The following is a 284,806-nucleotide window of genomic DNA, read 5'->3' on the forward strand; positions in this document are numbered from 1 at the left end:
GCAGCCTGCCCCACCGCTACCCTCCCCACAGCAGTCTGCCCCACCGCTCCCGCGACCCCTCCCCACAGCAGCCTGCCCCACCGCTACCCTCCCCACAGCAGTCTGCCCCACCGCTCCCCTCCCCACAGCAGCCTGCCCCACCGCTCCCGCGACCCCTCCCCACAGCAGCCTGCCCCACTGCTACCCTCCCCACAGCAGCCTGCCCCACCGCTCCCACGACCCCTCCCCACAGCAGCCTGCCCCACCGCTCCCGCGACCCCTCCCCACAGCAGCCTGCCCCACCGCTCCCGCGACCCCTCCCCACAGCAGCCTGCCCCACCGCTCCCGCGACCCCTCCCCACAGCAGCCTGCCCCACCGCTCCCGCGACCCCTCCCCACAGCAGCCTGCCCCACCGCTCCCGCGACCCCTCCCCACAGCAGTCTGCCCCACCGCTCCCGCGACCCCTCCCCACAGCAGCCTGCCCCACCGCTACCCTCCCCACAGCAGCCTGACCCACCGCTACCCTCCCCACAGCAGTCTGCCCCACCACTCCCGCGACCCCTCCCCACAGCAGTCTGCCCCACCGCTCCCGCGACCCCTCCCCACAGCAGCCTGCCCCACCGCTCCCGCGACCCCTCCCCACAGCAGCCTGACCCACCGCTACCCTCCCCACAGCAGTCTGCCCCACCACTCCCGCGACCCCTCCCCACAGCAGCCTGCCCCACCGCTACCCTCCCCACAGCAGCCTGCCCCACCGCTCCCGCGACCCCTCCCCACAGCAGCCTGCCCCACCGCTCCCGCGACCCCTCCCCACAGCAGCCTGCCCCACCGCTACCCTCCCCACAGCAGCCTGCCCCACCGCTCCCGTGACCCCTCCCCACAGCAGCCTGCCCCACCGCTCCCGCGACCCCTCCCCACAGCAGCCTGCCCCACCGCTCCCGCGACCCCTCCCCACAGCAGCCTGACCCACCGCTACCCTCCCCACAGCAGTCTGCCCCACCGCTCCCGCGACCCCTCCCCACAGCAGCCTGCCCCACCGCTACCCTCCCCACAGCAGCCTGCCCCACCGCTCCCGCGACCCCTCCCCACAGCAGCCTGCCCCACCGCTACCCTCCCCACAGCAGCCTGCCCCACCGCTCCCACGACCCCTCCCCACAGCAGCCTGCCCCACCGCTCCCGCGACCCCTCCCCACAGCAGCCTGCCCCACCGCTCCCGCGACCCCTCCCCACAGCAGCCTGCCCCACCGCTACCCTCCCCACAGCAGCCTGCCCCACCGCTCCCGCGACCCCTCCCCACAGCAGCCTGCCCCACCGCTCCCGCGACCCCTCCCCACAGCAGCCTGCCCCACCGCTCCCGCGACCCCTCCCCACAGCAGCCTGCCCCACCGCTCCCGCGACCCCTCCCCACAGCAGTCTGCCCCACCGCTCCCGCGACCCCTCCCCACAGCAGCCTGCCCCACCGCTACCCTCCCCACAGCAGTCTGCCCCACCGCTCCCGCGACCCCTCCCCACAGCAGCCTGCCCCACCGCTACCCTCCCCACAGCAGTCTGCCCCACCGCTCCCGCGACCCCTCCCCACAGCAGCCTGCCCCACCGCTACCCTCCCCACAGCAGTCTGCCCCACCGCTCCCCTCCCCACAGCAGCCTGCCCCACCGCTCCCGCGACCCCTCCCCACAGCAGCCTGCCCCACTGCTACCCTCCCCACAGCAGCCTGCCCCACCGCTCCCACGACCCCTCCCCACAGCAGCCTGCCCCACCGCTCCCGCGACCCCTCCCCACAGCAGCCTGCCCCACCGCTCCCGCGACCCCTCCCCACAGCAGCCTGCCCCACCGCTACCCTCCCCACAGCAGCCTGCCCCACCGCTCCCGCGACCCCTCCCCACAGCAGCCTGCCCCACCGCTCCCGCGACCCCTCCCCACAGCAGTCTGCCCCACCGCTCCCGCGACCCCTCCCCACAGCAGCCTGCCCCACCGCTACCCTCCCCACAGCAGTCTGCCCCACCGCTCCCGCGACCCCTCCCCACAGCAGCCTGCCCCACCGCTACCCTCCCCACAGCAGTCTGCCCCACCGCTCCCGCGACCCCTCCCCACAGCAGTCTGCCCCACCGCTCCCCTCCCCACAGCAGCCTGCCCCACCGCTCCCGCGACCCCTCCCCACAGCAGCCTGCCCCACCGCTCCCGCGACCCCTCCCCACAGCAGCCTGCCCCACCGCTCCCGCGACCCCTCCCCACAGCAGCCTGCCCCACCGCTCCCGCGACCCCTCCCCACAGCAGCCTGCCCCACTGCTACCCTCCCCACAGCAGCCTGCCCCACCGCTCCCACGACCCCTCCCCACAGCAGCCTGCCCCACCGCTCCCGCGACCCCTCCCCACAGCAGCCTGCCCCACCGCTACCCTCCCCACAGCAGCCTGCCCCACCGCTCCCGCGACCCCTCCCCACAGCAGCCTGCCCCACCGCTCCCGCGACCCCTCCCCACAGCAGCCTGCCCCACCGCTCCCGCGACCCCTCCCCACAGCAGTCTGCCCCACCGCTCCCGCGACCCCTCCCCACAGCAGCCTGCCCCACCGCTACCCTCCCCACAGCAGTCTGCCCCACCGCTCCCGCGACCCCTCCCCACAGCAGCCTGCCCCACCGCTACCCTCCCCACAGCAGTCTGCCCCACCGCTCCCGCGACCCCTCCCCACAGCAGCCTGCCCCACCGCTACCCTCCCCACAGCAGTCTGCCCCACCGCTCCCCTCCCCACAGCAGCCTGCCCCACCGCTCCCGCGACCCCTCCCCACAGCAGCCTGCCCCACCGCTCCCGCGACCCCTCCCCACAGCAGCCTGCCCCACCGCTCCCGCGACCCCTCCCCACAGCAGCCTGCCCCACCGCTCCCGCGACCCCTCCCCACAGCAGCCTGCCCCACCGCTACCCTCCCCACAGCAGTCTGCCCCACCGCTCCCGCGACCCCTCCCCACAGCAGCCTGCCCCACCGCTACCCTCCCCACAGCAGCCTGCCCCACCGCTCCCGCGACCCCTCCCCACAGCAGCCTGCCCCACCGCTCCCGCGACCCCTCCCCACAGCAGCCTGCCCCACCGCTCCCGCGACCCCTCCCCACAGCAGCCTGCCCCACCGCTACCCTCCCCACAGCAGTCTGCCCCACCACTCCCGCGACCCCTCCCCACAGCAGCCTGCCCCACCGCTCCCGCGACCCCTCCCCACAGCAGCCTGCCCCACCGCTACCCTCCCCACAGCAGTCTGCCCCACAGCTCCCGCGACCCCTCCCCACAGCAGTCTGCCCCACCGCTCCCGCGACCCCTCCCCACAGCAGTCTGCCCCACCGCTCCCGCGACCCCTCCCCACAGCAGCCTGCCCCACCGCTACCCTCCCCACAGCAGTCTGCCCCACTGCTCCCGCGACCCCTCCCCACAGCAGTCTGCCCCACCGCTCCCGCGACCCCTCCCCACAGCAGTCTGCCCCATCGCTACCCTCCCCACAGCAGCCTGCCCCACCGCTACTGCGACCCCTCCCCACAGCAGTCTGCCCCACCGCTACCCTCCCCACAGCAGCCTGCCCCACCGCTCCCGCGACCCCTCCCCACAGCAGTCTGCCCCACCGCTCCCGCGACCCCTCCCCACAGCAGCCTGCCCCACCGCTCCCGCGACCCCTCCCCACAGCAGTCTGCCCCACCGCTCCCGCGACCCCTCCCCACAGCAGCCTGCCCCACCGCTCCCGCGACCCCTCCCCACAGCAGCCTGCCCCACCGCTACCCTCCCCACAGCAGCCTGCCCCACCGCTCCCGCGACCCCTCCCCACAGCAGTCTGCCCCACCGCTCCCGCGACCCCTCCCCACAGCAGTCTGCCCCACCGCTACCCTCCCCACAGCAGCCTGCCCCACCGCTACCCTCCCCACAGCAGCCTGCCCCACCGCTACCGCGACCCCTCCCCACAGCAGCCTGCCCCACCGCGACCCCTCCCCACAGCAGTCTGCCCCACCGCGACCCCTCCCCACAGCAGTCTGCCCCACCGCTCCCGCGACCCCTCCCCACAGCAGTCTGCCCCACCGCTCCCGCGACCCCTCCCCACAGCAGCCTGCCCCACCGCTACCCTCCCCACAGCAGCCTGCCCCACCGCTCCCGCGACCCCTCCCCACAGCAGCCTGCCCCACCGCTCCCGCGACCCCTCCCCACAGCAGCCTGCCCCACCGCTCCCGCGACCCCTCCCCACAGCAGCCTGCCCCACCGCTCCCGCGACCCCTCCCCACAGCAGCCTGCCCCACCGCTACCCTCCCCACAGCAGCCTGCCCCACCGCTCCCGCGACCCCTCCCCACAGCAGCCTGCCCCACCGCTACCCTCCCCACAGCAGTCTGCCCCACCGCTCCCGCGACCCCTCCCCACAGCAGCCTGCCCCACCGCTACCCTCCCCACAGCAGTCTGCCTTGCTGGAGCCCACAGGAGACAGGGGTGGGGCGGGCCCGGCCCTCCCCCCTCCCTACATGCTCAGCCCCAGCCCTGTTTGCCCTCCAGCTCAGGCTGTCCACATTGCAGAGGTCTCCTCAGAAGCACATTCCCTGTTGCTGATGGTCCCAGCGGCTCACAGCCCTGTGGGAAGGAGAACACACGTTAGGGTCCTGTTGCAGCCTTTGGAGGGGACAGAGCACCCCAGGCGGGTGGTGGGAGGCAGCACTGTCCCTAGCAGGCACTGGGCCCTGGGCAACCTCCAACCCAGGCCTTGCCCTGCCTCTGTTCCAACCCATCCCCACTCCACCCCTTTGACCCAACCCCCCCGCAGCAAGTCACTGGGGACCTGGTGCAGGCGCCAGCAAGGGTAGCCCCCCTCCTTCGCTCACTGTGATGGCAGGAGCTGGAGCGACCGGCTGCCTGCGCTGCCCTGCACTCTCCCCACCAACTGCACACAGCCCGGTGCAGGACACTCAGGTTCCTGCTGCTGTGACGGTGGGGGAACGCTGGGGTGGTGAGGGGCAGTACGCACTGAGCAGGCTGACGGATTACTCTGGTTCCCATGTCACCGCGAGTGCAGGAGAGGGGCTACTCCTGTTGCTGCCCCGCACCTGGCCCCACGAATCCCTGGGGCCCCCCCATAGGACAGCTGAGGCAGCCACTGCAGGGCCTGCGCAGGCCACCCTGAAGTATCTGAGAAGTGGGACGGCTTTGGCTGGGGCACTGAGGCGTGGGCAGGCCAGCACTGGGGGCAGCTGGGAGCCAGGCCCAGCCCCTTCTCACCTGCAGTTCTCTCACAAGCGGCTCCTTCCTTCTCATGGGCCAGGTTGAGGCGGTTCTGCTCAGCAGCCAGCCCGTTGGATTCGGGGCTGCTGCTGCGTGAGGGGCTGGCCATGTCCAGCAGGGGGTTCAGCTGGAAGGCCATCTCCAGGTGCTCCTGGGCCATGCGGAGGTGCTTGTGCAGCCGGGCCAGCTCCTGCTCACGGGAGCGCTCAGACGCGGCACAGGCCAGGTTCTCCTCATAGTCCAGCTTCCCGGCGGCCAGAGGGCCCTTCAGGGGCTCCTTCTTCAGCGAGTGGTAGGTGGGGGGCGCGCTGGGGGCCTTCTTGGCATAGCGCGGCCCCGGGGGGCTGTCATGATGGCTCAGGCTGGCACTGCCCTGGCCCAGCAGGTCCCGGACGTGGCCCACCCCCAGGTGACACAGCTCGCAGAGGTTGAGGAAGAGGCAGAGCCCGCTGACTGCGTACATGATGAGCAGGAAGATGGTCTTCTCAGTGGGCCGGGAGACGAAGCAGTCGACGGTGTGCGGGCAGGGGCTGCGGGTGCACACGTAGGAGGGGCTCACCTCAAAGTGGTACAGCACGTACTGCCCAAAGAGGAAGGCCACCTCCAGCACCGAGCGGCACAGCAGCTGCAGCACATAGGCCTTCATGAGCCCATCGTGGCTAATCCGCCGCCGCCCGTCGTGCTTTGCACCTCCCTCCCTGCCCTCCTCCTTCTCCTTCTCCAGCTCCAGCTCCTCAAAGATCATGGGATCCTCCTCATCCCCCTCCTCGGCCTCCTCGTAGCCCCGCCCGGCGCCCCGCCGCACCACCGGCATGCGCACGCGCTGGCCCCCCGGCCCCCGGGCGATGCGGTGCACGGCAAAGCCCAGGTACAGGACCGAGGGCGTGGCCACCGCGATGATCTGGAAGATCCAGAAACGGACGTGGGAGAGGGGGGCAAAGGCATCGTAGCAGACGTTCTCGCAGCCCGGCTGCTGCGTGTTGCACACAAACTTGCTCTGCTCGTCGTAGTAGATGGACTCGCCGCCCACGGCCGTCAGCACGATGCGGAAGACGATGAGGACGGTGAGCCAGACCTTGCCCACAAAGGTCGAGTGGTTGTTGATCTCCTCCAGGAGCCGGGTCAGGAAGCTCCAGCTCATCCTGCCTGGGAAGACGGCTCAGGCCCTGCAGGAGACAAGGGACGGACAGCAAATAAACCTCGGGTGAAAGCAGCCCACTAGCCCCAGCTGAGATGCTGCATTCCCAGGTCCCCAGCACTCGTCACCAGGAGGGGACACCCTAGGGCAGCAGGGCTCCGGCACAGCACGGCACGACACAGCGGGCAGAATCATAGAATCATAGAACACTAGGACCGGCAGGGGCCTCGAGAGGCCATCAAGTCCAGTCCCCTGCCCCGACGGCAGTACCGACCACTATCTACACCATCCCTGATAGACTTCTATCTAATCTGTTCTTAAATATCTCCAGCGAGGGAGATTCCACAACCTCCCTTGGCAACTTATTCCAGTACTTGACCACCCTGACAGCTAGGAACTTTTTCCTAATGTCCAACCTAAACTTCCCTTGCTGCAGCTTAAGTCCATTGCCTCTTGTTCTCTCCTCAGAGGCCAAGAAGAACAAGTTTTCTCCCTCCTCCTTATGACACCCTTTAAGATATCTGAAAACCGCTATCATGTCCCCCCTCAATCTTCTCTTTTCCAAGCTAAACAAGCCCAATTCTTTCAGCCTTTCTTCATAAGTCATGTTCTCCAGACCTTTTATCATTCTAGTTGCTCTTCTCTGGACCTTCTCTAATTTCTCCACATCTTTCTTGAATTGGGGTGCCCAGAACTGGACACACTATTCCAGCTGAGGCCTAACCAGCGCAGAGTAGAGCGGTAGAATGATTTCTCGTGTCTTGTTCACAACACACCTGCTAATGCATCCCAGAATCACGTTTGCTTTTTTTGCAACAGCATCACACTGTTGACTCATATTTAGCTTGTGGTCCACTATAACCCCTAGGTCCCTTTCTGCTGTACTCATTCCTAGGCAGTCCTTTCCCATTCTGTATGTGTGACACTGATTGTTCCTTCCCAAGTGGAGCACTTTGCATTTGTCCTTATTAAACTTCATCCTGTTTACCTCAACCCATTTCTCCAGTTTATCCAGATCCTTTCGAATTATGACCCTGTCCTCCAAAGAAGTTGCAACCCCTCCCAGCTTGGTATCATCTGCAAACTTAATAAGCGTACTTTCTATGCCAATATCCAAAGCATTAATGAAGATATTGAACAGAACTGGTCCCAAAACAGACCCCTGCGGAACCCCACTTGTTATGCTTTTCCAGCAGGATTGAGCACCATTAACAACTACTCTCTGGGTACGATTAGCCAGCCAGTTATGCACCCACCTTATTGCAGCCCCATTTAAGTTGGACTTGCCTAGTTTGTCGATAAGAATATTATGTGAGACCGTATCAAATGCTTTACTAAAGTCTAGGTATACCACATCCACTGCTTCTCCCTTATCTACGAGTCTCGTTATTGTATCAAAAAAAACTATCAGGTTGGTTTGACATGATCTGTTTTTTTACAAAACCATGCTGGCTGTTCCCTATCACTTTACTACCTTCCAAGTGCTTGCAGATGACTTCCTTAACTACCTGCTCCATTACCTTTCCTGGCACAGAAGTTAAGCTGACTGGCCTGTAATTTCCTGGGTTGCTCTTATTCCCCTTTTTGTAGATGGGCACTATATTTGCCCTCTTCCAGTCTTCTGGAATCTCTCATGTCTCCCATGACTTCCCAAAAATGAGAGCTAACGGCTCAGCTACCTCTTCTATCAGCTCCTTGAGGATTCTAGGATGCATTTCATCAGGCCCTGGTGACCTGCAGACATCTAATTTTTCAAAATGGTTTTTAACTTGTTCTTTTTTTATTTCAAAAACTAACTCTACCCCTTTTCCACCAGCATTCACTATGTCAGGCATTCCTTCAGACTTCTCTGTGAAGACCAAAACAAAGAAGTCATTAAGCATCTCTGCCATTTCCAAGTTCCCCGTTACTGTTTCTCCCTCCTCACTGAACAATGGCCCTACCCTGTCCTTGGTCTTCCTCTTGTTTCTAATATATTTGTAAAAGGCCTTCTTGTTACCCTTTATGCCTGTAGCTAGTTGGAGCTCATTTTGTGCCTTAGCCCTTCTAATTTTACTCCTGCATTCCTGTGTTATTTGCCTGTGTTCATTCTTTGTAATTTGTCCTAGTTTCCATTTTTTATAGGATTCCTTTTTTAGTTTGAGATCATGCAGGATCTCCTTGTTAAGCCAAGGCGGTCTTTGCCCATATTTACTATCTTTCCTGCATAGGGGAATAGCTTGTTTTTGGGCCCTTAATAATGTCTCTGAAAAACTGCCAACTCTCCTCAGTTGTTTTTCCCCTCAGTTTTTCCTCCCATGGGATCTTACCTACCAGCTCTCTGAGTTTACCAAAATCTGCCTTCCTGAAATCCATCATCTCTATTTTGCTATTTTCCCTCCTACCAGTCCTTAGGATTGTGAACTCTATGATTTCATGATCACTTTCACCCAAGCAGCCTCCCACATTCAAATTCTCGACCAAGTCCTCCTGATTTGTTAAAATCAAATCCAGAACAGTTTCTCCCCTGGTGGCTTTTTCAACTTTTTGGAATAAAAAATTGTCTCCAATGCAGTCTAAGAACTTATTGGATAGTCTGTGCCCCGCTGTATTAGTGTCCCAGCATATATCTGGATAGTTAAAGTCCCCCATCACCACCAAATCCTGGGCTCTGGATGATTTTTTTAGTTGTTTAAAAAAAGCATCATCCACCTCTTCCACCTGGTTAGGTGGCCTGTAGTAGACTCCTAACAGGACATCACCCTTGTTTTTTACTGCTCTTAAACTAACCCACAGACTCTCAACACGTCCATCTCCTATGTCCATCTCCACCTCAGTCCAAGTGTGTACATTTTTTATATATAAGGCAACACCTCCCCCCTTTTTTCCCTGTCTATCTTTCCTAACCAGGCTGTAGCCTTCAATACCAACATTCCAATCATGTGTATTATCCCACCAAGTTTCTGTGATGCCAATGATATCATAGTTGTATTTATTTATTAGCACTTCCAGTTCTTCCTGCTTATTACCCATACTTCTTGCATTGGTATATGGGCATCTTAGATATTGATTTGAACTTTCCCCCCAGTTTTTTCCTGGCCCTCTTTTTACTCTGACATTGTTGCCCATGCTCTCCCTCCTACTTCCGACCCATCTCCCAGGTTTCCATGTTCTCCACTCACCTGCGGGCTTTGCTCCCCTGTCCCCAGCAAACCTAGTTGAAAGCCCTCCTCACCAGGTTAGCAAGTCTGTGTCCGAATATGGTCTTTCCCCTCCTCGAAAGGTGAACGCCACCTCTGCCTAGCAGTCCTTCCTGAAATAGCATCCCGTGGTCGAAGAAACCGAAGCCTTCCCGGCGACACCATCCATGCAGCCAGGCATTCACCTCTAGGATGCACCTGTCTCTGCCTGGGCCCCTACCCGCAACAGGAAGGACTGAAGAGAATACCACCTGCGCCCCAAACCCCTTCACCCGTGCCCCCAGAGCCCTGTAGTCACTCTTGACCTGCTCAGCATTACACCTCACAGTATCATTAGTGCCCACATGGATGAGAAGCATGGGATAGTAGTCTGAGGGCCAGACAATCCTCGACAATGCCTCTGTAACATCTCGGATACGGGCCCCAGGCAGGCAGCATACCTCCCGAGCCGAAATGTCAGGGCGACAGATGGGTGCCTCTGTCCCCCTCAAAAGAGAGGCTCCAACCACCACTACTCTGCGTTTCCTTCTTGCAGTGGTGGCAGGAGACTTCTCAGCCTCGGGGGTACGAGGCTTCTCCTCTTCTGTACTGGGCGACTCATCTCCTGTAGCGAGTACAGCATAACGGTTTTCCAGTACCACAGTGGGAGGGTTCTGTGCAGGGGTGGAACACTGCCTGCTGCCAGAAGTAACCAGCTGCCAGTGCCCACCCTGGTCTACCTCTGGTGCCCATCCTGGTCCCTGTGGGTCACCACCACAGCCCCTAATGCTGGGTCTCTCCTGCCATGGCTGCAGCCTCAGACACAAGTGCTCATCCACCAGCCAGGGACCAAGCACCTCTTGGGGGGAAGAGCCAAAGCTGGGTTCATACCTGCTCAGCAATGCCCCCCAGCATGTCTGCCCCCCGCCCCGGCAATGGCTGTCCACCCCAGCACTCAGTGCATCTCTGCCCCATGAGAACACACTACAAGGCCCTCCCTCATGTTACCCACATTCACCCTCCACGCACAGGCCTGCAGGGACCAGAGATCCTGTTTGCCAGCATCTGCTGGGAGCTGAAAGCCTCAAGCTCTCCTCTGCCCATTTAAAGCAGCACCCACAGGGGAGAGACAAGCTCCAGTCAGTGCCTGGAACTACAGGGCCTGCTCAGGCACAGAAAGGAGGGTCTGGGCCAACAGCCACCCAGCCCTACCCATGAGGGACATCCCCTGGCAGCTCTGTGCGAGGCGGGGCCCAGGCTGACAACCCAGGGCACATTGCCCACATGCTGGGGCTTCCCCTGTGCCAGTCCCCAAGCCCCAGAGTCGCGGCAGAAGAGCTGGTGCCCATGAGGATGGAGAAAAATTGTTCTCCTGGGCCTCTGATGATAGAAGAACAAAAGGGTTCAAGTGCAGCCAGGGATGTTAAGGTTGGACATGAGGAAAAACTCCCCAGCTCCCGGGTGGCACAAGCACTGGAACAAGTCGCCTGGTGGGGGTGAGATCTCCGTCATCGGACAAAGCTTATTTAAGAGCAGGTTAGATGAACACCCATCAGCGACCTCTAGAGAGTCCGGACGGTGCTTGGGGCGGCCATGAAGGCAGGAACTGGACCTCATGACCTCTCCAGCTTCCTTCCCTTGCTAGGAGTCTAGGATGATGCAGGCCAGCCGGAGCCACCGGGCTGGGGAGGGGGCAGCATTAAGTGTCTTTCCTATTGGCACACACCTACCACAGGCCCCAGGCGCTAATGAATCCAAACTTCTCTCCCCAGAGCACTAACCAACCCGCTCTACTCTGCCTATGGGCTCTAGGCGCTAAGCAACCCACCCTCCCCTGCCCAAGGGCTCTAGGCGCTAAGCAACCCACCCTCCCCTCCCCACAGACACCAACCAACCCATTCTCCCCTCCCCTGCCCAAGGGCTCTAGGCACTAACCAACCCACCCTCCCCTCCCCACAGACAATAACCAACCCATCCTCCCCTCCCCTGCCCGAGGGCTCTAGGCACTAACCAACCCACCCTCCCCTCCCCACAGACAATAACCAACCCATCCTCCCCTCCCCTGCCCAAGGGCTCTAGGCACTAACCAACCCACCCTCCCCTCCCCACAGACAATAACCAACCCACCCTCCCCTCCCCTCCTCTCCCCAAGGGCTCAAGGCACTAACCAACCCACCCTCCCCTCCCCTCCTTTCCCCAAGGGCTCAAGGCACTAACCAACCCACCCTCCTCTCCCCACAGACACCAACCAACCCATTCTCCCCTCCCCTGCCTAAGGGCTCTAGGCACTAACCAACCCACCCTCCCCTCCCCACAGACACCAACCAACCCACCCTCCCCTCCCCTGCCCAAGGGCTCTAGGCACTAACCAACCCACCCTCCCCTCCCCTGCCCAAGGGCTCTAGGCACTAACCAACCCACCCTCCCCTCCCCACAGACAATAACCAACCCACCCTCCCCTCCCCTCCTCTCCCCAATGGCTCTAGGCACTAACCAACCCATCCTCCCCTCCCCACAGACAATAACCAACCCATTCTCCCCTCCCCTGCCCAAGGGCTCTAGGCACTAACCAACCCACCCTCCCCTCCCCACACACAATAACCAACCCATTCTCCCCTCCCCTGCCCAAGGGCTCTAGGCACTAACCAACCCACCCTCCTCTCCCCACAGACACCAACCAACCCTCCCTCCCCTCGGGCTCTAGGCACTAACCAACCCACCCTCCCCTCCCCACAGACAATAACCAACTGTAATGGAGTGGGCGGGGTGCATCTGTGAGTCAGGCTGGATGTCTGAGGCAAACAGCAGCTCCCAGTGGCTAAAGATGACCCTGGGGCTACAACTGGCAGGTAACACCTCTGCCTGAACAAAGAGGAGGGAGGAGCTGAGCTGGGTTTTGAATCGGGGGTGGCAGTTAGAGGCTAGGAAAAGGGAGAGCTAGAAGGCAGCCAGCCTGAGGAGGGGGAAAGCTACACCCCAGAGGGGCACCCCTCGGGGTCTTCCCCCCAGGACGGGTTGGAAGGACTGTCTCTGGCTGCTGTACTGTTGCTTCTGTGAGAAACTGGGCTTCTTTTGCCTAATAAACCTTCATTGTACCTGCTGAGTGAGAGTCACTCCTGCCAGCGGACGGGGTGCAGTGCAGGGGGACCCCTGAACCCCATCACACTGGTGTCAGGAGTGGGATGCACTGCACCCACGGATGAGCTCCCAGCAGTGGCTGACTGAGCACAAGAGAAGGAAGGAGTCTCACCAGAGCCAGAGGGGGAACAGAGCCATTCCTGCAGCTGCTGCTGGTGAGTGGATACCCCAGGAGATAGCGGGGAGATAGATTATACCCGACTCCTGAAGGCAGAGCTAGCGGGGCTGTGCAGAGAGAGGGGCCTGACCACGGGGAAGGTGACCAAGGCCCAGCTGATTGCCCAGCTGGAAGAGAGTGACCGATCCGGGGGGGCAGAGCCTGTCCCGGCAGAAAGTGGCTGGTCAGCCTCGGGAAGCGTTTCGGATTCTCCGACAGGAGCAGGGGCTCGACGCCGTCAGACAGACGCGGTGCCCTCCAGGTCGAGCTCACCTACCGGTGGTCCATCGCGGGCAGAGTCCCCCACCGCAGAGCTGCGACAGCTGGAACTCGAGGTGAAATTAAAGGAACTGGAAGCCCAGGAACGGCAGAGGGAGCACGAGCGCCAGCTACAAGAGAGACAGTGGGAGGAAAGAGAGCGAGAGCGGGAGAAGAAAGAACGAGAACGGAAGGAGAGAGAGCGGGAGCATGAGCATGAGCGGGCCATGGCAGAGGTGAGACGCCAAGAGGCCCCAGCTGCGGAAAGTGGGGAGAGGGCCAGACGGCTCGGGGTGGCCAGTCACTTGGAGACGCGTGTGCTGGCCCAGTGTCAGGACCCAGGGGACATGGACGAGTTCCTTACCGCCTTTGAGTGAGCCTGTGAGTTGCATGAGGTTCCCCCAGATGAGTGGCTCCGGCACCTCACCCCCTTGCTGGGCCAGAAGGCCGCAGCGGTGCTCAGCCGGCTGGAGGGGCTGCAGCCTGGGGACGATGAACGGTTCAAACAGGCCCTGCTGCATAAGTTCGGGCTGACTCCGGAGATGTACAAGAAGAAGTTCCAGGAGGCGCAGAAGAGGCCAGAGGAAACCCACGTAGATACAACCGCCCGCCTGAGGCAATACTACCGGAAGTGGGCGTTCGGAATGGGAGTCCAGTCCGTAGAGAACCTGATCGAGCTGGCGGTCGTGGAGCGATTCTACGAGATGCGCGCACCTGACCTGAGGGTGTGGCTCGTGGACCGGAAGCCAGAGGATTCACACAATGCAGGGAAACTGGCAGATGACTTCACAAACAGCCGGGCCAGGTTTGAAAGTGAGCCCCACAAAGAGAGGGAGTCCCGGAGAGAGAGGGAGTCCCGGAGGGAGAGGGAGTCCTGGAGAAACCGAGAATCTCAGAGACTGGTCCCTAACTGTACAACAGAGGGGACCACCTCTTGGGCAAGCCCAGGAAAGAGGGGCCAGACACCCACCCCCCAGAGAGCCAAACAGAGCCCGGACAGAGCAGCCGGCCCGAGGGACACAACAAGACCCAGGCAGTTATCGCTATGGGCGAAAAGGGCAGAGAGCAGCCCAGTGCCCCAGGCTCCCAGACAGGTTGAGCAGGCCGGGGGGTCATCGAGTCAACTGGGTGGGGTCCCAGAAGCCAGAGGGTCTGGCGGCCAAGGCGGGTGGTGCTGACAATGGGCACTCGGATTCGGCCGAGTCCGCCCCACAGACCAGCTCCTCAGGGGGACCAAATGCTCAGAGGTCAATTTACAGAGTGGGGGCGGCAATGCCTCTGCGGAGCGAGTGTCTCAGACACCTCGAAGTAGACGGGAAAAAGGTCACGGGGTTCTGGGACACAGGCGCTGACGTGACGCTGGCCCAACCCGGGGTGGTGGCACCGGGCTCCATGATACCCGATTCCCACCTGACGATAACAGGAATTGATGGGACCCCTTTCAAGGTGCCCATGGCGAGGGTGCACCTGAAATGGGGGAAGAAAGAAGGCCCCAAGGAAGTGTGCGTGCACAGCCATTTGCCGGCGGATGTACTGATGGGGGCTGACCTGGAGAACTAGCAAGGTGAACGCCCTCGTGCCCTGGTCCTGACCCGTAGCCAAAGAAAATGAGGGGTGCGCTCCTCAGATTCAGGGGTACAGGCCCAGCCAAAGTCACAGGGGCCAACCCTGAGAGAAAGGGGGCCCCCAAAAACCAGATCTCACAGGCCAGGGGTGCTGGAGCCAGGCAGGGATGGGGGAGTAGCATCCGCCCCTGCCCGAGAGGAAGAGTTCCAGGCAGAGCAGCAGAGAGACCCCTCCTTGCAGAAGCTGAGGGAACTGGCCAGTCTCAGCCCAGCTCCACAGCTGGGGGAGGGCTGCAGGGAGGGATTCCTGTGGGAAAAAGGATTCCTGTACCGGGAGTGGGCTCCCAGAAGCAAAGCGGAGCCATGGAAGGTCCAGAGGCAACTGGTGGTCCCCCAAAAGTACCGGCGCAGGTTGCTGTACCTAGCCCATGATGTCCCGCTCGCGGGACACCAGGGGATCCACCGCACCAGGAGAAGGTTGTTACAGAACTTTTTCTGGCCAGGGATCTTTGCAGCTGTCCGTCTGTATTGCCTGTCCTGTGATCCCTGCCAGAGGGTGGGGAAGACCCGGGACAAGGGGAAAGTTGCCCTGAGGCCACTGCCCATCATAGAGGAGCCTTGCCAGAAAGTGGCTATAGACATAGTGGGCCCCTTCAGCAAGGCAACGCGTTCGGGGAAGAAATATATTTTGGTAGTGGTAGATTTTGCCACGCGATACCCAGAAGCTGTGGCCTTGACCTCTATCGACGCTGACACCGTGGCGGATGCACTGCTGTCCATTTTCAGCAGAGTGGGGTTCCCCAAGGAGGTCCTCACAGATCAGGGGTCCAACTTCATGTCGGCCCTACTGCAAAGCTTGTGGGACAAGTGTGGGGTCCGGCACACCTGGGCCACAGCCTACCACCCGCAGACCAATGGGCTGGTGGAGAGGTTCAATGGGACTCTGAAGCAGATGCTGAGAACCTTCATGAATCAATACCCCCATGACTGGGACAAGTACTTACCCCACTTGCTGTTTGCATACAGGGAGGTGCCCCAGGAATCCACGAGGTTCTCCCCGTTTGAGCTGCTGTACGGAAGGAGGGTACGGGGACCCTTGGACTTGCTCAGAGAAGAGTGGGAGGGGACGGCCTCTCCTGAAGGGGAGTCCGTGGTACAGTATGTACTGACCTTCCAGGAAAAACTCACCGAGCTCATGGGCCTGTGTGATGGGGTTCTGGGGTCCCCCAAGCTCTGCACCCTGTCCACAGGCAGGAGAGTCTCTCACTCAGCAGGAAAACAGCGGGTTTATTAGCCGACAGGACACAGCATCGTACAGAGGACTCAGTACATCAGGCAGAGACAGCCAGTCCAATCCATGTTGAGGAGAGGAGGCCCCGAGGGGCCCCCAGAGCTGGGGCCTGGCCCCCTCCTTTGTCTCGCTCTCCCTCAGCCCAGACTAACTGCTTCCAACTCCCAGTTCCAATTCAAACCCCTCAGGCTCCACCTCCTCCTTTGTCTGCAGTACAAAGGTGTTACCTGGTCATCAAGGTTACCCTCAGCAGGAGTCCCACACCCTCTGTGAGCCACTCACACACAAACTGGTATCCCCCACTCCATCACATCTCTCCCCCCTTCCAGACCGAACTGAGTGGGGTCACTCAACTGGTGACGTGGGGAAGTTCGGGGCTCTCCCCTTGTGATAGGGCATCGGCTGTACCCTCTGTTCTCCCCTCGATGTGCACCACCTCCACATCATAGTCCTGCTGGGGGAGGCTCCAAGTCAGGAGCTTGGTCTTGGCCCTTTTCATGTGATGCAGCCGGACAAGTCCCTTTAGTTCCCTTGGGTGGGTCGGTCTCGCTGGTTCAGCCCCGGTCCGTCAGCCACGTTCTCAAGTCGGGCGGGCAGAGCCCATACAGATGCTGCAGCACCAACAGATCAAACAGGTCTTTTGTGATCTGGGTCCTGCCCCATCTGACCACCAGTCCATACAGCTGCTCCAGCCAATGTCTGGAATTCAGTTACAGTTCAGTAACGGAAGGTACAAATGCTTCCATCCTTGGCATTTAGCCAGACCACCACAATGGTTGTGTGCCTCAGTTTCCCTTTCCATGCCACACAATAGGTTTGGAATGTTCCTTCTCATGTCAGAGGTTACAAGACTAGTTACAGGGAACAATGGTGACATTTCAGAGTTACAGACTCCTTCAACATACAACTCATGCTTCTACATCAATGTCATCATGTCACATGGCTCTTTCCAAACCTTCAGTACATGGTACAATTCTACAGCTTTTGGTGGCAGCACCCCTTGGTTACAGCAGTCAGTGTGAGTTACAGAACAAACCCATTGCAACTGCACATTTACGTTGCTCTTTGTTAGACCACAACCTTTGTGCAACATCCTTGAGAATCTGGTATTTTGGGGATAAATGGCTGAGGCCTTTCTTAGCACCATCAAGTTCTAATCTTCTCCCTTGCCCCCTGGGGTGGAAATTTGATCTCTCTGGCTGTGCCCTCCCTTCTAACAACAGCTGGGCCATTGATGATCTCAGGGAGACGGCCCCCTCCCAGCCAGCCTGGAAATTTGCAAACCAAACTGCTTTCTGAGAGTTGTTTTGTGAGTCCCAGACGCAGAATCCACATGAAGGAATCCCTGTTTATCCCTTACTGGCCCACCAGGACCACAGCTCCTTTGTCCTTCCCCCTCCAACTACTGCCTCCCCATGGAATCAGAAGTGGAGTCCAGTATAAGAATACAAGTGTTTCCACCATCTGGAGATGGGGAATTGCTGGCGCTCTCCTGCATCCTACAGAGATTGACTGTGCAGCTGTTTCACTTGGTTCTCACAGGGCTGCTCACATTTCCTGATAGTTTTCACTTTACTTGCACCAACTTCCAATTCCTGAGAAACTTTTACACTGCCTGCTTTGGACCCTTCCAGAGCACAGCCAGTGGTTTCACACTCAGGCAGGTCCTGGCCATCAGGAGCTGAAACAAACTTCTCCCCAGGCAAAGGGTTGCTCTGGTGCTTACAGACAAGCACCTTTCCTGTTCACTCTCCTTCACCTCACTCCCATTTTCTGCAGTCCCCACAGACGGGTTAGGAAAAGTTTCAGGGAAATTCTCTTCCTTAAGAGCTTCCCCAAACAATAACTCACCCCTGTCTGCCTCCACGGGGCACTGCTCCCTTGAGCCACAACCAGCTCCTGGGTTTCACCTACACCCAGGATCACTTCTGGCCCGTTAGGCAGATTCCCACGTAATCCCCCTCCAGGCAGACAGCCAGTACCACCGGACAGAAGGTCAGGATCCCTTTCCTCCCTTCTGCTACCAGCTTCTTTATCTTCATCACTCAGCATAACTCCATTGCCCATCTGTTCTTGTGTCCTGGCGAGAGGATGACTCTGGTAGGACAGAGTCCTCTCACCCCTCCCAGTAACACCTCAGCATCAGGCAAAGAACAAGTACCAGAATCGTCTGGTCTCTGGGATTCCCTGATGATACTAACTGGAGCAGACCGAGTTAAAGCATCATCCCCCCTGAGAGACACAGAGGCAGGCCCACTTCCCATCTGGGCTTCAGCTGCCCTCAGATCCAGCTCTGGGATCTTGGCTCCATCTCGAGCCCCCCAGGCTCAGGCAAAGGATTCACTTCCCCAGAAGCAGAAGCACTTTTCTTGCACCAAGGACCAGTGTCCTTAGCAGGGATACCACTGCCCCATCCCGGAGCCATTCCCTCTGCTCCAGACCCATGGCTGGATTCAGAGTCACACCTGGAATGCTCTTTTCTGGTGGATCCTTCTCCAGCCACCCCAGGCTGGGGAATCTTCCTCAGACAATGGGCTAGTTTCCTCATAGGCACCTTTTCCAAATGCAGGCTCTGCTCTCTCCCCAGGCTGCTGCTGCTGCTGTTCAACACAGACAGACAATGGGAGACACTTTCTCCTTTGTCCCAGCCCCCGGGCTGGTCTCCACACACACACACAAGGTGGAGCAGCTTCTCTCACAGACAACTTGCCATTCGCAGTGGATCAGCTGCTTTCCTGCACAGACACACAGGCACCTTCCTCGGCCCAGGCCTGGAAAACTTTTCGCAGGTCTGTCTTGGCCACTAGTAGATGATGGGTTGGAATCGCTCCTTCCCTCCTTGAGCTGTGGCAGGCCACTTGGTTCAGAGCTCCATGCAGTCCAGGGTTCCCTGCCCCGATCCAGGCTCACCTCTGCAGGATTCTCCCCAGCCCTCAGCTCTGCCACTGCACATCCACGCTGCCTTGTCCAGCTTCTTTAATCTCGATTCAGTTTCCAGGTGCTGCCACTTCACAGCGAAGTTGCTTAGCGTGGTTGCAGGCTCTCAGGCTGATGCCCTCTGCACCCCACGCTTCCTGGAAGAATCCCTTCAGTGTGCCAGGCTCCTTGCGGGTCACAAGCTGCCCAGGGTTAGGCCGTAGGCCCCTCCGCCCTCTGGGACCGACTCCAACAGACTCTCAGAGGAACCCCTTCTTCAGTGTGACACCCGCTCTCAAGGACCATGAGCACACTGTCTTGGGAAGGACTCATTCAGCGTCAGCCTCCTCAGGGGTCACTTGTTCCTGGGGGTTGGGCTCTCGGCCCCTCCACCTTCTGGGACCGACTCCCAACAGATTCCCAGGAGTAACCCCTCCTCAGGTGCGACACCCCCTCTCGAGGACCACAACCGCAGTTGCTTGGGTTCGGCCGCAGGCCCCTCCGCCTTGGGGAACTGCACCTCACTGCCCTTCAGCACACCTGGGTCTCGCAGGCCCCACTTCTTCCGGGGCCCCGGTCACTTACTGCTGGATGCTCCATCCTCGGGGTGCAGAACATCCCACTTCTGACACCAGTGTGATGGGGTTCTGGAGTCCCCCAAGCTCTGCACCCTGTCCACAGGCAGGAGAGTCTCTCACTCAGCAGGAAAACAGCGGGTTTATTAGCCGACAGGACACAGCATCGTACAGAGGACTCAGTACATCAGGCAGAGACAGCCAGTCCAATCCATGTTGAGGAGAGGAGGCCCCGAGGGGCCCCCAGAGCTGGGGCCTGGCCCCCTCCTTTGTCTCGCTCTCCCTCAGCCCAGACTAACTGCTTCCAACTCCCAGTTCCAATTCAAACCCCTCAGGCTCCACCTCCTCCTTTGTCTGCAGTACAAAGTTGTTACCTGGTCATCAAGGTTACCCTCAGCAGGAGCCCCACACCCTCTGTGAGCCACTCACACACAAACAGGTATCCCCCACTCCATCACAGCCTGGCCAGGGAGAACCTCTCCATGGCCCAGAGGAAGCAAAAGGTCTGGTATGACCGTAACACCCGGGCCCGAGCCTATGCCTCCGGGGATCAAGTGATGGTCCTTGTACCTGTGCGGGAGAACAAGCTGCAAGCGGCCTGGGATGGGCCCTTCAAGGTTGTCAAACAGCTAAATGACGTGAGTTATGTGGGGAAATGTCGAACCGGGCCCACAGCCACCGGGTCTATCTTGTGAACATGATGAAACCTTACTGGGACAGACAGAACTTGGTGCTGGCTGTGTGCAGGCACTGGGAGGGGCAGGGGGATGATCCCATGGTGGATTTGCTCACAAGGACTGGAGCCGGCTCCTTGCTGGAGTCTATTCCCCTCTCAGACCAGCTGACCCCTGCCCAGCAGACGGAGATCAAGGAGGTGCTGCATTCGCATCAACAGCTGTTCTCGGACAGACCCGGACGCACTGACCTGGCTGTCCACTGAATAGAGACAGGCACCCACGCCCCTATCAAGTGTGTGCCATTCAGAGTCACAGGGAAGACGGCTCAGGACATAGAGCGGGAGGTTGAAGACATGCTGGCTCTGGGCGTGATCCAACCCTCCTCCAGCCCCTGGGCCTCTCCCGTGGTGTTAGTCCCTAAAAAAGATGGGTCTGTTCGGTTTTGGGTGGACTATCGCAAGCTTAACGCCATCACTGTCTCGGACGCCTACCCCATACCCAGGCCTGATGACCTTTTAGACAAGCGGGAGGGAGCCCGTTACCTCACCACCATAGACCTCACCAAGGGGTACTGGCAAGTGCCATTAGACCAAGATGCCCGGCTCAAGTTGGCTTTCATCACCCCTGTGGGGCTCTACGAGTTCCTGGTCCTGCCCTTTGGCCTCAAGGGGGCACCCGCTACCTTCCAGCGTCTGGTGGACCAGCTACTGAAAGCGATGGAGAGCTTTGCCCTGGCTTACATGGACGACATCTGCATCTTCAGCCAGACGTGGGAGGACCATGTGTCCCAACTCAAGCAGGTGCTGGACCGACTCCAGAAGGCTGGTCGGACTATCAAGGCAGGGAAGTGCAAGGTGGGAATGGCTGAGGTGACCTACCTGGGCCACAAGGTGGGCAGCGGCTGCTTAAAGCCAGAGCCAGCTAAAGTGGAGGCTGTCAGAGATTGGCCAACACCACAGACTAAGAAGCAGGTCCAGGCCTTCACTGGGATGGCGGGGTACTACCGGAGGTTTGTGCCCCACTTTAGCTCCATGGCAGCCCCCCTCACGGAGCTGTGTAAAAAGGGAAAGCCTGACAAGGTGGTCTGGACCGAGCAGTGCCAAGAGGCCCTCTGTGCGCTGCAGAAGGCTCTGGTCAGGGCCCCAGTGCTGGCAAATCCAGACTTCAACAAACCCTTCCTGGTGTTCACCGATGCCTCAGATGTGGGGCTGGGGGCGGTGCTAATGCAGGTGAATGACCAAGGGGAGAAACACCCCATCGTGTACCTGAGTAAGAAGCTGCTGCCCCGGGAGCAGAACTACGCGGCCATAGAGAAGGAATGTCTGGCCATGGTGTGGGCGCTGGGGAAGCTGCAGCCGTACCTGTTTGGACGGCGTTTCACCGTGTACACCCATCACTCACCCCTGACCTGGCTGCATCACATGAAAGGGGCCAACGCCAAGCTCCTGCGGTGGAGTCTGCTCCTGCAGGACTACGACATGGAGGTGGTCCACGTCAAGGGGAACAACAACACCATAGCCGATGCCCTGTCACGCAGGGAGGGCCCCGAACTTCCCCAGGTCACTGGCTAAGTGACCCCGCTCAGTTCGGTCTGGAAGTGGGGAGAGATGTGATGGAGTGGGGGGGGTGCATGTGTGAGTCAGGCTGGATGTCTGAGGCAAGCAGCAGCTCCCAGTGGCTAAGGATGACCCTGGGGCTACAACTGGCAGGTGACACCTCTGCCTGAACAAAGAGCAGGGAGGAGCCGAGCTGGGTTTTGAATCGGGGGCGGCAGTTAGAGGCTAGGAAAAGGGAGAGCTGGAAGGCAGCCAGCCTGAGGAGGGGTAAAGCTACACCCCAGAGGGGCACCCCTCGGGGTCTTCTCCCCAGGACGGGTTGGAAGGACTGTCTCTGGCTGCTGTGCTGTTGCTTCTGTGAGAAACTGGGCTTCTTTTGCCTAATAAACCTTCATTGTACCTGCTGAGTGAGAGTCACTCCTGCCAGCGGACGGGGTGCAGTGCAGGGAGACCCCTGAACCCCATCACACCAACCCCTCCCCTGCCCAAGGGCTCTAGGCACTAACCAACCCACCCTCCCCTCCCCACAGACAATAACCAACCCATTCTCCCCTCTCCTGCCCAAGGGCTCTAGGCACTAACCAACCCACCCTCCCCTCCCCACAGACACCAACCAACCCTTTCTCCCCTCCCCTCCTCTCCCCAAGGGCTCTAGGCACTAACCAACCCACCCTCCCCTCCCCTCCTCTCCCCAAGGGCTCTAGGCACTAACCAACCCACCCTCCCCTCCCCACAGACACCAACCAACCCTTTCTCCCCTCCCCTGCCCAAGGGCTCTAGGCACTAACCAACCCACCCTCCCCTCCCCACAGACACCAACCAACCAACCCATCCTCCCCTCCCCTCCCCTCCTCTCCCCAAGGGCTCTAGGCACTAACCAACCCACCCTCCCCTCCCCACCCCTCCTCTCCCCAAGGGCTCTAGGCACTAACCAACCCACCCTCCCCTCCCCTCCTCTCCCCAAGGGCTCTAGGCACTAACCGACCCATCCTCCCCTCCCCTCCCCTCCCCTCCTCTCCCCAAGGGCTCTAGGCACTAACCAACCCACCCTCCCCTCCCCTCCCCTCCTCTCCCCAAGGGCTCTAGGCACTAACCAACCCACCCTCCCCTCCCCTCTTCTCCCCAAGGGCTCAAGGCACTAACCAACCCACCCTCCCCTCCCCACAGACACCAACCAACCCATTCTCCCCTCCCCTGCCCAAGGGCTCTAGGCACTAACCAACCCACCCTCCCCTCCCCACAGACAATAACCAACCCATCCTCCCCTCCTCTGCCTATGGGCTCTAGGCGCTAAGCAACCCACCCTCCCCTCCCCACCCCACAGACAATAGCCAACCCACCTCCCCTCCCCAGGGGCCCAGGTAAGTGTCCCCGCAGACCAGCATTCAGGTGCCAGCCATCAGGACGTGGCGCTCAGGCTCTCCGCGCAGGACTGGCACTTCTGCGGCAGTCGGGCTCTGGGGACAGGGTAGCACATTGGCCAGAACCATGGGGGGGCCAACAGCAGGGCAGGCAGTGTGGGGGCTCTGTGGAGCCCACGGGGCGAGCAGCAGGGGCCCAGATCCCTGGGGGGGCAGGCCACGCGGGGGCTCCGTGTGGAACAGGGTCCATGGGACACACGTTCCCAAAGCAGGGCCAGGCCAGAACCTCCAGCTTCACACAAAGCTCCTCTGTTCCCCTGCGGGGGCAACAGCCCCCTCCTCCTGCCTGGTGTCAGGTAACCCCACCAGCCAGCTGGGCGCCAGCAAACCTGCAGGCCACCCCCACTCCCCAGCCTGAGCCCTGAGCCCCCCACGGGCCCCCCACTCCCCAGCCTGAGCCCCCCACGGCCCCCACTCCCCAGGCTAGCTTCTGAGCCCCCCCATGGCCCCCCACTTGCCAGCCTGGCTCCTGAACCCACCACGGACACCCCAGCCTGGCTCCTGAGCCCCCACAGCCCCCCACTCTGGAGCCTGGCTCCTGAGCCTCCCCACGGTCCCCACACCCCAACCTGGCTCCTGAACCCCCCACTGATCCTCCCAGTCCCCTGCCTAGCTCCCCATTGTCCACCTCAATCCCCAGTCTGCCTCCTGAAACTCCCATTGACCCCCCCATGGTGTTTGGCTCCTGAGTGGCCCACACCCCCAGATCACCCAGTCTGTCACTGAGCCGCCCCAATGACTTCTCCTGGGCCCCCCAGTGACCCCCAGTCCCGGCCTGGCTCCGGAGCCTCCCTGATCCCGCCGAGGGCCCCCAGTTCACTGACGGGCCGCGCCGAGGGAGGGGGGATTCAGGCTGTGCCAGGACACATGGCTCCCCGCTCCCCACGAACCAACTCCAATGCAAGACCCCTGGAGCCCCAACCTCCGCCCCGGACCCCCCAAACCCACCACCCCGGGCCCCCAACCTCTGCCCCCAGCCCCCAAACCCGCCACCCCGCAGCAGCCCCCCAACCTGCCACCCCGGGCCCCCAACGCCCGCCCCGGGCCCCCAAACCCACCACCCCGGGCCTCCAACGCCCGCCCCGGGCCCCCAAACCCTCCACCCCGGATCCCCAAGCTCTGCCCCAGCCCCGAAACCCGCCACCCCACAGCCCAAACCTCCACCCTACAGCAGCCAAACCCGCCACCCCGCAGCAGCCCCCAAACCCTCCACCCCGGGCCCCCAACCTCTGCCCCAGCCCCGAAACCCGCCACCCCACAGCCCAAACCTCCACCCTACAGCAGCCAAACCCGCCACCCCGCAGCAGCCCCCAAACCCTCCACCCCGGGCCCTCAACCTCTGCCCCCAACCTCTGCCCCAGCCCCCAACCCGCCACCCCGCAGCCCCCAAACTCGCCACTCTGGGCCCCGCTCACCAGAGCCGGACACGCTCCCGGCAGGACAAAGCGCCGCGCCCGGCCCCGCTCCCGCCCGCAGAACAAAGCGAGGACGGGCCGCCCCGGCCGCCAACCACGCTGCTGCACGTTGGGCTTGTGCGGCGGCCGAGCCCCCGCCTGCCGGACTCGGGATACCCCCTCTTAGCCCCCCATGGGTCCGCTGAGCCAGAACGGCCCGTCCCTTTCCCAGACCCTCCCTCTGACCCCCACCGGCCTCCCGCCGGCCCCTAGGACACCCCGTCCCTTCCCCCAGACCCCCCCTCTCACCCCCACCGGCCTCCCGCCGGCCCCTAGGACACCCCGTCCCTTCCCCCAGAGCCCCCCTCTCACCCCCACCGGCCCCAGGACACCCCGTCCCTTCCCCCAGAGCCCCCCTCTGACCCCCACCGGCCTCCCGCCGGCCCCCAGGACACCCCGTCCCTTCCCCCAGAGCCCCCCTCTCACCCCCACCGGCCTCCCGCCGGCCCCAGGACACCCCGTCCCTTCCCCCAGAACCCCCCTCTGACCCCCACCGGCCTCCCGCCGGCCCCAGGACACCCCGTCCCTTCCCCCAGAACCCCCCTCTCACTCCCGCCGGCCCCCAGGACACGCCGTCCCTTCCCCCAGAGCCCCCCTCTCACCCCCACCGGCCTCCCGCCGGCCCCCAGGACACCCCGTCCCTTCCCCCAGAGCCCCCCTCTCACCCCCACCGGCCTCCCGCCGGCCCCAGGACACCCCGTCCCTTCCCCCAGAGCCCCCCTCTCACCCCCACCGGCCTCCCGCCGGCCCCCAGAACCCCCCTCTCACCCCCACCGGCCTCCCGCCGGCCCCCAGGACACCCCGTCCCTTCCCCCAGAACCCCCCTCTCACCCCCACCGGCCCCAGGACACCCCGTCCCTTCCCCCAGAGCCCCCCTCTCACCCCCACCGGCCTCCCGCCGGCCCCCAGGACACCCCGTCCCTTCCCCCAGAACCCCCCTCTCACCCCCACCGGCCTCCCGCCGGCCCCCAGGACACCCCGTCCCTTCCCCCAGAGCCCCCCTCTCACCCCCACCGGCCTCCCGCCGGCCCCAGGACACCCCATCCCTTCCCCCAGAACCCCCCTCTGACCCCCACCGGCCTCCCGCCGGCCCCAGGACACCCCGTCCCTTCCCCCAGAACCCCCCTCTCACCCCCACCGGCCTCCCGCCGGCCCCCAGGACACCCCGTCCCTTCCCCCAGAGCCCCCCTCTCACCCCCACCGGCCTCCCGCCGGCCCCAGGACACCCCGTCCCTTCCCCAGACCCCCTCTGACCCCCACCGGCCCCAGGACACCCCGTCCCTTCCCCCAGAACCCCCCTCTGACCCCCACCGGCCTCCCGCCGGCCCCAGGTCACCCCGTCCCTTCCCCCAGAGCCCCCCTCTCACCCCCACCGGCCTCCCGCCGGCCCCAGGACACCCCGTCCCTTCCCCAGACCCCCTCTGACCCCCACTGGCCCCAGGACACCCCGTCCCTTCCCCCAGACCCCCCCCTCTGACCCCCGCCGGCCCCAGGACACCCCGTCCCTTCCCCCAGAGCCCTCCTCTGACCCCCACCGGCCTCCCGCCGGCCACTAGGACACCCCGTCCCTTCCCCAGAGCCCCCCTCTGACCCCCACCAGCCTCCCGCCGGCCCCAGGACACCCCGTCCCTTCCCCCAGAGCCCCCCTCTCACCCCCACCGGCCTCCCGCCGGCCACTAGGACACCCCGTCCCTTTCTCCTCTCTGCCCCCGGGGACACTCCCCCCTGCCCCACATTGACACCCCCTCTGGGCCCCCAGCAGCAGGACACGGGCACCCTTTCCCCATTGCCCCCGGAGCACACTCAGCCCCTGCTGCCCTCCCAGCAGCCCTGGGCCCCTCAGCCTTGGCCCCCCCAGTGCATGTCCTCTCCCTAACACCAGCCCCTCCCCACGTCGCGCCACCCCAGCTCCTCTGCTCCGCTCGACGCTCTGGGACCCCCAGCCCCAGGGGCTGCTGGGCGCTCTGCCCACCACCCCCACCCTTCCCTGGCTGCCCCTCCGCTGCCTCTTGCCCTGTGAGCTCGGGGGTCTGGCCGTGTGCCCATGCACCCCCAGGCGTGACGGGGCCTGCACTCATCCATGGCTGGGGCTCACCGGTGCCATGGGACAGCACCCCCACCACCCCAGCACAGCGCAAACCGGAGGCAGGTCCCATGGGACTCCGCCAGGGCAGGCGCATTGATGGTCCAGCAGCGGGGGGGCGCGAACGCTTTGGAGCCTGTGTCTGGCTGAGCCGTGCCTCGTCTGCACGCATGTGGCAGGCAGTATTTGTGCCTGGGTGTGCAGGGAGTGTGTGTGTGGAGTTGCCATGGTTCCCATGACCACATGTCTGCTATGGCCCATGCATTGTGGGTGGGTTTGCAGCTTTGGGAAGGATGACGGATGGATGGAGTGTCATCAGGGCGTCCAGCAGCACCGGTTACTCTCCGAGTCGCAGGAGGGCAGCCCAGGGCAGGGCTTCGGGGGCAAACGGATGAGGTTCTGCAGCTGGGCAGGCAGGAGTGGCTAGCAGGGAGGGTGCTATTGAGTTGGGGCCTTTGGGGGCACCCTTCAATATTCAGCACGCAGACCCTCAGCAAAGGGTTCTACCCTGTGCAAAACTAGCTGACCGCCTCACCTGCTCTGCTGCAGAGGGGGAGACACTGCTGGGCACGTGAACCACTGGGTCTGGAGTGCTACGCATCACCCCCCCCCCGACTTGCTATCTCAGGGTGCCCCTCCCCCAAACACTCACTGCACAATTAAAATGCCCCTTAAAAGCTCCATCATCATGACACACCTCCCACAGCACCCATGGCATGTAGCTAGCCGGTGTGCTGCATCTGCTGCCTGCCTCGTGGCTGGGCCCGTCTCACTGCGTCCTTGTGCCTGCCTGCGACGTGCTCACACTATCCTGTCCTCAGCCTGCGTGTTGGGGGCAGGAACGATCATATTGTTCCGTCCTTGAAGCAAGGCCCTGGGCCACGATCAGTGCCTAGACGCTACTGCTAAACAACTCATTGGGCCAAAGCTAATGTTTGACATAAAAAGTCACATGGTGCCCAGGTCATGAGGCCAGGATCTGTACATCTGGGAGGCATGCTTGGCTCAGCGAAGGTGAAAAGATTTGCTTAAGAAGTCACATGCATTGACCCAGCTTTCTGCCTGTAAGTTTAGTGGTACAGGTGACGTAGTAGCGAGTAATATCACCCATGGAAGTTTTACAGCATGGTTTCCTAAACTGGGGCAGGGGTGGGGGGGAGAATGAAGAAATTGCGAAGGGGGGGATGAGGCACCCCCTCCCCCGTCAGCATTCCCTCCTCACCTGAGGAAAGATGTGGCCTTTGCTTCTAGTTCTCAGGCCCTGCCACTTTACACGGGTGCCCGGCCCAGCTGCTCTAAAAAGCAGGCAGCCAGTGAAAACACACATGGCACTAGCTGCCTCCTTCAAATGCGAGTGAGCGTGGGTTTGGGGGGAGGAGGCGGATGGGGTTAGATGGGAGACTGGGGGTGCCTGGCTTTGCGGGAGGGCAGGAGAGGCGCTCGGGCGGGTGGCTCACAGGGCTCGGGCAGCTGGCCAGCTTGCAGGATTCTTGAGGCTCAGGCAGTTAGCCCCAGCAGAGCAGGGCTTGGGCATCTGGCCCCACCAGCATAGGGCTTGGATGGCTCAGGCTGGTGGGCAGGGAGCTGGCCCTGGCAGTGTGGGGCTCAGGCTGGTTGGTGAGCAGCTGGCCCCAGCAGTGTGGGGCTTGGGCGGGCATCTCAGGTGGGTGGCCTGTGGCTGGGGCAGGTGGCTGGTGGGAAGGCAGCTGGTTCTGGCAGTACAGGACTTGGGTGGCTGCCGGACTGGTGAACAGCTGGTGGGCAAGCGGGTGGCTGGTCTGGGTGGCGTGGTGCTTGGCCAGGCAGCTCTGGCAGCATAAGTCTCAGGGGGGTAGGTGGCTGGAGGGGGTAGTTCTAGAGGCTGGCACAGGGTTCAGGCAGCTGGGGCTGTACTAGGCAAGCACAAGGAGCTAAGAAAAATTATTTATGCTTATTTTTAAATAAACACACAAGCTTGATATAAAAATGTTATTTCAAATTACAAATTGAATTTTGTGTCAAGGGGCGGGTTGGATGATGGTGAAGAAGAGGTGAGGGGCATGAGGGTTTCTCAGAATGAAAAGGGAGGTGGGGTGCTGAAAAGTTTGGGAACCCCTGTTTCACAGTTAGTTGTGGAAAGCAGATGTGTTAATGGATAGGGTAAGCAGGCTGGAGCACCGTGCAGTCTGCCAAGAAATAATATGGGCTACTGCGCTGGCTGGCCCCTTTTGTGGTCCTGCGCATCCCTCTTGGTACTAACGATGTGCTCTGTGTAAATGGCCCTAGACCACCAGATGGCATCTGACACCATGCAAGCCTGCTGATGGCAGGGAAGGGGCTGGGGGGGCATAAAAGGGGAATTGCCCCAGGGTCTGCTGTGGTGGAGTGAGGGGGGGAGTGCCGGTGTGAGACTCAGGCTGGATGTGAGAGACAAGCAGAGCAGCTCCCAGTGGCTAAGTATGACCCTAGGGCTATAACCTAGGCTGGCAGGTAACACCTCTGCCCTGAAAAAAGAGGAGGGAGGAGCCGAGCTGGGTTTTGAATCGGGGGCGGCAGTTAGAGGCTAGGTGGAGAGGGAGCTGGAAGGCAGCCAGCCTGGGGAGGGGGAAGCTACACCCCAGAGGGGCACCCCTCGGGCTCCTCTCCCCAGGACGGGTTGGAAGGACTGTCTCTGGCTGCTGTACTGATGCTTCTGTGAGAAACTGGGCATCTGTTACCTAATAAGCCTCCTGTTGTACCTGCTGAGTGAGAGTCACTCCTGCCAGCAGACAGGGTACAGTGCATGGGGACCCCTGAACCTCATCACACTGGTGTCAGAAGTGGGATGCACTGCACGCACGGATGAACTCCCAGCAGTGGTTGACTGAGCGCAAGAGAAGGAAGGAGCCTCACAAGAGCCAGAGGTGGAACAGAGCCATTCCGGCAGCTGCTGCTAGTGAGTGGACACCCCCGGAAACAGTGCGGAGATGGATTATAACCGACTCCTGAAGGCAGAGCTAGCGGGGCTGTGCAGAGACAGGGGCCTGACCACGGGGAAGGTGACCAAGGCCCAGCTGATTGTCCAGCTGGAAGAGAATGACCGATCCGGGAGGGCAGAGCCTGTCCCTGCAGGAAGTGGCTGGTCAGCCTCGGGAAGCGTTTCGGATTCTCCGACAGGAGCAGGGGCTCGACGCCGTCAGACAGACACGGTGCCCACCAGGTCACGCTCAGCTAGCGGTGGTCCATCGCGGGCAGAGTCCCCCGCCGCAGAGCTGCGACGGCTGGAGCTCGAGGTGAGATTAAAGGAATTGGAGCACCAGGAGTGGACAGAGAGCGTGAGCACGAGCACAAGGAACGGCACAGGGAACATGAGTGCCAGGAACAGGAAAGAGCGTGAGCACGAGCGCGAGCTACAAGAGAGACAGCGGGAGAAGAGCGAGAGCGGGGGCATGAGTGGGCCATGGCGGAGGCGAGACACCAAGAGGCCCCAGCTGCGGTAAGCGGGGAGAGGGCCAGGTGGCTCGGGGTGGCCAGTCACTTGGAGACGCGTGTGCTGGCCCAGTGTCAGGACCCAGGGGACATGGACGAGTTCCTTACCGCCTTTGAGTGAGCCTGTGAGTTGCACGAGGTTCCCCCAGCCGAGTGGCTCCGGCACCTCACCCCCTTGCTGGGCCAAAAGGCCGCAGCGGTGCTCAGCCAGCTGGTGGGGCTGCAGCCTGGGGACTATGAACGGGTCAAACAGGCCCTGCTGCATAAGTTCGGGCTGACTCCGGAGATGTACAAAAAGAGGTTCCAGGAGACGCAAAAGAGGCCAGAGGAAACCCACGTAGATACAACCTCCCGCCTGAGGCAATACTACCGGAAGTGGGTGTTCGGAATGGGAGTCCAGTCCATAGAGGACCTGGTCGAGCTGGCGGTCCTGGAGCGATTCTACGAGATGTGCGCACCTGACCTGAGGGTGTGGCTCATGGACCGGAGGCCTGGGGATTCACACAATGCAGGGAAACTGGCAGATGACTTCACAAACAGCCGGGCCAGGTTTGAAAGTGAGCACCACAAAGAGGGAGTCCCAGAGAGAGAGGGAGTCCCAGAGAGACCGAGAATCTCAGAGAGACCGGTTCCTGACCGTACGACAGAGGGGACCACCTCTTGGGTGAGCCCAGGAAAGAGGGGCCAGCCACCCACCCCCCAGAAAGCTAAGCAGAGCCTGGACAGAGCAGCCGGCCCAAGGGACACAAGAAGACCCAGGCTGTTATCACTGTGGGCGGAAGGGGCATAGATCAGCCCAGTGCCCCAAGCTCCCAGACAGGTTGAGCAGGACGGGGAGTCATGGAGTCAACTGGGTGGAGTCCCAGAAGCCAGAGGGGCTGGCGGCAAAGGGGGGTGGTGCTGACAGTAGGTACTTGGATTGGGCCGAGTCTGCCCCACAGACCAGCTCCTCAGGGGGACCAAATGCTCAGAGGTCAGTTTACAGAGTGGGGGCGGCAATGCCTCTGTGGAGCAAGTGTCTCACACCCCTCAAGGTAGACGGAAAAAAGGTCACGGGGTTCTGGGACACAGGCGCTGACGTGACGCTGGCCCAACCTGGGGTGGTGGCGGCACCGGGCCACATGATACCCAATTCCCACCTGACGGTAACAGGAATTGACGGGACCCCTTTCAAGGTGCCCATGGCGAGGGTGCACCTGAAATGGGGGGATAAGGAAGGCCCCAAGGAGGTGTGCGTGCACAGCCATTTGCCGGCGGATGTACTGATGGGGGGTGACCTGGAGAACTGGCCAGGTGAACGCCCTCGGGCCCTGGTCCTGACCCATAGCCAAAGAAAACGAGGGGTGTGTTCCCCAGATTCAGGGGTACAGGGCCAGCCAAAGCCACAGGGGCCAACCCTGAGAGAAAGGGGGCCCCCAAAAACCAGATCTCACAGGCCAGGGGTGCTGGAGCCAGGCAGGGATGGGGAAGTAGCTTCCACCCATGCCCTGGCTGAAGAGTTCCAGGCAGAGCAGCAGAGAGACCCCTCCTTGCAGAAGCTGAGGGAACTGGCCAGTCTCAGCCCAGCTCCCCAGCTGGGGGAGGGCTGCAGGGAGAGATTCCTGTGGGAAAAGGGATTCCTATACCAGGAATGGGTTCCCAGACGCAAAGTGGAGCCATGGAAGGTCCAGAGGCTACTGCTGGTTCCCCAAAAGTACCGGTGCAGGTTGCTGTACCTAGCCCATGATGTCCCGCTCGCAGGACACCAGGGGATCCACCGCAGCAGGGAAAGGTTGCTACAGAACTTGTTTTGGCCAGGGATCTTTGCAGCTGTCCATCTGTATTGCCTGTCCTGCGATCCCTGCCAGAGGGTGGGGAAGACCCAGGACAAGGGGAAAGCTGCCCTGAGGCCACTGCCCATCATAGAGGAGCCTTTCCAGAAAGTGGCTATGGACATAGTGGGACCCTTCAGCAAGGCAACGCGTTCGGGGAAGAAATATATTTTGGTGGTGGTAGATTTTGCCACGCAATACCCAGAAGCAGTGGCCTTGACCTCTGTTGACGCTGACACCGTGGCGGCTGCACTGCTGTCCATTTTCAGCAGAGTGGGGTTCCCCAAGGAGGTCCTCACAGATCAGGGGTCCAACTTCATGTCGGCCCTGCTGCAAAGCCTGTGGGACAAGTGTGGGGTCCGGCACAGGCTGTGGCCCAGGTACCACCCGCAGACCAATGGGCTGGTGGAGAGGTTCAATGGGACTCTGAAGCAGATGCTGAGAACCTTCATGAATCAATACCCCCATGACTGGGACAAGTACTTAGCCCACCTGCTGTTTGCATACAGGGTGCCGCCCCAGGAATCCACGGGCTTCTCCCTATTTGAGCTGCTGTACGGAAGGAGGGTACGGGGACCCTTGGACTTGCTCAGAGAAGAGTGGGAGGGAACGGCCTCTCCTGAAGGGGAGTCAGTGGTACAGTATGCACTGACCTTCCGGGAAAAAGCTCACCGAGCTCATGGGCCTGGCCAGGGAGAACCTCTCCATAGCCCAAAGGAAGCAAAAGGTCTGGTATGACGATAACGCCAGGGCCCGAGCCTATACCACCAGGGATCAAGTAATGGTTCTCGTACCTGTGCGACAGAACAAGCTGCAAGCAGCCTGGGATGGCCCCTTTAAGGTCATCAAACACCTGAATGACGTGAATTATGTGGTGGAACTGTCAAACCAGGCCCACAGCCACCGGGTCGATCACGTGAACATGATGAAACCTTACTGGCACAGACAGAACTTGGTGCTGGCTGTGTGCAGGCACGGGGAGGGGGAGGAGGATGATCCCTTGCTGGAGTTGCTCACAGGGACGGGAGCCGGCTCCTTGCTGGAGTCTATTCCCCTCTGAGACCAGCTGACCCCTGCCCAGCAGATGGAGATCAAGGAGGTGCTGCATTCATACCAACAGCTGTTCTCGGAGAGACCCGGACGCACTGACCTGGCTGTCCACTGAATAGAGACAGGCACCCACGCCCCTATCAAGTATGTGCCATTCAGAGCCACAGGGAAGACGGCTCAGGACATAGAGCGGGAGGTTGAAGACATGCTGGCTCTGGGGGTGATCCAACCCTCCTCCAGCCCCTGGGCCTCTCCCGTGGTGTTAGTCCCTAAAAAAGATGGGTCTGTTCGGTTTTGTGTGGACTATCGCAAGGTTAACGCCATCACCCTAGCGGACGCCTACCCCATGCCCAGGCCTGATGACCTTTTAGACAAGCTGAGGGGAGCCCGTTACCTCACCACCATAGACCTCACTAGGGGGTACTGGCAAGTGCCATTAGACGAAGATGCCTGGCTCAAGTTGGCTTTCATCACCCCTGTGGGGCTCTACGAGTTCCTGGTCCTGCCCTTTGGCCTCAAGGGGGCACCCGCTACCTTCCAGCGTCTGGTGGACCAGCTACTGAAAGGGATGGAGAGCTTTGCCCTGGCTTACATGGACGACATTTGCATCTTCAGCCGGACGTGGGAGGACCATGTGTCCCAGGTGAAGCAGGTGCTGGACCGACTCCAGAAGGCCAGGCTGACTATCAAGGTGTGATGGGGTTCTGGGGTCCCCCAAGCTCTGCACCCTGTCCGCAGGCAGGAGAGTCTCTCCCTCAGCAGGAAAACAGCAGGTTTATAAGCCGACAGGACACAGCATCATACAGAGGACTCAGTACATCAGGCAGAGACAGCCACTCCAATCCATGTTGGGGAGAGGGGTCCCCGAGGGGGCCCCAGAGCGGGGACCAGGCCCCCTCCTTTGTCTCTCTCTCCCTCAGCCCAGACCAACTGCTTCCCCACTCCCAGTTCCAATTCAAACCCCTCAGGCTCCACCTCCTCCTTTGTCTGCAGTACAAAGGTGTTACCTGGTCATCAAGGTTACCCTCAGCAGGAGCCCCACACCCTCTGTGAGTCTCTCTCACACACACACACACACACACACACACACACACACACACACACACACACACACACACACACACACACACACAGGTATCCCCCACTCCATCACATCTCTCCCCCCCTTCCAGACCGAACTGAGCGGGGTCACTCAACTGGTGACCTGGGGAAGTTCAGAGCTCTCCCCTGGTGATCGGGCATCGGCTGTACCCTCTGTTCTCCCCTCGATGTGCACCACCTCCACATCATAGTCCTGCTGGGGGAGACTTCAAGTCAGGAGCTTGGTCTTGGCCCTTTTCATGTGATGCAGCTGGGCAAGTCCCTTTAGTTCCCTTGGGTTGGTCAGTGGGTCTCGCTGCTTCGGCCCTGGGCCATCAGCCACGTTCTCAAGTCGGGCGGGCAGAGCTCATACAGATGCTGCAGCACCAACAGATCAAACAGGTCTTTTGTGGTTTGGGTCCTGCCCCATCTGACCACCAGTCCATACAGCTGCTCCAGCCAATGTCTGGAATTCAGTTACAGTCCAGTAACGGAAGGTACAAATGCTTCCATCCTTGGCATTTAACCAGACCACCACAGTGGCTGTGTGCCGCAGTTTCCCTTTTCATGACACACAATAGGTTTGGAATGTTCCTTCTCAGGTGAGAGGTTGCAAGACTAGTTACAGGGAACAATGGTGACATTTTAGAGTTACAGATTCCTCCAACATACAATTCATGCTTCTACATCAACGTCATCATGTCACATGGCTCTTTTCAAACATTCAGTGCATGGTACAATTCTACAGCTTTTGGTAGCAGCACCCCTTGGTTACAGCAGTCAGCGTGAGTAACAGAACAAACCCATTGCAACTGCACATTTACGTTGCTCTTTGGTAGACCACAACCTTTGTGCAACATCCTTGAGAATCTGGTATTTTGGGGATAAATGGCTGAGGCCTTTCTTAGCACCATCAAGTTCTAATCTTCTCCCTTGCCCCCTGGGGTGGAAATTTGATCTCTCTGGCTGTGCCCTCCTTTCTAACAAGAGCTGGGCCATTGATGATCTCAGGGAGACGGCCCCCTCCCAGCCAGCCTGGAAATTTGCAAACCAAACTGCTTTCTGAGAGTTGTTTTGTGAGTCCCAGACGCAGAATCCACATGAAGGAATCCCTGTTTATCCCTCACTGGCCCACCAGGCCCAAAGCTCCTTTGTCCTTCCACCTCCAACTACTGCCTCCCCGTCGAATCAAAAGTCGAATCCAGTATGAGAATATGAGTGTTTCCACCATCTGGAGATGGGGAATTGCTGGCTCTCTCCTGCATCCTACAGAGATTGTCTGTGCAGCCGTTTTACTTGGTTCTCACAGGGCTGCTCACACTACCTGATAGTTTTCACTTTACTTGCATCAACTTCCAATTCCTGAGAAACTTTTACCCTGCCTGCTTTGGACCCTTGCAGAGCACAGCCAGTGGTTTCACACTCAGGCAGGTCCTGGCCGTCAGGAGCCGAAACAAACTTCTCCCCAGGCAATGGGCTGGCTCTGGTGCTTACAGACAAGCACCTTTCCTGTTCACTCTCCTTCACCTCACTCCCATTTTCTGCAGTCCCCACAGACGGGTCAGGAAAAGTTTCAGGGAAATTCTCTTCCTTAAGAGCTTCCCCAAACAATAACTCACCCCTGTCTTGCTCCACGGGGGCCCTGCTCCCTTGAGCCACAACCAGCTCCTGTGTTTCACCTACACCCAGGATCACTTCTGGCCCATCAGGCAGATTCCCATGTAATCCTCCTCCAGGCAGACAGCCAGTACCACCGGACAGAAGGTTAGGATCCCTTTCCTCCCTTCTGCTACCAGCTCCTTTATCTTCATCAGTCAGCATAACTCCATTGCCCATCTGTTCTTGTGTCCTGGCGAGAGGATGACTCTGGTAGGACAGAGTCCTCTCACCCCCTCCCAGTAACACCTCACCATCAGGCGAAGAACAAGTACCAGAATCGTCTGGTCTCTGGGATTCCCTGATGATACTAACTGGAGCAGACCGAGTTAAAGCATCATCCCCCCTGAGAGACACAGAGGTAGGCCCACTTCCCATCTGGGCTTCAGCTGCCCTCAGCTCCAGCTCTGGGATCTTGGCTCCATCTCGAGCCCCCACAGGCTCAGGCAAAGGATTCACTTCCCCAGAAGCAGAAGCACTTTTTTTGCACCAAGGACCAGTGTCCTTAGCAGGGACACCACTGCCCATCCCAGAGCCATTCCCTCTGCTCCAGCCCCCATGGCTGGATTCAGAGAGACACCTGGAATGCTCTTTCCTGGTGGTTCCTTCTCCAGCCACCCCAGGCTGGGGAATCTTCCTCAGACAATGGGCTAGTTTCCTCATTGGCACCTTTTCCAAACGCAGGCTCTGCTCTCTCCCCAGGCTGCTGCTGCTGCTGTTCAACACAGACAGACAATGGGAGACACTCTCTCCTTTGTCCCAGCCTCCCGGCTGGTCTCCACACACACACAGAAGGTGGAGCAGCTTCTCTCACAGACAACTTGCCATTCCCAGCGGATCAGCTGCTTTCCTGCACAGACACACAGGCACCTTCCTCGGCCCAGGCCTGGAAAACTCTTCGCAGGTCTGTCTTGGCCACTAGTAGATGATGGGTTGGAATCGCTCCTTCCCTCCTTGAGCTGTGGCAGGCCACTCGGTTCAGAGCTCCATGCAGTCCAGGGTTCCCTGCCCCGATCCAGGCTCACCTCTGCAGGATTCTCCCCAGCCCTCAGCTCTGCCATTGCACATCCACGCTGCCTTGTCCAGCTTCTTTAATCTCGATTCAGTTTCCAGGTGCTGCCACTTCACAGTGGAGTTGCTGTGCGTGGTCGCAGGCTCTCAGGCTGATGCCCTCTGCACTCCACAATTCCTGGAAGAATCCCTTCAGTGTGCCAAGCTCCTTGCGGGTCACAAGCTGCCCAGGGTTAGGCCGTAGGCCCCTCCGCCCTCTGGGACCGACTCCAACAGACTCCCAGTGGAACCCCTTCTTCAGTGTGACACCCGCTCTCAGGGACCATGAGCACACTGTCTTGGGAAGGACTCATTCAGCGTCAGCCTCCTCAGGGGTCACTTGTTCCTGGGGGTTGGGCTCTCGGCCCCTCCACCTTCTGGGACCGACTCCAACAGACTCCCAGGAGTAACCCCTCCTCAGGTGCGACACCCCCCTCTCGAGGACCACGACCGCAGTTGCTTGGGTTCGGCCGCAGGCCCCTCTGCCTTGGGGAACTGCACCTCACTGCCCTTCAGCACACCTGGGTCTCGCAGGCCCCACTTCTTCCAGGGCCCCGGTCACTTACTGCTGGATGCTCCATCCTCGGGGTGCAGAACATCCCACTCCTGACACCAGTGTGATGGGGTTCTGGGGTTCCCAAAGCTCTGCACCCTGTCCGCAGGCAGGAGAGTCTCTCACTCAGCAGGAAAACAGCAGGTTTATAAGCCAACAGGACACAGCATCGTACAGAGGAGTCAGTACAGCAGGCAGAGACAGCCAGTCCCATCCATGTTGGGGAGAGGAGGCCCCGAGGGGCCCCCAGAGCTGGGGCCTGGCCCCCTCCTTTGTCTCTCTCTCCCTCAGCCCAGACCAACTGCTTCCCAACTCCCAGTTCCAATTCAAACCCCTCAGGCTCCACCTTCTCCTTTGTCTGCAGTACAAAGGTGTTACCTGGTCATCAAGGTTACCCTCAGCAGGAGCCCCACACCGTGTGTGAGTCACTCACATACACACAGGTATCCCCCACTCCATCACAGCTGCTTAAAGCGAGAGCCAGCTAAAGTGGAGGCTGTCAGAGATTGGCCAACACCCCAGACTAAGAAGCAGGTCCAGGCCTTCATTGGGATGGCGGGGTACTACCGGAGGTTTGTGCCCCACTTTAGCTCCATGGCAGCCCCCCTCACGGAGCTGTGTAAAAAGGGAAAGCCTGACAAGGTGGTCTGGACCGAGCAGTGCCAGGAGGCCCTCTGCGTGCTGAAGGAGGCTCTGGTCAGGGCCCAGTGCTGGCAAATCCAGATTTCAACAAACCCTTCCTGGTGTTCACCGATGCCTCAGACGTGGGGCTGGGGGCGGTGCTAATGCAGGTGAATGACAAGGGGGAGAAACACCCCATCATGTACCTGAGTAAGAAGCTGCTGCCCCGGGAGCAGAACTATGCGGCCATAGAGAAGGAATGTCTGGCCATGGGGTGGGCGCTGGGGAAGCTGCAGCCGTACCTGTTTGGACGGCGTTTCACCGTGTACACCGATCACTCACCCCTGACCTGGCTGCATCACATGAAAGGGGCGAACGCCAAGCTCCTGCGGTGGAGTCTGCTCCTGCAGGACTACGACATTGAGGAGGTCCATGTAAAGGGGAACAACACCACCATAGCCGATGCCCTGTCACGCAGGGAGGGCCCCGAACTTCCCCAGGTCACTGGCTAAGGGACCCCGCTCAGTTTGGTCTGGAATGGGGGAGAGATGTGATGGAGTGGGGGGTGGGGGTGCTGGTGTGAGACTCAGGCTGGATGTGAGAGACAAGCAGAGCAGCTCCCAGTGGTTAAGGATGACCCTGGGGCTACAACCTAGGCTGGCAGGTAAACACCTCGGTCCTGAACAAAGAGGAGGGAGGAGCCGAGCTGGTTTTTGAATTGGGGGCAGCAGTTAGATGCTAGGTGGAGAGGGAGCTGGAAGGCAGCCAGCCTGGGGAGGGGGCAGCTACACCCCAGAGGGGCACCCCTCGGGCTTTTCTCCCCAGGACCGCTTGGAATGACTGTCTCTGACTGCTGTACTGACGCTTGTGTGAGAAGCTCGGCATCTGTTGCCTAATAAACCTCCTGTTGTACCTGCTGAGTGGGAGTCACTCCTGCCAGCAGATGGGGTGCAGTGCATGGGGACCCCTGAACCCCATCACAACTGCCAATTCTAAGGGACCCAGGGCTCCCATCTGCTGCCACTGCTTCCGCCATGGGCCCTTTTGAATTGCCACAGGAGCCCAGCACCTGGGGCTCCAGCCAGCTCTGATCCCCCAGCTCTCTCGGTCAGTGGTTGTTGGGCATCCCTAGTCAAGCAGCTCAATTTGTCATTGTCTTCTCTGAGCTCTACTGATATCGGGCCTAAGGCCTCAGGCAGCTCGTCACACCTGTCTCTTCCCCTGCACATAGAGCATTTTCCCCACTCCTAAGAGACAATGATGCAGATAGGGGAAACTGAAGCACATCCAGTCTTCATGAAAATATTACAAGAATTCCCACTTTGTCACAGGGCCATTGTTGCAACAGGCTCTGCCAGCCTTCATCAGAATTTTAGGCTTGGTTGACAGTAGGGAGCTAAGTCGATTGCAGATACAGCTTCCTTTGACCCTAGAATTGTGTAAGCCACTCGTTGGACCCTACAGGAGCATCGCTAATTTACAGCTTCTCTTGGATAACTAACTCCGCCATTGCCGGTTCTAAGCCTGGATGAAAAAGGAGGAAGGTTGGGCATTGGGCTAGCAACTCGATCCCGTAAAACCTACCAATTGCTACAGAAACAAGTGCAACCAAACAAAAATTAACTCGGCCTGAAGGTATCAACTCTTTTTTTAATGACCGTGCTGGATGAAAGCCGAAAGGAAGTTCAGTACGTGATGCAGAGCTTGATTTTAAGTGCCAAAACCACAACAAAAATTGGAACATGGAATGTAAGGACCTTATACCAATGTGGAAAGCTAGCGCAATTACTCCGTGAATTTGACAGTTATCCAATGGACATCTTAGGCACTAGCGAGATGAGATAGACAGGAAGTAATAGGCTAGTTAGTGATGGGAAAACCATTCTTTATTCAGGGAACGATAGTCAGCATATACAGGGTGTAGGCCTGATATTAAGTAAGGAAGCGTCACGGGCATTGGTTGGATGGAAGCCAATGAACATACGTATTATCAGAGCGAGATTCAAGTCAAGGCATGCAAAAACTACAATCATCCAACTGTATGCACCAACCAAGGATGCTGGCGAAGCTGAAAAAGATGCGTTTTACGATCTGTTACAAGACACCATCAGTGATGTTCCCAATCATGACATCAAGTTACTCATAGGTGATATGAACGTGCAAATATATAACAGACAGGGATGGGAACATGCGATTGGCCCGTATGGATCGTCAACGCAAACGAGCAACAATGGAGAGCGCTTACTACTATTCTGTAGCATGAACAACTTGTGCATTGGAAACACCTATTTTGCACACAAGAATATCCACAAGAAAACATGGCGGTCGCCTGATGGTATCACTAAACAAAGAAATAGACTATTTCTGCATCAGCAAACGATGGCGACCAGCTCTACTAGATGTGAGTATACATCGTGGAGCTGATGTTGGGTCAGACCACCATCTTTTGATGGCATCACTCCGTCTTCGCCTTAAAAGAAAACAAGAACAGCTCGGCCCCATGCAGTTAAGAAAAGTTAAGAGACCAAGCCATAGCTGAACAGTACAAACAAACTTAGAAACCGATTTCAACCAATGCAACATGAAACTTCACTTGAAGACCAGTGGATGCAGTTCAAAAGAGCAGTGACTGAGATCGCAGAAGAGATGATTGGTCGAAGGAGAGGCACACAAAGAACGCTGGATACAGGACAGGACCTGGCAGTTGACTGATGAACGTAAGGTTGCAAAGAGTTCAGGCAAAGTCGCCAGGTGAGAAAGTACCAGTTGCTGGATCGTAGAGTCAAGAAAAGCTGTCGCACTGACAAGAAAGAATGGTTAGAATGTAAAGGTGCTGAAGCACAAGAGGCAGCGAAGAAATGAGACACCAAGACACTATATCATATTGTCCGGGAGTTAATAGGAGCAAGCAGCAATAGCAACGCTCCCATCAAAGACAAGAATGGGAAGATCTTACTCAGTAAAGAAGAAGAGCAAGATGCGCGCTGGGTAGAACACTGAATCAACCGAACCCAACCGCAACCTACGACTTCAGTAACTTCAGTCTCCCTGACGAGCTGGAAGTAGACCTAGACGTGATCACGATTGAGGAAACACACAGAGCAATAAAGGCGCTAAAGAACAAACAAGACTGCTGGCCTAGACCAAACTGCAGCTGAACTATTGAAGTATGGTGGAAACTTGGTGGTGCAGGAACTGACAGGGCTGTTGAATGAATGTTGGAGAACAGGGTGTGTCCCAGGCGAGTGGAGGAAGGGAATGATTGTCAAGTTACCAAAGAAGGGGAATGTCACTGACTGTAACAATTGGAGAGGTATCGCCCTCCTTTCGGTCCCAGGTGAGGTCTTCTGCATCGTCCTACTCAGGAGGCTGCAGAGCGTGGTGGATAACACACTGCGTGAGGAGCAAGCCGGATTTCGCTGCGGACGATCGTGTAGTGAACGGATCTTCACGTTGCACAAACATCATCGAACAGAGTATCAAGTTCCAACGGCCGCTGTTAATTAACTACAGCGACTTTAAAAAGGCGTTTGACAGCGTTCACAGAGAATCATTTTGGAACATAGTGCGAACATATGGCATCCCACAACACTACATCAACATCTTCCGAAATCTTCATCTAAACTCTAGTGGCTGTGTGAGGACCGATAATGGGATGACAGATTTCTTCAACATCGACTCTGGAGCGCGTCAAGAGTGTGTCCTGTCTCCATTCTTGTTCCTTCTGGCAGTGGACTTCATCATGAGAAAGGCGATGAGCGACACACATCTAGGTATCTCATGGAAAGATCAGTGTCGACTCACGGATCTGGACTTTGCAGATGATATTGCACTGCTAGCAGAAACAAACGAATGCTTGCAAGGCATGACGACAAATATGGAAGCAGAAGCTGGCAAAAATTGGGCTGAGGATAAATGGCGATAAAACAAAGTTGATGTGGGTTGGGAACACAAAGACAAACACACCACTAGTGGTTGGATGCCAACCCCTAGAAGTAGTACAGCGGTTTACCTATCTTGGCAGCACTCTGTCTAGCGACGGAGGTGTCGAGGCAGATGTTAACTGCAGAATCGGTAAGGTGTCAGCAGTGTTCCAAAGACTGTGCCCAATTTGGTCTGCACCAACAAATTGACACTGCAACAAAAGTTTGACTGTATAACACCATCGTCATTCCAGTCACCATTTACGCTAGCGAAACGTGGAAAATAACATCAAGAGTAGCACGCAAGCTCAATGTATTCCACCAGCGTTGCTTACGAAAGATCCTGGGTGTCACCTACCACGATCGCGTTACCTATGAGGAGATACTAAAAAGATGCGGCTCACGGGCACTGCAGGATATCGTGACAGAGCGCGGTTTGCTGGACACATTCTGCGTCTGCCAGATCAACTGCACCCAAAGACTGCAATGAGATGGATGCCGGCAGAGGGAAGAAGGAAGAGAGGCAGGCCACTCAAGACCTGGAGCACCACATTTAAGGAAGACTTATTAAACGTTGATATATCATGGGAGGAGGCGGAATTATTTGCAGCTGACTGAAGTCGCTGGCGAGCACTTGTTGCCCAGTGTGCCCCGATGCACAGGCGGACCCCGGTCTAAGTCTTGGATAACTCCATGTGCACAGAATGGCTTTGACATAGCTCTAGTGCCGTTCTGTGCGCATGGCTGCGAGGCGCGAGGCCCTTTCATGCAGTGGAACAGGCCCCTCTCCCATTGGGGGGCTCCCTGGGGACTGGTTGCGTTAGCATTGCTGCCCCTTTATGGTAGGTGGGCAGCCCTAAAGAGAGGGCAGTGGAGGCTGGTGCCTCCTGCTGGGACCCCTCATGTCTCTGATAAGGCACGATCTGAGGGGCTTCCACTTCAGCCAGTGCCAAGCACCCACTCTGCTGGCCTAACAGGAGAGCTGATGACCAGTCACCCCAGCAAGAGGGAACTAATAACCAGTTATTGCCCCCCCAGCGATTCACTTCTGGGGCCAGCTGGTCCCTCACTTCTCCAGCCTGGGGCCAGCAGCCAACACGAAAGAGGAACAGCCCAGAGTATCCTCTGAGAAGCGGAAACAGCAAGTTGTCCACCTCAGGGTGGCAGGTCCTGCTCCTCAGGCATGGCAGGTCCTGAGCCCCGGGCATGGCAGGTCCTGCGCCCTCTGGCCCCCAGCTCAGGAACCCGGCTGCCACTTCCTCACCCATGGAGGGGGTGGTCCTGGCAGAGAACAAGGGTATTGGGATTGGAAAACAAGATCCCAACCTTAGCTACAAAACGACAGCAGCTAGATTACCTGCTACCATTAAAGACAGACCTTGGAGTTTTCATGGATAGACCCCTGAGAACACCGTTCAGTGCTCAGCAGCAGCCAAAAAAGTGAACCCTGTTAGGAGCTGAGACTAACATCTCACCCCACGCTTCAGAGAGATGCAGAAGTGTGGGGCCACGAGCACAGCAGGGCACTAGTGGGGGCCTGCAGCCAGCAGCTGGACCCAGCCTCACCCTTGCACTCACTGACGGCAGTGGGAGGCAAAGCAATTGGGCTGCAGCCCCCTCTGCTCCATCAGCTCCCAGCACCACAGGGAGAGGGGTTTGGGGCAGGGTGGGGGCTAGGGGGAAGGGGTGGAGCAGGGGCAGGAAGGCCTTTTGCCTTCTAGGGTGGGTCCCTGCCCACCAGGCTTGGGCCACGACAGCCCTGGTCACCTGCCCGGCTGCAGGCAGGGCTGAAACAACAGCCCAACAGGCAGGGTTGACACGTGCCCCTTACACCAAACACATACTGATGTCACTCCAGCCAGCCAAGGCCCTGCACCACTTCTTTGCATGGCCCTGACCTCCAGCGCAGCCTGCAGCCATTGGCTCAGCTGTCTCCATCTCGTTCAGTCAGCTTTCAGCAACACACGCGTCCCGTGAGCTGGAGCACACACTGGTGCTGACTGGAGCAGGGCAGGGAGGTGCTCCACAGTTGCCCTTTGGGCTGCCAAGTGCTCTACAGGGCTGGTGGGGCCTGGCCAGACTGACTGGGCCTGGACAAGCTGGGAGCTGCCATGGCCCACCTGCTTCCTCTCTTTCTGCATGCGCCCCTGCAAGTTATGGCTTAGGTGGCTTTTACTAACATGAGCCCCTGCTCAGCAGGGGTCACTTCCTCCTGGACCCTCACTGCTTATGTCAAACGCTGGTGTAGACACATTCCCTCCAGCCCCCCCAGGAGCAGGAAGAACCCCCAGCCAGGGAAGGTCTGGTGCAAGGCCCCTGCAAGAGCTGATAGAGTTTATGCCCTGTTGTTTAGCTGGTGCTTGTCACACAGGCCCCCAGGAGAACTGTGTGCAGGTGCGTGCGTCTGCATGCTCGCAAGTGGGGGCATGGCTTGGCGCAAAGGTTTTAATGCTGTGCCCTTCCTGCTCCGCCCCAGGCCGGCTGGAGCCCTCCTAGCAAACGGCACTCAGCTCAGGCCCAGCCCTGGAAGGCGCAGCTGCAGAGGGGAGAGGAAAGCTGCTTGAGCACAGGGCGGAACACGGTTGGCAGTGGTTCGCCCACATGGCATGCCGCTGCTTAGTGCGCGTTGCGGACGAAGGACTCTCGGGAAAGATTCAGAACCTGACCCCTCCCTGAAGGTGCAAGAAGCTGCTCTCTCTGCCCTAAGATGCAGGCTCAGGCCCCTCCAGGTGACCCAGGGCAGCCCAGACTGGCTCACGGTTCTGAGAAAAAGGAACACGTCATGGCTGCCAATAACCAAATGCTTCCCTCCTCAGAGCCACAACCTGGGCTGGGGGCTAGTAGATTTTAGGGGGCCAAAAATGAGTTGCAGGTGTGGGGAAGGGTGTGCCAGGGAGAAGGTTGGGAATGCAGGATCAGGGCAGGTGGTAGGAGGGTCTGGCCAGAAAGGAGGGTGCAGGAGTGGGCTGGAGTGAGGATGCAGGGTCTGGGCAGGACGAAGGACAGATGGACAAAGGGTCTGCAGGAGAGGGCTGGGGCTCTAGTGTGCAGGTAGGAGGTAGGGTGCAGGGTGTGCATGAGTGCGCAAGGCCTGGGGGCACCTACCTGATGCAGTTTGGGCACGGGGGTGAGGAAGGGGCACAGGCAGCTGAGCACTGCAGGAAGAAGTGCTCATGGCAGACAGGCCCCCCATGGCTCCCATTAACCAACTCCTGGCCCTTGAGGCCTGCTATGACCACTTCCTCCTGCCCACTAGGCATAGGGATCAAGCCCTAGCTTGCTTCGATTTGGCCCATGAGGGCTGGGGCTCCCACACTGTGCAGCAGAGAGCCAGTGCTAGTCCTCCAGCTCAAGCCCCCACCGCCCTGGGGAGGTAGGGAGCCCTGCACCTCACAGGCTGCAGCCAGGTAAGTGGCAGGCTGCAGTCAGCTCCAGGCCAGTTTTGCCCACCCCAACATAAAGCCTTGCAAGATACCAGGGACCTGGTGCTGATCTGCACAAAGTCATTTCTCCCCATCTATGTTGGTCATCACTGCACGTGAAGATGGTGTTGTAGGGCTGCCACTAACCCATGCCCTAAATCGGTTATCAGCCCCACCCAAGAGAAGAGCAAGCAGAGTAGCCAGCGCCCAGGAGAGGTGAGAAGCAGCTATCAAACAACTATTGTCCAGCAAGAGAGCTACAGCTCTGTGACTCACCTGCATGGGGTCCAGCAAGGGGAATTGCTCCGTTGTGTCTGGAACTTCAGCAAGGCCCTCACCCAGGCCAGGACCTGCTGGTCCAAATCACCTGGACAGACATAAACAAGACCACCACCAGGGTGCTGCTGTGGCGCTCTCTTGCTCCAGTCCCGGCTGCGAACACCACAGACGTGCTGTAGGTTCCAGGAGAGGGGCTGGCCCAGATCCCAAAGGTGCATTCTGCGCCTGGCTGGATCCAGGGGCAGGGCAGGAGTGAGAAAGCAGCTGACCCCCTTGTCAGCCAGGCTAAGGCAGCTGGAGTGCCAACGTCTATTCTCCTTTTGGTAACTATGCAGACTTGTTGCTTAACACTTATGTCACTTACATTCTACCTTAGTCGTCAATAGACTTGTTACTGTTTCTCTTTACCAGAGAATTTGTAGGAAGTGTGTGGCAAACGGGGCCAGGTTTTACAACACCTGCTGGCTGTCCCCTTTCCATATCATTAAATACGAGCCACTGAATGAACGAGTCAGTATATCGCTGAGGTACAGTGCTGGGAACAGGGGGTGGAGCGGTTCATTCTGGTCTCTCTCTCTGCTGGCTCAAGGACCATTCATGCAACCTGGCTGGGTGTCGGGCTCCAGCTGTGGCTGTGCAGCCCTGGAGGACTGGCTGCTGCTCACGAGCAAGGCACTGTGAATGACAGCTCAGGCTGGGGAGACTGATGTGGCACAGCAGTTCCATGGGCCCAGGCTGCACCCCAGGGATCCTGTCACACCCCCATGCTAGGTCATCCTCCCTTCCTGCTATTTCAGACCCCTGGCTGTGGAACCATCTAGGTGCACAGGGGCGCCTCACCTTACAGAGGGATTCTGAGGGGCGCATGCTCCTCTCAGACCCACACACAGATTTTCCGGCTGCTCTGTACAACCTGCCGTGCTCCCAGGGTGCAAAGTGTGGCACCGGCACACTGCCCTTGGGTCCACCTGGCCTGATGTTCAGCTAGCAAGCAGACCAAAGCCAGGGGAACGGGGGAGGTAGGGAGCAGGCCCGGGGGACAGCTCTGTACGTAAGGTTCTACTGCTGGGAAACAGACAAGGCACAAAACTTGCCCTTCCTGCCACCCCACAAGCAGGGTCTGGAGGGGTGTGAAATCCACATGCCCAAAACCCCCTGGTTAGTTTCAATAGGCCACCAGGCCTGTCAGGAACCTGGTCTCCAACAACCAGGAGGCCAGAAAAAGCTCCCAGTTAGCAAACTGGAGTGGAGAGAGGAGTCAAGCTCTCACCCTACCCCTCACAACTAGGGTCTGCATGCCCGGGTGCTACCTGCATCACACCAGGAAGCCCTTTTCCTCGGGCCTGTTTTTTTCCTAGCCAGCTCAGAGTTTCCATGAAAACCAGAGAACTGAGCTAGGCACCTGCGGCAGCCACCGAGAGCTGCTAACTTTCCTTTTTGCTGCAGGATTATGCATATACCCAGAGACCTCAGCATGACCTGAGGTCCTTCAGCATGAGCAGACTTGTCAGCTCTGCTTGGGGACGGCAGGCCATTAAACGAGAGGTCCTCACTTATGTCCTGAGCCTCTGAAAAATCCCCCAACCTGGAGCTATGACCCTAAGCACCTGATAGCTGCCCTGGTGAATTGATCTATCTGCTTACCGGGGAAAGGACCCGCTGGAGTGACTTGCTTACATTTAAGTTTCACAAGGGCCAAGAGTAACAGAGAGGAAGCTGTGCTAGTCTATACACCATCAAAACAAAAAGCAGTCAAGTAGCACTTTAAAGACCAGCAAAATAGTTTATTAGGTGAGCTTTTGTGGGACAGACCCACTTCTTCAGACCAGAGCCAGACCAGAACAGACTATTTTTTTTTGGGGGGGGGTGGGGCTGTAATACAGAACAAGGGGCCCAGCAGCTCTGGGGGAAAGGGACAGGAGCTGGCATTTCAGTGGTAGCACAGGGGTGCTAGCACTGTTCAGTTAGTGCCAGGCCCGCGTCCCATGGCCAGAGGCAGAGATGTATCCCTGCAGTTGCTGTTTTTCTGGCTTGGCCTCTGCTGGCTGCTTCGTCATTCTGGGAAAGCCACAGAGGGGCCTGAGCAAGAGCTGGGTCAGCAAGCTCCTAGCTCTGTTCCAACCTGTGCCCAGGCAGGGCAGAACAGAGCCACAGCAGGGGGCAGCACAGAGGTGGCAAGGAGCTGTGCCCCGAGCTGGCAGGGGCCAGCGGAGCTGGAAGGGTAGACCCAGGAATGCCTTCACTGTATGCACCTCAGCTCCCCCTCCTCATTCCTCCCCCTGGGTGTGGCAGAAGCCCAAGTTGCAGCACACAAGCTCCACCCGGCCTCTGGGCACCACCAGCTGCCAGCATATAAGAGGCCAACCTGGCAGTCAGTCACCTTCCCATGGCGCTTCAAGCAAAGACAAGAAAGAGGGAAGTAGCAGAGGGCCAGGCCCCCCCTGCCAGGGAGCTGGGGCAGCTCTTTTCCCAGTCCCTGCATTGCCTCAGGGCCATGGAAGGGTCCAGCAGCTGCCAAGCTAGGCCTAGGTCTGGGCCCCAAAGGAACCCACCCAGGCCAACCTTCTTCTGGAGAGAGGCCCAAAGCCAGAGCCTCCAGCCTGCTGCTAAGCCCTAGCCCAGTTGAATAGCTCCAGGTCTGGGCCTGCAGCATGCTCTGGGACCAGCTGATGCGGAGGGTGTGTTCCAGCCAGCTGAGTTGTACAAGCCCTGGAAAGTGACCCTCCTCCAACACTGAAGCCAGCAGAGCACATCACTGCTGGTCTGTTGGCCCCCCAGTGGGGGATTCGGCTGCATCTGAGACAGGCCCACCCAGCAAGTGCTGCAGAGAGGTCTGGGGCCCTGCTCCCCAGACATTTCATAGAACTGGGCCCCAGTTGCATCTAGGGGAGGAAAGGGCACAAGGGCTTCAGGCCTTGCCTGGGATTCTAGAGATCTGCTCCACAAGGAGGCTGCCTCCAGCCTTTCTGGGCCTCCGATCCCCTCCATGCCTTGGGAGCACCAGCACCACCCCGTAGCAGTCCCAGCTGGAAGGGGCAGGAACTGGAACAGCAATGGCCAGCCAAGAAATAGTGAGTAGCCCTCCAGTGCAGTGGGCAGTCTGCATGTGACCCACACCATCTGCCTCCTACTTCCATGCTGCTTGCACACAGGAGCTCCCCTTACTTCCCCCTACTCCTCCCAGAGGGGGAACACCGCATATCTGCTGCCAATCCCCATCTGGGGCGTGCAGGAGTCTGGAGGAGGAGTGGGGACTGAGCGCCCACCAGGGGAGTCGCCAGCCCTGGGAGGGAGGGGGAGAGTACAGAGCCTTGTGTCAGAGCTTGCCACAGGAGGCATTGCAGTTGTGAGACCATAGCAGAAGAACCTGCCCTTTGAGGCAACAGGCCTAGGATTCTGACAGGTGCAGCAGGAAGTTAGACTCAGGGTAGAGCTGGGAGCAGAATCTGGCAGGCCTGACCCCCAATCTACAAACCCTGATCACCTGTTACTGCGAAGTGCAGGAGCCCAGAGAGGCTGGGCTGTGACCCAGGGCTTAGGAGGACAAGGTCCGTCACTTGGGCGTTGTGGCAATATACTCTAGAGCTGCTGGTATGGGGGGAGAAAGACACAGACACAGAGAGAGGTGGGGAGGAATTCATCAAAGCTGTGCTGCTATGAGGCAGGAACAGCCCACCTCAGTAGCACTGAGCCTGAAACATGTCCCACAGCTGGGGAAGGCAGCACCACCAGGCCGGCCCAGGAGCACAACAGTGCTGGTGAGAAGGGCTCAGAGGGCTGGAGGAGAGACAACAGGGACAGGACCACAGCTTTCAAGGAGAAGGAGGAGGAGAATCTCCATAGCCTCCGACAGGAAAAGGAGCAATGGGATTAAACTGCAGCCAGGGCAGTCTAGATTGGACATTAGGAAAAAATTCCCCACCAGGGTGGATCAGCAATGGACTGAATTGATAAATTGCCTGGGGAGGCTGTGGAATCTCTACCAGTGCAGACTTAAGAGCAAGTTGGGGGAGACACCTGCCAGAGGGTTCATGTAACTCAACCCCGACTCAGTGCCAGGGACCGCACTAGCTGCCCTCAAGGCCCTTTCCAGGTCTACAGCTCAGACTCCCAGCAGGGGCCGTTTGGGGCAGTCCAGATGGGACTTGGCCAGCACAACCCACTAAGGCCCTGACCCTGGGGAGGGCTGTGGCACTATGGCCATGAAAAGCAAAGCAGAGATCTCAGCTGTGACACCCACCTGCGAGAGACAACACAGCCCCTGTGCCTCCGATGAGTCCCTAGCCCACTCACCGCAGCATCCTGGGGCTCCTTGCAGGCCTCATGGTAGAGATTTCACAATCCCCAGGAAAAGAAACAGCAAGGCAGAGGCAGCAGCATGCAGGAGAGAGGACTCAATAAATAGAAGCTTTTATTATAATAGAAAATAGTAAAACTGTCCTGTTTAAAACAGACTCACTGGCCTCCTGCTCCCCCAGGATTCCCAAGCATCGGCCCAAGCCACGAAGGAAGTTTAAGCAGCAGGCCAGACACTGAACTCTGCCCAGGGTGCCCTGGCCCATCCAGGCAGTCAGCCCCTGGCTAAAGGCAGGGGGACAAACAGGGGAACTACTAAAGGCCAGACAAATACAAGTTTCAGCAAGAACCACCAAGCAGCTGGACACGTAGCAGATAACACCCACCGGAGGATGCCCATGCAGGCCTGTCCAAGCATACTTGGGATCTGCCACCTCCCTGCTGGGCTCCACTGGACCCCAGAGATAACTAGGAAGTGACCTGCGTGTGGTCACTACCACCCATGAGTGAGTATCAGAAGCCACCGGGCTGCAGCCACGAGGTTACTCAGTGTCAGTACCACGTCACTCTGCGCCCTGCCCCAAACCCAAGCACAGCAGTGCAGCTGCCAGCGCAGCTCCACAGTCAGTGCTCCCACACCGGAGTCCAGCGCACGCGAGAAGGCAGCAGCTGTTGGACGGGAACGTCAGCAGGACGCCGACGCCATCGCCCTGCCCCTTCACAGCACCGCGCCCCACCGGTTAGCCAGCTCCACTCCTCAGCGGCTCCCACGGTCACGCCAAGTCGTCCTGCACGGTCATCCGCAGGGTGATGGAGAACATCTCCTCCCAGGGCCCGCGGATCCACTCGACCAGCTGGGTCAGCAGCTCCGGGCACGCGGTATGGATGTGCCAGGTGCTCTCCACCTTCAGCACCTACATGGGAGAGGGAGGTCAGGATGGACCAGGCTCACAGCCACAAATCTGTGTCCCATTACTCTGGGACAACACCCCGGCTAATGCACAATGCCTTGGCCAGTAGCCATCTCGTCTGCTCCAGGGATTTGCTGCTCCAGCCTCCCAGGCCAGGGGTCCATGTCCCATGCCCTTGTACTTTGAGAGCGGGCTGTGCCTAGAGACCTCAGCAGCAGTCGCTCGCTCGCTCACTCACTCGCTGCCCAGGGCCAGGAGCCATGCTCTCAGCTGTAGCAAGAGGGTTCAGCCCCTCTGCACAGGGACAGGGTCACACTGCGCCACGCTGGTGCACACGCACAGTGAGGAAAAGAGCAGCCACCACCGGCTGCAGGACAGGCCCCACGCAGCAGCATGCTGGCAGGTCTCACCTTCCAGCACAGCCAGATACCCCACTTCTGGGACAGGAGTGGGGTTGTGCCAGAACAGAGCATCCATGCGAAGGTGGGCTCCTTGCCTCTCTGCAAGCTAGGGGGAAGGGGGTGCTAATCTTGCTGAGGCAGCTCTGTTCTGGGGCTGGGCAGAAAGCAGGCACCAGCAGGTCCAGCTCCTAGGCAGGGGAGCCCACAGGCTCCAGGCACTGCCCCTGCCCTGAGCACTTGTTCCCCGACCACCAAGAGCTGGGGCAGCAATGCCTGTCATGGAACCACATGCTGTGGTTGCACCTGTCCCCTGCCCCTCCAGAAGCTGGAGGTACTGGCTGCTTCCAGGGCACGGTGACCCAGGAGAGGGGGCTACCAGGCAGCTGGCCGTAGAGCTGCCCAGGTGAGTCTGAGCCCCAGTCCCCCCACTGCCCAACACCCAGAGCCTCCTGCTGGACCCCAAATGCTGCACCCCTGGCACCACCCTAGAGCCTGTACCCACTCTCGCACCACCAAACCTGAGCCACTCCCCAAGCCTGGAGTTCCCTCTTGCACCCCAAACCTCTCATCCATGGGCCCAACTCAGAGCCCTCACTAGGGATGTTAACATTTAACCAGCTAAAAACTAAGGGTGCTTCCTAGTTGTGGTTAACTGGCTGGGCTGGAGCAGCTCCCATTCCCTTGTGGGCAGGGGGTTGCTCCATTGTCACTGGGCCACCACAAATGGGGGTTTTCCAGCACATCCTGAGCAGTCCCTGGGACAGGGGACAGCTGGGGAAGCCACTCTGGAGCATCCCTGCTGCACCGGCTGGACTGGAGAGCCCCTGCCTGGCCAGAGCAGCCTGTCTGTGGCGGAGGGGCACTCCGTCCTCCCTACATTTAACTGGTTTGATGGGATTTAAATGAGATTTTACATCTTCACCCTCACCCCAAGCCTCAGTCTGCAGCACCCTCCTGTATTTGAATCCCTGAGCCCATCCCCCAGTGTGGAACCTGCTTCCACGCTGCATCCCCCAGTGTGGAACCTGCTTCCACACTGCATCCCCCAGTGTGGAACCTGCTTCCCTCATCCCCAGCCCTACTGCAGAGCCCTCCCACCTGCACCCCACTGCCTTCCCCAGCCCAGAGCCCCAACCCACGCCTCCCCCCCACTGCAACGTGCAGGATGACTCATGCACTACATCATGTCGTCCGAGCCATTCCGCACAAAGACACGGTACCTAGCAGGCTCTGAGCACACTGCTGCAACCCCTCTCAGCCCTACCTCATCATAGAACATCAGCTTCACGTCACAAGGAGAGAAGCGGTAAGTGCTGATGCTGCCGATGCTACTAATCGGCTGCTTCTCCTTCAGCTGGATTCCGCTGTCGAGAGGCGCCTCGCTCCCGCCAGCTGTGCCCAGCAGCCGCTGGTTGCGCTGCCATTGGTGACTCTCCTCCAGCAGCAGCAGGGTGCTGCAGGTGCTCAGCAGAGTCACAGGGAAGGCAGAGGCACCTGTGGGGAATGGGACGGAGAGCTGGTCACTGGGATGGACTGGGCTCTGCTTTCCTCAAGCCCTGATCCAGGGCCCCCAGCCCCACAGGAGAGCCACCTGCTGCCCATGAGCAGACAACACTGGAGGCCTGACCAGCCTCCACACAGCTGAAGCAGAGACAGGGAAGCAGCTCTTTGCTGTTGCCTTGGTGAGGGACCGGCCCAAGTCTCAATCCCTGGACCTCACAGCCAACAGGGCCCCTTAGCCCATATAAATCAGAGCAGCCAGAGAATGGCAGCAGCTACCCCTGCACTGGGCCAGGGACCTGTCTGAGGGCAGGTCTACACAGGAACTTAAAGTCGAGCCTAGATACATCGATTCCTGCTACGCAATTGCTGTAGCTGGAATTGCACCTCTGTGATGGACTTATCTAGCCGTCCTCACTGAGGGAGGGCAGGAGAAGACTCTCTTCTGCCTTGCGGGAATGAGGAGTGTGCGGGTCGACTGCCAACCCCAATAGCTCAATCCCACACACTCCCCACTAGGGGCATGAAACTGAGCCCTGATGAGGTCCATTTCCCTAAGCGTAGACGTGCCCCGAGTAAAGTGCTGGCTGGGAAGGCACCAAGCCTGGATCTGCAGACTCAATACGGACAATCCAGCACCTCCCTCAGGGTTATTCCAGTGGTTGCACCTGCCCTGGGATGATGCCTGCAGCATATTTCTACTGGCACACGCTGGGCCGGAGAAGGTGGTCTCTACTCAAGTCAGGAGCCTGTGGCAGCAGGCACACGTCCCCAGGAAAGCACTTGCAGACTAACCCAGCTACGGCTCCATCTGCTCTCCAGCAGGTACAAACAGCTCTTTCAGCTGGACTGGGGGTGTTTCTCCAGCCTTCAGATCACTGTGGCTCTCCTGGGCACTCCCTGCAGCTGACACCAGGAACGGGGACGCCTACGGCACTGCAGCCCCAGCCTGGAGCCTCCGACAGTCAACAGCCCTTTGACAGAGGTGGGAATGCTGCTGCCCTCCAGGGACTGCTGCTGTCTGTTCCCCCAATGGGCTGGCTATGCCAGCCTCGTGCCCTCTGCTGCCCGTGCACACCACCACAGGTGGAGCAGGACCTAGCATGGTATGAGTACCCCGTACCTTGGATCAAATATGCCAGCAGGTAGAAGTAGCTGGGAGTGCCATCTGCTGCCACTGAGCACTGGGCCTTGTCCAATAGAGGCCTGGAAGAGGAGACAGCAGTGAGTTGCTCAGACGCACCCCGCCACTGGCTGCAGCCTGCTCCAGGATGGTTCCCTCTCTTCTACCACATCCTGCCCCTTGGGTCTCCTGAGCTGTAACTCCCCTGTCCTGTCCCAAGCACAACCCTGTGCCTTCTAGCTCAGATTCAGGCTCCATGCTGCCCTGTGCCTGCCCATATCAGACCTCATCTTCTCCTGTTTTACCAGGCTGCGTTTTCCACCCACCTCCTCTGCCCCTAGCCCCAGCACGCTCTGTGCCTGGTTCAGCCAGCCTCTCCCCGCCCGCCCCCAAAAGCCCTGCTCCTGCTGTGTGCACTCCCCAGCCAGTCTGCTGCCCCAGCTACAGAGCCAGCACCCAAGGGCAGGCACCTGGGACCAGTGTTTTCAATGCGCAACCAGCACATGCATGGGGCTACGATAAAGGGAGTGGCCAGGAGCACCTGCATGCGCCACACAGGAGCAGCAGGCACTGTCTCGTGGGCCTTCTCTTACCACAGCTGATGCTGGGGATTCATCTCAACGGTGTGGATTTCCCGAAACTGGCTCCTGTGCTTTCCTGTCAGCTCTCGCAGGAGACCTAGAAGGAGCAGCAAGGCAAACTGTTACGCTGGGGCAGCACAGGTCTCTGACCAGTGAGCGCACCCAGGACCTGCGTTCTCATCCCTGAGCAGCAGGTTTCCACGCAGAGTGGCCCAAAGAGCCTGCTTTGGCTTGCCTGTTCTCACCAGGGAGGGGTTTCCAACACACAGGACCTGGCGTAACTGCCTGCCGGGACCGGGGGAAGGTTCCCTGCCTTAGTGGGACAATAGGCAAAGGCTCCCCATGCCCACAACTCTTACATGTCAAGCACTGTAAGAACTGGTCACAGCGGCTCTGGTTTCGGAGCAGCAGGTTGTAGGAGGCCTTGGGATTTTCAAACTCCATCCGCAGACTCTGGTGGCCCAACCCCAACTCCAGGTAGCAGAGATCAGACAGGTAGTGAGAGTCGTTTTTCTTCAGCCAGTCTGCTGGCTGCCCCCTAAACACAGAGCAGAGTTCTCCACAACTGCGAGAGGCTGCAGCCACCGCAAGAGCCCTTCACCTCTTCCTCTCCTTCCCAAGGCTCTGATGCATACCTTTGTCAGGAAAAGCTAAACATATGGGGCCCCACCTCTACCTGTCCCAACCTTTGCCAAGGGAGAGCTGAGGGCATGGAGTTCTAAATGACAGCAGGGCAGGGCAGGGCAGGGACACAAGGACAACCTCAGTGTCAGACCAAAGGTCTGGCTAGTCCAGCATCGTGTGTTCAGACCGTGGCTGGGGCCCAGTGATCCATCCCATTTGTTCATTCCCACCTTCTGGCAAACAGACAGTAGTGACACCATCCCTGATGGCTCTAGCCTCCATGACCTCGTTCAGATCTTTTGTGAAAGCCAAGACTGCAAAGGGTTTCAGAACACCCTCTGGCAGAGAGTTGCCCAGGTCGAACATGCAGCATATGAAGAAATACTTCTGTTTGTTTTAACCTACTGCCAGTTAGCCTCCTTTGGAGACCCCCTCGTTCTCACATCATGGGGAAGTATAACCAATCCTTACTTTCAACACATCAGTCATGAGTTTGAGAGACCTCTATCATAAACCCCCTTGGCCATCTCCTTTCCAAGCAGACAAGGCCCAGTCTCATTAAACTCTTCCCCATATGGAAGCTGCTCCAGACCCCTAGTTATGTCGGTTACCTTTTTCCTACACATTTTCCAATTCAAATACATTTTTGAGATGGGGCAACTACACCTGCACGCATCGTTTAAGAGGTCAGCATACCAGAGATTTATAAAGAGGTAATAAGACTTGCTGTCTTATCTAGCCCAGCATTTCCCAAATGAATTTGGCCATTTAACGCTTTGGGGCTTGGAACATATTGAAGGAAACATACATGCAGGTCTGCCGGCAGGGGGCGGGAGGGTCATACTGAAAAACTCCTGTACATAATGCTAAAGAGTTGATTTAGGTTTTTAGACGTCTTATCTCACTAACAAAAAGCAACAAGAGAAAATCCATTCAAATGAACAGCTAATGTCTTTCTGACAGGATGGTTAGCAGATGTATAAATTAAGTAAAAACCCAAAACAACATAACAGCTGAAAGAAGGATGGTTAGTGTTGATTATTTGTACAAAAATAGAAAGAACAACATTGTTCAAAAAAGGATGGTCTTTCCTTAAAGGTTAAAAACCATTTTTATGAAGAAAACAAATTTGATATGGAAAAAATAGTTTTAAATGTTGTGTTTATAAATTTATGGAAAATAAAAATAAGTAACATTCAACAATTTTAATGGGAAGCATTTCTTCATCTTTGTTTTGACATGAGTCGTATAACTCTATGATCAATGAGATAAATATACATATAAATCTAAACACTAGATACCTGGGTATTTCTGATACATGCAACCCTTCTTATTTAAATATTTTAAAAAGGGAAAAATATCGCTAGCATCAAAGTTTTTAATGTATTAAAACGGAACACCCAATCCCACTACACAGAACAAAGTTTGGGAAAGGCTGCTCCAGTCATTCCTAATGGATTTCCAAAATTCTATTCGCTTTTTTGACTAGCGCTGCATGCCAAGTGAACTGTTCTCTGAGGGCCTCTGCAAGGGTCCCTACAGCTTTCTTGAGTGGCAGCTGCTAATTTAGATCCCACCACTTTAAATACACAGCTGGGACTGTGCTTTCCAAGGGTGTTACTTTGCATTTACCCATGCTGAATGTCATCCACCAGTGTGCTTCCCAGGGACCCAGTTTTGAGAGTAGCTCTCTGAGGCCTAGTTGGGACTGGTCTTGGGTAGTTGTGTCATTGCAAGCATTGCCACCTCACCCCTCACTCCGTTTCCCAGATCATTTAAGACCCTATAGCACAACACTGGCCCCTACAGACCCACATAGGACACTACTAGTTTAACTTTAGACTAACAAGGGACCAGGACCAAAAGCTGGCAACAAAGCACATGCCAGAGGGATTCACAGACCGTGTAGCACTGCTCCTCACCTGGTCTCCCCAGTGACTTCCAGAATGTGAATCCTGAGATCTGAGGCCACCAGGAGTGAAGGAAACTCCCCACACCGGCCAAACTTCACCATGGCCACCTGGAAGAGCACAGTGTGGGGCGGGATACAACCCATCACAGCCTGCTGCTCTGTCCTGAGCTACTCCTGCTCCCCAGCCCACCTGTGCAGGCAGGACAGGTGGCCTGAGTGCAGAGGTGCAGCATGCACCTGCTGCAGCCTGCAGGTGGGACAGAGCTGCCTGCTCAGTCTCTGAAGGGCCCTCACCTTGAAGTAGCACTGGAACTCCTCCATGTTCTCGTCAAACACCTCCATGTCCAGGTAGAGCCTGAGGCGATGGTCCACAGAGCGGAAGTCCCTCGCCTCAAGTGGGCCGTTTGTGGCTGCAGAGAGCACATCAGGCAGATCAGTGCCTGCGCCCCCGCAGCAAGGATGCCTCAGCACACGAAGTCGCCAGCAGGGTCAGACATACCAGCAGCCAGGCAGCAATGCTCTGGTGTCATTGCCCTGTGCACATATGGGGAAGCCAGGCTGCAGAGCCCAGCCACTTGATCCTCTGGGCCAGCCCAGAGTTCACTACCTCTCTAGCATGTTCCTCCAAGCGGGGAAGCCCTATTCCTGCAGTAGGGAGACAGGAGTGTCCCCACCATGCTAAAAGCATCCTCCAGCTGCAGATATTTTCACCCCAGGTTAACCCCCTTTTCATCCTGTTCTGGTTTTGGCACCCCGGGAGCTATAGCGTTCCCAGCTTCCATGAAGAGTCTCTTCCGAGAGCCAGCAGTGGCCTGTCCTGCAGCAGCCTGGGAACTCTTTGCCAAAGGATGTGGTGAGGGTCAAGGCGAACGGGTTCAAAGACAAGCTAGAACAGCTGCTGAGGCTGCCAGAGACACAGAAGGAAGCTGGACTGGAGCCCTGCGCAGACACCTGCTGGGTGCCCACTCGCCACAGCCATGCATGCTGGGGCGGCTCAGTTCTAGCTGAGGTTCTGAGCCAAAACTGAACCAAACTCAGCCCATGAGGACACCAGCAAGAGACTATTTTAGACCATGGAACCCAGTCTTGGCTCATTCCCTGGGTCTGCCCCTGCAGCTGAGTGGGGCACAGCCCCACAGTGCTCTCTTAAAACCAGAGCAGTGGGAGCGGACACCGGGGCAGTGCTGGGGGCACACAGGCATCCCAAGCAGGGGTAACAAAGTTCTGCAGCCTGGGGCTGAGCCGACCCCGGCTGGCTGGGAGTTCAGGCTCGGAGACCACCTGCTGCCTCAGACAAGCCATTCGGTTCGGCAGACTGGCCACCAGCCGTGGGCTCCACTCCCATTTCTGCCACTGGCAAAGGGCTGAAGGTGGCAAAGGCACAGAGACCTCAGCTCAGGCAAACCCAGGCACGATGCCAGGACAGAATGAACCCCAGGACTGGTTTCCCAGCTGCAGGATAAGCCTGGCTTCTAGGAGGAAGGGTGTGGAGAATTAACACCAGTTCCTCCAATTCACTATGGTGGTCAGGGCCACCCCCATATGGAGGGGGAACCTTCCATCCACCCATGGTGATCCCTCCCTGACATCCTCATTTTCCTCCAAGCTCAGCAGGGCCTCACCCCCGCCCAGCCCTGCCTGGAGCCCAGCTGTGCCTACCACCTCCCAGTCTGGGAGCACCCCACACAGCACTGCACAGAGCTGCCACAGCACTTCTGTTCACTCACAGGGACTGAGATTCCAGGTCTCCTCACACTCAGAGTTCAGGGAGAGCTGGGAGGGCGTGGGACCCTGAGAAGCACCGTAGTGGTAACTCCCCATCAGACTCCCTGCACTGGTGTCTGTCCGGCTGAGGGAGGAATAACAGCTCTTCAGGCCCAGCTCTTTTCTCCTGCAGTCCCCATCCGAGCTGGAATGCACAGTGCTGCCATGGTCACCGCTGAGCTCGTGGCCCCGGGGGTCGGTCTCTGAGCTGTCCTCCTCCCCACCAATATAGAACTGCCCGCTCTGGCTGCCCAGGACAGATGCTGTCTCCAGACTGCCCTGGGGGCCTGGCTCCAACGGGGCCTCAGTAGGGCAGGCTGTGTCCGCAAGATGCTGGGAGGGCAACGGGGTACTCGAGCGCCTCTCGCAAGGCAGGATGACCACATGGTCGCTGGAGCAGCTAGGGCAGACGACAGGCTCACTGCAGGCAGCTTCTATAAAAGGGGAGAAAGTATCAAGTCTAGATGTAACCCTTCCTAGCCCAGCCACAGCGGGTATCAAAAAAAGGAAGATCAGCCCTGCCAAGCACATTCTCTGGGACCAACAGCAGCCTGAGCTGCCCATTGAGTCCCTGCTCTGCCCGGCTCAAGGACAATCTAGACAAAAAGTTCCCTGAACAGCTGTCCTCAGGACACCATCAGACTCTCCTGCTCAGCAGCAACCACTTGACTGGTACCCGAGGGGCCTGGCAGGAGAGCTGCTTACCAGAGCAGTGGTTTAATTCTTCCGTGGTACAAGGCAGGTTCCCTCCCACCATTGCCCTGATCTGAGCCCATCCCACCATACCTTCTCTGAGGGCAGTGCCGAGGCCTGGCCAACTGACCACATTCCTCATGCACCCCCGACTGCTGTCCCCTAAGCAACCAGCCCTGGGCACACAGGCTGTTACCCTGCTGTGTGGGTTCACTCTGGCCTGGTGCCATACCTGGGTCTGCCTGAGCAGCGCTCCCTCTGCCTTTGCCATCTTCGGCCTCCACAGGACAGGAGTTCTGCCGCCATGATGCAAGGGGCTGGGCAAACTCTTGTTTGCATTTCAGGCACTGAAGCTTTGTGGCCCCGTCCTGTAGCCCTTGACTTCTGCTGTTCTCCTCCAGAGCGGGGGACAGCACCCTCAGCACACTCTGAAAGGAGCAGCACAGGGAGAGGCAGACAGCGGCAGGATGTGAGTGAGTCCAGGGCCTGGGCGTGAGCCAGGCACACCTGGCACAGCACAGGCTGGAGCAGCGTGAGAGCCAGTTAGCAGGGTGAGACTTTGCCAGTGCAGCCTCAGGCTTGCTGGGGAGGTACAAGCAGAGACAGTCAGCCAAGTTCCTCCTCCGCATGACTGAAGGATGGCAGGTCCCCCAGCAAGAGGAGGAAACCCAGCCCTTCCTGACCCAGCTCTCCCAGGTAATTGTCCAAAGACAGCATGAGCCATTGACTGGGTCTCTGCAAGCAGAGGAGGTAGGGGGCAGCCAATTTCCAGCCTCTGCCTGGACACCCTTAACACACAGGCAGCAGGGCACGGACAAACGTGCACACACACGGACACACGCAGCGTCCAGACAGCCGGTTGTTCTTGCGCAGAACTCCCATCCATCAACACTGCCTAGAGCAGTCTGTCTGCTCCATCAAACACAACCCAGAGTCCAGGACATGGATGTGAGATCAGCGCTCATGCACTTCCTGTGCCTGCAGCAGGGTTTCAAAGGCCTAGGTTCCACTGGGCAGCAAAGATGCTATGCCCTCCCCCAGACAGAGATGCATTTCCTGGCCCCAGAAGGCCCCTGCACCAAGAGCCTGGGCTCCCTCCAGAGCCTCCAACACCAGGGTGCAGCTGTTACTCTCCACCCCAGGGGCCACTGCACACACCACTTAGCAGGTCCCCTGCTGCTTGTGCATCCTGAGAAGTCCTCAGCAGCCTCCCGGGGCTTTTTCCACAGACACGCTCAGCAGACACTGCAGATTCCAAGTGTCACCTGGGATGTCAGCCTACAGATGCACTCACACATAATGCCAATGGCAAGCAGGCCCAAACCTGGGATCTTTGGAGCTACAAGCAAGAGCCTCTGCTGCACAGCCCCTGGCTAAGGCTTTAGCAGATTCATTGTGTCTAGCTGAGCTGGGGTCACTAGCAGGAAATAGCAGATTAACCGTTAGCAGGGAAGGGTTTCATATGGCAGACCCAGAACTGAGAGCCAGAAGGCTACGAGCCACCCCGCTGCATGTGTCACTGTCTTTGCCAAGCGGCAGCTCAGTATAGAGGCCCCCATCTCTCTCCTCACCTGCACACAGAGTTCTGGATGATCGTCCAGCACCACATAGCTGCGCTTCCGACGGTCCTTGCGGATGTACCCGAAATGGAGCGTGAGGACTGGGAACACTCGCTCCAGGTCCTGCAAAGAGGAAGTACAGAAAGACCCAGAGCCCAGTCAGGCGAGGTGAGCCTGAAGCGACATGTGCCCAGTGCTGTGCTTGGTTACAGGGTAGTCACGTACAAAGGCACCTGCCATGCTCTAAGCCAAACTTTAACCAGCTCTATTTCCAGAGCCCTCTCCCATGTGAGTCGGAGAGGTAGCCGTGTGTGTGATCCCACAGGCGACCCATTCTGCTCCCAGCACAGGGCAGCACATCTTGGAATTAGCACCTAACAAAATTCTGATGCTGACCGCTGCAGCGCTGCCCTGAGCACCCCTCTGCAATGTCTAGGCACGTGCAGCAGGGAGGGGCCTGCGTTCGGTTCTGCATGCTGGATCCAGTGGTATCCCAAGGTCTTCCCAACCCCAAAGTTGCTGTCACACAGTCAACTCACCATCCTCCTCCAGGTCATTTCAGAGGTCTCTACTTTCTGCAGGCTTCTCAGTTCCAGTTTATGGAGGACTCTGGCTGCCTTCAGCTCCACCTCAATCACATGTCGGGCTGTGACACGCAGGAAGATCCAGTCTGGCTCTGGGTCCCCATCACCCTCTATCTGGCTCACTAACACAGGCTGGCACAGGTCCACTGCCAAGTCAGAGGCGCCAAGGTTAGGGGGCGGGTGGGTCTGTCTCTCTCATGCGTGCGCACGCACGAGAGAGAGATCAGGCCTTGGTGCCTCACAGGGGAGCAGCAGCCCCTCCCGTGGAGCCAGAGGGAGAAGGGAGGGAGCTGCCGGTGCAGTCTCGTAGAAGGGAGAGGACTACGTGCAAAGGTGCTGGAAAGCTTCCCCCAGAGAGAACCTATTTACCTTCTGGCTTTTCTTCCTCCGGAGCAGCAAGCTCATCTGCAGCTACCTCTCCTCTGCGACTCTCCCCAAAGGACTCCTCCAGCTGCAGCTCAGGCTCCTCCTCCCCCCTGCTGTTCAAGGGGAGAGAGGCATCCCTCAGTGACCCAGAGAGAGAGTCTGGCTGCTGGAGGGTGCTCTCACTTGGTGTGTTGGTCCCAGGCAGGCTGCCTGGGACCTCCTTCACAGGCTCCTTCTGGTTGTGCTCCTCCAGCTGCTTCTTGTACTGGAGCCAGTCAACACCAAAGCGACTGCGGAAGGCATCCATGCGCGCCATCTCCTTCTGGTGCTCCAGGACTATCCCTGCAAAGAGAGACCATGCCAGGGAGAATCAGCTCCCATAGGGCCTGAGGCAGACCCCACTGCAGGCGGGGCAGACACTAGGTTATGGACTGGGGAGAGTCTCACCAGTTGAGGGGGGCAGTGCCTGGCACTCATGCTCTGTGTCACTGGGTTCAGAGATGCTCGCCCGGCGCACCCTAATCTTTCCCTAGAAAGGGCGAAAGAAGCAGGGCTGAGTGACACACCCACCAGGGTGACACGACAGGGATCCCTCAGTTCCCAGGTGCTCGAGGCAAAGCCCCCCTCACATCACAACTGCCCCCAAAGTATTTGCTGCAGTAGATCAAGAGCAATCTTTTAAAAAGGCTCTCAGACCATGCAAGCTAACTCCCTTCACTGGGAGACCATGACCTCCCTTGGTCAGTGGGGGAAATGGGCAAGATGGGACCCCACCGGCTTTCAGGTGACGAAGGGGCCAGTAACTCTGGGTAGTGTCGTCATCATAGTCAGTTCCTGATCAGACAGGGGCATCGGAGGCCACAGCTACATGGCAAGAAAAACAATGGCAAAGGACCTTGCATTTTGTCGGCAGAAGCCTGGGGGCCTCACTCTCCCCTGGGGACTGGCTGTCGCTCAGGTCTGCGCCACAGGAACTGTCCAGGGCGCTGTGCTCCAGTAGGGTCTTCTCAGAGGTTGAAGAGCGAATTGACTGGGCGATGATCTGCCCAGATTTTGGAAGGTGCTAAAGCCAACAGAAGAGTGATACCAGTTGAGCATGGAAGGGAGCCGGCGAGTAAACAAAACTGCTTGCCTGTTTTCCCCAGAGGGTATGGTAGGCCCCTTGCTGTCTGACTGGGATGATCATGTCTCCTTTCCTCAGTTTAACGCAATGTCTGCAATTCCCCTGGATGTGGGCAGAGGTGTAACTGGTAAACTGACAGAGCACCTCTCTGGGGAGATGAAGGGCTCCAGGAATTGGTCTGGAGCAGGCTAGCAATGCCTTTCACTACCACCCTGCTGTCGCTTCTGGAGCACAGGGGATGGTTCCTAAGAATGGCCCGTTACCAGTACTAACTGAGCGGAGATGTACTGCTCTCCGGTGGCAAGAAACTGATGCAGAGAACCGCTAGGACAAGGGACATCATGAGCAAAGCCACCCGTCTCCTCCCCCCTCTAGACCGCAGCACAAGCTGCAGTTTCTCCCCCCATTCTCACCAGCAGGTCCGAAGCAGTCAGTGGCTCTCCATCCAAGAGGAGCTGTAATTACAAAGAAACCCAACTGCAGCTGGCTGGAGCTTGGTACAGCCTCATACTGCCCCATTACATCAGTGGCATTCTGCTTGGCTGGGACCCACTCCCACACCTTCCCCACCTGCCAGTCCTATGGCACAACTGTTGTCCAGCCAGATGCCAGCATGCCAGGAAATATTTCCTTCCACAGTCTCAGTGCCAGAGTCACCCTAGGGCCTGTGGTGAGTGCCAAGATTCAGGTCCAGAAGGGAACGCTGGGACTGCCTAGTCTGACCTCCCATGTCACACAGGCTACCAAGCTTCCAAAGCAACTCCTTCGTAGAACCTGAATGATCTGCTCTGACAAACCATCCAGTTACCACAACCCTGGCACATTGTCCCAGCTCCACTCACTGGAGAAACTGGCACCTTATGTCTCATCTGAATGTTGAGCTTCAGCTCCCAGTCACTGAACTTTGTTATACCATGTATTGCTAGCAGAAGTGTCCATTGTCAGAATACCATTCCCCCGCAGGTACTTCTAGACTGACCAAGATCCCCTGTAACTGTCTCCTCAATAGCCACATGGAGCAACAGCCCAGTCTAAGTCATGGTTTCCAAGAGCTGAGGCATCAAAGACGGCTGTTCTAATAGCTGCTCCTGAGAGGAGGAAAGCAGGAATAGTACCTGTAGTCTGGGGCAGAGGGGGAGGTTCTAGACCTGCACTGGTGAGGGGTTTCTTGGTACCACCTATCCATTCTCTAATGTTGCAATACTCTTCTTCTGTGCAGCCTCAGAACTGCCCAGCCCAATCCTGCAGCCATGGGGCAACCCTGGCTATTTGTCAAGATGGTTAGGGATGAGGCCCCTACACAGGGTGCCTCCAGACCCCAAATGCTAGAAGCTGGAACTGAAGGACTGGCGATGGGTCACCCACTAAATGGTCACACATTCTCTTCATGCCCTTTGAAGAGCCTGGCACAGCCTCCATTGGAAGACTGGTCCATCTAGGCCTGTGCCCTATGTTCTGACCCAGCAAGACTATTCTCCAGTTGCATATGGACGCAGCTCCCACACTCACACTGATGGAAGCAGCCCTGGGAGACAAGTGTAAGATGGTTGCAGATCGGTGGTTCCGGTGAAACCATAACGGGTTTCCCTCCAAGTGCAGCTGGGAAAGATAACACAGTAAGGTTCTTTGAACATTTGCATACCAAACTCCAGCCAAGCCTGCTTGTGGCCATAGGGCTGGTGTAACTATTCCCCTGTCCCAACACACAAGGGCTAGCAACAGACAGAGCCACCCCCAGCCAGGATGAAGGGGCCCATCCAGAAAGGAGCTAGGCCAGCTACCACTACCTTTCACAATCCTTTGTGTCTGCTCTTTGAATTCAAATACAGAATGAAGTCAAAGGTCTCCAGGTCACACTCCTGAATCCACACGAGCCATCCCCATACAAATGCCCTGATGTAACTCCGCACAGCAACTGAAGCTAGTTCTTCACCTCCAGCCATGTAACACAATCCACAGCTTCTGCTCCTCAGCGCACCAGAGGTGGCAGCAGGAGTCTTTTCCTACTTGTGCATCACACCTGTCTCGGGGCAGGGCAGCTACCCTCACGAGCCCAGTGGAATACAGTGTAGTGCAGAGGTCACCAAAGGTAAGACTTGGCCTGCATAAGCTACATGAGGCAATGGAGAAGCGAGTAGGAAAAGTCTCAGCTTGACCAGAAACAGGGTGAAGCTGCAGGGCTGGGAGTTACAGAAGACATCTCTGCTGGATTCAGTGACCTCTTCCTTGCAGGGACCACGTCTGGAGAACCATAACCAGGGGCCCCTCACAACTTTCCTCACCAAAGTCAGAGTCTGCACTGAATGCTGAGATGCCCCCCAGCACCTCTAGACCCCAGGATCTCCTCGTCTCATGCCACCTGGCCCTTTGCTTACTTTTCTCATGTTGTGCAGCACGGACAGTGGTGCTAACTGGGCATGTTCCAACAGCAGGTTATAAGCTATATCCAGGTGCTGCAAGTTCAGCAGCTGCTCAACCCCTGCAGGCAAACAAGAGAAGCCATCAAGAAGTCACAAAATCCAACGCAAAGGAGCCCTTCCCACCCACTGCAGGCCCAACCCGTGTTGCAGTGCCTGACAGGCCAGAGGCACTGTAGAACCTGCACTCTTTCTGGGTGCGGGGCGGGGGGAGGGAGGGGAAGAGCAGGGGCAAAGAGAACAGCCCTCGACCACACCCAGTTCAGAGACCCAAGTGCTGACAACACACCCCAAGCCAGCGCTCTTCCTGGGCTCACCGTTAATATTGTCAAGTTCATTGTTGCGCAAGATCAGAGTCACCAGCTTGGCTTGACTGTGGAATCCCAGGCTTGGCACCTTTGACAGGAAGTTGTAGGCCAGATTTAAGTACTCCAGCTCTGTCAAGGTCTGTGCAGAGAGAAGAACTGCCCTCAGAGCCACTTGGTTACTTTGCAGCTGTCATGGGAGGTGATGCCCTCCTTCAGCCGTTCCCAGAGACTGCACTTAGTAGCACTCAAAGGCTTTTATGACCTTCTGTGCCAAATCTGGACTAGACCCCAGGCTCACAGCTGCATGCTCACAGGTGTTCTCGATGTTAAAGAAGAGCAGAACCCAAACAAAAGCCTTATGTGAAGGGTAGACACTAACTTGAAGCTGACTGGCAATTCAGCCTGAAAGCGAAAATCATTGGAGAGGAAACTCAGTTACTGAAGTCTACAGCAGCGCTATACTCCCCGTTCCTACAGGGCAGCTGCATTCCCACCATGAAAGGATTTACCTTCACGAGTGCCCTGTGAGGCTGGAAGCACAGCTACCCTCATGCTATGAGCATAAGGGAGCTGTAGAAGAAGAGACCAGCCAGAGCAAGTCTGCAGTGAAGCTTGGCACTGAGCCACATGTGAAGTCTCAGGGTACGCAATGGCAATCCTCTCCCTCTGTCTCCACACACCTATCCAAGATGCCTTCCTTGCAAGCCCCACAGTATGGAGCAGATTCTGCCCCAATCCCAAGTGCCAGCTGCAGTCCTAGAGCAACGAAAGGTTTCTGCAATAAAACAGCTGGAGTTCACATCTAGGATGGCATCAGACCCACTCCAGTAAGAGCAGAGCGAGACCAGCAGTGAATCTGCCAGGTTTTCACATCCAGTCCCACAGGAGCACAGCTGGCCAGCTCTGCTTGCTTTCCGATATCCCAGCCTCAGCTGTCAGACGTCAGAGCCCACATCACACAGGAACACCCTCCTGCCCAACGCCCCTTCACATTGTCTATGTTTTGGTGCACTAATAAGGAGGTGCTGTGTGGTGAAGGAGCAGCCAAGGGGTTTGGAATGTGGGAGAGGCCTCAGGGCCGGGGCAGAGTTAGAGTGCAGCTCAGAGGGGACTCTGGCCAGGAGTGAAGGATGCAGAGTGGGGTGTGGCTAGGCCAGGGGAATGGGGTGCCTCTCCCCAGCCACAGCAGCTCTAGTGGGGCTGCACTTGGGGGGTCTGCAGGTGGGAAGAGCTGGCCAACAGCCTGCTGCATGGCCATGCTCCTAACTTTATTGATAGGGGTGGGGGGTTACATGGGACCACAGAAGATCAGAAACCATTGGTTCAATTTGGCTCAAAGGCAGCAGCTTTGGGACTGCCACACCACTGACCGCAGAGATGGCTGTGGCAGCAGGGACCTAGCTATGGGAGGTGGTGAAGCCAGTATACCCAGAGAGGTGCCCAGTCTAGGGCAGATAGATGGGTATGCTGGCTTCTGCTGGAGTGGGATGGTGGGCAGGGCGTAAGCCAGTGTGGAAGCTGGGTGCAGGGTTGATCATTACAGGTAAGCATCTGACTTTCATCCCGGCAATGGCTCAGCATGCCTGCATCAGGATGGTGCCAGGCAACCTGGGCAGGCTGAAGGGGCTGCGTCACAGCAGCAACTTACTCTAGGGTGTGGCCTGCAGACCAAAGCAAACCTGGGAAGATCTGTGTATGATCAGGGAGCTCACAGAACAGGGCTAGGACCCCAGAACTGCCCTAAGATACTTGCCGTTAGGTAGTGCTCACAGTCCCGCACTCTGTTGTGACTCAAATCCAAAACCTTCAGAGAGTTCAGCAGTTGCTGAAAGAGGGAGAAGGAGATGAGAGAGCACCAGCTTCAAGGCCATTGATAAAATACACTTCTTCAGTAAGAAATGGGAGGGGCAGGCCCTGCCCCCAGACTTCCCGCACCCTCATTGCTGGGCCTGGCTGTATTGGTCTTGATGCTCCACCCCAGGGCTGCCCAGAGACAGGGTCCCCTCACCAGCGATCCATCCAGAACAGTGATGGAGTTGTGGCTGAAGTTCACAATCTGCAGTTCCAGCCAGGGGAGGGCAGAGCTCAGATCCCCTCCGCAGGCAGAGATGACTTCCTAGGAAGGCAGGAATGAGGAGACATTTGCAGCCAGAACATGGTAGCTGGGTACCAACAAACAGCTGGGACAGCATCTATGGGCCACATTCACGCCATTCTTTGGTCAGCCACTCCAGCCCACAGGAAGTGGAGGAAGCCCCCCTCCACCGCTGGAGATTGCAGTGGCCTGGAAGGGCCGAGGGCCTGCAGTTATCCACAGTTTCAGATGCTCTGACCATAATTCTGAGCCAAGGGACAAAGATAACCAAGCCCTTTACCAACTGTTACAACTTCAGCAAAACTGCCCCCATGGCGGTCACCTGTCAACCCAAGGGGCTCTCTGTCAGAGCAGACAGGGAACAAGGGGGAATGCACAGCATCTCGGAGACCCTGCAGTCAGGCTCTGGCACACCAAGAGGAGCGAGTACCTGAGGTGAGGACCTTGCTGCTGGCAGGCCCAGCTCAAGGCAGGGGCCTGCTAATAAAGCAAATTTGCAGTAAGAGTTGTATGGAGACAGCATTGCCCCCAAGACCACTCAGCCGTTACATGTTAAAACTGGAGCCTCCACTCCCTCCACCGTACCTGCAGATTGCAGGGCACTGGTGCAAGATGTGAGGTGCAGTGTGTGGCAGGGTTCAGGCTCACAGGTGGAGATGCACTGAACGGTGCTAAAGCAGGGACGCTCTAGCCAGTATCCAAGCCAGCCAGCCTCTGGGAACCTGTGCAGCCACGAGCTAGAGCCTGTGTGACAGACAGCCCTGCAGCAGAGCAAGAGTCTCGGCTGGCTGACTTGGGAGAACCACTCAAGAGTGGTTGGAGACAGCCCCCTCCAAGGTTGGGTAACCCAGCTCTTGTTCCCAGGAACGAGGGCTGGAGCCGGCACTCACCTCCAGCGTGCTGACGCATCTGCTGCAAGTTAAGGCCTCCAACTGAGAGTAGATGAACCGCAGCCCTCGCAGGCAGTGTAGAGGGACAGACTTCAGCTGTGGTGGTCAGAGAAAGGGATGAGTGCATGTAGGAGCTTCATGGTACCAGAGCAGCCAGCTCCCTGCCCCCCAGCCCAGCGTCAGGGGACACCCAGCAACACTGGATCCAGCATTCCCCACCACAGTTCCACTGCAGTCCAGTGCTGATGGGCCAGACCCAACTCCACCAGCATGAGCCGCATTCCAACCAACTGCTGAAGAGCTGGGGCATTCACCTGATGAGTGCAGCACTGAGCCTGTGGGCCACATGCAGCCCATTGGGGTTCCACCTGTGGGAGGCCCACACATCCCCTTGCTGCCTGCTCCTCCCTCCACCTCTCACATACTGGGGCACTGGAGCTCCACATTTACCTCCTCCTCCTCCCTCTAAAGGGCCTGCAGATTGCAGGGCACTTGCGCCATGAGTCACTAGACTTACAGCAGCCAAGCTCTGGCAGGGAGAGGAGTGAGACACTCTGGAAGTGCTGGGAAGGACCAGGGGTGAGCACAGGGCTCCAGTGCATGACAGGCATAGGGGAAGGAGGCTGCCCACCACTGGGGTACAATCCTGTGGCCCGCTGGCCTTGGCTGCCCACTGCTGGATTCGGCCCTAAAAAAAAAAAAAAGTCACATGGCTGGGGATGGAGCCACCACTCGTCCTCCCAGCGGTACTGACCTCCAGGCGCCGGAGAGACTTGAAGGGGAAGATCTTCACAGCAGACTGCAGGTTACAGCTGGGAATGTGAATGAGCTGCAGAGGGATGGGAAGGGCAGAGTCATTCAAAAACCTGGGCCATGTGCATGCATGTTACACGGCATCGTGTGCACCTTCTCAGAGCTGCCAGAGTCCCAGCGGCCTCTGCTTTTACATTCATTCAGTGGACTGCACCCATCCTCCAGGACCGCACCGTTCTTTGCCCTACCCCAGGGTGCACATCTGCCCCTCGCCCAGAAACCAGAGTTTCACCAATGGCAGAGAGAGGATGGGACAAACAAACCAGCCGCAAGATGCTACTCAAGGCAACGCCTCCTCTCCAGCGCTTCCCATATCCGCTCTGCAGGGACCTGCTCTAAAGCCCGACTTTCACCACACAACGTAACACAAAGCCAGTCGGAAGTTAGCATCCCATTAACACACACCTGAGCAGCACTCCCTGCTGGCCCCAGCCTGACGCAGGGATGGCAGCCTCACAGCACTCAGGAGACACTGCAGGAAGCCAGCACTCTGCCAGCAGATACGTTACTTTTAGTGCAGCATCAGTGAATGGCCCAGGCACTTAGACACCAAACGCAGCACAGCTCACATACAGCACATCCCTAACAGCCCTTGCCTAGGAAGGCTCAATGCCGATCCTGCCTGCATCAGCCTGCGTGTGAGCTCTGGGGTTAGACAAAGCTCTGGAGTTGGACTCATTCACCCTGCCCCCATTCCAATTAGCTCTTCCTGTCAGTGGGTTTGACATCCTCTCTTCGTGTCTCTCTCCCCCTGCCCTTCTCACTGTGGAGGGTTTTAAAAGCCTCTCATTGGCCCCGTCATTGCGGCCAGCTGGCTTTAATTAGGCTGAGCCATCTCCCACCCAGCTGCCTCCGATTGCCCTGCAGGCCCTTCTGCTTGCTTGGGCTTCCTTCACCCTGGCCCTGCCACATAAGTAATGCTCAAGTGCTTTCTGAGGTCAGTTCCCAGAAACCGACCCCCAGAACACTTCTTCCCTCTCTCCCCAGCCAGATTTTGTCAGCGTGGTGAGCACGCCTTGCAGTTCTCCCTGCCAAGCTGCCACACCACAGATCATGGCAGCTCCACAGTCTAGCCTCATGCCTGCCTGAGCAAACAGGAGGTCCTGGGTCTCCTAGGCCTAGGCAAGTGCAGCCACAGACTCACCAGTTATGGGATGGGGACACCAGCAAAGGGTTACAACGGGCTCAGCAGCAGTGCCCAGTGAAAGTGGATGTCCACCACAAGCAGAAGCTGTGCAAGTGGTGGATCTGCCAGTACCCAAACCATGGCTCCATTCCCACATCACCCCTGTATCTGAGACCCCACACCTGCGCACCACCTTATAGCCAGCAGGAAGAGATGGGGCCTGGCTCCTACTCAAGGCCAAGGAGAGCAGCAGTTGACCTGGTGCTGAGCTGCCTGGTAGTTTTTACTTCATACTGCATGGCACACTTGGCAGTCCCCCCAGGAACACCCTGCAGAATCAGAGACCCCAGCCTGGAAGAGTGAGGGCAGCCATCTGTGGGGAAGGAACAAGTTCTGAGCTATCTAGAAAAACTAGATATACACAAGTCCATGGGTCTGGATTTAATGCACCCCAGGGTACTCAGGGAATTGGCAGAGGTCATTGCCAAGCCTTTTGCCATTATCTTTGAAGACTCTTGGAGATCGGAAGAGGTCCTGGATGACTGGAAAAAGGCAAACATAGTGCCATCTTTAAAAAAGGAAAGGAGGACAATCCAGGGAACTAGAGACTGGTCAGCCTTACGTCAATCCATGGGAAAATAATGGAGGGAATCCTCAACGAATCCGTTTTGGAGTACATGGAAGAGGAGAAAGTGATCAAAAGTAGCCAACATGGATTCACCGGGGCAAGTTCTGCCTGACCAATCTGATTAGCTTCTATGATGAAGTAACAGGCTCTGTGGACATGGGGAAGTCAGTAGATGTGATATACCTTGACTTCAGCAAGGCTTTTGATATGGTCTCCCACAACATTCTTGTCCACAAGTTAAGGAAATACGGATTGGATCCTTGGCCTATAAGATGGATAGAAAGCTGGCTTCACGGTCAGGCCCAACAGGTAGCGGTCAATGGCTCACTATCTGGATTGTGGTCCGTTTCAAGCAGAGTGCCCCAAGCCTCGGTTCTGGGGCCTGTCTTGTTCAACATGTTTATTAACGACACGGATGAGGGACTGGATTGTGTCCTCAGCAAGTTTGCAGATGACACTAAACTAGTGGGAGAGGTAGATACGTCGGAGGGTAGAAAGAGAATCCAGAGTGACCTGAACATATTGGAGGAGTGGGCCAAAAGAAATCTGATGCGGTTCAACAAGGAGAAGTGTAGAGTCCTGCATCTGGGGCAGAAGAATCCCAAGCATTGCTATGGGCTGTGGACCAACTGGCTAAGCAGCAGTACAGCAGAAAGGGACCCAGGGGATATGGTGCATGAAAGGCTAGATATGAGTAAACAGTGTGCCCTTGAAGCCAAGAAGGCTAACGAAATACTAGGCTGCATTAGGAGGAGCATGTTGAGCAGATCTAGATAAGGGGTTGCTCCCCTCTATATGGCACTGGTGAGGCCAAATCTGGAATATTGTGTCCAGTTTTGGGCCCTCCAGTACAAAAAGGATGTGGATGCACTGGAGCAGGTTCAGCGGATGGCAAAATATAAGGGGCTGGCATACAAGACCGATGGGGAGAGGCTGAGGGATTTGGGCTTGTTTAGTTTACAGAAGAGAAGACTGAAGGGTGATTTGATAGCAGCCTTCAACTTCCTGAAGGGGAGCTCTAAAGAGAATGGCGAGAAACTGTTCTCAGTGGTGTCAGACGGCAGAACAAGGAGTAATGGTCTGAAGTTGAAGAGGGAAAGGTATAGGTTAGATATTAGGAAAAACTACTTCACCAGGCGGGTGGTAAAGCAGTGGAATGCGTTACCTAGAGAGGTGGTGGATTCTCCATCCCTTGAGGTTTTTAAGTCCCGGTTTGACAAAGTCCTGGCTGGGATGACTTAGTGGAGGTTGATGCTGCTTGAAGCAGGGGACTGGACCAGATGACCTCCTGAGGTCCCCTCCAGAGCTAGGATTCTATGTGCTTGGGAGGGAAAGGTGTCAGGCCCCACAGCAAAGCCAGACCTGCCTAAGATGTCACTGGAAGCCAACTAGTCCTATCACCCAAGCACATAGCAGCACAATGGATTGGAAGGGAACTTGGTGCAATACATGCTTCTCCCTCACAAGTGCTCTAAATGTAACGACTGTGCCAGCCCACCCGCCAAAGTCAACTGCAAATAGCAGCTTTTCATTGTGGTACCCAGAGAAGTATCCTCCTGCTGTTGACATTAGCTCTCCTGGAGATACTCTGCAATCCTCCCTCAAGCATGTCTAGGGATGGCTGTCGCGCTTCTTCCTCTTGACACAGCAATAAGCAGGTCTTGTTAGAAGCTATATTTTGTTTTGATAGTATATAGACTAGCACAGCTCCCTCTCTGTTACTAATCAGGAAGGAGGGTTTTGAAGCTTTTCCCCCCATTTCTGGCCTGACCATATGCCCACGGATCTATCTGGTTTGCCGGTCGCTGCTGCCATGACAGCCCTGAGAAGCACTCCCTCCCTCCACAACACCGGACCCTGACAAGGCTGAGACATGAGAGAGAATATGTTCAGCACGACCCTGAAAGCCAATGTCGCACTGGACCGTAAACAAAGGGCCTGGCAGGCAACATGTAGACTGCACTCAGGGGGGCAGACAGGAACTGCAGCAAGAGAAGAACATACAGCTTCTCAGGCAAGAAGTGCTGCGCGCTCTGGCTGACCTCAGTGGTCCCTCTCTTGTTCTGTCCATGGGCAGAATTGGTTTTGTTATGTGCCCCCAGGCATGTGCACCACTGGAAACACACATTGCCGGTTTCGGGAGGCAGCTGGCACTCTGCTCATCAGCTGGAAAGCACCCGAATCTCTCTTAGGAAGCTGCCCAAGCACCCAGTTAACACGGACACTGGTTGACCTGTATGTCCTACAGTCACAAGTAAAGAACTGTAAAGGGCATCAAGAACACCATGGCAGCAACCGTACACCTCCATTCCCAAACACACCATATGGCACCAGAGGCACAGGGGTGCACCCACCAATTGCATGCAGAGGGACAGGAAGGCAAACCAGAGCTTCAGCTGTGGTTCTCACAGGTCAGTGCACATTTAGCCAGAACCCTTGATACTTCTAGGCCAGAATGGAAAGACGACTTTGCTACTTTTCCAGGTTAGTTCTGTTAATTTACGTCCAAAGTTTGTGGTATTTTTCCCGTCTGAGTGATGACTATCTATCCTTTGGACACTGAATGCGTCTTTATTCATAGAATCAAAGGATTGGAAGGAACCTTGAGAGGTTATCAAGTCCAGTCCCTGCATTCATGGCAGGGCCTAGCACCATCTAAACCATTGCTGACAGATATTCATCAAACCTGCTCTTAAGAGTCTCCAGGTACAGAAATTGCACAGGTTCCCTATGTAATTTATCCCAGTGCTTCAACGCCCTAACTAGTAATTTTTTTCCCCTACTGTCCAACCTAGACCACCCTCACTGCAACTAGAGCCCTCTGGTTCCCGTCTTATCCTCAGGAGTTATGGACAGAGCCCTGCAGGAATACAAAAATGCAGCTCTGCATGTGATCCACATCCACCAGGCTCAAACAGTCATCCAAGCCCCAATCTGCTCACCAGATTTTTACCTTCATCCCCACAGCAAGCTGCCTGGAGGTGTGAAGGAGCATAGATGGGAGGCAGGGAAGGAGGGAATGAGTCTTGCAAGAGGCAGGAAGGAGAGCAGGGACCAAGGAGCAAGGGGAACACAAGTGCAGGGTGCACATATTGAGAGGGGACAGTGGGTAGCAAATGGATTTGCAGTGGGTGCTCAGGAGTGATGGCATTGGCAGCTTCTGGCAGCGCACAGCAGGGCGGAGGGGCACAGTGTGGGGACCTTGCCTGCTTCAGCCCCCACCCCGGGGCAGGGGGTACATGTTGCCTAGGAACTAGTCCATATTCAGGGTGCTGCCTTGGGAGAGCAGGGCCCTCGCCCCCCAAACCAGCGAAGTTCTCTGTTTTACTGGGACTGCTCCTCTCCTGGAAATCAGCCACCTCGCCCACACATGCTCCCAGCTACACTAGTCAGCAGCACAGAACAGCTGTGTGGGGCAAGCAGCATGTGCCTGGGGCCTAGACTCCTGCAGGTAAGTGCTCCTCAGACAGGCAAGCCCCAGGCAGGGCTGGCACTTGACCCATAATCCAAAAATATTTGGGAACCTGTTGCAACCCTTTCCTATCAGCAGTGGAGGGGCCTGCCCCCAGACCCATCCTGCCCAGCGACCAGACTGGAGGAGGGAGGGGAACAGCCTAGTGTGAGTACCCACGCAGTACCTGAAAAAAAGTGCTGCGGCTATCCACATCCATGGATGCAGTTATCTGTAGATATGCAGGCTCTAGTTACAGAGACCAGATCGTCTCCTCTACCTTGTAACGCCCTTTCAGGAACTGTAAGCTATGAAACCCCCTCTCAGACCCAGTTCTTTCAATCATCCCTTGTAGATCATCTTTTTCTAGATCTTCTATGGACCTTCTCCAATTTCTCCACATCCGTCCTTAATTATGGTGCTCAGAGCTGGACACAGTATTGCAGCTGAGGCCCAATCAGCACAGAGTAGAGCAGAATGACAACTTCTCATGTCTTGCTTACACCCCTGTTAACAGTCCACACAACACTGTCACAACGTTGCCTCATCTAGAGCTCGCGGTCCAGTACAATCCCTTTTTACAGCACTCCTTCCTAGGCAGCCATTTCTAATTTTGCATGTGTGCAACTCATTGCTCCTTCCTAAGCGGAGTACTTTGCATTTGCCCTTGTTTAATTTCACCCTATTTACCTCAGACCATTTCTCCAGTTTTTCTAGACCAGTGGAGGCAGCAAACCATCAGAGCACTTCTGCTACCAGCAGGTCCCCAGCTTCCCCCTCGCACCTCTCTCACACTGCATCATAGGAGCCTAAATAGACATCTTAATTATCTTATGCATTATAAGGGCAATTTCCTCACCTTTTGATATTCCCAGTTACAGCATCTGATGCTATGTCAATTTTTAAAAGGGGCTCTAATGGTGATCCTGCCAGTTGCAGGCTGGTAAGTCTAACTTCAATACTGTGCAAATGGGTTGAATTAAGAGTAAAGAACAGAATTGTCAGACACAATGAACATAATTTATTAGGGAAGAGTCACATGGTTATTGTAAAGGGAAATCATGCTTCACCAATCTACTAGAATTCTTGGAGAAGGTCATCAAGGCCATTGACAAAGGGGGAAATCAGTGGATATAGTGTATTTAGATTTACAGAAAGCCTTTGACAAGGTCCCTCACCAAAGGCTTTTAAGCAAAGCAAGCAGTTATGGGATAAGAAGGAAGGTTCTTTTATGGATGATTACTGGTTAAAAGAAAGGAAGCAAAGGGAAAGAATAAATGGTCAGTTCTCAGAATGAAGAGAGGTAACTAGTGCTGTCCCCCTCCTATCTATAAATGATCTGGAAAAATTTCCAGATGATACAAACCTGCTCAAGATAATTATGGCCAAAGCAAATTAAAACAGCACACAAAACTCAAAGTAGTGCAAAGCAATGAATATTGGAAACATAATCCCAACTATATATGTATAAAATGATGGGGACTAAGTTAGCTATAACCACTCAAGACATCTTGGAATCATTGCGGATAGTTCTCTAAGAGCATCCACTCAATATGCAGCAGCAGTCAAAAAAAAAAAAAAAAACACCCACAGAACGTTAAGAGTCACTAAAAAGGAAAAGAGTAAAACACAACATCTTAACGTGTCTATGTAAATCCACGGTACACCCACATCTTGAGCACTAAGTACAGATGTGATAGCCACATCTCAAAAAATATACATTGGCACTAGAGAAGTTTAGAAGAGGACAATAAAATGCCATAGAAGACAAGATTAATAAGACTGACTTTTCAGCTTGGGGAAAAAAAAAATAAGACAGCTACGGGGTGATATGATCAAGGACTACGAAATCATAACTGGTGTGGAGAAAGAGTTATTTACTTCTTCCCATAATACACAAATTAGGTGTCCCCAAATGACATTAATACATAGCGGGTTTAAAAACAAATAAAGACAGTGTTTCTTCATACAACCTGTGGAACTCCTTACCAGAGGATATGGTGAAGGCCAAGAATACAATAGAACAAAAAAAAAAAACAAAAAAAAAACCAAACACACTCTAGATAGATTTGATGACTGGTACATCAACGTGCACAAATAGCATCCATAGCGTGTTTTTCAGAAGCTGAGAACAGGCAACAGGGTATGGATCACTTGAAGATTCCCTGTTCATCAGCTGTGGACCACATGACATGGGTCACTGTCAGAGGACTGGATAATGGGCTAGGTGGACCATTTGTCTGACACATTATGGCCATTATGCTCTTATGTCTAGCCAAATCAGTATCATCCCAAAAATTGGCTCTTTCCCAAGGCAACCACCACCAGCAGTAAGCAACCTGCAGCCTGAGCACCCACACTCTACCCCTTTCCCAAAGCCTCTCACACCCTGGGGCCCTCGCACTTTATTCCTCCCATCCCCTTCCTGTACTTTCAGAGCACCACGAGTCACCTGATTCGCATTCTGTTCTGACTCCTCTTCCTCCCACCCAGACCTTGAATGCCCCAGTGCCCAAGAGGCTTGGGGGACAGGGAGTAGAGAGGTGGTCTGCAGTCGACCTGCAAGTGGAACCCCAATGGGTTGGTCGCATGCAGCCTGCATGCTGCCCACTGCTGGATTTCAATCTTGCAGCTCATTAAGATGGAGAGCCACTCATGCAGCCCACTCACTGGGCTTGGTTACCCATCACTGACCTACACCCTCAAGCTTACAAAGCTTCAGCCAGAGAGCTAGCTCCTCCATGTCCCAGTCTTCAACAGACACTTAACACCTTCACACACACACTTTACGATTTACCCTTCAGTTTATTCACTATACCACCAACTTGACATTTCTCTGCTGTCTTGCTTTTAACTCTACTAAATCCTTGAGCGAATGCTTGCTGGGAAAGATGTGTCACAGAATAGCTACAGCTCATTACACCAACATCATGGTTTTACACTGCCCATAATGCTGCCAGTGCTTCAGGTAGACAGTGGCAAGTACTTTGACATGCTTGCAACAGAGGGATAATTATGCACATTGCAAACAAGGCAGTTCTGGGATGTGGATACAGAGTAATCAGCTTAAGCAGTCCACCCCATCCCGATGGAACTGCTAAGCTTATGACAATCTTTCTTCCTGCTTCTTCAGAAAAATATCGTCACAGGACCCCTTTTCATACAGACCTTGAGGGAGAGAGTCTTCTGCAAAATGTCAAACAGGAACTGGGCCTGGAGAATGGCAGATGTATCAGCTGGGTGCGATGGAAGTGCAATGAAACCATGGGTCTGGTTCCGGGACACTAGATGATGCTCAAAGATCTGGGTCAGGTGCTGCAGAGAGGAGGTGAGCAAAGTGAGGGTGCTTGTGCCATCTAGTACCAAGTCTCCTGTGAAAGAGATCAAATCATTAACAAACTTAGCGTATCGCCATCCCTAACTCACCTCACCACTTCCAATAGCATGATGGGAGGCCAGGGAGGAGACCTTTCTTCCATGGCGTGAGCCATGCCTAGCACCAATTCATTTGCCTGATGTGACACCATCAAATCACTTATTTTTTTAAAATTTAATGGTGCAAATAAGTAGTCCAGTAGCACCTCAAAGGCTAACAAAAATGAGTGAGCCCAAAGCAAAAGCCTTAACACAACATTCAGGCTGCATAGTAAAATCAGAATCTTTAGAAATGCAAGAGTAAAAAGTTACTCTAGATGTGTACCATTAGCACATTAAGTTTATGCTTAAACAGCAACACTAAACTAGAAAATGCTACCAGCAGACAACTCAGGTGTTAGACTGCTGACATGACTTTTTTGAAATTAACATTTTAAAGAAATTTCAGTTTCTGATAAAGTACCCTTTAGATCATGAAACAGTTCTGGGGTTTCCTGGTCTCTTTTTGATGTTTCTCATCTCCTTCTTTGCTGAAAAGAGAGTCTCGGAAACTTTTATTCGGGGGAAACCACAGAAGTGACTAAACAAAAAATGAAGTTCACTTTGTAGATCTGACAAAGAAAAATCACCTCCTGTTCAACTAAGAATTCTAGATGCCATTTGCAATGGTCAGAGATGCATCTTTCAGGCCTGGATTACACATAGAAATCCACATTTTAACTGACTAGCTAAGCAGCAACACTATGCTCCTTTTCCACCTTCCCAAGATAGCTACAGTTATACCTTTTAGTCGGTGAAACTGCAACAGGCAGGACACCTGTATAAAAAGTGCTTTACTAATGTCATTCCATTTGAGAAAACAAAGCAAAAAATCCCAATTGGCACAAAGCACCTTACACCGATATAACAGCATCCACAAGGGATTCATGAATATTACTTCAGTAAAAGCAGACACCCGTAACAAACACACAACCCTTTTTAATGTAGCGCAGCCCTCGGTCAACTGCAATTTGAGTGGAATGGAATACCATCAAATGGCTTTAACAAGCTTCTCTCATTTCTCGACTTTTAGTGATCAGATTGCACAACACAGACTTCAAACCAAAGTTTTATTGTTAGTTATTGTCTACCATATATTTGAGAGAAACTGTCTCTAGTCTGTATCTACCTGTCCAACTCCTCCACCAAAGCTGCATGAACTAGGACCACTGCATTCAGTACACAGCTTTCTCTTAACTTAAAAAAAAAGGTAAGAGCTTATTTGTGCCAGGAAAATGAGACAGACCTGAAATGGGCCTGCTTTTCATAGAATGGACAGAGAGAGCTCCGCTATATAATGACTGCACTGAGGCACCAGGAGATGTGGGAAAGAAAGCAGGGACAGTTTACTGTATACTGACCACAGAGGGGGGAGGGAAAAGAAAAAAAGAGGGGCCAGCAAGAGGCCAGAGATGGGGATCAGGACAGTTACAATGCTATTTGGGCAGCCAGGGGTGAGATCTATTACATATTTGAGTTTCTCATAAAACCACACCAAAATAAATAGCCGCCAGGCAGGTAAAAGGGGCTGGCTGGGGGCATGCCCCGACTCCCCACCCTCCAATCCAGGACAATCCCAGTCCTGGGCCTCCCACTCCCTGGTGGCCTTTGATGAGCAGCATGCATCCCGCCCCAGCTGTATCCGCTGGAGGTGCGCTTCTCATTTGACCCAAGTTGCTGCAATGAGAGGGTGGGGGTAGTTCCCACTCCCTGTGGGGGTAGTTCCCACTCCCTGTGGGAGCCTGCAAAGTGAACCCTGCCAATACCAGCCCACTGATTTAAAGGAAGTACGTACAATTTTATTTTCCAAAACACAAAAGGTGAGTACCCGAGAAACACCAGGTAAACCTTCTAGTCCAGATATTAAACAAAGGGGAAAGATGCAGAGCTTAAATTTGGCTTGAAGACTTAAGCTCTGGAAAAATACAAACCTAATTGCTCTCTGCAGATTGTTAAGTGAGTGCCTGAAGCGTTAGGTTTTCTACTAAAAGCCCAATATTGTTTTATGCAGGTCATCTTGATTCTCATTTGTGAGGCACTTGCAAGTCAAGGAAAGGCACTAGTCCCCATCTTGAAACTGCCTGCACAGAGCACTAAACACCACTTTTGACCGCACCCTGTTGCGTTACTATTTAAACACATAGCCGCAACAGAACTTTCCCTTCTCTCACAATCTCATGTTCATCTTTGCCATGCAACCATGGAAATTTTAATCCAAAAAGCAAAAGCTTCTAAAAAGTACAGCAAAAGGTGCACTTGCTTCTGGTAGCAGACAGACAGGTTATAGGCACAACAATATTTCTACATCTACGTAGCCCACAGGAGTGCGTTGATAGAGCTGAACAGACAGCATTTTGAAGCTGCAGCTTGAACCCCTCCATCTTCTTAGTGCTAGCAGAAGCCTCTCTAGCCAGCATCTGTGAAGTTGAGCTGGGAAGCTTGCATAAGAATGGCTGTACTGAGTCATATTAATGGCCCCTTTAACCCAATGTCTCGTCTTCAGCAGCAGCCAAGGCCAGGTGCATCAGAGGAAAATGAACAGAACACGCAGTCAGGCTGCACCATGCCTTCCAGGCTCTGCCTCACTCACTTCTGAATTATCATAGAGCTCACAAGCTCCAGGCAGCACAGCCTCCCTGCTCTCTGCTCACTTATCAAGTGAGCTGTCCCATCCTCCACTTCAGTCAGAGTTTAGGGCCACAATGGACAAACAAGATGAGTAGTGGGAAGTATGAGTGGCCCTCCTTTTCAGAGGGCCACAAGGTTGAAATCCAGTGACAAGCAACCTGCAAGCTACACGCTGTCCACTTGGGTTCCATTGATGGGTGGCCCACACATCCCCTCTCTGCCCCCTTCCCCCAAGCGTCTTGCACACTGGAAGGCATGGGAATGGAGCCCAAATCAGGAGATTCACGGTGCTACAAAAGTGGTGGGAGTGGGAGGGAGGAGTAAGTGTGGGGTTCCAGTGCCCCAGTGTGCAAGAGGCATGGGAAAAGGGGGCAGGAAGAGGGCGAGTGGGTCACAGGTGGAACCCTCATAGGCCACAGGTTGCCCATCACAATGAGCTAGGGACACCCGGAACATGAAGCCACATTCCTGACTATCTTGGCTAATAGCCACCAATGTACCTATCCTCCACAAAAGCACCTAGTTCTTTTTTGAACTCTCATAGTTTTGGCCTTCATGACATTCTCGGGCAATGAGTGCCACAGGTTGTAAGAAGCAGCACCAGCTTTTCTTGTTTTAAATTTGCTGCCTATTCATTTCATTGGGAACCCTCTGGCTTTTGAGTCACATGAAAGATAAATTTACACTTCTTTATTCACTTGCTTCACTACAATCCAAGTTTTATAGATCAGAGGCATTGCTTTTCCAAGACAAAAATCCTAGTCTTATTAACCTCTGCTCACATGAGAGCTGCTGCATATCACCAATCATTTTTGAAAAGGTATAGAAAACGAAACCATTTTTGATTTGTTTTAAGAGGAGGGGGACCAGAATGCATGCAGGATTCAAAACGTGAAACGTGGATTTATATTGTGGCATTAAAATATACGGTAAACCTCAGACTTACATGGAGGAAAATTTCACACTACTCATAGGAGCCAGGAAACTGACCAGTGCAGCAGCGCTGGGCCATTTCCTGCCTCCTGCGAGCAGTGTGGAGCTAGAAGGCTCCAGCTCCCCAACACTCACTGTGCTGCTGCGTTGGTCAGGTTCTCCACTCCTGTCGAGGTGGCAGCCTCCACCCCAGGAGTGAGAGTCAGGCTGCTACCTGACAGGAGCGGTTTCACAGCTGTCACAGCAGCAGCCTGACTCTCGCCATACCTGGAAGGAGTAGTTTTCCTGCTCCTGTCAGGGAAGTGGAGAGTCAGGCTGCCCCTCATGACAGGAGCTGTTTCCCTACTCCTGTCAGGGGAGGCAGAGTCAGGCTCCCCTGCTGTCACCGACAGCAGCAGGGAAGCCGACCAGTGCAGCAGCACCCTGGTCAGTTTCCTGCTACTTTGAGTGGAGAGGAGCTGTTGCCCAGCTCCCTGCCACCCACCACTCACAGGAGCAGGGAAACTAACCAGGGCCGCTACACTGCCTGAGCAGGGAGCAGCAAGAGCCAAGCACCAGGTCTCCAGCATTCAGAGCTGCGTTAACTCAAGATTCACACACCTTTAACCCACGTATCTTGGGGCTGTACTATACATCAGGTATGCGATATATGCAGCACGCAGAGAGACCATCTATGGCACTACCAAAACCTTATAGATACTGAACAGGCAGAACTCAGGAGACGACAGACACCACTTGAATCCTGTGGTTGAGGGTGAAGCCCTGCTTAATTCTAGCTTCCAAGGTTTTGAAAAAGAAAATCGCCCCTGCTGGACATTCATCTCTTCCTCCTCCTCCTCAACAAAATGATACAGGCTACTTCTGTGTGTCTGTTCCTCCCATCTCCAGATGGGCTTGGTGTTTTCCTTCCCTGCCTCACTATCCTGGTCCGATTTGGCAGTATGCCCATGTGACTTGGTGCTCAGCACTGCTTCTTGACGGCAAGCCAATAAGGCAAGCCCATGGCAGGAGTGGCCAGGCTGAACTCCGGAGACTGACCCATGGACATGCACTGATAGGTCAAGCCTTGGTAAGCTACCCCTCCCCAGAAAACAGATCTCGACCTTCTCCCACATCCAGAAGTGAGACCATCCAAGAAAGGTCCGCTCCTTTCCAGCCTCCCAGGTTCCATCATGCATGCCTTAGAGGGGAGCGCCTCCACCCAGCAGCCCTGCCCCCCCCAGACAACTACTTCAGCAGCCCCCAGGGCAAGTCCCAGCACAGCGAGCGAACCCCCCCCCCCCGCCCCGCGGGCGGGCCCCAGCGCAGCGCACCGAGCGAACCCCACCCCCCCGCCCCGCGGGCGGGCCCCAGCGCAGCGCAACGAGCGAACCGCCCCTCCCCCGCCCCGCGGGCGGGCCCCAGCGCAGCGCAACGAGCTAACACTCCCCCCCCCCCCCGCCCCGCGGGCGGGCCCCAGCACAGCGCACCGAGCGAACCCCCCCCCCCCCCTGCAGGCGGGCCCCAGCGCAGCGCAACGAGCGAACCCCCCCCCCTGCAGGCGGGCGCGCGGGCCCCAGCGCAGCGCAGCGCACCGAGCGAACCCCCCCCCCCCCCTGCAGGCGGGCCCCAGCGCAGCGCAACGAGCGAACCCCCCCCCCCTGCAGGCGGGCGCGCGGGCCCCAGCGCAGCGCAGCGCACCGAGCGAACCCCCCCCCCCTGCAGGCGGGCGCGCGGGCCCCAGCGCAGCGCAGCGCACCCAGCGAACCCCCCCCCCCCCCCGCGGGCGGGCCCCAGCGCAGCGCAGCGCACCCAGCGAACCCCCCCCCCCCCCCCGCGGGCGGGCCCCAGCGCAGCGCAGCGCACCGAGCGAACCCCCCCCCCCCCACCGCGGGCGGGCCCCAGCGCAGCGCAACGAGCGAACCGCCCCTCCCCCGCCCCGCGGGCGGGCCCCAGCGCAGCGCAACGAGCTAACACTCCCCCCCCCGCCCCGCGGGCGGGCCCCAGCACAGCGCACCGAGCGAACCCCCCCCCCCCCCGCGGGCGGGCGCGCGGGCCCCAGCGCAGCGCAGCGCAGCGCACCGAGCGAACCCCCCCCCCCCCCCGCGGGCGGGCGCGCGGGCCCCAGCGCAGCGCAGCGCAGCGCACCGAGCGAACCCCCCCCCCCCCCCGCGGGCGGGCGCGCGGGCCCCAGCGCAGCGCAGCGCAGCGCACCGAGCGAACCCCCCCCCCCCCCCGCGGGCGGGCGCGCGGGCCCCAGCGCAGCGCCCCTCACCGCAGTCCTGCAGAAGCCGAGCCAAGCTCTGGAGCAGCAGCTCTCGCGGGGCAGCAGGCGCCATCTGCAAAGGGCGGGAGAAGCGTCACATCACGGCCCGGCCCGGCAGTCCCAGAGCCCCTCGGTCCTCCAGCGGCTGGAGCGGCCGGGCCCGGGGCTCCCGTTCCTGCCCCGGGGACCGGACAGCTTCGGCCTCCCCACTTCCGCGTTACCATAGAGCCCGCGAGCCCCGGGCAGAGCGGCTCCCCGGCCTCCCCACTTCCGCGTTACCATAGAGCCCGCGAGCCCCGGGCAGAGCGGCTCCCCGGCCTCCCCACTTCCACGTTACCATAGAGCCCGCGAGCCCCGGGCAGAGCGGCTCCCCGGCCTCCCCTCCCTTCCGCGTTACCATAGAGCCCGCGAGCCCCGGGCAGAGCGGCTCCCCGGCCTCCCCTCTCTTCCGCGTTACCATAGAGACCGCGAGCCCCGGGCAGAGCGGCTCCCCGGCCTCACCTCTCTTCCGCGTTACCATAGAGTGCATGGCCGGAACGCCCCCCTCGCTCCCACTATCCCCCAGAGTCCGACTCAGCGTCACCCCAGGACGGAGCAAAACTGAGGCCGGGCCCCTCGCTCCCCGCCCGGCTGCCCCAGGATGGCCCCCCGGCTGGGGGAGGGGTCGAGAGGCAGCCGGGCCCCCCCAGCGGCTGAGGGGGGCAGGGAGCGAGGGGGGCAGTTCTCCCTCCCCCCGGCGGGCAAGGGAGCCGGGCTGTGCTCGGAGGGCTCGGCCTGAGCCGGGGCGAGGCTCGGCTCGTAGCAGTCCCCGCAGCCTACCGACGGGACGGGACAGAGCCGATCCGCAGCACGTGCTGGGCGGCACCCGCCGCCCTTTATGTGGGCCCGCGCCCACGTGGCCGCGCTCGGGGGCAGGCGGTCGTCGGGGCGGCGGGTCCCCGCACATCAGCTCCCTGGGCGGGCCGGGAGAAGCCTGCAGGGAGCGAGCGGCCCGTGTGCTGCTTCCGCGCGGCGCTGCCTTCGTGAGCGCCCGCGGCGTGGGAAGGGGCCGGGAGGCGGCGGTAGAGGCCGTGCTGCGCCCACGCGATGTTTGCCAGAAGCCGGCGGGGGCGGCATCACTCCATTCCCGGGGCTGCCCCTGCCCTCTGGGGAGTCCGGCCCTGGCCGCTGCCCAGGACGGGCCTCTAGCCTGACCCAGTGCGGCTGTTCTGAGGCGTGTGCTGCGGCTGCCCAGGGCACGCACACTGCCTGCTCTCTCGCCTTTGTGCGGGGCACCAGCCTGGTGCTGTCCCCAGCCCTACACCCGCGCTGGAGACTGTGGGGTGGCTGCCCGGTGACTGCAGTGCATGTCGGGCGCAGGGCAGCGTTCCCTGGCCCATGGACTGCAAGGGGGCGCTGGGCACAGGAGGGGCGTTCCCTGGCCTATATACTGCAGGGTGGCGTTCCCTGGCCCGTGGACTGCATGGGGGCACTGGGCACAAGAGGGGTGTTCCCTGGCCCATACACTACATGGGGGCACAGGAGGGGTGTTCCCCAGCACGAGCACTGCAGTGTGGCGCTGGGCACAGGAGGGGCATTCCCTGGCCCGTGCACTGCATGGGGGCACAGGAGGGGTGTTCCCCACTGCGAACACTGCAGCGTGGCACTGGGCACAGGAGGGGCGTTCCCTGGCCTGTACACTTCAAGGCGGTGCTGGGTGCAGGACAGGCATTCCCCAGGCTGAGCACGGCATGGGAATGCAGGAGAGGCATTCCCTGGCCCATACACTGCATGGGGGTGCAGGAGTGGCATTCCCTGGCCCGTGCACTGCATGGGAGTGCAGGAGAGGCGTTCCCTGGCCTGTGCACTGCAGGAGAGGCATTCCCCAGCTCGAGCACTGCTGGGCGGCACTGGGTGCAGGAGAGGCGTTCCCTGGCCTGTGCACTGCAGGAGGAGCGTTCCCCGGCCCATACACTGCAGGGCGACACTGGGTGCAGGAGAGGCATTCCCTGGCCTGTGTACTCAATGGGAATGCAGGAGAGGCATTCCCTGTCCCATGCACTGCATGGGGGTGCAGGAGAGGCGTTCCCCGGCTCGAGCACTGCTGGGCGGCACTGGGTGCAGGAGAGGCGTTCCCTGGCCTGTGCACTGCAGGAGGAGCGTTCCCCGGCCCATACACTGCAGGGCGACACCGGGTGCAGGAGAGGCATTCCCTGGCCTGTGCACTGAATGGGAATGCAGGAGAGGCATTCCCTGTCCCATGCACTGCATGGGGGTGCAGGAGAGGTGTTCCCTGGCCCATGCACTGCATGGGGGTGCAGGAGAGGCATTCCCTGGCCCATGCACTGCATGGGGGTGCAGGAGAGGTGTTCCCTGGCCCATGCACTGCATGGGGGTGCAGGAGAGGCGTTCCCCGGCTCGAGCACTGCTGGGCGGCACTGGGTGCAGGAGAGGCGTTCCCTGGCCTGTGCACTGCAGGAGGAGCGTTCCCCGGCCCGTACACTGCAGGGCGGCATTGGGTGCAGGAGAGGCGTTCCCTGGCCTGTGCACTGCATGGGAATGCAGGAGAGGCATTCCCTGTCCCATGCACTGCATGGGGGTGCGGAGAGGCGTTCCCTGGCCTGTGCACTGCAGGAGGAGTGTTCCCTGGCCCGTACACTGCAGGGCGGCACTGGGTGCAGGAGAGGGGTTCCCTGGCCTGTGCACTGCATGGGAATGCAGGAGAGGCATTCCCTGTCCCATGCACTGCATGGGGGTGCAGGAGTGGCATTCCATGGCCCGTGCACTGCATGAGGGTGCAGGAGAGGCGTTCCCTGGCCCGTGCACTGCAGGGCACTGCTGGGCGCAGGAGAGGCGTTCCCCGGGCCGAGCACTGCACGGGGGCACAGGAGAGGCGTTTCCCGGCCCGACACTGCAGGGCGGGGCAGGAGGGGCATTCCCCGGCCTGAACACTGCAGAGCGGCGCTGGGCGCAGGGGGGGGGGGGGGGCGTTCCCCGGCCGAAGCACTGCAGGGCGGCGCTGGGCGCAGGGGGCGTTCCCCGGCGGGAACACTGCAGGGCGGCGCTGGGCGCAGCGGGGCGTGTGCCCGAGCTGCTGCGGGACCCGCCCTTGTGCCGGGGGCGGCGCGGCCGTGGCCGTGGCCGTCGCAGCGGGGGCGCGGGCTGGATGTGCCGGGCTGGACGTGCGCACCTGTGACGGCAGCGCGCAGGAGGGCGGGGAGCCGGCCCCGTTCGCGCTGCGCAGCGTCTGGCGGGCCGGGGCCGGGGCCGGGGCCGGGGCGCTGTCGCGGGAGGCGGGTGTCTGCAGGCTGCAGCCCGTGGCGAAGGGCACCCCAGGGCCGGCCCCCAGCGAGCGGCGCGGGGTTCTCAGCGCAGCAGCGCGCGGCAGCCTGCGGAGCGGAGCCGGAGGCGGCGGATGGCTGCTTGGCTGCCGGAGCAGCGGAGGCGGCGCCCGACCCAACCGCCGTTCCTAGCCCCCGGCAGCTGCACGGCCATGTGTTGAGCGCTCCCGGGCGACGGCGGGAGTGGGTCGGCGGGTCGTCCTGCCCTGCGCCGTGGGGGCCCCCGGTCGGAGGCGAGTTGCTGGCCGCCTTTCTCCGCGGCTGCGAGGTACGGTGCTAGCTCCCTCTGGATGCATCTTGGCTCCAGTGTCTTTGCTCGACAGCTTCGCGCCCAGGTGTTGACGGTCCTGCGGGCAGGAGCCCGGCTCTCTGTTGGGCAGCTCCCACCTGAGCTGCTTGCAGCCCGGGTCAGGGCTTGCCAGATGTGCACGCCCCTTCGGGCTCTTCTCCTGCGTCCTTTCCTTGAGCTTACCTTGCAGCCTTTTCCAAAGCATCTGTGCTTTAGGGGCACCTCTCGGGGGTGCCCCGCTAGTCAGGGACTCCTGGGCTGTGTACAGACAGCGCTCTGACCTCCAGATGAGCTATGCAGATTGCACAGCTTATTTTGAGTAGGTTTTGAAATTGGCTGGTTTGGCGTGTGGTGCTGTGTAAACGGTGCCACCTACCAAAATAAACCTGTATCTCGAGGCATTGCTGTGCTCATGTGATGATTCACAGGGATGCTGGAATAGCACGTCTGCTGTCTGTCAAACTGTTTCAAGACAACGGGCACGTTCCATAGACGCAGGCAGCTATTTCGGGGTACATTTGTGTCCTGAAGTAGCACCCACTGTGTAGACCTGGCCCTATGGATCAAGCCGCAAGTAGGGACGATGACATAGAAGGGAACATTTGTGAGCCACTGAACATGAGACAGCAAAATTAGAGGGTTAGCAGTTACACAGAGCATATAGGTGGTCCCTCTTTGCCTTTACAGTGCTCCACGCTCCGATGCCCACTGGTCCCCGGCAGCCTGCACAGAGTCCTCTTCTCCCATTGCTGTGGATTCCTGCATGCGCTTGATGCTGACAAACTGTGTTCTACTCCGCCAGAGCCACAGGCTCCTTCTTGGACACATGGTGAGTGTTTTGGTGCCACAGGCTTGTATGTGTATCTGCTCTATTGCTGCCTGGTGTTGCATGTTCTGTAGTTTCATGCAGTATCCCTGCACCCTACACATGAGCTCCTGTCTCCCAGGGCTGCAGCCTGAATATTTGTCTCAGTCTTCTGACACTGCAGGGTCCTGTGCACATGCAGTACATGTCTAATCAGCTTGTGGCTGAGGCATATGCGCAGTGCGTATGAGACACATGCAAGACAGTGTCATTGGTTCATCTCTGTTCCTTTCCTCCTGAACAGTAAGCATCCCTGCCAAACCCATCCAGACACCCAATTGTAAGGGTCTTCTTTGTAATTGTCTCTTATGTTAATACCTCATTATCTCTGCCTGAAATGTCTATCTGAAGGAGACCGGTGCTCCATTTAATGTAGGATCCTGTCTCTGACTCTAGCCAGTAGTGGAGTCTTTGGGGGGAAGATGATATCCTCTCCACAGGTTATCCTGTCTAGAGTAACCATTATCCGTGTGTGTGCTGGATCACTTTCTGAATCCTGTTATGCTCTTGTTTTTTCTAAGAGGTAATGCGCTCCATAGGTTCATTAGGTGTGTCGTAAAAAGTCTTTCCTTTTCTTAGTGTTACAATAGTTAACGCCCTTGGTTTCAGCCTGTGCCCCTGCCTCTTGTATTGTGAGAGATGGGTAACAGGAGTGCTGAATCTCTCTTTTCTCTTTGGCTCAGGTTTGTATCTCGTGCCTGCTCCCTGGCATCTCTGCCTCTCTTTTTTTATTTTTTACATGTCTGTCATATTCTCTGTTGTTCATCTCCTCTCTGAACTAAAGAGTTCCAGTACTGTCAACCTCTCTGCACAGGAGAGGCTTTGTGGGCCTTGCTTGTCTTTGAACTTCTCATCTTTCTTCTTTTTTAGCTACTTTACCATCTGTCACCATTCTCATAATGTTTCTGTCTCCATGCTAGCTTAACCCCCTGCCTGCTTCCTGGTTTTATGTCAACCCACTTAGTTGGGGCTGCTGCTCTTCATAGAGCTATAGAGGTTAAGAGATGAAAACACCTTTTAGGTCATCTTAAAACTCATTTTCCAGGGAGCCCGGAACAGAATTGTTTACCCAAAGGCTTCTTTCCCGTCTGATTTTCAGTGTACTAAGCACCTATCACTTCTCTGACGAGACTGCTTCAGAACCTGGCAAATATTCGTGTGTAGCTAGGTAAGTGTACTTGCTGATAAGTCCCCTGTCTGAGTTTCAGACTTGGTTTCTCACCGAGTCCTCCTTACAAAGACCACCATCCATTTCAGGCATTCTTACTTCCAATCCAGAAAAACCTAAGGGGCTTGTTACAGTGAGACTACCTTGATTCTTCTTCCAGTGGGGAAGGTGCTCTTAAGGCCACCATCATAATAACAGGCATGCTGGATCAGACCAGAGATCCATCTAGCTCAGCATCCTGTCTTCTGACAACAGTCAATACCGGGTATCCCGGAGGGAATAAACAGAACAGGTGATCAAGTGATTAATCTCCTCTCACTCAATCTCAGCTTCAGGCAAACACAGGCTAGGGATACCCTCCCCACCCATCCTGGCTAATAGCCACTGGTACGCCTGTCCTTCATGAATATATCTAGTTCTTTTTTGAGCCCTGTTATAGTCTTGGTCTTCAGAACATTCTCTATCAAAGAGTGCCATGGGTTTACAGTGCACTGTGTGAATAATGAACCTCTCTCATCTGTCACCCTTGGGACCTGACTGGTGCAGGAGGAGAGAATTTGCCAGATCTCAGGAGATCAGTATTGTCTAGCACGTTACCAACACTTTCACTGCTTACTGGCCTTTTAGAAGACATTTAGGGGTAAAGTACAGCTAAGTAATAGCTTAGAACGCTGAGAGCCAGGACGGGTGGCTGTAAACAAACTTTATGGGATTATGGGAAGCTTGGCCGCAGCCATGGTAAGTGGTCATCCATGTAAATAAAATCATGCTGGATTACAGAATATTGCTGGTTGACAGAGTTCCAGATTAGAGAGAGTCAACCTGTACTTCCTTTTGTTTGTTTTAAACCTACTACCTATTAGATTTCATTTGACAACCCCTAGTTCTTGTGTTACGAGAAGGAGTAAAACAATACTTCCTTATCTACTTTCTCTCCACCAATCGTGATTTTGTAGACTTCAGTCGTGTCCCACCTTCCTCATCTTTTTCCCAAGCTGAGGGGTACCTTCAGGTTGCTCCAAGGTGAGGGTTCCCAGCACAGAATCCCACTGAAGTAGAGCGAGTACTTTGTGGTGAGAGTTGTTGAAACTAATGTGATTTCTTTAACTTATATCCTCTCACTCACTCTTGTCAGTTGCTTTCCTTGCTGTATTCCTCTTTTCTAGTCCTTTGCTGTGTAAGTAACACCAGTGTAGACATTAGGTTCCCTTCCGCTCAGCCATACTCTGGGCCAAATTCAGAGCAGAAGTATGTGATTGTAGGAGGGGTATGTTAAATTTGAGTACATGGGGGTGATGTGATTCAAGCTAGTGTCATTCAGGAGCTGAGCAAGACAGGAAAAAGCGTGGATTGCACGAGCTCATGCTCTTAGCCTCCCCTTTGAATCTCCTGTTACTGTAAATTAATTGTATTGTGAATGCTGGATCATGGACCTAGACGCAACTTTGTAGACACTAAAATGATGATGGTCTCCATGTTTAAAATGTCTTTGACTTCTGTTTTTTTTGTATCCCTCATATGAAAATCTATACGGAGACCATTGCAGATATTCACTTGTAGATCATTTTGCCACAAAATTTCCCTCATATTCAACCTGAATTTCAACCTGAATTTTCAGATTGATGCTCTGAGTTACATGCTGTTGGGTCACTTGAAAATATTACCCTCCAGCAGTATTTACACACCTGTGAGACCTTTATAGACTGCTGGCATGTTCTCTCCACCTCCTTACTTGTCCTACTCTCTCCCCGCAGGTTATGCCACTCTTCAGGTTTGCTGGATGCCTGCACATGAAAGAGAAAGGTTGAGATTTGACTAGACTTGACATGATGGTCCTTAAGTCCTGAACCAACATGGCAGCTGGAGAGTCCCTTCCTATGGGAGGCGTCTTCATCAACCTGCAGCAGGTGAAGTGGAAATCCAACAGCAATGACTCTTGCTCTTTCTAGGGAGCCCTGGTCTTTCAGGCCTGGGTGCAGAGATCTGCCTGTGTTTTGGTCAGGGCATCACAGCATCTAAGTGAGTCATAGAATCATAGGGTTGGAAGAGAGCTCAGGAGGTAATTGAGTCCAACCCACTGTTAAAAGCAGGACCAATCCTAATTAAATCATCCCAGCCAGGGACTTAAAGACCTCTAGGGAGGGAGATTCTGCCACCTCCCTAGGTAACCCATTCCAGAGGTTCACTGCTCTCTTAGTGACACAGTTTTTCCTTAACATAGAATCATAGAATACTAAGACTGGAAGGGACCTTGAGAGGCCATCGAGTCCAGCCCCCTGCCCCAATGGCAGAACCAAGTACTATCTAAACCATGGGTGTCCAACCTTTCGGCTTGCCTGGGCTGCATTGAGTGAAGAGGAATTGTCTTGGGCCGCGTATAAAATATATAATATAGCTAATGTATATAAGTCACATAATAATGTTAAAAGTTTACGATCTTGTGGGGCCGCATTACTAGCTGTCCAGGGCCGCGGGTTGGACACGCCTGGTCTAAACCATCCCTGATAGACATCTGTCTAACCTGTTCTTAAATATGTCCAGCGATGGAGATTCCACAACCTCCCTTGGCAATTTATTCCACTGTTTGACCACCTTGACAGTTAGGAACTAACCTAACATCCAACCTACACTTCCCCCACCACAGCTTGAGACCATTGATCCTTGTTCTGTCATCTGTCACCACTGAAAACAGCCTCTCTCCATTCTCTTTGGAACCCTGCTTGAGGTAGTCGAAGGCTGCTATCAAATCCCACTGCCCACATACACTCTTCTGTGGACTAAATAAGCCAAAATCCCTCAGCCTCTCCACATAAGTCATGTGCTCAAGCCCCCTGATCATTTTTTGTCACCCACTGCAGGACCTTCTCCAGTGTCTCCAGATCCTTTCTGTAATTGGGGGCCCAGAATTGAATGCAATACTCCACGTGTGACCTCACCAGTGCCAAGTAAAGGGGAATAATCACTTGCCCATATCTGCTGGCAGTGCTCCTGCTAATGCACCCCAATATGCTGTTAGCCTGCTTGGATACAAGAGCACACTGTTGGTTCTTATCCGATTCTCATCCACTGTAATCCCCAGGTCCTTTTCTGCAGAACTGCTGCTTACATAGTCAGTCCTAGCCTGTAACAATGCTTGGGATTCCTCCATCCTAAATGCAAGACTCTGGACTTATCCTTGTTGAACCTTTTCAGATTTCTTTTGGCCCAATCCTCCAGTTTGTCTAGATCTCCCTGTATCATATCCCTACCCTCCAGCGTGTCTACCTGTCTCCCTGGTTTAGTGTCATTGGCAAACTTGCTGAGGATGCAATCTGTCCCCTCATCCAGGTCATTAATAAAGGGGTTGAACAAAACCAGCCCCAGAACCAACCCTTGGGGTTCTCTGTTTGATACTGGCTGCCATTCAGACAGAGCGATTGGTCACTACCTGTTGAGCCTGACAATCTAATCAGCTTTCTGTCCACCTTACAGTCCATTTATCGAGTTCATACTTCTTTGACACCCTGGCAAGAATACCGTGGGAGACCATATCAGGGGCTTTGCTTGTCCTTGTCAGTCTCTCAAGTGTCCCGTCTGTTCTAGCCTCAAGCCTCAGTGAGAGCAGGGAGTCCAACGAAAGATAGTGCATTTCGTCTGCTTGGCTTTAATGGCAGCTGTGCGGCTGAAGCCTTTTGAAAGTCAGATTCCGGCTCCCAGCCCTGCCCTATAAGGGGGTGTCCCAGCTGATAACGGGGTACTGAGGTCAGCGACAGACAGATGGGCGAGTCGGATCTGTAGGCCTGAGGACTCTCGTTGTAGCCCTTAACTTGTGAGAAGCATTTGTCTGGCGTCTTGCACTCCTCAGCCCCTTTACTGCCCGCTTCTCCCTCTGACTGTCCCCATCCCACCCCCTGCCCCTCACGCTACTTTGGGCCAGGAAAGTGGACACAGCTGGCTGCTGCATCCACCAGAAGCCGGGAGCTGTTGCACAGTCCCGTCAGGTGCTGCTTCTCTCAGAACTGAGCAGAGAGCCTTGTTGTTCCCGGAGCGTTGTCCCTGCTAGGTCTGGTTTCTGTGGGGTACAGTCCAGCTGGGTTCCCACATCTCTGGGCAAGCCACGCCAGGTCAGCAGCTCGCACCAGCTTGTAGCATTCCCACCTGGGCTGCAGGGGCTGAGAACAGCTTGGGAGCTTGTGGGGGAGGCTGGCTGATGCCATTTTGTTGCCTGTTCCTGCTCAGCACATATAGATGTGCCACAGTTGGGCCTCCTGTAACCACGGAAACGGAGGAGTCCACAACAGCTCAGCACTGGCATTTTGGGTTACTCTGGTGGAAAATTTTACCAGCTGCTTCTGCTTCAGAAGTGGGAAGGGAAGATGTGCTGGGACTGAACGTTCAAGCGAGTGTTGTAGCCTCGGTGTAAGAAGAAAAGCAGAGCACCGTTGTGCGTGTGCTGAGATAAAGGGGCCACGGGTGAGAGACCTTTAAGGAAACCAGCTGGAGTTAGCCTCTCCAGAGATTAGGGCCACAGGCCTCCTCAGAGAGGGCAGAGTGTGGAGCAGCCAGTGTCGTGGGAGCAGCTGTGGGGAGGAACCCTCACGCCCACGAGGTCCTCACTCACTGGAGCCTGGAGGGTGGCTTTGAGACGTTAGACTCTCATCCCTGTTGAGAGAGGATGCTGCGGAGCACAGGATTGCGCCCTCTGAACGTCTCAAGGGAGCAGCAGGAATGTAGGGTGAAAACTAGGCACAGACTCTGCAGAGGGAAGGATGAGAAGTAGCAGCCTGAGCTGAGCAAGGGAAAGGCCTGTCTGAAAAACAGGTGTGTTCTTGTCTGAGACCAATTGGGCAACCGGATGGACCCCTCACTAGTAGGTTGTGCAGGCATGACTGGAGCAGCACAGACAAGGTACTAGTGGCTGTGATGAGAAGGAAAGGCCATCAGGATGTGGGGGTCAGTCTTGGGGATCCTACAAGTTTTTTTTTTTCCTGGCTTTCAGATCAGACTGGGGTTCTGCCCCTAGCACTTCCATAGCCTGCCTCGCCATTGTGTGAGTAGCTCTGCAGTGTTTGCTGCTTTGTGGCAGTACGTGAGCACATGTGGAGTGTGCCGTTCCTGGGGGCCTGAGATCTGGAGGGCTGTACGGGGTTTGTCTGTTATCTGGCCATTTCTGTGCAGGACCATGACAATGCCGAGGAGGCCTTTCCTGGTGCAGAGGACGATGAGGATTTGGATAAGACCTTGTCAATCAAGAGGTTCGGGGACCTGATAAGCAAGTCTGCATCAAGGAATCTGGATGAGCAGAGACGCAGCTACACTGAGAGAGATTTTGAATGTATGTAGGTTTGAACGCTCACAACTGCCTATCAGCCCATACCCCTCTATAGCTCAGTCTGGGCTGCAGATCTCAGTAAATGTGTTGTTTACTTCCTTCTTGCAGACTGGTTGTGAAGTGGTTGCATATACCCAATCTCAGTTCCCATTCTCAGCCAGCTGCTTTATATTGTCCCCTCTTGTGTAGAGGTTTAAACGCTTTCAGTCCACAGAATAGCATCTCTCAGAGGCTGGGAGTCCGTTTGCTGCCTCAGCCTGGAACTGCGAACAATCCCTGCAATTTCCACGGAACTTAAATTTTCTGTTTTAAAAACATCTTTTGACCTTATGTCTGTGAAGCAACTTCCAAACATGGTCTGAAGCCGAGCTGCCTTCCTGAATTGGCAGACAGACCACTCCAAAGTTCCTGGTGCCATAGGTTCAGACATGCCTGTAGGTTTTGCAGCCACAGCCATGAAGCTGACCAGGATGATGTTATATGTAATGGTGAATAGTAACAAAGAGGAAGCCGTGCTAGTCTATACACTATCAAAACAAAAAGCAGTCAAGTAGCACTTTAAAGACTAGCAAAATGGTTTATTAGGTGAGCTTTCGTGGGACAGACCCACTTCTTCAGACCAGAGCCATACCAGAACAGACTCAATATTTAAGTCCCAGAGAACCAAAAACAGTAAGCAAGGAGGACAAATCAGAAAGAGATAATCAAGGTGAGCAAATCAGAGAGTGGAGGGGTGCGGGGGGAAGGTCAAGAATTAGATTGAGCCAAGTATGCAGACAAGCCCCTATAGTGACTCAGAAAGTTCCCATCACGATTTAAACCATGTGTTAATGTGCTGAATTTGAATATAAAAGTCATCTCCTCCACTTCTCTCTCTAAAACGGTGTGATAATGTCTCTTCAGTAACACACATACCTTGAGGTCATTGACAGAATGTCCCATTCCATTAAAATGTTGACTAACTGGTTTGTGGATCTGGAGGGTTTTGATGTCTGTTTTGTGCCCATTAACCCTTTGTCTAAGGGAGTTAGAAGTCTGTCCAATATACAAAACACCTCGGCATTGTTGGCACATGATGGCATATATGATGTTAGTAGAGGAACATGAGAAAGTGCCCGTGATTCTGTGAGTAACCTGGTTAGGTCCAGTGATGGTATTTCCAGAGAAGATATACGGACAAAGCTGGCAGCGGGCTTTGTCGCAGGGAAAGGTTCCAGGACTGGTATTCCTGGGGTATAGACTGTGGCTGTCAGTGAGGATCCTCCTGAGGTTGGGAGGTTGTCTGTAGGAGAGAACAGGCATGTCACCCACGGCCTTCTGGAGTGTGGCATCCTGCTTAAGGATAGGTTGTAGGTCTTTAATAATTCGTTGCAGTGGTTTGAGTTGGGGGCTGTAGGTGATGACCAGTGGTGTTCTGTTCTTGGCTTTCTTGGGCCGATCTTGGAGTAGCTGTTCTCTGGGTATTCGTCTGGCCCTGTCGATTTGTTTTTTTACTTCTCCTGGTGGGTAATTCAGGTTTATGAATATTTGGTAAAGTTCGTGTAGTTTTTGGTCTCTGTCAGTTGGATCAGAGCAAATGCGATTGTACCCAAGAGCTTGACTGTAAACAATGGATCTAGTCACGTGTGCAGGATGGAAACTAGAAGGGTGTAGATAAGTATAGCGATCAGTAGGTTTTCGGTACAGTGTGGTACTGATCAGGCCATCCTTGATTAGTACTGTAGTGTCCAGGAAATGTATCTCTTCCATGTTGTAATCGAGGCATAAGTTGATGGTGGGGTGTAGATTGTTTAAGTCTCTGTGGAATTCCTCTAGAGCCTCTGTACCATGGGTCCAAATCATAAAGATGTAATCAATGTATCTTAAGTAGAGGAGTGATAATAGGGGACGAGAGCTGAGGAATCGTTGTTCCAGGTCAGCCATAAATATATTAGCGTATTGTGGGGCCATGCGGGTGCCCACAGCAGTTCTACTAATCTGGAGGTATAAATTGTCCCCAAAATGGAAATAATTGTGTGAGAACAAAGTAACAGAGGTCAGACACCAGATTGGCTGTGGTGGCATCAGGGATGGTATTCCTGATTGCTTGTAATCCGTCTTTATGTGGAATATTAGTGTACAGAGTCCATTGTGGCAAGGATGGCGTTATCAGGAACTTTTCTGATGTTTTGTAATTTCCTCAGGAAGTGGGTGGTATCTCGGATATAGCTGGGAGCGTTGGTGGCATAGGGTTTGAGGAGGGAGTCCACGTAACTGGATAGTCTGGTGGTAAGGGTGCCAATACCTGAAATGATAGGGCATCTGGGGTTTCCAGGTTTGTGGATTTTGGGAAGGAAATAGAATAATACAGGCTGCGGCTCAGATGGTGTGTCTGAGTTAATGAGGTCCCGAGTCGCAACAGGGAGTTCCTTCAGTAGCTGTTGTAATTTCCTTTGGAATTCCAAAGTGGGATCAGCAGAGAGAGGTCTGTAAAACGTGGTGTTGGAGAGTTGTCTGGCTGCCTCCTGTTCATAGTCTGACCATCACAATCTCAAATGTGTTATTAAATTTCACATGTATCACACACCTGCTGCTTTCTGGTTGAGCACTCCTTCGGAATTTCTTTAAAATGAGTGTGAATGTGTCTGAGAGGGAGCCTTGTTAGTCTGTTTTAGCAGAAACATCCAGGAGTCTGGTGGAACCTTAAAGACTTAACACTTTCGTCATGGCATAAGCTTTCCTGAGCTGCAACACACTTTGTCAGATGCATGAAGTGAAAGAAGAGGAAGCAGGTAGTGGAGATACGGAAATGGGAGTGTTACATCCATCATTTGAATTAGCTGTGGTGTAACACTCCCATCTCTGTATCCCCACTACCGGTTTCTTTTTCTTTCACTTCATGCATCTGACAAAGTGTGTTGCAGCTCAGGAAAGCTTACGCCATAATGAACGTGTTAGTTTAAGGTGCTACCATGTTCCTTCTTGTTTTTACTGCGTTTCTATTTGTTAAAATCACCCCTGACTGTTGCTTGTTGCTTATGCTTCCATGTCTCCCTAGCGGCCATCTTTTCAAAATATCACTGCACACGCTCATGGCTGATGGAGTTGCTGAGCACTAATAATTATCTCTTAAGATGACAGATTCTAACTTCTGTATACATTAGTGTTTGAACTTACATGCAGAGATAACAGCTGCGTAAAAAGGTGTTAGTGCTGGAAATGTGTGCCTGGAGGTGTTTTCATGTGCTGCCAGGACAGATGTGTGTCTGAAAAACTGACTCTAAGATTTTTAGTGACTTTTCTTCTAATCTCTGTTCAGTAGTTATCTGGGGAGAGAAAGGAGCCTTACTAAATTGCGCTTGAAATGATCATGCTTCTTTCAGTGTGGAAGTCAGGACCACATTTGCTTTTCTGTAATCTCCTGATACCTCTCCACATTATCCATGACTCTTCAGAACTAATTATCATTGAGTCAGTAAATTTATGAGCTAATCCTCTCAAGACCTTAGAATGATGTCTTCTGAGCCTGTGCAGATGTACATGTTCAGATTTTATAAGTTTACCCTCCCCCTTGTCAGGAACCATTTTCAGGGTCTTCCTTCCAGACTGATTATTCAAACTCCATTTCTATGCTTGTGTTGGTGAAGACAGATTTAACAGGAGTGGTTGAGTTTGTGAGTCACCATCCACTGAGGTAGTGCTTTCCAGATGGACAGGAGATGGCATGAGGCAGGGAAAAAGAGGATGTGCTGGGTGCGCATACACAGGGACAGAAGGACAAGGTAGGAAGAGGTACTGAGATACGTGTGAATTGTGGAAGAATGTGAAAATCCTATATTTAGAAGGGAGATTTGGTGGCAGTAGCTCTGAGCTGGGCTTTTGTGTTACGAATACTCAGCCCTGTCACAGTGGCCAGTGCAGAGGCTGACCCTAGAGTTCCAGTTTCCCTGCAGCCAGGCAGGCACGTGCGAGCCCATTCTCAGCACTATCTTGGGTATGAAGATCGCAGACTCTCTTGCCCTAGGCAAGCAGGTCATGCCTTCCCTCAGGTCAGTGTTTAGGTTCTTTGTTTCAGGTCAACACTGCACATGACCCATTCCCGTTGGTCCCAGGGGTGAGCAACAGAGGGAAAATGCTGCATCTGCATCTTTGCATGCTCCTTTATGTTGGTGAAAGAGCCTCGGTAGCACATATGGGTTTAATTCTGTCAATTTGTTTTCCCCACTTAACGTGTCAGAAGAAATTCTTGCACACCCAGAAGCCTCTGTGGTGAGCAGAAAAGACCCAATGGATTGGAAGCTGGAGCAGCAGCCTGAGGGGATTTTCAGACAGCCCATGAAAAGTGCTTTAGTCCCAGTTTGGTTTTGGGCATGAATAGTTGCTCGAATGACTAGTACATGTTGTGGGTGAAGGAAACTTTTGTTAAAGAATCAGAGCTCTGTTCTGTTAATTGCCATATGAGAGCTCACAATACATGTCTCTTAATTACCCTTCTGCCTTGCCAAAGCCTTCTCCAGTAGCACTAAGGCAAGGCAGACGCAACATTCGTGATATTTCTTTGGCAAAAACCAAGCCCCCAAACGAAACCCTCCCCACTTTCCTAAAAACAACCCCACAAAACACTTGAAAAAATAAACCAAAGCAAAACTCAAGTAACCGTGAATCTGGCTGGCTTGTCTGCAGAGGAGGGGGTACAAGCTTCCATTTTAAAAAGTCTTTTGCAGACTACTTGTCCATTTAAGCAGATTTTATCAGCTTACCATAGGAAAGAGAGGGGAATGCACAAAATAGGGCTCAGAAAATGTGGCAGAAAGAGCTGTCATGTAGATCCAAAGCTGCACGCTCTGTGGAGCAGCCAGTGTTGTGGTGACTTCCAGCTGCCTTTCTAGCTGTCTCAGTATCCCTGCCCAAGTCCCACTGAGTCAGTGTGTCTGTCTCAGGAGGCTCTTTGTCTCCAGTCCAGCCCTGCACAAGCAGCTTTCTTTTCTTTCATGTGGAATGGTGACTTTATGCTTCTCAGCACAACTGAGTTGGACGAGAACTGGGGGTTCTGAGGCAGTGCAGAGTAACGCTGCTAGTCTTCTTGTTATGCTGTCCTTAGGACTCCTGTGGCTTCACACACAACAAATTCCTTTCTGCAGATTGATTTTAATTAAAGTCTTGTTTCTCTTCTTGGTTTGATTTAAATTAAAGGCTTGTTTCTCTTTTTGGTTTTGAAGCGGATGTTTTAAAAAGTAGCCTTCCCTTGGTGCCTTCAGGCCCAGATCTTGTCACGCAAGTGACTAAGGATCAGATTTGCACGTGCATTGTAGTATTGGGTTTCCTCCGTGATTATGCTCTCACAGTGCATCTGGAATTAGAGGGCCCTAAAAGGTGTGTCCCCTGACATTTTTGTGGATGGAGAGGATGGTTTGTAAATGCTCCATCCCCCTTCTCCCAAGCTAAGAAGTATGGGCAGCCTCTCAGAAGCCCACTGGTGCCCTTTCAGACTGTCCTCCACTGCTGTGCAATGTAGTGAGCAGAGACAGTTCTGTCATGGAGTGTAGCGATGTACTATCGAGGGTTACTGGGCATGCCTGGATCGTAGCCTTGCCACAGAGCTATGGAGGCTTGCTGTGATCCTGTGGGCTGCCCCGGGTATTTGACGCTCCTATCAGTTTAATTTCTGAGGTGCCTGGCAGTGATTGTCATTTCAGTCTCCTATCCCTGACTCTCTCTGTCTCCCTCAGTCCACCGCCAAACTTCCCACCACATCCACCACCCTCTCTCCACTCACCTGCCTCCTGCCCTCAAGTTCCAGAAGAGGCTCCCCCATGCTAGTGGGAGGAAGAGGAGAAAGAGAAAAAAGAAGAAAACCTCAGTGCCTCCTTCAGACATCACTCCCACCATCAAGGAAGTAGAGGAAGAGGGGGACAAAGAGGAGGAGGAGGAGGAGGCGGAGGAGGGAGAGTCAGGGTCAGAGGCAGAGACAGCCCTGGAGAAAGAGGTCACACCAGAGTCTAAGATGGAGGCTCATGAGAAGCAGAAGGCTCCTAAGCCTGAGTCCCCAAGCAAACCACAGGCAAGATGAGAATGTGGGGCAAGGGGAGTCTGGCAGGCTCCACCGTTGAGTTTTGGGAGTCGATGAGGGGTAGGATGGAGCACGCTGAAGGTGGCAGGAGGTGCTGAGGTAGATCACACCTTAGGGAGGAGGGGCTAGAATGGTCCATATTGTGGGTGGTACGGACCTGCCTGGCTCCATGCCCTGGGTGGCAGTGCTCAGTGGGGAAGATATGGGAGGGTCAGTTTCCTGTGTGACAGAGGGTCAGGTCTAGGACTGCCCACATCTGAGGGGAGCAGTTGAGGGGAAGATCTTGGATCGTCGTTTCCCTGTGGGGAGGGTCTGACTTGCTTATTCAGGGTGGAGCCTGGTTCTTGTGCTGAGGGTTGTCTCATCTGCAGTTCACAATTGGGAGTGATGAGGAATCCTGTGATGCCTTGGCCTTCGCACAGTTCCATGTGGAGAAGAAACACAGCAGCCTATCCCCGTTGCCTCACCCTGCCGAGCTGCTGCAGGAGACTGGCTCAGCCTCTTTCAGCAGGTACAATGGACTTGGCCTGAGACTGGATGGTTGTTCAGAACATGTCCTTGTCACTGGTAGGTTGTATCTACACTTAGAAAAAACTTGGAAATAACCATGCTACTTACTGGCCATTTCGAAGAATACTAATGAGGTGCGGATAGGAATAAGGGGATTTTGAAATTGTCAGGGTCCTTTCGAAAAGGACCCCCATCTACACAAGCTGTGCAGGAACAAAAAGCAGCAATTTCGAAGTGTCACAGCTGGCAGCATGCTAATGAGGTGCTGAATATACATTTCAGCACCTCATTAGTATTCTTCAAAATGGCCATTAGCATGGCTATTTTGAAGTTTTCTCTAAGTGTAGACGTAGTTGTAATGTTTGAAGATGGGACAGGTGAAAAATAGAAGAGGACAATTCAATGATGCAGAGCATTCTGGAGCACTGGGTAAGCTGGGTGGAAGCAGACAACATGTATTTTAATGTGGCTGAGTGTAAGTGCATGCATCTAGGAACAAAGGATGAAGACCATACTCACAGGATGGGGGAACTCTCGGCTGGGAAGCAGTGATTCTGAGAGGGATTTTGGGAGTGGGGCTGGGCAATCAGCTAAACGTGAGCTCCCAGTGTAATGCTGTGGACAAAAGAGCTAATGGGATCCTGGGAGGCGTAAACACTGAAATTTCAGCTAAGAGGGGCTGTTGGACCCTGTATGTGGCACTGGCACAACCACTGTTGGAGTTTTGTGTCCAGTTCTGGTGTTCATAGGTCATGAAGGGTGTTGATAGATAGGAGAGAGCTCACACAAGAGCCCCAAGAATGATAAAAGTGCTAGAGAACATGCTTAAACCAAGTGTAACATAGACCAGGTCTAGGCATTTTCTCTAATGCTTTAAAATCCATGCTCAAGCGATGTAGTTATACCAGCCTAATGCCTTGTGTAGACAGGGCTGTGTTGATGGGATCTTGCGGATATAGCTGTGCCTCTTGTGGAGGTGGATGAATCACCCTGATGGGAGAAGCTCTCATTTCAACTTGGTAATGTCTTCACTAAAACTCTGCAGCTGCACAGGTGCAGTTCTGAGTGTGAAGAGGAGCTTTGATAGTGAGAGACTCCTGGCACTCCATCCCTTTCACTTATCAGAGATATTAATATGTGACAGGATCACAGGCTATAAATACCCGTATGGCGAACAGATATGTGATAATGGGTCTTCAGTTTGGCAGAGGAAGGTCTAACACAATTCAATGGCTGGATGTCAGACCTAGACTAATTCTGATAGGAAATGAGGGGTGCATTGTTCAGTTGTACCAAGTGTGGGTTCTTCATCACTGACGCAGTTAATTCAAGACTGGAATTTTTTGAAAAACTCTGCTTTGGGAATTACAGAGCATGTCTCCGGCCTTATTTATTCTGGAGGTCAGGCTACATGATCCCAAGGGTCCTTTTGGCCTCGGACTGTGAATTGTCCTATGCTTTTTGACTCTGACATAAGAGGCAGAGGCTGGGAATACCCTTGCGTCCAAGCCCCCCTTCCTCTCACTTCCTCTTCTCTCATTATGTGGGTTTGCCTGGGAAGGAAGGCAGTGTGCCAACGTGTCCCTACTCGGGTGTCCAGATTGCTCAGTTGCTCAGCCAGAATGTGGCAGGACCTGAATACAGCCTACCCAGGCACAGATGGTCCAACTCCAAACAAGGTTCCCTTACCAGCAGGGGTATCTCATGGGAACTGGCTAGCCTCTAGGGCAGGAACCTGGGGGCACTTGCCTTTCCAGCCTGACTTTTCTTTGTACCTGGTTCCTGACCCACAGGCAGGAAGGCAGTTGGGGAGGCCAGGCCAGGCTCGTGGATGCAGACCAAGAACTGTGGGACTGCGGGCCTGGGGGCAGTTCCAGTCCTTGCAAGGAAGAGGGGTTTACCCTGTGAGGAAGAAGCAGGAGCATCATTCTCTGTGCCTTAGTTCTTGCAGGTCTAAGGGTGAGCCTCCAGCTGTAGTGTGGGAGTCCCTGAGACATGCCCGCTCTTTGCCAGGGCCCCACAAGCTTCTCTGGTAATGGGGTCTGGGGCCAGCATGGGAGGGGGACCCTCCAGCCCAGATGATGATCCTGTGAGAAAAGTCAAAACACCTACGCACAGGAGCTCAGACTGGGAGCAGCCTCTCCCGCTTCCCTGCTGTCACGGCTATTGCTTGGATCCCTGTTTGTTTTCACAGCCTCCCGAGGCCCACAGAATGCCCATCTCAGGGCTGGGACAGGCACAAGCCCTGGAGCCAGGTGGTGAGTGTGCAGAGGGTGAGTTATGACCTGAAGGAGCGGATGTGCATCGGCAGCATGACGACTCTCGAGAGTACAGTGTACCAACGCATCCCCACTGATGAGGCCGAGGCCCAAATGCTGGCATCTGCCGACCTGGACGACATGAAAAGTGAGGCCCTGCTTTGTGGCATTAAATGTGCCTCTTCTATACGTGCCATTTTCCCCTCCACCCAGCCTGTCCCTTGCCCCCACCTCCGGGCCCATTGCCCTGGGCCTGAGGCCTGGGCAGTCCTCCTGCCGGGTCTATTCTCTTGGTTCTAAGACCTGAGTAACCCAGCCACATCTTCCTTTCCCACCTGGTGTCAGCCCTAAGACTTTGCTATGCCCCTGGGAGCTAGGCTAGGTGGTAGGTCCCCCCATTCCTTTGGTGCAGGGGCAGTTGTATCCTGCTGTTTCCCCAGTGCTGTGCTGAATCTTGGTTGGAAAGTTGAACTGAAGTCCTGGTAATTCTTGGTGAGTTATGACAGCCCCATCATCTTTGTGACACATGTGGGATGTTAGCACCCTGAGCCTGACCCAGTTCCACCGGGGGGAATTTCAGTCTGCCTTCCGAGATATTAAAACAAAACAAAAAAGCAGTCGTGTGGCACTTTAAAGACTAACAAAATGATTTATAAGGTGATGAGGTTTCGTGGGGCAGGACCCACTTCTTCAGATCTGGAGATAATGCTGTCCTGGAAATGCTGCTGAGATGCTGCCAAACATTTCCTTTGAGATGGGATTGTGCTTCACTTCCTGCCTCCATCTGTTGGGCAGGGAGCTGGGACGAGGGCTGGTGAGCATGCAGCAGCACCCAGCTGGAGGTAGTAATAACTAAATAGGTGGTTGCCACTTGCAGCACTCCTGCTGCAAAAAAGATTCCAGCTCCCCTGATGTTGTGTGCGGTCCCTGTGCTCTGTGCACACCCCCGCCACCCCCCTCTGCAGAACTGAGACTGCCTTTCAGCAAGGACAGGTGATCCCTGGGGAGTCTGCATCAGTATGGTGAGTTTGAAAAGTGATTTGGGATCTCTAAAACCATCCTCGTTACCACATGGGGAGCCCAGTAGTATGGAAGACAGACGGCCTGGTGTGGAAGACAGAGGGCCTGGACCTTGGTGGGAGACCCAGGGCCCCAGTTACTAAATGAGTCTCTGACCTGACAGTTTCCAATCTAACCCTTTCTGCAGCTTGGAGACTGTTCAGTGCATTCGCAGGTGCCACCCTCTCAACAGTCCCTTTCCTAGAATGAGACCTCAGCTAGCAGTTCTTCCCCACCCTCCATCATTACCTGCTGTATCCCTCCTGCTAGTCCAGCCCCGGGCTCTCCCTTCCACTGTGCAGATGCCCTGGAGTCCCTTTGCGTTCCCAGTCCTGGTCTCTTTCCTCTCCCCACGACTCCAGTAGTGTCCCTCAATCCCAGACCACAGCCCCCTGCTGCCGTCCCTTGGGTTCCCCCCTTCCACTCTGCTGATGCCCTTAGTTCAGACTCGTGTATCTCTAGGCCCTCCCTCACCTCTCTTCTTACCCCTTGATTGTAGGGCTCCATGGCCCCTTGGTTCTAGCCCTCTCCTTTTGACATACTTTCCCCACTAGCAGTGCCTTCGCATGCCAGGAGAGTGCTGGCTATGCAGCAGCCTTGTTTGAGGAGCTGTCCCCTCTGAGAAAGGGGGAAACACTGCTGACATGACTCTGAAAGGTGCTCAGGCTCCGAACTACTGGGGACCTGACTAATGTTCCCTATTGTTTAGAGAGGTATCTAGGGCTTTGGGGGTGCGGCATGTGTCCTAGGATCTGCCCCGTGTGTACACGAGAGCAGATGGAAGAGACTTCATGGAAATGTATGCTCTGGGCCTGAGGACATGGAGAATTCAATAGGCTGCTTGCCAGGCTGGAGAGGGAGTGAGGGAGAGAGACGCCAAAGGGAGGGGTGGGGGGGAGAGAGGAGCAGGCAGTGCTACACACAGAATGCTGTTGCCCCAGTGCCACATGTACAGGGTCCCTGGCCCTCCAGCTGGAAACCCCTCTGCTGATGAAGACCCCTTTGGCCCAGGGAGCAAGAGGAGATAGCCCTGCATTACAGCCTTTCCTATGCAAGCCTCTCCCTGTGGAGTCTTTCTTTCCAAAGCTCATCAATCCCTAGAGCTGCTGCTGCCGGCATCCCTCAGCCAAGGGGAACCCAGACAGTGAGGGCATGCTGCTTCTAAAATCCTGACAGGTTGTCCAGAGCAAGGATCTTGCTGGCTGCTTACTAGTCTTCTGGAACTCATAGAAACAGCACTGAACTTTGGTTTTGTGAGTGTGGTGCACAGCTCATGAGCTTTGATCCCTGACCCTGCCGAGGACACAATGACGGCCATTCATGAGGAAGAGGAGGCAGGAGGGGGTGGCAGCCCAGAGGTGGGTATAGGCAGCTGCCTCCACAGCTTGGTCGACTATGAAGACTTGGAGGAGTTTGCCCTCAGTTTTGAAGATTATGATTTATGGGAAGCCATCAGAAACCAGCTGGGATACCCTGATGGGGAGCCTATCCGTAAGTACCTGACCTGCACTCCTGCGCTGCTGTGAAGGGCACAGGGGCCTGAACTGAGAGCTCTCTGCTTCTCTCTTGCACACACATGCAGAGTGCTGTCAGTCTGTTTTTCTGTCTGTCTCAGAGTAGGCACCCCGAGTTAGAGTTTGTGGGACACAACTCACCTCCAGACTGTTCTTGCTGTGTGGCCTGAATCTGAGCACTAGGAAGATGCTGCCCGCTGTCTGTGTTGTCTCACAGGTATTTGTGCAGGAGCAGTCACTGTGGTGCTGAGGCACTTCTCTGCTGTTGTCTTTCCTGAGCAATACTGCTGCAGAGCCCGAGTGGCCTGCCCCCAGCCAGGGAACATTTAGCACCTCTCCGGAACTTACTGTGGAAATGACACTTGGCCAATTGTGTCTGGTACAAAGCTGTGTGTAACCAGGCAGTCTTTGGAAACATAACACCCAGGGTAGATTCTCAGGCTGCCATCAATGTTTTTGCTGGAATTTGAGCTGGGGTCTGGGACTGGACTCTTACCATTAGCCAGTATGAAGTGCTCAGCTGTGCAGTGTGGACTAAAGACAGTGCGGAAGGATTTAGTAGTATGTGTGGCCCTGGGTGTGAAACCTGCAGCGGGGCAGCTGGGCAAGGTGCATGCCTGGAGAAAGCCAAAAGAGAGAGAGAGAGAGAGAGAATCTGTGTGTCTCTGTATTCATGTTCATGCCTCTTTTTGTCATCTTATCCATCCGCTCCCCTGGTCTCAAGGGGCCCTGTTGGTGGCTATCTAGGCGTCGGAGGTCCCAGCCTTTTCTCTCCCCAGGTGCGTTGGATGCTGGTGTGTGCGTTTGTTAGGAGGTGTTAAGGAAAGCTGCAGTGACAAGGCGGTTTTGCATTTTGGCCTGATACCAGCAGTATTACTGCTCCTTTTTTTATTGTGGTGGCTGCCCAAGGCCCCCTCTTGTCCTGGACACTGTCCCAGGCACAAGCAGCTCGCTAGAGCCAAGATGGGCTTGTGGTTAAAGCCCTGGGACAGGACTCAGGACCTTGGGATTCAGTTCCTGGCTTTATTGCAGACTCGCGGTGCAAGCTTAAGAGAGTTGCATCGTCCCAAGAGTAAAACAGCAATAACTTCCTTCCTCTCACCCCCAGTCTGTTTTGTTTCTTGGGAGCAGACAACTGGCAAGTAGGGACTGCCCTTGCCATGGTCTGTGCAGCAGTACCCAGCATGTGGGGGTCCTGCCCTGAGCTGATGCCTTTAGGTGTTGGGAGGGGTGAGCAGGGTGCTTGATGAGCTGTCAGGGCCACTTTTTGTTACTTCCATTCTTTACACTTGACCCAGCATTCCCTGGGTTTGTGTGTTTGGTCTCCACACCCGTCGTCTTCAGTGGTTTGTTCTAACTGGCAGTGGTGTTTGAATTGGACTGACTCTATACTCAGTCTCTTTGATAGCTCGTACCAGGGCTGTGGAGGAAGCAAAGACAGATTTCTTTTCCTCTTCTGTGGCATCAATAAATCCCAGTCAACAAAACCGTTCTGGTTAATGCACAGCGTGGTCTCCTCCCAGTCACTGATTGGACGCTTCTGTCAGGAGTAGGAGTGTTTATGGTTAACTGGTTAGTAGGTGAGTTTTGCCCTGAATGGCTGAGGCTCGCCAGTTACAGTTAACTGGTGGGGGCTGGAGCAGCTCCCCGCTCACTGTGGGCAGGGGCCTGCTTCAGCCCCTCCGGGCCTGCCATGATGGGACGCTCCAGCACAGCCAGAGCAGCCCTGGACCTCACTGGCCTGGGATGCACTGTGGCTGTGGCTGGCCTGACCTGGGAATGCTGCAGGCAGGGGGGCTCCAGCCTGTCCCGTCATTTACTTGATTAACCGGTTTTAACTGGTTAACCAATTAAACAGGATTGGACCTCTCTAGTCAGGAGTCTTTAGTTATTTTGAAGATGCCATCCCTTGGGTTTCACTGGAGCTGTTGTTCGAGGGAGGAGGAAAACAGTCTTTCTTGCCTGAGTTTCAGCCAGCAACATGCACTCTGATTAATAGATTTCAAAGCCAGAGGGGAACATTGTGATCATCTAGTTCTGATCTCCTGCATAACGCAGGCAAGACAGCTTCCTGAAATATTTCCTTATGAACTAGAACATATTTTGTAAAAATTCCAGTCTTTATTTAAAAATTGTCAGTGGTGGAGAATTCACCCAACCCTGGGTAAATTGTTCCAGCAGTTCATTATTCTCAGGGCTGAAAACATATACCTTATTACCTGTCTGAATTTGTCTGGCTTCTACTTCCAGACATGAGATCATGTTAGACCTCTGTCTGCTAGATTTAAATAGTTGTGCCCCATGTAGGTATTTATAGGCTCTAATCAATCTTTGCCTTCGCTTTAAGTTCAGTAGATTGGGATCCTCGAGTCTATCACGACAAACCGCGTTTTCCAGTCCATTAATCATTTTCATGGCTCTTCCCTGAACCCTCTTCAGTTTGTCAACATCCTTCTTGGACTATGGACGCCAGAGCTGGGTACAGTGTTCCCACATTGGTCACTCCAGTGCCTAATACAGAAGTGAAATAACATCTCTCCTCCGACTCCTAACCCTCCGATCCATAAGCAGGGAAATTTCATTAGCATTTTGGGTCAGTTTCACACTGGCAGTCTGCCGATTATCCAGCACAACCTGCACATCTTTTTTTAGAGTCCCTGCTTCCCAGATAAAGCCCCCACTTGTAGTCCTCCTTCCTCAATATATACACTTCTAGGTAGACATATTAAAACATGTATTGTTTGCTTCCACCCCACTCAGTTGCTGTATATGGACTGTCCTCTGCATTATCCACCCTTCTTCTATCTTTGGGTCTGCTGCAAACTAACCCTCTTGAGGTTCTAGGGAGTCCTGGGCCATGGTTTAACTGTTGGATGTAGGTGCACTTTGGCTGGTGAAGAATATGAGGGTGGGGATGGGGAGAGATGCTGAGCCTCTTAGTGGAGGAGAATGTTGATGGCTTCCTTTGTGAGGGCCATGTACCAATCATTAGTTTTGATTAATAAACTGTGTTTGGACACTGACCATAAAAATGTCCATACTGGATCAGACCATCTGCCCACTTAGCCCAGTGTCCCATCTTCTGACAGTGGCCAATGCCAAGTACTTCAGATGGAATGAGCAGAGCAGGCAATCATAGAACCACAGAATCCCAGGGCTGGAAGGGACCTCAGGAGGTCATCTAGTCCAGGCCCCTGCCCAAAGCAGGATCAACCCCCACTAAGTCGTCCCGGCCAGGCGGGTGGTGAGGCACTGGGATGCGTTACTGAGAAAGGTGGTGGAATCTCCAGCCCTAGAGATTTTTAAGTCCCTTCTTGGCATAGTCCTGGCCAGGATGACTTAGTTGGGGTTGATCCTGCTTTAGGCAGGGGGCTGGACTAGATGACCTCCTGAAGTCCGTTCCAGCCCTGGGAGTCTATGATTCTATTATTGTCCAGCTGGGACTTAAAAACCTCTAGGGATGGAGAATCCACCACCTCTCTAGGCAACGGGCTCCAGGGCTGCACCTCCCGCCTGGGGAAGCAGTTTTTCCTAATATCCAACCGACACCTCCCCCTCTGTAACTTCAGCCCATTGCTCCTTGTTCTGCCGTCTGACACCACTGAGAACCGCCTCTCTCCCTCCTCTTCAGAGCCCCACTTCCGGAAGGTGAAGGCTGCTGTCAGATCGTCCCTTATTCTTCTCTTCTGGAAGCAGAATAAGCCCAAGTCCTCAGCATCTCCTCATAGGTCACGTGCTCCAGCCCCCTAATCATTTTTGTTGCCCTCTGCTGGACCTTCTTCAGTGCATCCACGTCCTTTCTGTAGCAGGGGGCCCAGAACACATACTCCAGATGTGGCCTCACTGGCGCCAAGCAGAGGTGGAATAACAACTTCTGTAGATCTGCTGGAAATGCTTCTCCCAATGCACCCCCATGTGCTGTTAGCCTTGTTGGAAAAGCTACCGGGGGGGGAGAAGCTGTTCCAGATTTAATTTTAACAAATAGGGAGGAAATTATTGAGAATTTGAGAGTGGGAGGCAGCTTGGGTGAAAGTGATCATGGAATCAGAGAGCTCACAATTCCAAGGAAGGGTAGAAGGGAAAACAGTACAATAGAGACAATGGATTTCAGGAAGGCAGATTTTGGTAAACTCAGACAGCTGGTAGGTAAGGTCCCATGGGAAGCTAAACTGAGGGGAAAAACGGCTGAGGAGAGTTGGCAGTTTTTCAAAGGGACATTATTAAGGGCCCAAAAGCAAGCTATCCCGCTGCAGCGTAGGAAAGAGAGAAAACATGGCGAAAGACTGCCTCGGCTTAACCAGGAGATCGTGCATGATCTCAAAATAAAAAAGGAATTGTATAAGAAATGGAAACTAGGACAAATTACAAAGGATGAATATAGGCAAACACCACGAGCATGCAGGAGCAAGATTAGAAAAGCTAAGGCAAAAAATGAGCTCAAACTAGCTACAAGCGTAAAGGGAAACAAGAAGGCTTTTTACAAATACATTGGTAACAAGAGGAAGACCAAGGAGAGGGTAGGGCCATTGGTCAGTGACGAGGGAGAAACAGTAACAGGGAATTTGGAAATGGCAGAGATGTTTAATGATTTCTTTGTTTCGGTCTTCACTGAGAAATCTGAAGGAATGCCTGACATAGAGAATGCTAGTGAAAAAGGGGTAGGTTTAGAAGTTGAAATACGAAAAGAACAAATTAAAATTTACTTAGAAAAATTAGATGCCTGCAAATCACCAGGGCCTGATGAAATGCATCCTAGAATCCTCAAGGAGCTGATAGAAGAGGTATCTGAGCCTTTAGCAATCATTTTTGGAAAATCATGGGAGATGGGAGAGATTCCAGAAGACTGGAAAAGGGCAAATATAGTACCCATTGATAAAAAGGGGAACAAGAATAACCCGGGAAACTACAGGCCAGTCAGCTTAACATCTGTGCCAGGAAAAATAATGGAGCAGGTCATTAAAGAAATCATCTGCAAGCAATTGGAAGGTGGTAAGGTGATAGGGAACAGCCAGCATGGCTTTGTTAAAAACAGATCATGTCAAACCAATCTAATAGCTTTCTTTGATAGAATAACGAGCCTTGTGGATAAGGGAGAAGTGGTGGATGTGATATACCTAGACTTCAGTAAAGCATTTGACACGGTCTCACATAATATACTTATCAATAAACTACTCAAATACAACTTAGATGGGGCTACTATAAGGTGGGTGAACAACTGGCTGGATAACCGTACCCAGAGAGTAGTTATTAATGGTTTTCAATCCTGCTGGAAAAGTGTAACTAGTGGGGTTCCACAGGGGTCTGTTTTAGGACCGGTTCTGTTCAATATCTTCATTAATGATTTAGATATTGACATAGAAAGTACACTTATTAAGTTTGCAGATGATACAAAGCTGGGAGGGGTTGCAACTTCTTTGGAGGATAGGGTCATAATTCAAAAGGATCTGGATAAACTGGAGAAATGGGTTGAGGTAAACAGGATGAAGTTTAATAAGGACAAATGCAAAGTGCTCCACTTGGGAAGGAGCAATCAGTGTCACACATACAGAATGGGAAAGGACTGCCTAGGAATGAGTACAGCAGAAAGGGATCTAGGGGTTATAGTGGACCACAAGCTAAATATGAGTCAACAGTGTGATGCTGTTGCAAAAAAAGCAAACATGATTCTAGGATGCATTAACAGGTGTGTTGTGAACAAAACACGAGAAGTCATTCTCCCGCTGTACTCTGCGCTGGTTAGGCCTCAGCTGGAGTACTGTGTCCAGTTCTGGGCACCGCAGTTCAGGAAAAATGTGGAGAAATTGGAGAGGGTCCAGAGGAGAGCAACGAGAATGATCAAAGGTCTAGAGAACATGACCTATGAAGGAAGGCTGAGAGAATTGGGCTTGTTTAGTTTGGAAAAGAGAAGATTGAGGGGGGACATGATAGCAGTTTTCAGGTATCTAAAAGGGTGTCATAAGGCAGAGGGAGGGAACTTGTTCTTCATTGCCTCTGAGGATAGAACAAGAGGTAAGGGACTTAAATTGCAGCAGGGGAGGTTCAGGTTGGACATTAGGAAAAAGTTCCTAACTGTCAGGGTGATCAAACACTGGAACGAATTGCCAAGGGAGGTGGTAGAATCTCCATCACTGGAGATATTTAAGAAGAGGTTAGATAGATGGCTTTCAGGGATGGTCTAGAAAGTGCTTGGTCCTGCCATGAGGGCAGGGGGCTGGACTCGATGGCCTCTCGAGTTCCTTTCCAGTCCCACTCTTCTATGATATGATTCTATGATATGATAAGGGCACAGTGTTGATTCATATCCAACCTCTATCCACCATAATCTCCAGATACTTTTCTGCTGCACTGCTACTTAACCAGTTGGCACCCAGCCTATAACAATGCTTGAGATTCTTCCATCCCAAGTGCAGGACTCTGCATTTCACAGAATCACAGAATAAAAGGGCTGGAAGGGACCTCAGGAGGTCATCTAGTCCAGCCTCCTGCTTCAAGCAGGATCAACCCCTACTAAGTCATCCCAGCCAGGACCTTGTCCAGCTGGTACTTAAAAACCTCAAGGGATGGGGAATCCACCGCCTCTCCAGGCAACGCATTCCAATGCTTCACCACCCGCCTGGTGAAGTAGTTTTTCCTAATATCTAACCTACACCTCTCCCTCTTCAACTTCAGACCATTACTCCTTGTTCTGCCATCTAACACCACTGAGAACAGTTTCTCACCCTCCTTTTTAGAGCTCCTCTTCAGGAAGTTGAAGGCTGATGTTAAATCACCTCTCAGTCTTCTCTTCTGTAAACTAAACAAGCCCAGATCCCTCAGCCTCTCCTCATAGGTCTTGTGCTCTAGACCCTTAATCATTTTCGTTGCCCTTCACTGAACCTGCTCTAGCAAATCCACATCCTTTTTATACTGGGGGGACCAAGTATACTTACATCCTTTTTATACTGGGGGGCCCAAGTATACTTACATCCTTTTTATACTGGGGGCCCAAGACTGGACACAATATTCCAGATGTGGCCTCACCAGTGCCAAATAAAGAGGAATAACTACTTCTCTAGATCTGCTCAAAAGGCACCCCAGTATGCCGTTAACTTTCTTGGCTACAAGGGCACACTGTTTACTCATATCCCGCCTTTCATCCACCATAACCCCTAGGTCCCTTTCCGTCATACTGCTGCTGAGCCAGTCGGTCACCAGCCTGTAACAATGTTTGGGATTCTTCCGCCCCAGGGGCAGGACTCTACACTTCTCCTTATTGAACCACATCAGATTTCTTTTGGCCCAGTCCTCTAATTTATCCAGGTCCCTCTGGATTCTCTCTCTACCCTCCAACGTATCTATCGCTCCCCCTAGTTTTGTGTCATCTGCAAACTTGCTGAGGATGCAATCCAGTCCCTCATCCAGGTCATTAATAAAGATGTTGAATAACACAGGCCCCAGAACCGAGCCTTGCGGCACTCTGCTTGAAACAGACCGCCATCCAAATATTGAGCCATTGACCACTACCCGTTGGGCCCAACCATCAAGCTAGCTTTCTATCCATGTTATAGTCCAGGGATCCAATCCATATTTCCTTAACTTGTGGACAAGAATGTTGTGGGAGACCATATCAAAAGCCTTGCTGTAGTCAAGGTATATCACGTCCACTGACTTTCCCATGTCCACGGAGCTTGTTACCTCGTCATAGAAGCTAATCAGATTGGTCAGGCAGGACTTGCCCCTGGTGAATCCATGTTGGCTAATTTTGATCACTTTCCCCTTTTCCAAGTGCTTCAAAATGGATTCCTTGAGGATTCCCTCCATTATTTTCCCAGGGGTTGAGGTAAGGCTGACGGGTCTATAGTTCCTTGGATTGTCCTCCTTTCCTTTTTTAACGACGGGCACTACGTTTGCCTTCTTCCAGTCATCCGGTATCTCCCCCGATCTCCAAGAGTCTTCAAGGATAATGGCCAAACATTCAGCAAAGACCTCTGCCAATTCCCTCAGTACCCTGGGGTGCATTAAATCCAGACCCATGGACTTGTGCACATCTAGTTTTTTCTAGATAGCTCAGAACTTGTTCCTCCCCCACAGATGGCTGCCCTCCACCTTCCTGTACTGCATCATCTATGACCGTCATTGGGAAGTTGACTTTGTCCGAGAAGACTGAGGCAAAAAAAGCATTGAGTACTTCGGCTTTTCCTGCATCATCTGTCACTAAGTTACCTCCCTCATCCAGTAATGGCCCCACACCTTCTCTGATAACCTGTTTATTGTTCACATGCCTGTAGAAACCCTTCTTGTTACTCTTCACATCCCTTGCCAGCTGCAGTTCCAATTGTGCTTTCGCTTTCCTGATTACTGCCCAGCATTCTCCAGCCGTGTGTTTGTATTCCTGCTTAGTCAACTGTCCACATTTCCATTTTTTGTGTGCATCCTTTTTGAATTCAAGCTGACGAAGGATTTCCCTGTTAAGCCAAGCTGGTTGCCTACCATGTTTGCATTTCTTACTACGCAGTGGGATTGTTTGTTCCTGTGCCTTCCGTAAGACTTCTTTAAAATACTTCCAGTTCTCTTCAACTCTTTTCCCCTTCATCTTCATTTCCCAAGGGATCCTACTTATCTGGTATCTTAGGGAGTCAAAGTCTGCTCTTCTGAAATCAAGGGTCTGTATGTTACTGCTCACCCTTCTTTCGTCCGGATCCTGAAATCTATGATCTCATGGTCACTGCAGGCTAGGTTCCCTCACACTTCTATTTCTTCTACTAGTTCTTCCCTGTTTGTGAGCAACAGGTCAAGTTGCGCACGGGTCCTGGTCGGTTCCTTCAGCACTTGTACCAAGAAGTTATCCCCAGCATTCTCCAAAAACTTCCTAGATTGTCTGTGTGCTGATGTATTGGTCTCCCAACTAATGTCCGGATGATTAAAGTCTCACATGAGAACCAGGGCCTGTGATTTGGAAGCTTCACTAAGCTCCCTGAAGAAAGCCTCATCTATCTCCTCTCCCTGATCTGACGGTCTATAACAGACACCAACTACAACATCACCTCTCTTACTTCCACCTCTAAGCTTAACCCAAAGACACTCAATTGGATTTTCTCCTTCCTCATACTGGAGCTCTGAGCAGTCATACTGCTCCCTCACATAGAGCTCAAATCCTCCTCCTTTTCTCCCGTCTGTCCTTCCTAAACAATTTATAACCATTTGTCCTCCTTGAACCTCATCAGATTTCTTTTGGCCCAATCCTCCAATTTATCTAGGTCACTTTGGACCCTGTCTCTACCCTCCAACATATCTACGCGTCCCCTTAGGTTAGTGTGATCCACACATTTGCTGAGAGTGCAATTTGTCCCCTCATTTAGGTCATTAATAAAGATGTTGAACAATACCAAACCTAGAACTGATCCCTGGGGCACCCTGTGATGGGGTTCAGGGGTCCCCCTGCACTGCACCCCATTCGCTGACAGGAGTGACTCTCACTCAGCAGGTATAACAGGAGGTTTATTAGGCAACAGATGCCCAGTTTCTCTCAGAAGCGACAGTACAGCAGTCAGAGACAGTCCTTCCAACCCGTCCTGGGGAGAAGACCCCGAGGGGTGCTGCTGTGGGGTGTAGCTTTCCCCCTCCTCAGGCTGGCTGCCTTCCAGCTCCTCTTCCCCCAGCCTCTAACTGCCGCTCCCGATTCAAAAACCCAGCTTGGCTCCTCCCTCCTCTTTGTTCAGGGCAGAGGTGTTACCTGCCAGTTGTAGCCCCAGGGTCATCCTTAGCCACTGGGAGCTGCTCTGCTTGCTTCTCACATCCAGCCTGACTCTCACATGCCCTCCCCCCACTCCATCACATCTCTCCCCCCTTCCAGACCGAACTGAGCAGGGTCACTTAGCAAGTGACCTGGGGAAGTTCGGGGCCCTCCCTGCGTGACAGGGCATCAGCTATGGTGGTGTTGTTCCCCTTCACATGGACCACCTCCATGTCGTAGTCTTGCAGGAGCAGACTCCACCGCAGCAGCTTGGCATTGGCCCCTTTCATGTGATGCAGCCGGGTCAGGGGTGAGTGATTGGTGTACACGGTGAAACGCCGTCGAAACAGGTACGGCTGCAGCTCCCCCAGCGCCCACACCATGGCCAGACATTCCTTCTCTATGGCTGCGTAGTTCTGCTCCCGGGGCAGCAGCAGCTTCTTGCTCAGGTACACAATGAGGTGTTTCTCCCCTTTGTCATTCACCTGCATTAGCACCGCCCCCAGCCCCACGTCTGAGGCATCAGTGAACACCAGGAAGGGTTTGTTGAAGTCTGGATTTGCCAGCACTGGGGCCTTGACCAGAGCCTCCTTCAGCGCGCAGAGGGCCTCTTGGCACTGCTCGGTCCAGACCACCTTGTCAGGCTTTCCCTTTTTACACAGCTCCGTGAGGGGGGCTGCGATGGAGCTAAAGTGGGGCACAAACCTCCGGTAGTACTCCGCCATCCCAATGAGGGCCTGGACTTGTTTCTTAGTCTGGGGTGTTGGTCAATCTCTGACAGCCTCCACTTTAGCTGGCTCTGTCTTTAAGCAGCCGCTGCCCACCTTGTGGCCCAGGTAGGTCACCTCAGCCATTCCCACCTTGCACTTCCCTGCGTTGATAGTCAGACCAGCCTTCTGGAGTCGGTCCAGCACCTGCTTGACCTGGGACACATGGTCCTTCCACGTCCGCCAGGGCAAAGCTCTCCATCCCTTTCACTAGCTGGTCCACCAGACGCTGGAAGGTAGCGGGTGCCCCCTTGAGGCCAAAGGGCAGGACCAGGAACTCGTAGAGCCCCACAGGGGTGATGAAAGCCAACTTGAGCCGGGCATCTTGGTCTAATGGCACTTGCCAGTACCCCGTGGTGAGGTAACAGGCTCCCCCCAGCTTGTCTAAAAGGTCATCAGGCCTGGGCATGGGGTAGGCATCCGATACGGTGATGGCGTTAAGCTTGGGATAGTCCACACAAAACCGAACAGACCCATCTTTTTTAGGGACTAACACCACGGGAGAGGCCCAGGGGCTGGAGGAGGGTTGGATCACCCCCAGAGCCAGCATGTCTTCAACCTCCCCCTCTATGTCCTGAGCCATCCTCCCTGTGGCTCTGAATGGCACACACTTGATAGGGGCGTGGGTGCCTGTCTCTATTCGGTGGACAGCCAGGTCAGTGCGTCCGGGTCTGTCCAAGAACAGCTGTTGGTGTGAATGCAGCACCTCCTTGATCTCCGTCTGCTGGGCAGGGGTCAGCTGGTCTGAGAGGGGAATAGACTCCAGCAAGGAGCCGGCTTCAGTCCTTGTGAGCAAATCCACCAAGGGATCATCCCCTTGCCCCTCCCAGTGTCTGCACACGGCCAGCACCAAGTTCTCTCTGTCCCAGTAAGGTTTCATCATGTTCACATGATAGACCCGGTGGCTGTGGGCCCGGTTGGACAGTTCCACCACATAATTCACGTCATTTAGCTGCTTGATGACCTTGAAGGGCTCATCCCAGGCCGCTTGCAGCTTGTTCCGCTGCACAGGTACAAGGACCATCACTTGGTCCCCGGTGCCATAGGCTCGGGTCCGGGCGTTACGATCATACCAGACCTTTTGCTTCCTTTGGGCCACGGAGAGGTTCTCCCTGGCCAGGCCCATGAGCTCGGTGAGTTTTTCCCGGAAGGTCAGTACATACTGTACCACTGACTCTCCCTGCAGGAGAGGCCGTCCCCTCCCACTCTGCTCTGAGCAAGTCCAAGGGTCCCCGTACCCTCCTTCCGTACAGCAGCTCAAACGGGGAGAACCCCGTGGATTCCTGGGGCACCTCCCTGTATGCAAACAGCAGGTGGGGTAAGTACTTGTCCCAGTCATGGGGGTATTGATTCATGAAGGTTCTCAGCATCTGCTCCAGAGTCCCATTGAACCTCTCCACCAGCCCATTGGTCTGCGGGTGGTAGGCTGTGGCCCAGGTGTGCCGGACCCCACACTTGTCCCAGAAGCTTTGCAGCAGGGCCGACATGAAGTTGGACCCCTGATCTGTGAGGACCTTCTTGGGGAACCCCACTCTGCTGAAAATGGACAGCAGTGCATCCGCCACGGTGTCAGCGTCCACAGAGGTCACAGCCTCTGCTTCTGGGTATCGCGTGGCAAAATCTACCACTACCAAAATATATTTCTTCCCTGAACGTGTTGCCTTGCTGAAGGGGCCCACTATGTCCATAGCCACTTTCTGGAAAGGCTCCTCTATGATGGGGAGTGGCCTCAGGGCAGCTTTCCCCTTGTCCCGGGTCTTCCCCACCCTCTGGCAGGGGTCGCAGGACAGACAATATAGATGGACAGCCGCAAAGATCCCAGGCCAAAAAAAGTTCTGTTACAACCTTCTCCTGGTGCAGTGGATCCCCTGGTGTCCCGCGAGCGGGACATCATGGGCTAGGTACAGCAACCTGCGCCGGTACTTTTGGGGAACCACCAGTTGCCTCTGGACCTTCCATGGCTCCGCTTTGCATCTGGGAGCCCATTCCCGGTACAGGAATCCCTTTTCCCACAGGAATCTCTCTCTGCAGCCCACCCCCAGCTGGGGAGCTGGGCTGAGACTGTCCAGTTCCCTCAGCTTCTGCAAGGAGGGGTCTCTCTGCTGCTCTGCCTGGAACTCTTCGGCTGGGGCAGGGGCGGATGCTACTTCCCCATCCCTGCCTGGCTCCAGCACCCCTGGCCTGTGAGATCTGGTTTTTGGGGGCCCCCTTTCTCTCAGGATTGGCCCCTGTGGCTCCTGTGACTTTGGCTGGGCCTGTACCCCTGAATCTGGGGAGCGCACCCCTCGTTTTCTTTGGCTACAGGTCAGGACCAGGGCATGAGGGCGTTCACCCGGCCAGTTCTCCAGGTCAGCCCCCATCAGTACATCCGCCGGCAAATGGCTGTGCACGCCCACCTCCTTAGGGCCTTCCTTGTTCCCCCATTTCAGATGCACCCTCTCCATGGGCACCTTGAAAGGGGTCCCATCAATTCCTATTATCGTCAGGTGGGAATTGGTTATCATGCGGCCCGGTGCCACCACCCCGGGTCGGGCCAGTGTCACATCAGCGCCTGTGTCCCAGAACCCTGTGATTTTTTTCCTGTCTACCTCGAGGTGTTTGAGACACTTGCTCCACAGAGGTAGTGCCGCCCCTACTCTGTAAACTGACCTCTGAGTATTTGGTCCCCCTGAGGAGCTGGTCTGTGGGGCGGACTCGGCCCAATCCGAGTGCCCATTGTCAGCACCACCCGCCTTGGTCGCCAGCCCCTCTGGCTTCTGGGACTCCACCCAGTTGACTCCATGACCCCCCAGCCTGCTCAATCTGTCTGGGAGCTTGGGGCACTGGGCTGCTCTATGCCCCTTTCGCCCACAGCGATAACAGCCCGGGTCTTGTTGCGTCCCTCGGGCTGGCTGCTCTGTCCAGGCTCTGCTTGGCTCTCTGTGGGGTGGGTGGCTGGCCTCTTTCCTGGGCTCGCCCAAGAGGTGGTCCCCTCTGTCGTACGGTCAGGAACCGGTCTCTCTGAGATTCTCGGTCTCTCCGGGACTCCCTCTCCCTCCGGGACTCCCTCTTTGTGTGGCTCACTTTCAAACCTGGCCCGGTTGTTTGTGAAGTCATCTGCCAGTTTCCCTGCATTGTGTGAATCCCCAGGCCTCCGGTCCACGAGCCACACCCTCAGGTCAGGTGAGCACATCTCGTAGAATCGCTCCAGGACCGCCAGCTCGATCAGGTCCTCTACGGACTGGACTCCCATTCCGAACACCCACTTCCGGTAGTATTGCCTCAGGTGGGCGGTTGTATCTACATGGGTTTCCTCTGGCCTCTTCTGCGCCTCCTGGAACTTCTTTTTGTACATCTCCCGAGTCAGCCCGAACTTATGCAGCAGGGCCTGTTTGACCCGTTCATAGTCCCCTGGCTGCAGCCCCTCCAGGTGGCTGAGCACCGCTGCGGCCTTCTGGCCCAGCAAGAGGGTGAGGTGCCGGAGCCACTCAGCTTGGGGAACCTCATGCAACTCTCAGTCTCGCTCAAAGGCAGTAAGGAACTTGTCCATGTCCCCTGGGTCTCACAGTCTCGCTCAAAGGCAGTAAGGAACTCGTCCATGTCCCCTGGGTCCTGACACTGGGCCAGCATGCGCGTCTCCAAGTGACTGGCCACCCTGAGCCGTCTGGCCCTCTCCCCACTTACCACAGCTCGGGCCTCTTGGCGCCTCGCCTCTGCCATGGCCCGCTCATGCTCCCGCTCTCGCTCTCTCTCCTCCCGCTGTCTCTCTTGTAGCTGGTGTTCGTGCTCGTGCTCACGCTCTCTTTCCCGTTCCTGGCGCTCACGTTCCCTCTGCCGTTCCTGGGCTTCCAGTTCCTTTAATCTCACCTCGAGCTCCAGCTGTCGCAGCTCTGCGGCGGGGGACTCTGCCCACGATGGACTACCGCTAGCTGAGAGCGACCTGGCAGGCACCGTGTGTGTCTCACGGCGTCGAGCCCCCGCTCCTGTTGGAGAATCTGAAATGCTTCCCGAGGCGGACTGGCCACTTTCTGCCGGGACAGGCTCTGCCCCCCCGGATCCGTCATTCTCTTCCAGCTGGGCTATCAGCTGGGCCTTGGTCGCCTTCCCCACGGTCAGGCCCCTCTCTCTGCACAGCCCCGCTAGCTCTGCCTTCAGGAGTCGGGTATAATCCATCTCCCCGCTGTCTCCCGGAGTATCCACTCACCAGCAGCAGCTGCAGGACTTGCTCTGTTCCCCCTCTGGCTCTTGTGAAGCTCCTTCCTTCTCTTGCGCTCAGTCAGCCACTGCTGGGATCTCATCTGTGGGTGCAGTGCATCTGACAGCAGTGTGATGGGGTTCAGTCCCCCTGGACTGCACCCCGTCCGTTGACAGGAGTGACTCTCAGCAGGTACAACAGGAGGTTTATTAGGCAACAGATGCCCAGTTTCTCTCAGAAGCGACAGCACAGCAGTCAGAGACAGTCCTTCCAACCCGTCCTGGGGAGAAGACCCCGAGGGGTGCCCCTCTGGGGTGTAGCTTTCCCCCGCCTTAGGCTGGCTGCCTTCCAGCTCCTCTTCCCCCAGCCTCTAACTGCCGCCCTCGATTCAAAAACCCAGCTCGGCTCCTCCCTCCTCTTTGTCCAGGGCAGAGGTGTTACCTGCCAGTTGTAGCCCCAGGGTCATCCTTAGCCACTGGGAGCTTCTCTGCTTGCTTCTCACATCCAGCCTGGCTCACACATGCACTCCCCCCACTCCATCACACACCCCACTTGAAAATGACCTCCAGACATTGAGCCATTAATCACCACCCTTTGGGTTTGATCATCTAGCCAACTTTCTATCCATCTTGCAGTCCATGTATCCAATCCATACTTCCTTAGCATCGTGTTGCCCCATGGTCAGAACAGTGGAAGGTAGCTGACAGGGCTTACGTATTCAGCATACAAAGAAGGACCTACATCTTTCAGAAACAGCCGCTGGTTTGGGGTATCTCAGTAAGGAACCGAGACTCAGGCATCTCAGGCCCTGTTTTTCAGAAGGGCTCCCAGTGGCTTCCGTTAGAGTTTTGAGCACTCCAGTTATTCACAAAACAAGTTCAAGGTATCTAAAGTCCAGCACCTAAAATCAGAGGTCACAATTGTAAATCTGGTCTTTTTTCTCCATCAGCTGCAGCCTGACTGGGAGGGGATGTCCTGTGGCAATCAGTTAAATTTCTTTTGGACGCTACTCACGTAGTGCATGATGGGCTTTGCGCTTGTCATGCATTAAGCCTCTGTTTAGACAAGCCTTAGCTGATAATCTACTGCTGACCATGGGGCATCACAATACATCCAAGGCTCCTTTTGGGGCAGTGGAATTGTCGGAGGGCTTCCAGTGCTTTCTTTCAAAGAGATCTGAGAAGCCAGTATTAATGGGGAATTGTTCGCGGATCCTGAACGCCCTTGTGCAGGACTTGCCATGCTCCATCATCTGCCCCCTTGTACTCATTGACTACAAGAGGTCACTGGGGGGCTAATAAGAGGCTTAGCCTTTTCAGTCTCACAGGCAGGGCCTCGTTATGGCTCTCCAAGCTTCTGTCACCTCGAGGATGTGAAGTCTGGGGCTGTTCCTTAAGTGACCAGTGCAAAATGCTGCCCCTGCTGTTGGGTTGGGATTTTCCAATTGGAGATTCCTGTGTGATCTCAGGCTTGCTGGGCCCCATGGTCACCTGTTCCATGGGGATAAATAATCTCTCCCTGTGTCATGGGCATATTGGGAGAAGTGGGACTGCCCTACGCTACTGCAACTTCAGCTGTGTGACTAATGTAGCTCAAGTCAACACACCTAGGTTTTGTTTACTTCAGTCTTAACAGCAGCATGTCAACAGGAGTACTGTAGTCCACACTGAGAGAGATCAGCAGTAGATGTATTGCCTATCAGTCCCCGCTGGAGCAGTCGTTGCCTGCAGGTCCAGCTGGTAATGCAGACACACTCTTAATGAGGCTTATATTCTCCAGGGTTAGAGGTGTAGAATTTTATGCATCAGGCAGTCAGCTTGGTATGTGCCTTGTGAACATAGTGCTAAAAGGTGCAGCCACAACTCATGCCATCACCTCACACAGATCACACATGTTCATTTCACTCGTGCCAGCCACATGCTTATTTTCACACGCATTTGCATCACATCTGTATTCATAAAGCGCAGTCACACACAAAGGCTGTTCGTCCCCAGACACACGCCATACAAATATTGAAACCATAGAATCACAGAGCACTAGAACTGGGAGGGACCTCAAGAAGTCATCAAGTCCAGTTCCCTGCTCTCTTGGCAGGACCAAATACCATCTAGACCATCCCCGATAGGAGTCTGTCTAACCTGCTCTGAAATATCTCCCACGATAGAGATCCCACAACCTCCTTAAACAATTTATTCCAGTGTTTGATCACCCTGACGGTTAGGAAGTTTTTCCTAATGTCTAATCTAAACCTCCCTTGCTGCAGTTTAAGCTCATTGCTCCTTGTCCTGTCCTCAAAGGCCAAGGAGAACAATTTTTCTCCCTCCTTGAAACCCTCTTTGAGGTACTTGAAAACAGCTATCACGTCCCCTCTAAGTCTTCTATTTTCTGACCTAAACAAGCCCACTTCTTTCAGTCATCCCTCACAGCTCATGTTCTTTGGACCTTTAATCATTGTTGTTGCTCTTCTCTGGACTTCCTCCAATTTCTCCACATCCCTCGTGAAATGTGGCTCCCAGAACTGGACACAGTACTTCAGTTGAGGCTTAATGAGTGCTGAGTACAGTGGAAGAATGACTTCCCAGGTCTTGCTCACAACGCTCTCATTAATACATCACAGAATCATGTTTGTTTTTTTGGCAACAGCATCACACTGTTGACTCATATTTAGCTTGTTGTCCACTATGACACATAAGTCCATTTCCGCAGTACTCATTCCTAGGCAGTCGCTTCCCATTCTACATGTATGAAGCTGATTGGGTCTTCCTAAGCAAAATACTTTGCATTTGTCTTTATTAAACTTAATCCTGTTTACTTCAGACCATTTCTTCCATTTGTCGAGATCATTCTGGATTATGAGCCTATCCTTCAAAACAATTGCAACCCCTCCCATCTTGGTATCATCTGCAGATTTAATAAGCATACTCTATATGCCAATATCTAAATCGTCAATCAAGATATTGAATAGAACCGGTGCCAAAACTGACCCCTGTGGAACCCCACTTGTTATGCCCTTCCAGTGTGACTGCAGACCATTAATAACTAGTCTCTGAGAAGGGTTATCCAGCCAGTTATGCATCCACCTTATAGTGGCCACATCTAAGTTGTATTACTTAGTTTATTGATAAGATCATCGTGCGAGACCATGTCAAATGCCTTACTAAAGTCTAGGTATACCACATCCATCTCCTCTTCCTTATCCACAAGACTTGTTATGCTGTCAAAAAAAGCTATCAGATTGGTCTGGCATGATTTGTTCTTTATGAATCTCTGCTGGCTGTTACCTATCACTTTATTGTCATCCAGATGTTTACAGATGAATTCCTTAATTATTTGCTCTATTACTTTTCCCGGCACAGAAGTCAAACTGACTGGTCTGTAGTTTCCTGGGTTGTTCTTTTTTCCCCTTTTTATAGATGGGCACTGTGTTTACACTTTTCCAGTCTTCTGGAATCTCTCCCGACGTCCAGGAATTTTCAGAAATGATAGCTAAAGGCTCAAAAACCTCTTCTATCAGCTCCTCAAGTATTCTAGGCTGCATTTCTTCAGGCCCTGGTGAATTGAAGACATCTAAGTTTTCTAAGTAATTTTTAACTTGTTCTTTATGTATTTTGTCCTCTAAACTTACCCTCTTCCCACTAGTGTGCATTGTTAGGCATTTCTGCATCAGCTTTCTTGGTGAAGACCGAAAAAAAGAAGTCATTAAGCACCTCTGGCATTTCCAAGTTTCCTGATTATTGTTTCTCCCTCCTCACTGAGTAGGGGGCCTATCCTGTCCTTGCTCTTGCTTTCAAATCTAGAACTGCTTCCCCGCAGTAGCTTTTCCCACCTTCTGAAATAAAAAAACTCATCCATGCAGTCTAAAAACTTTCTGGATATTCTGTGCCTCACAGTATTAGTTTCCCAACATACGTCTGGGTAGTTGAAGTTCCTCATCACCCCCAAGTTCTGTGTTTTTGATAGTTTTGTTAATTGTTTAGAGAAAGTCTCATCTGCTACTTCTCCCTGGCTAGGTGGTCTGTAGTAGATCCCTATCACGACATCACATTAGTTTTTTATCCCTTTTAACTTAACCCAGAGACTCTCAAGATGTCTGTCTCCTGCATCCATCTCCTCCTCAGTCCAGGTGTGCACATTTTTGATCATAGAATCATAGAACAATAGAGACTGAAAGAGAACTAAAAAAGCCATCGAGTCCAGCCACCTGCTCTAAGCAGGACCAAACCCATCAGATCAGCCCCGCCAGGGCTTTGTCGAGCTGAGACTTAAACATCTCCAGGGATGGAGACTCCTCTACTTCCCTGGGTAGACCATTCCAATGCTTCACCACCCTCCTAGTGAAAAAGTTTTTCCTAATGTTCAACCTGGACCTTTCCAACCGCAACTTAAGACCACTGTTCCGTCGTCTACCATCTGTGACCACTGTGAACAGCCTCTTTGCAGCCTCTCTTCAGTAAGTTGAAGGCTGTTATCAAGTCCCCCCTCAGTCTTCTCTTCTGCAGACTAAACAGTCCCAATTCCCTCAACCTTTCTTCATAAGTCATATGCTCCAGCCCCCTAATTATTTTGGTTGCCCCCTGCTGGACCCTCTCCAGTGTATCCACATCCTTCCTATAATTGGGGGCCCAGAACTGGACACAGTACTCTGGATGCGGCCTCACCAAAGCTGAATGAAGAGGAATAATCACTTCTCTGGATCTACTGGCAATGCTCCTCTTGGTGCAATCTAATATGCCATTAGCCTTCTTGGCTACAACGTCACACTGTTGACTCATGTCCATCTGCTCGTCCACTACAACTCTCAGGTCCTTTTCTGCAGAACTACTACCGAGCCAGTCGGACCCCAGCCTGTAACAATGCTTGGGATTCTTCCGGCCCAAGTACAGGATTCTGCACTTGTCCTTATTGAACCTCATCAGATTTCTTGCAGCCCAGTCCTCCAATTTGTCTAAGTCTGTCTGGACCCTGTCCTTACCCTCCAGCATATCTACCTCTCCCCCAGCTTAGTGGCATCCACAAACTTGCTGAAGGTGCAGTCTAGCCCTCACCCAGGTCATTGATAAATACGTTGAACAGAACAGGACCCAGAATCGAACCTTGGGGCACTCCACTAGAAACTGACCACTATCCCAACATCGAGCCGTTGATCACCACCCTCTGGACCTGACCTTCTAGCCAGCTTTCTATCCATCTTACCGTCCATTTATCCAGTCCACATTCCTTTAACTTGCTGACAAGAATATTGTGGGAGACTGTATCAAAAGCTTTGCTAAAGTCAAGATAAATCACATCCATTGATTTTTTTTCCCCTACCCACAGAGCCAGTTATCTCATTGTAGAAACTAATCAGATTGGTCAGGCATGACTTGCCCTTCATGAATCCATGCTGACTATTCCTGATCACTCTCCCCTCATCCAAGTGCCTCAAATGACTTCCTGGAGGAGCCCCTCCATGATTTTTCCTGGGACTGATGTAAGACTGACCGGCCTATAGTTCCCTGGATCATCCTTCTTCCCTTTTTTAAAGATGGGCACTACATTTGCCTTTTTCCAATCATTCGGGATCTCTCCCGATCTCCATGATGTTTCAAAGATAATGGCCAAGGGCTCGTCAACAACGTACACCAATTCCCTCAGAATCCTAGGATGAATTAGGTCCGGGCCCCTCAATTTATGTACATTTAGCTTTTTTAGATAGCTCCTAACCTGTTCTTTCCCCACCGAAGGCTGTCCACCCTTTTCCCACAGTGCATCACCTATCGCCCTAGTCTGGGAGCTGTCCTTGTCCGTGAAGACAGAGGCAAAGAAAGCATTAAATACTTCAGCTTTCCCTCCATCATCTGTCACTGGGTTACCTCCCTCATCCAGTGGGGGCCCCACGCCCTCTCTGATCACCTTCTTCTTGGTAACATGCCTGTAGAAACTTTTCTTGTTATCCTTCACACTCCTCGCGAGTCTCAATTCCAGTTGTGCTTTTGCCTTCCTGATAACTGCCCTGCATTCTCGAGCTATACGTTTATACCCCTCCCTAGACATCTGTCCAAGTTTTCACTTTTTGTAAGCTCCCTTTTTGTGCCTAAGTTTTCCAAGGATTTCCCCAGTAAGCCACTCTGGTTTCCTACCACATTTACTTCTCTTGCTGCGCATCGGGACAGTTTCTTTCTGCGCCTTCAATAGGGCTTCCTTAAAATACTGCCAGTTTTCGTGGACTCCTTTTCCCTTCATGGTAGCATCCCAAGGGATTCTGCCCATCAGGTTCCTGAAGGAGTCAAAGTCTGCTTTTCTGAAGTCCGAGGTGTGCAATTTGCTGCTCTCTTTCCTTCTTTTGGTCAGGATCCTGAAGTCTGCCATCTCGTGATCACTGCCTCCCAGGTTGTCCCCCACCTCTACCTTCCATATTAGTTCCTCCCTGTTTGTAAGCAGCAGGTCGAGCTGCGCATGACCTCTGGTCGGGTCCTTCAGCACTTGTACCAAGAAGTGATCCCCAACATTCTCCAGAAACTTCCTGGACTGCTTGTGTACCGCCGTATTGGTCTCCCAACAGATGTCAAGGTATTTGAAGTTCCCCACAATAACGAGAGCCAACAATCTGGGCCTCGTTATCTCAGTTGCCTAAAAAAAGCCTCATCTACCTCATCATCCTGATTTTGGCAGCCTGTAGCAGACACCAACCACCACATCTCCAGTGTTGCCTACACCGCTAAGCTTGACCCGTAGATTCTCAACAGGCTTTTCTCCCTCTATGTACTGGAGTTCCAAGCAATCATAGTGCTCTCTTACATACAGTGCAACTCCTCCTCCTTTTCTCCCTTGCCTGTTCTTCCTGAACAGTTTATATCCTTTCATGGCAGCGCTCCAGTCATGCGAGTCATCCCACCAAGTCTCTGTTATTCCAGTCAAGTCATAGTTCTTGGACTGGGCCAGGGCTTCTAATTCCTCCTGCTTGTTACCCAGGCTTCTGGCATTGGTGTACAAACACCTTAGATAACCAGTCGATCTCCCCGCCCTCACTACTCGAACCAAGGGTCCACTTTTGTTGTACATTCCTCTTTGCATTTGTTCCCAGCCTCCAAGTTCCTTTCTACCCACAGGGTCTTGGTCACCTTCCCCCAGTGAACCTAGTTTAAAGCTCTCCTCGCTGAGTTTGCAAACCTACTTGCGAAGATGCTCCTTCCTCTCTTGGTTAGGTAGACCCCATCTCTTCCCAATAATCTTTGTGCCTGGAACAGCATCCCATCACTGCAGAATCCAAAGTCCTCTGTCCGACTCCACCTGTGTAACCATGCATTTACTCAATTCAACAGTCCCTACCTACAGGACTCCCAGGTGTTCAGGTTTTTACTTACCTGTGGGCTTTGGTCACCCATTTAACCTAGTTTAAAGCCCTCCTCACTAGGTTAGCCAGTCTCGATCCAAACACGTCCTTCCCATTCCTCAAAAGGTGAACCCCATCCCTGCTTAGCAGTACTTCCTGGAACAGCATCCCATGATCGAGGAAGTCAAAGTGCTTTTGGCGACACCCCCATCCTTGCAGCCCGGCATTCACCTCCAGAATGCACCTGTCTCTGCCTGGGCCCCTACCCTGGACAGGAAGGATTGAGGAGAACACCGCCTGCACTCCCGACTCCTTCACCTGTACTCCCAGAGCCCTGTAGTCACCCATGATCTGCTCAAGGTTATACCTTGCAGTATCATTCGTGCCCACACAGATGAGTAGCATGGGGTAGTAGTCAGAGGGTCAGATAATCCTCGACGACGCCTCTGTAACGTCTCGGATACGGGCTCCAGGCAGGCAGCATACCTCCCGGGATGACATGTCAAGGCAACAAATGGGCGCCTCCATCCCCCTCAGAAGAGAGTCTCCTACCACCACTAACCTGTGTTAAGAAACATCTCATAGTGGTGGCAGCAGCCCCCCAGCCTTGGGGGTACAAGGCCTCTCTGAGTCACCTGGAGGAGGTGATTCCTTATCTCCTGTATCTCCCATATCCAGAATGGCGTAACGGTTTCCCAGTACCACAGTGGGAGGATTGGGAGCAGGAGTGGAGCACGGCCTGCTGCTGGAAGTGACCAGCTGCCAGTGTCCCCCTGGGCCATCTCCACCTCCCCTGATGGTGTGTCAGCGCTCTTGTGTGGTGGGACAGCTGCCTTAACCGCAGCCGCCACCTCCACGCGAATACTTTCCAGGAATAGCTCCTGGGGTCTAAGACTCCTAAGCCTGGCCACCTCCTCCTGTAGCTCCACCACCTGCTTCCTGAGAGCTTCTACCAGAAAACACCTTCCCCATTGGGTGGTCTCCACAGCCTGGACTTCAGTAGGTGGGAATTGCAAGTCGCAGTCCCTGCAAAACCACACCAGGGTCTGGTAGAGGCATCCCTGTCCGGGAGGTCTGTCGACTACAGGCACAGGTGGAGGAGACAGGAGCAGGGCTGGCATATGCGCTGCGGATCTTCCTAACCATAGTGGAACCCCTCTGTCAAACTCCCTCTTAAAACTGGTCTGGCTGCCGCCCCCTGCCCACTTCGCTCCCCTGATCGCTCTGGCTCTGCTTGTAAAGCCTGCGAACCTCAGTCAGGCCTCCCCCTCCTTAGTCACACAGGAAGGCTGATGAAAGGCGAGCAAGGGCTCGGAAAGAGTCCAGCCCATCCCAGGCACACAGTTCCAACTGCCACAGTAACTGAAACTGAAATCGCCTGCACTCAGAAATCAAAGTGTAAACAGTCAGGCAAACTCAACATGGTAGTCTGGGATATAGTTTTTTGTGCAAAAGTTCTAGACAATGCAAAAATTGGACTAGCTTCCCTCTCATCTTCTCCTCTAAACTCCCTTCTCAAAACTCCCTCCTGTTTGCAATCACCTGTTCGTACACACAAATGCAGAGAGAACACGCAGCCCCCCTGCAGTGCAGCTCCCAGAACACCAGTAGCAGGTCGATTGCTTGATTGATTCAGTTATTGGCTTTCACTGATATTCCAGTAATGGAATATGGAGGAGTCCAGCTGTCAGCAGGATTCACATCAGCTGCGCAGCCAATGGGGAAAATCCCCAGAGGCTCAGTATGGATCTCCTATATCTTTAATGTAGTGACCCAGATTCCCAAGGAGCAAGGCTGTGGCCTGGCTGACCTGGTGCTGGAGACCACCTTTCCTGGCTGGCAGAAACCACACTCCTGTGGGCACAGGGGCATAGAGCCACAAACCATTGCTGATGTACTGCAGTGCCAGTGGGAAGATCGCTTTCCTTTTCAGTCTGGTGCTTTTCATGTTCTGAAGGTTGAAATTCTTGAGTCTCAGCTGAAAGGTGATAACACAGAAATGTTGCCCTTCATCCCAGACAGGGCTTTCCTGAGAGATGAGGGGGACTCAAGCAAAATGACTCTTCTTCCTTGATGAGCCTCTCTGGGGGAATAGATCTTGGCTTCCCTTGCAGGCTCCACAGACCCCCACAGAATATTCAGGAAACAGTGGGCTTCATGACTGGCCTAATCCACTTTTTTCTGGGACTCATGCATGCCTGTAACAAGATTCTCGGTTCCATTGTGTTTTTTCACCTGCTGCTTCTGAGGAATCTTTCGCTTCTCTATCTGAGTTTGAACAACATCTGGGGGAGCCATATCCTCCACAGCTTTGGTTGTCACGGGCACCAATGCAGTCAAAGGATTGTCACTGTTCAGGCCTGGTGCTTGGGAGTTTGTCTGCTGTCTCATTTCTCTGGTATTACTCATACCTCTGGCACTGAAGGAGCCAGGTCTGGTGTAGGCGTAACAGCTAGCACTGACTGTGCAGTGACCAGCCTGTAATGCAGCTTTAGCAGCTTTGCTATTCAAGTGTCTTTTTGAGTCAGACAGCTGAACGTTGCAACTCAGACCTGAAAGAAATAATGAAAGCTGTGTGACTGATCCCTCAGAAGTCAGGCACTGCTAGAGTTAATTGTGCAGCCTTCACTCTCATCCCTGGTGTGTTTGCACTATTACACTATCATGCAATGAAAGCCTACAGTGTAACACGACATGTCATCCAGTGTTTTCTACTGCCATAGATCCTTCCATGTGTCATTGGGTAGTGGCCAAGGAGTCCCTCCCCACCGTGCTACACGTTAGTCACAGTCACACACTGTATGGCCTTTTGCATGTGGAACACTGACAGCAATGGCTTTTGACAATATACCCCACACATCCCAACCTCTGCAAGGACACACAATCTGCTCTTCAGACTCTCCCAGCAATGGCCAATCTGGCTTAATTCCCACCATGTTATAGCCAAAACCCACAGACTCAGCCAGGAGAGCGTGTCTGGAGTGAGGTTTGTCTCTTGCTCACAAACAGAAGAGAAACAGGAAATAAAAAAAATTAGCACAAAAATACTCTTGCACTTAGGGCTTCTTACCCTGCCTGAGGCATTGCCTCCCTGTGAGGCTGGTCCTGGAGTCACTGATAGTGCCTGACAGCCATGGGGGCATTTGAAGGGGCTTCTCAGTCTGGGCAGTTTCCCTGTTGGGCAGCTGCCATGTATTCCCCCATGCTGAGGTACTGGAGCTGGCCCAGAAGGGCCCAAGACATTGTTTCTCCTGGGAAGTGTCTGTGGGATTTGGTCGCTCACCTCCGACTCGGGAACAGGAGAACCATTGTACTTGACCTTTGACTTACAAATTTCTGCTCAGGCACAGTGCAGCCTGGAAAGCAACACCACAACTGGTGAATATTCACAAATGCTAGGAACAGCCAAATATGGAGAGCTAAACCAGGAAGGCCTCAAGAGCTTGACTTGTTAGAGTGTGCTCCAGCTGTAATGGAAGTGCTAACCAGAGCTGCTGAGAGATCTGTATGTTTCGTGCCTGCCAGGCTCTTTACACTAAACACACCATCCATCTTTTCTCACTTGTTTTGTATCCAGGCCACCGCTTTGAAGATAACCCTGGTGTGAGGCGGCATCTGGTGAAGAAACCATCTAGGAGTCAGAGCATCAGGACCAGCAGGAAGATGGTGGCGACCCCATCCATCAAAAAGAAGAAGAAGAAGAAAAAGCTGGACAGGAGGCCCCATGAGGTATACAAGTCAGACCCTCTCCAGGTGGCAACCAATCATGTCAGGCCTCCGAAGTCAAGAGCGGGGCTTAGAAATGGAGACTTTAAAAATAAAAACTGTGGGGATTCTGATTGTTTGCTCTCTGCCTCCTGGCCTTAGGGTTCAGAATTCTGCAAAGCCAGGGTGGCTAGAAACATGCTTTCTAAAATGGATGCGGAGAGTCTGACAACTATTATCCCTGCAACAGGGATGGGTTTAAGATACACATCAAGTATCTGGATAATTGCAACAAAATCAAGGGAGTTGGCAGCACAATAATGGCACTGCCCTGCTGAGAGGGACAGGATGGGAGGTCAGTTCGGCAGAGGGAATCTCTTCTGTCGTGGCCTGTGGTTGGTGGGAGAGAGGAAATCTTTGTACTAGGGACCATGAGAACTGCAGTATAGAACATACATCTCCCTCCTGGGTCACTGTGCTCTGGAGCAGCATGTCACAGTGAGTCGGTGCGCCATGCTCTGGTGTTGTGCATTGCTAGTGGCTCTTGCCCGCTGTCCCTTGGATACTTGTTCTAACCGCTTCTCTTCACCAAATCTTCCATACACCAAGGGGTGTGAGGGGACACCATTGCTCCCCCCATTCCTTTAGGTGTCCTGCACCTGGGCCAATTAGCAGAGTCCCTTGGCCCAGTCTTCTCCGCTCGGCTGGCCGAGCAAGGGGAGGACAAGGTGAGAGCGTTTGTGGGAGCTGGTGTTGCTGAGGAGGCTCGTCACCACTGTTAAGTTGAACAGCTGTGCTTTAACCCTGGGCGGCAGGTATTTGTGGAGCTTAATGAGCTGGTCGTGGATAAGAACCAGGAAATGCACTGGAAGGAGACAGCGCGCTGGATCAAGTTTGAGGAGGATGTGGAGGAGGACACAGCTCGCTGGGGGAAGCCTCACATTGCCTCACTCTCCTTCCGCAGCCTGCTAGAGCTCAGAAAGACCATTGCTCACGGTGAGTCTCAGCAACCTTGATGTGACTGATGGGCTTCTGCAGAGAGAGGACCGGAGAACTGCCTGAGTGAATTTAGGCCTCAGCATGGTGGCGAATCGGTCTCACGTGATCTTCTTACCAATAAACTAGGCAAATACAACTTAGATGGGTCCACTACAAGGTGGCTGCGTAACTGGCTGGCTGAACGTTCTCAGAGTAGCTATTAATGGTTCGCAGTCACGCTGCAATGGCGTAACAAGTGGGGTTCTGCAGGGATCTGTTTTGGGACCATTTCTATTCCATATCTTCGTCAATAATTTAGATATTGCCATAGAGAGTACTCTTATTAAGTTTGCAGATGATAGCAAGCTGAGAGGGGTTGCAGCTGATCTGAAGGACAGGCTCATAATTCAAAATGATCTGGACAAATGGTCTGGGGTAAACAGGAAGAAGTTTAATAGGGATGGAGGCAAAGTTCTGCACTTAGGAGGGAACAGTCAGCTTCATAGAGACAGTTGCTTCCCATTCTGTCTAGGAACGAGTACTGCGGAAAGGGATTTAGGGGTCAGAGTGGACCACAAGCTAAATATGTGTCAACAGTGTGATACCTGCATAGAAAGCAGACATGATTCTGGGATGCAGTAAGAGGTGTGTTGTGATCAAGACACAAGAAGTCATTCTTCCACTGTACTCAGCACTCGTTAGGCCTCAACTGGAGTATTGTGTCCAGTTCTGGGCACCTCATTTCAAGAGGGATGTGGAGAAATTGGAGAAGGTCCAGAGAAGAGCAACAAGAATGATGAAAGGTCTAGAGAACATGAGCTGTGAGGGATGACTGAAAGAAGTGGGCTTGTTTAGGTCAGAAAAGAGAAGACTTAGAGGGGACGTGATAGCGGTTTTCAAGTATCTCACAGAGGGTTACAAGGAGGAGGGAGAAAAATTGTTCTGCGGCCTCTGAGGACAGGACAAGGAGCCACGGGCTTAAACTGTGGCAAGAGAGGTTCAGATGGGACATTATGAAAAGCTTCCTAACTGTCAGGGTGGTTAAACACTGGAATAAGTTACCTAGGGAAGTTGTGGAATCTCCATCGCTGGAGATATTTCAAAGCAGGCTAGACAGATACCTATGAGGGATGATCTAGGTGGTGTTTGGTCCTGCCAAGAGAGCAGGGAACTGGACTCATTGATCTCTTGAGGTCCCTTCCAGTTCTAGTGTTCTGTGGCTCTGTGATTTGTAGGGCAGCTGCTATTTGTGGGCTCTGTCTCCTCAAGAGACCCTTCAACCCAGGTATCTCAGCCCAGGTTCTTTTAAGGAAAGCCAAGAAAATCAGAGAACAACACAAAGTCCTGTGGCACCTTAGAGACTAACAGATATTTTGGAGCATGAGCTTTCGTGGGCAAAGACCCGCTTCATCAGCTGCACTGTTAGTCTGTAAGGTGCCTCAGGACTTCTTGTTGTTCTCAAAGCTACAGACTAACACGGCTGCTCTCTCATACTTGTCCCCATGCAAGGAAGTCAGAGAAGCTCCCATGGCATGTGTGACCAGGCTCTGGTGTGGGTGTTAGAGTCCCTCTCTGGTGTGCCAGGTCCTGTGTCCTATCAGGCACGGCTGCTGACTGCGGGCACTGGATGGAGCACCTGCTCCGTCTGCATCAGGGCTTGTGTGTTGGGCCAAGAAAGAGGCCGAATGGGGTTTGCATTTTAAAGCTTATCTTTTCCATAAGAAACTTGAGAACTCTCTTGGCAGCAGACTGGCAACCTCAATGGCAACTAGTGAAACAGGACCCAACATTGTCAGCATTTCGTTGAAGTGAGTCACATTCCGTAAAGCCTAGAATGGCTTGGGAGCCTCCTATCAAGGCTTTGTCTCTTCCCTGGTCCACGCACGTGCAGCGGCACCTGAGTCAGGGCCCCATCAGCAGCAAAGAATGGGTGCTGTTGGCAGGGCTTTCTCTTGGTGGAGCATTTGACTTTGGAATTTGCTTCCCCTGCTCTGGAATAGTCTGTCAGCTAGCAAAGCCCCGTGTGAGCAAGCGTTAGAGCAGGAGGTGGAGGTGGGCTAGTGAAAGAGTGAGGGTGGAAGACTGGGTGAGCCCCTTTGGCTGCCTGGGGCTCAGTGCGATTGTGTTTGGGGAGGGGTGGTAAATGTCCTGCTGTCTCAGAATTGACATCACTTTGTATTCTCTCTGGTAATGAAAGATTCTCAGAGCCCAGGTACAACAGAATGATGCCTTATTCTGCTCTGAAGTGGGTAGGCAGGCAGGGTGAGGGAAGAACCTGCCTCTGCACAGAGGGGCCTGGTGAAGTGGGCTGAGCACTGAAGAGAAAGGAGCCCGTAAGACTTGTCTCGATGATGGAGAAGGTCTCTGGGAAGGGGACAACTTTGAACAGTGTTCTTAGCATCCAGACTATATGGGAGAGCAAGTTGGAGAGAGGCCTCTACCCCTCAAAGAGGCATTCCTTAGATTATTTGGTTTAAATGCTTTGTGAAAAAGCTTCTCCAAAGAAATACACACCTGCTAGAACCCTTCCACAGTACCAGGAACCTGGAGGTTGCTCTGGGAGACACAGATCTGGATATTCAGAAAAGCTTCCTAAACAAAACTAAAATATTGCAGCAGAGATATGAATCTGAACACAGCTGAAACAATACAGGCCTATGCCTCAGAATAAAGGTGCACAGAGCTTCATCATGCCTGTAAAAGCATGACACTAAAATGCTTTTTAGGTTTCCAAGGCTTGGAAGAAACAATTAGTGACAGCCTCCAAATAACCTTGCTAAAACCATTCAGTGCTGCCATCCAGCTATGGTGCTGCGGACAAACCCTTTACACAGGAGATGGTTAACCCCAGAGGCTGCCAAGCAGGACAGGGCCAGTTCCCACTGCTTGTTGACACCCCTAGCAGAACAGTCCTGCCGCCACCTCAGTCAGTGCAGCAAATGCCCCTGGCACCCCCCATTACAAGGCACAAGCAAGTCAGCAGCTAACCCCAAATACAAGCATGGCCTGCACCTCCAGTCTGGCTCCCTGTGAGCAGCAGTCCTGGTGCGAGGAGCCCAGCAGTTTGCTCTCTGAGCTTGAGCTGCTAGGGGGTCCCAGAAAACCTCGTTCTTGGAGCCACTGGGCTGCACAAACCCAAGCCAGTGACAGATGGGTCTGATCAGAGCCACCACCAACTCTCCCCGACACGGACTCTATGTGCAGAAAGAAGCCAGAGGACACACGCTCCTGACCGTGCTCCGAGAAGGCGGCTAGGCAGACAGCAAGGTGGAGGAGATATGTGGACAGCGACCGCATTGATGCCTGTGCCCAGAAGGAGGGAGAGAGCTTTCCTTAGCTTGCCGGGGTCATAGACTTCATGTCCCCAGGTGGCAGGGAAGCTGTGACCAGCCTGGGCGAGAGAGAGGGGCAGAGACAGCCAACGCAGCTGCCACCTCCGAGACTGGAACAGAGTCACGACTCAGGCTGAAGTTGTGTCATGGTTATTTATAATAAAAGTCAGGGACAGGAAGTGCGCCATAAACAGAACTTCACAGAAGCCCATGGCCTGTCTGGCTTTTACAAAGAATAATGGGGTTGGCTGGAGGACAAGGACTGGCAGGTCCAGCCCCTGCCACCTGCAGCAGCTCAGAGCTGCACAGCCCCTGCCCCCCCAGGGCACCAGGATGAAGCTGAAGAAGAAAATGTCACAGAGGTCTCTAAATGTCACAGAATCTAAGACCTCCGTGACAAAATCTTACCCTTCGTAATGACTGAGGGTCATGGGAGCGAGCCCTGGAGGTGTCATGGCCCCCTTCCTGTGCAGGCTGGCAGCTCTGGTACAGGTCCTTCGCCAGTAAGGTGCAGCTGGATCGTGTGGATGAGTGTGAGGGAGGAGTGACTGGTGGGTAAGGGGGGTGAGAATGAGGGCATCTGGTGCCTGTACAGGAGTGTGAGGGGTGACCGGTGTAAGTGGGTTACAAATAGGGTGTGTGGGGTGAGCCATGTGCACATATGAATGTAACAAGGGTGGCTGCTTTCTGGGTGCCCCCTCATGGCTCATGCAGTTGAAAGCAGGTGCAACACCCTACCTCTGATTCCCCCCAGTCTGCAGGCCCCTTTCAGTATTCGCTCTGTTCACAGGTAGTTCAAAGAGTTGCCTTCTCCTCATCCCCCTCCCTGGGACTCAGTCCTCTCAGGGGCTTACTGATTGAGCCCTGCTTGGATACAACATTTTTATGCAAAAACGAGCTGCAGCTGTCCACACTGACACCTGTGAATGCAGCTATCCATGGATGTTAAGCAGACATCTGTAAATTTATGGGGTTTTACGTGCAAAAAAAATTGTATCCATGTCCATGTCCACCCAATGAGCTGCGGATATCCACATCTGTAGATGCAGCTGCCTGCAGATATAAAGCAGATGTCCTCAAATTTGGAGGGCTCTCTACACACTGATCATCTAGGCTCCAGCTTGGTGTCTTTCTCCTGAGAATCCAAAATAACACAGTCTCACAAAATGGGAACACAAACTGACAGCCTTATCCCAGCCCCCACCTTCCTGTGAGGGATATCTTTCCACTTCGCAGCACCTCCTGGCTGCATGCAGTTCAGCCTCCTCCACAGGCCATTGCAGTCTCTCCCAGCCTTCTCTGCCTAGAGAGTTTCCTCTCACCTGATCCTTAAACTTTTCCTGCTTACTGAGGATCCTACAGGGTCAACAGATGTAACTGCAGTTTCTGGGGCTTTCTTCTTCCCTTCACCTCCCTGCCTCTTTGTACTGGAGTCATGTGGCTCCTCTCAGGTGGGCTCATCCTGCAATCAAGACTGGGTTAGTCCCATGGCTGTCCAGCCCCTGAGCAAGCCATCCTGTTACAATGAGCATGAGGGGTCAGTAGAGTGTGTGCGTGAGAGAGACAAGCAGTGCACACCTGTGAGTGTGAAAGGGAGCACTGTGTGTGGGTTAGGAGGTGTGGTGATAAACTTCACATCTCAGAGTTGGAAGGGATCTGGGGAGGTCATTGAGTCCAGTTCTCTGCCCTGTTGGCTGGGCCAAACACAGTCCCTGAGAGACTTTTTTTTTTAAATCTGTCTGCCCCAGACCCCTTAATGGCCTCCTCAAGGACTGAGCTCACAACCCTGGTTTTAGCAGGCCAGTGCTCAAACCACTGAGCTGTCCCTCCTACCCTAGCTAACTCCACTTACAACAGCAGTGAAGCTATGGGCAGGCAGGTAGCTGCTTGCATACACAGCCAGGTGAGCACAGCCTGCACTGCTGCTCATGTTGCTGCACCGTCATTGTTTGCTCTTCAAGCTAGGGAGCTCAGAGTGCACTTGGACTTGTCTGGAGTCCTGGGGCTGCCCTCTGACTGAGCGTGTGATTGGGATGAATAGTTGCAAGGAGGCAGAGGCACTCCTGGGGCTGTCGCTGAGAAGGTAGCTGATACCTGCATGCACTGCCCATGGGTGAAGCGCCAGGGCCCTGGTCCTTGCCTGATGGGAGTGTTGGCGCTTGCTTTCTCCCAGCTGGTGACGCCAGTCTGTGGAGGTGGTAGAGGTAGGCGCTGGGCTCGCTATTTTCCCCTCCCTCGCTCAGGAGCTGTACTGCTGGACCTGGAGCAGACCACCCTTCCTGGCATTGCTCACCTTGTGGTGGAGACCATGATCATCTCAGACCAGATCAAAGAGGAGGACAGAGCCAATGTGCTGCGTGCCCTTCTGCTCAAGCACAGGTAGGTGGCCAGGAAAAAAGCAGCTGGGGATGGAGTGAGGGGTGCGGAGGGCATGCAAGAGCCCTGGAGACGCTCAGGATGGAGAGCTGGAAGCAGGATCAGAGGCAAGACCTCAGGTATCTGGGGCATTAGAGGCACCAGAAAGAGAGAGAGTGGAGTTCACAGTCTGCTTCCGGAAGAGGGCCTGGTTCAGCTGGTGGGCGAAGAAGTGGAGGAGCCAGAGCCTGTAAGGGCATGGTGGAGGGAGGTAGGCAGTGTTCATTGGAGCAGGGAGCCCAGGGCTTCCCGGGAGGAGAGTGGGAATACAACGAGAAATGGCAGACCAGAAAGGAGTTTGGGGGTGTCATAGTCTGGGAAGAGAGAGGGAGTGAGGGACAATGGGGCCAGGATGGGGGGCTATCACATTCTGGGGCAGAGAGGGACCCAAGAGGGATCATAGCCTGGGGGCACAGGAGTGCAGGGCCATTCTGAGGGGGAGCAGAAGGATGTCCTGGTTTGGGGGCAGAGGGTGCAGGGGCAGGCTGGGGGGGAGCAGGGAGGGGTCACAGCCTGGAGTCACAAGGAAGCAGGGCCATGCTCAGCTGGAGATGGACCAAGGCCATGCTGAAGGGCAGAGGGACCAGGGAGTTGCTGTAGCCTGGGGACAGAGAGAGCTGGGGCACAGTAGAGGACTGGGGAATTGAGAAGGGAGCAGAGCCTTCAGGGTGGCAAAGAAAGGTCTAGTGGGGAGCCCTCAGGAAGGGAGTCCTGAGGCTGCCAGGGGAAGGGAGAGCCGGCGGGGGGACAACTGGCCTGTGTCCAGTGGGTGAGGGAAGAGGCCCTCAGGGAGAGTGACGTGAGGGTTGTGGAGCCAGGGTGAGGGGAGATACTAGGGCACTGGCTGGGCAGTGAAAGGGGTGTGGGGCCGAGTGAGCAGAGAGGAGCGTCCGGAAGTGATCGGAGCAGAGCAGAGATCAGATGCTTTATTTCTGGTGCTTGCAAAGGGAGCCATGACGCATGTGACCATCCCTGCCCACACCAAGTGCCATAGACCTTTCTTTTGCAGTCAGGGCAGCCCTGTGTTCATTTGGATCTGGGTTGCCGTCTCCCAACAGCACCATCTCCCTCCGTGCGCCTGGGCCTGCTTAGACTAAAGGAATCTGAGTGGAGAACTCACAGGTTTCTGGCACAGCCTCAGTTGGCTCGTGGGGAATGAATTATTTGTGCCCACGCAATACTGGGCTTCCCAAACTCTGCAAGCAGCAGCCAGTGCAGCCCATAAATCTCCTGCTGCCATCGGGAGTGTCCCAGCATCTTTCTGTCACCCCTGTTTCTGAGATAGAGCTGGAGGGCAGTGGCTGTCCCATTGACTCGCGCTTGCACGTTTGAAAGCTGCTGATGTCCTTCCAGCCACCCCAATGATGAAAAGGAGGGGTTCTTCCCCAGAAACCACTCCAGCTCCAGCATGAATTCAATAGTGGGGAACCACCATCACAACCACAACCACACAGGAGACACGTGCATGCCCCTGATGGGTGAAGAGCGCATTGAGATGTCGGATCCCAGAGCCCAGGACTCTGAGTGCAAAGAGGTGAGGGGAGGGGAACTTGTGAGCTATTGCTTTATCCTTGGCCTATCTCCCCCAGCTCTGCCATGCAGCCCGTTGGGGCAGGGACCCAGGGTGCCACCCAGCACCCTTCAGGGGCTAGAAATTCACCACTGAAAAAAGCAGAAGCCTAGAATGCGACTTTGAAACCCATGTTCAGGCATTTGAGTAAGAGGCCTGAGCACCACAAGAGCTAAGAGCCTAGCAGCTCCCACTCAGTTGCCAGCGGTTGCAGATAGCCAGCACTCTGAATCCAGGTCACTTATGCAGGTGCCTAAAAATAGATTTAGGAACCTAATCTTAGACTCCAACTTTTGATAAAACAAGGTCTTATTGTATGTTGTGGAAGCAGTGTGCCTGGCCGTGTCGAGACCATTCCCCTAGACAATGCAGGGCCGCTACTCCCACCTGAGGGCTGGCTGGCTGCCGCATCACCTTCAAGTCAGCCTGCCTCCCTGTCCCCTGGTGGCGCTAATGATGAGCCAGAGGCTGGGAGGGTGCCGAAGAGGAGCCGGCTGAAGATGAGGGTGGAGGAGTGGAACTGGTGCAGGGAAAGCCAGGAGCCAGCTCCTCCTTGGGACTGGGAGCCAATAGGCCAAGATGGCAAGCGAGGAAGTCACTGAACTGTAGCATTTTAGATCTTGAAGGGGTGGAGGTGGACGTCATAATACAAGGGCTGGCTGGAGGGGGGGGAGGAGTCAGGCCCAACAATGCAGGGAGCTGGGTGGGACGGGGAGGAGTCGGGCCCCATAGTGCAGAGAGCGCTGGGTGGGGCAGGGAGAGGAGTTGGCCCAGGAGTCCAGTCCTCATCTGTGCTCGTTTCTTTCTGATGGGGATAGAAAAGTCTGCATCTCCACAATTCCGAGGCGCACCGTGGCAAGTCTGTGAAGCTGCTGGAGAAGATTCCTGATGATGCTGAGGCGTCTGTGGTCCTCGTGGGTAAGAGGTGTCAGTCAGAAACCTGCCGGGTAGGCCCAGTTCAGAGCCCTGGCCGGGCCCTGCCAAGCACATGTGCTCAGCTGCCAGGGTTATTCAGATGCCAATCCAGACTTTCGGTAGACAGTCCACTTCCCAAGTTCTGAAAACCTCCCTCCATCTGTCCACCTTGCCTCTTCCTGCTGTCATCTTCTGTGGGACCTGGTAGCTTTGGGGGCATCCTTAAGGCCGCCAAAGCTGCTGTGCTATAGTCAGCTTGCCAGGCCATGGCCTGAGGGGGGACAGCTTGTCCCTGGAAGAGCTGCTCCCTGATTCCTAGTGAGGTCTAGGAGGAAGGGCAGTGTTTGGCCTTGCTCATCTCAACTTTCACAAAACATTTCACAACCTTGCCAGGCATTGGATTTGCTTTTGGGTGATGCTGCTGTGTGCTGCATTTTCCAGATTGTTTTGCTCATCTCTGCTTAAAGCCAGTCACTTGAGCCAGTGTCAGAGCCTAGATGAGAGCTGGTAAAGGCCCTGAGCCTCACAAGAGGAATTTGATAGGAACCCTGCAGTGCTGTGTGAGTTCTGGCATGAGGAACCAGTGTAATGACTCTTCCCAGGTACTTGGGATGGCTTGGAAAGGGCCAGGGTGGCCTCTTGCTGTCTGAGTGGACCTCATCAGGGAGACAGCACAAATATGTTCTTCCCTCTGATAAGGAGGCTCTAGAGCAAGCAAGTGGCCAGCCCCCAGCCTAAGCTTTTTTGCAGACCCCTTAATTCAGGAATTTTTATGGGAAAGAAATGGCTCAGGAGGTATCATTGGCAGTGGGTTCAGAGGAAACTGATAGCAGTGGAACTGAACAGGGAGCTGTGGAAAAAGGGATGAGCAGAGAATGGACACAGAAAAGAGAACACAAAATGATTTAGATTAATCAAGACTAGAAGAGACTGTGAGGAAGTACAAGGAATCAAAAAGTAACCTGTAGCTAATGGGAACAAAGGGAAAGTGTGTGCCAAGCAATGTCGATTAGGAGTTATGAAGTGAAGAATGTTGATTCACCTGTTCTTAAAGGGTATCAAGGAATGAAGGAAATCTTAGCAATGGTATAGGTTGTTTTGACAGGAGCAGTATCTTAGCAGCCAGCTGAACAAATGGTCTGTAGTCTGTACTCCTGGCCCTCATATGTACCACACACAATTTTTGTACCTTTTTAACTTACCAGTTTGATACTGATGTAGTTAAAGTGGTACAGTGCTTTGTGTGGAGGCAAACCATTGTAAAGGCCCATTGGTGGCTATTAACCAGATAATCTGGAATGCAGCCTCATTTTCTGGGCGTCCCTGACAGTCCTGGGATAGATGGACCTTTGGTCTGACCCAGCATTGCCGTTCTTACATCTTTGTGCTGGTCAGCTTCTTGCTGTGAATGTAGAGACTGTAAGTACAAAACACCACTCTACAAGTTTGTCTGTGTCCACACTAAAGATCATGCTGATTGAGCTATTTTGGTAAAGAATCACATCACTAACCAAACAGTGAAACAGCTACAAAAGCTTTGTGTGAATGCCAGGAATACACAGGATGGGTGGTACTCCTCAGCTTTGGAATAAATGGTTTCTAGGTGCACCCCTTTCAGTGGGTCAGACCCCAAAGGGGTCGCACTCTTCTTCCAGGGGAAGCCACGTAGCTTTACTGCCACCTTAGACTGGACCTGTGGGCTATCAGACCCCTGCTCCACCCTGTGAGTGCCAGCCAGCAAGTCCCACTGTGAGGGGCTTGTCCATTCCGCAGTGGGTAAGGCACCTCGCCCAGCATCGGCAGAGGCATTCATACAGCGTGGGCAGAACGGTTGGGTTAGTCGTTAACTGGCATGCGACACTGGAAGGCCTTTGGGTAACATACAGAACTGAAGGCTAAAACATGGTCCATCATGGTTATCTCAGAGCCCAGCCCATCTTTAGTGAGCCCCATGGTTCAAGCTTTGTCCATCCCTCCATCTGACCTCCTTTGACAGGCTCCGTATGAGAGCCCTCAATGCCTTCCGGCTGCCATAGGCACAGAGAAGTGAGGAAATCTGTGTTCCTCTGGAGCCTTGGCTGCTTGGTGACTGGATTTGCAATGGTCTTCTCCTGTGCACTGTCACAATGGGGACAAGCCCCAGACAACTCAGTGACACCTACACCTCCCTTTTTTGGCTTGCTCTCAGAGGCCTTTTCCACCCAATGGGTGAATTGGTGCAGATGGGATACAGAGACACATGCTGGACTCATGATAATATGCTCAGTTCATCACAGCAGATTAGTGCCATATTTCAAGCCTGTTTGAACATGCCTGTTACAGCACTTCGAAAACGTGTTGCTTGGTTGCTGGTTCCTGGTAGGTTTCATTAGCTGAGATAAGCTCATGTCAGTTCCTTGCTGCTCTGGCTTTTATTTTTCCCTAGCTGCAGGGCAAAATGCACCAAGATCCAGCTAATTTTAAATGAGTAAACTTTGCTGGAGGTTGCATCATAGGAACTCCTTGACCAATTGACCCCAGCCTGGCGTCACTCCGTGGAACCTCAACTGGCACAGGAATGTTCAGAACAGTCTTGGTATGCATGTGGAGATTATATAGCATTTTGAAAAATAGTCTGTAAAAAGAAATCTCTGCTCAACCTTAACTATGGCACCGCAAGGACCACCTTGTATTGTGGGAGCATTGTTGTCAAAGCTGAAAAAAGAGACTATTTGTATTGTCAGGGACAGCTGGGTGTCAGGTTTATGTTTCCAGTTCCGTTAAGCTGTGGGGTGTGAGGTGTGCCACTTTCAACATGTTACCCAGGCATGTCCTGGCAGATGGTTCAGGAAGAGCATGAGATATACTGGGGGCATGTGCCCAGGGAGTCCCTTCTGCATGCTGGTACTGTCTCTAGGATCAGAGAGGAGCCATGTGAGTCTGTATCCTCAAGAACAACAACAAGTCCTGTGGCAACTTACAGACTAACAGATATTTTGGAGCTTAAGTTTTCGTGGACAAAGACCTGCTTCATCAGATGCATGAGTGAGGGGGTGGGGATTTCCAGCAGGGTATTTAAAGAGGCGGGTCCCAGTAAGAGGAAGGACCAGAGCTGGCAAGGTCTATTCAGCAAGGTGGAAATGGCCCATTATCAGTAGTATGTATCAAAAGAGTTAAAAACAAGTCAGATCAGATGTGGGGGTATGACCCATTGTCAGAGTCTAATGGGGAGATATTAACGCCCAGAGCAGAGAAGCAGATCTTTGCCCATGAAAGCTTATGCTCCAAAATAACTGCCAGTCTATAAGGTGCCACAGAACTTCTTGTTGTTGTCAAGTACTGTCTCTGTCACTTGAGATTCCTGACTTCTGCCATGACCTTGTGGTTTTGTTCTTTGCTTCCTGGTAGGTTGTGTGCAGTTCCTTGAGCAGCCCACTATGGCTTTTGTCCGTCTGAATGAGGCTGTCTTCCTGGAATCTGTCTTGGAGGTCCCAATTCCAGTCAGGTTCATCTTTGTCCTACTGGGACCCAGTCAGTCCAATGTGGATTACCATGAAATTGGACGGTCTATTTCTACCCTCATGTCTGACAAGGTGAGGCATTGACTGTGCATTACTGCTAGGTCATGGGGACTGGCAGTATGGTGGGACAGATGTTAGACACAGGACAGGAAGGGAGCAGAGATGCGCTACCAAGACTCCACTGAATAGGAGCTAGGAACAGAGAGTGCTATGGGGGACAGGCCTTACTAGGCAAGCCATGCCTGGGACAGGAGAGATCAGCCAGTACAAAGAGAGAGACCAGGAGAGATGTGAGTTTGGTGCAGGAAGTGCTGAACTGGGAGGCAAACACAAAAAGCAAGAGCCCAGAAACGGCATTCCAAGGGCAGCAGTGAAGGAGCCCTCAAAGTCTGGCAAAGGCGAAGAGGCCATTGTGTTTTGTTCAAAGGACTTGGTGTATTTCCAACACCTCCTGTAGGCAGGAGGGAGTGTCTGCTCTGAAATAGCAAGGGAAGAATGAGGGGAAGGATGGTGCCTGGCACAGGGAACAGGCACCAATAGCTAGAAGCGATAGCGGCTGATGCAGATTGTTGTCTGATCCTAGCTTCCAAGTAGTGACTAGCTTGGCAGTGAAATTCAACCTCTGACAATTAATGGCCAAACAGAGAGAATTACAGGCAGCTGCTACTGATATCTGTGGTTGGAGAAGAGTGAGAATGAAACGTTTCTGGACTAGCCCCCAGGAGACTGTACGTAGGACACTTTATGTCCTCAGCTGTTTGCTGGGTAACAGACAGACAGAGCCTGACTCATGTCAGCACCAAGACCCCTAGGCTGCTGTACAGAGCACAGTTTTGTGGCTCAGAAGACGACCCATCCAAAGAAGCCTGGGGGAATCTGGGGGCTCTTGCCCAAGAGGGGCTGACTGGGAATGTGAGAATATCAGGGAAATGAGTGACTGGAGGAGAGCCCTGGACTCAGCACTAGAATGCTCATGTGGAGTAGGGGGTTCCTGGGTGTCTGAGGGCCCTCGGCTGGAAGACAGCCCAGAGCAAGGTGCATGGGACTCAGCCAAGACTGGCATGGTGGGCTGGGAACCAGGAGCTGTTCTCATTTAACTATGGCTTTGCACTCACTTTGTGGGTGGTCCTGGCCAGCGCAGTTCCTTCTTCCACTTATCTGTCAGTGAACTGGGACAAATGGTAGTGACCTAGCCCAGGGTGTGATGGTTAACTAGCTAGTGCTGGTGTTTTGGCCATACCAAGTGCTGGGCATCAGAAGGGTGAAGGGCCAAGTTAGCTTTGCCAGGATTTGAAACTGAAGCTTCATGGAGTCTGTATGTGCAGAGAGTACAACAGACGCTGTCCCCTTTACAACTTTTGGCAGGATTCCCCATCCCTTGCACTGCAGACATGCTGAAAGCAGTGCAGTACCTCAGCCATTTCACAGTCCTCACTGAGCTCCTTCTCTTGTTAAAGGGCCTGCTTTCTTCCTGCCACTGCTGTCCTCCCGGCTTCCTCTAAGCCTCTCGTCTTCCATCAGCCCTCCTGGCAGCAGTCACTTAGGCCCCTGAAAGTTGGGTGGACATCACTACAGCTTGCAGAGGCTCACGTCCCTGAGCTCTGTAGCCAGAGATGAAAGGAATGTGGTGCACCTAGGTGGGCTGCTCCGGTGAGAGCTGGCTGGGTTGCTGCAGCACAGGAGGAGACAGGGCACACTCGTAGCCAGGTTCCCAGGGCTCTCCTGCAGGCTAGAGCGCTAAGCAGCAGGGAGGTGAAAGGGGCTGGCTGGGGGTGCCTGCCAGACCACCAGTCTGGGACTGTCCCAGCCCTGAGCCCCCTGCCCTGGCACCATTTAGGGAGGGCAGAGGGGGCTAAAGCTCCCCCCGCCCCACACGATTCCTATTCCTTGTTGTTGCCCTTCCGTTGCTCTGAGGAAGAATCCCTGCATTCCTCTCCTTCCTAGCCGGTGCAGGCAGGGAGCAGAGTAGTGAGTGACCCACACTATTTGCTGCTCGTGTTCCTTTCACTCCTTGACAGAGATGGAAGGGGGAGAGCGAGCAACAAGCAGCGTTGGTAGGAATGGGGAGGGAGCCGCAGCCCCCCGTCCTCCCTAAAGGGCATCCTTGCCCTCCAGCACTCTCTCCCCAACCTGAGACAGCTGCCCTGATTCCTGTACCTCTCCTCACACTCTCAACCGGACTCCTGCCACACCCCCAACCACCAGCCCTGAGTTCCTCCTCACATCCCCAACCTTGACTTTTGCCCACACACACACCCCAACCCTCTGCCCGGATCCTCCCCTACCCCCAGTGGTCAGGGGAAATACAACGGTACCTGTAAGTAGTTTAGGTCATTTTCGCCCATGGCTGTAACTATGGCAGCCTAACCCTGGTTTAAATGTGGCTAGGTGCATGGAGAAGTGTTCTGTCAATCAAGCCACTGCTGCTCAGGCAGGATGTATTTACACCACAGTGTGACGGTGGAACAGCTACAGCACCACTGTAGAGCCATAGTGTAGGCATGGCTGTACTCTCCATTTTTTCTTACCAGACCCCCTGTGACAGATCCTCTTTGGCTGCCCCTTCCCAGGCTCTATGTCCTTACGCATAAGTCACTGAGAAGCCCCAGCACTAAGTGCCCCTTGGCCTGGCATTCCAACTTCTTTCATGGTTTCATAGAGTTTGAGCCAGAAGGAACCATGAGCTCATATGTTGTCACTGCTTGTATGCCACAGGCAGCTAAACTTCACCCAGATACCCTGGCTAAGCCCCAGACATTTCAGTTCTCGGGAGATGGCATTGCACGTGCCACAGGGAGAGAACAGGGGAGACCAAGGTGTTGCCAGTGCCTGAGGTTCTGCAGTGGCAGGGAATCTATTAGTGAGATAAGCCCAGGATCTTCACAGCATGCTAAGGAGGGAGATGAATGCCCCTCCCAAGGTTCCTGCCAGTCTCATCCAAGGAAAGGGGTGGGGATCAGAATGACCCAAACAGGAATTTAGAAAGTGCTCTCCGTACTGCACCAGAACACTGCCCACCCCACCAGGATGCCATCTCTAGCTGTGGCCAATCTCTGAGGTCACAGAGGACGGTGAATATACCAATCAGAATACATCTGTCCAGTCGTGCATTGCAGTAAGGATCCTTCCTGAATCCATCAGGCAGGTGGATTGAGCCTTGAAGCACAACATCTGAATATAGCAGGAATGGGCAATAAGCCAGCCACAGCTCCCTAGGGTTAGCCCCGGCAGGCTGCTGGTGCTATATGTACCTGCACGTTCACAGGAAGCAGCATGGACCAGGACACCACTTCCCGCAGCTCCCATTCGTCGGGAATGCAGTCTGAGGCCAACAAAATTTGCAAGCAGCTGTACCTGTGGATGTGCAGGTAAATATAGTGCTAGAAAACCACTGGGGCTAACCCTGGCAAGCCACATCTCACCTGCAGAACACTTACTGCTCATCCCTGGAGTACAGTCATTTTCTTACAGCAGAACTGCAGCTATTCTGAGCGCTGCGAGTAATGTAAGCAGTGCTGTTCTCTTGGGCCTTAGTTACGAGGCTTTCAAATTCTCAGCCTTCTCCTCCAGTCCTGGAGTCATCCCAGTTAGTCTGTAGTGCGGCAGAGTGCACAAGATGAGGCTGGATGGAACAGTGCTCTTTTGTGTCATGTCAGGAATCTGGATTCTGGTCCAAAGGAACCAGTGTTCTAATCTGTTTGTGCCCCATTTATCCAGTTTTTATTCTCCCTCCATCTCTGTGGTCCCCAAGAGCTTGACTCACCAGTCAACTGGGTGCTGAACCAGGAAGAGCATCTCATTGACTCATGTCATGAGAGACTATGGGGGAAAATCCCTTGGAAAAGCCTAACATGGCTATGTAGCCCTGGCGAGAGAGGAGCTGTGATACTGGTTAGATGAGCACATTGCCATGATAGAGCACAGCTGGGATACCAAACTAGCGGCCCTCCTGGTGCGGTCCAGTACAGGAAGACAAGATGCCGTGAGAGGCAGGTAGGGATGCTGGAGTGTGGGTCTGTTGGGCTGTGGCCGTAGAGCAGGGGCTATGCTGCAGCTGCAGTAGTAGTCTGGTGGTGTCTTTGGGTTGGCTGAGCCACCTGTCTGTGTCTCAGCTTTTCCACGAGGCCGCGTACATGGCTGACGACCGTCAGGACCTTCTCAACGCCATCAATGAATTCCTGGACTGCAGCATTGTCATCCCCCCGTCGGAAGTGGAGGGGAAAGACTTGCTCAGGTCTATCGCTACCTTCCAGAAGGAGCTGCTGAGGAAGAGGAAGGAGAGGGAGCAGAAGAAGTCCATGAAGGAAGGAGTTGTCCTGGAAGCTAAAGGTCTCTGCACTCTGCTTTTCGTAGATAATAAGGTGGCACCCACTGTCTCCATCTGTCCTGGGTGGGTGCAGTGGGGCTGTGCCATTACCACTGGTGAGGGGCCCTGTGTGCCTCCCCTTTGCACACGATGAAGTCAGGACAGCCAGTGGGGTGCACTGGGGCTGACTCCTGCAACAGAGATGGGCGTGTGGAAGGTCCAGGGAGTGGAACCTGGCCATGGGGGGGTGTGAGGTCTGGGGGGGGTGGAGCCTGGCTGTGGGGGTTGGGAGGCTCAGGGGGCAGAGCGCAGCCATCGGGGTGGAAGGCCCAGGGGAGGTGGAGCAGGAGCACAACTGCAGAGTTGGGTTGGAGCATGGCCATGGGGGACGCACAGCACAGCTGTGGGGTGGTGAGCCGGGCACAGAGCGTGGCAGTGGAGGTTTGCCTGGGGAAGCCAAGGTTCACGTTGGCTGTGTAGGGAGCCTGTCAAGCTCTTGTCTGGCCCGCTTGCTCTGTGGGAGACAGGTGTGTCCTGGGGTGGGGGCAGTTCTCGTTCCCTTTTTCCTATTTTAACTACCATGCACTGTGTCTCCCCAGAGCTGTGTGAAGTGAAGGTTGACGAGGAGGAGGAAGGGGATGCCGAGGATGACCCTTTGAGGCGGACTGGGATTTGTTTTGGAGGTCTGGTTCGGGACATTAAGCGCAGGTACCCCAAATATCTCAGTGACCTCAGAGACGCCTTGCACAGCCAGTGCCTTGCAGCTGTTCTCTTCATCTACTTTGCTGCTCTCTCTCCTGCCATCACCTTCGGGGGACTCCTAGGTAATGGGCCTGCTTTCTGTCTGCTCTTTGCACAAACTAGGCCAGGCTGGACTGGGGTTGCTGTCTCTGCCTAGCTCAGATTCTGTGCCTGCGCTGCCCAGAGGGCTTTCTTACTGCTAGCGTGGGGGTGCAGCTGTGCTAGACGGGGGACTTTTCCTCTCTCCCTGTAACTTGACCTCTTCCGCTCCAGGTTGGTTTTGGGCTCTTTTCCAAGCAACCTGCAGAAGGTTTGAATGCAGATTCCAAGGGTGGTCAGAGAAGAGCTAGAGAATTCTCCCTTCAAATGCAAGGCCTCATACGCAGGGCCACGGGTTGTGTCTGCAGCGGGGACTCCCTGCATGCTCAGAATATCCCAGCCAGGATAATGCTATGGCCAGGCTGCTCTCTGCAGGGCTGCTTGTCACACACACATTGTTCTGTCTCTTAGGAGAGAAGACAGAGGGTCTCATGGGGGTCTCGGAGCTGATCATCTCCACTTCAGTTCTGGGGATCCTGTTCTCCCTGCTTGGAGCTCAGCCACTCCTTGTCATTGGTTTCTCGGGGCCCCTTTTGGTGTTTGAAGAAGCTTTTTTCAAGGTACCTATACACCATCATGTCACCTGCTGCCCCATTGTGCTGTGTTTGGCTTGCCACAATTTGTCGGATCGGAGGGGCTATCTGCACTCATCTGATGCCAAAAGGGGTGACCTTCAGAGGCTCACTACAGTGCCACCATTGCCCAGGGCACCTGGGCTGTCACTGCCCCTGGTCTGTCCTTTCTGGGTCGCACCCATTAGTTCTACCTCCTCTCACCATAGTCCACTTTCCTGAGTCCCTCTGGACTGTGATTTTATTAGTGCTCTATAGTGCCTCCCTGGCCAGCAGCCCTGATGGAAGCTTCCCCCAAAGCAGGCCCTGGTCTGCATTGCCATGGTGAGTGCCTGTATACACAGACCACACTCCTGTTCTCTGTCTCTTCCGCTTACTGGGGTGAGAATTTTCCAGCATGAGTTCACTGCATCCCAGGCCATCTAGTCTAGCCTCTCCAGAAGAGCTCCCCCAATAGTAACGGCTCACCTAGCATTATTCTTCATTTCTGAGATGTGGGGGCAGGGTGGTTATTTGTGCGGTCTGTTGCTTATCCCAGAGTTATGTTCAGGGAGAGTCTATGCCAGCCAGTTTGGAGAAGTCTCATTCTTGTGCATCTCTGTGTTGTGCACTGTGGAAAGGAAAACATCTTTCAGTGTTCCCTTCTTCTGAGGTATAGGGTTTCTTCTAGTTACTCTTTTCTATATTGCTAGGGAGTCTGTGTCACTTACTTTTCAAGTGCTCTCTCTCATGATCATAGGGGCCTCACCACAGTCTTCCATCTTTGCCAGTCTCCTGCTGCTGTCTTAGCTTCTTTTCACATCAGTTTGGGAGCTTTCCATTCTGCGTCTGTTGTGCTTTTGCATGTTATCCATGTTCTCCTGTGTTACCTTTTTGTCTTGGGGCTCCAGTCCTACACCTGTGTTGTCATGTGATTTGGGTCTTTTCTGCATATGTTTCCTAACCAGCTCAGTTTTTGTTCCATAACTCCTAGTCCTATTGGTTTCTGTTTCATCTTCTTTCAGAGTTCTTCATTTGTGATTTTTTTGACCATCTAGTACTGAGCATTTCTTAAACAGCTATCTTAGATAAAGCTTGGAATTTATATAGAATGGTGTAAAAAAGTCTCCAAGTTTCAACACTATTTAATAAGACCAAGTTTACAATTATACTGTTTGAAGTTTAGTTTGCAGGCAAGATTTCAGTTTTTCCATTTACAAAGCATGTTGGGCTTTTGCTGCTCTGGCTTTAATGTCCTCATCCGTTCCACTTGTTGCATGTATGGTGCTGTGCAGGTAGTTCGTCATGCCTGATGATGACGTCTTGAGCTTGCACAGGCTCATTGGTTGTGGACTCACATGTGGAGTCCAAGCTTTGAACGGCATGGCCATTCACAGTGGGGGCAAGGGAATTGTCCTGGCTCTGTTGGTGCAGCCGCTGCTGTTGCTTTTTTCCTCTCACGAGCAGCAATGAGGCGTACGCGTCGCTGTTCTTCAAAGTTGTCATATGCATGTTGTACAAGAGCACGCCAACCTGTTCCGTCTTTTGCATGCTGCTCTAGCAGATCTGGTTTTAAACCAGCATGAGCAATGTTGGCGTTCACACAGTCTTTATACCTCTTGCGAGGCCTACCTTGATTCCTTTTGCCCTGGGAGAGTTCACCGAAGAGGAGTTGCTTAGGGGTTCTTGACTCCTCTGTTCGTATGGTGTGCCCTGTCCAGCAAAGCTGGGCTTTCAGAATCATGGCTTCGATGCTTGTAGTTCCTGCTCTGTCCAGGACTTCCAAGTTCGTAACACTGTCCTGCCATCGAATGTGCAGTATTGACCTCAGGCTGTGTGTGTCGAAGCACTCCAGCAGTTTTATGTTTTCTATACAAGGTCCAGGTTTCACAGCCATACAGGAGACTGGTCAGGACTACAGCCTTCTACACTTTCAGTTTACTGGACTGTCGGATATTGTGCTGATTCAACACTCGCGCCCTCAGATGTCCTAGTGCCCAGCTGGCCTGGCAGATTCTGGCATTGATTTCTTTGTCAGGGGAGCCATCATTGGCTGTCACACTGCCGAGGTGCTTGAACTCTCCTACTAGTTTTAACTCTGCTTCTTCAATAAAGATTGAAGTGGGGAGAACAGCAGATTCTGGAGCAGGCTGAAACAGTACCTCGGTCTTTCCTAGGCTGATGGTCAAACCAAAGAGGCGAGTGGCATCAGCAAACTTGTTGGCGATGAGCTGGGGATCAGATTCCTTGTGTGCCATAAGTGCACAGTCGTCAAAAAGGGCTTAAAGGATGAGCCTCTCAAGCGTCTTGGTTTTAGCATTCAGAGGACGAAGGTCGAAAAGTGACCCATCAAGTCTGTATTTTATGTAGACTCCATGGTCCAGATCCCTAACTGCGTGGCTGAGGACGCACGTGGAAAAGAGGTTGAATAACACTGGGGCCAGCACGCACCCTTGCTTCCCACCATTAGATATCTCAAAGGGATCTGAGGACTCGCCATTTGAAAGAACAAAGCCAGTCGTGCCATCCTGGAGCAGGCAGATGAGGTTAATGACTCTCCTTGGGCAGCCAAGTTTTGACAGGATAATCCACGGGGCTTCTCTGTTGACGGCATCAAATGCCTTGGTCAGGTCTATAAAGACAGCCTACAGATCCAAGTTCTGCTCTGTGCACTTTTCCTGGACCTGACAAACAGCAAAGTTCATGTCGATGATGCTTCGGCCTGGGCAAAAACCACACCGTGCCTCTGGTAGGTTGTCCTCTGAGATGCTAGTGATCAGATGGTTGAGGATATTTTGAGCCAAGATCTTCCCAGCAGTGCAGAGAAGGGAGATGCCCCGGTAATTTCCACAATTGCTTTGTTGCCCTTGTTCTTGAAGAGTGAGATGATTGTGGCATCCTTAAAGTCGTTGGGCATGTCGTCTTCTTCCCAGATGCTGATAAAGATGTTGTGAAAGGCTTCAAGTGACACTGGTTCTGCCGCTTTGAAAATTTCAGCAGGGATACCGTCCATCCCAGGGGCTTTGCCAGAGCTGGTCTGGCTGATTGCCTTTTTGACCTCATCCATTGTAGGGGGCAGGTCAAGATTGTCTATTGTGGGTTTCTGAGGGATCTGGTCTAGGGCCACAGGGTCAACAATGGAGGGTCTGTTGAGGAGGTTGCTGAAGTGCTTTCTCCACCTATTGTTGATGCTGTTCTTCTTCCTCAGAAGGGTCATGCCATCTGCAGACAGGAGAGGTGTAGTACCTGGCTTTGAAGGTCCACATATAGCTTTGGTAGCACTGAAGAACATCTTGGAGTTCTTGGTGTCAGTGTAGTATTGGACTTCATCAGCTTTACTCTCCCACCACTCTTCTTGCATTTTGTGAAGTGCCATTTGCTCCTGGCTCTGAAGATGTTTGAAACAATCACGTTTGGAGATTGAGGACTGATTGTTTTGCCAATAGCAGAAATGCGTTCTGTTTTTCCTCTAAGATCTTAATGATGGCCTCATCATTTTCATCAAACCAGTCTTGGTGAACTCTCTTTTTCAGTCCTAGTGTTGACTTGGCTGACTCCATTACCAGGGTTTTGAACTGGTCCCACTTTTGTGTTGGGTCTCCGGTCAGAGGTCCATAGGACGTCAGCACTTTGTCAAGACGGGCTGCGAATTTCTCACAATGACCAGCATGTTGCAGCTTCCTGATGTTGAAGGAGGGTCTGACAACCTTAATCTTCTTGTGGTGCAGTGGTGTGATGTGCGGCATAAGGACTGATCTGACAAGTCTATGATCAGTCCAGCACTCAGCTCCCTGCATGGCCCTGGTGATCTTGACATCTCGAATGTCGCGCTTGCGACTGATGACCTAGTTAATCAGGTGCCACTGTTTTGACCTCAGGTGGATCCATGTGTTCTTGTATTTATTGGCTTGCCTGAAGAGAGTGTTGGCAACCGTCAGGTCACTGTCTGCACACTAGCTCAACAGAAGGCAGCCATTGGCATTCATGTTACCAACACCGTGATGCCCCAGCACCCCTTTCCAGGTCCTACAGTCCTTGGCGACACTGGTGTTGAAGTCACCCAACAGGAGAAGATTGTCACTGGGAGAAATTGCTTTCACAAGATGGTCAAGGTCCTCATAGAAACTTTTTTTTGTTTTGTCGCTGCTAGTCAGTGTGGGGACGTAAGCACTGATGACTGTAATGTGGTGAGAGGTGTTGAGGGGTAAGCGGAGGTTGATCAGATGCTCACTGATGCAAGTTGGTAGGTCAGGAGGCTGGTGCAGAAGTGATGTCTTGATGGCAAGTCCCACTCCATGGATTCTGTCTTCATTTTCTGGCCTGCCTTTCCAGAAGAAGGTACAACCTCCTTTTGGTTCGCAGATGGATCCTTCCTCTGCCAGTCTGGTCTCACTCAGGGCAGCTATGTCAATGTTATAATGTGCCAGCTCTCTTGCTATGAGGCCCATTCTTCTCTCAGGCCTCACAGCATTCTCCCTGTCCACGAGGGTGCGAACGTTCTATGCTATAAATACCGTCTTTCTTTTCACTGTTTTTCAACAGCTGTGAGAGTAAAACTGCCAGCTGCGGCATGCTGGCCATTTTAGTTGAGACAAGCAATTTCTGGGACACCTTTTCTAGTCCTCTCCCTCATTTTGAGGGTGAGCAGTGCTGTTCCTAAAAAGGCCTGCTCAGTCGCCTGGGATGCTGCCGAACTCCTCTGTCGTCCCGGGGTCAGAGTTGAGTGACCAAAGTCCACAGGCCGTCTATGTGCAGGTTTGGAGCTACGACTCCCAGTGGTCACCTTCACCTGTCGCTTCGCCCCTCCACCATCGCTGCAGGACTTGAGGTAGACAGAAGTGATGAGAATGTGCAAAGAACCTGTGTGGGAGAATGTTTAAAGTGGGAAAGCCATGGCACAGGGGCAGTTCCACTCTCTCGACCTCAGAAGCCTGGTTCCAGTAGTATGAAAGGTCATCACGACTGGGACTTCCTAGGCTGCAGTGGATGGCCATGTGTCTTTGGTGCCTTGTCATGCCCTTTGCTCTCCACAGAACGTTGCAGAACCACGTTCCTGGTTGTTGGATCTTGCTGTTGATCTCATCCGCCCAGTCCGCTGAGGCTGGCTTTGCATGCTGGGATAGGCAATTCCCTATCTCACCACAGGTTTCATACCTGCTGGCTACCCTCGCCTGGTTTAGCCCACCTGTCAAAACGGTTTATCGGGGTGTGGCCGCTGCATGCTACAGCTTCTTGGAGCCACAGGTGAGAACTGGGTGCCAGGTGGGGACCAAAGGTGCATGAAGTACCCTGAAGAGACGCAACAAGTCCCCACACCACAGGTGCTACCCCTCCGTAGACACCCCATATACCCCATGGTGCTATAAGGATATGTGAAACATCACAACTCCTTTGTGAGTCCCAGAAAGCCGTGAAAATGTCTCATTGTGTTGACTCTTCTGGCTTTTGTTTTTGTTGTGTTGATCTTCAACCCTACCAACTGCACATAGGACTGGAAATCATGTGTTTTGGCTTGCATGTCTCTAAGAGCATCGAATAGCAATATGTCGTCATCTGCAAAGTCAAGGTCCTCTCCCCATGTATGCCCATTGATTATTCTGTGGTGTTTCTGTTTGCTGAATCTAGAACCTGTAAGACGACTGTGGGTGCCCTAAGATATCTTTGTCAGTGTGATGGGGTTCGGGGTCCCCAAGCTCTGCACCCTGACCGCAGGCAGGAGTGACTCTCCCTCGGCAGGAGACCAGTGGGTTTATTAGCCGACAGGGCACAGCATTGTACAGAGGAGTCAGTGCAGCTGGCAGAGACAGCCAGTTCAATCCACGCTGGGGAGATGAGGTCCCAAGGGACCCCCAGAGCTGGGGCCTTGCCCCCTCCTTTGTCTCTCTCTCTCTCTCCCAGCCCAGACTCTGCTTCCAACTCCCAGTTCCAATTCAAACCCCTCAGGCTCCACCTCCCCCTTTGTCTGCAGCCCAGAGGGGTCACCTGGTTGCCAGGTGACCCTCAGCAGGAGCCCCGCACCCCCTGTGAGACACATACATATACACACACATGTATATGGGCTTGTTTAGTTTGGAAAAGAGAAGATTGAGGGGATACATGATAGCGGTTTTCAGGTGTCTAAAAGGGAGTCATAAAGAGGAAGGAGAAAACTTGTTCTCCTTGGCTTCTGAGTATAGAACAAGAGGCAACGGGCTTGAACTGCAGCAGGGGAGGTTTGGGTTGGACATTGGGAAGAAGTTCGTGGCTGTCAGGGCAGTCAAACAGTGGAGTGGGTTGCCAAGGGAGGTTGTGGAATCTCCATCGCTGGAGATGGTCAAGAACAGGTTAGATAGATGTCTATCAGGGATGGTTTAGATAGTACTTGGTCTTGCCATTGGGGCAGGGGGCTGGACTCGATGGCCTCTCAAGGTCCCTTCCAGTCCTATGACTTGATATGTCATATTTTCATGAAAAATCTGAATGAAAATTTCTGTAGATTGTCCACTAGCATATGGCAGGGTATAGCTCAGTGGTTGGAGGATTGACCTTGTAAACCCAGGGTTGTGAGCTCAATCCTTGAGGAGGCCATTGAGGGGTCTGGGGCAAATAGATTTAAAAAAAAATCTGTCAGGGAGGGTTCTTGATCCTGCTGAGAGGGCAGGGGGTTGGAGACAATGGCCTCTCAAGGTCCCTTCCAGCTCTATGAGATGTGCATATCTCCAAGTTTCAGTGTAGCAACGTCCACAAAACTGTTCTGTCCACAGTACCCAGAGCTTTTTGAAATCTGTACACTGCATATAAAATGTTGACTGACATTTGATCATCAGTTGTGTGATAATCTGCAATGTTCATTGTAATCACTAGTTTGTGGTTGTGGATCCTGTAAGGGGTCAAGGCTCCTTGGAGTTCTTTGTGCTGCTTTCTAAGGAGGAGAAGTGATCTCTAGCATTCAAGCATCTGTGGTTTGTTCCTCCCAGGTGTAGAGTTCTCTGTGCTCGAGCAGGGATGTGACCGTGGTTTCTGGCCTCAATAGCTGTGTATGTGCAGGAGTGGAGCACAGAAGAAGAAGAATCATAGAAGAAGAGTAGGACTGGAAGGGACCTTGAGAGGCCATCGAGTCCAGCCCCCTGCCCTCATGGCAGGACCAAGCACTTTCTAGACCATCCCTGAAAGCCATCTATCTAACCTCTTCTTAAATATCTCCAGTGATGGAGATTCTATCACCTCCCTTGGCAATTCGTTCCAGTGTTTGATCACCCTGACAGTTAGGAACTTTTTCCTCATGTCTAACCTGAACCTCCCCTGCTGCAATTTAAGTCCATTGCCTCTTGTTCTATCCTCAGAGGCAAGGAAGAACAAGTTCCCTCCCTCTGCCTTATGACACCCTTTTAGATACCTGAAAACTGCTATCATGTCCCCCCTCAATCTTCTCTTTTCTAAACTGAATAAGCCCAATTCTTTCAGCCTTTCTTCATAGGTCATGTTCTCTAGACCTTTGATCATTCTCGTTGCTCTCCTCTGGACCCTCTCCAATTTCTCCACATCCTTCCTGAACTGCGGTGCCCAGTACTGGACACAATAGTCCAGCTGAGGCCTAACCAGCGCAGAGTAGAGCGGGAGAATGAGTTCTCGTGTCTTGTTCACAACACACCTCTTGATGCATCCTAGAATCATGTTTGCTTTTTTTGCAACAGCATCACACTGTTGACTCATATTTAACTTGTGGTCCACTATAACCCCTAGATCCCTTTCTGCTGTACTCATTCCTAGGCAGTCCATGATTTAGATGGAGCTGGAAGGGACCTTGGGAGGTCATTGAGTCCAGTCCCCTGCCCTCTTAGCAGGACCAAGTACCATCCCCCTTTTTTTTTATTTAATCTATTTGCCTCATATGCCTAAATGGCCCCCACAAGTGTTGAACTCACAACCTTGGGTTTAGCAGACCAGTGCTCAAGCCTCTGAGCTATCCCCTCAAAAAAATAACCCTTATGTACCCCATATTTTGAAATGGCCCTCTTAAGGACTGAGCTCCCCACCCTGGGTTCAGCAGGCCACTGCTCAAACTACTGAGCTATCCATCCTCCTTTTTGGTTGGAACATGTGGTGCTTTGACTGAGGTGGTGTCTGCAGCACAGTATCCTATACACCGTCTAGCAGAGGGAGTAGCTCTAAGTCTGTTCAGCATCCCTTGGTGGGGAAAGTTCCTTTGCACGCCTATACCAGAGGCTGGCTGGGTGTTTGTCCATGGGGTTGTGGTCTGAACCCCATCATGGGGGACAGGGGACTGGTGACTAGATTGGAGTTTTCCTGACGAGTTGTGTTGGGGTCATGATTTCTTTGTAGCGTGGGAGTAGGGCAAAGGAGATGTGCAGGATGTGTTGTAGGTAACTAACACTACAGTCTGAGCAGGACAGGCCCAGAGAAACAACAGATACTAAGGCATGTGTCTGGGACTTTACTCAGCAAATGAAGCAGCTCCTGTTCCCTCCAGCCCTACTTTAATCCCTTGCCTGGTAGGAAGATTGGAAAAATGTACACATGCCATTGCAGAAGTTGACAAAGAACTTGGTAGAATGGGAGAGAGGGGAGGAAGGGGTATTTGGGAGAGAGACTGTTCCATGGGCCATGATTAACCCCTTCTTTCCCGATGTCAGTTCTGCCAGAGCCAAGGCATCGAGTATCTGACGGGCAGAGTATGGATTGGCTTGTGGCTCATCGTCTTCATCTTCATCATTGTGGCAGCTGAAGGTAGTTTCCTGGTGCGATACATCTCACCTTTCACGCAAGAGATCTTTGCCTTCCTCATTTCCCTCATCTTCATCTATGAAACCTTCTACAAACTCTACAAGGTGAGATGTGTTACCCAGGGTCTGTCCAGCTGTCTGGTAGAGGGGCTGCCACCATCGTGTCTGAGTGCCACCCACAATTAACAGAGAGAATGATCATGACAGCGTTTCTGATGCAGGGCCAGAGCTGCCATAGCGCTTCTGGCTGGGCCCTAAACATGAGTGTGGCTCCCCCCTGTGCACTGTAACCACCTTGCTGTGCACCCTGCACACGCTTGCTCTCCCTTCCCCTGCAGCAGCACCTGGACACAATCAGTATTTGCTTTTCTTTCTTCCCCAGTCTCCCTGGTGTGGGTCAGTTGTGAGAGGAACTGTTCAGGGAAGTGCAATGATGGCTTGGCAAGACAGCTGTACTCACACTTGGCTGTCCTTCCCCAGCCCTCCTGCACTGGTGGTGACTGCTCCCTCTGCTTGTCTTACCGGTCTAGGTGTTTGCAGAGCATCCTCTGCTGAAGTTTTACCCACCGAGCTTGCAGAGTGGCCTGAATGCCAGCACACTCTCTGCCGATGCCTCGTCTCTAGAAACCAGGATGCAGCCCAATACTGCCCTTCTTTCACTCATCCTCATGCTGGGCACCTTCTTCATCGCTTTCTTTATGCGCAAGTTCAAGAACAGCCGTTTCTTGGGAGGCAAGGTAAGCTGCTGAGCTGTGGCCCTTTCACACTCCACACATCCCTCCTAGCTGCACAATTCTGCCCTCGGTAGCACCTCTGTTGCCTGTTCTAGCATGTCTGAACCGGGTACCCTGTCCTGACTCACATGGTCTCATCAGGCCTGTGTGGGCAAAGTGCTGTCTGTGTTGATAGGAAGCTCCTGAAGCCAGGGTGCCAACTCTCTTTTTGTCTCTCTCCAGGGAAGTTTGGTGCTCCCAGAGTCCCTCCCCTGATGAGAAACACCATCAGTCCTCCAAATGCCATTGGAGAGGGCAGCTTCTCTAGGCACAAGACCAAGGCCATAGATAAGATCTGACTGTTCTTCAAGTGATTGTTCATGTACGTTCCAATTAGATGTGTTCCTGTGCACATGCACGGTAGCTGGAAAATCTCCCCCACCAGAAGCTTACCAATAGTGGGCCTGGGTGACCCCTGGCATGGTGCCCAATATAGAGCCCTGAAGACCCATCCCTGCCCTAGTTGCTTTTTGCAGCCAGTTCCCTCTCATGGCACATTCCATCAGGACACAAGCTTCTTCCAGAGCCTTTCAAGCCCAGGTCCCCACTCAGGAGATCTGCAGGGGGGTGAGCTGTTCCTACTTTTGCAGCACACTACATGATGACCAGTCAAGCTAGAGATGATGTGGTTTCAGACAATTCAGCACAGAATTCAGAGCCCATCACCTAACAAGGGCTTGGGAGTCACCTACTTGGAATGCAAGTGAACAATCACTTGAAGAAAAACCAGTGACACACCTTCTTGTAACTGTTGTTTTTCCAGATGTGTAGTTCATGTCTTTTCCAGTACTCCCGCCCCTTCCCCATGGTCAGAGTACCAGCAAGAGGGAACTGGAGAGAGGCTGGGTTGGCAGGGGCTATCCTGGGCACCAGGACGGCACCACTCAAGCTGGTGTCTGAGCTTGACCCTATGGCTAGCTGCTGTTAGGAAAAAATTTCTGGCTCCTGTGCATGTGTGCAGGCACCTAATTGGAATGGACACGAGCAACACATCTCAAAGAACCAGGATTACGAGAAGGTACATAACTGTTCTTTGAGTGATGGTTCATTCCAATTTGGGTGTGCACCGGCGCAGGCCCAGTTGCCAGAAGCTTTTTGCCCTAGCCAGTAGCCCTAGGGTCAGTGCGGCACCCCCTGGAATAGCACCCATATGGCCACCCATATATGCACTGCCCAGCCTGCCCCCTGCTCAGTTCCTTCTCGCCACACTGTCGGTTGCTGGAGCGCCTTCATTGTTGAGTGTTCGCTGGTAGCCTTTATTTTTAAATTAGTTAGTAGTTAGTGAAAACAGTTGTAAATAGTTTAGATAGTTGTCTTTCATTTGTAAATAGTTCCACTTAGCACTTAGCGAGCCAAGGCCAGACTTTAACCCCCCATCGGTGCCTCGGCACCAGGGGATGCCTGGCTCCCTGGGGTTTAAAACCTGCTCAAAATGTGGCAAACGAATGCCCAAAAGGGACCCGCATAGAGCTTGCCTGAGCTGCCTCGGCTGAGGCCCACCTCTGGGAATGCTGCTGTCTTTGCAAGGCCTTCAAGCCTAGGACTTTGAAAGACAGAGCTCAATGGCTGAAGGTACTACTAAGGGAATCAGCCTTGCGCCTGGACATTTCCCCAGTGGGAGCTCAGAGAGGTGCATTGTCAGTGCAGAGCACTCCAGCACCATTGGTGCCGTTGGAAAGCTCCTGGTGACAAGGACTCGGTGCCTAGCACCCCCCCAGCGCCATACGAGCCAGTCTGTGGTGCCTTGCAAGAAGAGGAGGTGGGACCAGGGTCAGTCCAAGGAGAGGAGGAGGTGACGGCAATCCTCGGCAGAGTCCGCGCAATCGCACTGTGACCAGGGTCGTGAAGTGTGGGCATTGACTCCAGCGTGCGACGGGAGCCCGCGCTCTCCCAGACTGCCCTCGGCAAGGCCTCCTGCAGATAACGATCCCGCTGCAGACGCCGCACCAGGAGCCTTCATCGCCCCAGATGCAGGCGTCTGAACAGTCTGTAGGGGCCCTGGCACGGTTCCTGACACCGGTGAGACCCCTGCAAACGGTCGCCTCCCTCGGTGCCTCGCATCAGACGGTGCAGGGCACGCAGGAGCTGACAGGCACCATGGGACCCTTGGCACTGCCGTGGTTGTCAGCGTTGGAGTTGGACTCTTTTTACTCCAGCTCACCTTGGAGTAGGAGTACAAGACCATCCCAATGCAATGCGCATCAGCACCAGCCCTGCCGCCCCTCGGAGGTGGAATGGCAAATGCCGCCCCCAGGTGCCCCACAATGGTCTTTCTGGACTCCGTGGGCAATCCATGAGGCACAGGGGCAGGCTGTGGGACTCCCCAGGTGCCGAGATCAGCACCGACCGCTTCATTGGGGGCTCCCCCAAGAGAGCAAGCGGAGTTGTCTGCACTGGCACACCGGTGCAGTTGGCACCGATCCAAACGTGGGCACCACCCCTGCAGGCACTGGGACCAGTGGCTCATTGGGCACCAGCACCGACAAAACCAGTGCTGTCCCAGGTGCCAAGTGGCCCCGTCGTCATGGCACCTTACCATATGCCACTAGGGGGCCCTTCATCCCAGGCACCAACCATGGAACCATGAACCACGGTGCCGGGGACTCAGATGGAGGTACCTGAATCCCCTGCACCAGTGGGCTTGGAGGGCACGATGCCCTCGTCCTCCCCAGATGAGGCATTGGCTGGATCCTCTGCATCCCCAGTAATGGAGGATGGAGGAGTGTACAAGTAGTTATTGAGAAGAGTAGCCCAGAGTCCAGGGGTGCAGGCGGAAGAGGTCAGGGATGAAATAGACCCTGTTACAAACCTTCTCTCAACATCTGGACCTACCAGGGTGGCACTGCCCATTATAAAGACAATTGCCAACACGGCAAAGACAGTGTGGCAGACCCCGGCCTCAGCCTTACCCATGGCTAGAAAGAATGAGCGCCAGTATTTCGTCTCAGCCCAGGGCAATGACCATCTCTTCACCCACCCTCCCCCTGACTCCCTGGTTGTAGATGCTGTGAACAACAGGGAGAGGTGGGGTGTCCAAGGCCCCTCCCCTAAAAACAGAGAGGCCAAACACTTAGACCTGTATGGCAGAAAAGTTTATTCCACAGGTGGCCACCAGTTGAGAATTGCTAACCAGCAAGCCATGGTTAGCAGACATGCTTATAATACAGCCAGCTCCATGGACTGCTTCGCTGAGCTACTCCCACCTGAGACCACGTCAGACTTTACGTCCCTGGTGGAGGAACAGACACTCATGTCTAGGGCAGCACCGCAGGCCGCGCTAGATGCAGTGGGTGCGGCCCCCAGGGTCATGGCCTCGGGTGTAGCCATGAGAAGGGGAGCATGGCTACAGGTCTTGGGACTCTTGCATGAAGTGTATCAGTCCATATAGGACCTCCCCTTTGAGGGGCCCTCCCTGTTTTCAGAAAAGACTGATAAGAGGCTTCATAGCATGAAGGACGCAAGGGCCACCCTACACTTATTGGGTCTACATACACCCGCAACCCAGAGGAGACACTTTACCCTGAGACCCCAGTTCAGACAACTCCCACAACAACACCAAGATGGGAACAGGAGAAGGGGCCGCCATAACAGGAGACGTCAGGGCCGCCAGACACAGGATCAGAGCCACCAAAAACCCCCACTGGGGTCTAAACATCAGTTTTGATGGGGCGGTCAGGAGTGACACACTGGCCACCCCCATAGTTCCAGCTCAGCATTTATCTTCATCCCTCTTATCCCCCTTCTACCATGCATGGTGCAGCATAATGTTGGACCAGTGGGTCCTACGCATGGTAGAAAAGGGATATGCTATCCAATTTTCTTCCTACCCCGCTTCCCAACCTCCCTCCGTCTCTTGTCAGGGACCCCTCTCATGAGATGTTTCTCAGGCAGGAGGTAAAGTCCCTCTTACAAACGGGGGCTGTAGGGAAAGTTACCCAAGAATTCTGGGGGGAGGGGTTTTATTCCCATTATTTCCTAATCCCGAAAGCAAAAGGGGGATTATGGCCGATCTTGGACCTGCGAAACCCGAACAAATTTGCAAAATAGACAAAGTTTTATATGATATCCCTGAGCATAATTATCCCAATGCTGGAATGAGGGGACTGGCTTGCCACTCTCAATTTACAAGACACATATTTTCACATAGCAATCTATCCACCTCACAGGAGGTTCCTCTAGTTTGTGCCAGGGAAGGACCATTACCAGTTCAGTCCTTCTGTTTGGCCTCTCCTTGGCCCCGAGAATCTTTACCAAATGTAGGTCAGTAGTGATGACCTTCCTATGCAGGCAGGGGGTGCACCTCTTCCCCTACCTGGACGACTGGCTGATCTGAGGTCGGTCGCAGCAACAAGGTGGTACGACACGTGCAACTGATAGAACAGACATTCAACAAACTAGGCTTCTAGTAAACGAGGCAAAGTCTGTACTAGCCCCAACTCAGGTCATGGAGTTTGTGGACACCCGACTAGATGCAGAGCAATCCAGGGTCTTCCTGCCCCAGAGCAGGGCCCAAGCCATGGCATCTTGCATCCAAGGCCTGATCAGGTCCCAGCCACAATGGTCAAGGGATGCCTCAGACTGTTGGGCCACATGGGGACATGCACATTCGTAGGCTAGCATGCCAGTTTGTGAATGCGCCCCTTCCAGCTGTGGCTCGCCTCAGTATACAGACCTGTCAGGGACAACATAGACAAGCTAGTGACAGTCCCCCCACAAGTGTTAATGGCATTACACTGGTTTCTAGATGGCCGGTCTGTCTGCATGGAAGTCCCCTTCAATACCCTGCATCCCTCACTCTTCCTGGTCACAGATGCCTCGGACCTGGGCTGGGAAGTGCATTTGGGCAACCGCCAGACGCAGGCCCTGTGGAGCAAGATCGACGCTCATCTCCACATGAACGTGCGGGAGCTCAGAGGGTTCGGCTGGCGTGCGAAGTGTTTCAGAACGAACTGAGGGGGCAGTGTGTCTCAGTCAGCACGGACAATACTACGGCAATGTACTATATAAACAAACAAGGGGGGAACGCTCGTTGCCCCTGTGTCTCGAGGCCCTCGCGCTCTGGGACATCTGCATCCAACACCAGATTCTCCTGAGAGCGTTCTACCTGCCTGGGGCTCACAACTCCCTAGCAGACCGTCTCAGCAGGTCCTTCATGGCCCACAAGTGATCACTAGACACGGAAGTACTGAATTTAATTTCCCAGAAGTGGGGATGTCCCCAGGTAGACCTCTTCACCACCCATCTCAGCGCAAAGTGCAGGACGTTCTGCTCTTACCAGAACTGAAGCCTGGGCCTTGGGCAGATGCCATCAGCATTCGTTGGTCAGGTCTCTTGCTGTACGCCTTTCCACCGATACCGCTCATCCACCGAACACCGCTGAAAATTTGGTCGGACCAAGCATCAGTTATCCTGGTGGCCCAGCTTGGGCTCGACAACAGTGGTACTCAACCCTCCTGGAGATGTCTGTCCGTGACCCAGAGGTGCTTCCACTACACCTGGATCTGCTGACACAGAAGGAGGGGAGACTGTGGCACCCCATTTCCAGGTGCTACATCTCACAACATGGAAGCTTCATGGCTGAGACTGATCGAGCTGGCCTGCTCCGAACCTGTCAGAGAAGTATTGTTCAACAGCAGGAAGCCCTCCACGAGAGCAAAGTATGTAGGCAAATGGAAGAGGTTTACTGTATGGGCCACTCAAAGGGGACCATCCCCAGGGCAGGGCCCAATACCACGTATCCTAGACTACTTGCTGGCCTTGAGCCAGGCAGGGCTGTCACCATCCTCCTTGAAAGTGCACTTGGCAGATATTTCGGCATTTCACCTGGGGCCTGGCATGTCCTCGGTCTTCTCAGACCCTGTGGTGAAAAGGTACATGAAACAGATGGAAAGGGTCAAACCTCGGGTCCCCCCTACCAACGTGGGACCTTAATTTGGTATCGTCTAAGCTTATGGCTCCCCCATTTGAACCCCTCGCCACCTGTTCCATGTTATTCCTTAGTTACAAGACAGCATTCCTGGTGGCCTTTACCTCGGCCAGAAGGGGGTCAGAGCTCAGGGCCCTGACAGCGGACCCACTTTATACGGTGTTCCACAAGGAAAAGGCAGGCTGAGACCCCACCTGGCGTTCCTGATGAAGGTGGTCTCCACCTTCCACATTAACCAAGACATCTCCTTACCAGTGTTCTATCCAAAGCCCCGTGGCTCCCCTAGGGAGCAGAGCTTACGGACTTTGGATGTCCGGAGGACGCTGGCCTTCTATATGGACAGGACCAGACCCTTCCGGAAGTCGCAGCAGCTGTTCATTGCAGTGGCAGACAGGATGAAGGGGCACCCACTCTCCTCTCAGTGGATCTCCTGGATAGTAACCTGTATCAGAGAGTGCTACAAACTGGTGGGGTTCCCCCTCCCCAGATCAGGGCTCACTCCACAAGGGCAGAGGCATCCTCTGCGGCGTTCTTGGCCAGGGTCCCTATCCTGGACATCTGCAGGGCGGCCACTTGGTCCTCCATTCACATGTTCTCAGCGCATTACGCACTTACGCAGCACGCACAGGAAGACGCTGCGGTGGGCAGGGCTGTCCTGCACTCCTTTCGGGGCTGCGACCCTGCCTCCTAGGCGCTGGCTTGCATTCACCCAGCTTGGAATGCCCATGCACAATCACTTGAAGAAGAAAAGACAGTTGCCTGTTCTGTAACCGGTGTTCTTCCAGACGTGTTGCTCATGTCCCTTCCAAAACCCTCCCGCCTTCCCCTCTGTCGGAGTAGCCGGCAAGAAGGAACTGAATGGGGGGTCGCGGCGTGCGGGGCATAAATGGGCTATCATACGGGTGCTGCTCCAGGGGGCGCCACACCGACCCTAGGGCTACCGGCTAGGGCAAAAAGCTTCCGGCAACGGGGCCTGCGCCGGCGCACACCCAACTTGGAATGGACATGGGCAACACCTCTCGAAGAACACCCGTTACAGAATAGGGCACTGTCTTTTTTTTCCCCTGATACTCATCTGTCTTGCCCATGTCTGCTGTGCAGTTTGCCCAGATGGAGGGATCCAGCTTGGGCCCAAACACTTCAGGCCCTCAGCACAGCTTCTTTGGCTGGACTCCCAGCGTCTGCTAACCTGGAGCTTCACAGCCACAAGGACTGGCGACTAATGAGTCTCCATGTGCCAAGCCAATCCACGAAGATGACTACAGGATGTGTCAGAGTGTGCTGGCATGGAAGGGGGGACACCTTAATTTGAGGTTCTGTCTGTGTGTGATGGAGTGGCGGGGGGTGCATGTGTGAGTCAGGCTGGATGTGAGAGACAAGCAGAGCAGCTCCCAGTGGCTAAGGATGACCCTGGGGCTGTAACCCAGGCTGGCAGGTAACACCTCTGCCCTGAACAAAGAGGAGGGAGGAGCTGAGCTGGGTTTTTGAATCGGGGAACGGCAGTTAGAGGCTGGGGGAAGAGAGAGCTGGAAGGCAGCCAGCCTGAGGAGGGGGAAAGCTACACCCCAGAGGGGCACCCCTCGGGGTCTTCCCCCCAGGACGGGTTGGAAGGACTGTCTCTGGCTGCTGTGCTGACGCTTCTGTGAGAAACTGGGCATCTGTTGCCTAATAAACCTCCTGTTGTACCTGCTGAGTGAGAGTCACTCCTGCTAGCGGACGGGGTGCAGTGCAGGGGGACCCCTGAACCCCATCACACTGGTGTCAGAAGTGGGATGCACTGCACCCACGGATGAGCTCCCCACAGTGGCTGACTGAGCACAACAGAAGGAAGGAGCCTCACAAGAGCCAGAGGTGGAACAGAGCAATTCCTGCAGCTGCTGCTGGTGAGTGGATACCCCGGGGGACAGTGGGGAGATGGATTATACCCGACTCCTGAAGGCAGAGCTAGCGGGGCTGTGCAGAGAGAGGGGCCTGACCGTGGGGAAGGCGACCAAGGCCCAGCTGATTGCCCAGCTGGAAGAGAATGACCGATCCGGAGGGGCAGAGCCTGTCCTGGCAGGAAGTGGCCGGTCACCCTCAGGAAGCGTTCCAGATTCTCTGACAGGAGCGGGGGCTCGACGCCATCAGACACACACGGTGCCCGCCAGGTCGCGCTCAGCTAGCGGTGGTCCATCGTGGGCAGAGTCCCCTGCCGCAGAGCTGCGATGGCTGGAGCTCGAGGTGAGATTAAAGGAACTGGAAGCCCAGGAACGGGAAAGAGAACGCGAGCACAAGCGCCAGCTACAAGAGAGACAGCGGGAGGAGAGAGAGTGAGAGCAAGAGGAGATAGAGCGAGAGTGGGAGCATGAGCGGGCCATGGTGGAGGCGAGATGCCAAGAGGCCCCAGCTGCGGAAAGCGGGGAGAGGGCCAGGCAGCTCGGGGTGGCCAGTCACTTGGAGATGCGCATGCTGGCCCAGTGTCAGGACCCAGGGGACATGGACGAGTTCCTTACCGCCTTTGAGTGAGCCTGCAATTTGCACGAGGGTCCCCCAGCCGAGTGGCTCTGGCACCTCACCCCCTTGCTGGGCCAGAAGGCCGCAGCGGTGCTCAGCCAGATGGAGGGGCTGCAGCCTGGGGACTATGAACGGGTCAAACAGGCCCTGCTGCATAAGTTCGGGCTGACTCTGGAGACATAAAAAATGAGGTTCCAGGAGGCGCAGAAGAGGCCAGAGGAAACCTATGTAGATGCGGCCTCCCGCCTGAGGCAATAATGGAAGTGGGTGTTCGGGATGGGAGCCCAGTCCGTAGAGGACCTGGTCGAGCTGGCGGTCCTGGAGCGATTCTATGAGATGTGCTCACCTGACCTGAGGGTGTGGCTCATGGACCGGAGACCTGGGGATTGCAGGGAAACTGGCAGATGACTTCACAAACAGCCGGTCCATGTTTGAAAGTGAGCCCCCCAAAGAGAGGGAGTCCCGGAGAGAGAGGGAGTCCCAGAGAGACCGGTTCCTGGCTGTACAACAGAGGGGATCACTGCTTGGGCGAGCCCAGGAAAGAGGGGCCAGCCACCCACCCCCCCAGAGAGCCAAGCAGAGCCTGGACAGAGCAGCCGGCCCGAGGGACACAACAAGACCCGGGCTGTTATCGCTGTGGGCAAAAGGGGCTTAGGTCAGCCCAGTGCCCCAAGCTCCCAGACAGGTTGAGCAGGCCAGGGGGTCATGGAGTCAACTGGGTGGAGTCCCAGAAGCCAGAGGGGCTGGCGGCCAAGGCGGGTGGTGCTGACAGTGGGTACTCGGATTGGGCCGAGTCCACCCCACAGACCAGCTCCTCAGGGGGACCAAATGCTCAGAGGTCAGTTTACAGAGTGGGGGCGGCAATGCCTCTGTGGAGCAAGTGTCTCACACCCCTCGAGGTAGACAGGAGAAAGGTCACAGGGTTCTGGGACACAGGCGCCGACGTGACGCTGGCCCGATCCGGGGTGGTGGCACCGGGCCACATGATACCCAATTCCCACCTGACGGTAACAGGAATTGACGGGACCCCTTTCAAGGTGCCCATGGCGAGGGTGCACCTGAAATGGGGGGATAAGGAAGGCCCCAAGGAGGTGGGCGTGCACAGCCATTTGCCAGCAGATGTACTGATGGGGGGTGACCTGGAGAACTGGCCAGGTGAACGCCCTCGGGCTCTGGTCCTGACCCGTAGCCAAAGAAAACGAGGGGTGCGTTCCCCAGATTCAGGGGTACAGGCCCAGCCAAAGCCACAGGGGCCAACCCTGAGAGAAAGGGGGTCCCCAAAAACCAGATCTCACAGGCCAGTGGTGCTGGAGCCAGACAGGGAAGGGGAAGTGGCTTCTGCCCCTGCCCCGGCTGAAGAGTTCCAGGCAGAGCAGCAGAGAGACCCCTCCTTGCAGAAGCTGAGGGAACTGGCCAGTCTCAGCCCAGCTCCCCAGCTGGGGGAGGGCTGCAGGGAGAGATTCCTGTGGGAAAAGGGATTCCTGTACCGGGAATGGGCTCCCAGACGCAAAGCGGAGCCATGGAAGGTCCAGAGGGAACTGGTGGCTCCCCAAAAGTACCGGCACAGGTTGCTGTACCCAGCCCATGATGTCCCGCTCGCAGGACACCAGGGGATCCACCGAACCAGGAGAAGGTTGTTACAGAACTTTTTTGGCCAGGGATCCTTGCGGCTGTCCGTCTATATTGCCTGTCCTGTGATCCCTGCCAGAGGGTGGGGAAGACCCAAGACAAGGGGAAAGCTGCCCTGATGCCACTGCCCATCATAGAGGAGCCTTTCCAGAAAGTGGCTATGGACATAGTGGGACCCTTCAGCAAGGCAACGCGTTCGGGGAAGAAATATATTTTGGTGGTGGTAGATTTTGTCACGTGATACCCAGAAGCAGTGGCCTTGACCTCTGTCGACGCTGACACTGTGGCAGATGCACTGCTGTCCATTTTCAGCAGAGTGGGGTTCCCCAAGGAGGCCCTCACAGATAAGGTGTCCAACTTCATGTCGGCCTTGCTGCAAAGCTTGTGGGACAAGTGTAGGGTCCGGCGCACCTGGGCCACAGCCTACCACCCGCAGACCAATGGGCTGGTGGAGAGGTTCAACGGGACTCTCAAGCAGATGCTGAGAACCTTCATGAATCAATACCCCCATGACTGGGATGAGTACTTACCCCACCTGCTGTTTGCATACAGAGAGGTGCCCCAGGAATCCATGGGGTTCTCCCCGTTTGAGCTGCTGTATGGAAGGAGGGTACGGGGACCCTTGGGCTTGCTCAGAGAAGAGTGGGAGGGGACGGCCTCTCCTGAAGGGGAGTCAGTGGTACAGTATGTACTGACCTTCCGGGAAAAACTCATGAGCTCATGGGCCTGGCCAGGGAGAACCTCTCCATGGCCCAAAGGAAGCAAAAGTTCTGGTATGATCGTAACGCCCCGGCCTGAGCCTATGCCACCGGGGACCAAGTGATGGTCCTTGTACCTGTGTGGCGGAACAAGCTGCAAACGGCCTGGGATGGCCCCTTCAAGGTCGTCAAACAGCTGAATGAGGTGAACTATGTGGTGGAACTGTCGAACCGGGCCCACAGCCACCGGGTCTATCATGTGAACATGATGAAACCTTACTGGGACAGAGAGAACTTGGTGCTGGCCGTGTGCAGACACTGGGAGGGGCAGGGGGATGATCCCTTGGTGGATTTGCTCACAAGGACTGGAGCCGGCTCCTTGCTGGAGTCTATTCCCCTCTCAGACCAGCTGACCCCTGCCCAGCAGACGGAGATCAAGGAGGTGCTGCATTCGCATCAACAGCTGTTTTCTGACAGACCCGGACGCACTGACCTGGCTGTCCACTGAATAGAGACAGGCACCCACGCCCCTATCAAGTGTGTGCCATTCAGAGTCACAGGGAGGACGGCTCAGGACATAGAGCGGGAGGTTGAAGACATGCTGGCTCTGGGCGTGATCCAACCCTCCTCCAGCCCCTGGGCCTCTCCCGTGGTGTTAGTCCCTAAAAAAGATGGGTCTGTTCGGTTTTGTATGGACTATCGCAAGGTTAACGCCATCACTGTATCGGACGCCTACCCCATGCCCAGGCCTGATGACCTTTTAGACAAGCTGGAGGGAGCCCGTTACCTCACCACCATAGACCTCACCAAGGGGTACTGGCAAGTGCCATTAGACCAAGATGCCCGGCTCAAGTCGGCTTTCATCACCCCTGTGGGGCTCTACGAGTTCCTGGTCCTGCCCTTTGGCCTCAAGGGGGCACCCGCTACCTTCCAGCATCTGGTGGACCAGCTCCTGAAAGGGATGGAGAGCTTTGCCCTGGTGTACATGGACGACATTTGCATCTTCAGCCGGACGTGGGAGGACCATGTGTCCCAAGTCAAGCAGGTGCTGGACCGACTCCAGAAGGCCAGGCTGACTATCAAGGCAGGGAAGTGCAAGGTGGGAATGGCTGAGGTGACCTACCTGGGCCACAAGGTGGGCAGCGGCTGCTTAAAGCCAGAGCCAGCTAAAGTGGAGGCTGTCAGAGATTGGCCAACACCCCAGACTAAGAAACAGGTCCAGGCCTTCATTGGGATGGCGGGGTACTACCGGAGGTTTGTGCCCCACTTTAGCTCCATCGCAGCCCCCCTCCCAGAGCTGTGTAAAAAGGGAAAGCCTGACAAGGTGGTCTGGACTGAGCAGTGCCAAGAGGCCCTCTGCGCACTGAAGGAGGCTCTGGTCAGGGCCCCAGTGCTGGCAAATCCAGACTTCAACAAACCCTTCCTGGTGTTCACCGATGCCTCAGACGTGGGGCTGGGGGCTGTGCTAATGCAGGTGAATGACAAGGGGGAGAAACACCCCATCGTGTACCTGAACAAGAAGCTGCTGCCCCGGGAGCAGAACTACGCGGCCATAGAGAAGGAATGTCTGGCCATGGTGTGGGCTCTAGGGAAGCTGCAGCCGTACCTGTTTGGACGGCATTTCACCGTGTACACCGATCACTCACCCCTGACCTGGCTGCATCACATGAAAGGGGCCAACGCCAAGCTCCTGCGGTGGAGTCTGCTCCTGCAGGACTACGACATGGAGGTGGTCCATGTGAAGGGGAACAACACCACCATAGCCGATGCCCTGTCACGCAGGGAGGGCCCCGAACTTCACCAGGTCACTGGCTGAGTGACCCTGCTCAGTTCGGTCTGGAAGTGGGGAGAGCAGTGTGATGGGGTTCAGGGGTCCCCATGCACTGCACCCCGTTCACTGGCAGGAGTGACTCTCACTCAGCAGGTACAACAGGAAGTTTATTAGGCAGCAGATGCCCAGTTTCTCACAGAAGCGTCAGCACAGCAGTCAGAGACAGTCCTTCCAACCCGTCCTGGGGAGAGGAGCCCGAGGGGTGCCCCTCTGGGGTGTAGCTTCCCCCTTCCAGGCTGGCTCCTTCCAGCTCCCTCTTCCTTCCAGCCTCCAACTGCCACCCCCCGATTCAAAAAACAGCTCGGCTCCACCCTCCTCTTTGTTCAGGGCATAGGTGTTACCTGCCAGCCTGGGTTATAGCCCCAAGGTCATCCTTAGCCACTGGGAGCTGCTCTGCTTGTCTCACATCCATCCTGACTCACACATGCACCCCCCCCACTGCATCACACTGTGATATATCTGTCTGTCCATCTGAGGCATTATACCACGCTCAGGCCGTGTCTACACTAGCCAAAATCTTCGAAATGGCCATGCAAATGACCATTTCGAAGTTTACTAATGAAGCACTGAAATGCATATTCAGTGCCTAATTAGCATGCGGTCGGCCGTGGCACTTCGAAATTGACACTGCTTGTCCAGACGGGGCTCCTTTTCTAAAGGACCCAGCTACTTTGAAGTCCTCTTATTCCCATGAGCAGATGGGAATTTCGAAGTTTTTGGCTAGTGTAGACGTAACCTCAGTGCCCTTGTATCCATCTGCTTTCTTAAGAAATTTCCAGCTAGAATTGCCTGGTAAACTCTGGTTTCTGATCCACCTCTCGGGTTGATGCTGACTGGAACAGACTAGGTGTCTCAATGTGAGAGATTAGCTGGGCCCAGCTGGCGAGAAAAGCAGGCCAGTGGGGTCAGGGAGTGACCAGGTCCCCTGCATCCTCTGATGGATCATCTGTCTGTCTCAGGGCTCTGTGCAGTGCCTGCCATTGTAGCTGTGTCCAAGACAGGGGTGGGCAATCATTTCTGATGGGGGATCATGCCAAGAATTTGGTAAATGGTCAAGAGCTGCACTCTTCCATGATATTAATGGAGGAAATGCAGGTTCTGGGATGGAGCTTTGAGTGCAGAAGGAAGCTTGGGTGAGGGGATTGGGGTGTAGGAGGGGTGTGGGATCTGGGAGGGAGTTTGGGTGAATGACAGAGTTGTGACTTGTAGGAAGGATGTAGCAGGGGAGTCAGGGTCTGGGAGGGTGCTGTGACCTGGGGCAGGAGAGCAGGAAGGGGTGCAAGCCTTTGGGTTGTGATCTGAGACATAGCATTGGGATGCAAGGTCTGGGAAGGGATGTGGGTCTTGGAAAAGATTCTGACCTGCAGGAGAGGCGCAGGAGGGGGATGCAGGGTCTGGAAGGAGGTTGTGACCTGGGGCAGGAGTGCAGGAAGAGGTGCAGGCATTTGGGTGCAAGGTCTGGGAAGGGGTGCAGGGTCTGAGGGTTGAGGGGAAAGGCTGAACTGGGTACCAGAGTTAGGCTCTGGCCAGGAGGCACTTCAGAGTCCTTAGTCAGGGTCCCTACCTTTTCTGCCTTCCACAAGTGTTCAGAGCAGCTGCAGGGGCCACGTGTACAAGTCTGTACTGAACGTTTCAAGCCTGGGGAAGTGGGTACTTCACATACTGCCTGTCCTGCGAACAGGCAGCTTCTGTTGACGGAAACCAGCCAGTGGGAGTTGCACAATTTTTCTGGGGGTGGGGGCACCATGGGAAGCCTCTCCCTCGTTCCCCAGGCTGGCAGTGTTCACAGAGCTCCACAGCTGGTTTTTCTGGGCATCGAGTGGGGGCAGTGGAGGCAGGGAGGCTACTGTGGCTCCCAGGGGTGGATCCAGTGGCTTGGCAGGCCAGATCCAGCCTGGGGGCTATATTTTGCCCAGCTCTCGTCTAAGAGCTTGGCCTGGGCATTGCCACTGAAATGTGTTTGCTCTGCAGGCTCGACGGATCATTGGAGATTTTGGAATCCCCATCTCTATTCTTGTCATGGTCTTGGTGGATTACACTATCACAGACACGTACACACAGGTACGTCTGATGCTCCCCTCGGGTCTGGACACCAGCCCAGCGCATTGGTGACTACTGATTGTTCCATTCACTGTGCTTGTACATCTAGAAGTTTTTGTGTTTCCCACCTTTTCGATCAATGCGGTGCAAACCAAAGAGAGTTTTGAGAACACACTTCTGTGAATTGGGGCTATGGGAGCAGCACCAGGAGGCACTGAGCTCACCCAAGATTTTGGTCACATCCAAAAAGGACTGATGGTTCCTGCACACACAGGCAGATGGGATGAGAACTGTGTAGGTTTGAGGATCTGTGTGAGATTAGAAGCACTGGATTAGAAGTATGCAGCTGAGGGTCTGTGCAGTCGGCGAACAGAGATGGTATTTCCTTGAAATGCAGCATCATGAAGCCGATCTATACGGTTTTGCTGCCCACACCTCAGAAGAGATATTGAGCTCCTGAAAGGGATTCAGAGAAAGCTCAAGATCTAGGAAGCCAGCTCTGCAGTGAGGCTAAGGAGCTCGCTGTATTTAGTGTAGCCAAGAGGAGTGAGAACGTGACTTGATTGCTGTCTTCAAGGCTGGGGGAGGTTTCTGGCTTGTTTACACAGTTCATTAGTCTGCTCCGAGGGTGTAAATTCTAATCCCCACTAGCGTGTTATGCACTAGCTGGCTGTTTGGGCCCTAATGGCGTGCTCTACCAGTTCCGTACCAGGGGTCAATGTAGTCTTGTTTGAAATGGGAGCTTTTAGTCCACATAAGCAGAGTCCCAGTGTGTGCAACCCTCGGTGCATCCCTGCCTCAGTTTCTCTTAGCATGTTTTCAAGAATTCAGTGAAGCTTAGATTGATATATCAAACTCTGCCACTGCAGGGGTCTAGTTTATTTAGTTCAAAATGATGAAACGTGCTACACAGATGAGCTTCCACACCAGCATCTTAGGGGAGGGGAAAGAAGGAAAAAGGGGCCAAATTTACTGTAGTCCATCAACCCCCTCTTGTGTCCATCGCCCATCTCCATCCAGGCCCATTACCAGTGAGGCACTCTTGACCCAGAATCCTCTTCTGGAATCAAGGCCTCTGGGAAAAGGTCCTCTCTGAGCTCAGATGAAGGTAGTCCTTGGCATATCATCTTTGTGATCCACAATTCCTGCTGCAACCTGGGACCAAGTTGGCATTGACAGCTCGTCACTTCTGGAGCCTCTTCATCAGTCCCCTTGCTGGCTGAGCTCCCACACTGACACCCCTCCCACCGGCTAAGAGCTCTCCTTAGGAGCTCCCCCCTGTCTGAGCCCTCACGACCTTGGGTAAGACCCAGCTGTGCCATACCTAAAGAACTGCCATCTAGCTGGATTGGCTCATTCTTCTTAGTGGAGCCTGTCTCAGGCAGGCCAAGCATCCACCCGCTTCCAGGGTCAGCCCCTCCCCACCAACAGTGCTCTGCGTACCGCAGGGAGGGATCTAGTGGTCAGAGTGGACCCGTGTTCCCTGTAAGCTGCGCACTTGGGTGGCCACCAAAGAAGTAGTCAGGTGCTGCCCAGCTGATAGCAGAGCACCCACAGCCACCTGCAACCAGCAGCAAGGTTTTGTGGGGTGCACATCTGCATATGCCTTGCTGCACATGACAAAATGTATTCTGCACCTGGATGGCAGAAGTTAGAGGAAATACAGCAGACCACAAGCTGAGTGAGAGTCGCACACACTCGTCAGCATTACTACTTACACATACAGAAGTGGTACGAGAATGCAAACAGGGTACTCATGTTCAGCAATCGGAACCTTCCCACTGGTACTGTACATGAGTTATCTTGCATAAAGGGCATCATAGTTCTGCCCTATTCACATCGTAAGCAGGTTTTCATAGAGACTGTGGAGTGCTGTGTCACATGGAGGGTCTCTGGAGTATCAAGAGGGATGTCAGAGCTTTAGGGGGCTGAGGACCCTGTGGTACTAAGAATTGGGTTGGATGCAGAGAGCTTAGTGGTACCGAGCACTAGGTCGGAGCCATAGGTAGCTGAGGATCCCAGGCATAGCAAGATCCAGGTTGGAGCCATGGGGGCCTGAAGAGTTTGGTGGTACTGAGAGCCATGTCGGAGCCATAGGGGGGCTGGCAGTACCTACACTCAGGTTGGAGCCATAGGGGCTGAGGATCCTTATGGTACCAGGAGGTGGGTCAGAGCCAGAGAGACTGAGGTTCCCACGATACCAGAGCCAGGTCAGAACATGGGGGCTGGGGATCCCTGCAGTAGCAGAGCCAGGTCAGAACGTGGGGGCTGGGGATCCCTGCAGTAGCAGAGCCAGGTCAGAACGTGGGGGCTGGGGATCCCTGCAGTAGCAGAGCCAGGTCAGAACATGGGGGCTGGGGATCCCTGTGGCACCAGAGCCAGATCGGAGCTACGGGGGCTGAGGATCCCTGTGGCACCAGGAGACAGGCCAGATCTAAGGGAGCTGCAGATCCCCTCAGTACCAGGGCCAGGTCGGAGCCATGGGGGCCAAGGATCTCCATGGTACCAGGAGGCGCTTCAGAGCTACAGGGACTGAGGATCCCTGCAGTACCAGAGCCAGGTCAGAACCATGGGGGCCGAGGACCCCCCCAGTACCAGGAGGCGAGTTGAGGCTACAGGGGTTGAGGATCCCTGCAGTACCAGGAGGCGGGTTGGAGCCAGATGTGGGGAAATTGGGGTCTGAATGTTGATGAGTAAACAGTGAGTTGTTTGCTGCTCTCACAGAAGCTAAACGTTCCCACGGGGCTGTCAGTCACATCTCCCCAGAAGCGCGGCTGGTTCATTCACCCTCTAGGCACCAGACAGACCTTTCCCATGTGGATGATGTTTGCCTCAGCCATCCCTGCACTCCTGGTCTTCATTCTCATCTTCATGGAGACTCAGATCACCACGTGAGTACTGCTCCCTTGGCCCCCTGAGCCTGGAGGCGGTGCCTGGCACTTGTGTCCAGAGGGAGACACGGCGGGTATTCTTGGCGTTAGCCTGGGCACTGGATGGTCAGCCAGTTACTGTCGTGGGCTGTGAGGTGCCCAGTCTGGATGAGGGGAGGCAGGGTCCTGTTCCCTAGACTCTCTTGTCATGGCTTTTCCTGCTAAGCAACTGTGGCTGTAGGTTCCCCTCTCCCTCCTGCCAGGTGCGTTATGCATAGTCTATATCAGCCTTGCCCTGGAAGAAAGCTCAGCCCTGGGCTCAGCAGACAGGAGGGTGGCCAGGGGTGGCGAATATTTCCCCTTTTCCCCCACATGCCAGGCTGCACTCTCCCCTGCCTGGGCAGTTGATGTCACCAAGTGCATCCTCTGTGCAACACATGAGCAGTGCTCCCAGCTCCCTGGGCTCCGGAGACATTTGGACACTTGCTCTGTCCCAGCAGCAAAGGGCCGGGGGGACCCAGGGCTGAGTAGGCCTGGCACCAGCACAACTCTCCTGTTCCCTCAGGCTGATTGTCAGTAAGAAGGAGAGGAGGCTACTGAAAGGCTCCGGTTTCCACCTGGACCTGCTGCTCATCGGTACCATGGGTGGGCTCTGCGCGCTGTTCGGGCTCCCTTGGCTGACCGCCGCTACCGTGCGCTCGGTCACCCATGTCAACGCCCTGACAGTCATGAGCAAGGCCATCGCACCAGGGGAGAAGCCGAAGATCGAGGAGGTGAAGGAGCAGCGCGTGACAGGAGTTGTAATCGCTGTCCTTGTTGGTGAGCCCCAAGCTACTCATTTGGTGGGGCAGGGCTTGTCCAGGGGTAGAGTTGGCAACAGCAACCCTATGAGCCCCCCAGAGAGTGTAGTGGGATTCCCTCCAAGCCGTTTTCCACACGGCTTGTCTGGTTCTGGCAGAACACCTCATTCCAAAACACTTCAGTCCTAGTGTGTACCTCACCTCTGTTTCTAGTTCAACTTCTCCACTGTTAGTAAAGGTTTCCTAGGTGCTGTCCCTTCTGTCTCAGATGGTTCAGACATTCTGTCTTTTTCAGCCTAAGGTCTATACCAGTAGTTTCCAACTGGTGCACAATGACACGTGGGCATACTGTGAGAGCTGTCCAAGTGTGTCTTGAAGTTTCATCGGTGTTCCCTGTCCATGGCTCTTTCAGAGCCAGCGCAGGGGGAAATGCCAACCCTGCAGGAGCCTGTTCATGCCAGGAGCAGGTGAAATGCTGCTTCTTCTTCGAGTGTCCCCGTGGGTGCTCCACATTAGGTGTCGGGCTCGCCCGGCGCCGCAGATCGGATCTTCCAAGCAGTTTCTGCCGGACCGCGCATGCGCCGGTGCGCGCCACTCCCCCGCGCGCTCCCGGCAACGTACGCGATCCGGTCCCCGCCAGTTCCTCTTAACCGCTGTCGGCTGCAGACGGAATCCGAACTAGGCTAAGGCCAAGTAGCGTATTCAATGACTTTAACTGTTTTTTCTTTAAAGTTTTTCAAGTACTTAGGCTACTGCAAGTTAGCCGGTTGTTATTTTTCAAAAAAAAAAAAAAAAAACAACAAACAAACTACAAGCGGGACAGCTTCAATCCAGTCCCAGTAACAAGCGCCGGAGGCCAGGAGCATAGGGCCATCAGCCCTCCTGCTGCAGCAGGCCATCAGAAGGGGAAAATAGCACAGAGAAGGTGCTAAGTACCCGTTTAACAACTGAAAGACTCACCAACAATGTCCTCTTCAGGATTTAAAAAATGTGAGTCCTGCCGAGAGGTGATGCCAGCGTCTGATGGGCACAGTCTATGCATAAGGTGCCTTGGGGAGTCCCATGTTGCACAGAAATGCTCCTTCTGTGCTAAATTAACAGCCAGAGCAAGGAGAGACAGGGAGATGCGGCTTAAAATGCTGCTTTTCGACAAGGCCCTCCAGCCAGACGTGCCGGAGCGGCCGCAGCAGGAGGGACCCTCCGGGGCCCATAAAAGGAAAGCTGCCTCCCTCACCCCATCAGCGCAAAAACGGAGGAAAGTCTCCCCAGCCCGATCCCTGCCGGCAGCAATAGCGAGCGGGACGGGAGGAGCGAGCAGCCCCCAGCCGCAGCAACAGCTGATCGGCGGCGGCACGGAGAGCCATGTGGAAGCGGCTCAGCCTCCACTAATCAGCCAGCCGCCCCGCACCGCAGGCAGGGCAGCGGCTAAACAAGCGCCGGTACCGGCGGCACCGCAGGCAGCGGCACTGACCCCCGGGGAACCGGCGGTGCAGAGTGCGCAGGCACACAGCCTGCAGGCACCGGAGGACACCGCACGTGCGGCACTGCCCTCGAGCGTGCCGAGCTCGGTGCGGACGGGGCCGGGATCCCCTGTACGTCAGGGGGCGGAGTTACCTCCTCCAGGGACGGGGAAGGCTGCACACAAGAGGAGGCATTGCAGCCCCTCTCCGCACAGGGCTGTGGAGTTGCTTTCTCACAGCCCTCCGCTTATGTTGCAGACTCCAACCAGAAGGCAGGGGTCCCCCCTAGCCTACCCGGAGCCCCCTTCTCCATTTTTTGCAACCAGCCTCACCCTGGCTGGGACCACCTTCACCCTTCCTGGGGTTTGAACCGCTGGACTATTATGCAAAATCGCTCTCTCCAGTGTCTCGACGATCTCCCTCCCCCAGACGCAGAGGGTACGCACCAAGGGAGTGGTCTAGGTCACCTTCCCAAGAACAGTGCCTATACTGCCATGGTCGCCCCTACCATGCGGGGCATAGACACCATCGGCAATCTACTAGGGAAAGATCCCCACAGACGATCTCGTACCCCCGAGGGCAATTGCGACCGGGGACAGAGACTCAAGCATCTCAGGGGGGACTGGTTATGGAACCCCAAGATTTTCCCTCGCAAACCTCTAGTGAGAGGGTGTACCATCACCAGCAGGAACCGGAAGGGTCCAGAGAGACGTACCCCAGCGGTTCCTCGCTCTCCTCCCCGGATGAGGCTATGGCCCCGGGGGACGTCCATCCTCCGGACGATCTCAAACAGTTCCAAGAGCTGTTTTACGAGGGTGGCCTTCACGCAAGGCATCCAGACAGCAAAGGTGCAAGAGAAACACCATAAGCTTCTCAAAAATCTGAGACCTCCGGCCTCCTCCAAAATAGCAATACCGCTTGATGACGCAATCTTGGAGTCTGCCACTATGATATGGCAGACCCCTGCAACTATTCCGCCTGTCCACAAGAGAGCGGGAAAAAAAAAATACTTCGTGCCAACAAAGGGCATGGAGTTCCTGTTCAGCCACCCACAACCAAATTCCTTGGTGGTGGAGTCGTCGCAACGTGGGGGAACAGACAAACATGCCAAAAAGCTAGAGCTGTTGGGCAGAAAGGTCTACTCCTCCTCCACTCTACTGTTGCGAATGGCAAATTACGCAGCGCATCTAGCGAACCATAATTTAGACAACCACATTAGGTTAACTTCCCTCATGGACTCGCTTCCAGAGGGCAAGAAACCAGTGCTCAAGGCCATCATGCAAGAAGGCTACGCGGCCTCGAGGACGGGAGTTCAGATCGCCCTGGATGTTGCGGACACAGCAGCACGCTCCACAGCTATGGCAGTGGTGATGCGAAGGGAGTCCTGGCTCCAGACTCCGGGTATACCGAGGGCCTGCAGACAAAGATTTAAGAGCCACACTTAGGACCCTGGGGATTTATACCCCTCCATACAGAAAGAAAAAATACTACCCTCAACAAAGACAGTACCAGTACCAGCAACAGCGTCCCCAGTACCACAAGGGTTACGAGCAAGGGCGACATCAACAGCACCAGCAGTACAGAACTCCCAGGCGACATTCCCAACAGAGCCATGCGTCCTCAGGGCAGGGCCAAAGGCCACAAGTTTGAGACACAGATCCAGGGCTATGCCATCACTACCATCGCACAACGTCATCCGAGGCGGTTATTCCACCATCGCCTCCGACCATTCTATAACCAGTGGCAAAGGATCACCACAGACAAATGGGTGCTGGAGATCATAGCCACGGGGTACGCCATCCCCTTCCAGTCGCTCCCACCGCCATGATCTCCACCCAGGCCCCACCTCCAGGAGGCCTCCCACGTAGCGAGGCTCAAGCAGGAGGTAGACCATCTCATGCTCATAGGGGCAGTGGAAAGAGTGCCGGAGCAACTGCAAGGGAGAGGGTTCTACTCGAGGTACTTCCTCACGGGGAAAAAGACAGGAGGCGGGAGGTCCATCTTAGATCTTCGAGGCCTCAACCGGTACCTGCGCAAGCAACGCTTTCGGATGATCACAATCGCCTCCATCCTTACGGTACTAGACGATGGAGATTGGTTCGCAGCCCTCGACTTATAAGACGCGTATTTTCACATAACTATTCATCCGGCTCACCTACGATTCCTCTGGTTTTCATGGTAGGCAAAAAACATTTTCAATACAAGGTCCTACCGTTTGGCCTCTCCTCGGCCCCCAGAGTCTTCACCAAGACCTTGGCAGTGGTGTCAGCCTACCTGCACAGACAGGGGGTATTTATATTCCAGTATCTGGATGACTGCCTCCTCAAAGGGGCCTCGAAGGAGGAGGTACTACGCATGATATGCGTCACAGCAGGCACGTTCTCTTCGCTCGGCCTGGTTATCAATCTGACAAAATCACAGACAGACCCCACACAGGACATAGAGTTCGTAGGGGCATGCATAAATTCTATTACAGCGAGGGCGTATCTACCAGAGACTCGCTTTCGGGCCATCGGCTCCCTCGTGCAAGTCTTCACCTTCAGCCCTACCGTGCTGGTTCTGACGTGCTTACAGCTGCTGGGCCACATGGCAGCAGCGACGTTCGTAGTACAGAATGCCAGGTTACACATGCGCAGCATGCAGCACTGGCTGGCGAGCGTATACAAACCGGCAGCACACACTGTTCACAGGGTGGCGTCGCCCACAACAGAGGTGCGCAAATCCCTGCAATGGTGGGTAAACCCCGAGAACCTGCTAACAGGGGTACCCTTCCACCAACCACACATATTGGTTTTTCTTACTACAGATGCCTCCCTCATAGGGTGGGGAGCACAGATGGGCAAAGAGGTGACGCAAGGGCTGTGGTCCTCCACGGAGCAGTCACTGCACACAAATATACTGGAGCTCAGAGCAGTGTTCGACGCCTGCAGACACTTTCGAGACCATATAAAAGGCAAAGTAGTCGGGATCAGTACAGACAATACCTCCACCATGTTTTATATAAATCGGCAAGGAGGAGCTCGGTCCTGTGCCTTATGTGCAGAAGCAGTCCGGTTGTGGAACTGCTGCATCGCCAACAATATAACCTTAAAAGCCTCGTACTTACCAGGCGCTCACAATGTGAAGGCAGACCAGCTGAGCAGGCGTTTCGTACTCACGCACGAGTGGCAGATCCGTCCCGATCTGCTGCAACCGATTTTTCACGCATGGGGTTTTTCCCCATATAGACCTGTTTGCTACTCAGCACAACAAGAAGTGCCCACGATTCTGCTCCAGGGCAGGACTGGGACGGGGGTCCCTGAGGGATGCCTTCGCGATCTCATGGAGGGGCCCCCTGCTTTATGTTTTCCCTCCCACAGTGCTCATCCACAAAGTCTTGCAGAAAGCCAGGAGGGAAGGAGCCCGAATGATCCTGATAGTCCCAACGTGGGATCGACAGCAATGGTTCCCCCTACTCCTGCGCATGTCGGACCGGCCACCGATGCCCCTTCCGGTGGCGCCGGATCTGCTCACGCAAGCCCAGGGGTCCATAGTGCATCCGCACCCCCAAGGCCTGCAACTACAAACGTGGTTAATCCATGGCTCAGCTCCCTAGAGAGCACATGTACGAGGGAAGTGCAGCAAGTCCTAGAAAGTAGCAGGAGGACTTCCACCAGGAAGACCTACAAGCAGAAATGGACTCGCTTTACGGCATGGTGTTCTACCAAACAGCTAGCCCCCCGTTCGGTGCCTATGGCTGTGATATTAAAGTATTTACTGGGCCTCAAGAGAGGAGGACTCTCACTATCCTCGTGTAAGGTCCACCTTGCCGCCATTTTGGCGTTCAGACACGAAGAGGAAGGGCACACGGTGTTCGCCCATCCCATGGTTACCAGGTTCCTCAAAGGGCTGGTAAACCTATACCCCCCCTCGGAAACCGCTTCCACCTTCGTGGAACTTGGACCTGGTGCTTAATGCGAAAAGGGGACCACCGTTCGAGCCTTTGGCCACGGTTTCCCTCCGCCTCCTTATGATAAAGACGACCTTTCTTCTCGCAATCACGTCAGCTCGCAGGGTGAGCGAGCTTGCGGCAGTTATGGCAACGCCACCCTGCACTGTTTTTCCAAGGAGGCGGTAACCATACGGCTGCATCCAGCCTTTGTTCCTAAAGTTTCTTTCTGAGTTTCATACTAACGAACCTATTATTTACCCTCGTTTTATCCAAAGCCTCATAACTCTAACAAAGAGGCGCGCCTACACCTCCTGGACGTGAGGAGGCGCTAGCTTTCTATATAGACAGGACCAAGTCCTTCCGGAGAACGGATAGACTCCTAGTCTCTATCGCTCCCAAATCAAAAGGAGAATGTCTCTCTTCACAGAGAATCTCGAAGCACATCGTATCTTGCATAAAAATGTGCTACAAACTCAAAAACACTCCTTTACTGGCCATGCCCAGGGCTCATTCCACTAGGGTGGTGGCAGCATCAACAGCCTTTTTTTCAAGGGCGTTGCGCTAAAAGACATTTGCAGAGTGGCGACCTGGTCATCCTGTGACACCTTCGCCAAACATTACGCCCTTCACAGGGTATTCCAAGAGGATACCCGTCTCTCGGCAGCGGTCCTCTCGGGGACAAGCTGCACATAATCCGATTACCCACCTCCTATCTTGGGTTACTGCTGGGTAGTCACCTAATGTGGAGCACCCACGGGGACACTCGAAGAAGAAAGAAAGGTTACTCACCGTAGTAACGGTGGTTCTTCGAGATGTGTCCCCGTGGGTGCTCCACTACCCGCCCATCCTCCCCGCTCCGTATCTCTGTTTAGTGTTTTGCAGGAGCATCCGAGGCGGTTGGTGAAGGAACTGGCGGGGACCGGATCGCGCACGTTGCCGGGAGCGCGCGGGGGAGTGGCGCGCACTGGCGCATGCGCGGTCCGGCAGAAACTGCTTGGAAGATCCGATCTGCGGCGCCGGGCGAGCCCGACACCTAATGTGGAGCACCCACGGGGACACATCTCGAAGAACCACCGTTACTACGGTGAGTAACCTTTCTTTCCTGGCCCAAATGGTCTGTCTGGGAGCCTGCCCCTTTCCCTGATGTGGTGAGACAGGAGGGAGGTAGGGCTGGAACATGAGGCAGCTGGGGTGCAGTTTAAATGCTGGGTCCCAGCTGCAAAGGGCTGGCAGGAAGGGGAGCCTGCTCTCTGAAGCCACCTTCTCCCTCTCCACACCCCCACGGAGTGTAATCACTGAAGTGTGCTGTGTTGCTGAAAAGGTTGGGAACCACTGGTCTATATACCTCTCGAATTCCACCCTCCAAGAAATGAAGCCTCCCATCTGGCGATAACGTCTCATGTTGGAACTGGCTTAGCTATGCAGTGCCTCTGCTTTGTGGCCAGCACCCCTACCCTGATCCCAAAACCAGCATTCTTACCACATGGCCAATGCCTCTGACCTGCTTCCAACAGCCAGTGCTCCTACTCACAGCCAGTGCCCCTGCCCTGCCCTGCCCTGCCCCCACAGCCAGTATTCTTCGAGAGCTGCCTAATGGGTGCTCCACTCTGGGTGTTGGTGTGTCCTCATGACAATGATTAGAGATTTTCCATAGCACTGCCTGGCCACACCAACCACCTCTATCCCCCACCCCCTCCATCACACACAGTGAGGCAAAAGCAAGTATACAACGGGCGCTCTCCTCTCTTACTCAATGGAGGCCTTCTTGGGAGCTCGGCCCCACAAAAGCCACATACAGCGGGACAGCTAGTCCCTATCCCTCACCCCTGACCCCATGCACTGGCCAGCAGATGACATGTGGACAGGCTGTAAACACCATCACACAGTGCTAGACAAGGGAGACTGGTACTCAGCCCTCAGCCTTCAAGATGCATCACGATTCCCACAGCACATAGTTCTTCCTACTTTCATGATGGGCTCTGAACGCTCTCAGTGCTGAGTACAGCCACTTGGCCTGTCCACAGCCTCAGAGCCTTCTCAAAGACACTGGCAGTGGTCACAGCCCATCTCCAGTAACCAGGGGTAATAATAATCCCTATCTCGGCGATTGCTAATCAAGGACACCACGTAAACACAAACACTGAACAGGTGCAAACGTCAGTGATCCCCTTCCAACCTTTAGGTCGGGGTAGGTAACCGCTGCAGAGCGGGGGAGCCCCAAGCCTCACAGGCCCAATCCAGACAAGCTGTGGCTGGATCTGGGCCATGGGCTTTGCCTGGCAGTGGGGAGGGAGCGACTCCTGCATGCTTTAGGGAACAGCCCCCAACCCCATTGTTCTCATTGGCCAAATTGTGGCCAGTGGGTTGGGGGGCAGTGCTGGCTGGCGTTGGTTCCCTATAGCTCATAGAGCCACATGGAACTCCATGCACGGTGCCAGGACGGTGTCCCCCTGCCCTGTCCCCTCCTGCCCAGATTCTATACCCCCAGCCTGCTCCTGCATGCCCTTCCAGACCCTGCACCTCCACCCCAGCATGCTCCTGCAAGACCTGACACTCCCATCACCTTTCAGCACCCTGCCTCCTGCCCAGACCTCACACCCACCACTACCCTGCTCCTGCCACCCTCTTCCAGACACCGCTCCCTCGTCCCAGCACTCTTCTCCACGCCCCCGTCTAGATTGCTCCACCCCTGCCATTCAGTCCAATCCTGCATCCTCCCTGCCTCCCAGACACCCCAGCCCTTTCTGCATCCTCCTTTTCAGACGCCCAGTCCTCTCCTGCAACCCTACCTCTTACCCTGCACCCTCAGCCTGCTCCTGCACCCTCCCTCCTAACCTGACCATCAGCCCCACCCTCATTGTGCACCCCCACCTCCCACCCAAACCATGCATCCCCCACCCCACTCCTGCAGCCTTTGTCCTTCCCAGATCCCACATCCCCACCCCATCCCTCTCCTTGGCAGGTCCCTCCCATACACTGAGCCTCTTATTTTTGCCCCCAGCCCAGTGCATAAGAGTGCCCCACAAAATCTGCTAGTCCTGGTCCCTCAGGCTCTGGGGTGGAGCTGAGCATAGGGAGGTGAACATGTTTCATGCTTCTCAGTGTGGGGCCACGTCTGTGTTTTTTAAGTTCTCCCCCCTCCCCCATTTGGGGAGGGATGGGTCAGTGAGGGTTTTTGGTTTGGGATTTTTTGGCTTTTCACATGCATGTGGCCCCCAACTGATTTTTCTGTGGGTCAGTGGACCTTGACTCAAAACAGGTCCCCACCCCAGTTCAGATCTAGAAATCAACCACGAGACGACTCAGAACTTAGCGTTCATAGGAGCTTTCCTAGATACTACACATGCCAAAGCAACTCTTCCCTACTACAGATTCAACACACTTAACACTCTCGTTACTGCACTCTGGTTCTGCGCTGACACCACCACCAGAGCTTGCCTCCAAGTCCTGAGGCACATGACAGCCATGATACATGTGGTGAAATACACCAGCCTCCAGAGTGCTGGCTGTAGAGCTGGTTCGGTACAGTATATACTCCTCCTGCACTGGACTAAACAAGTCTTACTTCCACAACACACCCTAACTCCCTATGTTGGTGGACACAAATGCACAATGTGCTGTGAGGAGTCCCTTTTCAACAGACCTCCCACCATGTGTCACCGCTTCCTGCCATGGATACAAACAAACACAACAGCGCGCGTATGTTCTACATCAACCATCAGGGTGGAGCATGATCCCATTCCCTCTGCATGGATGCCCTCAAACTATGGAATTGGTGTGTCAACATAGGCTGCCCAGCTGTCCTGTTTTCGCCAAGAAAGTCCCTTATTTAAGCTGCCTCACAGGCATCCTGACTTTTTTAAGAAAATGGGCAAATTGTTCCACATTTTGCGGGGCTCACAGAATCACAGGGCTGGAAGGGATCTCAGGAGGTTATTTAGTCCAGTCCCCTGTTTCAAGCAGGATCAACCCCCACTAAGTCATCCCAGCCAGGACCTCGTCAAGCTGGGACTTAAAAACTTTGAGGGATGGAGAATCCACCACCTCTCTAGGGAACACATTCTAATGCTTCACCACCCTCCTGGGGAAGTAGTTTTTCCACATGTGTAACCTATACCTCTCCCTCTTCAACTTCAGACCATTACTCATTGTTCTGCCATCTGACACCACTGAGAACACTTTCTCACCCTCCTTTTTAGAGCTCCCTTCAGGAAGTTGAAGGCTGCTATTAAATCACCCCTCAGTCTTCTCTTCTGTAAACTAAACAAGCCCAAATCCCTCAGCCTCTCCTCATAGGTCCTGTGCTCCAGCCCATAAATCATTTTTGTTGCCCTTTGCTGAACCTGCTCCAGCAAATCCACATCCTTTTTACACTGGGGGGCCCAAAGCTGGACAGATGCGGCTTCACCAGTGCCGAATAGAGGGGAACAACTGCTTCTGTAGATCTGCTCGAAATGCTTCTCCTAATGCACCCCAGTACGCCATTAGCCTTCTTGGCTACAAGGGCACACTGTTTACTCATATCCAGCCTTTCTTCCTCGAGTGTCCCCGTGGGTGCTCCACGATACGTGTCGGGCTCGCCCTGGCGCCACAGATCGGATCTTTCCAGCAGTTTCTGCCGGACCGCACATGTGCCGGCGCGTGCTGCTCCCCTGCGCGCTCCTGGCCACGTGCGCGATCCGGTCCCCGCCAGTTCCTTCTTAACCACCATCGGCTGTAGACGGAATCTACTCAGGCTGTGGCCAGAGTCAGCATATTTAGAGTTTTTCAGAGTTTTAGAGTTCTCTTTCAGAGTTCTTAGTTAAATTGTTTGTTTCTTTATTGCAAAAAAGATACATATACATATATATATCTATATATCTATATAAGTAGAAAGTCTTAGAAACGAGAGGAGGAGCGGAGGCACCCCGGGGACGTGAAGGCCAGTAGGCCTCCTGCTGCGGCAGGCTGGAGTCCATGAGAGGGGAACAGGCACAGAGAAGGTGCTAAGTACCCTATTAACAGCTGAAAGACTCACCGCAATGTCCTTTTCAGGATTCAAGAAGTGTGAGTCCTGCCGCGAAGCTATGCCGGCCTCTGATGGGCACAGTCAATGTATCAGATGCCTGGGGGAATCACACGTCACCCAGAAATGCTCCTTCTGTGCAAAGCTCACGGCCAGAGCCAGAAAGGATAGAGAAATGCGGTTGAAAATGTTGCTGTTTGATAAGGCCCTCCAGCCAGACGTGCCGGAGAGGCCTCAACCGGAGGGACCCACAGGGCTCCATAAAAGGAAGGCGGTGTCCCGCACCCCCTCGGTGCAGAAACGGAGGAAGCTCTCTCCAGCCCGATCCCTGCCGGCGGTCACAGCGAGCGGGACGGGCGTAGCTCACAGCCCGCAGCCGCGGTCACAAGCAAGTGGCAGCGCAGCAGCGCACGTGGCAGAGGCTGAGCCTCCGATTACTAAACAGTCGGCCCGCGCATTCAGAGCGGCGGCCAGGCAAGCGCCGGAACCGGTGGCACCTCCGCAAGCAGCACAGACCCCCGCGGCACCAACGGTGCAGGGCCAACAGACATGTAGCCTGCAGGCACTGGAGGAGACCACCCGCGTGGCACCAACAGCGGGGCCGAGATCCCCGGCATGGGGAGGGGCGGAGCCAGCCCCGCAGGGGAGGGGAAAGGCAGCAGCGAAAACCCAGCACCGCAGCCCTTCTTTGGACGGGCTGCTCTCAGCAAGTCCTCCCCTTATGCTGCGTACACCAACCAGGAGACATGGATCTCCCCCAGCCTACCCAGAGCCTCCTTCCCCGTTCCTCCAACCAGCCTCACCATGGCTCGGGCCACCCTCGCCTTTTCTGGGATTTGACCCTCTGGAGTACTACCACAAACCAGTTTCACCATTGTCTCAATCATCCAGATGATCTCGCTCCCCCAGACGTCGGGGGTATACACCTCGAGAGTGGTCCAGGTCTCCATCCCAGGAACCGTGCCTGTGCTGCCACGGTCGTCCTTATCACGCCGGGCATAGACGCCACAGGCATACACCCAGGGGCAGGTCCCCCTCGACCGCCCAGTACCCCCGCGGGCACTCACGGATGGGGACAGAAACACAGCTGTCTCAAGGGGAGCTGATTTTGGAACCCCGAGATTTTCTCTCGCAAGCCTCTAGTGAGAGGGTGTACCAGCGGCAGCAGGACCCTGAGAGTTCAAGGGAGGCCTACCCTAGTGGTTCCTCCTTGTCCTCCCCCGATGAGGCTACGGCCCCCGGGGATGTTGCCCCCCCGGACGACCTCAAACAGTTTCAGGACCTGTTTAAAAGGGTGGCTTTCACGCAAGGCATCCAAACAGCAGAGGTGCAGGAGAAGCACCACAAGCTCCTCAAAAACCTGAGGCCTCCGGCCTCATCCAAAATCGCTATCCCGCTCAACGAAGCAATCATGGAGTCTGCTACTACCATATGGCAGACCCCAGCTTCCGCTCCACCTATAAACAAGAGGGCGGATAAGAAATACTTCGTCCCAGCGAAGGGCATGGAGTTTCTGTTTAGTCACCCACAACCAGATTCTCTGGTGGTAGAATCGTCTCAGCAGAGATCGAAGACTTCCCAGTACAAAGCGGGGGGAACGGACAGAGATGTCAAGAAGCTAGAGCTATTTGGCAGAAAGGTATACTCCTCCTCCACCCTGCTGCTGAGAATGGCTAATTATGCAGCACATCTAGCAAACCACAATTTCGACAATTACTCCAGGCTTACTTCTCTCATGGATTCCCTTCCAGAAGATAAGAAGCCGGTGCTGAAGGCCATCATGCAAGAGGGCTATGCAGCTTCAAGGACGGGAGTCCAGATCGCCCTGGACGTAGCGGACACGGCGGCACGCTCAACGGCTACGGCAGTGGTCATGCGCAGGGAATCCTGGCTCCAGACATCGGGTATCCCGAGGGATCTGCAGGCAAAAATTGTCGATCTCCCTTTCAACACGCAGAAGTTGTTTGCAGAGTCAACTGATTTGGTCCTTCATTCCAGTAAAGACTCAAGAGCCACACTCAGAACCCTGGGTATTTATACCCCTCCATACAGAAAGAAAAATATTACCCTCAACAACGGCGATACCCGTACCAACCTCACCATGCTCAGTACCAACAGGGCTACGACCAAGGGCGGCATCAACAGCAACAACGGTATAGAACTCCCAGGCGACGTTCCCAACAAGGCCGTGCATCTTCGGGGCAGGCCCAAAGGCAACAAGTTTGACGGACAGGTCGAGGGCTGCACTATTACTACCATGGCTCAATGTCATCCATAATTAATGTTCCATCATCGCCTCCAACCGTTCCACTCACAATGGCAAAAGATCACCCCAGACAAGTGGGTACTAGAGATCATAGCCACGGGTTACATGATCCCCTTTCAGTCGCTCCCACCGCCAAGACCTCCGCCCAGGCCTCATCTCAGGGATGCCTCCCATGAGGCGAAACTCAAGCACGAGGTGGACCACCTGATGCTTATAGGGGCGGTCGAAAGAGTGCCGGAGCGACTTCAGGGGAAAGGGTTTTATTCCCGATACTTCTTCACAGAGAAGAAAACAGGAGGCTGGAGGCCCATCTTAGATCTTCGAGGCCTCAACCGCTACTTGCGCAAACAACGCTTTCGGATGATCACAGTCGCCTCTATACTCACGGCACTGGACGATGGAGATTGGTTTGCAGCCCTTGACTTACAAGATGCGTATTTTCATATAACGATCCACCCAGCTCACAGACGTTTTCTCCGGTTTATGGTCGGCAAAGAACATTTCCAGTACAAGCTTCTGCCGTTCGGCCTCTCCTCAGCCCCCAGAGTCTTTACCAAGACTCTGGCAGTGGTGTCAGCCTACCTGCACAGACAGGGGGTATTTATATTCCCATATCTGGACGACTGCCTACTGAAAGGGGCCTCGAAAGAGGAGGTACTACGCATGATACGCGTAACAGCAAACACGTTTTCTTCGCTGGGCTTGGTCATCAACCTTGCGAAGTCAAAGATTGACCCCACACAGGACATAGAGTTCATAGGGGCACGCATAAATTCTATCACAGCAAGTGTTTATCTACCCGACGCTCACTTTCGCGCCATCGGTTCCCTGTTGCAAGTCATTACATACAGCCCCACGGTGCCGGTTTTAATGTGCTTGCAGCTGCTCGGCCACATGGCAGCGGCAACGTTCGTGGTACAGAACGCCAGATTGCATATGCACAACCTACAACAGTGGCTGGCGAGCGTTTACAAGCCGGCATCCCATACCGTCCGCAGGGTGGTGTCGCCCACGACAGAGGTGCGCAGATCCCTGCAATGGTGAGTAAACCCCAAGAACATGCTAACAGGGGTACCCTTTCACCAACCACAAATCTCTATTTTTCTCACCACCGACGCCTCCCACATAGGGTGGGGAGCACATATTGGCGAAAAGGTGACGCAAAGACTGTGGTCCCCTACGGAACAGTCACTGCATATAAATATTCTGGAGCTCAGAGCGGTGTTCAACGCCTGCAAACACTTTCAAGACCACATACAAGGCAAGGTAGTCGGGATCAATACAGACAATATCTCCACCATGTTTTATATAAACCGACAAGGCGGAGCTCGATCCCGTGCCTTATGTGCGGAAGCAGTCCGGCTGTGGAACTGGTGCATCGCCAACAATATAACGTTGAAAGCCTCGTACTTACCAGGCGCTCACAACGTGAAGGCAGACCAGCTGAGCAGGCGCTTCGCACTCCCACACGAGTGGCAGATCCGCTCCGATCTGCTACGACCGATTTTTCAGGCATGGGGGTTTCCCCAGATAGACCTGTTTGCCACTCAGCACAACAAGAAGTGCCCCCAATACTGCTCAAGGGCAGGACTGGGGCGGGGGTTCCTGGGGGACGCGTTAGCGATTTTGTGGAAGGGCCCACTGCTTTACGCGTTCCCCCCCACGGTGCTCATCCACAAGGTCCTGCAGAAAGCCAGGAGGGAGAGAGCCCGCATGATTCTCGTGGTCCCCACATGGGATTGACAGCAATGGTTCCCCTTGCTTCTCCGCATGTCGGATCGTCCACCGCTTCCCCTTCCGGTAGCGCCGGACCTGCCCACGCAGGCCCAGGGGTCCATAGTGCATCCTCACCCCCGAGGCCTGCGCCTACAAGCATGGTTAATCCATGGCTCAGCTCCCTAGAAAGTACGTGTACGGAGGGAGTGCAACAAGTCCTGGAAAGTAGCCGAAGGATCTCCACCAGGAAGACCTACAAACAGAAATGGACTCGATTCGCTGCATGGTGTTCCACCAAGCAGTTAGCTCCCCTTGAAGTGCCTATACCTGTCATACTAGAATACTTACTGGACCTCAAGAGAGGCGGGCTCTCCCTCTCCTCGTTGAAGGTCCATCTCGCCGCTATATCGGCTTTTCGGCATGAGGACGAAGGGCCCACAGTGTTTGCCTATCCTATTGTTACCAGGTTCCTGAAGGGGCTGGTAAACCTGTACCCCCCTCGGAAACCGCTTCCACCATCGTGGAGCTTGGACCTGGTGCTCAGCGCGCTAACGGGACCACCCTTTGAACCCTTAGCCACGGTTTCCCTCCATCTCCTTACGATAAAGACAGCCTTCCTTCTTGCAATCACGTCAGCTCACAGGGTCAGTGAGCTCGCAGCAGTTATGGCAACGCCGCCCTGCACGGTATTCTCAAAGGAGGCGGTAACCTTACGGCTGCACCGAGCCTTTGTTCTGAAAGTTTCTTCAGAGTTCCATCTTAACGAACCTATAGTTTTACCCTCGTTTTACCCGAAGCCTCATAGCTCCAACAAGGAGGCACGCCTGCACCTCCTGGACGTGAGGAGTGCGTTGGCCTTCTACATAGACAGAACTAAGTCCTTCCGGAAAACGGACAGACTCTTAGTCTCTCTCGCTCCCAGATCAAAAGGAGAGTCTCTCTTCACAGAGAATCTCGAAGCACATTGTGTCCTGCATAAAGATGTGCTACGAACTTCGAAAGACTCCTTTACTGGCCCCGCCTAGGGCTCATTCCACCTGGGCGGTGGCGGCATCAACAGCCTTTTTCAAGGGCATCTCACTAAAAGACATTTGCAGAGCGGCAACCTGGTCATCCCATGACACCTTCGCCAAGCATTATGCCCTACACTGGGTATTCCAAGAGGATACCCGCCTCTCAACAGCGGTCCTTTCGGGGGCAAGCTGCACATAACCCGATTACCCACCTCCTTTCTTGGGTTACTGCTGGGTAGTCACCTATTGTGGAGCACCCACGGGGACACTCGAGAAAGAAAGAGAAGTTACTCACCGTAGTAACGATGGTTCTTCGAGATGTGTCCCCGTGGGTGCTCCACCATCCACCCATCCTCCCCGCTTCGGATCTCTGTGTGGTGTTTTTCAGGAGCATCCGAGGCGGTTGGTCAAGGAACTGGCGGGGACCGGATCGCGCACGCGGCCAGGAGTGTGGAGGGGAGCGGCGCGCGCCAGCGCATGCGCGGTCCGGCAGAAACTGCTGGAAAGATCCGATCTGCGGCGCCGGGGCAAGCCCGACACCTATCGTGGAGCACCCACGGGGACACATCTCGAAGAACCATCATTACTACGGTGAGTAACTTCTCTTTCATCCACCATAACCGCTAGGTCCCTTTCCGTTGTACTGCTGCTGAGCCAGTTGGTCCCCAGCCTGTAACAATGCTTGGGATTCTTCCGCCCCAGGTGCAGGACTCTACACTTCTCCTTATTGAACCGCATCAGATTTCTTTTGGCCCAGTCCTCCAATTTATCCAGGTCCCTCTGGATTCTCTCTCTACCCTCCAACATATCTACCTCTCCTCCTAGCTCCTGTTATCTGGCACCCGGGGTCTCTGGGCAGCAGCCTCTGCTATTGGGGAGCTACACTGCAGGGTAGCTGCCCAGGTCCCCAGCACCCCATGCCTCAGGGCAGCAGCCCTTGCTGCCAAGGAGCTCCTCCATGAGGTGGCTGCTTTGTTCCCCAGCATCCTGCACCTCAGGGCAGCAGCTCCTGCAGGAGAGCTCCTCCATGCGGCAACTGCCCCATTCCTTAGGACCCCAAGGCAGCAGCTTCTGCTGTTGGCAAGCTCTGCTATAGGATGGTTGCCTCATTCCCTGGCGCCCCACACCTAGGGAAGGCAACTCCCTCTCCCAGGGATCCCCTCCACAAGGTAGCTGCCTTGTTCCTTGGCACCGTGTGCCTCAGGGCTGCAGCTTCTGCTGCAGGGCAGCTGCCCTGTTCCCTGTCCCCACTCCACACCAGGAGGATATGTAGCCCCTATTCTTGGCATCCTCTGCCATAAGGTTGTGGACCCTCCATCCCTGGTGCCTCACTGTGAGGCAGCAGCCGTGATCACTGAGGAGCCGTGACATGGAACAGCACCCCCCTCAATCCTGGGAGGTTGTTGTCATGTATTTGCCACGGGACAATGTGATCATCCTACACCAACACAGCCTTACTCCCACGGCAGCCTACCTACTACACACTCAGACTCAGCTGCCATTTCTCTGAACGCCAGAAGTGGGAAATGAGCTCCACAGTCATTCACGTGATACTTCACACATGGGCATACCCACACATCTGTCTTTTTGCAACTTGCATGAATTGCAAATGCTATCAGTGTTATAAGAAGTACACGAGATCCTTTTAAAGGGACAAGGCAAGAATGCTGCATTTACTGAGAATTTAGTAACATTATATTACATGCATATAATATATATAGTTTACTCAGAGGCATGTATACACACACATGTGCACGCAAACACACACATACACACCGATCTTGTGGTTGCTTGTAGTTACCAGGCGTTGCTCACTCGAATCCGTTGGCCAGATGGATCAGAGGTGCATGTAGAGCCAAGTTCTGTTGATCTGGATCAGTGCTCCAATGTTGATGAGATGAGAAGAGGAGCCCAGCTCTGGAGTGGGGCACACGTCTCTTATAGCTTTTAGCCCACAGTCCTGGTTCTGTCCCACTGCCCCAGGCACCATGAATCACCAGTCAATGGCAGAGGGGTTTGATCCTTTCCCATGGCCCAGGTTTCTGTGTGACTCATCACCTGCAGATGGGACTTAGGTCACTGCTGCAGAGTCCAGTTCTTATTGTTCTTCAGCCTCCAAGTCTTTGTTGTCCAGACAGGCAGCTCCAGAGAGTAACTCTCTAAGCATCCACATTCACACTTCCCCGTGGCTCTCACACACACCCATTGTCACACACAGACAGCACAAGGGTTACAGGCTCTTACAACGTTGAAAAAGGAGTTTTAGGTACAATATGGAATTGGGTGCAGAGTGTCTTATGAATATAAAATAACCAATAATAGGAAGGTAGAAAGTAATGTATAAAATAACAAATCTAAAGAGTAATACAGAAATCTGTGGTCTGTTAAAAAGATACAAGTATATTGTATATTGGACAGACTTCTAACTCCCTTAGACAAAGGGTCAGTGGGCACAAAACAGACATCAAAATGCTCCAGATCCGCAAACCAGTTAGTCAACATTTTAATGGAATGGGGCATTCTGTCAATGACCTCAAGGTATGTGTGTTACTGAAAAGAAATTATCTCTCCTTTGTAGAAAGGGAAGTGGACGAACTGACATTTATATTCAAATTCGGAACATTAACACATGGTTTAAATCATGATGTGAACTTTCTGAGTCACTATAGGGGCTCGTCTGCATACTTAACTCAATCTAATTCTTGATCTCCGCCCCCACCCCTCCACTCTCTGATTTGCTCACCTTGATTATCTTTTTCTGATTTGTCCTCCTTGCTTACTGTTTTTGGTTCTCTAGTAACAGAGAGGAAGCCGTGCTTGTCTATACACTATCAAAACAAAAAACAGTCAAGTAGCACTTTAAAGACTAGCAAAATAGTTTATTAGGTGAGCTTTCGTGGGACAGACCCACTTCTTCAGACCAGAGCCAGACCAGAACAGACTCAATATCTTAAATATTGAGTTTGTTCTGGTCTGGCTCTGGTCTGAAGAAATGGGTCTGTCCCACGAAAGCTCACCTAATAAACTATTTTGCTAGTCTTTAAAGTGCTACTTGACTGCTTTTTGTTTTGATAGTGTATAGACTAGCACGGCTTACTCTCTGTTAGTATTCAGGAATACAAAGTTTTATTAAAATATACCTAGCTATTTAGGATTGCTACATCAGTTTTGTTCCAGGGCAGGATCCGAACAGGGGTCACTCAAGGATGCCTCTCTTATGAAATGGACCACGCCATGTCTTTCCCCCATACTGCTGCTTCCCTGAGTAATTCAAAAGATATGCAAAGACTAAGCACACTTCATTCTCATAGTGCCAGACAGACAGACTTGGTCCCCATATCTCCAATGACTGGTGCTATACCATCCTTATTCCTTGCCACAGTGACTGGATCTCTTGTCTCAACACCATGGATGCATGCTACACTCAAATCCAACAGTGCTTCACTTGGCTGCTTCCTGGCTCCAATATGGTGGAAAGATGTGTTCCAACAGAGTAAAACACATAATAAACTGTTGTCACCTGGCAACTAGAAAGACTTTCCTGTACAAAAGGAAATATTCTCTGCATGGTGCAAGCACCACCAGACATCACCTACCATGACACTTCTCTCTATGGTACTTGAATATTTACTGGACCTTAAGGAGTTAGGTCTGTCTCTCAAGCCTGGTCTGCACTAGGGAACATAGTCGATCCTGGATATGTAATTCTATCTATGCCATTATCATAACTACAATGTATCAGGATCGACTTTGTTCTCTGGTGTAGACTGGGGCTCTTTGGGCTTGTGCCGATGCCCCTTACTCCACATTAGCATGGAGTTCCAGGGTCAATAGCTGAGGCCAGAGAAATCAATTTTGTTGCATCTTCACAAATGCAGCAAAATTGAACCCCAGAGGATCCATTGCAGTGCATCAAACCCTCAATAAGTAGAGACATACCCACAATCAGCTCCCTTGAAGTCCTTTTAGCTGCTTTCACAACATTCCATGAACCGATGAATAATGCCCCCGTTTTTTCCCACTTGAATACCAAATGATACCTGACAGGGATCCAGATCATACGCCCAGTAGTCTGGGACCCCAGGCCACCCTGGGACCTTAACCATGTTCTCAAGGGCCTTACAGGGGCCCCATTTGAACCCTTAGATGTGTTCTCCTGTCTGTGTAGGTGGCATTCCGAGTGGCAGTCACATCAGCCAGATGGATTGGAGAGAGAGGACCCCCCCCCACCATCTTTACTAAAGATAAAGTGATCCTACGTCTACACCCCAAATTCTTATCAAAAGTGGTTTCTTCAAGGCTCTTCATAGGCACAGTTGAATACTTGAAAGATGCAGCAATCTCTTCCCCATGGCCCTCCAAATAGATATCGACTTGCATATGCAAGCTGCATTATAAACAGCCAGCACTGAGAATAACGGCACATTCAGCTAGGGCCGTAGCAGCCTCCCCAGCATTCCTGAAAGATGTCCCATGTGCAGAGCCGCAGCGTGGTCGTTTGAACAGACCTTTGAAAACACTGGGCCGCTACAAATGACCCAGTCCCTACCACCACAGTAGGTCTGGTCCTCTTCTCATTCACATAAGGGGCACAACTCCAAAGCCTACTGCTGTAAAGCAGGTACCAGCATTTGAAGATGAGTTCCTCACCTCCTGCAGCAATTATGTTTCTTGGAGATGTGTGTCCCTGTGGGTGCTCCACTGCCCATCCTCCTCCCCTCTACTTTGGAGTCCATCTGCAAGACTCCAGAGTAGAGAAGGAATGGAGGGAGCTGCACAGGCATGCAGTGTACAGATGCTAATGGCCCCACAAGGTGGCTCCTGTGCACCTGCGGCGTGGTCAGAAACTGATAGGAAAAGCCCCCCAGCACTGGCACAAGGATGCGCCAACATCCAGAGTGGAGCACCCGCAGGGACACACCTCAAAGAACCATTGTTAGTGCATAAAGTGAGTAACATCTTCCTACCTCACAGCCAGGACTAAGACCAGCCCCTTCTCACCAGCCACCACAGGGTTCAAGGTGCACCCTACACTGCCCCACACAACCAGGACTCCACCTCACTCCATGAGTCCGGTGCTCCATCCCCTTCCCCACAGCCATCACCCTGTCTGTCAGCCAGGCCTCTGCTTGCCACAGCCAGCGCCCCTTTCCACACCTTTTTGGCTAGTACCTCTGACCTGGCCCCACAGCCTCCATCCCTGACAGCTTCCCATAGCCAGCACCCGACCCCTGCTCTCAAACCCTGTTAGCTCCCTACAGTCCCAGACTGGCCCCTAATAGCCACACATGCCAGTGCCCCATTCCATTCTCCTCCCACTGGTGACTCCTTACCCCACACCCTGTGGTGGCTAGAGAGGTGGGCAGTGCCAGGGCAGTGGTCCATGTGCAAAGGGCTTGCAGCTGGGCAGCAGCACATGAATAGCACCCTGACCTTTTTTCTTCCAGGCTTGTCCATTGTGATGGGCAACGTGCTGCGCCGTATCCCCCTGGCAGTACTCTTCGGGATCTTCCTGTACATGGGTGTCACATCTCTCACTGGCATCCAGCTCTATGAGCGTCTCCTCCTGATCTTCATGCCGTCCAAGCACCACCCAGACCACGTCTATGTTGTCAAGGTGAGAAGGGAGCTGTGGCTGGGATATGAGGGTGGGGGGTGGTGGGACCCACAGAGCATGAGGCCACGGGTGGGAGGTATGATGGGGAGGCCTGTCCATGTGCTAACTGGAGGTGCTGAAAATTCTAGTCATTCTGTAGATGGGGAGCTGAGACTGGGTGGACAGGATGTGGACTGGAGGGACTGAACGTTCATTGGGGCCATACTGAAGCTGGCACTGTGTGGCCAGAGCGATGCATGGGCTGCTGGCTTATCTCCTTAGAGCATGGCTTCCCAAACTGGGGGAGCATGGAGAAATTCCATTCCAGGGGGGCGTGAGACGACCTAGCCCCCCCCCACCTGAAGAAAGATCCAGCCTTTGCTTCTGGCTCCCAGCCCCTGCCATTTTGCATGGGTGACCTGGGTACAGCCGCTATAAAAAGCAGGCAGCAGGCAAAGACCCATGTGGAACTAGCTGCCTCCTGCAAAAATGAGTGAGTTTGGGTTGGAGGTGGGGAGGAGGAGGATGGGATTAGATGGGAGGCTGGGGGTGCCTGGCTCAGGTGAGTGGGATGGGAATGGGGTAAGAGTGAAGGGCTGGGGGTGCCTGGCTTTGTGGGATGGGAGGGGCTCGAGCAGATGGCTGGCTTGTGAGAATCATGGTGCTTGGGCATCTGGCCCTGGCATCGCAGGGTTCATGTGGCTTGGGCTGGTGTCTGGCCGTGGCAGCGTGCGGCTCAGGCTGGTGGGTGGGTGGTTGTCCCCAGCAGCATGGGGCTTGGGTGGCTCAGGATGGCAGGTGGGTGACTGGCCCTGGCAGCATGGGGCTTGGATGGGCAGCTCAGGCAGCTGAGCCGCGGCCGGTGTGCAGGCAGCCAGTCCCGGCAGCGCGGGGCTCAGGCAGTCGGTGGGCGGGCAGGCGGCTGGCGGACAGGTGGGTGGCTGGCCCTGGTGGCGCAGGGATTGGGCGGGCAGCTCTGGCAGCGCAGGTCTCAGGTAGGCAGGTGGCTGTCGTGATCAGCTGTGGCAGCTGACATGGGGCTCAGGCAGCTCGACATCTGGGGCTGCACCAGGCACTTGCAAGGGGCCAAGAAAAACTATTTGTGCTGATTTTTAATTTTAAATAACATTTTATATTAAGTTTTTGTGTTTATTTTTAATTATCAATTGAATTTTTTTAGCGGCGGGTTGCATGATGGTAAAGAAGAGACAGGAGAGCAAGAGGGTTTCTCAAAAATCAAAAGTGGGGCGTGATGCCAAAAAGTTTGGGAACCACTGCCTTAGAGAATGGTGCCTTGCTAGGCTCTGTTTGCATCTTCAGGTGAAGACCTGGAGAATGAACCTCTTCACCTGCATTCAGCTGGTCTGTATCGTGGTGCTCTGGGTGGTGAAGTCAACAGTAGCCTCCTTAGCATTCCCCTTCATCCTGATCATGACGGTGCCCTTACGACGCTTCTTGCTGCCACGCTTCTTTCAGGACAGGGAGCTCAAAGCCGTAAGCAGCTCTCTGTGACCCTCTCCCAGCTCCCAGGGGCAGGGTTGTCTTCAGGTCCCTCAGGCAGCTGGTGGGCCGGACAGTGCCTGCTCAGAGGGATTGTTCATCTCACTGTGGATGATGATTTATCTGCAATAATGCTCAGGCTGGGCTCAGGGCTTCCCACAGAGCCAGGGGATCCCTGTCTCAGTGAGCTCACAGCCTGGGATGCACAGATGAGGTGTGAGAGAGGCACAGAAGCCTGAAGCAGGGGCTTCCGCCTGCCTCTCTCTCTTCATGGGTCAAGGCTCTTGCATCTGGCAAGGTTGCTCTGGAGCTTGTGGCCTTCCCCTCCTTGGCAGCAGCTGGGAGAGTCCAGCCAACATGCCCACTTCCAGGGCTGTTGGTATTATTGAACATGGGCAGAGAAACTCTGTGAGCTGGGGCCTCTCTCTCCATCTGCTGCTGGCATCCAGGGTCCTTACTGGGATGGGATCCAGGGTCCTTACAGGGCCCTCCAGCAACGCTGGCACCTGAGAACCCCAGGGAAGGAGCCCAGCAGGACAGCAGGGAGGGAGGAATGAGTCAGGCAAGAGCAGGAGACAGAAGAAGCAGCAGACAGCACAAGCGCTCTCTGACATAACCAGCAAAGCGGTCAGTACAAGCATCCACCTAGGGCGATGGTGCTGGAGCTGTTTTGGGGGTCGCTGAGGCATCCAAACCCCTGGGCCGGCAGGAGGAACCCCGAGCAGCAATGGTGCCTCCGAAGTTGGTGGCCTGGACCCCAGAGCGGCAGCGGCAGGACCTGGGGTGATGGCAAAGTCAGTGGGACCCCAGAGGGGCTGCCTGAAGGCTGGGAGCTGTATTGGTGGGACTGTCATTGGGACCTCGGGAGCTGTCAGAGCCAGTGGCAGAAGGGCAGCAGGGCCAACCCCTATGCCCAGGGAAGTTGGATGCAAAACCTGGAGGTGCTGCAGCACCCTGCCCCACCTCCCCACTTCCTGTACCCCACAGGGTCAGGAAGGGCCTAGGGTCACAGCCCTGGGGCTGCGTCTGTGAGATTGTCAGGATGGCCACGCTGCACTTTGGAGCCCCAGTCTAGGTGTTGCTCTGCTACTGTTCTGTGTCTGTCTCTGCCCACAGCTGGACTCGGAGGACGCGGAGCCGAACTTTGATGAGGATGGCCGGGATGAGTACAATGAGATGCACATGCCTGTGTGAGCGGCTGCTCCATCCCCACCTTGCAGAAAGCTGCTCCTTCCTCTGCCTTCTCCCTGGCTAAGGACAGATCAGAATGGCTTTGAACTTGCTACACATCAGATGTTCTCCTGTCTGGACCAAAGAACAGCTGTGTCAGAGCCCAGGAGGGAGGTGGGCAGGGTCAGTGGCAGCCTAACTCCGTATCCACTGGGACACTCAGTAGGGTCTGCTCTCCCTTGGAGCGTGGGTCTCCCTCACTGGAGACGGGGGTTGTGTTAGTATGTGTGTTAGCGGTGGGCAGGGGGGCCATGCAGCTGAGAGAGTCAGCTCCCACCCACTCACCACAGGGCTCTGGCTCTTCCAGATGCTTTCCCAGGCACCATGCTGCACTGAACATGAGGCCCTCTACAGAGCCCCAGTCACAGTGCCCAGCCAGCTGCTGCCAGCTCTGCCACCCCAAGCTGGGCTCCCCGCTTGCCCAGCAGGCACACGGGTGGGCTCCTTGCATGAGTCCCTGCCACAGGCTGCTTCGCATCACAGGCAGCCCTGTTAACCAGGCACCAGTGTCACTGTGGGCTGGCAAGGGTTATGGGAGCTCAGGAGTCTTATGTCCAGTCTGCCCCCAGCTCCCTCTGCTGCTGGCCCAGGCACCTGTACCCAGCATCAGGCAGTTTCTCTGTCCAAGTATGGGGGTCAGCTCTTGAGCCCCAAAGAGTTAAAATACTGAGTCTCTGCCTGTCCAAGTCCCTTGCCCAGGCAATCGCCCTCCCTGCAGATTGCTTCAAATGTTGTCTGAGGACACAGGCATTCCCATGGCACTTGGCTATGATGTCAGTAGTAAAGACTGTGATCTCATCAGGAGAAGGGGCCTCCTAGAGCAGGTAGGACTGGGAGGACTTCCAGAAAAAATGTCTCCCACTGATGAGTGGTGGTGGTGTAGCCATGTCGGTCCCAGAATAGGAGTGACACAAGGAGGGGGAGGGAATGGGAACGGGAACATCTCTTATTGGACCAGCTTAGGGTGATGAGAGAGAGACTATCTCTGGTGCCCAGGCAGAGCTGCTCTTCTTCAGGTCAAAAGCTGGTTTCAGCCCCTGAACCTGATCTGATAAAAAACAGTCCCTCCCCCACTTCGTCTCCCAGAAGGTGGCATTTGGTCTGTCTGGGCTGCAGCCAGCAGCAGGCATCCAAAGCACTGGTATTTGGGTCCCCATGATACACAGTCTCTACCGCAGTAACTGAGCTACCTGTGGCTCCTGTTGATGGGCTCACAATGACTCCCCACCTCTCCTCTCCCCATTCCTGGGCCACTTGATAGCCAGAGCCCTTAGCACCCAAACCTGTCTCCTTGGTAACCCTGAATGCCTTCCCTCCTGGAAGGCCCAAGGTCTCTATAGCTGGTAGAGTCTGACACCTCACGTGGGTCACTGCTTGGGCCCTTCAGAGCCCAGCTGTCCCTGCAGCTCCCATCAGTGGCACTCACACCCTGTAGCTGGTGTGACCTAGCAGCTGCCATGAAGCCTGAGGGTCACAGGTACCAAAGCTCAGCAGGGCAGGAGGCCTGATGTGACAAGGTCAGAGAAGGCAGGAGCCCTGGCCACTCCCCACAGGCATGAGGAGAAGAGGAAACTTGTGGTCCAGGTGCTCGGCTGGGAGTCTTGGCTCCCCCTGGACTCGCTGTGGGATCTCAGCCAAGTCCCTGACTCCCTCTGCCTCAGTTTCCTGTCTGAAATGGGGCTGATCCTTCCCTACCTCTTGGGTGAGGTGCTCACTGCTGTGTAGTTGGCTGAGAACCATGGCTACAGGGCCATATGGATACCCAGCCAGGTGGAGGAGAAACTTCAGAGCCAGGTCACACCCTGGCACACCAACAGCTACTGTGATGCCAACATAGCCACCTGGTTAGGTGAGCTGTGTGTGTCTGCATGTGTCCTGTCCCTGTGTGCTTAGTCCAGCTGTGCATTGGCACCTCTGTCTGTAGTGGAAATGGATGCATCAATAAACCCTTCACAGGAACAGGCCTTCCAAGTGTGCGCATGCTACAACCCATGGGGGAAGGGCTGCTCCTTCAGGGCAGCAAGGCCGGGAACCTCCTGGGGCTGCCAGACCATGTTTCCACCTGTAGCCACACACGGCCTGGGAAGTGGCACTGATGCCCAGTTTCTATACCGACTGGGGTGGGAGGATGTCAAGGACTAAATTCCTGTCCTGACCTACTGCTGCCACTCAGAAAATGGGAAGGGGTGAGAAGAGCAGAGCCATGGGAGCCCCACAGAGCCAAGGCTCTCGCTGCCCCCAGCTCCACAGCAAAGAGGAGCCCTCAGGACCTCCATGGTTGGCGGTCGGTGAGGCCCCAGCCTGTGTGAAGCACAATCCCCCTTCTATTGGCTCTGTGCGCTCTGACTCCAGGCTAGAGCAGGGTCTGTCAGGATGTCTGGATTCTAATCAAGCTCTGTCTTATGCGTCCTGGATGGTGTCATTACCCTTCCCATCTCATTTTCTCTTCGTCTTCAAGCTTCACTGGAACCATGGTCAGGTATTGCCCTCGCCATTACCTGCATCTCTACCATGGTGCTGAGCTGGGTGGAGCTACGGGGAGAGCTTGTCAGTGGAAATGACTAACCCAGGGGTCAGCAACCCCCCTCACAGGTGCCAAGCACTTGAGCTGATCTTTACTGATACATGAGGCAGGAGCTCTGCCCTGTCTCTCCTCCCCAGTGCAGCCAGGAGCTTGCTCAATGCCTCACCACCTGTGTATTACTGAAAGACCAGTTAATGGTACCAACCCCTGCCTAACTGGTAAAGCTCTGCGTCTTTATTAATGAAGCGGCTGTAAGTAGGACTATTAGGCTACATCCGCATGGCAACTCAAAATAAGATATGCAATTTCTGCTATGCTAATGGTGTATCTTATTTTGAGTTTCTTTTGAAATAGGCTATTTTGGCATTTGGTGCTGACTACATGGCAACAAATGTCAGATTAATGTGCTATTTTGAAGACTACTTCAAAATAATGAGTGCATTTTTAAGATGCAGTGTAGCTATTTGGGATACCGCAGTATCTTGAAATAGCTCTGCCATGCAGAAATACCCTTAGTGACTTCAAAAAATATCACCAGCCCCTAGACTTTTGACAGAAGTCAAAAGGTCAAATTTTGGCACTTCACCTTGAAAACTTTGCTGACCCCTGGACTAGAATTGGTGTCATGGAAGCGACTGCCTGGTCTCCAACTGCCCTGGACTCATACAGCAGAATTCAACACACAGGACCAGGCTGTACGCTCCATAAACGTATGTCTCAGCCTGTCCAAGGTGAGCCTGAGACATGGGGCGTCACCCACATTGCCTGCAGTAAGCAGAGCAATTCCTCAAGCCTGGGCTACACCCCAAGTGGAGTCACTCTAGCAGCTGTGGCTGGGTCTAGGTCAAATGACTAGAAGGTGCTGTTTTGCTGTGTAAACTGGCTGTTCATGTGTGGCATGGCTTCATGTGTATGGGACATGCAAAGTCATGTGCAGAGGATGCCATTTTAACTCCTGTTGTTTGGAGACGGGGCAGCAATATGGGGGGCAAGGATTCCTAGCAGGTGTCTGGGTGCCCAGGCAGGGGCTGCTGATGCTAAATTTGCATATGGGGGCCCAGGAGTTGGGCTGGCCAAATATTTTGCTGATGACATTTAATTTGGATAGCTTCTGCCTAAGGTGATCCCTGGGGACTCATACAGCTTCTGACCTCCACTGGGACACAGCCATCCCCTCCCCAGGTGACCTGGAGATACCAGCATTACGCCCCTCCTGCCCGCACTGGGCGGAGTCTGGCTGGCAATATGCGGTCTATGTGAAATGGGGGCTGAGCTTGGCTGGCAGGGACGCTCCTAGGAAGGTGAGTAAATGGAGCAACACACGTGGGTTTGGAGAACTGCTCCTGGAGGAGAAGGTGTGCTCTTCAGGTCTTTGTACCTTGCTCCTCCTAACAACTGCAGGGGCCTGGGCTTGGCTGAGCCAGTGCTATGTTACCTGGCAGTCACAAGTGGGAGCTGGGTCCCTCTTGCTTTGCTTTCCAGGGTTAGCCTCTGTTCTTGACACAAGTGCCACGGGCAGCCCCCTGGAAGTCTCCAGCCCCCGGAAGGCAAGTGTGCAATGCAGAGACACAGGTCAGACTCCATCCAGCCCAGGGCAGTGCACACACGTGTGCCTTCACTGATCCACGTGGAGCCACTAGTTACCAGAGGCGGCAAACCGGAGTCCAGGCCCTCCTGCTATTGTCCCTCCCTGAGGCAGGACTCCAGCTGTGTTTGTTGTTGTGGGAGACCAGGTGGAGCAATTCCCCGAGTTGCACAGGGAAGCCAAGGCTGTCCTACTTGCTGACAGATGAGGCTCTACGGTGGCCTGGTCCCTGGCCTGGAGCAACTGTTCCAGCTCTCTGCAGCGCTGCTGCACCTGAGAAAGGAGACGGCGTCATGTCTGAGCTGGCCCTGCACTGACAGCAGAGCGAGCTAGACAAGCCCCAGGGCAGGCGGTTTGTGAGGATTCCTCTCTGGCTGCCACATCTGCCTGGAGAAGTGTCACCTCTTCTTGCAAGAGGCCCTTTTTCACACTGGCTGACAGCCCTATCCCCTCCCTCCCACTGCCCTCAGTTGCTGGATCTTGTCGGAGCTGTACATGTGGGCTAAGCGTCTCCCACGGGCTCATGTGCACAGACACTCCCCAGCACACTCACTCGCTCGCACTCGGCTCACAAGCACCCAGAGGCCCACAAGGGAGCAGATTGGGGATGGGGGTGTGTGCCTAATACTTAAGAACATGGCATCATCCGCACACTGCTCAGGGTTGAGACTTGAGACCCAGAGTGGCCACTAAGAGCCTTACTGCATCAATCTGCCGAATGAGGCACGGTCTCAGCTCCAGCTCCAGCAGCCAGTCGCTCTGCAGGATGCCCTTACGGTACTCCTCCAGCTCCATGTGCCGCCCCAGCTCCTCCAGCTGTCGGAGCATTGCCTGGCACTGGCTGCTACGCGGTGGTGTGCTGCCAGGGTCATCCCAGTCTGCCTGCTCCCGTCTCTGCTGCAAAATGTCCAGCTGCTGCCTGGTGTCCTGTTGCTCCTGCTGCAGGCAGGAAATGCTCTGGGTCAGCTTGTGCACCTGAGCCTCCAGCACTTCGGCACGTTCCACTCGCCAGAGCAGGCCCATCAGCTCCTCACGAGTTTCCTGCAGTGTGAGTCTCAGTTCACTGCTCATGTCCCACTGGCCGCCTCCTCCAGGGGTGCTGCAGCTGCTGCTGCTTCTCTGAGACCTGGCATATAACTGGCCTGCTGAGAAACTGCTGTAGCCAGGGAGGCTGATGGCTACTCTGCTCCTCAAGTGCTCAGAGCCAGAGGTTTTCAGCACCCACCCTGTCCTGCACTCACCCTTCTGTCTGGCCTCTGAGGGCAGCTGGCTGTATCTGCTTACATGGAGACAGAGCCACTCCCTGGCAAGCGCTGCTGTGGCCAAGCTCTTATGAAGGATGTCAGGAACCAGTCTCAGAACTGTCACTACGGGGCCCATGTTGGCAAAGCCCTGCAGGGCTTCCATGCTCTGGGGGCTGAAGGCTCGGTCATCTGTCACCTTCCCATTCAGCAGCAGTGCCCACTTCCTCCTGACAGCAAACAGTTGCTTGGCAATGTCTGCGATGGAAGTGACAGCACTGGGCCTCTTTGCCCTGCTGTGCCTGGTGCTGGGGCCACTGGAGGGGTCCATGGGAGAGTGGTGTTCAGCCCCAGCATCCAGCTCATTGTGCACATAGAGGTGCTCACACAAAGGGAACACGACCCTGGAATCGAACATCTCTTTTAAAGTGCTCAAGTACCCGAGATAGGAGCTGAGCCAGGCAACATACCCAGGGATGTCACAGCTCACAGCATTGCCCAGGATCCTTGTATTGGCCTGGCTTGGCCACGTCTTGCCTTCCACAAGCTTTGCCATCTGCTCCAGGCTTTTCACCTCCCAGGTGGGGCTTCCAGGAAGCAGCAGCAACAGCACCTTGTAAAGTGTGTGCAGGTCAAAGTCCTTTTGGAGGTGCTGCACGTGCTCCCGGAAAGCACAGATCTCCTCGTTCAGGGCAGAATAAAAGGGTTCCATGTATGGCCTGAGCAGGACCTGTGACAGCAGAATGGAGGTGGAGAAATGTGAGCTGAGCATGCACCACTCCAACGCTTAGAGCCACCCACCACAGCCAGTGAGCTGCTGAAAGGTGGGAAAGGAGCAAGGACCATTGGAGAAAACATGGTGCAGCTGCTGGGCTTCACCACCCTGTGTCCAGGCTCCAGCTGTGGCAGGCTATATAAAACTTCCTCTCAGAACACCTGGGGGAGGCAGGGAAGAATCCCTTCCTGACCCCTTTGGGTGTCCAGCTGTGCCCTGAGATGAGAAGCAGGACCTTCTAGGTAAGAGCATAAGACATCCATCAGAAGTGAGTTGCAGGGCTGTTGAACCCTGCCCCGACCCCCATCACCAACTGCCCCTTCCTTGCACTCACAAAGTTGTGGGCAACTCACTGCTGTCATCTGTTGGTCCCTAGGGAGAAGAGCAGTCCAAGCTGCAGGGGAACAGCAGCTGGGCGGGAGCAGAGCAGGGAGGTTTCTGCTGGCATCTGTTGGTGAGCAAGAGGAAATGATGGAATGGGCCAGGGCTCATTTGCACTGCAGGTATGTCAGAGCTCGGGGGATTCTGCTTAAAACACAATCAAGTTTTGAGTGTGGGGGCTACAAAGTGCTAGTGAGATTGCTGGGAAAGGCAGTGACAAGTGATTGACACCAAGCATGCCTGGGTCACCCTGACCACAACCCTAGCTGGTCTGTACTGGACATGCTCTATTTCCAGATCTGAGGAAGTGGGTCTGCGCAACGAAAGCTCATCACCTAATAAATTATTTTGTTGGTCTTTAAAGTGCTACAGGACTGCTGGTCTGTTTTGTTAGAATACAGACTAACACAGCTACCTCTCTGGTAGCAGTCAGGCACAGTTAGGTAAGGGAGCCTGCAGGACAGTCACAGTGAAGAGGATCTTATTACAAGGCACGTCTATCTGGTGTTATGGTATTGGGGAAGGAGCAGCTAATTTTTCCCTTCCTCCTGAGGAGTTGAGCATGCTTCAAAATGCAGGTTCAAAGCTTTCGTGGCTTTGAGGGGCTGGGGGGTCGCTAGTGGGGCAAGGCTGAATTGTACCCATAGGGAGAGCCCTACCCTAAGTAAGGCACTGGAATGTGTGTTTCTCTGCTAAGCAATTAAAGCAGAAATCAATCCTAGAGAGCCAGGCAGGGGTGCAGCCATGCAACCCTCCTATAGTCCTTGAATGCCATCAACCTCTGACAATGGGTGGAGTAAGAAGGCTGCGGTGGAGGGAAATGGCAAGACTCTGCCTACCACACCCAGCTCCCAGAGGAGGGCTCAGGTAGGGATTAGAGTTAAGACCCCTACAATGGGTGGAGAGTGGGATGGGTCAGGACCCACTTGGACCTGTCACTTTATGTGCTGAGAACCCAGTAAGCCTGCGTTCCCTGACAACCAGGGCAGCCTGTAACCCTGTCCTGCTGAGCCCAGCTCTTCAGCTTGCCTCGACTAGAGACACAGGGGCAGGGCAACAACCACAAGGCTGCAGACAAGCTGAAAGCAGTGCAGTGTGAGATCTCTTCCCAGAACTCAAGCACCCCACCTCTCTGGAAGCTGAACCCTAGATAAATATAGTTAACACTGTATAGAGTCTATGCAGTGTCAGCTCATGAAGTTTGCCCTCTTTTTCAATATAAAGAGACATACGCACAGGCTCCTTGCTCCTCCAAGTAGCAATTATTTACACTGGGTTTATACTAAACAAAAGTGAGTTCATGAAGCATAAAAATATAAGATTTACCTGGTTGTAAGAGGTAGCAGACAGAACAAAGTAGGTAATTGAGCAATATGAAAAACCCTGCAAACTAAGCTTAGTACACTAAAAGCTCTAGTTACATATAAGATCTCATCCTACATGTTGTTCTAATAATCTTCACAGGCTAAACACCCTTCCAGCCTGGGAACAACTCCTTGCCCCACTTCAGTCTTAATTGTTTACAGCAGTTATCTTGGGTGGGATAGCCAGGGAGAACTGATATCCAGCATTACCTCACTCCCTGGCCTTCAGTAGGATTTGCATAAGGTGAGAGGCCTTTGTTTCAAGTTTAACACAAACATCCCAAGCAGCTCATGGAAAGTTACAGAAATCAAGATGGGTTCCAGCATCAGGTGATCTAGTCACATCTTTCTGTGGCCATTCTCTGTGGGCTTGCACACCTTTCCAGAAGGGTTAAACTGTTTAACCATTCAGTCTCTTGCAGATGGGCCAGCAGCACAGTGGCCTCTTTCACTGTTGCACCCAAAATGTTAGCAGTGGGTGTGCCCCAAAGCAGCAAATATGAAATTAAGAAACCCAGGTCCATGTTCCTACCTTAATCTACAAAAATGAAACATGCATGCAATAGAATCATTGTATTTAGTACATCATGCACTGCCTTTCAAGTGACACGTCACATGAGTCACCTCGCATCAAGCATACCAGAGTTATCACATTCATTAAATAGACTATTTTCATAAAGCATGTGGAATGCCCCATCACAGTGTTTACCTACTACTGCTAATTTCTTAATTGCTGGTTTTCCCCACATTGTTTTTGTTTTGTTTTTTATTCCCCCCAGATGTTTTTGTTTTAATCCCTGGGCTCCCTGCTGCTGAGTAGAGATGTACTGCCCACCAAAGGGGCCTGGGGATACATCTAGTTTTACAGGCTTCTGGGCAGAAGCACTGGGATGAGGTGTACTCCCTATGCTGGTCCTGAGTCGGCTGACTAGAGTCCATTTGGCCTCAATAGCCAATTAGGACACACAGAGGGGAGAGGAGGAGGCAGTTAATTGAATGGAGGCTCACCTTGTGAGGGAACAGGCAGCAGTCCTCCAATGCCAAGTGGAAAGAAGCAACCCTCGGTGAAGTGAGGAGCGGGAAGAAGGAAGGTGTCCAAGGGTGAGAGCAGTACGTGGCAGAGATGCAGACCTGACGCATTCACTTCAGGGCTCTGGCACCCAGCCAGAGAGTGGGCCAGGACTCCTGTATCAGCTGCTGCAGATTGGGCCTGTTTGAGACTGCCCAGGAAGGGAAACCCGCTTACTGACTTCTCTGGAGGGCTAAATCGTGAAGAGGCCACAGCAGTTCCTGGAGCAAAAGAAGGGCTGCAGACAGAAGCTGAGAGAGGGTGTGGAACTGAGGGAAGGGGCTTCAGCCACACAAGCTGTCCGGAGAGCAGGCTGGTATGTGTACTGCCCTAGGGGTGAGCAGCGGTGCCCTGCAATGTGATAGCTGGTGGAGTTTGTGGGTTGTGATGGGGTTTGGGGGGTCCCCAAGCTCTGCAACCCATTCACAGGCAGGAGTGACTCTCACTTAGCAGGAGAACAGCGGGTTTATTAGCTGACAGGACACAGCGTCATACAGAAGAGTCAGTGCAGCTGGCACAGACAGCCAGTCCAATCCATGTTGGGGAGAGGAGGCCCCAAGGGACCCCCAGAACTGGGGTCTTGCCCCCTCCTTTGTCTCTCTCTCTCTCAGCTCAGACTCACTGCTCCCCAACTCCCAGTTCCAATTCAAACCCCTCAGGTTCCACCTCCCCCTTTGTCTGCAGCCCAGACGTATCACCTGGTCGCCTCTGTTACCCTCAGCAGGAGCGCCCACACCCTCTGTGAGTGGCCCACACCCTCTGTGAGCCACTCACATACACACACATATCCCCCACTCCATCACATCTCTCCCCCACTTCCAGAATGAACTGAGCGGGGTCACTCAGCCGGTGACCTGGGGAAGTTCAGGGCCCTCCCCACATCACAGGGCATCAGCTGTACCCTCGGTGCTCCCCTTGATGTTACCACCTCCATGTCATAATCCTGCTGGGGGAGGCTCCAAGTCAGGAGCTCGGCATTGGCCCCTTTCATGTGATGCAGCTGGGCAAGTCCCGTTGGTTCCCTCAGGTTGGTTGGTCTCCCTGCTTCGCCCCCAGTCCATCAGCCACGTTCTCAAGTCAGGCAGGCAGAGCCCATACAGCTGCTGCAGCACCAGCAGATCAAAGAGTTCTTCTCTGGTCTGGGCCCTGCCCTGTCTGCCCACCTGCCCATACAACTGCTCCAGCACATGTTTGGGATTCAGTTACAGTCCAGTAAGAGAAGGTATGTTACTTTCCAGAGAAGGGCAGTTTGATCAGCTGCCTGGGTGCCTCTGCTTGTGCTGTGCAGAGAAGAGCAGTTTGCAAGGTGTGAATTGGGGGAGTTCCCTGCCAGGTGAGCCTTCAAGGGCTGATTAGACTGGAGGCAAGGCTTTGAGCCAGGCCTGACCAGCTAGCAGCTCTGTCTATAAGACGGGAGCTCCCAGTGAACAGGGGGCAGCAGCTAACAGGGAAGGGAGTTTGACTCTGGGAGTTTGCCGAGAGAGGAGCCCCGTGTTTGTTGTCCCGTTCAGGTATGGTGTTCCACCTGTGCCCTGCAAGGCAGCACTATCAGGAAAAGGAGTCTCTGAAGAGAAGAGGCTGAACAGCGATGGGGGAAGGTGGACCTGGGGGCACTGAGAGCAGCTGGGGGGAGAGGGGCCAGTGCAGTGAGGAGGGCGGACATGGGAGCAGATGGGGATAGTGGGTTGGGGAGGGTCCTATGATGATGGTAGCTGGGGGGAGGGGCGGTGAAAGGTGGGGAGGAGGGTCCCAGGGATATAAGGTCATTACTCCACAGGGAGCTATGGTGACTCGTGGTGACAGAGGTATGAAGTAGTGGGATCCTTAACCACATTCTCCACACCCCACTGCCTTGTGGGTTATCCTGGGAAGGAGAGAGGCTAAGGGAGTAAACCCTGACAGAAAATCCGGAGTGCAGTCCGAAGGCGGTTTGGTGTCAACTTCTGGCACTGTCCTGGCAACTCCTGCAGCTGAGCTGCTACCAGACGTGGAGGTTATCCTCTCCTTTGGACTATATCAGCAAAGCAGAGAGGGGGACACTGGTGTCTGGGCAGCCCAGAGTCTCCATAATAAGTGCCCAGGCTCGCGCCCGGAGAGGTACTCTGGAACAGCGTTGCATCAACACGGGAGGCAACAGATACCGGTTATAAGCTCTTGCTCGATTGGCATAGAGAACGAGCGCCAGGGGTTGCCTTCGACGGTGGGAGAGATCCTTGCATCTCACTGGACAGTCACTGCCCACCTCAAGCTGGGCAGCCCCCAGCCAATAGGGTACTGTCCCGCCACAGTTCACTTGCCTCGCTGGGTGCGTGAGGCTTAAGGTTCCTGAACCTGACAAGTGACCTGAAATTTGGGCACCAGGCAAACCAATAAGAAAATCAACAAGAAATGAGAAACATCAACAATTTAAGCTTGCTTCCCGGAATGTGCGGACCATGCTGACCGGCTTGACTGAAGATCTTCAAGCCATCAGTGACACCCGAAAGACCGCTGTCATCAACGAGGAACTGAAGAGGCTCCGAGTTGATATCGCTGCACTGCAAGAGACGTGACTCGCAGATTCGGAATCTCTAAAGGAAAAGGACTACATCTTTTTCTGGCAGGGTAAAGCCCAAGAAGAACCCAGAGAGCATGGTGTTGGCTTTGCTGTCAGAAACACCCTTCTACAAATGGTGGAATTAGTCATGGGCGGATCAGAAAGACTTCTTCGGATCACGCTTCAAACTTGCTCTGGTCCCGTCCACCTGATCAGCGCTTATGCTCCAACCCTGTACGCCACACCAGAAGTAAAAGACAAGTTCTATGACGTGCTTAGTGCTGCTGTAGCATAAATACCTGCTTGTGAACAACTGTACATGTTGGGTGACTTCAATGCAAGAGTTGGAGCTGATTGGGCCTCATGGCCTTCCTGCTTAGGACACTTCGGTGCGGGAAAAATGAATGACAATGGACAGCGTCTCCTTGAACTGCGCACGTACCACAATCTGTGCATCGGAAACACATTCTTCCAAACGGAGCCAAAGCACAGAGTGTCGTGGAGACACCCACGCTCGAAGCACTGGCATCAACTAGACGTGGTCATCACTAGGCGTAACAACCTCAAAAACGTCCTTCTGACGCGCAGCTATCATAGTGCTGACTGTGATACAGATCACTCGCTAGTTTGCTCCAAGCTCAAGCTGAGACCCAAGAAGCTGTACCGCTCTAAACTTGCTGGAAGGCCCCGCATTGACGCCAGAAAGACGGCAAACTCGGAGAAAGCTGAAAAGTTCAGAGAGACCCTCCAGGAAAATCTGCGCAGCGGCCCTGGGGGCGCTGATGTGACATCCAAATGGCAACATCTGAGGGATACAGTTTACAACACGGCCTTGTTGGTGTTTGGAAGAAGAGCTAGAAACACGAGCGACTGGTTCGAAGCTAACGCCGAAGAGATGATTCCAGTCATTGAAAAGAAGCGCGCTGCACTCCTGGAGTACAAACGCCCACCGAGTCAGAGTACCCAGCAAGCACTTAGAGCAGCCAGAAGAACAGTACAGCAGACAGCCAGGCACTGTGCCAACAACCACTGGCTCCAGCTATGCAGCAGCATCCAGACCTGTGCTGACTTTGGTAATCTCAGAGGAATGTACAAGGGTATGAAGAAGGCATTAGGACCCACCCAGAACAAGATGGCACCTCTGAAATCCAAATCTGGTGAAGTCATCGCTGACAAAGCCAAACAGATGGAGCGCTGGGTTGAGCACTACTTCGAGCTGTACTCACGCAAGAACGTTGTGGTTGACGCAGCCCTCAATGCTGTCGAGCTCCTACCAGTAATGGACGAACTGGATCAAGAACCGACTGTGGATGAACTGAAGAGAGCCATCGACAGCATTGCAGCAGGAAAGGCCCCTGGCCTGGATGGTATACCACCAGAGGTAATCAAGTGTGCCGCGGACACACTCCTGGAACCCCTACATGAGCTACTGTGCCTGTGCTGGAAAGTGGGTGAGGTTCCACAGGATATGCGCGATGCTAACATTGTAACGTTGTATAAGAACAAAGGAGACAGAAGCCACTGCAACAACTACCGTGGAATCTCCCTCCTAAGCGTCACTGGTAAACTGTTCACTCGCGTCATCCTTGGCAGACTCCAGAAGGTTGCTGAGAGGGTGTACCCCGAATCGCAGTGCGGATTCTGCGCAGAGAGGTCTACCGTTGACATGGTCTTCTCTCTAAGGCAGCTGCAGGAGAAGTGCAGGGAGCAGAGAAAGCCACTCTACATAGCCTTCATCGACCTGACCAAGGCCTTTGACTTGGTCAGCAGGGATGGTCTGTTCAAACCGCTCCAAAAGACAGGCTGTCCTCCACGGTTACTCAAGATGATCCAGTCATTCCACGAAGACATGAGTGGAACCATCCAATATGACGGCGCATTATCGGATGCTTTCAGAATCAGGAGCGGCGTCAAACAAGGATGTGTGCTTGCTCCGACATTGTTCGGGATCTTCTTTGGACTCCTCCTGAAGCATGCCTTTGGATCTTCAACAGAGGGCATCTTGCTCTACACAAGATCTGATGGGAAACTGTTTAACCTTGCAAGGCTGAAAGCTAACTCTAAGGTGCGGGAAGTCCTCATCAGAGACATGGTGTTCGCAGACAATGCTGCTGTAGCGTCTCACACAGAAGACCAGCTTCAAAAACTGCTGGATCAGTTCTCCAAAGCGTGCAAGGACTTTGGGCTTAGCATCAGCCTAAAGAAGACAAATGTACTCGGTCAGGATGTTGCTGAATCCCCATCAATCAGCATTGACAACTATATGTTAGAGGTTGTCCACGAGTTCGTTTACCTCGGTTCCACCATCACTGACACCCTGTCGTTGGACACTGAGCTAAATAGGAGGATCGGAAAAGCAGCCACAGCTCTGTCCAGATTCAGCAAGAGAGTGTGGAATAACAACAAGCTGTACACTCACACCAAAATGCAAGTCTACAGAGCCTGCATCCTCAGCACCCTCCTTTATGGCAGCGAGACTTGGACCCTGTATACCCGCCAGGAAAAGAGGCTGAACGTCTTCCACTTGCTCTGCCTCAGGCGCATCCTTGGAATATCATGGAAGGACAGAGTGACCAACACCAGCATCCTCGAGCAAGCTGGAATCCCAACCATGCACACCCTCCTCAGGCAGCGTCGACTCCGCTGGCTTGGCCACGTCCACAGGATGAATGGTGGAAGGATTCCAAAAGACATCCTGTATGGTGAGCTAGCCTCTGGCAAAAGACCTCCCGGACGCCCCCAGTTGCGCTACAAAGATGTCTGCAAGAGAGACCTCAGACAGGTAGACATCGAGCTGGACAACAGGGAAGAACTAGCAGACGACCGCAGCAGATGGAGGCAGGGGTTACACAAGGGCCTTCAGAAGGGCGAGATGAAGATCAGACAGCTAGCAGAGGAGAAGCGAGCGCACAGAAAGCACAATAAGGACTTGCCAGACACCCACTACATCTGCAAGAGATGCAGCAAGGACTGTCGCTCTCGTGTGGGTCTTCATAGTCACAATAGACGCTGTAAATGAAGTCCTCAATTGAAACTTTAAAGGGCGCGATCCATAGTCTATGCAGACTGAAGGATGCCTACCACTACTACTACTACTACTACTACCAGTAAGAGAAGGTACAAATGCTTTCCACCCTTGGCATTTGGCCATACCACCCAAATGGTTGTGTGCCTCAGTTTCCCCTTCCATATCCCACAATAGGTTTGAAATGTTCCTTCTCATGTGAGAGGTTGCAAGACTAGTTACAGGGAACAGCAGTAAAATTTCAGAATTACAAACTCCTTCAACACACAATTCATACTTATACATCAATGTTATCATGTTACATGGCTCTTTCCAAACATTCAGTACATGGTACAATTCTACATCTTTTGGTAGCAGCAACCATTGGTTACAGCAGTCAGTGTGAGTAACAGAACAAACCCACTGCAATTGTACCTTTGCATTGCTCTTTGGTAGACCACAACCTTTGTGTAACATCCTTGAGAATCTGGCATTTTGGGACTAAATGGCTGAGCCCTTTCCTTTGCAAAACCAAGTTCTAATCTTCCCCTTGCTCGGTGGGGTGGAAATCTGATCTCCCTGGGTGTGACCTCCCTTCTAACAAGACAAGCCATTGATGATCGTCAGGGAGAGTCCCCTCCCAGCCAGTCTAGAAATTTGCATACCAAACAGCTTTCTGAAAGTTGCTTTGTAACAGAGAGGGAGCCATGCTAATCTATATAGTATCAAAACAAAAAGCAGTCAAGTAGCACTTTAAAGACTAGCAAAATAATGTATTAGGTGAGCTCTCGTGGGACAGACCCACTTCTTCAGACCATATCCATACCAGAACAGACTCAATATTTAAGTCCCAGAGAACCAAAAACAGTGATCAAGGAGGACAACTCAGAAAAAAATGATCAAGGTGAGCAAATCAGAGAGTGGAGGGATGGTGGGGGGGAAGGTCAACAATTACATTAAGCCAAGTATGCAGAGGAGCCCCTATAGTGACACAGAAAGTTCCCATGCGGTTCAAACCACGTGTAAATGTGGCGAATTTGAATATAAAAGCCAGCTCGGCTGCTTCTCTTTGAATAGCGGTGCGAAAAATTTTTTTCAGTAACACGCATACCCATAAGTCATTAGTAGAATGCCCCATTCCATCAAAATGTTGACTAACTGGTTTGTGGATCTGGAGTGTCTTGATGTCTGTTTTGTGCCCATTAACCCTTTGTCTAAGGGAGTTAGAAGTCTGTCCAATATACAAAGCATCTGGGCATTCTTACCACATGATGGCGTATATGATGTTAGTAGAGGAGCATGAGAAAGTGCCTGTGATTCTGTGAGTAACCTGGTTAGGTCCAGTGATGGTATTTCCAGAGAAGATATGTGGACAAAGCTGGCAGCAGGCTTTGTCTCAAGGAAAGGTTCCAGGACTGGTATTCCTGGGGTATAGACTGTGGCTGTTTGTGAGGATCCTCCTGAGGTTGGGAGGTTGTCTGTAGGAGAGAACAGGCATGTCACCTAGGGTCTTCTGGAGTGTGGCATCCTGATTAAGGATAGGTTGTAGGTCTTCAATAATTTGTTGCAGTGGTTTGAGTTGGGGGCTGTAGGTGATGACCAGTGGTGTTCTGCTCTTGGCTTTTTTGTGCTGATCTTGGAGAAGCTGGTCTCTGGGTATTCGTCTGGCCCTGTTGATTTGTTTTTTTACTTCTCCTGGTGCGTAGTTCAGGTTTATGAATATTTGGTAAAGTTCTTGTAGTTTTTGGTCTCTGTTAGTTGGATCAGAGCAAATGCGATTGTACCTAAGAACTTGACTGTAAACAATGGATCTAGTCACGTGTGCAGGATGGAAGCTAGAAGGGTGTAGGTAAGTATAGCGATCAGTAGGTTTTCGGTACAGTGTGGTACTGATCAGGCCATCCTTGATTAGTACTGTAGTGTCCAGGAAATGTATCTCTTGCGTGGAGTAATCGAGGCATAAGTTGATGGTGGGGTGTAGATTCTTGAAGTCTCAGTGGAATTCTTCTAGAGTCTCTATACCATGGGTCCAAATCATAAAGATTTGATCAATGTACCTTAAGTAGAGGAGGGGTAATAGGGGACGAGAGCTGAGGAATCGTTGTTCCAGGTCAGCCATAAATATATTAGCATATTGTGGGGCCATGCGGGTGCCCACAGCAGTTCCACTAATCTGGAGGTATAAATTGTCCCCAAATCGGAAATAATTGTGTGTGAGAACAAAGTTACAGAAGTCAGACACAAGATTGGCTGTGGTGACATCAGGGATGGTCTGAAGAAGTGGGTCAGTCCCACGAAAGTTCACCTAATAAATTATTTTGCTAGTTTTCAGAGTGCTACTTGATTGCTTTTTGTTTTGAAAGTTGCTTTGTGAGTCCCAGACGCAGAATCCACATGAAGGAATCCCTGTTTATCCCTTACTGCCCCACCAAGCCCACAGCTCCTTTGTCCTTCCACTTCCAACTTCTGCCTCCCAAAGAAATCAGAAGTGGAGTCCAGTATGAGAATATAAGTGTTTCCAGCATCTGGAGATGAGGAATTGCTGGCCCTCTCCTGCAAGTGACCTGGCTCAGGACCACATTCCCAGGACACTGGTTACACCTCGTCACTTGGTTATCACAGGGCTGCTCGCATTCCCTTACAGCTTTCACTTTACTTGGACCAACTCCCAATTCCTGAGAAACAGTTACACTGCCTGCTTTGGACCTCTACAGAGCACAGCCAGTGGCTTCACACTCAGGCAGGTCCTGGCCATCAGGAACTAGAACAAACTTCTCCCCAGGCAAAGGGCTGCTCTGGCTCTTACAGACAAGCACCTTTCCTGTTCGCTCTCCTCCACCTCACTCCCATTTTCCGCAGTCGCCACAGACTGCTCAGAAGTTTCAGGGAAATTCTCTTCAAGAGCTCCCCCAAACAACTCCTCACCCCGTCTGGCTCCACAGGGGCACTGCTCCCTTGAGCCACAACCAACTCCTGGGTTTCACCTACACCCAGGATCATTTCTGGCCCATCGGACAGATTCCCACATAATCCCCTTCCAGGCAGACAGCTAGTACCACTAGACAAATGGTTAGGATCACTTTCCTTCCTTTTGCTACCAGTTTCTTTATCTTCATCAGTCAGCGTAACTCCATTGCCAGTCTGCTCTTCCTGTGTCCTGGCTAGAGGATGACTCTAGTCAGAGTCCTCTCACCCCTCCCAGTAACACCTCAGCATCAGGCAAAGAACAAGTACCAGAATCGTCTGGTCTCTGGGATTCCCTGATGATACTAACTGGATCAGACCGAGTTACAGCATCATCCTCCCTGAGAGACACTGAGGTAGGCCCACTTCCCAGCTGGGCTTCACATGCCCTCAGATCCAGCTCTGGGATCTTGGCCCCATCTTGAGCCCCCACAGGCTCAGACAAAGGATTCACTTCCCTAGAAACAGAAGCACCTTTCTTGCACCAAGGACCAGTGTCCTTATCAAGGATGCCACTGCCCATCCCAGAGCCATTCCCTCTGTTCCAGCCCCCATGGCTGGATTCAGAGTCACACCTGGAATGCTCTTTCCTGGTGGTTCCCTCTCCAGCCACCCCAGGCTGGGGAATCTTCCTCAGACAATGGACGAGTATCCTCCTTGGCACATTTTTCAAACACAGGCTCTACTCTCTCCCCAGGCTGCTGCTGCTGTTCAACACAGACAGACAATGGGAGACACTCTCTCCTTTGTCCCAGCCCCCCTGGCGGGTCTCGACACATGCCCGGAAGGTGAGGCAGCTTCTCTCACAGACAACTTGCCATTCCCAGGGGACAAGCTGCTTTCCTGCATAGACACCCAGGCACCTTTCTTCGGCCCAGGCCTGGAAAACTCTTCACAGGCCTTTCTTGGCCACTAGGGCTACGTCTACACGTGCACCCTACATCGAAGTAGCTTATTTCGATGTTGCGACATCGAAATAGGCTATTTCGATGAATAACGTCTACACGTCCTCCAGGGCCGGCAACGTCGATGTTCAACTTCGACGTTGCGCAGCCCGACATCGAAATAGGCGCAGCGAGGGAACGTCTACACGTCAAAGTAGCACACATCGAAATAGGGATGCCAGGCACAGCTGCAGACAGGGTCAACGGGCGGACTAGCGCTTCCGGGGCAACAGCTAGCTGCTCCCTTAAAGGGCCCCTCCCACATACACTCAGCCTGCACAGCACGCGGTCTGACGAGCCATATAGGCACACAGACCCCGAGCGCCGCAGGCATGGACCCCCAGCAGCAGCAGCAGCAGCAGCAGCTAGAGGTCCACCCAGCCCTCCCGACAGAAGCAGGGCTTGCCCTGGCTGTTGTCATGTTGGGGGCAGCTGAGCACCTTCTTGCCCCAGGGGAGGACATGCCCCCAGGGCAGCAGGGCTCAGCCCCTACCCTTGCAGCACCCCGCTCCACCCCCCGCCTCACACGCCGGCGGCTGTGGAGCTACCCCACCAGCTCCGACTGGTGGGAGCGGCTGGTGCTTGGGGAGTGGGACGACGACCACTGGGTCCGCCACTTCAGGATGACCCGACAGACATTCCTGGAGCTGTGCCAGTGGCTCAGCCCCGCACTCCGGCACCGGGACACTGCCATGCGGCGTGCCCTCCCTGTGGAGAAACGGGTCGGCATCGCTGTCTGGAAGCTGGCCACTCCGGACAGCTACCGATCCGTGGGGCAGCAGTTTGGTGTCGGAAAGGCCACCGTCGGGGCTGTGTTCATGGAGGTAAGAGAACCCACAGGGGGAGGCCAGGGCAGGGCAGGGTAGGGGAGCCAGGGCAGGGCAGGGCAGGGCAGGGGAGCCAGGGCAGGGCTGGGCAGGCCAGGGGAGCCAGGGCAGGGGGGCCAGGGCAGGGCAGGGCAGGGCAGGGCAGGGGAGCCAGGGCAGGGCAGAGCAGAGCAGGGCAGGGGGGCCAGGGCAGGGGAGCCAGGCCAGGGGGGCCAGGGCAGGGCAGAGCAGGGCAGGGGGGCCAGGGCAGGGCAGGGCAGGGGGACCAGGGCAGAGCAGGGCAGGGCAGGGGAGCCAGGGCAGGGCAGGCCAGGGGGGCCAGGGCAGGGGAGCCAGGCCAGGGGGGCCAGGCCAGGGCAGAGCAGGGCAGGGGGGCCAGGGCAGAGCAGGGCAGGGCAGGGGAGCCAGGGCAGGGCAGGGCAGGGCAGGGCAGAGCAGGCCAGGGGGGCCAGGGCAGAGCAGGGCAGGGGGGCCAGGGCAGGGCAGGGGAGGGTAGGGGAGCCAGGGCAGGGCAGGGCAGGGCAGAGCAGGCCAGGGGGGCCAGGGCAGAGCAGGGCAGGGCCATGCACACCCTGCTCACCCCTCATTGGGGCTGTCCCATGTGCTTTCTCTGCAGGTCGTGCGTGCCATCAACTCCATGCTCCTGCACAGGCTCGTGAGGCTGGGGGACCCACGTGCCACTGTCGCCACCTTTGCCACCCTGGGCTTCCCCAACTGCTTCGGGGCTCTGGATGGGACTCACATCCCCATCCGCGCCCCGGACCACAGTGGAGGCCGATATGTCAATCGGAAGGGCTACCATTCAGTCGTCCTGCAGGCCTTGGTGGACAGCCGGGGCGGTTCCAGGACATTTACGTGGGCTGGCCTGGCAGCACCCACGACGCCCGGGTGTTCCGCAACTCGGGTCTGTGCCGCCGGCTGGAGGCGGGGACCTACATCCCCCAGCAGGAGATCCCTCTGGGGGACACCACCATGCCCTTCTGCATCATCGCGGATGCGGCCTACCCCCTCCGGCCGTGGCTCATGCGCCCCTACACGGGCCACCTCTCCGCCAGCCAGGAGCGCTTCAACGGGCGCCTGAACCGTGCGCGCCAGGTGGTGGAGCGCTCATTTGGCCGCCTCAAGGGACGATGGCGATGTCTCCTCACCCGCCTGGATGCCAGCCCCAACAACATCCCCCAGATTGTGGGTGCCTGCTACGCCCTGCACAACCTCATGGAGAGCAAGGGAGAGAGCTTTCTTCAGGGCTGGGCCGCCGAGGCCGGCAGGGCACACCTCCAGCCACCTGCTGCCCCCAGTCGGCAGGTGGACCTAGAGGGGACCCGGGTCCGGGAGGCCCTGCGGGCCCACTTCGACAACCAGGCCGCGGGGTGAACTGTGCCCAGGCCCCCTACTGCCCGCCCCTTCCTCCCCCACACTCCTGCCCCAACGCCCACACCACCATGGAGCACCCCACCGCCCCCCCCCCCCCCACTTGTCCAGGAGAAATGACAGCACGAACTTGTTGGTGAACGTAAATGTTTTTTTTGTCCTCACGATTTTTTTTTTTTTAAATAAAAAAATATATATATGTGAGACAGAAACCAAAAAGGAGGGACAAACGTTCAACAAAACCAAGATGGGCACAAATAAAACTATGTACAACAATAAAAATGAAAGCACTGTGCGCCATCAAAAGAAAAACAAAAAGCAGGGAGGAGAACGGGGAGAACTATGTACAGGGGGGGACGGGGCAAACAGGGGAAACACCCACACCACCCACCCAGTCCCCAAAGTCTGTCCAACAAGGGGGGGGGGCCACGTCCTGGGCCCCTCGCCCCTACAGCCCAGCAGTGGGCATGCCCGGCCGGGAGCTCCGCCGGGCCTGCAGTCTGGTGCGCGGCTGGGTGGGAGCGGGCTCCACCGGAAGGTAGCGGCGCTGGCGAGTCGCGGGTGGCTCCAGGGGTCCCTCGGCGCGGTGGCCCTCGCGGGGAGGTGGTGGGGCGACGGCGGACGGCCCGGCGACGGCTGGAGCAGCCGGTGGTGGGGCTGCAGGAGCGGGCATGGCGGGCGGTGGCGCGGCCGGTGCAGCATGGGGGGGCCAGGGAATCAATCAGCCGATTGATGGTATCCAGAAAGGCCCCCCATGCCTCTCTGCGCCAGGCCAGCGCCTGCTCCTGCAGCCAGAGGTGCTGCTCCGACACCTCCAGCTGCCGGCGGTGGATGGCCAGCAGCTGGGGGTCTGTGGCCGCTGCCGGTAGCAGGCGCGGGGTCCGCCGTCTGGCCCTCCGCGGGGCCGGTCGTTCCTCGGACGAGGGGCTGCCCTGGAGCGAAGGTCCCGGAGGGGTCTCCGGGACGACCAATGCCTCGCCGGCGCTCTCTTCCGGTCCTTCGGATGGTGCAGGTGCAGGTGCAGGACACAGGAGAGGAGGGGGGAAAGAAGAATGGAGACAGGCGTTAGTGTGGGCCCCGAGCCGTGGCCTTTGTCCCCCCCGCCCTGTGCTGCAGGTTCCCCATCCCCGTCCCCGGGAGATGCTGCTGTGATGGATGGGGTTCAGGGGTCCCCCTGCCCTGCAGCCTGTCCCCTGGTGGGAGCGACTCTCACTTCACCTCGCAGGGTCTGAGAGCAGGAGAGGTTTCTTAGGCCACAGATGGCCAGTTTCTGGCAGGAGTGACAGCACCAGCTGTCGGAAGAGACAGTCCTTCCAACCCGTCGTGGGGAGAAGACCCCAAGGGGGGCCCCTCTGGGATGCAGCTTTCCCCCTCCTCTGGCTGGCTGCCTACCAGCTCTCCCTTCCCCTAGCCTCTACCTGTGGCCCCCGCCCTCGCCCCCCAATTCCAAGCCAGCTCGGCTCCTCCCTCCTGTTTGTTCAGGGCAGAGGTGTCACCTGCCAGCTGTAGCGCCAGGATCCTCCTTTGGCCCTGGGAGCTCCTCGGCTCGGGTGGCTCATATGTAGCCTGAGTCTCCCTTTGGCACTCCCCCCACTCCATCACATGCTGCTGCTGCGGGGTGTCTGACCCCCTCCGCCCAGGGGCCCCTTGAGTTTCCGCTCCCCCCTGGCCCGGGGATGGGGCATGGCACTGTCATGCAGGGTGGCGGGGGTCAGGGGCTGATGGCTGCAGTGCTGTGAGGGCCAATGCCCTGGTGTCCTTGGGGCCATGGCCATGTGAACGTGTGGGGGGCCCTGGACACATCTCTGTTCCCCCCGCCCCTCAAGCCCCAGGGTGTCCACCAGAGAGGGGTACCTACCTGTGGGTCCGCTCCCACGGTCCGGAGATCCCCGGGGGTCGGAGGCCCTGCTGCTGCTCCGGGATGGCAGGAGGAGGATCTGCAGGCTGGAATCGGTGGAGGAGGAGCCCCCCTCCTCCTCCTCCTCCTCCTCCTGCCGCGATGTCCCGGGGATGGCCTCCGGGGGGGACCCCCGGGGTGCGGGGCTTACCTCCGGGGCGGAGCCCGGCTGCAGGGCCTGCTGGGGCTCGTCAGCCGAGGTGTCAAGGGTGGCCGGAGGCGAGGAGGTGTGCCGGGAGCCCAGGATGTCCCTGAGCTCCCTGTAAAAGGGGCAAGTGACGGGGGCAGCCCCAGATCGGCTGGCCGCATCCCGGGCCCGGGCATAACCCTGCCGCAGCTCCTTGACCTTACTCCGGACATGGTCTGGAGTGCGGGCAGGGTGACCCCGGGCAGCCAGGCCGTCGGCCAGCCGAGCGAATGCATCCGCGTTCCGCCTCTTGCTCCCCATTACCTGGAGCACCTCCTCCTCGCTCCAGAGCCCCAGCAGGTCCTGCATCTCGGCCTCCGTCCAAGAGGGGCCCCGCTGCCGCTTCCCAGACTGCGTGGTCCTCTGGCTGCCCTGGCTGCTCTGGCTGCTGTGGCTCCTCTTGGGGGGGTCCCCTGGGGGGGCTGCTGTCAGGGGCTGAGGGCTGTGCAGGCTCGCCGCCGCGTGTACAGGCAGGAGCCTGCACGTTGCCTCAGCCTCCTGCAGTCAGGGCGGGGGAGGGGCCCTTTAAGGGGCCGCTCCACGCGGCCACCAGTGAGCTGCGGGGCTGGAGAGAGCGTCTCTCAACCCCCCAGCTGATGGCCGCCATGGAGGACCCGTCAATTTCGACATTGCGGGACGCGGATCGTCTACACTGTCCCTACTTCGACGTTGAACGTCGAAGTAGGGCGCTATTCCTATCTCCTCATGAGGTTAGCGACTTCGACGTCTCGCCGCCTAACGTCGAAGTTAACTTCGAAATAGCGCCCGACGCGTGTAGATGTGACGGGCGCTATTTCGAAGTTGGTGCCGCTACTTCGAAGTAGCGTGCACGTGTAGACGCAGCTTAGTAGACGATGGGTTAGAATCACTCCTTCCCTCCTTGAGCTGTGGCAGGCCATTCGGTTCAGAGCTCCATGCAATCCAGGGTTCCCTGTCCCAGTCTGGGCTCACCCCTGCAGGAGTTTCCTTAACCCTCAGCTCTGCCATTGCACATCCATGCTTGCCTTGTCCAGCTCCTTTAATCTCGATTCAGTTTCCAGGTGCTGCTACTTCACAGCGGAGTTGCTGAGCATGGTTGCAGGCTCTCAGGCCGATGCCCTCTGCACCCCACGATTCCTGTAAGAATCCCTTCCGTGTGCCAGGCTCCTTGCAGGTCACATGTTCCCCGGGGTTAGACCGTCGGCCCCTCCGCCCTCTGGGACCAACTCCAACAGACTCCCAGAGGAATCCCTTCTTCGGTGTGACACCCGGTCTCAAGGACCGTGAGCACCCTGTCTTGGAAAGAACTCATTCAGTGTGTCAGCCTTCTCGTGGGTCACTTGTCCCCACGGGTTAGGCCCTTGGCCCCTCCACCTTCTGGGACCTATTCCAACAGACTCCCAGGAGTAACCCCCCCCCCCCCCCTCAGGTGTGACACCCCCTCTCGAGGACCACTACCCCAGTCATTCAGGTTCAGCCACACGCCCCTCCGCCTTGGGAAACTGCTCCTCACTGCCCGTCGGCACACCTGGGTCTCGGTGGCCCCCCTTCTTCCTCCTGGACCCCTGTCACTTACTGCTGGATGCTCCATCCTTGGGGTGCAGTACATCCCACTCTGACACCAGTGTGATGGGGTTCAGGGGTCTCCCAGGCTCTGCACCCCATCCGCAGGCAGAAGCGACTCTCACTTGGCAGGAGAACAGCGGGTTTATTAGCCAACAGGACACAGTATCATACAGAAGAGTCAGTACAGCCAGCAAGCCAGCCAGTCCAATCCATGTTGGGGAGAGGAGGCCCCGAGGGGCCCCCAGAGCCGGAGCCTTGCCCCCTTCTTTGTCTCTCTCTCTCTCCCAGCCCAGACTCACTGCTTCCCAACTCCCAGTACCAATTCAAACCCCTCCGGCTCCACCTCCCCCTTTGTCTGCAGCCCAGAGGTGTCACCTGGTCGCCAGGTTACCCTCAGCAGGAGCCTCACAACCTCTGTGAGACACACACATCTATCCTCCACTACATCACATGGGTCTATTGATTGTCCCTGGCAAAGGGCTCAGAGACCTGCAGAAACGCAAGCCTCTGTTTGTGCTTTTGTCTCAGGTGAGCAGATGGCAAATACCCCTAGGTAAGGGGTTAGAAGGAGTCTGTGTGGCAGCTGATCCTGAATATGGGGGGGTTGCAGTTGACAAGGGACCCCTGAGGGAAGATGGAGATGTCCATGGTTCAGGTGTTTGTTGCTGAGGGAAGTAATGCCCTACCAGGATGCTGGAATTACCAGTTGCACAGAAGGCAGCAGAAACACAAGGGAACAGGTCCATGCTATGTGGGGATTGAGCCTGGAGAGCCCGTAGAGCCTGTGGCAGGCCCAAGTGTACCTGTGGGACTGTGTGGGACAGGTAGCCCATCAGCAGCAATGTTTATAAACTCCTACAGGCAGGAGGTAGCGGAGGTCCTCAGGGCTAGGAATGGGAGGAGCATTCTGGAACTAGGAATCCAGCAGACCAACCCTAAAAGTATTGTTTCTATGGGTGCATGGGACCCCCGAAGAGGGAGTGCCCCTACAGGTACAAACAGCCTTGCCAGGAGGCAAGGATCAAGACAAGGTCCTGGAGATGCCCACTTAATAAGCAACAGGACAGGAGGAAAGCCTGTTTGAACTGTGGGACAGAGAGGCCCTACACACCACTGAGAAAAGAAAACCGCTCGGACATGCAATGCCGGGGAAGGGTCTGAAGAGAGAAGGAAGAGCCACCAGTCCTGGAAGGAACCAATAGGTCTGGTGGAGGAAGCCGAGAGGCAGGCAAAGGGAAAAGATGAGGTGAGATGCAGAAGACTGGAGAGCCCTAGGGAACAAGCTGAAGGATGCAGCACATACTGCTGGACACAGCCACAGACAGTGACGAAGACTCAGTGCAGCAGGTGAGCTGGATGAAGGTGAAACCAGCAGCTGCAAAGCAAACCTTTCCAGATGCTGTGCAAGACCTGGAATTCCAGCAGAAAGAAATGGCGGTCCCTGAGAGTGAATCACTCCTCATGGTGGTTGATGTAAAGCAGGAGAGGATGGCCTGTGCTCTCAGCCATGCGAGAGGCTGTAAGGTGCTACCTACCCTTTTCCCAGGGTAACAAGGTGAGGGTGTGCAGGCCTGACAGGAAGGAGGCCTGGGGGAACTGCATAGGGGCCCGGCATTTCCAAGGGGCCAGGACCTGCTGGCCATCACCATCACTGGATATGAGAAAATGTTCTGTCAGGGGCCCGCCTGGCCAGATCTCTAGGCAGCAGTAGCCGGTAGCCAGATGCCCCAGAAATCAGTGCTGCGGAAATGCTGTCAGTACAACTAACTCACTCATCTCTTGAACCTGGACCATCTGTGTATAACCCACACACCCTCTGGGTGTGGTGCCCTGTCCCATGTCACGGCTCTGAGACCCCTGGCAAGGGGACAGACTGAGCTTCCTCCATAGTCTTAGCCAAGTGTCAGCTGGTGTTAGCTCCTGCAGTAACCCCTGGGAGTCACAGGATCAAGACTGCCTTTGGGCGGTTACATGTACTTCCCTGGCAGTTCCTTCCACTGATCCCCTCCTAGTCTTTCCCTGTCTCTGTCCCCTGCCAACAAAGCCAGTTACTCTCAGAAGCTGAGAACTTACCGCTCTGGGAAAGGCAGCCCCGGTAGAGGGGAGGAAGTGGTGGAGCTGGTTCTGCTGCCCTGAGCTCTGTGCGATGGGAGAGGTGGGGCTCGCAAGCCTGGCTTGCCGAGGAAACTGCAAGTCCAGACATGCTCCAGTCCATAAGCCCCAGCCCTGTACCCTCCCATGCCCAGCCTTAGGCAGTGGGGGAGGAGTACTGGCCGCACAGGGAGAGGGTGTCTGGCTAGTCCAGTCTCAGCCCTTCCCAGCAGGGGGTTATCGCAGGTAGCTAGCAGGAGTCTGGCTGTGGAGGAGCTCCGGCTGTCTTGGTCCCAGCAGCTTTCATCTGGGGGCGCTGTAATGCGTGGGGAAGGAGTGCTGGCTGCTGGGGCAGGGAATGGCACTTCTGGGGCTAAGGGCTGACAAAGGTTTACAAATGTCTCTTGGGGTCATGGTTCACCTGGCAGAATCAGGGCCTGCGGCCAGTCTCGGGGACACCTAATCAGTGCGGCTGACCCAGGGCAGGTAGGCTGCAGCACTAGCTTAGCTGCTGGAGGAGGAGGAATCAGCAAACAGCGCTCAAGCCAGGCACCAGCTACAGTTGAGCAGTGCAGCTGCTGAAAGGAGTCACTGTGGCTCCTGCCATAACTCTGCGTTGTTGCAGGTCATCTGACACGGTCTGATCCTGACCCAAGGTGTGTCTACCTGGCTACCGACACCTGCTGTAACCACGTGGCACATGCACCCAAGTCCCTGACACCACCTGGGGATGGGGGTATGTCCTTCTGGCTGCCTGCATTCCCCAGAGCCCCAGCTCCCGGGGTGCAAGCAGCTGACCAGGGCTGCAGGAGGTGGCAGACCCACAGATGCTGAGGAAATCCTCGCAATGGGGAAGAGGAGCAGGGAGAGCTCAGGTGCTCACAGCAGCCCTGACCCTCTGCCTCTCTGTAACACCTGACTTGGAAATGAGCACAGTGGCCACTGCAGCAGCTCCATGGAGGAGCAAAGTTGGAGCAGAGCTCATGGATAGCGGGAGAGCTTAGACCCCTCACTTTTTTCAGACAACTTTAACCAATGTCCGGCCTTGGGGGTGCTGCAAGGAGTGGGAAAGATGCCCTAACTGTGGTGGGAGGTTCCGGCTACCACAGCTGTGGCCTTTTCCAGCAGGGGATGCTGGGGAGGGAAGTGGGGCTGGCTACCTCAGTCCCAGCCTCTTCCAGCAGGGGATGCTGTGGGAAGCAAACATCCATTGGGCTGGTGACCAGCAGGTGAGCTATGCAACAGACTGTGCAGACGCTGCTGCCCTGAGTGTGTCGATCTAAGTTCTGTGCCTCTCCTGGAGATAGTAACAGGGAGAAAGCTGGGCCAGTCTATACACTAGCAAAACAAAATAGCAGTCCGGTAGCACTTTAAAAACCAACAAAATAATTCATTAGGTGATGAGCTTTTGTGGGACAGACCCATTTCCTTCAGATCATAGCCTTCAGATCATAGCCTTACCAGATCATAGCCTTACTCAATAGTTAAGGCACAGAGAACCAAAAATAGTAATCAAGGTTGACAAATCAGAAAAATATCATCAAGATGAGCAAATCAGAGAGGAGAGGGGCAGAAGGGTTGGGGGTGTGTGTGTCAAGAATTAGATTAAGCCAAGTATGCAAAAGAGCCCCTATAATGACCTAAAAACTTCCCATCCTGGTTCAAAGCACATGTTAATGTGTTGAATTTGAATATAAAAGAGAGTTCAGCAGCCTCTCTTTCCAAAGTGTTGTGAAAATTCCTCTTCAGTGGGTCTGTCCCACGAAAGCTCATCACCTAATAAATTATTTTGCTCGTCTTTAAAGTGCTACTGGACTGCTTTTTTGTTTTCATAGTATATAGACTAGCACGGCTCCCTCTCTGTTACTATTCAACATGCAAGGCACTACATGTAGCCATTTGGAATGGAGATCCAACAACTACATGAAAAAACTCACCTAGACCCAGACAGACATCATCTTTCACTCCAAATGCAAGAAAATGGACATTGTACCCAAGGGACTGACAGTGAAAAACCCATTACAATCAATGTAGTACACTGACTGAAGTGAGCATCTGTGCAACACACTCTCTAAGAAACCGAGGAAGCACTTGATTAAAATCATTTACAATAAACAAAAGATGATTAAAATGAACTCTCTGAACTTGAAATTTTCATCAACAATCAGCCATCCACGCAAGACTCCACAGAACGAGGCTTTACTTCTACTAGACAAGAAATTTCTAAAACACACTTCCACTTCCTACAAAAAAGAAAAGAGAATAAATTTTTCTAAATTACTTCGTACCTCAGGATACTACAACTACAACAATGACAGCTCAGCTAACGATATTGTTAACCTTTCCATCTACCAACTCAGTCCAGCAGAGGAGTCGCTCTTATCCCGGGGGTCTTTCCTTCTGCTCCACTTCCTCCATGAACTTAATACAATTCTGTGGTGACCTTGAAGCCTTCTTTCGCCACCTTCGTCTAAAGGAATTCTTCTAACACAGACTCTCTCGATGCCCCCCACCAACACCAAAAGAAGAAGAACTCTACGTGGACACCCCGACGGTCGTAGTGAAAGTCTGGATTTCTATGTACAATGCTTCCGCAGCCATGCTCAGGCTGACATTATCCGCAAACAATGCCAAATGAGACACAGTCTCAACTATGCTGAATGCTATGCTGTCCATAGTCTCAAAAATAACCCAGACATTATAATTGAACCAGCTGACAAAGGGGGTGCTGTTGTCATCATGACTAAGTCAGACTATGAACAGGAGGCAGCCAGACAACTCTCCAACACCAAATTTTACACCCCTCTCTCCGTTGATCCCACTTTGGAATTCCAAAGGAAATTACGACAACTACTTAAGGCACTCCCTGCTGCTACTTGGGACCTTATTCACTCAGACACACCAGCTGAGCCCCAACCTGGATTATTCTATTTACTTCCCAAAATCCACAAACCTGGAAACCCCAAATGCCCTATCATTTCGGGTATTGGCACCCTTACCACCGGACTATCCAGTTACATGGACTACCTCCTCAAACCCTATGCCACCAAAACTCCCAGCTATATCCGAGACACCACTGACTTCCTGAGGAGATTACAAAACATCGGAAAAGTTCCTGACAACACCATCCTTGCCACCATGGACGTATAGGCTCTGTACACTAATATTCCATACAACGATGGATTACAAGCAATCAGGAATACCATCCTGATGTCACTGCAGCCAGTCTGGTGTCTGACCTGTGTAACTTTGTCCTCAACCACAATTATTTCCAATCTGGGGACAATTTATACCACCAGATTAGTGGCACTGCTATGGGCACCCGCATGGCCCCACAATATGCTAATATATTTATGGCTGACCTGGAACAACGATTCCTCAGCTCTCATCCCCTATTACGCCTCCTCTACGTAGGATACATTGATCAAATCTTTATAATTTGGACCCATGGTACAGAGACTCTAGAAGAATTCCACAGAGACTTGAACAATCTGCACCCCACCATCAACTTATGCCTCGACTACTCCACGCGACAGATACATTTCCTGGACACTACAGTACAAATCAAGGATGGCCTGATCGGTGCTGCACTCTACCAGAAACCCACTGATCGCTATACTTACCTACACGCTTCTAGCTTCCATCCTGCACGCATAACTAGATCCATTGTTTACAGTCAAGCCTCAAGGTAAAATTGCATTTGCTCTGATCCTACTGACAGAGACCGAAAACTACAAGACCTTTACCAAATATTCATAAACCTGAATCACCCACCAGGAGAAATGAAAAAAACAAATCGACAGGGCCAGACGAATACCCAGAGACCAACTACTCCAAGATAGGCCCACAAAAGCCAAGAGCAGAACACCACTGGTCATCACCTACAGGCCCCAACTCAAACCACTGCAACACATTATTAAAGACCTACAACTTATCCTTAATCAGGATGCCACACTCCAGAAGGCCCTAGGTGACAGGCCTGTTCTCTCCTACAGACAACTTCCCAACCATATGAGGATTCTCACCAGCAACCACAGTCTATACTGCGGGAACACCAGTCCTGGGACTTTTCCTTGCAACAAAGCCCGCTGTCAACTTTGTCCACATATCTATTCTGGAGATACCATCACTGGACCTAACCAGGTTAGTCAAAGAATCACAGGCACATTCTCATGTTCCTCAACTAACATCATATATGCCATCGTGTGCCAACAATGCCCAGATGCTTTGTATATTGGACAGATTTCAAATCCTCTTAGACAAAGAATTAATGGTCATAAAACAGACTTAAAAACACTTCTGATCCACAAACTGGTCAGTCACCACTTTAATGGAGTGGGGCCATTCTGTTAATGACCTGAAAGGTTGCATCTTACTGAAGAGGAATTTTCACAACACTTTAGAAAGAGGCTGCTGAACTCTCTTTTATATTCAAATTTGACACATTAATATGTGGTTTGAACTGGGATGGGAATGGTTTAGGTCATTATAGGGACTCTTTTGCATACTTGGCTTAATTTAATTCTTGACACAGACACCCCATCCTTCTGCCCCTCTACTCTCTGATTTGCTCACCTTGATAATATTTTTCTGATTTGTCAACCTTGATTACTATTTTTGGTTCTCTGTGCCTTAAATATTGAGTCTGTTCTGGTATGGCTATGGTCTGAAGAAGTGGGGCTGTCCCCTGAAAGCCCATCACCTACTAAATTATTTTGTTAGTCTTTAAACTGCTACTGGACTGCTTTTTTTGTTTTGATAATATATCTCCTGGCGATGAAGTAGGTAGGTCTGGTGACTTACACCAGTGGCAGGGCTGTCCAGGGGCAAGGGGGGGGCCTGAGACAACCCCCCACTAGTGCCCCAGGCCCCACCTCCTAACCCCCTCTCTCAGCAGGAGGCTAGTGGATTACCTGGAGCTGGGGGTTGTTCAGGGCAGTAGCAGCCACAGGGGTCATCTCCCTTGCCCTGCTCACCACGTGGGCAGTGGGAACAGCAGCCTGCTCTGCTCCACCATCCTCCCAGCCTGCTGTGGAGAACTTAGGTGCAGCAGGCTGGAAGGGCAGCAGTGGGGCAGGCTGCTGATCCCACCACACATGAGGTGAGTGGGGAGAGGGAAGTGACCCCTGCTGCTGATGCTGCAGCCAGCACAGCATGCAACCCCACTCTAAGGTAATCCCCTGGCCCCAGCCCCAGGTGATTCTCCCCACTCCCATTCCTAGGAAGCTGAGCAGCTGCTGTGGGGCCCCCAAAAGCACAGGGCCTGGGGCAGCTGCCCCACCTTGTCATATGGATGGGACAGCTGTGATCAGTGGCTACAGCATTGCAGCGTAGGTTGCTGTCAGCTGCTGTCCATTGACCTAGCTTTGCAGCCTAGCCCAAGGCACAGTGAGGCTGAAATGGAGATGTGTCGGGGGAGCCCTTGGGAGGATCTGTTGGTCTGCAAGGTTCCACGGGAGTTCTCGTTGTTTTTGCAGGTACAGCCTAACATGGCTGCCCCCCAATACTTGTCCCCACAGGGTGGATCTGAGTTAACATTGGCAGTGTTTGACAGATACGCAGTGCATTGTGGAGGGTGACCCTGCTGTTACCCATGAGTCAGGCCCAGGCTGCACAATGCTCCGAGTCTGACTGACACTAGAACTCCTGGGTTCAGACCAGTGTTCCCTGTAAGCTCCCAGCAGCAGGGCTTAATTAATCAGTGCTTGGAAATACTCTTGGCTGAGAGAGGTTTGACAAACAGTATTAATATGCAAAATAACAAGAAGTCCTGTGGCACCTTATAGACTAACAGATATTTTGGAGCATAAGCTTTTGTGGGCAAAGACCTGCTTCATCAGGTGCATGTGAAAAGCAGGTCTTTGCCCACAAATGCTTATACTCCAAAATAGCTGTTAGTCTATAATGTGTCACAGGACTTCTTGTTTTTGAAGATACAGACTGACTCAGCTACCCCTCTGAGTATTAATTTGCTTTAATTTAATTCCTGTTCAGGCTCTTCCCTACTAGGGAGCGGCACAGAGTTAGATTGGGGCACTGGACACAGATGGAGAGCTGGCCTCTGTCTATGTCATTGATGCTCCAGGGGCTGTGGAGCAGCATACTGACCATGGGGCCTGTGAGGCATAGGCCTGGCTCCTGCACTGCGCAGAAGCTCATTCCTAGGTGAGAGATGGATCTCATCCTGCTCTCAGAAGAATCACAGAAAAATGGAACCTGGAATTCAGATGCAGACCTTTCACAACAAGTGTAATTCAGCATTGAAGAAGCTGTCCAAGGCATGTCATGGACCCTCCATCACTTAGATAAATAGAGCCCAAAGATCACAGTGATCATTTAGTTTGATTCCCTGTGTCACACTGGCCAGAGACCTGCCCCGAAGTAATTGCTAGGGCAGATCTTTTAGAAAACATCCAATCTGATATTGTAAATGGTTAATGAAGGAGAATCCACCATGACCCTTAGTAATTTGCTCTAGTGTTTTAATTAAAAATCTACTCTTTGCTTCCTGTTTGACTTTGTTTAGCTGCAACTAACATTATTAGATATTTGTTCCCCCCCATAGATGCTTGTACAAGATCATTGTTACCTCTTAACCATCTGTTTGTTAAGCTAAGTAGATTGAGTACCTTGAATCTCTCCTTTGGTTTTCCTTAATCATTCTTTTGGCTCTCCGCTGAACCCTCTTCAATTTCGCAACATCCTTCTTGAGTTGTGGGCCTTAAAACTGGACGCAGTATTCTGGCCGTGGTCATGCTAATGCCAAATTGGCCGTGTCTATACTGGCACAAAACTTCGAAATGGCCATTCAAATGGCCATTTTGAAGATTACTAATAAGTCACTGAAATGCATATTCAGCGCCTCATTAGCATGCCACCAGCTGCAGCACTTCGAAATTGCTGCTTTTTGCTCCTGCGTGGCTTGTCCAGACGGGGGTCCTTTTTGAAACGACCCTGCCAACTTAGAAATCCCCTTATTCCTGTCAGCTTACCTATCTCCCTAACATCCATGAAGACTGAAGCAAAGAATTCGTTTAGTTTCTCCACAATGATCTTATCGTCTCTGAATGCTCCTTTTTCATCTCGATGCTCTCTGGGGCCCACTGATTGTTTAGCATGCTTCCAGTGTCTGATGTACTTAAAAAAACATTTTGTTGCTGCATTTTGAGTTTTTGGCTAGCTGTTCTTCAAATTTCTTTTTGGCTTTTCTTATTATATTTTTACACTTAATTTTGCAGTGTTTATGTGCCTTTCTATTTTTCATATTAGGATTTGCCATCCACTTTTTGAAAGATGTCTTTTTATCTCTTACTTCATCTTTTAAATGGTTGTCAAGCCATGGTGGCTCTTTTTTGGGTCTCTTACTGTGCTTTTTAATTTGGGAATATACATTTAAGTTGGGCCTCTATTATGATGTCTTTGAGAAGTTTCCACGCAGTTTGCAGGGATTTTACTTTAGTCACTGTACCTTTTAATTTCTGTTTAATTAACCTCCTCATTTTTGCATAGTTCCCCTTTCTGAAATTAAATGCCACAGTATTGGACTGCTGAGACATTCTTCCCACCACAGGAATGTTAAATGTTATTATATTTTGGTCAGTCTTTCCAAGTGATCCTGTTAGTTACCTCTTGATCCAGATTCTGCACTCCACTCAGAACTAAATGAAGAATTGCCTCTCCTTCCCTGCACTCACTGCAGCAGCAAGGAGCAGAGCAAGCTGGCCTCCACCCCTTCCTCTCCCCTCCCCAGGGCCTTGCTCCCAACTGCATCACACCTCAAGTGGTGCAGGCTGGAGCTGAGCTCCGCTTCCCGCCACTGCACTGAAGTGGAGCAGCCCATCTGGAAGAAGGCAGAGGGGCTGCATTGGAAGCTCTCCCCACTCCACAGCCTTAGGGCCAGCCATGGGCTGTATCAAAGGCTTGGTGGTCTGGATTCAGCCTGTGAGCCCAATCTTGCCACCACTCCCTTAGGGCCTTGGTGCTCCCAAGCCTTTCTGCCACTCCACAATTCAAAATTCTGCAATCTTTATTTGTCAAACTACTACATAAGCACACCAGTTTCAATTATTTTAGTTATTTATTTCAAAATACCTGTCAGCAGCTCTGTCTGTAACAATACTCGCAAATAAAACTTCCCCAAGGAGCATAGACTTAAAGAAACCCCCGTGACAATGCAGTTCCTGATTCTCTGCCTCCTGAGCCCAGCTGCAGCACACACACCCCATCCCACCTTACCCCAGCACCTCCATCCCTTGAAGGGTTGCCAGGTGTCCAATTTTTGACTGGAAAACCTGGTCAAAAAGAGGTCCTGGCAGCTCCTCAACGCAGCTCCTGGGAAGCTGAGACAGCACCCTCTGGCTCATAGGCACGGTGTGGCCATGGGGAGGCTTTGTGTTGCCAACACCCCCAGTGCTGACTCAGCAGCTCCCATTGTCTAGGCACCACGGCCAATGGGAACCCAGGGTGCTGTGCCTGCAGGAGTGGGCAGAGACATGTGGTTGTGTGATGCTGTGCCTCCATATTTTTAATGGAAATGTGTTTTTGAATATGAATATGCATAACTCAACTATGATTTATGCAAATTGTGATACATGATGTATCTTTGGAGAGTTGGTAATCCCCTGAATGTGGATATTCTGTTTCTGTGCATGTTTCAGTCTCATACATGAAGTTAGAATTATGAAGTTTAAGTCCATTTATGTAGCAAGATGTGCTAATGAAGGCCATAAGTAGTAGTCAAGGAATTTAATGGCCTGTTGCTCAAGACAATGAGCTGTGAATACTGTAGTCCTGTTTTCCTGTAAGCCTGGATTATGATTGGTCCTACAAAGACATGTGACCATGCCACCTGGTGCTGGACTCCATTTTGAATTTTGTACTTTTCCACAGGGGAGGGGAGAATTGAACAAAGACTTCCAGCCCTGAGGAAATTCTATATAAGGAATGGGAAGCAAACAATGACTGTCTTCAGCTGGCTTCACAGCCTGCTTCCCACGCCCCAGGGGCTACATGAAAATATCAGCAAACAAAAGAACTCTAAGGACAGGGGTGGCGAGAGGCTTGCTTTGCATAAGATAGAGTGACCTGGAGTTGCGATCCCACTGGGGTGTTGTCAAGTCCCAGTGACTGAGCTCTCCCAGAGCTGAGCTGCTCCCCGTGTCCGTGTTACTGTGCTGGGGCTGTGACCCCAACTCAGTGCCTTTCTTGGGGGAGACCGGAACTTCTGGTCCAGCAGGACAGGGTGGCAGCATGCCATAGGGGACAGGGTGGTGGGCTCAGAGCTATGAACAGCCCATCGAGTGACAATCACAAGGGGATCTGGGTGCTCCAGTCCATCACAGATGCACCTCCACTTTGTAGCCAGCTGGAGATATTGCTTCCTGGGACCTGCCTGAGATAAGTGCTCCTCAGAGCCTGCAGCTGAGTCCCTTCCCACCCACCCCCAGCACCCTGCCCCAACTCTGAGCCCCTCGTGCACTCCAGACTTGTCATCCCAGGCCTCACCTCAAAGCCTGCACTCCAGCCAGAACACTCACCCCCTCCTGCAGCAAGGCCCCTGCCACCCCCCAGCCCCCTCCCCGCTGCTCAAACTGAGCGAGGGTGGGGTAGGGCAAAAGATGTGGGGGGGCAGGGACAGATTGCTTGGTTTTCTGCCAGTTAGTCTGACAGTCTGGCCCTCAGACCTCTGAGCCCAGCTGCAGCCCTCCCAGCCTAGACATCTGCCCCTTGCCCTCAGGGCCCATAGGGGGCCCAAAGAACAAACGAGGTCTGACACACGGGGGCATTTCCTGCATGCCACATGCCTACAGGGTGTGTAGGCAGCGGGGCCGACAGCCACTGTGACCTGGGGCAAGGTGTTGAGCGCCACACCCCTGGAAGGGGCCGGGCCACGGGCAGTCAGCCCCAAATGCTTCCCAGCGCATGATTTTACCCTCCCCACCCCTGCCCTCAGATGCCGCACAGAGCGGTGGAGTGACGCTCCTGGGGCATTTTGCGGGGCTCTGGGCCCCTCTGTTAGCAAGTCCGTGTGTGGGGAACTGCAGCTGCCAGGAACCTGCAGCTCTCTCCTGCTAGCGGTGCCTTGTACATGCCAGCTAGGCTGGCCATCCAGCATCCCCTGGGGGTGGGGGTGGGGTCAGTTGCACTGCAGCTCTTGTTTGTGAGGGAAGGACACGTTCATTTCTGCAAACATCTGCAAGGCACAGTGCTGCACTGGTCCCTCAGGCATGCAAGAGGCCACTGCGCTGACTGGTATACTGATGGTCACAGCTAGTTGGCACATTTGGCCTTAGTGATGTAAAACTTGCATGAGGATAATTAAATAAGTGTAGAGAAAGCAGTGCAGCGACTGTCCTAGTTACAGTCTTGCTTCCGTGGTGCACAGTGGGCTAGCACCATTTGAGTGCCATTCAGTTAAGACCTGGTGGGGCGTCTGCTTGTGTAAATCCCTGGGGCGGTGGGTGGGAAAATGGTTGCCACTGCCTATGTGAGTCCCTGTTGGGTGTGGGGGTGGTGGCTGGTGCCTGGGTGGTGGTGGGAGAGGTGTGCGGTGTGAGTGCTGGGTGAAGCCCCATCAGTGTTCTCCCCACTGGCAGAGAGTAGCTGTCTGGGAATAATCCTTCCCTTGGCTCTCTGCCAGCCTGGGGATGGGTTCTTGGGAGCTGCCCAGGACCCTCCCTGCTGGGAAATGAATAACTCATCAGGCAGTTCCCTTCCTTCCACTCCACCAGTGGGAGCAGGTGCTGCAGTGCCTGGTGTCAACATCTGAAAGCCTCTTCAGTGGCCCTAATCTCATTCCTCTGAAGTGAGGACACAGCTGATATGAACATGATCCTGTCTCGAAGGAATCAGAGCTAATTCCTTCCAAAAGGCCCAGGTGTCCCAGAGCAACAGTAGTGCTGTGCAATATCAATCCATCACCCTTACAGTGCAGAGCAAGGGAACAGCTCCTTAGGGACGGGGGTAGGGCTGGCGAATACAGAGGAAGCAGTGACAGGCAAGGAATAGGCAGGGTAGGCAGAGGCCAGGAATCCATCAGGCCTGGGTTGCAGGCTGAAGCAGGGTCAGCCATCAATATTTCAAGGCCATATGTAACAAAAAAAAAAAAGCAGTCATATAGCATTTTAAAGACTAACACAATAATTTGTGTGCTACATGACTGCTTTTTTGTTTTGTTTGGATGCAGACTAACATGGCTCCCCTCTGTTACTATTCTATAAGGCTATGCATGTCATTGGGTGTCAAAGGCAGGCCCAGACTGTTATTGCTTGCATGTATGGCAGCATCAGCTTAATGCACTCAATTGGATGCATCACACACACACTGGGACTGGCAGGAGGTTACCCTAAGCCGGGGCAGTCAGTATGTAGACCACAGGCCAAATCTGAATCACCAAATGCTTCTGGAATTGCTTTTATTTACTTATTATTGGCTTTCTATTACTAATGTGGTGCAATACATGCTCAACATACAAGAGAGGCTCGAAACTCTAGGTACATTTGCCCACGAGCACCTCCTCCAAGCACAGCAGGCCCAGGAGGCAACTTATAATAAACAAACGAGACTCCGTGAGCTTCAACCAGGGGATCAAGTCCCACTGCTACTACCAAGTACAGACTCCATACTCCTTACCTGCTGGCAGGGGCCTCATGAGATCATCCGGCAAGTGGGCCCAGTGAACTATGAGGTGGACCAGCCGGGTAAGCGTAAGGAGTGACATATCTATCCCATAAATCTCTCAAAATCCTGGAAGGCCAAGGAAGGGCAACTAATCACCCCCTACCCCCCACACCCAGAACTGGGGCTCCAGGCAGTGAAGGTGGCAAACCCAGGGAAGGTCCAGATTGGGCCCAACCTCACCCTGGAAGAGAGGCTTCAGGCCCAGGGGTTAGTCGCCAACTTCTCCTCAGTCTTTTCAGCAAAAACTAGTTGAACTCACCTGGCTGTCCACCATATTCAGGCCAAACCTGGGGTTAAGGTCTTCAAGATGCCCTGAGCCCTTCCCCAGAAGTTGAGAGAGGTGGTGAAGCAAGAACTGCAGTCTATCCTAGTGCTGTGGGTAATCGAGGAGTCTTTTAGTGAATGGAAAAGCCCAATAATCCTAGTCCCCAAACCAGATGCGAGCACCTTGTTTTACATCAACTTCTGGAAGTTGAAGGCCATGTCCAAATTCGATGCCTACCCAGTGCCCTGGGTAGATGAGCTGCTCGATCGGCTTGGGGAAGCCGAATACATCACTTACCCTCAATTTAACAAAGGGCTATTGGCAAATCCCCCTCACACCTGAGTCCAAGGAGAAGACGGCTTTCTCCACACCCTTTGGACTCTTCCAGTTCTGGACCATGCCCTTCAGGCTGCACAGTGTCCCGGCTGTGTTCCAGTGCCTAATGGACCAGATTCTATGTCCCCATAGCCAATACACTGCAGCATATTTGGATGATACAGTGATCAATAGCTGTGATTGGCAGACCCACCTACAACATGTGACTGCCATGTTGCACTCCCTCCAAGAAGTGGGCCTGATGGTGAACCCAGCAAAATGCTGCCTCAGAAGGGATGAGACCACCTATTTAGGGTACACCTTAGGGAAGGGCATGGTACGTGCCTGGTGGGGAAGGTCCAAGCCCTCCAGTGGTACGCCCCTCCAGCCTCAAAAAGACAGGTATGCCAGTTCCTGGGGTTAGCAGGGTATTACCACCGCTTCTGGGGCGTATGGGTGTCCAGGGAGGGGTAGCACCTGTGGTGTGGGGACTTGTTGTGTCTCTTCAGGGGCACTTCATGCACCTTTGGTCCCCACCTGGCACCCAGTTCTCACCTGTGGCTCCAAGAAGCTGTAGCATGCAGTGGCCACACCCCGATAAAGTGCTTTGACAAGTGGGCTAAACCAGGTGAGGGTAGCCAGCAGGTCTGAAACCTGCAGTGAGATAGGGAATTGCGTATCCCAGCATGCAATGTCGGCCCTGGTGGACTGGGTGGATGAGCTCAACAGCAAGATCCAACAACCAGGAAGGCGGTTCTGCAACAATCTGTGGAGAGCAAAGGGCATGACAAGGCATCAAAGACGGTATGGCCACCCACTGCAGCTTAGGAAGTCCCAGCCGTGACGACTTTTCGCACCACTGGAACCAGGCTTCTGAGGTCAAGAGAGTGGAACTGCCCCTGTGCAATGGCTTTTCCACTTTAAACATTCTCCCACACAGGTTCTTTGCACATTCTTATCACTTCTGTCTACCTCAAGTCCTGCAGCAATGGTGGAGGGGCGAAGCGACAGGTGGAGGTGACCACTGGGAGTCGTAGCTCCAAACCTGCACGTAGACGGCCTGTGGACTTTGGTCACTCAACTCTGACCCCGGGACGACAGAGGAGTTCGGCAGCATCCCAGACGACTGAGCAGGCCTTTTTAGGAACAGCACTGCTCACCCTCAAAATGAGGGAGGGGATTAGAAAAGGTGTCCCAGAAATTGCTTGTCTCAACCAAAATGGCCAGCATGCCGCAACTGGCAGTTTTACTCTCACAGCGGTTGAAAAACAGTGAAAAGAAAGATGACATTTGCAGCATGGAACATTTGCACCCTCGTGGACAGGGAGAATGCTGTGAGGCCTGAGAGAAGAATGGTCCTCATAGCAAGAGAGCTGGCACATTATAACATTGACATAGCCGCCCTGAATGAGACCAGACTGGCAGAGGAAGGATCCATCAGCGAATCAAAAGGAGGTTGCACCTTCTTCCGGAAAGGCAGGCCAGAAAATGAAGACAGAATCCATGGAGTGGGGCTTGCCATCAAGACATCACTTCTGCACCAGCTTCCTGACCTACCAACTTGCATCAGTGAGCGTCTGACCAATCTCCGCTTTCCCCTCAACACCTCTCACCACGTTACAGTCATCAGTGCTTACGCCACCACACTCACTAGCAGCGACGAAGCAAAAGAAAGTTTCTATGAGAACCTTGACCATCTTGTGAAAGCAATTCCTCCTAGTGACAAGCTTCTCCTGTTGGGTGACTTCAACGCCAGAGTTGGCAAGGACTGTAGGACCTGGAAAGGGGTGCTGGGGCATCATGGTGTCGGTAACATGAATGCCAATGGCCAATGCCTTCTGCTGAGCTTGTGTGCAGACAGTGACCTGACGATTGCCAACACTCTCTTCAGGCAAGCCGATAAATACAAGACCACATGGATGCACCTGAGATCAAAACAGTGGCACCTGATTAACTAGGTCATTGTTTGCAGGCGGGACATTCGAGATGTTAAGATCACCAGGCCCATGCGGGGAGCTGAGTGCTGGACTGATCATAAACTCATCAAATCAGTCCTTATGCTGCACATCACACCACTGCACTGCAAGAAGCTCAAGGTTTTCAGACCCTCCTTCAACATCGGGAAGCTGCAGCATACTGGTCATCATGAGAAATTCGCAGCCTGCCTTGACGAAGTGCTGATGTCCCGTGGACCTCTGACTGGAGACCCAACACAATAGTGGGACCAGTTCAAAACCCTGGCTGGTGATGGAGTCAGCCAAGTCAACACTAGGACTGAAAAAGAGAGTTCACCAAGACTGGTTTGATGAACATGACGAGGCCATCATGAAGATCTTAGAGGAAAAACAGAACGCATTTCCGCTATTGGCAAAACAATCAGTCCTCAATCTCCAAACGTGATAGTTTCAAACACCTTCAGAGCCAGGCACAAACAGCACTTCACAAAATACAAGATGAGTGGTAGGATGATGAAGTCCAATACTACGCTGACACCAAGAACTCCAAGATGTTTTTCAGTGCTATCAAAGCTATATATGGACCTTCAAAGCCACTTACTACACCTCTCCTGTCTGCAGATGGCATGACCCTTCTGAGGGAGAAGAACAGCATCAACAATAGGTAGAGAGAGCACTTTGGCAACCTTCTCAACAGACCCTCCATTGTTGACCCTGTGGCCCTAGACCAGATCCCTCAGAAACCCACAACAGACAGTCTCGACCTGCCCCCTGCAATGGATTAGGTCAAAAAGGCAATCAGCCAGACCAGCTCTGGCAAAGCCCCTGGGATGGATGGTATCCCTGCTGAAATTTCCAAAGCGGCAGGACCAGTGTCAGTTGGAGCCTTTCACAACATCTTGATCAGCATCTGGGAAGAAGAAGACATGCCCAAAGACTTTAAGGATGCCACAATCATCTCACTCTTCAAGAACAAGGGCAACAAAGCAATTGTGGAAATTACCAGGGCATCTCCCTTCTCTGTACTGCTGGGAAGATCTTGGCTCAAGTCATCCTCAACTGTCTGATCACCAGCATCTCAGAGGAGAACCTATGAGAGGCACAGTGTGGTTTTCGCCCAGGCCGCAGCACCATTGACATGATCTTTGCTGTTCATCAGGTCCAGGAAAAGTGCAGAGAGCAGAACCTGGATCTGTATGCTGTCTTTATAGACCTGACCAAGGCATTTGACACCGTCAATGGAGAAGTGGATTATCCTGTCAAAACTTGGCTGCCCGAGAAGATTCGTTAACCTCACATACCTATTCCACGATGATATGACTGGCTTTGATCTTTCAATGGCAAGTCCTCAGATCCATTTGAGATATCCAATGGTGTGAAGCAAGGGTGCATGCTGGCCCCAGTGTTATTCAACCTCTTTTTCACATGCGTCCTCAGCCACGCAGTTAGGGACCTGGACTCTGGAGCCTACATAAAATACAGACTTGATGGGTCACTTTTCGACCTTTGTCGTCTGAATGCTAAAACCAAGATGCTTAGAGGCTTATCCTTTAAGCCCTTTTTGCTGACGACTGTGCACTTATGGCAGACAAGGAATCTGATCCCCAGCTCATCATCAACAAGTTTGCTGAAGCCACTCGCCTCTTTGGTTTGACCATCAGGCTAGGAAAGACCCAGGTGCTGTTTCAACCTTCTCCAGGATCTGCTGCTCTCCCCACTTCAATCTTTATTGAAGGAACAGAGTTAAAACCAGTAGAGGAGGTCAAGTACCTCGGCAGTGTGATAGCCAGTGATGGCTCCCTTGACAAAGAAATCAATGCCAGAATCTGCCAGGCCAGCTGGGCACTAGGACATCTGAGAGCGAGAGTGTTGAATCAGCGCAATATCCGACAGTCCACTAAACTGAAAGTGTACAGGGCTGTAGTCCTGACCAGTCTCCTGTACGGCTGTGAAACCTGGACCTTGAACAGAAAACATATAAAACTGCTGGAGCGCTTCGACACACACAGCCTGAGGTCAGTACTGCACATTCGATGGCAGGACAGTGTTACGAACTTGGAAGTCCTGGACAGAGCAGGAACTATGAGCATCAAAGCCATGATTCTGAAAGCCCAGCTTTGCTGGACAGGGCACATCATACGAACAGAGGAGTCAAGAACCCCTAAGCAACTCCTCTTCGGTGAACTCTCCCAGGGCAAAAGGAATCAAGGTAGGCCTCGCAAGAGGTATAAAGACTGTGTGAAGGCCAACATTGCTCATGCTGGTTTAAAACCAGATCAGCTAGAGCAGCGTGCAAAAGACCGTGCTCTCGTACGACACGTTTATGACAACTTTGAAGAGCAGCGACACATACGCCTCATTGATGCTCGTGAGAGGAAGAAAGCAACGGCAGCGGCCTCACCAACAGAGCCAGGACAATTCCCTTGCCCCCACTGTGAACGCCCAGGCTGTTCAACGCTTGGACTCCTCAGCCACATGTGAGTCCACAACGGATGAGCCTGTGCAAGCTCAAGACATCATCATCGGACATGATGGACTACCTGCTGCCACCACTTCATCCCAGAATTCTCCTCCATCGCTGCCCCTCTTACCAACCTCCTCAAAAAGGAGGTTCCCAACCGCGTCCCATGGACTCCAGCTTGTGAGGAAGCTTTCCAAGCCCTAAAGGCCCAGCTTGGCCAAGAACCGGTCCTGTACAGTCCCAACTTATCGAAGGAGTTCCTGCTACAGACCGATGTCTCGGATGTCGGAGCGGGAGCGGTGCTCTCCCAAGTTGTGGGAGGCAAGGAGCACCCGATTCTGTATATCAGCCAGAAGCTCTTCCCAAGGGAGAAGACCTACTCAGTAATAGAGAAGGAGACACTAGCAGTCAAATGGGCCATAGACTCACTCTGATACTACCTCCTGGGCAGATACTTTACCCTCATCACTGACCATGCCTCCCTGCACTGGCTACAGGCGATGAAAGAGACAAACCCAAGAGTCATGAGGTGGTATCTCTCCCTCCAACCCTTCTCCTTCCAGATCCAGCACCATGCAGGGAAGGATCATGCAAATGCTGACTTTTTTCCAGGGGAGAAGGAACACAGTTGGAGGAGGGGCAGACCCCTATGGGGGACTTGGGGGGGCGGGGGATGTGTGAGAGTGTGAGAGGGAGGCCAGGCAAGGCAGGGGTTAAACAAGGCCTGTTGGCCCAATCAGCCCCACCCCGGTTCACCTGCAGCCAGTGTCAGGCCTGGAGGGGTATGAAGGGAGGGAAGCCAGCCCAGGTTAAAGCTGACCAGCCAAGAGGCAGGAGCTGGTTCTGAGGGAGCAGGGACCGAGCCAGAGTTGCTACTTGGTCAGCTGCCATAGGGCGCAGCCCCTCCCAGGGAACTCCTCTCCCTCCAAAGGGGGAACTAGGTTCTCGGGGCCATGCTCCAAACTTATCCCATAGACTCTCCGGTGGGGCTGAAGACCCTAACCACAGTCCCTGGACAGGGGGGACTAGCCACTAGGCCACCTTGGCCAGGGTGGGAACCGCTCACACTAAACCTTGACCATTCCACACTAGAGGTCGTTTCCTGGACACCACAGTACAAATCACTGATGGACAAATCAATGCCTTTCTCTACAGGAAACCGACTGACCACAACACTTACCTACATGCCTCCAGCTTCCATCGAGGACAGAGCACATGAACCACAGTCAAGCCCTCAGATGCAAACACATCTGTTTCAGTCCTACTGACACAGACCAAAAACTTCAAGATAGCGATCAGGCATTCATAAATCTTAATTACCCACTGGGAGAAGTAAAAAAAATAAAACAGATTGACAGGGCCAGACGAATACCCAGAAACTAGCTATGTCTAGATTGGCCCAAGAAAGTTAATAGCAGAACATCACTTGTCATCACATATAGCTCCCAACTCAAACCCCTCCAGTGCATTATCAACAATCTACAACCTTTACTGGAACACGATGCTGCAATCTCACAGGCCCTGGGTGAGAGAGAGACCTGTCCTTTCCTACAGACAACTACCTGACCTCAGGAAAATTCTCACTAGCAGCCACAGGCCACACCACAGCAATACTAATCCTGGCAATTTTCCCTGCAACAAACCGTTACCAACTCTGCCTACATATTTACACTGGAGACACCATAATTGGCCCTAACCACATCAGTTACATGATATGGGGCTCATATTCCTGCACCTCCCGCAGTATAATATATACCATCAAGTGTCAGCAATGCTCCTCTGCTATGTATATTGGACAAACGGGACAATCACTTCACCAAAAAATGGACACAAATCAGACATTAGGAGACTGAATCCACATAAAGCTGTCAGTGAGCATTTCAATGGAGCAGGCCATAGCATTCAATATCTGAAAACCCACATCCTAAAACAAAGAGACTTTAATACCAGATTTGAAAGGGTGATGTGAATTGGAGTTCATTCTCAAGTTTGATACTTTACACCTTGGGCTCAACAAAGATAACAATTGCCTTACGCATTACAAGGACAGTAACAGAGAGGGAGCTGGGCTAGTCTAGCTACTATGAAAACAAAAAAGCAGTCCAGTAGCACTTTAAAGACTAACAAACTAATTTATTAGGTGATGAGCTTTTGTGGGACAGAGCCACTTCTTCGGATCAGCAGAAGTGGGTCTGTCCCATGGAAGTGCATCAACTAATAAATTATTTTGTTAGTCTTCAAAGTGCTACTGGACTGCTTTTCTTGTTCTCATTAAAAGGACAGTTTCCCTATCTTTGATATTTGTAGTGACCTCAGGCAGCCCGCTTAACTTGATAGACACTTGCGGTAAGTAATTTTCTTCCCCATCTCTTTCTATCCTATGTAGCTGGCTTGTCAGCTTTCATTTAATTCTTTTCTATTTTTCTGTTACATTCTCGTCGTGACAGTTTACTTTTATAAGAATTGCCAGAACTGAAGAAATGGGTCTGTCCCACAAAATCTCCTCACCTAATAAATTACTTTGTCAGTCTTTAAAGTGCTACAGAACAGCTTTTTCGGTTTGCTTTTCTGGTGTTTGTGGCTTTGGGGTAGGGGAACCAACCCCTGCTGATGGCCCCAGGAGATGGGTCGCCACTGCTTTGCCTCCCCAGCTGTGGCTGCAGGAAGAGCTCCTGCTGGCCACATGTGGCCAGCATTTGTGAAATGCTGATCTAAAGCCCACAAGAAATAGGCAAGTGTTATTCAAGTTCCTTGCAATGCCCTTCAATCCCAACTCATGGTCCCTCCCCTGGCTCTTCCGTCCATGGGGGAGCCTCCCTCTCCTGAGTGTGAGCAATGGATCTGGAGCAGATGGGCTACAGAACTGAGGCATCACCATGTTTCCCCCAACTCAGGGTTCTGCAACCTTCATCTCAGGAGCCACATGCAGCTTTTTAAGGACTTCTCTGTGGGTCCCAACATTGTAAGTGCAAAGTTTAAAAAAATAAACAACACTCTTCTATTTATTTTTGATAAACATTGACAATCTAAGAGCCCCAAAATGAACACCTCATATCTGAACAGCAAACGACATGAGATCTTGAAATGTTGGATAACTCCACCTAATGTCCTCCAGTGAGAGAGAGAACATTCAGGAGTAAAAACGTTCAGGCAGACAGTGGTACAAACACATATATGTGAAGTGTGAGGAAATAGAATCTGTAAAAAGTATGTGACTGTCCTTCAGTAATCACATATCACATTACAAATCATTGTGTGTCCACTGCTCTTAAAATAGGTGTTACAAAAAAAAGTATGGTTTGACATTATTTATTAAAGAGTGTCTCGAATTCACACGCACTGCGGCTCTTGAATTATTGTTTTTACTGAATTGGAAAAAATGGCCCTTCTTGCTCTTTTGTTTGCCAACCCCGTCCTAGGTAGTCAAAGACCCTGCCTTGCACACACTAATGTCCTGCAGTGGGAGTGCTTATGCTGCTGCTTCCCTTCCGGCCTTGTGCCAGCCCCACGGCAGAGAAACACAAGGCTGTCTCATTTCCAGGAGGAATTCCTGCCTTTGCTTGTTCCTGCCAGTCACATTCATTGACATTTGCTGCTTGTTAAAGCCTCGCAGGAAGCTGACTCACTGCGCTGCTCGTGGAGGGTGCCCTTGCCTGAAGCAGGGAAGATTCCCAGGCTCACTTTAAAAAAGAGGTACATGCAGTAGCCTGCAGCTTCCTGGTTCACCCTTTTTTGCAACTTTTTAGTGACTGACCTGTGTTCCTTTCATGATGGAGTTTTGTCCTCCCTTTGTCCGGCTCCTTCCTTGTACTTGGTGCTCGAGGAATGCCAATGGGATCCCCTCACACAGGATGTTTTCCTCCTGGGCTGGCAGGGATCAGCACTGGTCTGAAGCTCTTTCAAGGCAGTGCTCCATCCTATTGCCAAAGAACCATGACAAGCGTCTCCTGCCCAGGTCTTCCAAAGCAGTGCTTTGCAGTCAGCGCACCCCCCACTCTTTGGGATAACTGGACTGATTGAGAAACAGTTTGGGAAATGCTGCCCTGGTGAGGCTGGAATTGCAAATGGAGCCTAAGTACATGCAGTGTTTCACTCTCTCTTGGTGGCTTTGCATTTAGACCATGGTCGGTAAGTGGTGGTGGCCAGGAACACAGTGATACAGTACATTTTTTCATGCCATTCTGACCGGCTCACCCGGGCTCTGCCCACTAACCCCTTCAGGCCAAGACTGCATTGCACTTTCCAGACCTCAGGCTGGGCAGTGCCATATTATCTGTATAGCTTGTTTCAGAATTGTTTCTACCTTTCTGTCCCACTGAACTGCAGTCAAACCCTAGCAATATTCGGTTCTGGACCACCGACTGGTTCAAAATCCGCAACCTCAGAAACTGTCAAGTTAGAAACAAATGTTTCTAACCAGGAGAGAGGTTGCTACTCCTCCCTTTCCAGCAGGGGGGCAACACTTCCCCAGCCCTTGTCCAGCCTGAATTACTGGCCCTAACAGTCCCTGTATTTAAAATATCTGGCTTGCAAAGTAGATTTTAAGGCCAGCAGAGACCACGATCATCACCTTCATCTGACCTCCCACAGAGGCCACTCCAGGCCACTCCACTTCAGATACTGGAGACTCACCCATTGATAATAGTGCTAGTGCTCAATGGCTTGTCCACTGGCTTCCTGAATCCAGGGTTGTGAGCTCAATCTTTGAGGGGATCTGTGGCAAATAGATTAAATAAAAAATGGGGATGGTGCTTGGTCCTGCCAAGAGGGCAGGGGACTGGACTCCATGACCTCCCCAGGTCCCTTCCAGCTCTCTGAGATGTGTATCTCTGTGACTGTTAAAAAGGCATGTGTTGTTGTATTTAGTGTGTGTTTGACTGTCCCACTTCAGCGCCTCACCAGGGGAGCTCATTCCTTTGTCTGACAGATGAAAGGGCCCCTCCCATCAGAACTCTCCTCCTATTGCAGGTCACCACTGATCATCTCAGAAATAAACTTTAAGCTGGTTGGGCTCTCACTGAGAGGCAGGGTTTTAGCACCTTGACTCCTCCTTACAGCTTTTTGTAACCCAGTCCAATTGTTTTCATCATACTTGTTAGGAGTGTGGGCCTGAGAACTCAGCATTCCAGCATCAGTCTCCTTGATGCTGGATGCAGAGATAACACCTCACTGCTCCTACTCAATATCCCCTGCTTATAGATTGCATTTGCCATAACTGCATGAGCACACTGTAAGGGGCAGTTCAGTTGGTTGTCTAACACAATAAGTCCTTTACAGGTACCACGGCTTTCCTTCTTGGGTGACCTCTGTTCTTTGCTCCTAGACATATGTCCCTGCACTTGGCTGTGTTAAAACATGTTCAGATGAGCCCAGCTGGTGACCTTCATTGGCAAGATTCTTTTAGCCCCAGGCCCAGGAGTACAATCTGGCCACACCATATTCAAGCCTTTAGCAGCTCCATGCAGTGCCACACCAGTATGTGGTCCCTTTCTAAACAGGTGTGTGATGTAGTGCAATGAGTTTGTTTGGGTGGGGAAAGGGGATAATGTTGATCACTGAGCAGCAGGGTACAGGTGTGTACAGGTGTACAGGTGATGGAACCAGCAAGACAGGAGCAGTGGGTGAGCATCCCTGTCTGTGAAGCCTTTATCAATACCCTCTCACTCCCCTCCCCCATCCCATCTCTCATCTTCTCTGGTTCAGTCACTGGCCCACACGGGATGTTACATTGCTAAACCCATTGGTCAATTTGTGACACCTAATTTAAATGGGTAAAAATGCAATGAAACAAAATCGAACCCTTTTTCTGTTAAATTCTCATTGTGCCAGTTTACATGCATCAGAATGTCCACATCTGAAGAAGTGGGTCTGTCCTACCAAAGCTCATCACCTAATAAATCATTTTGTTAGTCTTTGAAGTACTACAGGGCTGCTTGTTTGCTCTGTGACGCTGATACTAGAAGTCTTGGGCACTCAGATCCGTGCAGAAGCCCCGTGTGTAAGAAGAGGGAGTATCTATCCAGTGCAAGGCATCTGTCCTTATCTTGGTGCCGGCACCGGCTGCCTTACATTGGTGGTGCTCAGAGGCGTGGAACAGGAGCTTGTGGGGGCTGTGCGCTCCCGGCTGTCCCCAGGGCGGCCAGCGTGCGCCCCCGCACCAATCCGTACTCGGTGAGTGCTGAGAACCAACCTGGGCACTGTGCGCATACGGGGAACCGCTCCAGGCCGGTGCCGGTGCCGCAGCCGGAGCCGGAGCCGCCCAGTTCCAGCACCCGTGCTGTGCCCAGCCGGGTCCTACCCTGCCCGGCTCCCGGGAGGGGCGCTCCAGGGCTGCTCCCCCGGCTCTAGCGCCACTTAGCAGGCGATCGCCGCCCGCGGAGCCCGGGGCTGGGAGCGGGGCTGGGCGCCCGGCGCTGCTCGGGGCAGGGAAGTGCCGCCCCCCGCCGCGCTCGGCCCCAGTGAGGCGGCGCGGGGCGGAGCCAGCCGGGTGCTGCGAACTGCGGCTCCGCGGGCGGCTCACACCCGGCGCGCGTGGTCTGCGGGACACCGGCCCCTCCGGCCTCTCTGCAGCCAGTCCAGTCCAGTCCGGCCCGGCCCGGCCCGGCCCGTCCGCCCGCCCGCCAGCAGCCGGCCCCGGCCCCGGCCCGCCCCGTCCGCCCGGCCCGGCGGGAGGCAGCGCGCCATGGAGAACTTGTGCCGAGAGGTAGGAGCGCCCGGCCCGGCCCGGCCCAGCCCAGCCCGGCGCCCGCGGAGCCACCCCGGGCAGAGCCCCTCTCCCTCTCCCTCTCCCTCTCCCTCGCTCTCGCAGAGCTGCCCGGGCCGGCCGGGGCCGCTCCCGCAGCTCACTCCAGCCGCGCGGGCGGGCAGGGGCGGGCCGTGCCGGGGCGGGGGCCTGCGGGAAGGGCGAGAGCCGGGAAAGTCTCCCAGCGAAGTGCGGGGAGCGCCGGGTGCCCGGCTCTGCGGGCAGATGACGCGGCGCCGCCGGCTCGTCCGCCCCGGGAGGGGAGCCCGGTGCTCGCGCAGGTTCCCGGGTGTGGAGCCCCAGGGGGTGCGCCGCGCCGCGCCGCGCCCCACAGCGGGTCGGGGTCGGGGTGGGACACCCCGGGGCTGAACTGTGGGCGGGGCTGGGAAGGGCCCTTGCGGAGGCCGCCCGCCGTCAACGCCGAGGCTGAGGGCAGTGCCGGAGGTGGGTGTGCGCAGCGCCTGCGGGCTGCTGGGGAGCCGCGGGGGCTGCACGCTGAGCCGCTGTTGTTCGGAGACGTCTGAGCAGTCACGGCTGGTGTAGGGAAGGGGGCCTGGGCAGCGCTGCTGCAGGTAACTCAGAGCCTGGGCTCGCCCCAGCGAGCGGCTGCACAGCCGGTTAGGGAGAGAGGAGGCATCCTGCCTCCCCGACCGCCGAGGGAGCCTTTGCCAGGGGTGTTGGGAGGTCAAAACTACAGCGGGGTTCAAAAGACCTGGACGAATCCTGTGGGGTGCAGCCCCCTGCTGGGAGTGCCCCTAGTTCTGGCTGCCAGGTGCTGGCCTGCCTGGCCGGCGAGGGATCCCTTTATAAACTGCTCTGCCCCTTCCTGCTGAAGCATCTGGTGCTGGGTGCAGTGGCAGGACAGGAGGCTGGGCTTGATGTGTCCTTGGGCTGACACAGTGTGGCTGTGTCTATGTCTATGGGCACAGTCTGAAAGACCAACTATCAGGGGTTCTCGGACACAGTTCTGACAAGTCTCGCTCTCACCTGCGCTCAGTGCCCTGACTGCGGGTCTGTACAGTGAAGTATGGGCAGGGCCTTGGTGTTTCTAGGGCAGTGTGGCCCCCCACTGCAACATGGGGGCACTGGAGCGGTTGCCCAGCATAACTCCTTCCCTGTGGGAAAAGGGACAGAGCCCCCCAGTGGTGTTAACAGATGGGGTGGGGGACCACGAGGGCACGAGAGGTGAGTGCTTTGTGACCATTGGCAGGAGCACCATCTGCAACCCCAGCATTTGTAGGCATGGTGGGGAGTCAGCTTTCCAGCCTTGGAATGTCAGCCAGGCCTCCCAGGAGCTAGGGAGGATTTTCCCAATGGGAGCGTGATGCAGTTGGCCAGATGCATTGTGGAAGTCTAGCCCGTCCTCTGAAGCATCAGATGTTAGTTGATAGGCCAGTGTGCCTGGCTTGGCCTGCCCTACCCTGCGCCCTGGCAGAGCTGTCCAGAGCCACAGGTGTATGTTTGTAACAGCAGCAACATTCCCAATGCTAAAGGCGGATTCTGGGGGAGCTGGTGCGGCGCGGCGCACAGCGCAGAGCAGCTAATGGTGCCGGCTGCGCCTTTCCCCACCCTGTCTCTGTGCCCTGCCCTTTGTTTGAAGGACTGTCACGCAGTGCAGATGCCCTGGCTGCGTGGATTGGGTTATGCTCTTACTCTTCGTTGCACAGATCCTGAGAGGGAAGTGGAGGGATTTGGGTTTTGTGTGTGGGTGGGGACTACTAGGGCCTTTCCCCTCAGGTGACAGTCTAGGCTGGGTCTACACTTACCTTGAATATCGACGTCTGCTGCGCAATTTTAGGTGTGCCAACTGTGTGCCAACTGTGTACCAAATATTGGTTTAGCAGCCATCAATATTCCTCTCCGTCCTCACGGCAGAATGGCGACGGGTGCACTCCTCCCGCCGACACCCCTTAGTTCTTGCCGGTTCACAAAGAGTTCCAGGGTCAACAGTTGCATGAGCAAAATGGCACCCCGGAAGATTGAACTTAAGTGTTCTATCTTCCCAGGTGAGTGCAGACCCAGCCGCCATGAGGCTGGCAGAAGCCCTGTAAGCATGAATTGGTGCTGGGGTAACTGCTGAGAGAGAGTGAGCTCCAAATGCTTTTAGTGCAGGTTGATGGAGCTCTGGGGGAGAAGGGATTCCCTGTGTCAGAGCTGTGGCTACAGAGGGACTGCTGGATGGCTGCTTATTGGCCCTGAGGGAGCTCTGGAATCCCCGAGCTTGCTCTTACTTCTCTTCTGCCCTGTGTGTTCATGCTGAGTTCTGCTTTTTACACAGGTTCTTAGCTGAGTTTTGACACCACATGTGGAGCATGCAGCGAGATGGAGCCAGTCTGATTCCTGTGCTTCTTGTGTGTCAGCAGAAGGCTCCAACTCCTGCATTACCACATGCACATCCACTAGACAGGCACACCAGCCCATTACTATCTTGTCACGGCTCTTCTCAGGGGTTCACAAAGCATGTGAGACCCAAATGCGCCTGGTAGACCCTGCAAATCAAGGGTGTCCATGTTTTTCAAAAGGAAGTGGAGACAGGGGTGTAAAAGGTGACTGTGCATAGGTGCCTAGTTCCTGCAGTGATTGGTACCTTAGAGATCTAGGCCTCCCCTAAGTTTTTTCACCATTTTTTCTCTCCTTTGGCCAGTGAACCTGCATTTTGAGTCTAGATCTGGGGCGGCCCTTGGCGATGGGTGTTAATGTCCTTGTGTGATGGAGTTGGGGGGGGGGGTGCATGTGTGAGTCAGGCTAGATGTGAGGGACAAGCAGAGCAGCTCCCGGTGGCTAAGGATGACCCTGGGGTTATAACCTAGGCTGGCAGGTGACACCTCTGCCCTGAACAAAGAGGAGGGTGGAGCCGAGCTGTTTTTGAATTGGGGGTGGCAGTTAGAAGCTTGGGGAAGAGGGAGCTGGAAGGAGCCAGCCTGGTGAGGGGGGAAGCTACACCCCAGAGGGGCACCCCTTGGGCTTCTCTCCCCAGGACGGGTTGGAATGACTGTCTCTGACTGCTGTACTGACGCTTCTGTGAGAAACTGGGCATCTGTTGCCTAATAAACTTCCTGTTGTACCTGCTGAGTGAGAGTCACTCCTGCCAGCAGACGGGTGCAGTGCATGGGGACCCCTGAGCCCCATCACACCTTGCAAATGGCTCCCTCCCCTTCCGAATACCTGGAGCTCCAGATGTTTGTATTGCTTGGGCATGGCAGCTGCCTGAACTGGTTTCCAGGCTAGGAACCCCTGTTCTGCAGCATCCCCAGCACTAGGTGAAGCAGGAACCCAGACTCAACAGAGTTATCTGATGTCAGTGGTTGGCTTGGTCCTGTCCTCTTTCCCACTTCTGCTGTCTTTATCAGAACAGATGTTTTTGCAAATTCCTGGGGGGTGGGGGGGCGCGACGATGCCCTTACAGTCTCTTTCCAGAGCACATGGCCAGGGGTTGCTGCACCCATTAGCTGATTAACCTAATGCTGCTGGGAGCCTGTGCTGTCTGCATCTAATTAGATGAAACCCACTATCTGGTGTGGCTGTCTCTTGATCAAAGCTTTTTTCCTATCCCCTCGGCCATTGTGGAGCTTTAACTGGGGAAGGGGCAAAATGGAATTGTGAGTTTGAAGAGGGGAATCCCAGCATCCCCCAGAGGTGTGTGGGGCACCTCTTTTCTTCTCTGCAGGACCTAGCCAGTCAGCCTCTGCCTCCCATGGCCTCTCTAGGCATGTACCTGATCATGAGCACATAGCCCTTTACTGTACTGTGAAAATGCCTGAGCCTTGGCTGTGTTACATCTATCCTGTTGCAGCTGCTGGTAGTTGTGGGCTTGACAGATGGAGATGAAAAAGTCTAGGGACCGAGGGTGAGCTTGTCTCTTACACAGGGGCCAGAAACATGGTCTCAGTGTGTATGAATGAGTCTGGCTTCTACCCTTCCCCACACACCAGAGCAACTGGAGCTCTGTGCTCCTGTGATTCTGCCATCTCCTCCCACTCCCCTGCATGTGAGTTCTGTGCTGGGATTTCCACATGAGCAAACTCTACTCCATGTGCACTGCTGGAGGGTAGAATTTATCCCAGCTGTAAGCAGGAAAGTGGTTCTGCTGTTGTGGGGAACTTTCCTGCCTTATACACAACACTATACACTGGTGCGGTGGAATATCGAAAGAATTGGAGTCCTGCTTATGTTTTCCTCACCCAGAGGCTGGCATGACCTTGAGGACTCCCCTTCTGCTTTCGTGCATGGCAGCAAGGCTGGGCCCAGGACCCCTGGGAGGTTTGACCCCCCCCCCAGAGAGGAGGTGCTAAAGTGTCCCTACATCCCCCTAGCAGAGTGATGATCCCCAGGGCATGCCTAGGTGGGATTACTGAGAGTGGGGCGCAGGGCAACCCCCGCGCTGCAGGCTCCACTCCTGCCCCGCTTCCCCCCTTCTCCCAAGCCCTGCCCCAGCTCCAGCTCTTTGCTCAAAGTTCCCTCCCGTGAGTAATGGGAGCCAGGGGATTACCAGAGTCCTGGTGCTGTGTGGTGGCAGGGTCTCCCCATGTTCACTGCAGTGGCAGGAATCAGAGTGACCCGGAAGCCTGCTGTGCTCTGCTGTGAGCTCCCAGCCTGCTGTGCTCTACTTCTCCATGGTGGCAGGAAGCCAAGCATCCTTGGGTTGGGACAGGGCACTGGGCTTCCTGCTGCCCGGAGAAGCCAAGTGCAGCAGGCCACTGGAGGGTGGGGGGGTTGCAGTGGAGCAGAGAAGGCTGATGATTCACTCTGACTCTCACTGCTGCAGTGAGTGGGGGTGAGGATCTGCTCCTCCGAGGTAATCTTCTGGGCCCTGCTCAAAGGACACAAGAGGGCGCCTGGGGGAGGCTGCTCTAAATCAACCTGTGGATGATTCCCCTCCAAGTCTGACCTGCGAGACCTCTTGGGTGGTGCATCTCCATGTACTGGACTCTCTGCCCAGAGCTCCCATCCTCCCCAGCTCCTCACTACACTGCATTCTGGACTGCTCCAGCCCCACCTCCGCTCTGCCTCAGCACTCATGCTGCTGTGCCTCCAGTTACTTTTTCTGGCCCCTCTGGTGCTGGGTGCTACAGCTCTGCTACTGGCACAGGTCTGCTCTCTGGGCTGCTTCTGTGGCTCTGCTCCATCATTGGCTGCAGCCCTGCTCCTAGAATGGATCTGCTCCCTGGGCCACTTCTCTGGTTGTCTCTGACTGGCACAGCTCTTCTGTCCAGCTTATTTATGTCAGGCCTGCGCTCTGTTCTTAGCTCAGCCGCAATCTCTCTGACCCAGGTGGTTCCAGCTCACACAGAAGACAGGATGCCTTTGGCCCCCCGTCCATTAGGCTGACTGGGAGCATTGGCCTTGCCCCACTGCTGTGGGGACTACCAGTTGCATGGTCCTGATTTCACATGGCTCTTTCTTTTGGCACTGGGAGCTAGCCAGCCAAACCTCTCTCCAAGGTTACATGTGGGGTCAACAGTCCCCTTACACAGGGAACTGACCTGCAGAGCTCTGCAAATCTGCCGATATTTGATTTATAGCTGCGACAAGCCATGGCTGTGACTGTCCACACATGCAAATATCTATAGGCTGAGTTTGCAGACAGATGCAGATCTAAATTTTATGCCTAGATCCCTGTAGATCTGCAGGTATCCAATTGATATCCATGTATCACATTTGCAGGTTGGATGTGTATACAAATTTTGTACCCACACAGGTCTCTCCGCAACTGAGAATGCGTGAGGTGGGTCACCTCTCACCAGTGATAATTTACAGCCCTGCAGCCTGGCTGGTCTCCAAGGCACAGAATGTAAATACAATGTGATCAGCATGGGGTAATGCAGCACTTCAGATAGGTGGAACTAGCTGGATCCTTTATAAACTGATCTAAAAGCTTATGGGCTAAAGCCTCTGCCGCGATAAGGTCGTTTCATGCTGCCCTAGTGGGGCAAAGAATAGGTCTAGCTGGGGGCTGGAACTGGATGGTGAGAAACCTCTGGGTGGTGTGGAGGTAAGGTAGCCAGCATGTCTCCCTGCCTCCTTCTGTCTCTTGGGATTGGAGGTCTGGTGGGGGAGGGGAAAAGACAGCACTGTGTCTACTGGTCTGTGGACCCTGTGTTAGCCCTGGGAGGCCTGCTGCAGCCTGGAGGCTCCCTTAATTTGGAGCAGTAGCCAGACCACACCCCTGTGGTTTCTCGGGGTCGGGAGAGTTGAGTAGTGCGCAGCTGCCTTCCCCAGTGTTCCAAGCACAAGGTCAGCCAGACCCAGGCTGGGAGCTTTATGTCAGTGTCACTGTGTGTCTGCAGAGAGGAGCTGAAATGGTGTCTGTGCTCTGCTGCCTTCTTGCATGGCTGCTGCAGTCAGCTCTGTGCCCAGGCGGTGAGGAGGAGGGGCCCACGCCAACCAGTGCTGCAGCGCGTCGTCATGGATCCTGCTTTCTCTGTGTGTCTGGCATGTGGGCAGGATGTGGGTGACCCACAGGACATGACTCGCTGTCTGACTCCCGTGGAGGAGTCGGAACGTCAGGGCTGGGGTTCAAGTAGACGTCTCTCCCTTTCCCCTTCTTTTCTCCGCAGTGAGGCAATGGCCACTGGGTTAGTCCCAGGGTCAGTCTGTGCTGATGAGCAGCACGTGCTGCAGTCGCTGTGTTCCTCTCGGGGCTCTTCTGTACAGAAATACTCAGGAAAGTTATGATGAATGACTTAAAGGCATAATTTTAAATTGCATTTAAACCCCTGCATGCATGCTTCCATTCAGAAGACAAGTGGCCTTAATTCATTGGAAGATTAAACTACCATGCACTGAGGCAGTGGTGTTTCCTACTGGCTGGGCTCTTGGATTCTGTTCCTAGCTCTGCCATAGGCCAGCTGGATGACCTTGAGTAAGTCACTTTACTGGTGTATACCTCAGTTTTCCCATCTGTAAAATGAGGATAGTGACACTGACCTCCTGAGTAAGGCACTTGAACATTTGCTGACAAAGAATACTCCACCAGAGCCAGGTGGTGTTACTTCTGAATGAGACCGTGGTCTAAACCCGCCCAAGGATTTATTGTACCTTACCTTAGGTATGTTAATGTCACACCTTCAGCGGATTTGTCTTGACTTTCCAGAGCGTACCCATGTAGACAAGCTCTTTGTATTCGTGAGGCCACTGGCAGGCTGGTGAGTGCCAACATTAGGGGCTGGGCATGTCTCATTTCTCCCTCAAAGCAAAATGCAAAAGTTTTTTGGTTGCTATTGTTAAATAAATCCCACAAACAGCATTATCAGACTCCTAAAGGAGCCAAGTCTCTGTCAGTTTAAAACTGCATTGCAGGGCTTTGTGCTGCTTCTCCTTAGGCACTGAGGGAGTGGGAGCTGCATTTGTCCTGGCCTCTCTGCTAGAGCGAGTGAGGGCAGCTGGAGAGCTTAGAACAGGTGGCAGGGAAATGGTACTCACAAGACGATTCCAGCAGAGAATGTATCAGAGACTAAAAGACTTTTTGGTAGAGTTCAGCTGATTCTGTTTGGAGTGGGAGTAATTGTGAATCCCACTGGGATGATGCACCATTAAACTTGCTGGCTTACTGCCCTGCTTAATTCCATCCATCCTGGTTAATGCTTGTTGCTTTCTGTGGAGGACTGGAGGGGACCTGTGTCATGGAAGCCAGTCCCTTGCTATTGCAGGGAGACACCTTGATACTCAAAGGAATGATGTGCTCATTGGTTGAACAAATTTGATATAAATTCTCCTTCAGCTGCCTCATTTCCCCTTCCCTCTGTAAGCCAGACAAGGTAGAATCCAAATCAGAGCTGAGTGGTGGGCAGCACAGGAGGGCTCCACTAAGTCTGATGTGTTGTGATTGATTCTTCCCTGGTGGGAAATGGGCATGGCTAATTAACTCTGATTTTCAAAACAAAAAAGCAGTCAAGTAGCTCTTGAAAGACTAACAAAATAATTTATTAGATGGTGAGCTTTCATGGGACAAACCCATTTGGGTCTGTCCCATGAAAGCTCACCAACTAATAAATTATTTTGTTAGTGCTACTTGACTGCTTTTTTGTTTTGACAGAATATAGACTAGCACGGCTTTCTCTCTGTTACTAACTCTGATTTTGTTGACATTGACCTCGTCTGACATCTGTCCCTTCGCATAAGTGTGCCAAGAACCTAAGTGTTAACAGCTGCTGGGTTAGGAAATACCTTGGGAGGAGAAGGACTCAGATATTCTGCACCTCCCTGCTCTGCAAGTAGGTGGCTGTTACTCAGAGCTGTGGTGTGGCAGGAAATCCTTGACCTCCCATAGCAGATGGCTCTGAAGTCCTTGCTCTAGTTCAGAGGGGACAATTTAATCTATTCAGAGCACCATTTCCCAGATCCTAGAACTGTTCCAAGAAGCACAGTTGGCAGAGAGCAGCCCAGCATCCAGTCCTGTAGTTACAAACTAGTGAGCATGTCTTTAAATTCAACCAGGTGGCTACAGGTCAGACAGAGACTGGACTGTTGCTGCATAACACATGGTTATCCAGCTCTAGGTGGTGGATATACTAGTCCTGCTTGCTAGGTAGCGATTAACATCAACCTCCCCATCCTTCTGCTCCTCATTCAAGCGGTTGTGGTGGCGGCAGAGTTGCAATGGGATGAAGGCAAATAGAGTTGTTTGTATTGTGATAGCACCAGGGGCTATAATAAGGATCACAGCCCCACTTGTGGTAGGTACTGCACAAACATAGTAACAGGCTTGTCTGCATACTTGGCTTAATCTAATTCTTGACCCCCCCCCCCACCCTTCCACTCTCTGATTTGCTCACCTTGATCATCTCTTTCTGATTTGTCCTCCTTGATCACTGTTTTTGGTTCTCTGTGCCTTAAATATTGAGTCTGTTCTGGTCTGGCTGTGGTCTGAAGAAGTGGGTCTGACCCACGAAAGCTCACCTAATAAACCATTTTGCTAGTCTTTAAAGTGCTACTTGACTGCTTTTTGTTTTGGCAGTAACAGAGCTTACGGGGACAAGCATATGTATTTCAAGGCAAATCTACACTTAGCATCTTACAGTTCATGTGAATCTCCCCAAAAGACTCTTGAGTGATAAGCCACAATAGAGGTAGGGAGAAGCTGAGACACAGCAAGGGAAGAAGGGAATTACTCTCAATCTCAATTCAGGTCAGACACGGAGCCTTGTTCTTGACGGCAGGAGCTACAGAGCAGAAGACTTACACCAAAGGGGAATAGAGAGGTCTTTGCTTCAATTCCTATTTCTGTCAGCTCTCCTCCCGAGTGCCGGTCTGCAGCCGTACTCCTATTCGTTGTGACCTTGTCAAATCTTAGAAGCTTAGCTGTAGATTGGGTCTGCTCAGTTCTTGGCTGGAAGCTCTCTAGAGAAAAACTCCTGAGTAACGTGTCTCTCTCGTTGGCCTGTCTACAGCTGCCGTTTCATCTCTCACCAAACCATTTCTTACAATTCAGGCTTTGCTTATCACCTCTCATGATTTACTTGCTGTTGCCAGTGGAGTATTGTACTTTTGTTTCTTTTTTGTCCCTTAAAAATAAAAGAAAATATGTTAACTTTGTAAATATAATATTAAAGTTACAACTTTAATCTTATGAAACAGGACATTTAATTTTTTCTCTGCCGCCTCCTGCATAGGTGTGGTCTTTCATTCCACAATTGCATATTATTCAGTAAATGATCGCACAATATTGCAGCAAGTGGGTTTCCTTTGTACCGTTGGATACACCTGTGGAGGAGAGTAACACACTAAAGGGTAACATTTGGACTATGCATGCATCTTGCAACGTTCTAAGTCAGCGGTTCCCAACCTTTTCCAGATGCAGACCCATTCTAACAACTCAGGAAGACTTGGTGACCCATGGCAATTCAAAAATTGGGGAAGAGGGAGAGGAGAAGAGCTGTAACTAGCTAATTTTGCACCTGAGGCAAGAATATAAAATTGCTTCCCCTCATGTTTATATATTCATAATAGATATTCCATAGAAAAAGGGAAATATGTTAATAATAAAATAGTAACGCTATATTTATTATAGTTTTATTTTATCATTATCGTTAATCTGAGTTGTGGTGAGGGAGAGACCCTCATCCCCAAACCCTTCCCCCCCAGTTGCCTCAGCTTAAACCCCATGCTCAGTCTGGACGGGCTGGGTGAGTCATGCTCAGGGGCTGGAGGGAGATAAAAACAAAAAATGAAAACTGACAAATGAGCTACATGGAACAGAAGTGGGGGCATAAGTATATGGGACAGGGAGATATGGGGAGGGAGGGGCGGCTCCTCCCAGCTCCAACAAGCTCTGGGGAGCTGGGAAGAAGGGGGCAGCTGCCGCCCCGCCCCAGGGAAGCAGCAGGGACGTGGCAACGTCCCACGCTACCCCTCTTCCCCATGGGCCCAAATACGGGACAGTTTGTCCCTTTTAAATAATAAATCATGGCACCTTTTTGGAGTCCCAGACATGGGGCCATCCCGCCTAATACTGGATGGATGGTCACCTTAGGTAAAAGGAGGAGGTGGAGTGGAATGGGGGAAATTGCTTACTGCAAGAGCCTATTAAGTGGCTTGCCTGGGATAGCTACAAATCTCAAAGGTGGGGAAGCTGTCTCTGTAATGCGTAATTGCTTCTCTATTGACGGAGATAGCTGCTGGATGTGGCAGCGTTAAGGAGCTGTAAATGGCTTCCTTAAGAGCCACATGCAGCTCCAAGCTAATGGCCACTCTTAACAAATCTAATTGCGACCCATGTGTTGGGAATCCCTGTTCTAAATGAACTGTTCTGGAAAGAGGCCTAGACATCATACTAGAAACTCAGGAAAGACCTCTAAAGCAAACAAGATAATTGAATGCTTGCTGAATAGGAAGGAGATTAATATGGAAAATATTATGCCACCTTGTGATAGGGTTCAGGGATCCCCGAGTGCTGCACCCTGTCCACAGGCAGGAGTGCCTCTCACTCAGCAGGTAGAATGGGAGGTTTATTAGTTAACAGAGGCACAGCTCAGTACAGAAGAGTCAGTACAGTCAGCAGAGACAGCCAGTCCAATCCATGTTGGGGAGAGAAGGCCCCAAGGCCCCCTGAGCTGGGGCCTTGCCCCCTCCTTTGTCTCTCTCTCTCCCCCAGCCCAGACTCACTGCTTCCAACTCCCAGTTCCAATTCAAACCCCTCTGGCTCCACATCCCCCATTGTCTGCAGCCCAGAGGGATCACCTGGTCACCTTGCTTACCCTCAGCAGGAGCCCCACACCCTCTGTGAGCCACTCACAGACACACACCTATCCCCAGCTCCATCACATCTCCCTCCCCTTCCAGACCGAACTGAGTGGGGTCACTCAGCCGGTGACCTGGGGAAGTTTGGGGCCCTCCCCACATGATAGAGCATCAGCCGTACCATCTGTGCTCCCCTTGATATGTACCACCTCCATGTCATAATCCTGCTGGGGGAGGCTCCATGGCACGAGCTTGATATTGGCCCCTTTCTTGTAATGCAGCCAGGCAAGTCCTTTTAATTCCCTTGGGTTGGTTGGTCTCCCTGCTTTGCCGCCGGTCTATCAGCCACGTTCTCAAGTCGGGCAGGCAGAGCCCATACAGCTGCTGCAGCACCAGCGGATCAAACAGTTCTTTTCTGGTCTGGGCCGCACCCCTCTGCCCAGCAGTACATACAGCTGCTCCAGCAAATGTTTGGAATTCAGTTACAGTCCAGTAAGGGAAGGTACAAATACTTCCCACCCTTGGTATTTGGCCATACCACCAAAATGGTTGTGAGCCTTCAGTTTCCCCTTCCATATCCCACAATAGGTTTGGAATGTTCCTCCGCATGTGAGAGGTTGCAAGACTAGTTACAGAGGACAACGGTGACATTTCAGAATTACGAACTCCTTCAACATACAATTCATGCTTATACATCAATGTCATTATGTTACATGGTTCTCTCCAAACATTCAGTACATGGTAGAATTCTACATCTTTTGGTAGCAGCACCCATTGGTTACAGCAGTCAGCATGAATAACAAGAACAACCCCATTGCAATTATACATTTGAATTGCTCTTAGGTATACCACAACCTTTGTGTAACATCCTTGAGAATCTGGCATTTTGGGGCTAAATGGCTGAGGCCTTTTCTTTGCAAAACCAAGTTCTAATTTTCCCCTTGCCCGGTGGGCTGGAAATCTGATCTCTCTGGATGTTCCCTCCCTTCTGACAAGAGCTGGGCCATTGTTGATCCTCAGGATGACTTCCCCCTCCCAGCCAGTCTGGAAATTTGCATACCAAAGTGCTTTCTGGGGTGGGGGGGGAAGCAGTCAAGTAGCACTTTAAAGACTAACTAAATAATTCATTAGGTGAGCTTTCGTGAGATAGATCCACTTCTTCAGACCATAGCCGTACCTCTAGACAAAAGGTTAGGATCACTTCCCACCCTTCTGCTACCTGCTTCTTTATTGTCATCAGGCAGCATAACTCCATTGCCAGTCTGCTCTTCCTGTGTCTTGGCTAGAAGATGACTCTGGTCAGACAGAGTCCTTTCACCCCTCCCAGTAACATCAGGCAAAGAACAAGTACCAGAATGGTCTGTTCTCTGGGATTCCCTGATGATACTATCTAGACGAGACCAAGTTAAAGCATCATCCTCCCTGAGAGACACAGAGGTAGGCCCACTTCCCATCTGGGTTTCAGCTGCACTCAGATCCAGCTCTGGGATCTTGGCCCCATCTCGAGCCCGCACAGGCTCAGATGAAGGATTCACTTCCCTGGAAGCAGAAGCACCTTTCTTGCACCAAGGACCAGCGTCCTTATCAGGGACACCACTGCCCATCCCAGAGCCATTCCCTCTGTTCCAGCCCCCATGGCTGGATTCAGGGTCACACCTGGAATGCTTTTTCCTGGTGGTTCCCTCTCCAGCCACCCCAGGCTGGGGAATCTTCCTCAGACAATGGACTAATTTCCTCCTTGGCACCTTTTTCAAATGCAGGCTCTGCTCTCTCCCCAGGCTGCTGCTGCTGTTCAACACAGAGAGGCAATCAGAGACACTCTCTCCTTTGTCCCAGCCCCCTGGCTGGTCTCCACATACGCCCAGAAGGTGAGGCAGCTTCTCTCACGGACAACTTGCCATTCTCAGTGGACAAGCTGCTTTCCTGCACAGACATCCAGGCACCTTTCCTCGGCCCAGGCCTGGGAAACTCTTCGCAGATCTGTCTTGGCTACTAGTAAACGATGGGTTGGAATCACTTCTTCCCTCCTTGAAGTGTGGCAGGTCACTCGGTTCAGAGCTCCATGCAGTCCAGGGTTCTCTGTCCCAATCTGGGCTCACCCCTGCAGGAGTTTCCTTAACCCTCAGCTCTGCCATTGCACATTCATGCTGCCTTGTCCAGCTCCTTTAATCTCAGTTCAGTTTCTGGGTGTTGCCACTTCACAGTGGAGTTGCTGAGAGTGGTTGCAGGCTCACAGGCCGATGCCCTCTGCACCCCACGATTCCTGTAAGAATCCCTTCCGTGTGCCAGGCTCCTTGCGGGTCCCATGTTCCACGGGGTTAGGCCGTAGGCCCCTCCGTCCTCTGGGACTGACTCCAACAGACTTCCAGAGGAACCCCTTCTTTGGTGTGACACCCGCTCGCAAGGGCCATGACCACACTCTCTTGAGAAGAGATCCTTCAGTGTGTCAGCCTCCTCGGGGGTCACTTGTTCCCGGGTGTTAGGCCCTCGGCCCTGCCACCTTCTGGGACTGACTCCAACGGACTCCCAGGAATAACCCCTTGGGTGTGACACCCCTTCTCGAGGACCACTACCGCAGTTGCTCAGGTTCGGTCACAGGCTTCTCCGCCTTGGGCAACTGCACCTCACTGCCTATCAGCACACCTGGGTCTCGCTGGCTCCCCTTCTTCCTCCTGGGCCCCCGTCACTTACTGCTGGATGCTCCATCCTGGGGGTGCAGTACATCCCACTTCTGACACCAGTGTGATGGAGTTCAGGGTCCCCAAGTGCTGCACCCTGTCCGCAGGCAGGAGTGACTCTCACTCAGCAGGAGAACAGCAGGTTTATTAGCTGACAGGACACAGCGTTGTACAGAGGAGTCAGTACAGCTGGCAGAGACAGCCAGTCCAATCCATGTTGGGGAGAGGAGGCCCCGAAGGGCCCCCAGAGCCGGAGCCTTGCCCCCTTCTTTGTCTGTCTCTCTCTCTCTCAGCCCAGACTCACTGCTTCCCAACTCCCAGTACCAATTCAAACCCCTCCGGCTCCACCTCCCCCTTTGTCTGCAGCCCAGAGGTGTCACCTGGTCGCCAGGTTACCCTCAGCTGGAGCCCCACACCCCCTGTGAGAGACACACACACACACCCCTATAAATCAGAGGTGCACTCATCTGGATGCTAAGAGCAATGCTGGTCACAGCATCTCAGGGAGAGTATTGTAGAATTAGATTCATAGAGCTAAAGGCCAGAAGTGACCATTGAATGATCTACTCTGACCTGCGTAGCAGAGAACATTCATTTTCACCCTGTCACTCCAGTATCATGCACAGTAACTTGCGCTTGACTAAAGCAATTTCTAGAAAGGAAAAGTCCAGAAAGTCTTGATTGTTTTTTGATGTGACAACATCAACAGAAGAAGATTCCACCACTTCCCTTTGGTGTTTATACAATAGTTAATCACCACAACCTGTTATGTGGGAATTTGAAATAAGGTGCAGATTGTAATCTGGTTTCCGCTTCCAGCCGTTGGTGGTTCTTTTGCTTTTCTCTGCAAGTTTAAGGAGGCCTTTAGTTCCAGGTATTTTCTCCCTATGAAGATATTTATACATTGTAATCAAGTCACCACTCAGTCTTCCTGGAAGGGCTCTTATATGAAGAGAGACTGAAGAAACTGGGAATGTTATTTTAGAAAGGAGACTGATAAGAGGGAACCCAAATCTAAAATAAGGAAGAGGTTTGGAGATGGTGGATTCAAACTTTCTTAGTTCCTGTCTTCATAGCACAAGAACAAGGGGCTGTTCAAAGAAATTAAATGGTGAGAAACTCAAAACTCATGAAAAAAGATACTTTTTTTTTTTTTTAACCCAATGGCGTAATGAGGCTGTTGAATTCATTCCCATAGGAAGTCATTGTGGTCAGGAAGCTGGCAAGATTCAAAAGGGGATTGGCAGCTCCCGGTGATCCCCCGAGGAAGTGGCAGCTCCCGGCGATCCCCCTGGGAGCCCTGGGGAAGTGGTAGCCCCCGGCGATCCCCCTGGGAGCCCTGGGGAAGTGGTAGCCCCCGGCGATCCCCCCGGGGGAAGTGGCAGCTTCCAGCGATCCCCTGGGAGCCCCGGGGAAGCGGCAGCTGCCAGCGATTCCCTGAGGCTCAGGGAAGTGACTTCTGCCAACAGCTGCTGGCAGAAAAGGTGTGTGTTGGGGGAGGGTGGGGATGTATGGCCCAAATGTGGGACAATTAGTCTCTTTTATAAAATACGTTGGGATGCCTTTTTGGTGTCCCAAATAGTGAACCATCCCACCCAAAACGGGATGGGTGCTCACCCTATCTACTGTTGATGAGACAGCTCGCACTAATGGAGTTACTGAGGGTTCTGAAAGAGGGTTCTGAAAGAACTCAAATGTGAAATTGCGGAGTTATTAACAGTGGTTTGTAACCTATCCCTTAAATCCACTTTGGTACCAAATGACTGGAAGACGGCCAATATAACGCCAATATTTAAAAAAGGCTCTAGAGGAGACCCTGGCAATTATAGACCGATAAGTTTAACATCAGTACCAGGCAAATTAGTAGAAACACTAGTAAAGAATAAAATTGCAAGGCACGTAGAAGAGCACGAATTGTTGGGCAAAAGTCAGCATGGTTTCTGCAGAGGGAAGTCGTGTCTAACTAATCTATTAGAATTCTTTGAAGGGGTTAATAAACATGCGGACAAGGGGCACCCAGTGGACATAATATACCTAGATTTCCAGAAAGCCTTTGACACGGTCCCACACCAAAGGCTTTTATGTAAATTAGGTGGTCATGGGATAGGAGGAAAGATCCTTTCATGGATTGGGAATTGGTTAAAAGACAGAAAACAAAGGGTTGGAATAAATGGTAAATTTTCACAATGGAGGAGGGTAACTAGTGGTGTTCCCCAGGGGTCAGTCCTGGGACCGATCCTGTTCAACTTGTTCATCAATGATCTAGAAAATGAGGTAAGCAGTGAGGTGGCAAAGTTTGCAGATGACACCAAGTTGTTCAGGACAGTCAAAAGCAAAAGGGATTGTGAAGAACTACAAAAAGATCTCAGCAAACTGAGTGATTGGGCAGCAAAATGGCAAATTAAATTTAATGTGGGTAAGTGTAAGGTAATGCATGTTGGAAAAAATAACCCAAATTACACGTACTACATGATGGGTTCAAATTTAGCTACGACAGATCAGGAAAGGGATCTTGGAGTTATAGTGGATAGTTCTCTGAAGACATCCACGCAGTGTGCAGCGGCAGTTAGTAAAGCAAATAGGATGTTAGGAATTATTAAAAAAGGGATCGATAATAAGACAAAAGGTATCATACTTCCCCTATATAAAACTATGGTACGCCCACATCTTGAGTACTGCGTGCAGATGTGGTCTCCTCACCTCAAAAAAGATATATTGGCATTAGAAAAGGTTCAGAAAAGGGCGACTAAGATGATTAGGGGCTTGGAACGGGTCCCATATGGGGAGAGGCTAGAGAGACTGGGACTTTTCAGTTTGGAAAAGAGGCGATGGAGGGGCGATATGATAGAGGTATATAAAATCATGAATGGTGTGGAGAAAGTGAATATAGAAAAATTATTTACCTTTTCCCATAATACAAGAACTAGGGGACACCAAATGAAATTGATGGGTAGTAGGTTCAAAACTAATAAAAGGAAATTTTTCTTCACACAGCGCACAGTCAACCTGTGGAACTCCTTGCCCGAGGAGGCTGTGAAGGCCAGGACTCTATTAGGGTTTAAAAAAGAGCTTGATAAATTTTTGCAGGTTAGGTCCATAAATGGCTATTAGCTAGGGATAAAGTATGGTGCCCTAGCCTTCAGAACAAGGGCAGGAGATGGATGGCAGGAGATAAATCACTTAATCATTGTCTTCTGTTCTCCTTCTCTGGGGCATCTGGCATTGGCCACTGTCGGCAGATGGGATGCTGGGCTGGATGGACCTTTGGTCTGACCCAGTATGGCCATTCTTATGTTCTTATGTACTCTTCTGTAATGGACAGTCACTTGGGCCATTTCTCCTTCTGTTTCATGGTCAGAAGCTATTGTCTTTTGGCCCATGGGGCCTCTCTTCTGAGAAGCTCCTGGGGTATATTTGTCTTTGTAAATCTCTAGTCTGTGCCCCAGGGCTGTCTCTACCAAGGTCTGTGCCCTACACACTGCAGTAGCAGCAGCCACTTTATGGCTGAGAGGATGGGGGGTTGCCAACTCCCCAGGACTGGAGAGACCCTCATGTCATTTGCTGCAGTAGTGTCTGGTCTGTCCAGTCTGGGAGAGTTGGCAACCCTGGAGCGAGCAGGATGAGGAGGAAGGCCGTGTGGGAGCCTCAGGGGAGAACATGGGTGCTATGAGGGGTAGCAGTTGGACACAAAACAATCTGGAGAGATGTAATGCTTTGAAGGGGAAAACACTGCTTGCCAGATGCTGACTGCATTGCTTCCCTCTGCTCCTTTGGAGTCCTCTGGCCTGCATGAGAGCTGCTGCCTGATGAGCAAGGGCTGGGTGCAGCCCATGCAGGGAGGAGGCAGGGGATGGGGCTGAGCCTGTAGGGACTGTCTCTAGCCATACACAGCTTAGGAGAGCACATACCCCAAATGTAGTGGTGCCCTAGGCAGGTAGTAGGTAGGCATCCTTCAGTCTGCATAGAGTATGGATCGCACCCTTTATAGTTTCAATTGAAGACTTCATTTACAGCGTCTATTGTGACTATGAAGACCCACACGAGAGTGACAGTCCTTGCTGCATCTCTTGCAGATGTGGTGGGAGTCTGGCAAGTCCTTATTGTGCTTTCTGTGCGCTCGCTTCTCCTCTGCTAGCTGTCTGATCCTCACCTCGCCCTTCTGAAGGCCCTTGTGTAACCCCTGCCTCCATCTGCTGCGGTCGTCTGCTAGTTCTTCCCAGTTGTCCAGCTCGATGTCTACCTCTCTGAGGTCTCTCTTGCAGACATCTTTGTAGCGCAACTGGGGGCGTCTGGGAGGTCTTTTGCCAGAGGCTAGCTCACCATACAGGATGTCTTTTGGAATCCTTCCATCATTCATCCTATGGATGTGGCCAAGCCAGCAGAGTCGACGCTGCCTGAGGAGGGTGTGCATGGTTGGGATTCCAGCTTGCTCGAGGATGGCGGTGTTGGTCACTCTGTCCTTCCATGATATTCCAAGGATGCGCCTGAGGCAGCGCAAGGGGAAGACGTTCAGCCCCTTTTCCTGACGGGCATACAAGGTCCAAGTCTCGCTGCCGTAAAGGAGGGTGCTGAGGATGCAGGCTCTGTAGACTTGCATTTTGGTGTGAGTGTACAGCTTGTTGTTATTCCACACTCTCTTGCTGAGTCTGGACAGAGTTGTGGCTGCTTTTCGGCAGCTGCATATGCATAAGGATGACTCTGCTATGTCTGCGCCAGACAGTAAATGCAGTCTGGCTCCAGGAATGTGGTTCTCATTTCGACTGGGTCACCTCTCAGACGTCGTGGCTTCAAGTGCCAGGCTTCATTCCCGACAGGTCTGCAACACAGTATTCTACATGTTAGGCAGGTACAAAATTTCTTTCCTAACAAACATCTCTCAATAATCATTACAATCCGCTGCCTCTGAGTTTTCAGCAGAGACCATATGCACACCCCTTTGGTGTAACACCCAAGGACAGTCAGGGTTATATTGATCACAAGGGTCAAAAGAGTAAAGGTGTTAAACTCTTTCACTGTCCAGCATTAAAACTGTGGTATACAGCTTTGGGTTTTTTCCTAGTGAGACTGTTTTACCCTGTTCCTTGGCAGACACCTGGAAGCATTTATTCTGAAGTTGTAAGTTTCATGATCAAACACACACAACCTAGAAATCAACATAAAAACATAAGAATGGCAATACTGGGTCGGACCAATGGTCCGTGTAGCCCGGCCTCCTGCTCATCCACAGTGGCCAGCACCCGGTGTACCACAAGGAATGAACAGAATAAACCATCATTGCATGATCCATCCCCCTTGTCTGCTCCTGTCTTCTGGCAATTTGAGGCTAGCCTCTGGTGTCCAACCCGCTCTGAAGAAGTAGCTGCTATAATGGCTATTGTATATTGTGCTAGCCACATTATTCTGAAAGTATATTTATTGTTCCAGCCAACTGGCCACACTCAATTGGTCCAAAAGTCACATGTGGCTAGTGGCTAGCATATTGGACACCAGGTATAAGATAGGGCATTCAGAGCATGGGGTTGCATTTTTGATGATCTTGGCAAAAATATCCAGTTATAGTTTTAAGCTTCAGAGCAACCAGTTCCACAGGCTGATTGTGCATAATGTGAAGAAATACTTCCTTTTGTGAAACCTATTGTCTGTTAATTGCATTGGTTGACTTCTGTTTCTTGTGTTACATAAAAGAATAAATAAAGTAAAATTCCTTTAATCTGACCTCTGATGACTAGGAAATCTTGATGGTCTGAAATCTTGCAAAAATAGTCCCATTTACAGATGTAGTCTGGCAAAATTTGATGCTCCAGCATACAGTACTCCCCCGAGATACACGAGGGCTGCGTTCCATGCAATCCTTGCTTACCTTGAAATTTGTGTAAAATGGGGGGCTTGGGTGGTGGGTTGGGGCTGGGGGGCGGGGGGGGGGCTAAGCCTGGGGTGCTTTAGGGCTGCAGGGGGCTGAAGGGTGGAGTTGAGCTGGGGCATGCAGGGGTTAGAGCTGGGGCATGCAGGGGTGGTGAAAAAGCTCAGGGTGCAAGAGTGGTGAAGAAGCTGCAGGAACGTGGAGGTGGTGAAGAAGCCGCAGGAGAATGGGGTGGTAACGTCCAATAGTCTGGAAAATTTGGTCATCTGGCACCTGTCCAGTCCCGGATGTGCCAGATTAAAAGAATTTTACCTTAACACTTCTTTAGTCACAGTCTCACAGCAGTCATAATTTTATAGATCTCTTTTATCCCTCAAACATTTAAATGAAACTAAAATTGAGCAATTATGCAAATGAAATTTAATGAAAACCTATTAAACCTCTCTGCTTTTGGAGACACTATATCACTCTTATTTTCAACAACCTTTCTTTGGTGAAAAGCAGAGATTTCCTTTTATTCTTTGCTGATTGTGTGAAGGGTATTCACGTCTCCTGATGTGACAGATACCCCAGAGGTAGAGGAAAGACAGGGTGGAACAGGTGGGCTTTTGTGGATGTATCTGGGACACAGGATGGCTGGTCAGGCACAAATGGATGTTCTGAGATGGCAGGGTCACTGCTGCATGCATTCCAGTCAGGAGTGTTTTCTGGTTTTGGTCCTGCTGTGTGAGATAGGGCAGGCCTGGATGAGACTCTCTGATCTCACTGTGCTGGTGCATGTGGAGCCAGTGGCTTCAGGATTGATGAAACTCTCAGGGAAAGAGAGGGTAGGAGGAGAAATAGTTGGAGAGCCAGTGATGATGATAGTGGCAATCACTCATTATTGAGTGTGCTCATCTTCCATGGGAGCTGTTGATCCTCATGTGGGTGAATAAGGCCTCTCCTTGAACCACAAGTAACTATTACAGTGAGGACAGATGTTTCCAGATATGACAGGACGCTGTTGACCGTCATGGACAGCCAATAACACAAACACAAAAGGGAAGAGGGATGACGGACTCTTGCTTTGGTGTCCCCACTGATGGGCAGAGGACTCAATGTCATGGTGGCATAAAGAATTTCAGTACTTTCAAATGGAAAAACAGAGTTCCTCAGATAGGAGCAAAGCATGATGGCCTTTCCCTTGGGAAGGTAACCTTCCGGTCTGGTCTACTTCTGTCTTGATCCTGGAGAAGATGATAGAGCAGAGTTAGGGCAAGACAAGATGTGTTTGGTTGGGATGAGATGAATCAAACTGAGATGTGTGGAGCTGAAAATTCATGACATTTTTTCCAAGTCCCCTTTTTCAGACACCACAAAGGCAGAGGGAGTGGGCAGCATGGTTCATCACCTCCAACATTTTGTTCACCAATTTAATCCACTTCCATAAGGCCAATATTGGCACAGGTAACCTCATTCTCACCTTTTCTTATTTATCAAGTTCTACCGCAACACAGTCTTTTACCCTTATCAGTAGGCTCTTCCCTTTCAACTAATTCAGCTTCTCTGTCTGGTTTTCTTGTTTCTCTTTATAACAGTTGATACTGAAAATAAGTTGACCCACACTTTCCTATGAAATATCCATCTGTAAGGGGCCTCAGCTTGAGAGAGTACCACTTCCCGCCCCCTGTGCTATGGCAAGACTAAGGAAACCTAGACCAGCCCTGGTAGGAGTTTGACTATGGGGATTCTGCAACCTTCCTTGGAAGCTCATTTCTAAGCTGAACTACCTATAGATGGATTCGGTCCTCCCTGCCCCACCCCCCAGTATTTAACCTAAATCTCCCTGCCTGCAGATTAAGCCTGTTGTATTTCTTGTTCTGCCTTCAGTGGACATGACAAGCAGCTGATCTCTGTTCTCTTTCTTATGACCCTTTTCAGATATGAAAACTATCACCAGGTCTTGCATACTTCTGCATGCCATGTACAGTTGAGCTCTCAGGACAAATCTGTAAAGCCAATGATCACATCAGACACAGGAGGACCTGCCCTATGTTTCACTCCCCATCATGGGGCAGCCGGCACTGACTTCATTACTGTGTGTGGTCAACGATCAGACTTTTGTCAAAATTTCATCTCAAAGCCACATTAAAAAAGCCAGTTAAAGTCAAGAGTCCTCATTTTCTGCAGTAGTGGAACCTCTCAAACAGTGTGCCAGATGTTACCCTTGTAAGGAATAACAGCAGTAAGTGGTGTGGGACTCTGCCGTGAAAGCTCAATTTAATGGACTCTGATACAATAGACTTTGGAAATAAGATGCTGTCTGCCAGTACGTGCCCCCACCGTTTCTCCCCTAAGTAACTGCCAGAGGCTCACTAGAGCTTCTCCCAGGGCTGGAGGAACTGTCAGAGGGGCTGGGGCTGGAGGAGCCATCACAGGGGCCAGAGGAGCTGGGGGAAAGAGAGTAGGGCTCCTCCTCTAGCTCCTCCATGGAGCATGTTGGCACCCAGCCACTGCTGTCTTCTGCAGTGGTGCTGTGCAGCAGCCATGGTGTCGGAGGCTGCTGCCCAATGGCAGGCTGGCTGTGGCCAAGGTCTACCTTCACGTGCGCGGCTTGGGGCCAGGGGCTGGAGGAGCTGCAGTGCTGAGAGCTGCTGGAGGTGGAAGTAGCCAGGCCGGCATTCAGCTCTTCTCCTAGTAATTGGGAGAGGGAGATGCAAGCGTGAGGGGAAGAATGGGGCAGGAGAGGGGAAGGGAAGAGGTGGGGCAGAGGACAGGAATGAGTGATGGGCTGGGAAGGTCAGTACATTGTCATACAGCATAACCATTCAGATATAACGGACTTTTGGCATTAACGGACATCCCTTCCCCCATTAGTCCATTAAATCGAGGGTTTACTGTATTTTGGATCTATGTGTATTTCTTATATCTGTATCCACAGTTGTTCCAGTTCGGTTCTTGTATGTAGCTCTGAATAACACTGACACATTTGTTGGGAGACCAATACATCAGTACACAGACAATCCAGGAAGTTTTTGGAGAATGTTGGGGATAACTTCTTGGTACAAGTGCTGAAGGAACTGATCAGGGGCCATATGCAACTTGACTTGCTGCTCACAAACAGGGAAGAACTAGTAGAAGAAATAGAAGTGGGAGGAAACCTGGGCTGCAGTGACCATGAGATCATAGCTTTCAGGATCCAGACAAAAGGAAGAAAGGTGCGCAGTAACATACGGACCCTGGATTTCAGAAAAGCAGACTTTGGCTCCTTGAGAGAACTGATGAGCAGGATCCCTTGGAAAACGAAGATGACGGGGAAAAGAGTTCAAGAAAGCTGGCAGTATTTTAAAGAAGTCTTACGGAAGGCACAGGAACAAACCATCCTGCTGCATAGTAAGAAATGCAAACATGGTAGGCAGCCAGCTTGGCTTAACGGGGAAATCCTTAGTCAGCTGAAATTCAAAAAGGATGCACACCAGAAATGGAAACATGGACAGTTGACTAAGGAGGAGTATAAACATACGGCTGGAGAATGCCGGGCAGGAATCAGGAAAACGAAAGCACAATTGGAACTGCAGCTGGCAAGGGATGTGAAGAGTAACAAGAAGGGTTTCTACAGGCATGTTAACAATAAATGGGTTATCAGAGAAGGTGTGGGGCTATTACTGGACGAGGGAGGTAACCTCGTGACAGATGATGTAGGAAAAGCTGAAGTACTCAATGCGTTTTTTGCCTCAGTCTTCATGGACAAAGTCAACTTCCACGTGATGGTCCTAGACAGTGCAGTATGGGAAGGTGGAGGGCAACCATCTGTGGGGAAGGAACAAGTTCTGAGCTATCTAGAAAAACTAGATGTGCACAAGTCCATGGATCTGGATTTAATGCACCCCAGGGTACTGAGGGAATTGGCAGAGGTCATTGCTGAACGTTTGGCCATTATCCTTGAAGACTCTTGGAGATCAGGGGAGATACCGGATGACTGGAAGAAGGCAAACATAGTGCCCATCTTTAAGAAAGGAAAGAAGGACAATCCAGGGAACTATAGACCTGTCAGCCTTACCTCAATCCCTGGGAAAATAATGGAGGGAATCCGCAAGGAATCCATTTTGGAGCACTTGGAAGAGGGGAAAGTGATTAAAAATAGCCAACATAGATTCACCAGGGGCAAGTCCTGCCTGACCAATCTGATTAGCTTCTCTGATGAGGTAACAAGCTCTGTGGACATGGGGAAGACAGTGGATGTGATATACCTTGACTTCAGCAAGGCTTTTGGTAAGGTCTCCCACAACATTCTTGTCCCTAAGTTAAGGAAATATGGATTGGATCCTTGGACTATAAGATGGAAAGAAAGCTGGCTTGATGGTCAGGCCCAACGGGTAGTGGTCAATGGCTCAATATCTGGAGGGCGATCTGTTTGAAGCAGATTGCCGCAAGGCTCGTTTCTGGGGCCTGTGTTAGTCAACATCTTTACTAATGACCTGGATGAGGGACTGGATTGCATCCTCAGCAAGTTTGCAGATGACACAAAACTAGGGGGAGAGGTAGATATGTTGGAGGTGTGATGGAGTCGGGGGAGTGCCTGTGTGAGACTCAGGCTGGATGTGAGAGACAAGCAGAGCAGCTCCCAGTGGCTAAGGATGACCCTGGGGCTACAACTTAGGCTGGCAGGTAACACCTCAGCCCTGAACAAAGAGGAGGGAGGAGCCAAGCTGGTTTTTGAATCGGGCGCGGCAGTTAGAGGCTTGGGGGAGAGGGAGCTGGAAGGCAGCCAGCCTGAGGAGGGGGAAAGCTACACCCCAGAGGGGCACCCCTTGGCCTTTTCTCCCCAGAACGGGTTGGAATGGCTGTCTCTGACTGCTGTACTGACGCTTCTGTGAGAAACTGGACATCTGTTGCCTAATAAACCTCCTGTTGTACCTGCTGAGTGAGAGTCACTCCTGCCAGCAGACGGGGTGCAGTGCATGGAGACCCCTGAACCTCATCACAGGAGGGTAGAGAGGGAATCCAGAGGGGCCTGGATAAATTGGAGGACTGAGCCAAAAGAAATCTGATGCGGTTCAATAAGGAGAAGTGTAGAGTCCTGCACCTGGGGCGGAAGAATCCCAAGCATTGTTACAGGCTGGGGACCAACTGGCTCAGCAGCAGTGCAGCGGAAAGTGACCTAGAGGTTATGGTGGATGAAAGGCTGGATATGAGTAAACAGTGTGCCCTTGTAGCCAAAGAGGCTAACGGCATACTAGGGTGCATTAGGAGGAGCATTTCGAGCAGATCTAGGGAAGTAGTTATTCCTCTTTATTTGGCACTGGTGAGGCCACATCTGGAATATTGTGTCCAGTTTTGGGCTCCCCAATATAAAAAGGATGTGGCTGTGCTGGAGCAGGTTCAGCGAAGGGCAACAAAAATGATTAAGGGTCTGGAGCACAAGACCTATGAGGATAGGCTGAGGGATTTGGGCTTGTTTAGTTTACAGAAGAGAAGACTTAGTAGGCATCCTTCAGTCTGCATAGACCATGGATTGCGCCCTTTAAACTTTCAACTGAGGACTTCATTTACAGCGTCTATTGTGACTATGAAGACCACACGAGAGTGACAGTCCTTGCCGCATCTCTTGCAGATGTAGTGGGTGTCTGGCAAGTCCTTATTGTGCTTTCTGTGCGCTCGCTTCTCCTCTGCTAGCTGTCTGATCCTCATCTCACCCTTCTGAAGGCCCTTGTGTAACCCCTGCCTCCATCTGCTATGGTCATCTGCTAGTTCTTCCCAGTTGTCCAGCTCGATGTCTATCTCTCTGAGGTTTCTCTTGCAGACATCTTTGTAGTGCAACTGGGGGCGTCCGGGAGGTCTTTTGGCCAGAGGCTAGCTCACGATACAGGATGTCTTTTGGAATCCTTCCATCGTTCATCCTGTGGACGTGGCCAAGCCAGCGGAGTCAACGCTGCCTGAGGAGGGTGTGCATGGTTGGGATTCCAGCTTGCTCGAGGACGGCGGTGTTGGTCACTCTGTCCTTCCATGATATTCCAAGGATGTGCCTGAGGCAGCGCAAGTGGAAGAAGTTCAGCCTCTTTTCCTGGCGGGCATACAGGGTCCAAGTCTCTCTGCCATAAAGGAGGGTGCTGAGGATGCAGGCTCTGTAGACTTGCATTTTGGCGTGAGTGTACAGCTTGTTGTTATTCCACACTCTCTTGCTGAGTCTGGACAGAGTTGTGGCCGCTTTTCCGATCCTCCTATTTAGCTCAGTGTCCAACGACAGGGTGTCAGTGATGGTGGACCCGATGTAAACGAACTCGTGGACGACCTCTAACGTATAGTTGTCAATGCTGATTGATGGGGATTCAGCAACATCCTGACAGCATTGGGGATGTCTGCATTGACTGTAGTATGCTTTGGATGCAGTCCGAGGTGTATTGTGACATTGATGTCTCTTGTCTAATCTCTTACTGCCCTGGCTCCTGCCATATGGGACTCGTTCCAAACCCCTGATCATTTTAGTTGACCTTTTCTGAACCTTTTTTAATGCCAAAATATCTTTTTTGAGGTGAGGAGCCCAAAGTTGGACACAGCTGAAAGAAGTGAGGGTTGAGGAAACAGAGTGGCTTAGTGAGGGGCAAGGGAGGCTGCACCAAGCACAGGGCGTGGTGTGTGAAAGATCAAGCAGAATGTGGGAATGGAGTTTGTACAAAGGGAGCTGAGAGTTAAGCTGCGACAGGAACAGGGTCATGAGAAGGAGGCTCAGCATGGTATTTACACGTCCTGTCATCAGTAATGTACAGAGTACTCTTGTGATTCACGTTCTGAAAGCAGTTTTTAGTTCCCTCCTCTTTCGTTGGTCTTCTGAAGCTGATCACGTCACCTGCCCTTCAACAAAGGTTTGAGGCGTCCTGCGCCCCTGCTCTAGTGTCCATTAGCTAAGTTCTGTTTATATCTGTCCTATCACTTATTCATGATGAGCTAGAGCAATCTGCTGTAAAATGCATTTTTGAAACCTGACTCTGGCTTTGTTTTGCTCACGTGGGCCTCTCTGGCTAATTTTTCATGCATGGTTTGTAAACAAAAAGGCAGCTGAGGCCAGGAGAAGAGGGTGGCTTAAAGCAGAGGTTGCAGGTTATTGGTTGCAATGCAAAGTTTTCTTTTGATATGTAATAATGCTGAGATGCCTAGTTTCTCTCTACTGGGGGGCACCTGTGCAAGGTCAGATGGGGGAGGCTCTGCAATCCTGGAAGGGGCAAGGCCTTGGGAGAAAAGGTCACCTCCCCCCTGCCCTCGCCAGCCTTCAGAGTTGCCTGCAGCACTCTGTGCAGTGCTCCAGTGATGATTTAAAAGACCCTGGGGATCTGGCCACTGCAGCTGCACCTGCAGTAGTGGGAGCCCCATGCTCTTTTGAATCGCTGGGCCTGAGGGCAGCTGACTCCCATTACCACTGCCACCTTCCTGTCAGTGTGTCTGGTCTGCCATTTCCACACATCAGAGAAATTGGGCAGATGGAAACCCCTTGAATGATTGATTCATAGATTTCTTTTGTTTTTTTAAGCGTGAAATAGTTCATGGTGGTCTAAATCTGACTTCCTCCATAAATCAGAGAATCCCTCCTAGCATTTCCTGCATTAAGCCCCTCATTTTTGGTGAAGGGAGAAGAGGATCTTTTCAGAAGAGACTTCATATAATGTCTAAGGTGAGTGATGCAGAATATCCTTATCCAGAGTCAGTCTGGCCACTGTGCTTACCTGTCACCCCAAGTCTTACAGAGCTTGTGACAAAGGCCCCAGTCACCTGATGTCAGGCGGGGTTCCAAAAGGTTAATATATCCCTATTATGGGACTGGGCTCACTCTCCATGCTCCTAATGAGGTGTGCTCCAGGTCTCCATATAAATTTGATGGGGCATGAGATTAGACTCTCTTCTGAAGCTGGCTCTGAACCTGAATGGCCTCCTAGCGGAAACTGGAAGGATTCCCACACTTGTTCTCTTCAGGGGGGCATGCTGTAACATTCCCCTGTTTACGTAGTGTTTCCTCGGAGAGCTGGAGATAGAGAAGATAGTGTAGCATACACAAGCACAGTCAGTGATCGAACCAGGGGCAGAAAAGAAAGTTGACTGCCCTTCTGCCCCCTTTAGGATTCCCTGCTTGTTTGCTTTTTACTTCATATGGAATCCACACACCTATGTGTAATTAACTGTCCTATGTAATGGTCTAGCCACATTGTAGAACTCGTGGGCGACCTCTAACATATAGTTGTCAATGCTGATTGATGGGGATTCAGCAACATCCTGACCGAGTACGTTTGTCTTCTTTAGGCTGATGCTAAGCCCAAAGTCCTTGCATGCTTTGGAGAACTGATCCAGCAGTTTTTGAAGCTGGTCTTCTGTGTGAGACACTACAGCAGCATCGTCTGTGAACAGCATGTTTCTGATGAGGACTTCCCGCACCTTAGAGTTAGCTTTCAGCCTTGCAAGATTAAACAGTTTCCCATCCGATCTTGTGTGCAGCAAGATGCCCTCTGTTGAAGATCCAAAGGCATGCTTCAGGAGGAGTGCGAAGAAGATCCCAGACAATGTCGGCGCAAGCACGCATCCTTGTTTGACGCCGCTCCTGATTCTGAAAGCATCCGATAAAGCACCGTCATATTGGATGGTTCCTCTCATGTCTTCGTGGAATGACTGGATCATCTTGAGTAACTGTGGAGGACAGCCTATCTTGTGGAGAAGTTTAAACAGACCATCCCTGCTGACCAAGTCAAAGGCCTTGGTCAGGTCGATGAAGGCTATGTAGAGTGGGTTCCTCTGCTCCCTGCATTTCTCCTGCAGCTGCCTTAGAGAGAAGACCATGTCAACGGTAGAACTCTCTGCACGGAATCCGCACTGCGATTCGGGGTACACCCTCTCAGCAACCTTCTGGAGTCTGCCAAGGATGACGCGAGCGAACAGTTTACCAGTGACGCTTAGGAGGGAGATTCTACGGTAGTTGTTGCAGTTGCTTCTGTCTCCTTTGTTCTTATACAACGTTACAATGTTAGCGTCGCGCATATCCTGTGGAACCTCACCCTCTTTCCAGCACAGGCACAGTAGCTCATGTAGGGGTTCCAGGAGTGTGTCTGAGGCACACTTGATTACCTCTGGTGGTATACCATCCTGACCAGGGGCCTTTCCTGCTGCAATGCTGTCGATGGCTCTCTTCAGTTCATCCACAGTCGGTTCTTGATCCAGTTCGTCCATTACTGGTAGGAGCTCGACGTCATTGAGGGCTGTGTCAATCACAGCTTTCTTGCATGAGTACAGCTCGAAGTAGTGCTCAACCCAGCGCTCCATCTGTTTGGCTTTGTCAGCGATGACTTCACCAGATTTGGATTTCAGAGGTGCCATCTTGTTCTGGGTGGGTCCTAATGCCTTCTTCATACCCTCGTACATTCCTCTGAGATTACCAAAGTCAGCACAGGTCTGGATGCTGCTGCATAGCTGGAGCCAGTGGTGTTTGGCACAGTGCCTGGCTGTCTGCTGTACTGTTCTTCTGGCCTCTCTAAGTGCTTGCTGGGTACTCTGGCTCGGTGAGCGTTTGTACTCCAGGAGTGCAGTGCGCTTCTTTTCAATGACTGGAATCATCTCATCGGCGTTAACTTCGAACCAGTCGCTCGTGTTTCTAGCTCTTCTTCCAAACACTGACAAGGCCGTGTTGTAAACTGTATCCCTCAGATGTTGCCATTTGGATGTCACATCGGCGCCCCCAGGGCCGCTGCGCAGATTCTCCTCGAGGGTCACTCTGAACTTTTCAGCTTTCTTCGAGTTTGCCGTCTTTCTGGTGTCAAGGCGGGGCCTTCCAGCAGGTTTAGAGCGGTACAGCTTCTTGGGTCTCAGCTTGAGGTTGGAGCAAACTAGCGAGTGATCTGTATCACAGTCAGCACTATGACAGCTGTGTGTCAGAAGGACGTTTTAGAGGTTATTATGCCTAGTGATGACCACGTCTAGTTGATGCCAGTGCTTCGAGCGTGGGTGTCTCCACGACACTCTGTGCTGTGGCTTCATTCGGAAGAATGTGTTTGTGTTTGGAAGAATGTGTTTGTGATGCACAGATTGTGGTACGTGCACAGTTCAAGGATCTTCAGTCAAGCCGGTCAGCGTGGTCCGCACATTCCGGGAAGCAAGCTTAAATTGTTGATGTTTCTCATTTCTTGTTGATTTTTCTTATTGGTTTGCCTGGTGCCGAAATTTCAGTCACTTGTCAGGACCTTAAGCCTCATGCACCCAGCGAGGCAGGTGAACTGTGGCGGGACAGTACCCTATTGGCTGGGGGCTGCCCAGCTGGAGGCGGGCGGTGACAGTCCAGTGAGATGCAAGGATCTCTCCCACCGTTGAAGGCAACCCCTGGCGCTCGTTCTCTACACCAATCGAGCAAGGGCTTATAACTGGTATCTGTTGCCTCCCGTGTTGATGCAACGCTGTTCAGCGGTGCCGGAGTACCTCTCCGGGCGCGAGCCTGGGCACTTATTATGGAGACTCTGGGCTGCCCAGACACCAGTGTCCCCCTCTCGGCTCTACTGATATAGTCCAAAGGAGAGGATAACCTCCACGTCTGGTAGCAGCTCAGCTGCAGGAATTGCTGGGACAGTGCCAGAAGTTGACACCGAACCGCCTTCGGACTCCACTCCGGATTTTCTGTCAGGGTTTACTCCCTTAGCCTTGCTCCTTCCCAGGATAACCCACAAGGCAGTGGGGTGTGGAGAATGTGGTTAAGGATCCCACTACTTCATACCTCCCTGGCACCACGAGTCACCATAGCTCCCTCTGGAGCAATGACCTCATATCCCCGGGACCCTCCTCCCCACCTTTCGCTCCCCCCCCAGCTACCATCACCATAGGATCCTCCCTAACCCACTACTCCATCTGCTGCCATGTCTGCCCTCCTCACTGCACTGGCCCCTCTCCCCGCAGCTGCTCTCAGTGCCCCCAGGTCCACCTTCCCCCATCGCTCTTCAGGCTCTTCTCTTCAGAGACTGCTTTTCTTGGTAGTGCTGCCTTGCAGGGCACAGGTGGAGCACCATACCTGAAAAGGGCAACAAACACGGGGCTCCTCCCTCGGCAAACTCCCAGAGTGAAACTCCCTTCCCTGTTAGCTGCTGCCCCCTGTTCTCTGCTTGCAGTGTTCGCTGAGAGCTCCCTTCTTATAGGGAGAGCTGCTGGCTGGTTAAGCCTGGCTCAAAGCCTTGCCTTCAGGCTAATCAGCCCTTGAAGACTCACCTGGCAGGAAACTCCCCCAATTCACACCTTGCAGACTGCTCCTCTCTGCACCACACAAACTCAGGCACACAGGCAGCTGATCTAACTGCCCTTCTCTGCAAAGTAACATAGCTGCCCAGACAGACAGACATTCACCCACCAGCTCACCACACAGCCCCCCAAATCCCACACTCACCCAAGCTCCTCTAGGATGCTTTGCCCAGAGGCAAACTCCCTTCCCTGTTAGTTGCTGTCCCCTGTTCGCTGCTCAGCTGCACCCTGAGCCCCACCCAAAGCTACTAACTCTTCATCTGGCTACGGCTGTCCCTGGAGCCCCACAGATCTGGTGCAGTGCATACATACAGGGAGCACAGGATTGGGCCTGGAAGCCATGCAATCTGATCCAGCGCGCCGCAAGCAGCCTCTGTAGGTGCTGCCATCCTCACAGCCGTACCAGATGCCCCCAAACCACTTGCCCACCACTGACATCCCTTGATCTCGCCCCCCCTGCCACTCCTTGTTAGAGGTCGTCCACGAGTTTGTTTACCTCGGGTCTGTTTACCTCGGGTCCACCATCACTGACACCCTGTCGTTGGACACTGAACTAAATAGGAGGATTGGAAAAGCAGCCACAGCTCTGTCCAGAGTCAGCAAGAGTGTGGAATAACAACAAGCTGCACACTCACACCAAAATGCAAGTCTACAGAGCCTGCATCCTCAGCACCCTCCTTTATGGCAGAGAGACTTGGACCCTGTATGCCCGCCAGGAAAAGAGGCTGAATGTCTTCCCCTTGCGCTGCCTCAGGCGCATCCTTGGAATATCATGAAAGGACAGAGTGACCAACACCGCCGTCCTCGAGCAAGCTGGAATCCCAACCATGCACACCCTCCTCAGGCAGTGTCTGCTCTGCTGGCTTGGCCACATCCACAGGATGAACGATGGAAGGATTCCAAAAGACATCCTGTATGGTGAGCTAGCCTCTGGCAAAAGACCTCCCAGACGCCCCCAGTTGCACTACAAAGATGTCTGCAAGAGAGACCTCAGAGAGGTAGACATCGAGCTGGACAACTGGGAAGAACTAGCAGACAACCGTGGCAGATGGAGGCAGGGGTTATACAAGGGCCTTCAGAAGGGCGAGATGAGGATCAGACAGCTAGCAGAGGAGAAGCGAGCACACAGAAAGCATGCTAAGGACTTGCCAGACACCCACCACATCTGCAAGAGATGCCGCAAGGACTGTCACTCTCGTGTGGGTCTTCATAGTCACAGTATCAGAGGGGTAGCTGTGTTAGTCTGGATCTGGATCTGTAACAGCAACGAAGGGTCCTGTGGCACCTTATAGACTAACAGAAAAGTTTTGAGCATGAGCTTTCGTGAGCACAGACTTCGTTGCTGTTATAGTCACAGTAGACGCTGTAAATGAAGCCCTCAATTGAAACAATAAAGGGCGCGATCCATAGTCTATGCAGACTGAAGGATGCCTACTACTACTACTACTACTACTACTACATCATAGAGAAAGCAACGAAGTGTCCTGTGCCACCTTATAGACTAACAGAAAAGTTTTGAGCATGAGCTTTCATGAGCACAGACTCACTTCATCAGATGCTGGTCTTGGAAATCTGCAGGGCCAGGTATAAATAAGCCAGAGCAAGGGTGGGGATAAGAAGGTTAGCTCAGTCAGCAAGGGTGAGGCTTACTACCAGCAGTTGATCTGGAGGTGTGAACACCAAGGGAGGGGAAACTGCTTTTGTATTTAGCCAGCCATTCACAGCCTGGAACAGTCCACACAGGAGATCCACTTCCTGGACAACACGGTGCTAATACACGATGGCCACATCAATACCACCCTGTACAGTAAACCCAGTGACCGCTACGCCTATCTTCATGCCTTCAGCTTCCCTCCCAGACACACCACATGATGCATTGTCTACAGCCAAGCACTAAGATATAACCGCACTTGCTTCAACCCCTCCGACAGAGACAAACACCTACAGGATCTCTACCAAGCAGTCTTGAAACTGCAATACCCACCTGAGGAAGTGAAAAAACAGATCAACAGAGCCAGATGTGTGCCACAAAGCCTCTTACTACAGGACAAGCCCAAGAGAGAAACCAACAGAACACCACTAGCCATCACCTACAGTCCTCAGCTAAAACCTCTACAGCGGATCACCAGGGATTTACAACCCATCCTGGGTAATGATTCCCCCACTTTCAGAGGCCTTGGGAGGCAGACCAGTTCTTGCCCACAGACAACCCGCCAACCTGAAGCAAATCCTAACCAGCAACTATACACCGCACCACAGTCACTCTAACTCAGGGACCCATCCATGCAACAAACCTCGTTGCCAGCTCTGCCCACATACCTATACCAGCAGCACCAGTACA

General features: G+C 53.7%; 3 protein-coding genes across 5 annotated transcripts; 1 reads left to right on the forward strand and 2 right to left on the reverse strand.

Annotated features, from left to right (window-relative positions):
- Positions 1-4,462: 4,462 nt before the first annotated feature.
- Positions 4,463-24,618, reverse strand: LOC142016867 (gap junction gamma-1 protein-like). 2 transcript variants are annotated; one of them, XM_075001280.1, is made up of 3 exons: positions 24,477-24,618; positions 5,209-6,377; positions 4,463-4,566 (listed from the first exon to the last, which is right to left on the reverse strand). In XM_075001280.1, exons 2-3 carry the CDS (start codon positions 6,350-6,352, stop codon positions 4,559-4,561), a joined length of 1,152 nt encoding a protein of 383 aa, XP_074857381.1. In that variant the 5' UTR covers positions 6,353-6,377; positions 24,477-24,618; the 3' UTR covers positions 4,463-4,558. The 2 variants fall into 2 exon arrangements, with proteins under 2 accessions (XP_074857381.1, XP_074857383.1); XM_075001282.1 differs by lacking the exon at positions 24,477-24,618 and adding an exon at positions 15,814-15,911.
- Positions 24,619-49,884: 25,266 nt separating this feature from the next.
- On the reverse strand, positions 49,885-84,115 carry STK11IP (serine/threonine kinase 11 interacting protein). Of its 2 annotated transcripts, none has more exons than XM_075001636.1 (24): positions 83,885-84,115; positions 77,824-78,026; positions 69,392-69,466; positions 68,638-68,733; positions 67,661-67,768; positions 67,406-67,477; positions 65,662-65,740; positions 65,303-65,406; positions 64,437-64,526; positions 63,341-63,382; positions 62,700-62,867; positions 62,252-62,333; positions 61,808-62,146; positions 61,394-61,584; positions 60,867-60,977; positions 59,528-59,723; positions 58,566-59,036; positions 57,133-57,248; positions 56,849-56,946; positions 54,662-54,840; positions 54,315-54,399; positions 53,722-53,804; positions 52,363-52,592; positions 49,885-50,700 (listed from the first exon to the last, which is right to left on the reverse strand). In XM_075001636.1, exons 1-24 carry the CDS (start codon positions 83,946-83,948, stop codon positions 50,560-50,562), a joined length of 3,423 nt encoding a protein of 1,140 aa, XP_074857737.1. In that variant the 5' UTR covers positions 83,949-84,115; the 3' UTR covers positions 49,885-50,559. The 2 variants fall into 2 exon arrangements, with proteins under 2 accessions (XP_074857737.1, XP_074857736.1); XM_075001635.1 differs by having other exon boundaries at positions 65,662-65,791; positions 83,885-84,114.
- Positions 84,116-87,143: 3,028 nt separating this feature from the next.
- Positions 87,144-202,462, forward strand: SLC4A3 (solute carrier family 4 member 3). The gene is made up of 24 exons (XM_075001648.1): positions 87,144-87,463; positions 88,172-88,313; positions 91,272-91,424; positions 94,675-94,831; positions 100,537-100,868; positions 101,249-101,388; positions 103,582-103,793; positions 131,761-131,912; positions 132,704-132,884; positions 138,442-138,577; positions 139,967-140,147; positions 141,002-141,101; positions 144,486-144,670; positions 148,711-148,927; positions 149,504-149,728; positions 150,156-150,304; positions 158,929-159,123; positions 159,549-159,755; positions 174,340-174,429; positions 177,133-177,299; positions 177,844-178,097; positions 198,917-199,086; positions 200,386-200,559; positions 201,682-202,462. Exons 3-24 carry the CDS (start codon positions 91,371-91,373, stop codon positions 201,757-201,759), a joined length of 3,756 nt encoding a protein of 1,251 aa, XP_074857749.1. The 5' UTR covers positions 87,144-87,463; positions 88,172-88,313; positions 91,272-91,370; the 3' UTR covers positions 201,760-202,462.
- The last annotated feature ends 82,344 nt before the right edge of the window (positions 202,463-284,806 follow it).

Source organism: Carettochelys insculpta, chromosome 8 (assembly GCF_033958435.1).
Source record: "Carettochelys insculpta isolate YL-2023 chromosome 8, ASM3395843v1, whole genome shotgun sequence".
Classification (NCBI taxonomy): Eukaryota; Metazoa; Chordata; order Testudines; family Carettochelyidae; genus Carettochelys; species Carettochelys insculpta.

Coding starts and splice junctions, on each gene's coding strand:
- LOC142016867 (XM_075001280.1), bottom strand. CDS start 6,352: ATGAGCTGGAGCTTCCTGACCCGGCTCCTGGAGGAGATCAACAACCAC.
- STK11IP (XM_075001635.1), bottom strand. CDS start 83,948: ATGGCGCCTGCTGCCCCGCGAGAGCTGCTGCTCCAGAGCTTGGCTCGG. Junction 69,467..77,823: donor AGAAGACTCTCTCCCTCAAG/GTCTGTATGAAA, acceptor ATCCCTCTGCAG/CTCATTCACATTCCCAGCTG. Junction 65,792..67,405: donor ACTGTGAGCACTACCTAACG/GCAAGTATCTTA, acceptor CTCTCTGCACAG/ACCTTGACAGAGCTGGAGTA.
- SLC4A3 (XM_075001648.1), top strand. CDS start 91,371: ATGGCAGCTGGAGAGTCCCTTCCTATGGGAGGCGTCTTCATCAACCTG. Junction 91,425..94,674: donor TCTTCATCAACCTGCAGCAG/GTGAAGTGGAAA, acceptor ATTTCTGTGCAG/GACCATGACAATGCCGAGGA. Junction 148,928..149,503: donor AGTTGTCCTGGAAGCTAAAG/GTCTCTGCACTC, acceptor GTGTCTCCCCAG/AGCTGTGTGAAGTGAAGGTT.